At 37.9% G+C, this 239,180-nt stretch overlaps 24 protein-coding genes, 1 long non-coding RNA gene, 1 other non-coding gene and 2 pseudogenes across 49 annotated transcripts in view; 16 read left to right on the top strand and 12 right to left on the bottom strand.

Annotated features, from left to right (window-relative positions):
* The first annotated feature begins 3,290 nt into the window (after nt 1-3,290).
* LOC113714465 (photosystem II reaction center PSB28 protein, chloroplastic) lies at nt 3,291-4,998 on the top strand. Its single transcript, XM_027238314.2, has 2 exons — nt 3,291-3,608; nt 4,244-4,998. Exons 1-2 carry the CDS (start codon nt 3,545-3,547, stop codon nt 4,711-4,713), a joined length of 534 nt encoding a protein of 177 aa, XP_027094115.1. The 5' UTR covers nt 3,291-3,544; the 3' UTR covers nt 4,714-4,998.
* A 226-nt stretch (nt 4,999-5,224) lies between these two features.
* On the bottom strand, nt 5,225-9,578 carry LOC113714449 (subtilisin-like protease SBT1.2). 2 transcript variants are annotated; one of them, XM_027238281.2, is made up of 3 exons: nt 9,107-9,578; nt 8,874-8,957; nt 5,225-8,439 (listed from the first exon to the last, which is right to left on the bottom strand). In XM_027238281.2, exon 3 carries the CDS (start codon nt 7,733-7,735, stop codon nt 5,414-5,416), a length of 2,322 nt encoding a protein of 773 aa, XP_027094082.1. In that variant the 5' UTR covers nt 7,736-8,439; nt 8,874-8,957; nt 9,107-9,578; the 3' UTR covers nt 5,225-5,413. The 2 variants fall into 2 exon arrangements, with proteins under 2 accessions (XP_027094082.1, XP_027094091.1); XM_027238290.2 differs by having other exon boundaries at nt 8,900-8,957.
* A 133-nt stretch (nt 9,579-9,711) lies between these two features.
* On the bottom strand, nt 9,712-12,614 carry LOC113714460 (xyloglucan galactosyltransferase MUR3). The gene is made up of 2 exons (XM_027238301.2): nt 12,408-12,614; nt 9,712-12,201 (listed from the first exon to the last, which is right to left on the bottom strand). Exon 2 carries the CDS (start codon nt 11,855-11,857, stop codon nt 10,040-10,042), a length of 1,818 nt encoding a protein of 605 aa, XP_027094102.1. The 5' UTR covers nt 11,858-12,201; nt 12,408-12,614; the 3' UTR covers nt 9,712-10,039.
* A 3,686-nt stretch (nt 12,615-16,300) lies between these two features.
* On the bottom strand, nt 16,301-21,769 carry LOC113714440 (NADH dehydrogenase [ubiquinone] 1 alpha subcomplex subunit 9, mitochondrial). Its single transcript, XM_027238271.2, has 12 exons — nt 21,523-21,769; nt 21,282-21,378; nt 20,880-20,944; nt 20,642-20,727; nt 20,439-20,523; nt 20,286-20,356; nt 18,874-19,005; nt 17,889-18,004; nt 17,675-17,798; nt 17,489-17,557; nt 16,940-17,060; nt 16,301-16,827 (listed from the first exon to the last, which is right to left on the bottom strand). Exons 1-12 carry the CDS (start codon nt 21,623-21,625, stop codon nt 16,688-16,690), a joined length of 1,209 nt encoding a protein of 402 aa, XP_027094072.1. The 5' UTR covers nt 21,626-21,769; the 3' UTR covers nt 16,301-16,687.
* Nucleotides 21,770-23,855: 2,086 nt separating this feature from the next.
* LOC113714416 (ABC transporter C family member 5) lies at nt 23,856-33,972 on the bottom strand. 6 transcript variants are annotated; one of them, XM_072081855.1, is made up of 13 exons: nt 33,092-33,648; nt 32,633-32,809; nt 30,398-32,483; nt 29,961-30,281; nt 29,792-29,878; nt 28,354-29,049; nt 28,065-28,229; nt 26,787-27,081; nt 26,388-26,602; nt 25,555-25,860; nt 25,076-25,139; nt 24,740-24,979; nt 23,856-24,384 (listed from the first exon to the last, which is right to left on the bottom strand). In XM_072081855.1, exons 3-13 carry the CDS (start codon nt 31,541-31,543, stop codon nt 24,272-24,274), a joined length of 3,648 nt encoding a protein of 1,215 aa, XP_071937956.1. In that variant the 5' UTR covers nt 31,544-32,483; nt 32,633-32,809; nt 33,092-33,648; the 3' UTR covers nt 23,856-24,271. The 6 variants fall into 6 exon arrangements, with proteins under 6 accessions (XP_071937956.1, XP_027094046.2, XP_071937955.1 ...); XM_027238245.2 differs by having other exon boundaries at nt 30,398-32,514; nt 33,092-33,616; XM_072081854.1 differs by having other exon boundaries at nt 30,398-32,498; nt 33,092-33,363.
* Nucleotides 33,973-42,850: 8,878 nt separating this feature from the next.
* LOC140037520 (uncharacterized) lies at nt 42,851-44,267 on the top strand. The gene is made up of 2 exons (XR_011841448.1): nt 42,851-43,221; nt 43,307-44,267. It is a non-coding gene; the product is annotated as an uncharacterized lncRNA (long non-coding RNA).
* Nucleotides 44,044-52,052, bottom strand: LOC113714399 (phenylacetaldehyde synthase-like). 2 transcript variants are annotated; one of them, XM_072081834.1, is made up of 13 exons: nt 51,727-52,043; nt 51,515-51,635; nt 51,039-51,111; nt 50,375-50,605; nt 49,304-49,467; nt 48,881-49,021; nt 48,090-48,149; nt 47,399-47,563; nt 47,181-47,237; nt 46,846-46,910; nt 46,160-46,283; nt 44,602-44,739; nt 44,044-44,439 (listed from the first exon to the last, which is right to left on the bottom strand). In XM_072081834.1, coding segments are annotated over exons 1-13 (1,464 nt in total). In that variant the 5' UTR covers nt 51,729-52,043; the 3' UTR covers nt 44,044-44,316. The 2 variants fall into 2 exon arrangements, 1 of the variants encoding a protein (XP_071937935.1); XR_011841442.1 differs by lacking the exons at nt 44,044-44,439; nt 44,602-44,739 and having other exon boundaries at nt 46,199-46,283; nt 47,135-47,237; nt 51,727-52,052.
* A 1,672-nt stretch (nt 52,053-53,724) lies between these two features.
* Nucleotides 53,725-58,186, top strand: LOC113714390 (uncharacterized). Its single transcript, XM_027238203.2, has 9 exons — nt 53,725-54,410; nt 54,735-54,947; nt 55,057-55,257; nt 56,130-56,237; nt 56,395-56,532; nt 56,621-56,872; nt 57,216-57,536; nt 57,613-57,797; nt 57,894-58,186. The coding sequence occupies exons 1-8, from the start codon at nt 53,841-53,843 to the stop codon at nt 57,778-57,780; spliced, it is 1,971 nt and encodes a 656-aa protein (XP_027094004.2). The 5' UTR covers nt 53,725-53,840; the 3' UTR covers nt 57,781-57,797; nt 57,894-58,186.
* Nucleotides 58,187-58,429: 243 nt separating this feature from the next.
* Nucleotides 58,430-72,399, bottom strand: LOC113714382 (uncharacterized). 5 transcript variants are annotated; one of them, XM_027238194.2, is made up of 19 exons: nt 71,810-72,396; nt 70,799-71,583; nt 69,852-70,052; nt 69,110-69,193; nt 68,487-68,546; nt 68,278-68,322; nt 67,291-67,490; nt 66,690-67,184; nt 66,343-66,436; nt 66,047-66,241; nt 65,877-65,966; nt 64,717-64,779; nt 64,500-64,574; nt 63,815-63,865; nt 62,493-62,570; nt 61,713-61,847; nt 60,127-60,234; nt 59,973-60,038; nt 58,430-58,996 (listed from the first exon to the last, which is right to left on the bottom strand). In XM_027238194.2, the coding sequence occupies exons 2-19, from the start codon at nt 71,147-71,149 to the stop codon at nt 58,946-58,948; spliced, it is 2,442 nt and encodes an 813-aa protein (XP_027093995.2). In that variant the 5' UTR covers nt 71,150-71,583; nt 71,810-72,396; the 3' UTR covers nt 58,430-58,945. The 5 variants fall into 5 exon arrangements, with proteins under 5 accessions (XP_027093995.2, XP_071937923.1, XP_071937919.1 ...); XM_072081818.1 differs by lacking the exon at nt 58,430-58,996 and adding an exon at nt 59,012-59,856 and having other exon boundaries at nt 71,810-72,397; XM_072081822.1 differs by lacking the exons at nt 58,430-58,996; nt 63,815-63,865 and adding an exon at nt 59,010-59,856 and having other exon boundaries at nt 71,810-72,399.
* A 4,017-nt stretch (nt 72,400-76,416) lies between these two features.
* On the top strand, nt 76,417-81,007 carry LOC140037511 (uncharacterized). Its single transcript, XM_072081793.1, has 3 exons — nt 76,417-77,321; nt 79,157-79,243; nt 79,344-81,007. Exons 1-3 carry the CDS (start codon nt 76,968-76,970, stop codon nt 80,733-80,735), a joined length of 1,833 nt encoding a protein of 610 aa, XP_071937894.1. The 5' UTR covers nt 76,417-76,967; the 3' UTR covers nt 80,736-81,007.
* Nucleotides 81,008-81,399: 392 nt separating this feature from the next.
* Nucleotides 81,400-84,848, top strand: LOC140037515 (uncharacterized). Its single transcript, XM_072081812.1, has 8 exons — nt 81,400-81,682; nt 82,109-82,321; nt 82,435-82,626; nt 82,713-82,915; nt 83,036-83,114; nt 83,761-83,902; nt 84,048-84,137; nt 84,363-84,848. Exons 1-8 carry the CDS (start codon nt 81,578-81,580, stop codon nt 84,461-84,463), a joined length of 1,125 nt encoding a protein of 374 aa, XP_071937913.1. The 5' UTR covers nt 81,400-81,577; the 3' UTR covers nt 84,464-84,848.
* A 294-nt stretch (nt 84,849-85,142) lies between these two features.
* LOC140037512 (ammonium transporter 1 member 1-like) lies at nt 85,143-87,326 on the top strand. Its single transcript, XM_072081802.1, has one exon. It carries the CDS (start codon nt 85,523-85,525, stop codon nt 87,023-87,025), a length of 1,503 nt encoding a protein of 500 aa, XP_071937903.1. The 5' UTR covers nt 85,143-85,522; the 3' UTR covers nt 87,026-87,326.
* Nucleotides 87,327-87,441: 115 nt separating this feature from the next.
* On the bottom strand, nt 87,442-91,309 carry LOC140037514 (alcohol dehydrogenase class-3-like). Its single transcript, XM_072081809.1, has 9 exons — nt 91,107-91,309; nt 90,860-90,996; nt 90,583-90,629; nt 90,133-90,458; nt 89,561-89,643; nt 89,406-89,481; nt 88,514-88,671; nt 87,841-88,002; nt 87,442-87,753 (listed from the first exon to the last, which is right to left on the bottom strand). Exons 1-9 carry the CDS (start codon nt 91,138-91,140, stop codon nt 87,637-87,639), a joined length of 1,140 nt encoding a protein of 379 aa, XP_071937910.1. The 5' UTR covers nt 91,141-91,309; the 3' UTR covers nt 87,442-87,636.
* Nucleotides 91,310-94,147: 2,838 nt separating this feature from the next.
* LOC140037508 (uncharacterized) lies at nt 94,148-95,443 on the top strand. Its single transcript, XM_072081782.1, has 2 exons — nt 94,148-94,599; nt 94,778-95,443. The coding sequence occupies exons 1-2, from the start codon at nt 94,493-94,495 to the stop codon at nt 95,013-95,015; spliced, it is 345 nt and encodes a 114-aa protein (XP_071937883.1). The 5' UTR covers nt 94,148-94,492; the 3' UTR covers nt 95,016-95,443.
* Nucleotides 95,444-108,155: 12,712 nt separating this feature from the next.
* LOC113714363 (uncharacterized) lies at nt 108,156-113,055 on the bottom strand (annotated as a pseudogene).
* Nucleotides 113,056-113,882: 827 nt separating this feature from the next.
* Nucleotides 113,883-119,419, bottom strand: LOC140004223 (WD repeat-containing protein WDS homolog). Of its 3 annotated transcripts, none has more exons than XM_072081768.1 (5): nt 118,965-119,419; nt 118,053-118,808; nt 116,430-116,531; nt 114,341-114,976; nt 113,883-114,214 (listed from the first exon to the last, which is right to left on the bottom strand). In XM_072081768.1, exons 2-5 carry the CDS (start codon nt 118,689-118,691, stop codon nt 114,056-114,058), a joined length of 1,536 nt encoding a protein of 511 aa, XP_071937869.1. In that variant the 5' UTR covers nt 118,692-118,808; nt 118,965-119,419; the 3' UTR covers nt 113,883-114,055. The 3 variants fall into 3 exon arrangements, with proteins under 3 accessions (XP_071937869.1, XP_071937866.1, XP_071937870.1); XM_072081765.1 differs by having other exon boundaries at nt 118,053-118,705; nt 118,965-119,417; XM_072081769.1 differs by lacking the exon at nt 116,430-116,531 and having other exon boundaries at nt 118,053-118,705; nt 118,965-119,415.
* An 8,067-nt stretch (nt 119,420-127,486) lies between these two features.
* Nucleotides 127,487-133,971, top strand: LOC140037506 (receptor-like serine/threonine-protein kinase ALE2). The gene is made up of 9 exons (XM_072081746.1): nt 127,487-128,099; nt 129,254-129,337; nt 129,645-129,758; nt 129,834-129,938; nt 130,686-131,054; nt 131,138-131,404; nt 132,141-132,530; nt 132,698-132,938; nt 133,030-133,971. The coding sequence occupies exons 1-9, from the start codon at nt 128,036-128,038 to the stop codon at nt 133,751-133,753; spliced, it is 2,358 nt and encodes a 785-aa protein (XP_071937847.1). The 5' UTR covers nt 127,487-128,035; the 3' UTR covers nt 133,754-133,971.
* Nucleotides 133,972-134,317: 346 nt separating this feature from the next.
* On the top strand, nt 134,318-140,221 carry LOC113714321 (uncharacterized). 3 transcript variants are annotated; one of them, XM_027238123.2, is made up of 13 exons: nt 134,325-134,572; nt 134,683-134,764; nt 134,842-134,931; nt 135,167-135,244; nt 135,333-135,407; nt 136,462-136,514; nt 137,050-137,200; nt 137,380-137,490; nt 138,100-138,226; nt 138,380-138,477; nt 139,125-139,263; nt 139,736-139,788; nt 139,900-140,221. In XM_027238123.2, exons 1-13 carry the CDS (start codon nt 134,427-134,429, stop codon nt 140,008-140,010), a joined length of 1,314 nt encoding a protein of 437 aa, XP_027093924.2. In that variant the 5' UTR covers nt 134,325-134,426; the 3' UTR covers nt 140,011-140,221. The 3 variants fall into 3 exon arrangements, with proteins under 3 accessions (XP_071937860.1, XP_027093924.2, XP_027093932.2); XM_027238131.2 differs by having other exon boundaries at nt 134,327-134,572; nt 134,698-134,764; XM_072081759.1 differs by lacking the exons at nt 139,736-139,788; nt 139,900-140,221 and adding an exon at nt 139,538-139,729 and having other exon boundaries at nt 134,318-134,572.
* A 9,492-nt stretch (nt 140,222-149,713) lies between these two features.
* Nucleotides 149,714-155,592, top strand: LOC140037502 (uncharacterized). Of its 2 annotated transcripts, none has more exons than XM_072081732.1 (13): nt 149,714-149,974; nt 150,087-150,168; nt 150,249-150,338; nt 150,539-150,616; nt 150,705-150,779; nt 151,823-151,875; nt 152,411-152,561; nt 152,741-152,851; nt 153,461-153,587; nt 153,740-153,837; nt 154,492-154,630; nt 155,134-155,186; nt 155,301-155,592. In XM_072081732.1, exons 1-13 carry the CDS (start codon nt 149,832-149,834, stop codon nt 155,409-155,411), a joined length of 1,311 nt encoding a protein of 436 aa, XP_071937833.1. In that variant the 5' UTR covers nt 149,714-149,831; the 3' UTR covers nt 155,412-155,592. The 2 variants fall into 2 exon arrangements, with proteins under 2 accessions (XP_071937833.1, XP_071937841.1); XM_072081740.1 differs by having other exon boundaries at nt 149,724-149,974; nt 150,102-150,168.
* LOC140037500 (multiple C2 domain and transmembrane region protein 5-like) lies at nt 155,498-159,335 on the bottom strand (annotated as a pseudogene).
* Nucleotides 159,336-171,346: 12,011 nt separating this feature from the next.
* Nucleotides 171,347-189,976, top strand: LOC140004222 (myosin-6-like). Its single transcript, XM_072081718.1, has 39 exons — nt 171,347-171,864; nt 173,133-173,261; nt 173,457-173,600; nt 173,707-173,852; nt 173,932-174,088; nt 174,225-174,283; nt 174,382-174,541; nt 176,925-177,074; nt 177,158-177,294; nt 177,392-177,538; nt 178,186-178,287; nt 178,908-178,965; nt 179,051-179,152; nt 179,521-179,558; nt 179,715-179,841; nt 180,009-180,179; nt 180,259-180,390; nt 180,480-180,589; nt 180,668-180,728; nt 182,277-182,454; nt 182,543-182,748; nt 182,960-183,079; nt 183,757-183,855; nt 184,438-184,650; nt 184,735-184,874; nt 185,011-185,122; nt 185,206-185,250; nt 185,348-185,428; nt 185,523-185,693; nt 186,487-186,642; nt 186,768-186,956; nt 187,495-187,623; nt 187,700-187,770; nt 187,854-187,953; nt 188,099-188,155; nt 188,981-189,037; nt 189,190-189,270; nt 189,382-189,464; nt 189,825-189,976. Exons 1-39 carry the CDS (start codon nt 171,862-171,864, stop codon nt 189,937-189,939), a joined length of 4,536 nt encoding a protein of 1,511 aa, XP_071937819.1. The 5' UTR covers nt 171,347-171,861; the 3' UTR covers nt 189,940-189,976.
* A 16,199-nt stretch (nt 189,977-206,175) lies between these two features.
* LOC140037494 (probable indole-3-pyruvate monooxygenase YUCCA8) lies at nt 206,176-208,280 on the top strand. The gene is made up of 3 exons (XM_072081691.1): nt 206,176-207,120; nt 207,223-207,594; nt 207,725-208,280. Exons 1-3 carry the CDS (start codon nt 206,461-206,463, stop codon nt 207,947-207,949), a joined length of 1,257 nt encoding a protein of 418 aa, XP_071937792.1. The 5' UTR covers nt 206,176-206,460; the 3' UTR covers nt 207,950-208,280.
* Nucleotides 208,281-209,294: 1,014 nt separating this feature from the next.
* On the bottom strand, nt 209,295-209,368 carry TRNAV-AAC (transfer RNA valine (anticodon AAC)). The gene has a single exon. It is a non-coding gene; the product is annotated as a tRNA-Val (tRNA).
* A 3,712-nt stretch (nt 209,369-213,080) lies between these two features.
* On the top strand, nt 213,081-215,932 carry LOC113714278 (monothiol glutaredoxin-S10). The gene is made up of 5 exons (XM_027238067.2): nt 213,081-213,525; nt 213,634-213,707; nt 214,604-214,678; nt 215,069-215,095; nt 215,701-215,932. Exons 1-5 carry the CDS (start codon nt 213,224-213,226, stop codon nt 215,775-215,777), a joined length of 555 nt encoding a protein of 184 aa, XP_027093868.2. The 5' UTR covers nt 213,081-213,223; the 3' UTR covers nt 215,778-215,932.
* A 778-nt stretch (nt 215,933-216,710) lies between these two features.
* LOC140037495 (protein LOW PSII ACCUMULATION 1, chloroplastic-like) lies at nt 216,711-222,076 on the top strand. Of its 5 annotated transcripts, none has more exons than XM_072081704.1 (5): nt 216,711-217,209; nt 218,122-218,694; nt 218,867-218,917; nt 219,158-219,304; nt 219,445-221,367. In XM_072081704.1, exons 1-4 carry the CDS (start codon nt 216,995-216,997, stop codon nt 219,297-219,299), a joined length of 981 nt encoding a protein of 326 aa, XP_071937805.1. In that variant the 5' UTR covers nt 216,711-216,994; the 3' UTR covers nt 219,300-219,304; nt 219,445-221,367. The 5 variants fall into 5 exon arrangements, with proteins under 5 accessions (XP_071937805.1, XP_071937802.1, XP_071937800.1 ...); XM_072081699.1 differs by lacking the exon at nt 219,445-221,367 and adding an exon at nt 221,850-222,076 and having other exon boundaries at nt 216,726-217,209; nt 218,068-218,694; XM_072081695.1 differs by having other exon boundaries at nt 216,726-217,209; nt 218,068-218,694.
* On the bottom strand, nt 221,140-222,380 carry LOC113714268 (photosystem I reaction center subunit IV, chloroplastic). Its single transcript, XM_027238059.2, has 3 exons — nt 221,875-222,380; nt 221,474-221,539; nt 221,140-221,369 (listed from the first exon to the last, which is right to left on the bottom strand). The coding sequence occupies exons 1-3, from the start codon at nt 222,235-222,237 to the stop codon at nt 221,265-221,267; spliced, it is 534 nt and encodes a 177-aa protein (XP_027093860.1). The 5' UTR covers nt 222,238-222,380; the 3' UTR covers nt 221,140-221,264.
* Nucleotides 222,381-223,144: 764 nt separating this feature from the next.
* LOC113714238 (uncharacterized) lies at nt 223,145-226,982 on the top strand. 3 transcript variants are annotated; one of them, XM_072081682.1, is made up of 8 exons: nt 223,145-223,639; nt 223,773-223,832; nt 223,949-224,086; nt 224,252-224,404; nt 224,491-224,601; nt 225,167-225,269; nt 225,347-225,404; nt 225,482-226,982. In XM_072081682.1, exons 1-8 carry the CDS (start codon nt 223,519-223,521, stop codon nt 226,622-226,624), a joined length of 1,887 nt encoding a protein of 628 aa, XP_071937783.1. In that variant the 5' UTR covers nt 223,145-223,518; the 3' UTR covers nt 226,625-226,982. The 3 variants fall into 3 exon arrangements, with proteins under 3 accessions (XP_071937783.1, XP_071937781.1, XP_027093829.2); XM_072081680.1 differs by having other exon boundaries at nt 223,146-223,639; nt 223,767-223,832; nt 224,494-224,601; XM_027238028.2 differs by having other exon boundaries at nt 223,148-223,639; nt 223,767-223,832.
* A 6,480-nt stretch (nt 226,983-233,462) lies between these two features.
* The window catches only part of LOC113714230 (uncharacterized), a 5,990-nt gene continuing 272 nt past the window's right edge, over nt 233,463-239,180 (top strand). The window contains exons 1-6 of one of the 2 annotated variants that reach the window (XM_027238021.2): nt 233,463-233,965; nt 235,153-235,300; nt 235,806-235,882; nt 235,969-237,819; nt 238,241-238,394; nt 238,487-239,180. The exon at nt 238,487-239,180 is cut by the window's right edge and continues 272 nt beyond it. In XM_027238021.2, coding sequence (XP_027093822.2) covers nt 235,162-235,300; nt 235,806-235,882; nt 235,969-237,819; nt 238,241-238,394; nt 238,487-239,180 — 2,915 coding nt within the window. In that variant the 5' untranslated portion in view covers nt 233,463-233,965; nt 235,153-235,161. Of the gene's footprint in view, nt 233,966-234,686; nt 235,048-235,152; nt 235,301-235,805; nt 235,883-235,968; nt 237,820-238,240; nt 238,395-238,486 lie in introns of those variants that run through there. The other variant, XM_072081677.1, reaches the window with a different exon arrangement.

The following is a 239,180-nucleotide window of genomic DNA, read 5'->3' as shown; positions in this document are numbered from 1 at the left end:
AAAAATGAGAAGTAGAAACTCTTATCTATTGCAAGCACGGTACTCGTTACTGCATTCTGTCCTCGTACAAAAGAATGCTTAATAACTTGTTGGGGATTAAGACATTAAAACAAACATGAAGGCACCAAATGCTATGTTAAAAGGCAGTTTAGCAGCCCAAACCGGATTATTAACTACGTCTACATTGTCTGAGCAGTATCGAAATTGCTTGCTCACCTCTTTCTACTTGTGATAAAAGTAGGGATATCGTTCTACGGCGTTTCCGCTCATAGTCACAGAAAAAAGTCTTTACGAATTTGATTATTCACTAGAAAAAACCGCTTTCAGACACTGTGCATGCTTTAGCAAAGGAGGAATTTCTGGGCTGGGACTTGGGGATTCTTTGCTAAGAGAAATCTGTGCTTTTTTTATGAGCGTATGTTTTTCCTCTTGATGAAAATGGTCACGGGCAGCTTCCAAGATTGACAAACATTCACAATTGGAGTCAAGTCTACTCAATTTTCAATCGTTTTGGGTCCCACAAAATGGGCAACGAGATGAAGATTGGACCAGAAAAAAAAAATAAAAAGGGTTAAAGAAATAGCGGACGGCAAATGATATAATTATTATTGTCCGGTTGTCCGAGATAAAAGATGACAAACAGATTAGTGACAGACTACATGTTCACTCGAGTATTTTAATTAACTCCAAGTGTCAAACCATGTGAAGGCTTTGTTAAACCTGGACATCACTAATAATGCAAGAGATATAATAGTAGTTGATAATTGGAACAAAATGAATGAAGTTCCTTTGTTCTTTTCTCTTCAAAATGCCAAATGAGTAAAAGGAAACCAAGCTAAGTAGTCAGTGAAGAAGACTAACATTATAGGGGCTTTTACGTTTAAAAGAAGTAACATGAATTTGCCCAAGACGGTTGAATAATATTAATGTTTCCTTTTAAACCATTTTGCCAAATAACCTCATAAATACTTACTTTACTTGTGTGAATACGCACGGCGCTAACATTATTAAAAAAAAAATTAAAAGAGGCGGTAAATAAAAAAAAATTAATTAAAAAATCGTACCAACATAATTAAAATGTAAGATTTGTCTAGCAATAGTTTGAAATATAATAAAATGTGTATATCATTCGAAAATTGTTTACCTCCATTTTCTTGAGAATTAAGAGCATGCGAAATTCAAAATTAGTGTATTTTTTACGTAGTTTATAAATAATATTATAAAAAATAAATATGTATAAAAAATTTTACTTTTCTTTACAATTCTCTAAGATAAGAAACATCACAACGAAATACGAATTGTGCATGTCTATCTTGTAGATTAAGATGCAGATTGCCGCTGGAATCTCCGATTTGTATATTAACGTTGCACCTGTTTGAGAAGAAAAAGTGTTATACAGTACAAAAAAATACGTTGAAATTAAAGGGACATGAAATTAATTACCTAACAATAGTGCCGACCAAGTCATTACAATGCATACACACTATTTTTGCAAAATAACCTTCACATGGTTGTCCACAAATTTTTGCATAACTCATAGAATATGCTCTTTATGTCAATGCTCTGAATGTAAGCAAGTATTTGAAAATATTTAACCTAGTAAGAATGAAAGAAGATATATGTTATGATTATGAATGGAAGAATTTGTTCAGTAATTAATTAAAACGGAGTAATTTTACTATAGGCATGATTTTGAACTTAGGCGCCGTTGAAGTGTTTGTAGATGGGAATTGTGCATGGCGAGAGTATGATAAGCGTTTTTTTCTTACTGTATTTGGTTTGTGTGGATGACAAATGAGAATAAAATGAGATAGCGGTTTTCAATTTTTGTGAATAATTATGAAAGCATGATACGTCATATATGTAGAATTGTGGGAATTATGGAAATTGTAATTCAAATGGACTCCTTACTTCTTGATATGTGATTTTCATAGCGGTGAATTTGTTATCAGTTAGCGATTTGTAGGGACGGTTATTTTTCGTTGGTTAAGGATAAAGATTACTAAATTAAAAAAAATCTAAAATTATAGTAAAAATAAAGTTTGTTTGTGATTTATAAGCATGATACATAGGGGTAGTTATTATCCGTTAGTTAAGGGTTGAAAGACGGTAGTGTATGTGCTGTGAGTTGTCACTTGTGTATGGTATCGGTATCAGGTATGGGATCAAAATAAAAGCGGTTCGACAATAACTATAACAGCAAAAAATGTAATCCGGAACAGATCAGAGATCAGATGATGATTGGAGTGCTGGCAAGTTAGTGGCGTATGCATGGCGGGCCACCCCACACCTCTTCTCCATAAACTTTAGTAGTACTTATAAGATTAACGAAGAAGCATTAATTATTATTATCATTAGTTTAACAGAATAAACAGCCATATTTCACATGCAAACATGTGGATACGGGTAATAAACTGTTGATGGAAAGATTGGAAGAACCGATTAAAACCGTCGTATAGAGCAAGTGGACTGGAGGCCATGTGAAGCCGCAGCTTCCCTGATCAGCTCCTACCACGGAACTCCATCATCAATCATCCCAGCCATAATAAATATGGAGCAATTATATTATATAGTTTGCAAAGTAGAAATCAAACAATAGGCTCAGTGATAGCCAGGTTTGTGCCCCGCGTGAATGGTCCAGAGATAGCACCTCTCTTCCTGGTGACCACTTGGTCTCAAGATTGAGTCTCTGCTCTGCTGGATTCCTCCGCGCACTTATCGTGCTTGGGTCGGATTGGGGCGCCGACCCCGCGACGCCCCGAGCCACAGGGGATTAATCGGGTTCCGTAAGGATTGATCCGGACACCCTATGTTGACAAAAAAAAAAAAAAAGAAGAAGATAGCCAGGTCTGTACTGTAGAGATTGCACATGTGGCACATGATGTGTGAGTGAGTTGTGGGGCCACCGTCTTCTGTGACACATGGATGGATTGGCTGGCTGGTCTTCACAAATGGAATGGAATGGAGAGTGCTGGATATTTACGGATGATAGGCCTTTAGTGCAATCTGTTTCATGGATAGAACGGGCCGAGAAGGAAGACTGGTTGGGTTTCCACCGTTTTTGGGCCTCCAAGGTGTGACTCTGCAAAAGGAGATATAACAGCAGGCCATGTATTTGACTTTGAAGCCACACATATGCATAGCACCATATATATATTGGATTTGGAGCCCAACTTGTCGCTGCTGCAGCAGAAATATTCACTCTTTTGTTTTTTTTTTTTTTTACTTTCTAAGAAGAATCAAGAAAACCAGTCCGGCTATGAATTAGTAGTAGTAGAAGATGGGACGGGACGGGACGGGACGGGACAAGAAGAGTCAATCCTTTTGCAAGGTGAATGGCTGTCGTCATTACACATCCTGCTACCCACAATCCCGCAAAGAACACTTCCACCTCGAATCACTGAAACTTAAACTTTCCCCTGGCTGCAAATTCTGATACTTTCACTTCCACACGCCCCCCCTCTGTCTCTCTCCCTTACTATCTCTCACAGACACACACACACACACACACACAGAGAGGCTGCGTGAAGAAAGAACGGAAGAAATGGCAACGCTGCGGTCTGTTGCTTTCTGTACAGCAATTTCTCACCACCCTCGCTCTCTTGCAGGTACATCTACTGCTACTACTGCCACCCCTCATTGCTTCCTTCTTGACATGTTTCCCTGCTCTTCTAATCGTGGCTTCTTTGTCATTAAATTTCTACTACTACTACTTTAAGTTCACTCAAATTCTAATCTGTCCCAAGTGTTATGCACAATGGCTCTTGTGCTCAAGTCGAATAGGGTTGCTTTCAAATCAATATCCCAGTTGGGCTTGATCCTTACCACTATGAATTTTAGCTTTGCAAGCATAGCTAACTCAGAAACTGTTTTTGTCCTATTAATTGAATGTCTGTGCAAGTGCGCTGTTTCCTGCTCATAATTCGTATAGAGACAGTGCGATACCATGGCTTCTTAATCGTGCACCAAAATATGACCGCAAGAACTACCTTTTCAAAATTATGTACGTACCTTCGCATTTCTGTTACTCTTCTTACAGACTGGTGACCTTTCCACGAGCTGGGCTAAAATTTGCTTGGCAAAGGTGTTCGTTCCTCTTTCGTCCTAAACTATAGGTGGTAATAGACAACATTTACGGATGAATAATTAATTGAGAATCAGGATTGCAACAGGGAAGAAGATGCTCAATTTATATTCATTCTGCACTTACGACATGATCTTACTACTACTACTTGTCGTGCAGGCTTGCCTTCTGGAGCCATTCAGATTTTACGTTCCCCATTCAATGGTAAACCTTTGCGCATACCTCATTCACGTTTGGCCGCCCCAAGAAAACAGTATCAGTCATCTCGACTCACAATAATGATGATGGCAAAACCCACGATTCAGTTCATACAAGGAACTGATGAACAGACAATACCTGATGTGAAGCTAACGAAATCAAGGGATGGCACAAATGGTGTGGCCATATTCAGATTTGAGGAACCGTCAGTTTTTGACTCCTCTAGTGAGGTTGGTGATATAACCGGATTCTACATGATTGATGAAGAAGGGGTCCTTCAGTCAGTTGATGTTAATGCTAAATTTGTTAACGGGAAGCCTGCAGCTATTGAAGCTAAGTATATCATGCGGACACCAAGAGATTGGGACAGGTTCATGAGATTCATGGAGCGATACGCTAATGCTAACGGACTACAATTCATCAAAAAATGAAGCAATGGCACGCATTCTTTCCTCCTCTCTGTTTCTCTTCAAGTTTGTCTGGCACGTTGGTTTTCTGCACTTAGGTTGATTGAAATTGGAAAATTTGTGTTTTCCATAGTATTTCAAGCAAATGCCTCTCAAATGAGATTTGCATGCGAGTCGAGACAATAGTGCTTGTGTTTCACGTGCTTCTCTTGCCGTTATTTGTTTTATGTAAGAACTAAGAGAAAGTGAACAGGTGATGGATCAAAAAAAGAGAATGGAATCAAATATTGCGATCATTTTTGTCTTGTAGATTGGCAGGCATTCTATTATCCAATTCTGTTTTGCAATTAAATTAGATTATGTAAATTGGATTCTCTAATCTTGTGAGTTGGAGTGCCAGAATTTGCCCGTGGAGCCTAACCTTCAGATTTCTTGAAGGTGCTCCTCTGCTCTGTTTGTTGTGTATGCTTGAATCTGTTGAACGTGTTTGAAATCTAGAATCATTGTGTGTCCAGAGTAGACAGTCTTTAGATGTAAAGCATGCTCTAATTAGTGAAATGCTGAAATTTCCCTTTGTAAAAGATGCAAAGAAAAGAAATTTAAAATATAGAAAAGATTGACGGACGTGACTCCTCTTGTCATCGTCCCAGACGAAATTCCTAAGAAATGTGAAGGTGAAATACTACTGGCAGTAGTATTGCCGCTTAAACAAACTTGTTTTTCTTCACTTTGAAGCCCAAGTCACTGAAATGGGACTTCTAACCCTGTTGGATCTCTGTCTGCTGTTGAACCAAGTCAAACTCCCTTGAGCAAAATTCGTCCCCTCGCTTCCATTTCTCCTCCTCGACATAAGCCAAACTCTGTAACTCATCGTTTGATTTGTGTGTGTAAATGTCAGCTGTCGTGGCTTAACCCTCACCTTGACACCGTCCGGCGGCATCACATCAACTGAGAAAACCGTATTAGGATTACCAACATTTGTGAGTTTCCTCTTAATCATTTTACCAGTCATTCTTGGCCCGAACATGACAGATATAGTGGGGTAATTGAGGCTAAAACCCCTATTCTTCTGCACAATCTCATGGCAACTAACATTCCTGTGAGTAATGCTGAAAACTTCAGATCTTGTGTATCCAAGACTGCAGAGGTGAATTACGTACTCCATGGGCTGGATTTCATATACCAACCCTGGATTGATGGCTCTAATTGGATTTACATGTCCAGCTCCAGTCGCGAAAAGTCCTGCAGGATGGTCTCCATCCATTATCGGTTTCCCTAGATGGTCAGTTACATCAGCTGTTGTCATAAGCGCGGACTTGATTGCTGCTGGAGACCATTGTGGGTGAGCAGAATGGATGAGAGCAGTAATTCCACTGACGTGTGGACAAGACATGGAAGTGCCAGACATTAGTGTGAAGTTCACTCGTCTATTGTCTTCTGGAAGGCCGCTGGGGCCTAAATTCTGCGGCCAAGCAGCAATGATGTTAACCCCTGGAGCAATAACATCAGGTTTGAGAATTGAAGGATCACTAAAACTCGGTCCCCGGGATGAAAATTGTGCCACTGCAGGTGCTCTAGACTTCCCAATTACTGTTCCTCCGAATATAATTCGTGCCATCGGACTCCTTGTGGAGTTTATGTAGCTTTTCAGCAGAACTGATTCATCAAAACCAATTAATGTGGCTGGAAGGACATGGACATCAACAGAATCTTCCTCAAGATTTATTGCCGTATTTGTTAAGATCATTGCAGCCCCACCAGCCTTCTTCACAACCTGACCTTTCTCCGCCCTCCCATTGACACCTCGATCACAAACTACCATTTTGCCACGAACCTTTGCGGTAGGAAGAGAGCCTTCCAAACAGAATTCGCTTCCCTTCTGCCCTCCTGTTGTTATGTAGACTACCTCAAGTTTTCTCTCAGCGTTTGGAATTCCTTTTCCAGGGTATACGGATTCCCCATAGAGAAATTTCCCGTTACCTAGCTGAACTATAGCCGGAAATCTTCGATCAAGCGTACTAGCACCAATAGTTGCAATCCAAGGAGCTTCATTAGCAACCGAGCTTTGGATTGGACCGTTGTTTCCTGCAGCACATACAACTGATATCCCGCGCTCCATAGCCCGGAAGCTGCCAATGGCAATGGTATTCTCATAAAGCGGAACAGGGAAGCCACCAAGTGAAAGGGAGAGTATATCCACTCCATCTCTGATCGCTACGTCCATTGCTGCTAGGATGTCAGAGCTGTAACAGCCACTGAACCAGCAAACTTTATATACAGCAATGTGCGCCCCTGGAGCCATCCCTCGAGCCTCTCCTGCCCCGTTGCCCAGAACATTAGCCATTTGAACTGGGGTTCCAGCAGCAGTCGATGCTGTATGGGTGCCATGACCCTGGCCGTCCCTCGGTGACACATATTCAACGGCAACATCTGTTGACAAGGACTTGGAAGCCGCACGGTAACCTTTAGTGAAAAATCGGGCGCCAATAAGTTTGCGATTACAGCTCGAAGAATTAAAGTCTTCTCCTTGCTGGCAAATTCCTCTCCATTTTTTAGGCACAGGGGGCATGCCATCATCACTAAAACTCGGACTCTCGGGCCAAATTCCCGTGTCGAGCACTCCAATTATTGCTCCCCTGCCAAATCCAGACTTGAGAATAGCACCAATGGCATTCCCGTTCGCTGTCGGATTGAGTCCTAAGAACTTGTAAGAGTACGTGGTTTGGAGCTCAATTCTCCTCTCAGGTCTGACTGCTATTACTTCTGGGGACCGCTGCAGAGTCTGAAGCTCAAGCTTGGACAGCCGAGCTGCAAAGCCTTCCATGGCTGAGCGGTAAGAGTACAGGAGGCGAGAGGCGGAGTCTTCTTCAGATGAAATGGCTTTGTGAATGAAGGACAAGTGCCAATGAAACTTGGAGCTGAAGGAAGGTCTGGTAATTCCATTGGGATGGAGTTGAACAATGTAGGTTTCAAGATGATCAGCTTGTAGGAAACCGGAGTAAAAGGAGAAGATGCAGAGAAAGAAAAGCTGGAGTTGGGCGGCCATGGCAAATGAAGCAAATGCTTGATGATTCCGGGTTGCTTGATGTCGTGCATGGTTCTGGGGGGTATTTGAAGGTGGTGTGAAGAAAAGCCAAAACTGGGATTTGGAGGCATGTCTGAATGTCTGAAGCAGAAGGGAAAGAAGAAACTCGTGAAATTTAAGAGCTCTGAATCACGAGTATCCCTTGTTGAGAGAGAATCCTGGCTCCTGGCTCCTGCTTAATTCCCCTTTTACTTGGAGGAGCTGCTCAACTCGAGCGTGTTTCAATTTTCACGGGATGTTTCTGCCGGAGTATATATAATTTGACTGTAGCTCAATTCTCAACCAAAAAACCCAAAAAAAAAAAAAAAAAAAAAAAAACCTTTGTTTAAATACTAGCAGTACTAGATAGATAGCCGTTGGACATTAGAATTGAAATTGTTTATGAATCTTTGTCTTCTCAATTGGACCACAAAGCCTCGTCAGAATATTCTTCAATTCCATGACCAAAAAAAATATATAAAATAATAATAATAAAGGATTGCCGTTTGTTTCTTCACTCGTCGAGTAGCATTTATAATTGAGCAGTGCTATGCATGGCTCCCATTGCACGTGGCGCTTGCGCTCCCCCACCCAGCCCCACCGTGGACTGCTTCTAAGGTTGTCAAAGACTCGTTTCGCTAGGCCGCACTTCGTTGTGAACTGGGCCGGGTCAGTCCGAACCCAATCTATTTGGTGTGAATAAAAAATAATAAAAAAGAACTTGTCAAACTTTATATATAGTTGGATGGGACAGAGTTTGAATCTAAAAAATATTAAATTTGCATTCAATTAAATGTGAGCTGAGTTTGGATTTTGCCAAGCTCACGTTTGATTAAGGTATGGTTATTATATATGTGTGTGTGTATATATATATAATAATACATAATCATATTACAACATATAATATTAATTATTTATATATAATTTATAATAATTCATAAATATTAAACACGCATTATATGTCATATAATGATGCATTTTACTGTGAGTTTTGGTTGATTCTGATTTTAACTTGAATGAAACTCATATTATAAAAATGTTAATCGAATCTGACTCTTATTCTAATTTGGGTCCCAACTCAAAAGCTCTATTTATTTTTGTGAGTCGAGTTTGGACTTACCAAAGTCATCGAGAGTCTCGACTTACCAAAACCATGCTCGTAGAACCCTATCGACAGCCCTTGCTCCGTGAGGTTGCCGCCAACCTTCATTGGAGGCAGAATATATGGTATGAGAAACTAAATGGAATGTTTTAACTTTAGACGCTAATTATTCACATTTTCCCTTAGATACACTAGCGAAATTTTGTGCATATAATGCATATAAAATTGAAGGAAATGATGATGTCTCGTACATGTAGACCCGTCGACATGCGTAGCCTTTCCCTCTTTTGTCTTTCGTTGGAGGGTTCTGAATGTTGTTGTTAAACTTGGAAGGTCACAAACGGAATTGCAAGCGGCTAAGTAGACAAACCCAAGGCCCATCAAAGGAGCTGTGATGTGAAATGTCATATTCCATTTGAACGGAGTATCAATTTTCAGCCGCCCCAAACCAAAGTCACAAATGGGGGGTTAAACTGAACATCGCATAGAAAGACCAAGAGGTCACAAATGGAATTGTAAGGGGCTGGCGAATTAACACAAAAGTAATCATTTGCCAAGATGTTTCAGGGTCTTAATCATTTGCCAGGATTTCCGAGAAAGTAACCCAAAAGTAAAAGCTAGGATAAAAAAGCCAATTTAAATGCATCGGGATATGCACCATCCATATTAGAAGGAAAAGCAGAAGGAACTCTTTTTCCTCGAGTCAAGGATCAACAACACGCACAGTTAGATTAAACAATCAGCGAAACTGAAAAAACGATCCAAACAGACAATCTAACAATCTAAGGGAACCCCCAAAGCAACGGATTCAGCCCATTGGTAACTAAAGCAGAAGGAACTCAATTTGTCATTCTCATGCCATAATATCTCGTTGCCATTTTATTACTCTAGAAGGAAGATTAGAATAACATCATCCGTATCCATACTTCATAACAAAGAATGACAGGAAAACTGATAACTATCAAGGGCAAACTACAAAATACCTATTCACTGCAGAAGCAGAAATTTACCAGTGTCTCTATCCTTGTGAGCTTTTCCGTTTACAACCAGGATCCTGGAATGGGTTCCCAACAAAATTTTCATACCTTCCAACCGGACCTCCAATTAATCACGGCATCACTTCATCTGCAGCCAGTGTGTCCAGAGATTGCTGAAAATAAGCAAATTCTTCCTCCCCCTGATGATCACTGTTGCCTTTGCTCGATCTTCCATGAATTTTTAGCTGCCTCTGCTGATGATCCACTGGAATCTTCCTCACCCTTCTTTTGTTTCTCGAAGAATGGATCCCATTCATGAGGCCCCAAATCAACCGGCCCCTCATCTGACAAAGCATATTTCCAACTAAGTTCCTCAATGAAGTTATCATCTGTGCGGCCGTCAATTATGTCTCTCCTCAACTTGGTAACCCTACGAATAACTGCCTCCACAGCTACATCAAAAGCATCTTTGAGAGTTTCCAACTTAGACCGAGGATCAGCATATATTATCCTGGGTATAAGTTTAATAACCTCCTCCCTCATTGCCTTTGCTTGCTCCAAAGATATTTGACTAAGCCATTGCTCTATGTTGACAATATTCTTACGAACATCTTTCTCTGGAATTAGCACGGAATATGTTGAAATATTTTTTGGAAGGTGCCAGGTGTACTGAGTGTATGCAGAAGCAGGATGGAAAAAGACGGGTATGCAACCTGCCAAAATTGAGTCAAAGGCTGATCTTCTGGTATACGAGTCACCTTGAGGCTGTAGGCAGAAATGGGAATTCTGAAACATCTGCATTATACTGCTTGGCGAATGACACTTGCTCTCACCCAAATCACATTCCAGTAGCTTACACACCTTAGATTTCTTGCACTGATCAATGATCTGATCCCTAATTGATTTGGGATCCCCTGGACGGCGAGCCCCCGCAAAACAGAAAAGCCACTTCCGCTCCGACTTTCTCATACGATCTTGCCAAATGAACACGTCAGCATCCTTTGCTGGATGAAAGTAGGTCGGATACGGGATACCAAAATCATTTGCATTCCATGGGCTTGATTCCACCACAAGCATGGACATATTTTTGGCAGCTGGTAGGAAAAGAAGCTTGTTACCCCAATCTGAGTCTTGATCAGTTTGTCTCCTAAAATCCCAAGTTATCCTCCCTGCAACAAGGAAATGATCCTTTCCTCCCATGATACTCCACTCGGGCTTCTTGGTCAACCAATCAATCAGAGCAAGAGAAGCAGCATCCCTCATCGAAGTGTTGTAGCCCCATAGATACCGAGCTATATCAAACCCAGCATAGAAGGGTACAAAAATGGCTGCAGCAAGTGAAGAATCCTGAGTCAAGCACTCATACTGCTTCATCCTGTTATTGAAGATCACATCCACAGCAAATTGATTAGTTGCATACCACCCCGTATTCGAGAACACCCCTTCAGCGTTCTCAAGTGGGGGGCCAAGTCCAGCATTGCTAGTAAACTTGCACATGTTGGTCCATAGACTAAGAGTCTTACACTCCTTGAGCATATCCTCATTGAACCTCGGGGGAAGATCATGTATATAAATATATCTCCCACCACATGGATCACTCTTATTGTTGACAGTTCTTAAAGCCCTCATAAATGGGTAGTTCTCCACCTTCTGACCAGTAGAAACATCAGTCCTCCGCTGAGTAACGGATTGCGGAAGGGAGTTGCTTGAACTATTATTACCTAATGCAGGACGATGTTCTCGAGATTTTGGAGGACTAGTAGTGAGTGGAGGACTCTGAATTTGTTGGGGTAAGACAGTATTCTTATTGCTCGGTTGAGCGTTTAAAGAAGTAGGGTTCAGATCTTGGGTGGATTGATCAACAACACTACTGCCTCCAAGAACTACAAAGTGGAAATACAGTAATGCCAACCAGAAGAAGGCAGCTAATGAAGCTAGAAGACAGAGCCGGGACTGCTGACTCTTCCCTTGCCCCTTCTCCATAGGATCTTCCAAAGAAGGTGTCGCCGCCGGGCGGCGTCTCATCAGACTAAAATCAATCACAAATACATCAACAACGAAACCCCCCTATCTTCCACAACCCCCCCCCCCCCGGCGGGGCCCCGCACACAAACCTTCCCCTCCCTAAGCACCTGAGAAAAAAAAAAGTGCAGCCTTTGCCCAATTCACCAACTGACGAACATCAAATTCGTCAAATGACACAACAAAAGACCTAATATTTTATTGTCTCATATTTTGAATATCAACTTCACTTAAACCAAGAATTATTGCAGAAATAGCTCATGAACCCATGAATATGAGCAGGAGGAGGAGAAAGGGCAGAACTGAGGCAATTGGATGAGTGAGTTCTGCGAGTAGAACCCGTGTGTCTGTGGGAAAAAAGAAAAAAAATTGAGCGGGCACGGATTACTAGGAATCAAAACCGAATTAGCTGAGATCTTTCAGGAACCAACTACGAGCAGATTAAGCTCTAAAATAAGTAGTATATGGATAAACATGAATGACTAAATACGCAAGATTTAACATAAATTTGAGATCTTGGAAGCAGAAATGGAATGCTTAAATGTGAACTTACAGTTACAGGCACAGCACACAGTCGTAGCGAGAGAGAGAGAGAGAGAGCAAAAAGAAAGAACCCGAGCCAAGATTAGAATGAGAATTTTCCCATAATTGATTATCTTGAGCGCCTTTCCCTTTAGTAATTTTTTTTTTAAATGGAGACCAGGACCAGGAGCTGAGGAGGCGCACATGAGATATCGAGGATGGCGTAGGTTAGAACGGTGCGCCGGGGTTGATAAAATTCTTTCATTCGGGAGCTTGGTCTGTCGGTAGCCGTGCAAATGCGACACGTGGAGGCTACAGCAATTATGTCCAAAGTCGGGCATTTCATATAATAAAGTCATAAACTAGTACCATTATCGTTCAATCGAGGAAGGAGTGGGGGAGTCGTCGGTCGATCATTATTATATCGTCGATCAGAATTTGGGGCGGGCCGTCCCGCGTACTACTCAGTTGCTGCTGGAATTTTATTATTGTACTACACTATTTTTATTATTGTAGAAATGCCAGTAAGCAAACTACGACGCATTTTACGGTTTCCGATACCCAAGACGACTCGAGTTAATGCCTTCTCTATAGAGACACTTCCTTTTCTTTAAATATTGTTATAAATAGTAACCTAAACTTTAATTATTTACTTTCTCTATAGATGAAAAATGTGTTATTGGACTTCTAATGTACGTACACAGCTAGTTGCAAAAATATTTGTGTGGCTACAGTATGTACTCTCCGTGTTTTAAGTGGAGATGAGCAATAGTTTGAAGAACCTTTGAATGGTATATTTTCTGAGTGTGTGTATATACAATTTTTTACTGTAATTTAGTGTATAATTTAATAAAGAAAAAAATTGTATATTTGAGTGTTGGATTTTAGTTTTTCTTTTTTCCTCCTTTTCTTTGCTCTCTTCTTCTTTTTTTATGATACCGTTGATCCTCCTTCTTCACCATCGCTAGTGCTGAACGTAATCTCCACCGTTGCTGTCAGCTCACCCTTCCCTCTTTTTCTTTTTTCTCCTTTCTTTCTCTCTTTACATTCCTCTCCCCCTCGCTCATTCATGATTCTTCTTCTCCCTCCCTCGCTCTCTTCTTTCCCTTCACCCCGCCACCTCTTCTCTATCATCTCTCTGGCTCCGTCCCCTCCCTCTCGTCTATCCCTCTCCTAGAGGGGAAAAAGGGGTGCCAAGAGAGTGGGGGTAAATTAGAGTAGAAGAATGAGATAGAAAAGATGAAAAGAAAGGCAAGGAAGAGGTAGAGGTGAACTGAAATGGAATGGTAGTGATAAAAAATTGAAATAGATGCTTTTTTTTTTTTTCAGTGTTTTGAGGTATGTATTTTAAAATTTTTATGGTATTTTTAGAGGCTTGCATAGATAAATTTTAGCCCCAGCATATTTTTCCCCTAAAAAGTCGTGGAGGAAAATCGAAGGACCGGATGTTCCAGATCAGGCCATACCTTGCCTTGTTCTGGCCATCCAATCCAAAATGGAGATCCCGTCGTTTCAAGAAATTAGTTGTCGTCAGTAAAATGTAAATGGCGTGATTCGATCTAATGTCGTTCGTGTTAGTCTTTTCTTTCTTCCAAAAAAAATTAGTGAGTAGCATATAAATACTCCTACTTAATGTAATTAATTCACGGGACAAGGTCTCGTGGACTAAACAAATTGCAAGGTCAAGTGTCTGTCCATTCAAGAATCTTGTCATCCGGCCCGGAAGTTGGGATCTAAGTGTCATCGTCAATAAGCAACACGACACATGTTTCCTTGGCACGCCACATACAATACAATGACACAAAAAGGAGGCCGGACAGACAGCCGATCGCCATCTCGGCTGTGACCCTAACCTAAACAAGATCGAAGTTTATCAAAGAGCAAATTTTTACATTCTTCTTTTTTGGTGATCATGCATATCTTTTAAATTCATATGCATTAAATTGTTATCGTATATTTTTTTTACTAAAATTTGAAAAATAGCAATTCAAATGGAAAATTTTTTACCAAAATCCCGATTCATTCAACATAAAAAGAGTTAGAAATAGCACTCCTGTATGATGAGGATAACAAGAGTTTATCCTTAGATACCGCTTGCTAATGCTGTGGTGGTAGAGATCTGAGAGAAAGCAGGAAAGAGCGACAGCTAGGGCAGTTGATCTGTTCAATGATCAAACAACAGTTGGACCCCTACATACCCTTGTCAGCTGTCACAAACACACAGTTGAAGATGCGGACAAGGTTTCACGTAACTATTAGGATAAACACAGCTAATATTTAACATCACTTGCCACGTTCAGAATTTCCCATGGGAATTTTCACCAAGTTGGATGCAAACTGATTGGCAACCTGAAAACCGAAATCAGCCGGCCGGTGGTGGGGCAGGGGCAACTCATGCCTCTCTCTCTCTATCTCTCTCCTCTTATATGTGTGTACATGTGTATACATACATTATATGCATATAGTATATTGATGTGAAGGAAGGATTACCTGTACTGGAAATGGAAGATCAAGTTCCACTCTGCCAGCAAAGAACCCCAAAACATTAAAAAAAAAAAAAAAAAAAAAAAAAAGATTGAACATTGTCGTTGCATGTTACATGACTGAACAAAATAGAATGGCTGCAAGGAGTGCAACTAAAATGATCCAACCAAGCCCTTGAGCTAATTCACTCGTCTTCTTTTTGCTTGATTTCTGAAACCCTCTGTCCAATTTCAATCCCTTCAGGGATAAGCAAACACCAGCATTTCCTTGTTTCACCTCGCTACCCACCAGGATGGAGTTGTTGACTCCCTGTACGTTGTTGCTTATATAGATGTTTATGCTGCAACAATCTCCGCAGCATCCTTGGCGTGCGATCGTGGTTGCTCCGGCATTTCTTCCTTCCAGTTTGACGCCTTCGAAGCACCCGTCGGCGCCTTGTCGGAACATGAGATGACCGCCTAAATTCAGAAGACCGGCTTCTTCTTCTCGTTTGCGTTTGAAGAAAGTTGATGAAATTAGCTCTGCCACCTCTTCCGCCGGCTGACGAAGTTTTTCACGGCCACACTTTTCTGAAACTTGGGCAGTTTTTTACTTGTTTTAAAGAATCGGATGGCACATTCCATGCTGTAACCACAAGGAAACAAGATGCTCCCCGGGAATATCTTAGCTTACAATCAAAATGGCACTTTTCGAATCTCTCGCGCACTTTCAGTTCAGCATCGTACTGACGCTTTCTAGCGTACCTACACTCCAGTTTTTATTTTTAAATTTTTTTTCTAACAAGAATGCTCCAGTTTTTACACGGATCAAAGAAAGCAAGAAAAAAGAAATGTGCAAAGTTACGGATGGAGAGAGGATGCGGACCGAAGAACTGAGGAACGGACGAAGAGTCACAGTGAATGGGGGCAACGATAAAAACGGAGGAAGTATGCAGAGCTCGCACGGCACGACAGTGGGTGGGGACGGTTTTCGACTTTGTTTCTGTTTCTTTCAGCCGCGTGGAGGAAAGACAAAAAGAGGAAGAAGGGGAATTACGTGACCATTTTGCTTATGACAATTGTGTGTAATCCCCGACATTGCCACAACAAACAAAAATCTAGCTTATTCCCAAACTTGGAATTTAACGAGACATCCCCTAGCAAGTGCAATGCAGAATTATTTACCCAACACATGCAGCTGGCGCTTTCCATTCAAACTGTCAAAAATTTGTCAATTATAGAAGCTGCACTGCATTACACCAGTTGCATCCAAACTCCGGACGACACCAATTGGCAGTGTTAACTGGCAGCGGAATGAGAAGCACTCGTAATCTACCAACAAAAAGATCTATGTTTCGTTTTTCGTTTTTAAGGTCTTCATGTTAGCCTGGGGTTGAGAAATTCTTTTTATTCCAATACAAATGGCTAATTAGTGTCGGGTAAGCATAGCCAAAAAGCAACATTGACCAACACAAAAAACACAGTCCTTCCTTTTTACCAAACAATGTAGTACAACCAGGCACAGAAAAGCACCAGCCTCATTTTTAACAACTGAAAAAGTCGCACCATCTCTTTTGGAATCCGCTAATTCTACCGAATCTGTCTCAGCTTAAACTAATGTCTCTTGAAAACCTTCTGTCCAAAGCTAAATTGATCAGTTTCTGAACTGCTACATCAAATGGACCAGCAGAACAGTGTGTTATTAACCTGGTTATCAAAAACTGCAGAGAGTTTCTTCATCAAAAGTACTCATTCCTTCATCAGTTGCTCAAGGAATGAAGGCCAAATTTACCGATCCCACACCTTACAACAGGCTGGTATAAGATTAAACAATAAGATCCAACAATCCTTACGGCCAAGATTCAGGAGATACTTTTTCACTGACTGTCGAACCATATTTTGGACCGCCTTTTCGATATTGTATAAGAAACTCAACGGGATACCCCTTCAACTTATGTGGTGCAATCCCAAGATCATCAAAAGTTAAAGCTGCAAAACCACGAGGAACTCACAGTAGTGAATACATAGAATACACTTGAAAATGTGAACACTCCCGTCAAAAAAGTGAGAAACAAGAAAGATCAATGAATTCACAACATACCATCTTTTGACACTAAAGTATCAGTGGTAAGGGCTTCAATCGCGTCCAAATTAAATATGCTAGGAGTGGGCATTGGAAATGGAACTTTCTTCAGCAATACTTCTCGAGGCATTGCAATTGCCTAACATCATACAAGCCAGCCATATGGTTAGAAAATAGCTGATCAACTTAACCAGGTGAATAGCAATATGTCCACTTTATAGATAGTACAGCATAAACACAGCCAACCACTATCAAGTGCAAGATGCATGATTCCAAAGTCGAAGTATGGAAGCCCATAAAGCTTCGCTTAAAACCTTAAGCAATATTCCCTATTGCCTTCTAACCGTATTATATCCCTACTTCTGACAAAAGAATTGTGTTCAAGTGGAAATTGAAAAAGGCCAAACATCACCAATGGCCAGACTCAAAATGAAAAAGAAACAGAAAAAGAAAAGGCTATCTAGCAAAAAATTGGTTAATAAACTGAAACATTTCATGCATCATTTGAAATCCAAGAACTGAAAGCAGACAGCTATAGCAGCAAAAAGACAGTGGTATATAACTTGCCTTAGCAACAGGGAAAGGAATCTTCACATAGCGAGGCCATTCGCGAATCACGTCAAACATAAGCTCTGCCTGGAGACACATGAAAGTTCAGCAAAACTCCACTACCCGGAGACTGAATCTTTCAGAGAAAAAATACACAAGAAGACAATGGTCAATCAAACAAGGAGAGAGGGATTGGATGCCTACCAATTCATGGACAGTGAAAATCTCTGGTCCACCAAGTTCATAAACTTTTCCCATGCAGCTACCATCGTCTTTCAATGCCGCAACAATTGCAGAAGCCACATCAATAACATAAACAGGCTGAATCCTGTAAAGGACATTCTTGTTAGAATCGTGATTGACAAATTTCCAGTAGAGAACAAAAGATGCCAACAGGCTATATCATTGCGAGTCATACTTGGTAGTTCCCTCTCCAATTAGTGGGAGAAAGCCGTAATTTTTTACAAAATGTGCCCATGGATTTAAAACCCGATCTTCTGTACCAATCATTGCAGCAGGTCGCATAACTGTTGCCTGGAGATGTATCTGAATATTAGCAGTTGAAACAATGGGATTTCCTCGATCATCTGGTCGAGCTACCTCTCCCAAAATTAAACTATGAGGTAAGCATTCCAATAATATTCCTTCTATACAATTAATCAACAATAATGCACCCTAAGCAACAAATAAGCTTCATTTCAGCATAGATCAACATACAAAGTATAAATAATCAGAAAGAAGACCAAAATATCTGAACCTAATCATCAAACAACATTGTAAAAGGTAGACCTGGAACCCAAAGCAAATTGACGACTGACTGAAGAGATGGTGTAAAAGTACATGATGCTTTTTTAATCCCAAGGGGAAAAAACACACACAAAAGATCATATGACAGGACAGAAGTTAGAACAGAAGCAACTTAAAATAAGTAAAAGGTGAAATTTTTGCTGAAATCTAAGAATAGAAAACTCATATATCCTTTTCTCACCAAACAATTTCTTCTACGGATTCAGACTAAGAATTTGAAGAAACATATAATATCCCAATATATTTTACGTTAAAAAATGACACAGCTTTTCTTACATTACTTTTTCTCCAAGACATCTATCATCAATATGAAGGAATGTGCAGACGTACAAAGAACCACATTTTTACAAGCATTCCAAGTCAACAAATCAAAAATAATATTCAATAAGTAAACAGGACCCCAATCCTACAAGACATGTGACTCAACCATACACGTCATCTTTCTGGATCCATTCAACTGAAGGCCATCCATAAATCAAAAACAAAAAAATAAACCCATATAAAGCAACAAGAATGTGTCAATACACCCTATCATATGCAGGTTGCAGAAGGCCATCTCATTGACGCTAGTAATTATTGATAGAAAGATTATTTACCTCAGGGAATTCTTGTAAAAGAGCTTCCTCGCCAGCAGCTTTAGCTCTTAGCATTCTAGATGGAGATGATGGAGAAGCACCCAGGCAAGAAACTTGTATAAATCTCATGATGCCACCATGTTCTTTAGCAATCTGCACTTTTAAGATTCAAAATCACTAAAACATGAGACAAACAAAAGAAATAAAAGACAGAGGAAAGTGGGAAGCACAAGGATGATTAAAAATTATGGAGATAGCTATCTGGAAACTGCAGTCGTTGCATCCTATACTCACCGCAAAATCATCTACACTCCGATTCCAAGGATTTCAGCAAGAGGTTCAATAGGCAGCCAGCAGCCTGCATTTTTTAAGGCATGACCTTCCACCATTTTCTTAGCTTGCCTTTAATGTTTCAACCAAGCTAGAAGTATGCTTAATTTTATAGATTCTCTACAAGCATTCAGTGACAGTTTATAAGAGCTTGTGGATAACTTGTTCAGGCTCAAAAGTACTTTCTAATGAGGGTCAATTCAAAGCTTATTGTTCTGAACCACTCCACAAACTGTTTCCACACTTCCAAAAGCACTCTGAATATTATTTCTAACCATTAAAAATAGAGGACTCCCTTCCCATGTATATAAAAGCACAAAAATTTACGAAATATTACCAGCATGCCATGATTTAAGAGCTCAAGGTAACACAAAAAAAATTCTTCAAACACTTAAAAAGGAACCTGATTAACAGAACCTAAAAGCAAAACAAAGGCTTTACAACCAGTTCTGGCACCAGATGGGTCTTAGTGAAACTATCAAGTATCCACTACCAAGTTCAATTAGATCTTCAATTGATTCATGGACAAAAAATTGATCTTCATCCCACTCAATTCATGTTGTAAAGATCTGCCTAGTTGCCCTTGCATAATTACTCACAGGCAAAATAGTAAGATTAACTCTAATTCAATGTAGAGTAAAATAGTGCTGGCAGCCCCTGTAACTAGTCAGAATTACTTCATCAAACAGGATAGGAAATCCTACAATACTCTTCCTCTCTTCAACACAACAATTAACTACAGAGCAATGCAGAACATGAGCTTGGAGCCTTTCTTTCGGCTTAACCTGGAAAACTAAAAAAGCTTTACATTCTTGGTGATTAGGTTGCCAGGACACTTACCTTCACAAAATTTGTATCAATTACTCATACAGTTCAAACACCTAAAGTTTTCATGGAGAAAGGCTGAGTTACTCATACTTATGGTTGTAATGAATATTAGCACTGGAGGAATTCTCTTCCTCACAGGCGTAACTATTGCCCTCTGATCAACACAATTTATTCTTCAAACAAAACATGAATTTTGTCACCTGCTATATCTCCACAAAAGAGTCTCTCTAGATTATGCGGTTAAAGAAAGAAAGAAAAAGAACGTAGGAACCTACCATTGCAAGCTGTTCAGCCATGTGATGATTCACTTCTTCAAAGCTGTAATTTCTAGTCTCATACTCCCTCCCTGTTGATGAGCTATTTCATAAGTTAAGCAGTTGAAACTCCAACAAACATCAACAAAGTGCAGACAATTGCAGGACGCATACCAATAAGATTAATAACAACATTAGCCTTTGCCATTACAGCCTTGATTGAATTTTCATCTCTAGGGTTGTATTGCATTGGAACAATCTGCAAAAATATATGTTGCACATAGTAAATATCTGCTAGCAGAACAAACTTCGTGACATACAATTGAACGACCATAAACCTTGCATTAGTAGCACAAGAAAGCAGCATAACAACCTACCTGTCCCAAATCACCCATTAATTTGAGATGACGATGAGAATCCTCGGAGCCTCGGAAAGGAACCAAAACTTGAGAACCCATTTTAGCTGATGATGGAACCAAAACAAATAAATAAATTTATGCGGGAAAAATCTACAACAAATCCAAAAGCCACAAATTTCTTGTACACCAAGCAAGACACAAAATCAAATCCTTGTGCAATACACTGATTAGACAAAACAGCATGCAACCAACTCACCCAACTGTTGAACAAGATAACGCCCAAGAAACCCAGTAGCTCCAAATACCGTGGCAATAATCCCACTGCAAGACGCAAGTGACCAACTTAGACAACAATTTCAGCACAAAGGCTGATCCTGACCAAACTTAACTAGTAAATGTAAGCTTGGACTGTCATGGTACCGCAGACCCTGGATAGTGCTTCAATAAGTTTAAGTCATGTACACACAGTTCAAATAAGCTCAGGTCTAATTCACAACTGCCCCAGACCTTGTTGTGGAAGCTTAAAGTCTTGTTATACAATAAAGAAACATAAATGATGAATGTCATCGAACAATTACCATAAAAAATTGAGAGGGGAAAAACTCATTTTGCGGCAGCCAAACCAGATAATTAATGGATTGGGACATGGCAACATTACCTAACAGACGATCTTCCACCAGTTCCCTTACGAACTATGTGTCCCGTGCCTCTGGCGGTAAGGTTAGATGCGTACCTCGGATTATCAGCACCATTGTCTGAAATTCAGCAAAATCACAGATTACTGACAACTATTAACCCCGGCATTCGAAAATTTGAGGACAACTTAATCTGTGGATCAATAAGGATTTAACTGTATATATATAGCCCTAGAAATGTAGGGTAAAAGGTACACTGCGTACAATGGTGAAAGTAAGGATTAAAGGATGAATCAAAAGATGAAATCGCAGCTGTCGCTGAAGGCTTCAAAGAATGATGCCCTAATCGCCTCGCGATTGCCTGCATCTTTCCCTTTCGCAGCAGCTCTCAGAGTGATCAAGTGCGCGTGTGTATTTTTGGAGAAGAAAGGAGAAGAGGGACCTGAGACAGAGAGAGATTCTGGAGACTAATTGAATCGATTATTTCATCCTTGCCTTTCCATAAAGCGACTAATTAAACGACAACCTCAAAGAAAGAACTATACGACTACACGCTTATTTAGGAAAAATCGTTCAAAAAGTCCCTCATATCGTATAAAATAACTTTTTTCTTTCCTTATTTTTTAAAATATACTTTTACGTCTCTGACAAATTCATATTGATTAAATTTGGTCCCTATTTAGATTTCCGACTTATTTTTTGTCAGAATCCACCACGTCACGTGATCATTTTTTAAGGACAAAATTGTTAAATCAAAATTTACATAATTCAATCCATAGTCTCTCACATTTCACAAAATGAATTGTTTCGTCTCTTATATTTCATAAAATGAATTTTTTCATCCCTCATATTTTACAAAATAAATTTTTTCATTTCTCATTGTTCATGTGTATGAATAATTTTTTTTAAACTAATTTATATATCTATTTGATCTCACATGGACAATACAAATAACATGTAATATATCTCTATTTAATTTTCGTTTAAACATATTATTTATGTGAAATTAAAATAGATACATATATAGGGGTTCAAAAAAATTGTTAGTTTTTCACTCATGTTCATTCCTTTTACTCGAAAATTGGAAACAAAGAAGACATTTAATTCTAAACATTATGAAGTGTTTATATCGAATTAAATTTAGACAGAAAAATAAACAAAGGAAAAGTATCACAAAAGAAGTAAGTAATTGACAATTTCAAATTTTAAAATAATCATAAGGTAAGAAATTCAATTGTTGGTCTTAAAGGTAGCGAGTAAAAATTTCAGATTTAAATTGTATTTTGTTAGCATGACTATAGAATTCGAATTAACACCGATTAGTTAGATACTCTTATTAAACAACTCAATAAATGAATTATTACTAAAATAGAAAAGATTACAAATATTGAATAAATTCACATGGTGAAATTACATATATATATATATATATATAGGTTTAAAACAAAATTATTAGATCTAAACCGATGTATATATCGATCTGTTTAGGTGAAATCAAATAGAGATCTATTATATATTATTTGTACTGTTTAGATAAAATCAAATAGATATATTTATGAATTTAAAAAAATAAAAACTATTCGTACACGTGGTCAATGAGAGATAAAAAAAATTATTTTGAGAAATCTGAGGGATGAAAAAAATTATTTTGTGAAATGTAAGGGACAAAACGATTCATTTTGTGAAATCTAAGAGACTATAGATGGATTATGTAAATTTTGATTTGACAATTTTACCCCTAAAAATGATCACATGCAAGTCATGTGATGAATTCCGAGCAAAAACTAGTTGGAAACCTAGATAGAGACCAAATTTGACCAACGTGAATTTGTAAGGGACGTAAAAGTACACTTTTAAAAGTAAGGGATGAAAAAAATCATTTTATAAAATGTGAGGGATATTTTGAACGATTTTCCCTTTATTTTTCTACGCAACTTCAAGTCTTCAACTCAGCCTTAAGCGTAAATTTTGAAATACAAGTAAAAATTAATTAAGCAAAAAAAAAAAAAAAAAACACTGTTCGACTGCTTGACACTCAGAATAATTAATGTAACACTTTTCATAATATAATTAACGTTAATTATTTCTTTAAGTGCTCTCAAAGCTTGAAAGAAACACCCAATATTTGTAATACTTTTCATAACATGATTAACGTCAATTATTTTTGGATGCTTTCAAGGCTTGAAAGAAATACTCAATATTTATCAACAATATTCATTGACTAGTTGCATTTTGAAATGTAGGTTTCACATCAGTTATGCAAATTTGAATTTATTTTTTTTTTTGGCGAATTGGATTATTTTGAACCTCATAACTCCTTAAAAAAAAATATAAAAAAAAATAAAACCTCATTACCTTCACAAGCTCCCAAGCTTTATGTTGGAAGACGCCCTAAATTGCAACTATAAACATTCCATTGTGGAAAAGGAAAGATGATCTTCTGTTCAACACCCTAAATGATCGTTTATTAATAACTTTCTCATTCTCTTTTTAGCATGCGAATCTGTTAGTGAACCATTGCAGGAAATTCTACTTGCCCTATGTTTGGCCTTCATGCAACTAGGGAGTTGAGGAGATTCCACCCTACTCCAGAGCAATGGCAAGAAGAAACTTTAATATGAAGCTAAGGAGAAAACAAAATTCTAGCATCCATATTCACCGTCTACACTCTACATGATTCTTTAACATCTGTCAAAATTTTCTCCTCCGAAAAAACCTAATTTATTGCACATGACAAAGTTACATTTGCATTTCTTCCGTCTAATCATTCCTCCTTTTCTTGCCTTTTTGTCCTATGTTACAAAATGCAGTTGCATCATTCCTCATTATCATAAAGGGAAGAATGATCTGCAACTATTTTCCATATCCACAGTTCTGAGGCACTAGTTTCCATATCCAGAGTTCTGATGCAAAGACATGCCGATGACCTCTTCACTTCCCCCTAGGTTTCTGGATTTGCTCAAAGAAGCAGCGTGAGGAGAGCAGGACTCGCCACAGTTCAACCAAAATCCAGTCAAAATTCAGAAATTCCGCTGGACCTTGATGAATATTCTGACACCAACCTGAGGAACATGGATGACTTGTCCTCCAATAGTCGGGCCGGAGTGTCAAATTCTGCAACTTGACCTGCATAACATACCAGAAACAGTGTTCAAACTTCATTTGAGACATAAAACCACGTATGGAGACAAAGAACGTTAAACAGCAAATCATCTAGCAGTAGAATCCGGGTCTACTGCCCAGAGCAAACTTCTACAAACTCCACAGCCTACAGCCTACAAGGGATTGGGATCTCATATGCCAGCATGGTGCTTCAGCTACACTAGCCTTCCAAAGTAACCACATGTACCTTCTCTACTCGCCATCTTCTTGAATATCTTTTTTCTTTTTTCTTTTTTTCTGGGGAGACGGGTGGGGTTGGTTTGAGCGTTTAAGTCAAACAGTAAAATCACGAATCATATCAACTTGGTATAAAACTTACCATCACTGAGGACCAGAACAAAATCACTGTCGATAACAGTAGGGATACGATGAGCAATGGTGCAAACAGTGCAATTCTCAAACTCAGTCCTAATGATCTTCTGGATCAGATTATCTGTGGCTGAATCAACGGAAGCTGTTGCTTCATCAAGCACCAAAATCCTTGCCTGTTTAAGCAAAGCCCGTCCAAGAGACACCAGTTGCCGTTGGCCAACGCTCCAATTATCTCCATTTTCTAATACTGTTCACTCGCATAATGCAAGTATGCATCAGGTACACAATCTAAAGGCCTCTCTACAAACTATACATGGTCCCAATGAAAGAGTGTCATACATACCAGGTGTATCAAGCTTCTGCTCTTTCTGACGAACTACATCTCCAAGCTGAGCTTTATCAAGTGCCTGTGCAAATCAAAATGACGTGCATGAAAACATGACAAGTAGACATTAAGTAAGGTGCATATAGGGCTTCAAGAAATCAGTTAACTTCGCGATGGACATCGTGTTTACAAACAAGTGACTAGAGATACCCTTGATATTGCAAATTTCACCTTGCGTGAAAAGGCTAAAATTGACAGAAGGGAACAAGCAATTAAAGTTAGGAAAGAGAACAATCTCACATCATGCTAGATATATTATATTTGCTGGCACATTAAAGATGTCCAAGAAAGCTCATGAAACTTACCAGATACTTTATCTCATTACTCATTTTGTTTAACTGCCAGTTCGGCATAAAGAAAAGATACTATAAGGAGAAAATGTACTCCAATAATAAAACTTGACAACTATAAGGAGAAGAAGGAAACTTTAGTTTCACCTGCCAAATCTCTTGATCTGAATGCTCTTCAAGGGGATCAAGGTTGCCTCTAATAGTTCCTTCAAACAAGGTTGGATCTTGTGGTATGATACTCAGACGGCTACGAAGGTCATGAAGACCAATTGTTGATATATCGATGCCATCTATAAGGATTCTGCCACCTGCTGGTTCGATCAATCGAAAGAGGGCCTGGATCAAAGTAGATTTGCCACTCCCAGTACGCCCAACAATTCCAATTTTATTTCCACCAGGAAACGTGCAGGTCACACCATGAAGCACAATAGGAAGACTTTCCTTATAACGAACCTACAGGGAGTGAGAAAATATTCAGATTTTGATTTTACTGTATTACATTTTTCCCCTGAAAGTGGGGGAATAGGAGCTAGGAAGAAAGTGAATAGTCCAACTCCTGTTGTGCATAAGCTACAGCCTTGGAATACAAATAAGACTTGTAGTTATGCAGAAAATGGGAAAAGGATGCTTCTATGGAGGTTGTATCAGTCTAACCCTCATCATGTCCTTTTCCATCTTAACAAGTTTTCAATTTTCTTACATCCATTTTGTTTATTCCCACTATTTCTTTCTCCATTTGTCTTCTTAAAGATTCACTCAGTTTCTAAGCTCAAAGCATGAAGAACGGGGCAAACATTTCATGCTTTTAGAAAAATCAGCCATTTAAAAAGAAAAAAAATAGACACTGATGTAAAATCCACCGAAAAAACAAAAGCAGCAGCTCTCATCAGATAATGAATCTTAGAGAAGTCCATGCCAAAATACCTTGTTATCAAAGAAATGAACTTAATAAGAAATATTACAAACATTCAATGCCATACCTTTAGATTAATCAGCTCAATAGTTCCTCTTTCTGGCCAAGAGGATGGGGGACGAGAATCCTCAATAATTGGAGGAGCTTCACTTGGAATTTGGCAGTACTGATGAATTCTCTCGATAGAAATAATTTTGTTTTCAAGCTTACAAAAGCTTAGTATCCACCTTGATAGACGTGCATTCAAATTGAGGCCATAAGTAACAGCAAGGCCAGCCATAGCTGTGCACCAAAAGCTTAATATCAGCAATATGACAGTAGTAAAAGAAATCCAAATGTATGTCACTTACATAATTTACATGCACAGTATAGATGCTTTCATTAGTTTCTTCGCAAGGAAATAAATAAATAAAGCCAAATTTCCTTAGGTTTACTTGCATTTTAAGGAAAGGCACAACATACATACTTGGATCTATACTTCCATGGGGGAAGCTCACTAGTAAAACCATGCAGAAAGCAAACACAAATGTCGAGAGCAATTCCATTCGTAGACAGAGCCATTCGATAGCAGCAAGACTGCAGAAAAACGGACGAGTAAAAGAATCAAGAAGTTGAAGGTTCCTCTTTATGAATCTCTTTTCTTGTCCAAAACCTCTGATCGTGGCAGCCCCAGCAACAGACTCGGCGAAGAGGTGGATGACTGGAGACTTCTGGATACTAACAATGCGGACTAACTCCCTTGATGATGCCATATAGTATTTCTGCAAATCATGTGAGTGTCTTAAAATGGCTAACAGCACAAACCAATGCTTTTCAAATTAAGAATAAAAGCATATTTCCAAAATCTGTAAATACATAATTGTTATTCCAGTATCAGCCTTATAACTCAACCTTGCCATAGGATATAGATAATTTTACAAGGCTTAAAGCACTATGTTTGTTGGAACTCTGAGGATTATAAGTGCAATTGTTCACCAGTATAAGAGGACTCCAAAAAACAAGCCCCATGTCTCATTAGGAGGACTAAGTAAGTTGCTTATTGAAGAAAATTGCAATCATAATGAATGATGGTCTTCAATCACCATCTTCAATATATAATCCTGGCCCAGTTTCAAGGTGTGATGTTTTTGTCTCTATGGTAAAAGCAACCGACACAAACACCTTTTGAGAGAGTATGAGCCACACATTACATGTTGTGTAGGATGTAAAACTTTTTGTGCTGTAGAAAACAACAAAACAACATAGATAGTTAAAAAATGCAGGAACAACTACATTTTCAATGGTGTCTAGGTTTTAAAATTAGTACATGGTTGATCAATAAAGGGCAGTGTTGATGGTATGGACCAAAAAGGGAAAAAAAAAAAAGAGAGAGAGAGAAGTTGCATGTACAATTACATGGGTCCCACATGAAACTGACTGGTAAAGCACTACAAAACAATCCGATGCTTTATGGGGAAAAGGCGAATTTTCCATGTCAAATATGAAATCATTTCATTACTTAGACTCTAAGCAAGCTGTATTTACAGATCCTTTAGGTATCAAATCTCAATGTATGTAATACTCTTAAAATTATCCAAGAGGAGACTTTGCTAAGGCGCAACAAGTTTGTGTGGCTTTATGGAAAGAGCAAATAAGAGAGCTGTGTATAAACATAACTATCACAGTTCTATAAAACAAACACTTCTAAAAGGTGGCAGAACTGATCACTTGAGTAGTACACTTGAGTGTTAAATTCATTATTCACCTGCATCCACAAGCAAGAGATCGCCATTGGGACAATAAGGAGCAAAATTTGCCAGGTAACATCTGTCATTACAAGAATAATGCCAAGAAGCTGAATGGTTGTTGAAGCAAAGCTACCAAGTCTGAAGGGGATGTCAAGATCAACAACACTTTGATCAACTGAGACCTGGCAGCAACATAAAAACCACTATATATATCACTCCACAAAAGGGATCAAGAATGTAATGAATGGGGAGGATACCAAGATATCTGAAAAGGATATATTTGCAGAATGACAACTTATCACATACACGGTTCAGTATCCGCCCAGCAGGCGTTGAGTCAAAGAAAGACATTGGTGCTCGAAATACAGTTCTAAGCATCTTCAGAAACAATTTCTGTGCAGCTGTAAGACCAAACGTAGCAACTAGGACAGCCCTCATGAAGACAAACCATGAACTCCCAAAGGCAAGGGCCATATAGACAAGAATAAGCACAAGACTACTTGTTCTAGGCTGGTCTCCCACAGTCTGTGGATTTGCCCATGCCATCCACCAACTACTGGCTATTTGAAGCACCTGAAATAATGTTTGTGCAAGAACAATGAGTGGAATCAATAAACCCTTATAGGCAGCCGCCATATATGACAAATACACTTTCATGCTAACTCTTCCTCTCTCCCGCTCCTCTTCTTGAACAAGCTGCTTATTCTTAGAAGCTTTTGCTTTATTTTTCTCTTTTATTGGATTCTTTTTTGAAGCTGAAGCACTTTCCTGTACATCCTTTGCCATCATGTCCATACTACTACCCACTGACTCGCATCTTTTACTCATCAAGACAGATCCTTCGAGAGGTTGATGTTTATCTGATTCTTCAGATGATTGACTGGAAAATTCCATGGCTTCAATTGCTTCGTGATGAGCAGAAACCAAAGTTTCAAAATCCGTTCCAGCTCGCAAGAGTTCATCATATCTTCCAGCTTCAGTGATACGGCCTTCCTTAAGGACCTACAACCAATAAAGCTAACATTTGATTATACTGAGCAAAAATGTGAAAAAGCAAGAAACAATGCATTTTGTTAAAGGAATTTCTCTCATTTCCTTTCCGCTTTATCTCAAACCACTCAAGAGGCTTAAAGAGCATACACAACCGCCTCTCTGAAAAATATAATGACAATAAGTAAGCCAGCTGAAAGCGCCCTCTTCATGCTTGGACATCAATTTGGGACATTATTAAAGCCATAACATCTCGTCCATTTTTCATTAACATCGTTAGCATATGTTGGCTTGTTACCATTTTAAACTGCTGGGAAAAAAAATAGTATTTTTTCTTCCCAAGTTCAACCAGAACAAGGCATTAGTTTCGAGGCAACAACTTTAAAAAGAAAAAAAATAAAACTACTTTCCACCTATAAAATGGCATTCTGTCCTTGAAAGCAATAGATAGTCGATACTTTCTCATACATTTGCGCATGCCTTATGTTCATACCTAGTTATCCCATTCTTCTTTGACCATTATCTTAGCTGCAGTTCCAGAAAGAAGAGGCATATAGTGGGATACCACAGGTGACAGAGAAATTTCATATATAAAGTCAAACTAGTGCATATAAAGAAAAGCATAACTTTTCTAATCAATGAGATAAAAACATTATTTGAGACTACATGTTACGTAGAACTTGAGTCTCTAAGGGCATTGCCAACACCAGCTCGTGAATGCAGGATAACAAGTTGAGCAGCAAAAATCCCTTACCAGTATCAAGTCAGCTGCAGGTAAAAATTCAACTTGATGGGTAACATAAATGACCGTCTTGGAATGTAGTGCTGTCAGTATGTATTCCTGCAAAAACAGAATCACGTCTTATGTCAAATTTATTCAGATAGAAGCATACAATCTACATGATGCTGTAGATGGTTCTGACCTTAAATAATTCTGACCCTGTATGTGCATCGACAGCACTAAAAGGATCATCAAGCAAAAAAATATCTGCATCTTGATAGAGTGCCCTGGCAAGCTGCACGCGTTGCTTTTGACCCCCACTAAGATTTATGCCTCTATCACCAATTATGGTCTGATCTCCATGAGAAAATAGCTCCAAATCCTTTTTCAGCGAGCATGCATGGATCACCCTCTTGTACTTTGCTTTATCCTTTGGGCTACCAAAAAGAATGTTTTCCTCTATATTTCCTGATTGTATCCAAGCTGATTGAGGCACATAAGCAGAAGAACCACATATTCGAACCTAACAAGACATACAAAATCAAGGATTAGATACCCTAACCTAACTCCCACAATGAGGACATCAGAAATGAAAGAGCATAAAAAAGTCACAAAATATAATTCCACATTCTGACTTACTTCACCAAATATTTTCGGAATCTCACCAAGGATGCAAGAAAGGAAGCTGGATTTCCCAGAACCAACCATGCCACAGACTGCAACCCGCATACCTTTTTCTACCTTTAGTTGAATATTTGACAATGTTGGCCTTGGTGACGATGGATCCCAGCCAAACTCACCATCTTTAATTTCTATTGCAACGCTCGTCAGGCCTCGAGGTAAAACAATGGTTGCATCTTCTTTCAACTCTTGCCCCAGGAAGAATTCAGAAAGCCTGTCAAGAGAAACTTTTGTCTGAGCCATCATTGATACCAAGTCGGGGAAACTCCTAAGTGGTTCTTGCAGGATCCTGAAAGTTGCGAGAGCAGAAAGAACACTTCCTGCTGTAAGCTGTCCGCCCAACAATATGCAAGTGCCAAAAGTAATGGCTGAAACGAATATGGGGGAACTCCAGAAAACAAATGTGACAAAAGCCTGAGAGTAAAGCGCTTTTCGGAGATAATTGAATTCTACACTTCGCATTTCCTCCAATTTTAATCTGTATCTATCCTCCCAAGCCTGCAACTTAAGAACTCTCATGTTCCTGAGGCATTCAGAAGTTTTCCTCATTCTATCATCCTTGGCAGCCATTAATTTGTCTTGGTATCCTTCCTGAACCCTTGTCAGTGGAACGGTCACAACAATGGAAATAATGGTGGCAATCAATGTTGCAAGAGATGCAATTCCAACATTCTTATACAGAATAGCAAGGGCAAGAAGAATTTGAAAAGGTAGCATCCACATGTCGTGAATATACCAAGTAAAGTCGCCCACTCTCTGAACATCAACAGCCATGTAGTTGACAATCTCCCCACTAGTGTGAATATTCTTGGCTGAGCTCGAAAGCCTGAGTCCCTTGCGATACACCATTGCTGTTAGAGCTGATCTCACGTGCATACCCAAAATGTCAACCCCAAGGTACCAGTGCCGGCTTGTAAATGTCTCGATCAATTTTGCAATGAAGAATATACCAGTAAGAATGTATCCCTCATGTGGAAAAGCCTCTACCCCAGCCAGGTAATCCACAAAGTAGCTAATCAGGAACGGACCCACATACGAAACTAGAGTGTTCAACCCTGCAAAAATTGCATTCCAAGCAGCTTCCTTCCAAAAAGATTTCAACATGGCTTTGGCTAAAGAAGTCTTCTTTGAAGGATTTTCAGCTTTCAACCGCTCCCAGTTCGAGTTCAATATCTTATAATTGATCTTGGAACGGTCTTTTTGCCTGAGCTGCGGAATATCTCTCAGTTCAAGTGGTCTCTTTACACCAAGCGAAAGAAGAGGGTTCAACCAGGAAAGAGTGGCCAAACTAAAAAGACCAGCTTCACCAAAAGGGCTGACTTTATGATTGCCTGCCTCTTCTTCGAGCAACAATGGCTCTTGGAGATCAGAATTCCTAGAAACTTGTATACCAGTGATCCCCCTAATAGCCACAAATGAGAGGAACGCAAGAGCAGGTGTTGAAGCCAAGTTAGCCAAAACATGAGAGGTGAAGTGTCTAGAACCTTCTGTAACCAGGCCTCTCCCATCAACATACAAGGTACCCAAGCAAACGACAAAAGAAAGAAGCCACCATATCCTCAAGAGCAACGGAAATTTCTGATTGGCCTTATATTTACAGTAAAGGGCAGAAAAGCTGAGCACGAACCAGGCTAAGCCCTGAGCAGCAGGTTGGATGATGCGGGTCCAGTTTGAAGGACCTCCTCGAGTAGCCTCTCTGATGAGACTAACTCCATCAAAGCCCAAGACCACAACATTGAGAAGTAAGAGATAGAAGCTACAAAGGACAGTAGCCTTGAAGCCCCTACCAATGACAATGCTGTGAATTTCAGCATCAACAATTCTGTCGTCCCCAACTTGGACCGAGCTTGCATCAGAATTGTCTTGCTTGCCGACTCTAACTCGTCCCAAGCACAGACATATCTGCTTGGCAGATACAATGAAGAGAAACAGAAGAAAGAGAGTCAAGTTGATGCAAACCGACGATAGTTCCAATATGGGAAAGCCGTGAAGTTTGCCGAGAAAGCGAGGCCCCAGTGGCTGACCGGAGATTCTAGCAGCAGTGCTGAGGAAAAAAAGACTGATGATACCCATTACTATTATTGCAGCAGCAGCAGAAGCAGCAGCAGCACAAGATACCAATCAATCTCGGTGAGTGAAAATAAAAAGAAAAGAAGCAGCTGAAATTGAATGAGACCAAGAGTGCCCCCTCACCTCACTTTATATAACTGATGAACCACAACAATGAAGAGGTTTGGCAGAGATAAAGAACAAATCTCGCCGAGGGCATTTCACTACTTCTTTACAGGTGGCGAAGATTAAAATTGATGCTGTGTCTAAAATGCGTGAGGATGTTGGTGGTGACGAGTCACGCAGCTGAGAAAAGAAAATCTGTAGAACCACAATGCACATAAAACACAAACAGGATTTCATCATCAAAACCAACATCCATTACCATAAAGACAAAATTAAGGAGAGGAAAAAGCTAAAACAATCTCTCAAGTCTCAACAATACCACCTCCCACCAAAACCGAAAAACAAAAACACTCCCCTTCTTTCTTCTCTTTCCTATGTGATTTCCCCTCCCTACACATCGCCAAAAGAGGAGGCTCTTTCCGTGAGGAAATTGGGATCAAAAAACAAAATCCCTTGCAGAAAATCCAAAAATATGACCTGGGTCTTTGGTGCTTTCCTCGGATAATTGTTAAACGAGCCGTTTGAGATTGCCCTGAGGCAGGCAATCCTGCAAAGCCCACAGAAATAAGCAGTGTACGCAGAGTAGTGTGTGGGACTTTTTTCCTTTGAAAGAAAAGGAGAAAAAAAAAAAAAAGAGGAAAATCTTTTAGCAGCAGAAAGCTGCTTAACATAGCGCCCAGCGAGACAAAAATGACACCAGCCACCTAAACAAGGTGGCGAGGTGGTGACGACTGACGACACGGGGGTGAGAGAGAGATCTGCCAAACTCAACATCCCCGGTTTTTATACGCAGCCATAGGAAGCAAGAATAATAGTAATCAAATTCAGTGCCAATTAAAAAAAAAACACACACACATACATAAACTTGGAATTATTATAAAAACAATACGGTAATTGCCCATATGGTAATGTAATGTAATGTAATGTTTTCTTTACTGGGCTAGTAAATTTCTGATTTGGTAATGTTTTTCTTTAGTCATCTAGTTTAGCTTTTAGTAGTACCTTTGATATATTTTTTTTTAGTGTCTAAGTAGCAATGGCAATATACCATACCTTTGCCGTTCTTCTTTGTATTCTTGTTGTGTTGGCCACCTAACACTGCCGTGCTAGGGTGGGACTTTCGTATCATCAAAATTTCAAAAACAGAAACAGGGGATTCGGAAGAAAGTTGGAAAACGGAAGTTGCTCAAGTTGAAGACTGAAGACTGTAGAAGAGGTGGGTTTTGGTCGTACAGCAGGATCAAATCTAAATTGATGCCCAAGATTTTAGCTCATGAGATCACTTCCATGATTTTTCCAGTATAGATATATATATATACACACACACTCACAGAGGACATTGAGAATTATTAGAGCATGTTGATTCTTTAAGAGAAGGTTAATATATGCATGGAATATTTAAAGTCACAAAAAGAATATATTATCATCGTCATATTGTGCAAGGTGTAATTATTGCTACAACATATTAGCAACCCAAGATTTTTTTTTTTTTTCCCCAACGATATTGCAAAGAAAACTTATATAATGCATGACATTAATCTGTATTTAAATTTCAAATCATCTCCTTGCATATCTATATCTATACCTGTATGTATTAAAAGGCAAGTTTTTTATGAGGAGTTTGCATATCTATATCTATATCTGTATGTATTAAAAGGCAAGTTTTTTATGAGGAGTTTCCAAAAACGTCGGAAATTCAAATTCTTTTTTACTATAATTTTGATTTTTTTTAATTTAGTAATCTTTATCCCTTCTTAACTAACGGATAATAACCATTACCATAAATCACGTTTGTAAATCGCAAACCATGTCTGACACCTTATTTTTTTCTATAATTTTAGATTTTACTACATTGCAGAGAAAAATTAATTCATGACAATAATCTTTATTTTAATTTCACTTTATCTTTTCACATATTGCAATGTAAACATTGCAGATAAAAATTAATTCATGACAATAATTTTTATTTGAATTTCAAATTACCTTTTCGCATATTGCAATGTTATACATTGCAGACGTTGGCTGTGCAATTGGTAAAAACTCAGAAGAAGCTCAAAATGAAGACACTCTTCATATACTCCTGTTGGGGGTTTTTTCCTCCGATCGTCGGATTAGTCGTTCTTTACAAGGGCAAGACTCTGAAAAGTGACAACAGAAAAGGTCGGATATTTTATAGTTTATACTCTCAACTATTATAACGATGGTGTTGGAGTTATTTTTTTTCACGAAGAGTACTAGACTTTTTGCATATGTCACGGGTAGTAAATTAAAGAAGAAGGATGCTAAACTGGATATTTTTTTAAAAACAAAAACATTTTTTTTTTATCAATTATCAACTCTACTTCTATTCCTACTCTAATTAGAGGGAGACTCAACTGAGCCTACGGGAGACCGATGAGGACAGAAACCACCACTAGTTTACATTGCGACACTGTCATCAGTAGGGAGTAGCATTTTAGTGGGATCCTTGTCTCCTATCCCACCAATACCTTAAAGGGCTTGGTGGTGGCCACCAGCCCAAAAGCTGGTGGTTTAGAAAAAACTAAAAAGCATTACACTATGAGAAAGTGACGAGCAATTGAAGTCTGATAAAGAACCATTTTTACCATCGATTCTGCGTTGATCATTGACGTAATGTCACCGTTCTTTTCCATTTTGACCTTTGGTTACCGTCGTCGCAGTCGCGGTTGGTGGATTTTTGTTAAGTATACGGAAGTAGCTTTCTTAGCCTGGTGATGAGCTTTGCATGTTGTCATGTTTCATTTTATTGTTTGGTAAAGAACTTATCATTGATCTATATATTAAACTATTTAGGCTTGTTTGGATTGCCAATTTTGATATAAAAAAAAAATATGCTTTACATGAAAATATTTTTTAATCACTTTTTTACTTCATATATATCAAATTGCTATAAGTAAGTAGATGGATGAATTGGATGGTTCAAAAAAAAAAAAAAAAAGTAAGTGAGAGGTTTTAGATTCGAATCTTTCCAATAAAAAATATAAATTTTTTTTTTCTTACACAGTGTGTTGGGTTTTGGCTGGACGCATCACGCATGCATTAAAAATAGTGCGCCTATGACAATATTGGACCACTACTTTCTTTTTCTTTCATTTTCCTTTCCAATTCCGGGATCAGAGGGTGAAGCCAGTTTTTTTCTTGTTTTAAGCTGCCAGGCATTGCATTCGATACACCCAAACAACCAAATATCATGATGTACGGTACAATTGGTTAATTTTTTTTCTCACTTTAGATCATAGTTAGTGTCGAATCAGGGTTAGTTTGGGATTGCGATAACTTATTGAAAAGTATGTCATTAAATAAAGTTTTTAATAAACACACTTATTAAGAGTTCAAGTACTTTTAACTATATATTATTTGGATTCACGGTTCAATAAGTATTTATTATATTGGATCGTGAGCAATTTTAAATATATTTATCTCGTTACTTAGTTCATGAAATAGAATAAAATAATTAAATTTAATATTTTATTTTTAAAAAACACACAAGTTATTCTTTGAAAAAGTATCAAATTTTAACTTTTGCTAGAAGAAATTTTAACACTAAAAGCTCCGCCCTTGATTTGATTATTATATGGAACGGAGTTCACCAAACACTTCAAAAATAAATATTTTTAATACCTGAAAATGCGTTTTTATGAAAAAGCACCGTAGCTCCAAATGGAACACTACTACTAATATTTTACTTCGCCCGTTTTCTATAAGAGAAGAGAAGAAGAGGAAATGCTAAGTAAGGTAGCTTGCTGGCTAGCTGCTCAGGATCAGGAAACCCGACGCAGAGGTTTCTCAAAGCGCATTTATCAAGACTCGGTGATGCCATCATCATCATGGACTCATGATTGCATGCATTCATTTCGCACAGCGTTACTCAACTCAAATAATTTTCCACTTTTTTGGAAAGAATCTCAAATTTATTTAGCCGCATGAAGATTCTTCTGATTCTTACTACTTACTTGTATAAATAAAAGCCCGTACATGGGATGAATCCAAAACAAAACAAGCACATGCAAAACGTAAACGTACGAGTTTTTTTTTTTGCTTTTTTGAGGTAAGCACGGATGATTCATTAACGCAGTTAGTCAAGACCCCGATTTCTTGTAGCCATCCACGTATGATTCTCCTATGGTATTTATTTATTACTAACAACCATATCGATCGGCTGAATATTTATTATGGATTGCAAAAGCCTGAAAGGACACATGATAAATGAAGGATTTTTTTGTTTTTTTTTTTTTTGAGAATTGTCTCTATGTGGCAAGTATTGATTATCTTTAAGAGTTTCGTTTCGTTTCGTTCTTCTAAATTGTTTGGATTGCATTTTTTTGTAAAAAAAATTATTATAGCGAGTTGATGTATGTGACTAATAGAAAAATATAATCATGAAAAATGACGTAATTTTTTGACAGAAAAATGACTGTAAAGCCTAATTTCACTCTAAAAATGGTTACGGATTTCAAAAGTGGTGCGAATCGAAATAAGCAGAGCATTAGAAGAAAGTGTGCATTAATTTTGCGGACGGCAGATGCCAAAAAGAGAAGGCAATAAAATAAGTCTCTGTTTCTCGGTGCCACAGCAAAAGCAATTGCAATGATGATCATTCTGAAGATCGTATAATGATTTTGAGAGATTTTGACTAACACCTAGTGATTAGTAAGAGCATTTCATAATGACGATGTTGCTTCCATTTCTTTCTTCTTCTTCTTTTTTTTTTTGTTCCGGAAAATGGGTTCAAATGTGGTAGCTAGCTAGTGCGAATTGGTTCCATCAAAATTAAGACGTAAAGATAGTTATTTACCGCAGCAGTTAATTTTGCATGAGATTCGGTAGCATACTCAAACGGCGCTTGTTGATTATGATTAGAAAGCAGTGGTGTCACTAATCTTTAAAATCAAAATGCTTGCTTTGAGGAAAAGGTGGTTGAGTATTAAGATTAGGCTGTGTTGGGTGTTGATTAACACAGGGATTAATAAGTGCTTCCCAAATCCTAATGCCCATGTTGTCCGGTACAGCCGCTGCCAGGGACCGTAATTTTTAGTACTAGCGTTGACGTCAATAGTACTTCATCGTCAATAAATTAACGCCGCCCGGAGTTTGTTGGTCTCAAGTGTCATTTTCTTTGGTCTAATCTCCACGCTCTCGTGTCTTGTTGAAGTTTTAATTCGAGCCGCCTCACACTCCTGTGTCTTGTTGACGTTGTTTCGAGCCGCCTCACTGGTCACTTGCTTGGTCCTCAAACGCGATAATTACCTTGCATTCCTGCTGCGCGCTGTTCTTTATTCTTTGGCGCCCGCGACAACGACAAAGATTCGGTACAATTGTATTTTGGGCGATTCTGTTCGATCACTGTATACGTTTAGATTTTATGTGCATAAATACACCATTATATTATATTGAATATATATTAAATGTTTTAGTCATATACATCGCCTTTTTATCCCTAATTGGATGACAAATTATCCCAGATAATATTTTGTCTGCTTCGTAAACACATTTTTCAATTCACCTTTTCGTATTTTCAATCATCTTTTTATCTCTCACGTGCATCGCATCACAAAAAAAAAGAGTATATAATAATATTCCTTTTATCTAAACGTCTAATGGCATTAGTCTATTACTCTTCATTGGAGGAAGAAAGGTCAGTCCAACACATATATACATGATATACAGTGGTTCTTGCAGATTATCTATCAAACAAGAATGATAGTAGTGAGATTCGAACGCGCGATACGGTGACTTTGTTTTTATTAGAACGACGACAGATATATTATCATTACTAGAACGACAACAAGTGTGCTATCATTACTAGAACGACGAAAGCTTTGAAGGAAGACAGACCCACTACCGATTCTAAGACAAAGATACATCGATATCAGTTATGTATAAGACGGTTTATAAAGTGCGTTTTTTTACAGACTACTCGTCAAGAGTGACAGTGGGACTCAAACTCTTAACACTCTCGACACAACGACCAATTTTTTCTGGAATTTGTATAACTACAGGGAGCGTTAGTAATCAAGCTACGGATGAATAATGATCCACGATTCCAAATTCGTCATGGTAGTATTTAGTAGTAGTACAGTATGACCCTGCAGCCGCTGTACTTTTGCAGACATGGTGGGTTGATAGGATAGGTTTGCCGAAATTTCTGCTGACTAGCTGTCGTTGCGTCTCTCTCCCTCCGGCATCGTTGTTACCGACGCTCCGGAGGCAATCCCCAGACCAATACCGTAATTACCAGAAATTTCGGGTCAAATATTTGAAAAAGAAAAAAACAAAATGAGCGTCGTTATCATCAGCACTCGCACTAGTAGTACTGACATTTTGGATAAATATCTTGGAAAATGTGCCAGTACTTTCTAGATAGTGCCTCTCAAAATTATACTACTCCCTCCGTCCCACTTTGATAGTCTTGTTTTCCTTTTTTGTCTGTCCCAAATTATAATCCACTTTCTCATTAAGAAATATAGTAATCTTTCAAATTATTTAAAATACCCTTATTAAATATCTTGTTATTAATATATTGTTGTGAACTACTAACCCACTACATTAAATACATTGAGATTTTTCAATATTAACCCATTAATTGTAACTGATATTAATTGGCACTCTTCGTGATTAGCATAAGGGTATTTTAGGAAATTATTAATCTAAATTTATGTTTCCAACCAAATTAATTACACTTTCTTAATCTGTGTGAAAAAAAAAATCAAGACTAACAAAACGGGACAGAGGTAGTAATAGGTTTGTTTGGATATTTTTAATTTTTTTAAAATAATATTTTATTTATATTATAAATTTATTTTTTATTTATTTTTTTATTTTATATACATCACACGTTATAAAAAAATATTATAATAATTATTTTAAATAATACTACTCTGTTCAAACAAATATAAATGTTCTATTGTACTTCGCAGCTGTTTCAGCGGGCTGCTGCCAAGTGGGATCAAAATGTGAATATTTGGGAAAGATTTTAGTGTTTCACAGCACAAAACAAAGAAAAATAAAAAAGGATTCCCTATTGTTTGTCGCGGTGACTCACAGTAATTTATTCTTGGCATTCTCCGTCCGGTCAAAACGATGCAAAGTTTACACCCAGGTTATATTAACGCTAACGCTAAGATAGATGGAGGATGACGTTAATGGTATGAATATTATATGGAGAATGGCTAGAGATTGCCAAACACTTCCTTTACAAATTTTTTTTTTTCTCTAATAGGGAAGAGGTGAGATTTTAAGTAGAGGATAAGAAGATTTAGGGACGGTTTGATAAATTTAAAATTTGAATTCATTTAGTTATTGGATTGTTAAGTATTAAATCAAATATATTTAAGTATATATCGCAGTCTGTAATAAATGCATAGTGCATAACTTATTTTTAAGAACAAGTATTACCTAAAAAATTTCAATGACACTTAATTAATTCAATTGTCTAATTTTAGTTATCAAACGCACCTGTTGCATCTATTAAGTTTAAATACTGAATTGATTTATCAAACGATGGTTTATTAGACTTGGAATCTCTAAATCTTGAATCCCTACTCCTAGTTACTAAACCAAGACATTTTAGCAAAGAATTCTACTGACACTTGCTAATTACTATTGGGTATAATTTATGAATTAACTTTTCACGATGCACTGGCAATATATTAATTTTTTTTTACATTAATAGTTTAAAATGTATGTTATATGTGCATAATTTGAATTTTAAATTTAAATTAATATCATGTAGCATATGATTTAAATTTATTAATAACGCAAAAAAAAAAATTACACTGAGAGAGTGTAAGTGTGAGGGAGAAGTAATGGCTCCTCCTAGTCCCAGGCTCCTACTCCTATTACTAGGATGGAGTCGACGCTGTGGCACTAGAAAGTCAAAAGAGATTCCAGCTAGGGATGGCATCGGGGCGGGACCCTCTCCCATCCCCTGCCCCGTTGCCTATAAACTCCTATCGCTCCCGTCCCATCCCCCGTCCTCCGCTCCCCCACCCCGTCCTTGTCTCGCCTCGCTTCTTTTATGGATGTCCTCACGGAATTAATAAAAATTTGTTATATAATTTTATTATGATTAAATTTTAGTAAATAATCAAGTACTAAAATATCAACACATTATCAAATTATTATTTATTGTAATTTTACAATTGAAACTTATAAAAACAATCAAATAAAAATTATTTGAATACAATCCAACATGATGAAATAAATATAACTAAAACAGTCAAGTTTTCACTTTTGGCACAAATACAATCACTAATTCATTATTGTGCTTGTGCTTTTTTGAAGAAAAAAATGTTATTATATTAAGTGTAATTAGGGATTTAATATAATTGTATTAGTAAACTTAGTATAACCAATTAATAATTTGTATTAGTACACATATATAATTATTAGTATAATTAATAATATCAATTATATTATATATACTAATAGATATTATATAATATATATAACTAATAATATCATTATCATAAATTTGTAATTAATTAAATTATATATTATATATATAATTATATACATATATATTTTATATATTTATTTTTTTTAAAGCCCCGTTTTTAAGCTGAGGGAAAAAATTCCCCCGCCCCCGCCCCAACCCCCTCCCTATTAGTCACCCGCCCCATTGTCATCCCTAATTATGGCTCTTCCCCTTGTAAACAAAACTATCTTTATTAACCGGGAATTTTTCTAAAGCACAAAAATGTTAGTCCCAATTCCCAAACCAATCAGCCTGTGCCAAACAAAAACATCCCCATTAACTGGGAATCCCGAGGGCTTTTCTGGTACATACTCGAATGCCTGATATCCCAATGACGTTTATTTTATTCCCCCCAACACAGCGATCAAACCTCGGAATGTTCCTTTGACTGGACCCCGTCATAACTCATAACAAGACTATCAATCATGCTTAAAGAAGCTTTTGCTAATATCGCAATGATATTCGAATGGCATTCACTTAAAATTAAATGCAAATCAAGAGGCATTTCCTTGGCCCTGGACGGGATGTGTCTAGCCAAGATTAGAACATCAGGGCCAAACAAGATTTGGAATCATGACTCGTTAAGATATGAGTTCTTTTGGGGTTCATCTTCTCCGTGGGATTCCAGCCGAATTCCTGAACCAACACCTTTTTGGTGGAAAACCGTACACATCACGCCCATTAGCTGGGGTCGGCGGAGATTAAAAGTCCCCTGTGATTAAAGGCTTTGTAATTTGGAGTGGATTCCAACTAATGGCTTAGTTGTTGTTACTATAAAGCAGTAATAAAAGAAGGTCTGCAACTCAAGCGGCTACCAAATATTCCAATCGCTAAAATGTGCTAATTGCCAGATGCATTGCCTTTTGGCTTTTGGACCCCACCACCCCCCCCCTCCCCCGGCGGGAGAGACACTAAAGTTGCAGTTTTGTGGCACGCCATCACAAGGAAAAAGGCATAACAGCAGCAGCAGCACCACTACAGTACTATGACTGATTATTAGAAGCGACAACAACAAAGGACTGCCCGCGTTGGATTGTCTGCCGGTGGAAGTAGCCTTTTTAAATGAGTTTCATCTGGGTTCGATTTCGAGCAGCAATTCAATTGTTATTTTCTTTAACATCGGTCGGACGTGTTCTGTTGGAGCACTGTGGAATTAGTCAGGTGTAAACTCGAATATCTACCGTGATGAAAAAAAAAAAAGGACAACAACAAAGGACTATATCAAGGACTCCTCGTTCCTTCACCACAAATTCCATGTTGAAAGCACAACAAATTTTTTTTTTTTTAATATAAAAAAAACCCATGTGAAAAAAAAATTATTGCTCCACGTTTTAAATTCCTGACGGTAGTAAAAGATTTCCCATTTCTCTTCGCTGCTGATGCTAATTTGCCTGGTTCCTCCTGAGCGCGTGCAGAGGTGGTGGGGTTGGCCAGCTGGAATCTTCACGACCCATCATTGCCACCCAAAGGAGACAGATGAAAGTTCAAACCCAGAAAAGCCAAACCGAAAGCTACACTCGCTGTGGTAGGACAGCCAAACCAGCCGACGGTCTGACCAGACACTCGCAGGCTGTTTGGCCTGCAATTTTTAAAGAGTTTTTGCTATTTTTTTTTGTTTTGGGTCTAAAGGGTGTTGTTATATTTTTAAAAATATAATTTTAATTAAGAAATGTAAATAAACACAAAGAGTAAGTTCTGCAGATACTGCTACTAACTTCTCTGGAGTCTGTCTATTCTGGAAAGAGTGATCAAGCGCATTGACAATCACGAAACTCCCCATTTCGCAGAATTCAAATAAGTTGTGCATATTTCTTGAATCTTTTCTTTCTGCTATGGGCTGGATTGTACAAAAACGGTCATCTTATAAAACTTAGTAGCAAGCAACCCATAAAACATCACCGCAAGCTGGCTTTCTTGCTCCAATTCCGGTCCAGAAAAAGATTCTTTGCATGGACAGATCCTGCAACTCAGGATTGCTAGGAAAAAAGAAAATCATTAATCGGCTCGATTCCATTTTCCTCTCGGGTTGATGTCCCATTTAGGTTTAGGGTGACGTACGCCGACAGTGATTCAACAGGAGGTAGTTGGCTTGTCTGATCCCATCATGAAGGTCGTTTCTTGGATTATGGAATTTTTTTAGAACATCTCTTCTTAACTTATTCTGACGGGCTTTATTCTGCTTCTTTTTCATACAGGTTGGTTTTGTTACCACGGGATCAGCAGACAAGCTTTTTCGACACAGAGCAAAGGAGAACCATTGTGAAGACATGTACCATTCTCAGAATTCTAAGCACTATAGACTGAGATAGCATCTCCTTTGGTATATCCATCGAAAAGATTCATCCTCAGCTAAAGCTGAATGCCTTTTGGACAGGGAAGTCGAATCAATTCTCTTGTCGTCTCCAACCTTTAGGATTTGATTCCTTGAAGGCTGGGGGTGGGAAGCATCGGATACACTAGAGTGGCATAACCACTTGAGAGGAAGAACTTGTACTCTTTCAGCCGCTTACTCTGATGTAGCTGTCCTCTTCAACATGGACAGTAACTTCACTTTGTGCCTTTTAAGATTAGAAGTTCGAATGACCAAGAAGGGGAATAGAGGATGGAAGATCCAATTATCCCCTGAGCGTTCTATCTTGCAGGATTGAAGTTTATGCAACATGAGTCAAATAACCATGATTTAGTCGATAGAAAAAATCGGATGTTGATGTGACTAAAGCAAGATGCGGAGAGGATAACGTGGTGATATTGACACATTATTTGCTTGATGCTGAATTCCTTATCAGTCCCCTGGGCAGAAGACCAATAATGGAGAATATACTTAAATACAGGAACAGAACACAAGAAAATTCTCAAGACACATGTAATCAGTATACTACAAACAAGTACTCTGAAGACGACCAAAATATCGACGGATCCATCAAAAAGATAATGAAAAGGAAGGTTGGTAGCCCAAGTGGAGCAACCGGAGCAAAATCACTATGGAACAATGAAAAAGAAGGCTTGTAGCCAAAAATACACGAAACATCTTTCGCAGTGTACCCCTTTTTGACAAAGATTGCAGCGAAGAACGTCGCAGCAAAAGGTAAAAAGTAAAAACAGATTCTTTAAAAATAAAAATGATGTTTAAACAATGATGCTAGGCATCACATACACAAATTGAGCAAGAAATAACTATATGTGATGTGGAAAGAATTGCAATATTCTACAGGGTTCTTAGCAGATTAGAAGCTTCAACTTGCAGAACCTTCCAAGCATCAACTACATGTCTTTCTTCTGTCAGTGGAGCTCCAACTGCGAAGCGCAATGTGTATTTGTTTGACAAAACCTGCATTATTTTTTGAAATTACACTCCAATGAGACCTGAGAGGCACAAAATACAAATAGAAACTATAGTCTTCACTTCGCATACAGTAAGTGGTGAAGTGAAGATAGAACCATCACGCAAGGTCCTGATGCAAAAAAAGATGAAAAATGAAGTTGAGCATACTGTGTGAGAAATATAGATCTTTCCAGTCGAGTTTGCAGCATCCAATAGGTCACGGTTCAACTTGTTAGCACAATCTTCATCACTTTGAGGACTCAGAAGACGGAAGCAAACCAGAGAGAATTTCCTCGGGGCTACAATCTGCACAGAACCATTGATGTCTGATCAATACGTTCAATTGCAGTATATATATGTCATAACGTTCACCAAAAAAAAAAAAAGAATAATTTCTCTAACCACAAAGTCAACACTTTTTACAGAAGAAAGCATAAAACACTTAACAACTAATTTACAACAAAAAGAGTATATTGTAGGAATACTAAGGCAGGGGAAGTTTTCCAGGCTAAAGCTCACCCAAAATATGTCAATTAGAATTTGGTAGAGATCGAACTACATAATCTGCATTGATATTGTGGTTTTGCCAGCCAAAATCAGAGTTAGAGACTGAATATCACGGCCCAGATCAGTCATGATTAACTGCCTAGGAAGCATTTTGTGCGAGTAGATATCAGAAGCTAACAGAACATGAAAGACAAACAGCACATGGACAAATGTCTAGAAGAAGCAGGAATGTACCTCTGCCTTTTCTGAATACTTAAGTTGGAGGGACTATATGTCGTCACTTTTTGCACAACAGGAGTTACATTCCTCAAAATTTTGAAAACTGAATTAAAAATTGCCTCACCAGAAAAGATCCTGCAGACTCAAGCCTCCTCTTACAAACTATAACCCACAAGTATGTGAGTGGGAAACTATTCGCAGAAACAAGAATTTCTCAGGACTCATAGTTTCTAGGTGCTCTTTTACTTAATTCCTTGTCAAATTCAAGTTTCAATTGATTCCTGAACCCATCAACAGATAGCACCACAAAATATCACCCGAAATGGGTTAAAAAATTAGTTTAAACTTCAATTTCTCATGGTTATCCAATGTAATTGCAGCACTTGGAATCTGTTTTTCTACAAATATACTACAAAATCTGTTCTCATAAAACTTATTATTAAGATTCTATTTTCAATATTCCAGTTCATGCCAATCCATATATTCATTGAATGCCAAATCATGCAGGAAAAACAAACTTCAGCACCACATGGACGCTCTCATTGTCCAGGTAATGACTACTAGGAGCTTCTGATCAGGCATGTAGAAAAAGGATGCAGAGACATCTTCCAAACTCGTATCTCTGTTGACACCTCTCCGACAGATAATTAAATGTCAAGAACTTCTTGAAACCTTGCATTCAAATCATTTTAAGACTCTCAATATTCCTTTCTTCCTTAGAGAAGGGAGTTTGAAGGAATACAAACAGAAGCCTATCAGTAAAACCAAAATTAATGCCTAGATACATATTGAGATACTATAGGCAAATGATAACATGTAAGTTTGCTAATTAAGGAGGAATACCCATCTAGAGTAATATCTTCCCAAATGAAGAACTTTAGCTGTTCACAGCTACTTAATATGAGAGTCAAATACAACAGTAACAATTGAACAGACTAACAAAGTCTGTCTGGCTTGTCACATAGTCCATATCATTCAAGTAAAGGACATTAGTGTTCACCTCAAATCTCGAATCTTGAGCAACAAGTTCTTCAAAATCCCTAGCCAATTTGATGTGGTTTCTTATGTATGCTTGTAGATTCTCCAACCCATAGAGTCTTAATACCATCCATAACTTCAGTGACCTATCAAACGGGAAAAAGAGACATGCTAAAAGATGATAATCTGGCACCAAAATAGAACACCGTTATAGATTCACAGCCAAACGTCATCTTATAAATTCAAAAAATATGACCCAAGGTTGGTTTGTTACAACAAAAAGGCTCCTATCAACAACCAGGCATTCTGTATAGGAGATCTAAGTCCTCCTTGAATCTCATCAGTAAATTTAGGTCTACTTTGAACATCTCAACTTACAAGAAATTCTATCTACATCCACTGACTGCAAATCTGACAAGTATCAATTATATGGAGCAGTTATATTACCGACTATAGTATCTATAGTCTGTATGCCTGATAGACTCACACAAATTGTGCTAGCAATAATCCCAGTCAGAATTTGTCGACAAAGACCCCACCTCTAGAGGATCCCTTCAAAATTTCCAAACTAAAACTTGTATTTGATTTTTTGATTCTATTAGATGTTAAAGTCCATTTAAAGCCACCAAATACTAGGTTTTAATATTGGTCTAGAACACTTTGCTACTTCAAGGAATCATTTTGTCTTGGCAATGTCTGATGGCACACCTGAACCTGCGCCCAAGAGGAATTTGCCAATCTTTGTAGTCCACAACCACGTTCTTTTCAGAAGCCTGAAATGTCATTGGCATAAGCAAAGTTGTGTAAATCTTCCAACCGACATATCATCCTTCTCAACTAAACTATAGAAGGGTTAGATACACAACAAAAACGTTGATAAGACTGCACCAGCTTACTTGGTCTTTGAAAATATATGTATGCTATATTATTTGTATGTGTTTGTTTGTGTACAGAGGCTTAAATATTCAGACCCTCATCAATATAAAGGTCTTTTTACCGTTTCCTTTTAGAGATTCCCCTTAGTACAAAGTGCAGGTTCTCACATTATTTTTGAGAAACTCAGGGTTCGTTGAGAGTGATTGAATTAGAGCACTTCGGTCCTGTAAAAAGAAGAATGAGATAAGCCAGTGAAAAATTTTCCTTTTTGCAATAAGTTCTACAACATGAACCAAAATAGATACCCCAAGAAAATAAGATGGGACATTATTGTACTGCTAGGATAGAAATAACATAGCTTAGAGATGTTAACACAACAGCATACCTTAACCCAAAGTATTGAGCAATCAAAGTTAGTCAAGAACCACTTATGTGCATTCATATTGAATGAGTCAGCTTCCTCAACGCCATCAATGTAGTGGCGTAGTTCTGGACAAACACATGAGCTGCCAGCATAGGCAGCATCCACATGAAACCAAATTCCATTACTCTGTAAATACATCGTACATAAATCTCATTAATTTAATGAGATAGGTATTACATGCATATACTAAATTAGTAGGGTTTAATGAAGACCATTCAAATGTAGAGATTCTCATCCTGTTAGCTAGAGTTTCAAAAAGCATTTTGTGTTTAAATTGAAAGATGATCACCAGAAAGTGTTTGATTGTAGACACTTAAAAAAGCATTAACATTGATTCGGTACCTGATTCCAATTTCAAGAAAAAACTTTTCAAAGAATACATCAATCCATAAGCAATGGGCTCATCTACCTTTTACAAATAGATCACCTCCTTCAAAGGATTTGTTTGAGATAGAAATAATCAGTTAAAAAAAGCATGTAAGTAATAAGCTACACATAAATGCTGAAATATTGCCAAATGCATTATTTGAGAAAATAGGAAAGACAAAAGGAAAAGAAAGAAGCATATGATAACTTCACCAATCAGGAATATATTTGACATTCTCTCAGCACATATTGGAGTAGATACATCCCCTCAGTCTCAGTAGGTTACCTTTGTAATCTTCCCTAATGCCAGCAATGGATCTACAGCTGTTGATGATGTACTACCAACCTGCAGGCAACATGCAAGAGCTCCTTCAATTCACCAAGAACTTCAAAAGATAGAAACATACTCATTAAAATGAAATTATATGAGGAAATACAGGTCTTTTAGTCCAAATTTTCAGTTAAAGCTCAAAATATTACAAACTATCACAAATTTACAACACAAAATATCTGTTGTAGACAGCTTGATACATCCAGTTGAACAGATATATTAGCACGAAAGTCCAGCCCCAATTTCATTAAGCTGTTTTACTCTTCTTAATAACATTCTTTATTCTTAAATGGAACTTACACAAAATTTTGAACTTTACTGTTGACAAACAGAGGCTTATCCACAAAGGATGCAGCAAAGAAAGGGTTTCTGCTTGCCAAAATTACAAAAAGTGAATAAACTAATCGACTCCACACCTAACCAAAATATCTCAAATCTCCTTTTGAAATGAAGGAAAGACATAAAGATTCGATGTATGTAAATTAGAAGACAGACCTGTCGAAAATCTTGACAATATCCTAGCCAACAACAGTAGTTGAGTACACAAAAATAGCAGACACAAAATAAGCTATTCACAAAAATTAACATCAATTCACTAACACTTAACTGGAACAAACATGACAGAACTTAATAAATTTCAGTAATGTATTAGTATAAAACTCAAAAACCACAGGAAAGCAACAATGAGAATGCATCTATTTTACTGATCCTAATGTCTGCGAGCAAGGCCTTTTTTACTTCCTTACAGTGGCACACAAGAAGAAAGGGACTAAACCAATTGCCAGATCATGTGTGATCGCTTCGCTAAGTGACTCCGGAGAGAGAGCATAATCAGTTGAAGAGTCCGTTTTCAGCACTCTACAATTATCTGGATGAATTCCTGCTATCTGCCACAAAATGTAAACATAAAACGCACTCACAACCATCAATATCACACACGAAGGCCTCAAACACAACAAGCAGCCTAAAATGACATAAAAGAATGGCAAAACCATATCCCTGTCAGCAAAATTGGCACTGCTAACATCAGTGAATTACCACAAACCACAGATGTGTTAGCAGTCCCTCGATGACAATGATGATTAAAAAGAAGAAGAAAATTGTTTGTATGCCATGGGGAAAAGCCATTTGGGGAGATACATAATAACACATTATGCACATCTCCTCACCTGGCAAGCTTTTTGTAAAGCTGAATGAGTTTGATCAGAAGAATAAACTACAAGCTTTCCAATGGCATCTTTTCCAATCTTTCTAAGAACTTTATCACGAGCAGCTAAAAGGACAACTAGTACAGCTTCACTTGCTGTGCCTTGTATCACTCCACCACCTCGACCTGGGACCCAAGTCTCAATCAGGAAAAATTTGAGAAGGCCAAGAATTATGTAATTTACCTAGCTGAAACCTCAGTATGCAGTAAGAAAGTAATATGTGCAAGAGCAAATACCAGATGAACAGCCTTCACAGAATAAAAACAATTCACAATTGAATAAACGAAAATGCAAAGCTAGCAGTTTGGAATAATTTATCCCTACCTGAAGCCTGCAGAAAGAGGAGCTTGTGCACAAGCTCTTCTCTTTCAGATATTCAAGTTGTGCTCTTTCACACTTAAGTTAATTGCCCTGACACAGGAATTAACCCAATATTTTTGAAATTACATTTTTTTCTGATGTATATTCTGGTGAAGAAGAAGCCAATGTCAATTATTTTGTCGGCAAAGACTTGCCGGCTTTATAGCATCTACAACAATAATTTTGAAACTATAAAATCCTTTTGCTGAAATTAGCATCAGGAGAGGGCTAGGTCATGTTTATGAAACCTAAGCAAAGGTAACTTACCCTTTCAATAACCAACAAAAGGATTGAAGAGAATCCTTGCATGCTCAGTTTAGTTCTTAATTCTTATTTGCCAATAATGGGTTATTGGTTTGCGAAAATAACACCTTGTTGGAAAAATGACATTTTTTAAGTAAAAGCTTTTAGCCACTTTAGTATACCAAACACTTGGAAAATATCTTTTACAGATGATAGTATTCTCCAATTTGTAACTCCTTTATCTAGAAAAATAACTAAAATTTCAGGCTTCATGACATTAGGTGTTGAAAAGCTTGGATTCTAGCCCAAGAGAAGAAATAGGATGAAGAGGACTACTTCTTTCTCTAGACAGAGGCATGATTAGAAAAGACAATTGAGTGCAGCTGTAGAGTAAAAGAACCAACTCCAAGAAACTAATGAAATCCATACCCGTTGAGAGGAAATCATCAGGCAGATTTAGCGCTTTGGCAAGCCAGTCCAGAACTATCATCTCTAGTTCTGTCGCTGCAGGAGAGGTTATCCAACTAAAGCCTACCATATTGATCCCAGCACTGAGCATTTCTCCTAAAAATCCTGCAACACTGCTATTAGAGGGATAGTATGCGAAGAAATTTGGGCTTTGCCAATGGGTTACCCCTGGTAATATCTTCCGCTGCATATCTTCAAAAATAAAAATGGTAACGTACATTAGTCTCAAAGGAAGATTATGCAGACAGATCCATAAGTTTTCGCTGGTGCAGATAATTTGGAATGACCATGCAATTGATGAAATGTCAATTCTGCTCTATTTTTCCTTTATTCTCTAAGGTCGTGTTTGGTTACTTGAGAGAATTCCTAGTTGCAAATGGTAGGATGCAAATAAAAGTTTCTATCTGATCCAATTCCGATTCCCACTCCAGTCAGATATCTCTTAAGAATCATGCACAGTGTTAAGTTTCTTGTAATTCACTTTTATCTTCTTTACTTCAACAGCTTATGATCTGTTTTCCAGAACCATGATAAATCCCGCTACGATGGACCTGACCATGTTAAGAATCACATTAGGCACACTTCCACAAAAAAAAAGTTGTAAGAACAAAAGAAGAAACTTCACCATCGAGAACATCTTCCAGAGTATCAGGATGAACCGGCGCAGACCCTGGCAAAAGCTGACGCAGATATCCGGGCTGCATAGAGTCATACAGGAAGAATAGAGTAGACATCCTGTCAGCAATCATTCGCACAGAGTACAATATGCTCTTTGAACAATAAATCGCCAATTTTTGTTGTTCAATGAGAAGGAAAAATAATACAATAGTCAGTTATAGTCATAGACAATGTTTAAGCCCAGCATGCATTATGCATGTTACCGTCATGAAGTTTCGAAGTAGTTAGCCCCCATAGAAACAAACACATTATCTCGTGTACAGGCATAAACACACTTGACGGAAACGCATGCAGGATTCACAAATGAGTAGCCTTTTGGAAGAAGCCACTTTAGTCCCAGGGAGAAGACTACGTCAAATGTGTAAAATCCCACGGGTATGAGAAATGGGTTAAACAGAGGAAGGACGAGAGTATCGGTAAAACCTGGACTTGGCTGAGAACAGGGAAATTCTCAATGTCCTTGTAGTAATCAGCTATGAAATCAACCATCCGGTGACCGCATTCTCTCAATTGCTCCGCATTCATTGGCTTCAACTCCCCCTCCCTTCCAATTCAGAAGAGAGGAAATTAACATATATAAATCATTTTCAAGAAAGCCATCATAACCAGAGCAAGTAATAAAAGCGTCCACTCACATCTTTCTGGTGAAGCAAGGCTGAGAGAGAAAGATATGCAGAAAGTTTGAAGAACAGAGGAACTGAGGGTGAAAGTTTGAAGTGAAAGTCCGGATTTTTAAAATTTCAGCTGAAAGGAGAGGAAGCAGTTGTAGTAGTAGCAGCACTAGGCCTACAGCCGAGAGCAGAAATTCTGAGTGGTAAATGCGTGCGTTGCGTTGCGCTGATTCTGACGCCGATTTTGGAGCTCTTCGGGAGTTGGCAGGAGGAGAAACATTCCGCTTCTTTAATTTAATGTTGTGCAAAGATACTCTAAAATATCTGGGGGGATTCTGCACTAGCGGCTGTCCGATTCTTCCCTCTTATTTTATTTTATTTTATTTTTTATCGGACACGATAGATCTACATTTATTACATGAAAAAAAAAAAAAACTTGACGATATTCAAAAAAAAAATCGAAAGGGATTGAATCACCTACCCATCCAGTGTGCACCACGCACCACTCTAGAAGCCATTTAAAGTGACCTGCTACATTTAGTGACAAATGATGGGAGGTCAAGGGCACCTACAACTTATTCTATACTATGGGAAGAGGAGTTCTAAAAAGACCCAAGGACTACTGATGATCCAGACCAGTGCACCACGCACTTGTCTGGAAGACATTAAAAGATACTACGGTAAGAGGAGTTCTGAAGAAGTCCAAGGACTATCAACCCAGACCAGTGCACCACCCATCCGTCTAAAAGACATTAAAAGTGGCCTGCCACATCTAGTGACAAATGGTGGGAGGCGGGATTTCATTTAACTTTTGGCCTTTCATTTCAACAAATCTTAAAGGCTTCGGTGAGAGCCGCTGAGCTAAAGTTCAATGTCTCTCTTATTTTACTAAGATTTCCTTGGAATTATTAATAGAATTCATCCAAAAAAGAAAGAAAGAGATTAAAAATTTTTACATATCTAAATGGTACAAAAACAAATGCTATAAAATTCTTAAAATCAAAAAGTTTGTATGTTAGTATTTGGAACAAGATTTTCCTTATTATTATTAATAAAAACACCATTACGTGTTTCAGATGTCGTGATCAAAACTGCACCTTTGGCGGATAGCCACAATACATCCAACCCCTCACGGGTCACGGGGGTGATGACTGATGAGGATGTGGATGATTGCATTTTTGGTAAAATTGAAAATTTCCCAGCTGTGTTACCGACGATGATCCCCACTTTTGCAATCTGGAAAATCTCTCATGAACTACACGACTTTTAGTTAGTAGTTGTCGTCATGTTCTTCGTCTGCCTGCAGCGGCCGCGTCTATCATTCATTCGAGTCTTGCGGTTTGGGCTATTAAAGGTGGGCGTGGGCCTGGAGTCTATCACTCGAGTGTATGTGGATTGATAAGGCAGATCTCCTGGGCTTCTCCTGCTCAGCTTGCTATATATATCACAATTCTAAGTATGTATAATAATCACACTAAATTGTACAAATCACAACAGCACTAAGTCTTGAATCCCAAGATAGTTGATTTTAGGAATATTTTTGTACAAGAGAACAAATAATTTTAAAAAAAAAATGGAGGGCGGTTTGGGTTGAAATTCGAACCCCAATCTCTACGGGACTTGGCTGCGCCTTTGTCCAACTGCGAATTACAGATGGGCCCAAAATCAGAGACTTTTGGCCCAAAAGAGAAGCGGAGTAGAAGTCGCGCCGGCCCACGTGGGGCCGATTTCCGAGGTCCCTATTCCCTGTCATTCGTGGCACTTGAAATCTTCGGTGGCATGTTTTTTATGTCAATCCAATGCCATCAATAGTGTTGTGCCAAATATCTTGTTATTATTTATATTTTAATTTTTTAATAATTTAACTTGATTTGATTTAATACAAGTGTAAATAATAATATGACACTTGACGCAACACTATTGGTGGCATTGAATTGACGTAGAAAACATGTCACCGAGGATGCAAGTGCATTCGTGGCGGCAGTAAGAGCAATGAAGCCGTATAAATTTCCTCAAAATCAAAATCATAATAATAAAAAAGAGAACAAAAACCGCCATGAAGAGCTGTAGTAAGGGATTAGGAAGTAGTCTCCTGCGGTGGGTCGTTTGAATTAGGGTGAAGAAGAGTAAGCAAGCAAATGGAAGACGAATCGGAGATATACGATGGAATTAGAGCTCAATTTCCTCTAAAGTTTGGTAAACAAACCAAATCCCATACCCCTCTTGAGCAAATTCACAGCTCCACCCGCCGTACTTCCGCCACCGATGACAAGGTTTCATCATCATCGTCGTCGTCCTCAGCAGCAGGCACAAGCAAAAGCAGCAATGATAAGCCCTTCCCTTCGCTCTCTTCGTCCTCCAAGGCCTGGCTCCAATCCCTTAAAAACCCTAACCCTAACCCTAATCGGGATGGTACTCCCGAGGTAGACCCAATCAGGAGCAGCAGTCAGCAAGCTGATGTGGTAATTGGACCGCCACGCCCACCTCCCCACCAGGTGGATTCAGAGGATGTCATGATTGGGCCGCCACGCCCGCAGACAGCCAACGAAGAGGAGGACGACGACAACGACGACGATGATGGGCCGTTGATTGGCCCTCCCAGACCACCGCCTGGTTCAGTGGACTCGGACTCAGAGGATGACGAAGAGGGAGAGGATCAGTATCGGATACCTTTGAGTAATGAGATTGTCTTGAAGGGTCATACCAAGGTACTGTCTTGCGGATTTGTTCTTTTTTTTTTTTTTTAATGTTTCAAATGTGTATGATAGCAAAGCTACTTAGTTAAAACAATGCAAATTGAATATGTTTTCCAATTTCGGCATCTTGATGCTCAAATTGGTGATTGAGTTCCTCCTGTTCTTTTTGCGTACTGTCTTTATTGTTTCAAATATGCATGATACCGACCTACTAAGCTAAAACATGAATAGATTAATGCAAGTTGAATATGTTTTCTAATTTCGGCATTCTTGATTCTCAAATTGGTGATTGACTTCCTCCTTTTTTTTGTGTACTTTGGTTTTTCCCTGCTGCAGATTGCTGCTGCTGTTGCTGTGGACCATTCAGGGTCCCGAGTTCTGTCTGGTAGTTATGATTACACGGTTCGCATGTATGACTTCCAGGGAATGAATGCAAACTTGCAGTCTTTTAGACAGCTGGAACCATTTGAAGGTCATCAAGTTCGTAGTTTGAGTTGGAGTCCTACATCCGATCGGTTTCTTTGTGTGACCGGATCAGCTCAGGCTAAGGTATACGTTACTCACGATCCTCTTCTTCTTCGTATTCTGTCTCTCTCTCTCGGGTGGTAGAGACTCTAGAACTTTCTAGTTCAACTAATATTTCCTTCTTCTGCCTCAGATTTATGATCGTGATGGACTTACTCTGGGAGAGTTTGTGAAGGGGGACATGTATATACGTGATCTTAAAAATACTAAAGGTCACATATCTGGATTGACATGTGGGGAGTGGCACCCTAAAGCTAAGGAGACAATCTTAACGTCTTCTGAGGATGGCTCACTGAGGATATGGGATGTGAATGACTTTAAAAGCCAGAAACAGGTATGTTTCTAACATTCTCCTTGACTTGGGACTCAAAATATTTGTTTTGCTTCTTCACTGAGTGGTGATCATTTGACATTTTAATGTTTCACAGATTGCTTTTTTTTTCCCTCCTTTTGCGGGGGTGGGGTAGGGGGTGTTTGTGGGTTTCCAAATACTACCAATTTAATCATATAGACTTGTGCCAACTAAAGATCATCCATTCTAGATTAGTTACATCCAAAAGGAAGTTTACCAGAAAATTTTGGTGCCATATTAGCACAGTAGGATTGCCTGTTGCATCAAGCTAGTCAACTCATATTAGTTGTCACTTCAAGTGATATTCAGTCTGTTGGAAGTTACTAATTTTTGGTAAATGTTCTAGCATGGCAAGAATATGGCCTCCAAAACAGATCGTTTTCTGATTAGTCAAGTTATTGTGGTCAAGCATGGTTTACTTAGCCTCCTTGTTAACCTGATTAACTTCACAAGGATAAGGAATTAGGAAAAAAAAATTTCCCCATTACGTAGTTAAGGGTGAAGGCCGCTATACCTTGTCAGGGTGGAGCCCATGTTTTATTTACAGACAGCTGCATGCTTCATAGATAGTGCCTCGCTCGCTCATCTACTAACGAGTTTGTTAGACACTGTTGAAGTTGGGTCCGAGTCAAACAAGTTGTCAATCTTCTTCTTTTTCTTTTTAACATCTATTGTTGTTTTATTTATAGTGTGATCCTTCATTTGTTGTTATCCACTGTGGTGGTATCATGCATGCTACATATGCCTTATTGCTCATTTGTAAAACCAAAATTGCAGTTATGACGTTCCACTTGGAGTTAGTTTACTTTTGTGGAGTCACTGGATGCTGAGTAGCTTGATCTTTTCATCTGTAGGTTATTAAACCAAAACTTTCTAGGCCAGGACGAGTGCCTGTTACCACTTGTGCTTGGGATCGTGAAGGAAAATGCATTGCAGGTGGTATTGGAGATGGTTCTATACAGGTAAAATCGTTCTGTCTGTTTTTTTCTTTATTGTGTCAAACCAAGAATCTGACCTTTTATTTTATAGAATTTAGAATTGATTGTTAAGTCTAATCTAAATCCTTATCTTTTGCTTTCCTTCATTACTCTTTTCTTAAGCAAGTTTCTCCTCATTCAGATATGGAATATCAAGCCTGGATGGGGAAGCAGGCCTGACATACATGTTCCTCATGGTCATTCAGACGAGATCACTGGCATTAATTTTTCCAGTGATGGAAGAATATTGTTGTCAAGAAGCTTTGATGGATCACTGAAGGTATTAGTTTGTCTGTGGAAAATTTGCTGCCTGAGGTGGTTGTCCTTGTGCTTTGCATGTTCTTTACTTTTTTTCAAATTTGTGCCAGGTGTGGGATTTACGTCATGTGAAAGAACCTCTTCGAGTGTTTGATGATCTGCCAAACCATTATGCTCAGACAAATATTGCGTTTAGCCCTGATGAGCAGCTCTTCTTGACTGGAACATCAGTTGAAAGAGATAGCACAACTGGAGGCTTGCTATGCTTTTATGATCGAGTGAAACTAGAATTGGTGTCAAGAGTTGGAATATCTCCTACTTGTAGTGTTGTCCAATGTGCTTGGCACCCAAGGCTGAATCAGGTAAGATGAATCTATTTGTAATACGAAGATGGGATACTACTGCAAGGTCTATTAGCAGATAGATTTAAACACAGTGCAAGTTCTAAGTTGAGAGACTGTTTTGGTTTATTAGCATTCTGCTAAATGTACATCAGAAAAAAAAAGAAAAGATAATAGCACAAAGGTGCTCGTACATTTAAAGCCATACATACCTCCTCTTGTTTCTATTCCCATGTCGTTCTGCCAATGCAACAAAATTTAGAGCTTTGAGGACATGTTTATGAAGGTTTCTGAACTTTTGTTCTTTGCTATTAATTGCTTCATCTAAGCTAAACTTAATTTTTTTTCCTTTTTTCCTGCATAGGTTTTTGCCACAGCAGGTGATAAACACCAAGGTGGAACTCACATACTTTATGATCCAACTATTAGTCAAAGAGGAGCTCTTGTTTGTGTTGCACGTGCCCCGAGGAAAAAGTCTGTTGATGATTTTCAGATTGAACCTGTGATTCATAATCCTCATGCACTTCCCCTCTTTAGAGATCAGCCAAGCCGTAAGCGTCAGCGTGAGAAAATATTGAAGGACCCACTTAAGTCTCATAAGCCTGAACTTCCAATAACAGGGCCTGGTCATGGTGGAAGGGTTGGTTCAACCAAGGGAAGCCTGCTGACGCAATACCTTCTTAAGGTAGTAATTTCCTTTTCCCCTCTTGTACTAATGGTTATGCCTGTCTGAGAGAGACTTACATTGTGAACTGATGCAGCAAGGTGGCTTGATTAAGGAGACATGGATGGAGGAAGATCCAAGAGAAGCTATACTGAAGTATGCTGATGTTGCTGAGAAAGATCCGAAATTCATTGCTCCAGCATATGCACAAACACAGCCTGCACCAGTCTTCGCAAAATCTGACTCTGAGGAGGAAGACAAGTAATCTGAATGTGTCATGTGGTGAGATTGGAAGCATTATGGCATTCCTTGTGTTAAATTTCAGGTGTGGTATGTACAGAACTGATTTTTGCGTTGCACATATTCACCTCTGTACAGGAAAATCTGGGTCTCCATTCTCAGTTAAGCTAGATGGCGCGGCTTTGGGAGCATATGTCATCAAAATGATGAAACAAATGGCTTAATTGATGCTGGTAATGATGTGCCTCTCCTGGCTCAATATTTCTGGGATTCTGTTTTCCCCTCAAGAAATTCAGAGGTCATGTGATGCAGGATTTTGATTCTCTGCTTTGGGAGAGAGGGTAAATGTAAATTATATTGAATATTCCATGTTGTTTGAATGGTGTCTGAATGCATCAAATTTTCAAGAAGCCATTGAAGCTTAGTAGAAATCCGCGAGCTTCTCTCTTCCATCATGGCAACAAGAGAGGATGATTATTGGAATCAGATCTCCTCAAGCATCTATCGCCTATTAATCATCACAAGCTTAAGAAATGTCTGGATTTTCTCGGAATTCCCTATGCGCATTGCTGGGTGAGTCAGAGGCCACATATTATTTATTTATTAATTAGAACTTGTATTGTTGTAAGTAAAGCCAATCCATGTATGATTATCCCAAAAAGGAACAGCAAACGTTATTCTAACAAATTTTGACATTCCAATGAATTATAGCATGAGTATCATCCTACTAACACCTTCAGAGGTTGATCTCTAGAAGTACACGTCAATCAAGACACATAAATTGATGGTGTAGCTTGCCATCTGATGCCACTCCAAAGCTCCTGGGGAAAGTTCAGTTACCTCGCTGAAAATATAGTCTGCAGAAAATTTTCTTGACTGGGTGTTTTCCTTCTTTGAGCCTTTTATCCAGTTACTTTCTCCCACCGTTTCTCACTTACTCCCGCTTACGTCTCGTGCACTTTGAATTACTGACAATTATAGAACTACTTTCACCTACTGAATGGTGTATATTGAATGATGGTGCTGAACTCATCATATAACCGCCAAAAGCAATAATAGAAATAAGGATTTTCAAGTATGTCGAGGGCCATAATGATCCTTGAAGAGCTGTGACAACTCATCAGTATCCTTGCTTCTGAAACTATTGTGGAGTGCTGGTAACACACTTCATGGTGCTCATTCTCATAGCTTCACAAGCGGGAGTCCGACAAAACAGAGAACAGTTGTGTATCTACAAATTGCTGCACAAACCAGATACGGTGCTCGTTTTCAAAGATAATAACTCCAGATGTGGGCCAGCAACAAAACTATAAACAAGTTATTTTTGGTCATGCAACAAGAACGGTGCATGAAGGTGCATGCAACAAGAAAGTGCATATTTTGTCTCTTCAGAAGGTGAAGAATTAGATGCACCAGCATCGAAGATACAACTTTTCAGCTGACTTTAATTAATCCAACCAACTTTCACCAGGTTCCAAACATGTATAATGGAAAACCTAGAAGAAGATGTGTGTCTAATTCCTTCAATATTTAGAGGTGGAATATAATGTCAAGCCAAAGTCAAAAGCAAGTTGGGTAAATTGCTACAGGTTATGTACAACTTAACTAATCATGTAAAGCAACCCTACAAAAGCGAGGGAAGGTCTTAGGTCAAAGTGGTACTCCTGTCCCTTATAAGGTGCTCTTGTTGGCACTACTCCATGAATACAACCCCACATAAAGCAGTTCGCTAAAATGTTGAATTATTTAACAAAACTCTTCCCTGATAGCTGAAGCATAGAAACAAGATGGTAATTTAACATCATTTCATGCACAAACTGACTACCATTTCAACGACACTGCAATTCTCAAAAGTGAAAATCCATTCTCCAGTATTACCATTTCAACGTCCCCGCATTTCTGCTCTGCATTTGTTGAAAGTGAAAATCTTTTCTCCAATATTCACTGTTACTACTTCAAACTCCTTCCCCATATTATTATTCTTAGGTCATGTCAAACATCGAATACCCAATTTAAGCATGGCAAGAGTCCTAAAACTCTTCTATTCTACTACATGAACGTCACATTTCTTATTATACCAGACGCGCTTTCCATGCACTGCCTGACATGTTAGGATAAATCCCAAGGTTATAACTCTAAATAAGCCAACAATTTTTCAACCAAAACCTCCACCAGATACTAAAAAATTCAGAAAAGCTTTCGTTTCGTCAAAATTACCTTAATAAATGGTTGGTCTCTACTTTGAAAGGAATCAATAAAACTATCTTTCAGAAGAATTGAAACCTGCAAAAGTAAAGTTCTAGTTAGTTTCAATGTAGTCACGTTCTCCAGAAATCTTGTGGCAGAATGAATCACAAGTTTGTTGGCCAACCCTGTCATTGTTTGATTGTACATTAGTTATTGAATAGGACCTCAAATCTGAGCAGAGAGACTCTAAGTAGTGTCTCATGACTGCTAAAAACTGTGCTGCAACTTCAGCCTGCAAACAAATGACAATTTTATGCTCAAATATTAGGTATGACAAAAAACATAGCTCAGGTTATAGTTCAATTTAATCAGAAAAGGCACAGTGACACGAATAATTATGCAGGAAAAAAACAAGAAAGCACAATCATCATTCAGTCGGGAAGATATTTCTCATCCAGAGTGCACAAAATTGGTCCATAGTGGCAGAGGACAATGAAAAGGCTAAATTGATTAGGAAAGAAAGTTTTATTTCTCAATCTGAGTACAAGTACACAAAATTCCCACCCCTATATTCAGCTGTGAAGCATGTACCACGCATTTTGCCATCTGATAGCTCAAGCATTTAAAAATGTCTTTTATGCGAAGTTTATGTGCACTTAAAAATTGATGAATCAGCCTGTCTTGAAACAAGTTTATATGTACTTGAAATTCACAAATCAGCTAGTCTTAAGGGGGTTGGAAGGCATGGGGTGGCTTAAATTCGAGTCATGAACTTTAATTAGGTGGTAATTCAACATCAACAGCTCCATATCCATGCTACACAGTCATTCACTTCTCTAACACTACAGCATCAGATCCAAAGAGCAGTGAGAAAGTCAAATCAAGATTAACTTCGGACGTTCAAGCTCAACTTTGGGATTAAAGAAGCTGAGCCAAGCTTGAGCTAGAAGTAACTGAAGCTCCACCAATTAATTTCCCAAATGCTAAGCTCAAGCTTTCCCAATGCAACAAAAGATGCCATTTCTACTCTGGACTAGAAGTTATGACCTGATTACGTAATAACAAAATTTTTACATGCAAATATTGTGAAGGCAAAGAAGAATTCATTCTTTATACCATAGAAAAGACGTAGTAAATAAATCATGATTTAGTTAGATGCAAAATGCATTTTGTATGTGCATTCTTTTTTGTTGGAAGCTCAATCAAAGCGAGTAACAAATAAGGATTGACTGATTTAACTCTAATAATAATGTCAAACATGAAGAAGGAAAGCCTTTCTGGAAATATATGAATAACCAAGGAAAAAAGTGGGATAAGATAATTGGTTGCTATGGGGACTTCTCAGAAAACTTAAATTGGAAAATTCAAATGCTCCAGAAAGAAATAAACATACTGGCTGACTTCAACATGCTGACAAATAAGGCCTCGTTAGTTTGGGTTTAAATCTCACTTTCAAAAAAAACCTGGGAATCTGCATTCATCATGTCAGTTAGCAAGTGCATCCATAGTTTTTCCCTTGTCAAAGGTGACTTTTATTTCCATGAAAATTGTGGGATAGAAGGGACTTCCAAAATAAGTATGGTTGATGACTAACAGTTGCATGTTTAAATTTAGTCTTTAAAAGGAAAAGAAAAAAGAAATTAATTGGAATTTCTAACATAGCATTAAGCAAAACCATTCTGTCCTATTTCATGACAATTAATACTTGTTCGTATGCACATTCACTTGACACGTACTGGAAAGATGTCAGCTGTCAAGGAAATTAAGCACCTGCACTTCATTACACTTGTAAACTGGATGTCTTTGAGCTATAGAATCTTCACCAGACAATCTAGCATGAACTGGCTCAAGTTTAGAAATAAGCTCCTTATGTCGAGGAAGAACAGGCAAGTTACACATTTTAACCTGCACTAAAAAAAAAGAATGAAATGTTGAAAGACAACCTAGAAAAGTAAATCCAAGTTTAGTATTGCTTTGCGGGAAGACCCTTAAACTGTTTAACACATACCATGGTAATGAGAAAATAACAATGCACATAAAACTCAAACCATGAATGAGAAGTAGTGGCCATATGGACGTCCAAAACTTATATCAAGGCAGAAAAACTCAAAGGTCTCTGCTGTTTCTGGCATATGCCTGTGTAAATACTGCCTAGCAAATCTTAAAAACATAGAGCAATTGTTAATTACAATCAACTGTATCTCACTTCTTTCATTCACTGATTATGTTGACATGTACCACACTGATCATTTAAAATGCAAATGAAATATGATGTGAACCAATAATAAGAAGAGTGTCTTTTAAAATGGAAAAGGGAGATGTGTATAGATAGCAATCAATAAGAAGATATCAAAAGTTCCAGTCCTTTTTAGTCATTAAATACTCATGCGTAGGGTTCCAAATTGTAAAAAATGAAAACAAACATCAAGAGATGCAGAACAAAAGTTTTGAAGTTCACCAAAGACAAAGGAAACATCCATTTCACTGCATCAAAGAAATCAAATGCATCTGCAAATAAGCAAGTCTAAATTTTCATCCAAACTAACGAACCTGATCTTTAACCACATTAACATGCACAAGACTCGAAGTTCTTGTCTTCAAATTGACCGGTTTATGTTGGACACCAACCTGCATAATAATTGGCAAAAAGTGTTGCAACATCTTTTAAAGAATAGCACCAATAATATCAGAATAAACTTCAAATACAGCTATAAAAATTCAATACCCAGTCTCTTCAAAGTCATAGTATGATTAGTGTTAACAAAGCTTGATTACATTTGTCCAAACAAGAAACTTTTGATAGGCACTCATACTACCAAACACGCAGCATCATTAACTGTTTGAACTCAACTCATGAATAGCCAGTTAAACTCATCTGTGATCCTGGATGTACACTATCACAGAGAATTCTGTGCTCATCCTAATATTGACCACAATATGATGACGTACATGTAAGCAATAAAAGTCCCAAATTACAGAGAACCACAGCGAGAGAGCACACAGAGGGACAGAGAAGGGAGACAGAGATGCATTACTAGTGATATCCACAGTACTAGTTTGACTTCTTGAGCTTGTTGGGAAGCAAAAAACTCATACTCATGGACTAAATCACCTCAGTAAGTTAGGCTTGGTGACTTTGTTGACTAAATTATATCACTTTCCGTACTCTAAATATACTTGATCACCAGAATGCCTGCTTAATTTCTAAGTTATGTCGATCTACCACCTCAAATAATTAATTCTTCATTTTAAATTATACCCATTTTTCCAGCAAACTCCAATGCTCAATCAAATATTTAGAAAGCTGCCATCAAATTGAATATGTTGATAGCAAGTGTCAAAGCCTTCAAGTTAACTTCATCTCTCAAAGTACAACACCTTTACTTGTAAGATTCTAGAAACTAACTATTGTTGGAATCCATTTTCTTGAAATTCTGCATAGATCATTCAACAATGCCATTCACCCTGAAAATTTTCGTATGGACACAGGCTTAATAACCAGACATAAGAGTTGATTGATCTGTGGTTGAAGCAAGAATATACAACTGAACCTGCAGTAACAAGGGGGTCGTGAACTGAAAAGACAGAAAAATTGCCCCTTCAGTAGGTTAAATCTCAGGTATTTCAACTCAATTCACTTCCGATTCAACTGACATACTTTGGAGATATGTAAACAAAAAACAAAAGGCATATGCCAGACAGAAAGCAAACTAAGATTAGAAGGAAGAGGTAACCAGCACAAAAATAACACACAAGATGCCCAATAATAAGGAAGGTTTAATCACCTGATAAACTATAGATTCAATATCAAGGTTGTTTAAACAGAATGTTTCAATAATTTTACTAACTTTACATAATGAGCGGACACTCACAATGAAAGGAACAGGTGCATCCAGAAAGTCAAGCATCTTGTCTGGTAGGATCTGCAAAGAATCTATGAGGATGAAACGAATACAGGTGGTTGGTTTAAAGAATTGACTTCTCAGAAGCTGATGAAGGAAATTCTAAATAAAGTAGTGCAATAATTAATGAATGATTGACAACATTAATTGTGATTCCTGCCTAAGTTAATAGCCACAATCTTAGATGTAAGTTCATGGGCAAGGATAATTTAGAGTTAACAATCAGAATAATATAATCACATACAGCATGTTTGAGGTTTCAGAAAGTATTCTTCAAATTGCATGATACCAAACAACTAAAAGATATCTTACTGTTATACTGAATTTCTGAATGCATAAAAACAAAATACCACCCAAGATTTCCCTCACAATAATACAGTATTTACTTCCTCCCATCAATACTCTTGTACTACTAAAGTTGTCCTCTCTAAACCCACCAAGGAAATCCATGCCTTGACAAAAGAAAAATAGAACCACCAATAAGTCTCATGAAGGAAAATAAATTGAACATTGCCAGCATGAGGAATCAAAATGGATCAAGTATGCAGTTACATTTTCAAAACTACTTAACATGGACTATGGGAAACATGAACCATGAACTGGCCCTAAAATTTTCAAACTGAAAAAGCAACACAATCCATATTATACAACTTACTGGAAGGAATAAACTTTGCCATTGAAAAGGACGGATGATGGGAATGAGTGACAGCACTACAGCAGAAAGAATACCCTGTAATCATTGGAAATTAGTGAAAAGCAACAAAGTAAAGTGAAGAGCAAATCTCATTTTCAATATTCAAGAAAAAGGTAAATCAAGAAAAACATGTGTTAACTGCATGATAGGCAGACACAGTGTTCTACAAACAAATTACCAAATTGGGGCAGACCACCACAACTTGTTTCTCCAGTAGCACTGCAGTAATTAGAGCCAAAATCTGGAAGAAGATGCAATGTCATCCTCAATCACTGTTAAACTGACTAGTAAATGTTCAAGGCATATCCAAATAAGACTGTTTTAAAGTTCTATTTCACCACATAAACAAACTTGGATTTGGATAAAGTGGAAAAAGAATAACATATTTATATACACTATCAATCCAAGTGCAAGTTTATCTACATTCAATAGAGCTTATTGGGTAACCAAGTCATATTCAGGTTGAAATCCTTCCCACTTGACTTAGAACTATATTACATACTATCTTTTTTGCAAAGTTCAAGTTCCTTTGTGAAGAATGGGTTACATTACATGTTATGTAAAGAAAAACCAAAAATATGTAAAGATGAGCATAAAGAAGGCAAAAGAATGGGTAATTATGCAACTCTCATGTCATGATTGTGGGAGAAAAGGGAAAAGAATGGGGAAGAAAAATGAGTACTCTGAAAATGGAAACAAAATGCCGGACTGAATAATTTCTCAAATAGAGAATTCTTATCTTTCTTCTGAGAAAAACAGGACTCCATGACATTTCAATATGCCAGCTTCACATAAAACACAATGGACGAATGGAAAAAAAGGAGGTAACTTAACTGTCCGAGAGTGGCAACAAACTAATCTGCAAAAGTGTACATTTATAATGAAAGCTAAAACTCTCAAACAGGAGAGTAATCTTTGTATATTGACATACCAAATGTATTTAGAAACCATGCAGATTTACTCCAATGCAAAACTCATGCATAATAAACAGCAGACTCCCGTGCAAAACTATTTGCTGTCTGGCATAGGTAAGTCCTAAAACATGTATAACTACCCAGTAAACCAAATAAAATTCTTGCTCATCTGTTTGCTACAGAACCTTTGCCCCGAGTCAAAATGACTGATTATTTAAAAGAACAATGTATTGATGAAGTCAGAAAAACTTCACATACTCAAGGGAAAGAATAAAAGCAATATTTGGTAATATATGTCTTATAAAATATTTCCACTTCAAATACAGATTTCAAGCATTATAGAGAAGATTATGAGTCAAACTAACTTATCACAGCGAAAATAAGTCAAGGACAAATGACAATCCTGAAATCTGAGAAGTATTACATTTTCTAGGGAAAGAATTCGGCAAATAGTTGCAGTTGTCCATATTGATAAAGCACCAGCTTCCTCAGCAGCATCTAATTTTAAATTGACCTTTCAAAGATTGCAACATCAGAATCAAGAAGCACTTCTTTTCATGAAAATAAATAATACAAGTACATAATGAATCTTACATCAACACCTTCCTTTATATCATGCATTTGTAGATCCAAAAGCTCATCATTAATTCCAAGTGATGAAACAGGAGGTCTCCTATACTGAATCGCCTGTAGGTGCTCAAGTGGTTGAAAAACCATTTCACTTCCTCGGGGTGGAAGAGGCCTACAATGGTAATTACAGACTATCTGTAACAAATCATTCTTGTTTCCCTACAAGAGTGGGAGAACAGGGACAACAATGAAAAAACAATAGTGAAACGAGTCATGAACGTTATCTGAACTCACAGCAGCATAAACGTAAAGGGGCTAACCTTAGTCCATTCTGGTGTCATCTCCTCTCCAAGAGATGTGTCATTGCTAAAAAGAATGTCACTATCATCGTCTGATGCTATGCTTCTCCCTGAACTGCCAGATCAAAATGAACCTATTCATCAATACTTCTTCATGAGATTTTCTACACTCAAGACAGATATCATTATCAAATTAGAGCAAGCAATATATAAGAATAAAAAGTATTTCAAAACAAATAGATAATATAGACACTAAATTCTGATCAAATTCACCAGAAAAACTTTAAAATGTGACATAATAGCAAAGCAAAAATCCATCTTTAGCTCAATTCAAAAGAAGTAACAAGAAACTTAAACAATTCTTCCACCTGAATGAAGACTCAGGACTTTCTAGATGCTCCACATTTCGGTTCCTTGTTCCATTACAAGTCCCAACGTCTGAAGTTGGGCTATTTTCATAAACCATATGGGTCCTCTCCTCAAAATCAAGGTGGTTATCAGAGCCCTCAGAGCCATCAACATCAAAACGCTCCAAACTTTTTCCACCATCTTTGTCCAACTCCTTTGCTTGACTATGATCAGATGCATCACTAGCAGCAACACTTTCAATAGAAAAACTTTCCCACCTTGATGATGATGAAGGTATCTCATCATCTGATATAATCCCAGCTGCAGCAGCAGTGAGAGCAACTGCATGGTCAACGGGTATTGCAGTTGCTGTCCAATCTCCAGCAGTCACATAATGAGGAGACTCACTATTTTCACTCACATAAGGGGATTTTGATGCTGAAGGTGCATAATCAGCAAGAGATAATTCAGTAACAAAACGAGTTATTCGATTTAAACGCCCCTGTGCAATGACACTGCAGTGAAACAAACAATGGAGTAAACTTAGAAGTAGATGTCACAGTTTAGTCATTTGATTAACAATCAACCCATGATCAAAGATTGTGTAGAATTTCATGTAACCTGTTTAACATCTCATAATGTAGCTCAAAGAATGGAACTCGAGTTAGAAGACAATAACAGCGAGGTGCAGCAACCAAAAATCGACTACAACCTACAGATGATTGGGAAAGGGGCGATAGACCACCACATATAGCAGGTGCTCTTTGAACAACTTCTTGGACATGTAAGCAAACACCATAGAGTGTTGCATTGTCAGCCACCTATTGAAAAGAACATTATATGCAGAAACCATATCATCTCAAAGGAAGAAAGAGAATCACAATTATATTCAAATGGTGAAATTTGCATCTATATTGAGAAGTCATCATTCATTCCCTTTCCCACACTACCCAAAACAAGGCTATTATTAAACCAAGGGTTACAGAAGATTCAAGGAAGCACCTTAAAATTTTTAAGATAGAAGTCAATTTTGCAGAACTGAATAAATAACACTTTAACTAAGCAACATGCAGAAACTCCTTAGACCACAGTAAGCCTACAATTCCATCTCCAACTCTTCTAAAATCATAGTAAATCTGCACAGATTTTTGTGCTTGAATTCAATTAGTGCTGCTACAAAAAATTATATTGAACCAATGTAGTAGGAAAAAGAGCAATCAAGAAAATCATCAATAGTTCCCACATGACTTCATCAACTCTAGGTAGGTGACTAATCAAAGTGCTTGCTCATGTCTAAAGGGAAAAGAAAATGACAAAATAGTAAAGGCAACTTTCCATGCCAGTCCAAACTAACAACTGCAGTAATGTCAAATTATAATGTTACAGTCAGAGAGATCATCTTTATAGTTTCTCAAGCTAGTTGAACTACTGGACAGGACTTATAAGAGACAAGACAGGAAATACCCCAAAAAATAAATAAAACTAAACATCTTCAAAGAGTATTCTCAAACTATGGGTATGCCATTCTTGGAAAATCCCACAATTAATATCATAAAATGCATTGCAGGAAATGTTAAAACAGCTAAGTTGAATGCACACAAGACTTACTTTGAGCGAGAATATAAACGACAAGTCATCTCTGCTTAAGTGCTCCTGAGGATCAAATAGAACAGGCCATTATTTATTTTGAATTACCAACAAAGCAACTCTTTTTCCTCATCTAACGATTGTTCCATAAGCTAATAATAAAGTGAATTTTGTCGTGGCAGAAAAGTATAAATGGAAATGTGTCTAAAGTAGAAGAATAACAGCTGCACCTGTCCATAGACAAGTTTATTGAGATCAGTGAAAGATGGGGTTCTCTTGAGTAGATGTGCCTGAGTAAAAAGGGAAACGTTAAATAAGTCATTTCTTTCTTACATTAATTTCTAGAATAGTAGTAGAGATATGCATTAGGCATGCAAAAATGGTTTTTCAGATTCAAAAACCTCATGTTGTGACACGACCTAGAGGCATCTTCACAGAACAGCTAGGTTGAAAACAAACAAAATTAAAAGCCCAAAATAAAATTACAAGAATTAGCATTCTTACAAGTCCTATCTTAAAAATTATGCATCAGTATCCTGTAAAATTAACATGTGACTTGATCATGACCAAGAAGACAATCTATGCAGAATGAGAGTAAAAAGGCATTTGTATCCTCTTGTACATTGATGTTCGTGGCTGTCAACATTCAGCTAAAAGAAACAAGATTTTAAGCAAAGCCTCAAGCCAAAAATCACCTCCCAACCACTTGAGTACATTCAAAGTATAACAGGTGTTGGTTAAACATTTTATTGCAGTGTAGGAATCCCAATTCATGCTAGAAGGTAATTCCATCATCATCAGTCTAGCAAATCACTTAAACACATAAAAAATGGTGAATCAACAAATCCAACACCTTCACGCCACTTGGGAAGCAGAAAGCAGCCAATTCTTTAGAGCGCAAAGGTAATCTCTTTCCAGGAGGGTAAGCGTAAATTATCTGTAGAAAGAAAACAAAAGACAAAACAAAGGCAGTTTGTCCACACAAACATAAGAAAGGAATGAATAAAGGGAAAGAGAATTAAAAAAAAAAAAATTGGTATCTTCATGTAATATGAACACCAGAAATGAAAGTCTCGCACATATGTGCTCATAAGACATGGAAAGGTAAAGAGAAGCAACACCCAAAAAAAAAAAAAGAAAGAAAATGACAACAGCTTGAAAAGTCTCTTGGTCTGCAAAACAAGCACAAGGAGAATACTACCAAAAAAAAATGAAAAAGATAGACTAAATATGTCAAAATAGCAAATCACATATTGTCAAGGTTAAACAGAAGAAATTCATTAGTCATGTTGTCAGTTAAGATAATGCAATCTATTAAAGTTGAGGCCCCAGGAATTAGAAATCCTTGGTTCAAATCCCCATTTCCCCTCCCCGGCTTTAAAAAATATATATATAATAATGCACTCTATTCATTTAATAGTAAAGCAACGGAGTGAAATTTCTGCGAAAATTGTTAGTTTAGAAACTGTTCAAAACTTAAGATAAAGTAAACTGATTTAGGGGTTAAACAACCAATCCATATATAACTGAGAGGAGTAATAAAGAACCATAACTGGAAAGTACAACAGTGGCCAGTTACAGTTAAGCATCCAAACCTGAGGCTCCAACGTAGGAACTGGTGGTCCCCTGTTCTGCATCATTCTAAAATCAAGAATATCAGATTTTTCCATTTCTAACTCCCATTTCCTCCTTTTGGAAAATGCATCCTCAACAACTTCAAGATTAGTATCTGGATGAAGACCCGCAATAATAAAGTGTTCAAAAAGTGAAGTTGGCTCCTTATATCTCTTATAATCCTACATAAAATATTGTGTGTGGATAAATTATTTAAAAGCACCAGGAAAACATTCTTGTAAGCAAACTTACAACATGACAATAAAAATAAAATAAAGAATTACCCACATAATATGATAAGCAGATTTATCTAGAGAAGAACAAAAAAAAAAAAAAAAAAAAAAAAAAAAAAGAAGCTTACACAGACAATCCAGATTAGGTCGATGATGCAAAACAAAAGGGTATTGTCATAACCATCGCCAAAAGTGAAAGTACAAGTTAGTAGAAATTGAATCCTTTTCTTCTTTCTCTTCTTCTTCCTTTTTTTTTTTTTTGTGGTTTTCTTTATCAGTTACCTTGAAAGTATACTAGAAGCACATTGTGGCAAGGACAAGGCATGAATACCATCAAAAAATACAGATTTCAAAGATGGAAATTGCACAGCTACCAAAATCAAAAGTTAGAGGGAATAACATATTTAAAAAGTTAGCATAAGCTAGCCAAGGGGCCCTAGAAACTGAATTGGGTTTATGAAGAGAACTACGAAAAGGAATTCTTGATACCACAAGTATGCAAATGCACTATGCATCAAAGTGCCATGAATTCATTTCAAGATTCTAACATGCCAAGAGGGAAATTCAAAACAAAGAATGTCTGGAAACAGGTAAATCATACATCGCAAAGTTAACATGGAAAAGATCATGCAAGATAACTAATCTAAAATAAGTTTAAGAGATGGCATTTGTCCTACTGTTCTGCAGAAACTTACCAAGCTTTTCGATTTGACCTGACACCATTGTCGTTTCTGATTAGCCAAAATCTCAGGGTTGAACGGTGGAGAAAGGCTTTGCTCACCCGAATTGCTTCCCCATCGCAGAGCTCTTTGCATATGAGACTTCAACCTCTGGAAACTGTTGCTTCGCTTCTGAAATGAAGTTAATATTTCACTACGAGTGCGTCTATGCACCAGCCCTCCTGGACTCAGAGGTGGTAGACTTAATTTGCTAGAGTAAACACCCTGCAATGCCTCCCCTGCAACTCTCACTGCATCCTCCAATGCCTGCATTGGTGATGTTGGCCACTCCTCTTGACAACCACCATCTTCTTCTTTAGTCTCCATTTCAATCGTCTAAAACCAATAAATGTCCATTCCAAATTCCGCTACTTACACCATCTCCAGTTTAAATGTCATCCGCTCCATAACATAGGAAATATCGACTACATAAATATCCTGTTCAATTGGAGCTGGACTCAAGTTGTTCCTTGAACATATACCACGACAACGTGTATCCATCAATTTAGTTAAACTACATCATGATCCTGTGTGCTCCAACAGTTAAAAAAAAAAAAAAAAAAATCAAGAATCTGCTCCCAATGCTCAAATTAACAAGTATATACTCAAGAAACTCCGATTTTGGTTTCAACTCCCCTGTTACATTAAATCATCCAAGAAAACTCAACCTGTAAGGCAGGATTCCCAAGCAAATGAAGAAGAAACAAATAATCCACCTGTCAGGACATCAAGAATGATGCTTCCATTGATGCATGTATGCCCTAGAATTTGAGCATTTTTATTAAAATTAGAATGGAAAAAAATGGGCAAATATTCAGAAGAATGCGAACTGATGGACAATCCACGCAGCATTGCTACCCTCTCCAAGATCATAACTCAGAAACTTAATGCAATGCCTTTGTGCGTCAAAATGCACCTCGGCAGAAAATGATACATAGGCAAGACAAAACCCAAAAAAAAAAATTTTTTGAATGCAACAATTAGTACCTAAGGAACATGATCGTGGTCTGTCCCTTCCGAATTTTGCAAGGACGGTTAACCTTGCCGGTCTTTCAGCTCTTCGGCTGTAATTCAGGGCTCGTCGTTGCCGGTGATGGGAATGGATTTTGTGCGTGTTTGCAATGATGTATCTGCCCGACAAATAGCGAGGGAAGAGGGTAACAGGAGCATGCAAATGTTCCAAAGCCAAAGGTGGTCTCAGGTCTGCGTAATAATTACTACCAAGACAAGAAGCATTAGTAATGGTACGAAAAATCTGACTGCCGTGTCCGATGATTGGTCAATTAGGCATTTTCATAAGGTTTAGACCGCCCCAAAGTCGGTGCAACTGCCAGCGCTTTCTTGTAGCCATGTAGCGCTATCAACTGTGATGGATCATCATTAAATTCTCCTCATTCGCACGTTTAATCACTTCTTCTGGTTTTTGAAGCTAATCATTTATGCCCCTATTCCAACTTATTGGCTAGTTTTTCGTTGGTGACCAATTAAAGAGACCAATTGATTTGTAAGTTTTCCCGTTATTAATCCAGTAAAATAGCACGTTTGTTTTTTTTGTTGTTCAAAGAGAAATTACAAGCTTGAGGAGAAGGAAGGGGGAAAAATGGACATTAGTTTCTCTGTGCAATTTTTATCATTAAAGTTTTGACAAAAGTAAAAGTGGTTCTCAATGTTTAACTCATGTATAGTTTTAGCCCTAAAGTCATGGCAAGAGTAAATTTGGTCCCTAGCATATCTAATTTAAAACAAATTTAGGACATTTGAATAAATTTTTCAAATTACTAAAAGAATTTAGTTATGTCTAGTCATGTATCCATTAAACTAAATTTCAAAATAAACAAGCAAAATAGTAGCCAAGTTTAAACAATAAAATTAAGAGCAATAACTCACATGCTAACTAATTAACAAGTAAAAACTAATTTAAAAATAAACTAAAAAAAACTAAAATTAGTTTGAGCACCTAATTTATCGATCCATAACTCTTTCACTTTTTAGCCTCGCTATCCCCAACAAAACAAAAACTGTAATATTTAACTTTTTCATAAAGATTACCAAAATTTCTTTATTGTTTTTGTTTTTTTTTTCAATCAAATCAGTTGTTAATGTGTTATCACAGTAGTTACTCTTATTGTTCACAACTACTCATTATTAAGTTTAATTCAACAAATATACAATAGCACGTAACTAATTCCGTCAATTGTCATAAATTTGTTTCAAATCGGTGATATTATAAATCATATTTGTTTTTGCTGAAACTTTAAGGATTAAAATTGCACTAGGTACTAAATATTTAGGACCAGATTTGTTTGCTAAATCTTTAGGGATTAAATGATATAATTGGCAAATATTGAGGAGCAAAATTGTATTTTTCCCTTTATTTGTTTATCTTAGTAGATAATCCACTCTATGTTTCTAATCACCGTCAAAATCAATTTTCTTTGGCCGCTGTTAGACTTTTTCTATATTATTATATTTTTTGGCTCAAAAATTGTAACAGCCCATTGTACCTGTAGCATCCAACAAAAGTCATGAAATTTGACTATCCTTATTTTCTGGGCTTCTTCCTTTTTTTTGTTTGGGCTCGTTTGCTTTGGGAACGAGTCCAAAATTATCCTTATTTTCGAGACAAAAGCAGTAAATCCAACAACAACTTTTCAACTCAACGCTGCAAGGGTTTTAGAAACAATCCATAGGCTCGATTTTCCGTCTGCTCTTCTGAGTCGGGAATGTACGTCATCGCCACCTTTGCGGTGATTCCGGCCACTTGCTCCAAAATATGACTTTCGTCGCTCCGTCGGCTAGACATCATCAAATACTCCCTCCGTCCCATTTTGATAGTCTTGTTTTCCTTTTTCGTGTGTCCCAAATTGTAATCCACTTTCCCATTAAGAAATGTAGTAATCTTTCAAATTGTCTAAAATACTCTTATTAAATATCTTGTTATTAATACATTGTTATTAAATACTAACCCACTACATTGAATACATTGAGCTTTTCCAATACTAACCCATTAGTTGTAACTGATATTAATTGGCACTCTTCGTGATTAGCATAAGGGTATTTTAGGAAATTATTAATCTAAATTTATGTTTCCAACCAAATTAATTACACTTTCTTAATCTATGTAAAAAAAAAATCAAAACTAACAAAACGGGACGGAGGGAGTATGACTTTTGTCACGCGCACGAGCAGAAGTTCGAGTACGTAAGCCAAACGGGTTTGGCAAATGAATTTTTTTGACTGTTTATTTAAAATTTTATTGTAACTTATTTGTAGAAAAAATTTTTAAGATATATTAATTTTTTTTTAAGAAAAAACTTCTTTTTTCCCCCCTTTTCTTTCCTTTGATCTTTTTCTCTCCCATCCCACCGCTCTTCTTCTCTCGCCCTTCCTCCCCAGCCGTTGTTGCCGACACCTCCACCGACGACTGGCACATGGTAGTCCTTTTTTTTTTCTTTTCTTCTATCTCCTTCATCCCTTTCCTCCTTCTCCCTCTTTTCCTGGCCACCATGCCCTCCCCCTGCGCAACCAAAGGGGGTGATGTGAGGGAGAGAGAGGAGGAAGGAGGAGAAAGGGGAAGAGAGAGAGAAAAGGAAAGAAAAAAAGGAGTTGTCAACATTGGCTGACAATAGAAACGGTGGTGAGTTAAGGCGAGGGAGAAAAAAATGAAGGAAGGAAGGTAATTTTTTGGTGTTTTTTTTAATTTTGAAGTGTGTATTTTAAAACGCGTGGAAAGTTTTTTGACGTTATTGTAATTAAAGTCGTTGAAAAACTTGTAGGGAAACAAAACTTGACAATAAATTCCTTTACCAAACAATTCTATAGTTGAAAATTAAAAGTCTATAGGCCAATCATTTTATTGTTTTTGTGTTAACGCTTTTTTATTTAGTGAATACAAAATCCATGAAGCGTAATTAGCAGAATTAAAAGTGTAAGTAACATTCTTTATTCATTTTAAGGTTGACACAATGATGGATAAGATAAAACGAACACGTTCAATAATTAATCTAATTAGACAACAGATGGATTATCTTTTATGATTTGATAACATGTAATTCAATAGATTTTGGTAAGAAAAACCTAAAAATCCAATACCCTATATACATATATATAACCGAAAGTCTAAAAAATGTAAGAATATTGATTTAACCCTTCATAAAATGTTAGATTTTTCTCATTCTATGGCCTTCTGCCTCTTCTTAGCCTTCCCAACTTAAAGAATTTATGGAGCACCATGTATGTATTGATTTTAGTTTAATAATATTAATTCTATTTTTTAAATAAAATATTCATATTAGTGGACGGAGGATGTTCGATAGAAAATTAGAACCCGATTGAAGAGGGTTTAATAATAGGAAATAAAAGATTTAGATAAGTGGATTAGAGTTTTTTTTTCTTTTTTTATATACTCGCACATTTAGAATAACATATTCCTACTCCTACCTTAGAGGGATGGTTCAACTGAACCGAGAGAATTGACAGAAATTAAACTATCATTGCATCAAACAGGTGCACCACGTACTCGTATGGATTTAAAAGAAATCACATATATAGTGGTACATTGATGGGAAATAAAGTCCCCATTTGATAAGTGAGTTTTTTGGGTATTTGTCTAAAACTTTATCGTCACTTACTGTAGAAGTTTTTTTAAAAATTATTGAAGTGTGTTTTTTTTTTTGAATATTTTAATATATGTAGTTTAAAAACTTTAAATTTTTTTTGGAGATTATTGTAATTAAAAATTTTAAAAAATTTATATCAGACAAACTTGACAAAAAATTTATCTGCCAAACAAGGAGAAAGTTTGAATCATTGATCTTTCACCCCCATAATTTATGTGGTGGATAACTCCTCCGATGAATGTTGGTTGGATTAGAGTTTGGTTAGAAAAATTTTCAATGATACCTGACCCGTTGCTATCCATGACTCAAGGATATTTTAACGGAAACTCTGGAATGGAAAGAAGGAAACAAAAAGATTTATTATACATATTAAAAGCACTCACTCACTTGTTAATGGAATTTCTCTTGATTTTATTTTCAACTCACAAGTCACAATCACTTGCAAGGACAAGAATACCCTCATTCTTTATTTTAATTGCAACCTCATAAAAGGATGGTTGTAACCTCAACCTCAATGAAGGTTACCGGAACTTACTACTTTTGTCTTAACTGGCATGGTCAAAAAGGTCACAAGAGAGTGCCCACGGCACGGCACAGCACAAGACAAGACAGAAGGGAGCGCCGATTAAATTTACAAAAAACCACTTGGCAATGGTTAAGTGACCACCAGGAAGAGACTTAAGTCCCTTCTTGAGCTGCTGTTGGTGAGGGTTCACCAGCAGCGAAAAAAATATAAGGGTTGTGTCATAACACTTTTTTGATTTAGTTGGATCTGTATAACCACTAACCCCTACAACAGCCTCTTTAGGCTCCCCCTCCCCCTGAATTTGGATAGAGTAAGTTATACAAATGTATCGTTGCTGATAAAAGAAAAATTAAATAAAATTTACAAAAATAAAAGAATGGGGAAAAAAAGTTTAAATCACAATGGGTCCCATTATTGCTTGCTAAATTTGGTAAACGGAAACGGGGAAGTGGAAGTCCGAAACCCCAACCAGCGAACTGACAGCGTAATTCCCCACGCTTGCCTCGTAAGTCGTAACCTAAGCAGCAAGTCCTGATTCCTGAATTCGTCATCGTCAATCCTTCTTTCCTCCAGAGCGAGTGGCGGCAGCAAGACTCTCCCGAGTCACGACGCGACTCACGAGTCTGTGACTCATCCACCGATGACGCTACCAACAAAACCTAGTCTACCAAACCACCCCCCATCCATTCCCTAAGTTATTTTCAGCAATCTCGTTGGGTCTCTCAGAAAAACACTTTCCAATTTAATGCTCGCTCAAAGGGGAAAAAAAAACTGCCAACATTTGAATTTCACTGTCACAGGCTCACTCACGAACCCTAATTTTTTTCTCAGTATTCACAAATCAAAAACCCTTGTCAAATTTCGATCTCTGTTGCTCCTTGATCTCACAGATGTAGTAAAGTTTCTCTATTTTATTTCTTTCTACATTTATGTAATTTATCTGTGGGAATACAGAACAATAAATTGGGTGAAAGATTTCTGAGTTACTTCCAAGGTTGCAATGGCTGTGCAGGAGACGGTTGTACTGGATATAAGCTCCGATGAAGATGTTGGTTGGGGAGATAACATGTCCGCTGCCGGCGGCGGCGGGTGTCGCGATGACAGTGATTGGATATCAGAGCTATTGGATGAGGCAGATAAAAAAACGGATGATTCCGATGAGGTGGTGGTGGTGGGTGAGGTTATTGCCAAGCCCAAATTCAGGCCAAAGCCTTCAGTGAAATGTGTAGATAAAGTTGATGATGATGATGACTGTGTAGTCTTGGAAGCTGACCCGGATGCGCCGGTTGCTATTGAAAACGATAAAAGAGAGGATGATCCCGACGAATTGCTTGTTGTTAGCGAAAAGGGCCAGGTATTGCTGCTGTTCCTTCTATCACCATGGTTAAATTCTTTGATGTATTTCTACACTCTTGATATTTTTCATTTGAAAAAAAAATTGCCGCTTTAGAGCTGAGATAGTTGTACTTGTTCCTCATTGCCTAAGAAAAAGTGAACTGTTTTGACGAGTAAATTGGGGAAGCAGAAAGGAATATTATGTTTTTTCATTTAAGAGTGAGACTTTTTAATCCCAGTAGTTACGCATTTGTGTTACAAAAATTACTTAATAGGTTGAATGGAGTTGGAATTACTAGTGCACTTACGTCTGATTACTTGAAGATATGAAGATGCAAGAAGATATCATTAAGCTACTGAATATCTGTCTCCAGCATACGTCTTAGCTACCTATGGTCCTGACAGACAAACTTTTATTTGGGAGATAACAACCGGCATGGTCTTCTTTCAATCTTTATATTATGATTCTTTTTTTCGTTAAGAGTGAATTTACCTGTTCTGTGTGTTGGTTGTGTGTTTCTGGCTGATGAACTGTGAGCATTACAAACTCCTAAAAAAAAAATCTCCTGTCTTAATTTTCATTCAAGAAATATTGTCTCCTAGACAGACTCGCCTGCAGTTTATACTAGTTGAGAATATGAGGAAAAAGTAGTTAGTAATTTACGAATGAACAGTTTTGGGAATTATGAGAACAGAATTGTTTGATGTCGTACTTATTTGTGTGCTTTATTATGATGATGTTCTCAAGATGTGGTCAGGCACAGTTTCTTCAGAGTCATAAAGGAGGATGACTGAAGGATGAACTTGGCTTTGAATGTGAGCCATGAAAGGTCAACTGTTCTTTCTGCGCCGTATATAAACGAGGGGAAAAATGTCCTTGCTTGTTAATGAATACTTGTTGCATCTTTCATACTCATCTTTCTTGCCATTTTTTCACAATAAAATTGGATATGACATCTGGACTTGGTTATGATTGGGTTTTGTAATTAATGTAATGCTTCCCCATTGAAAATGGAATATCCTTGTTTTTCTCTCTCATGTCCACAATAACAACTATGAAATGATACGTCATGGGTCGGATGTAATTGGTTGTGAATATAAATTTCCTGAATTAAATTTACTAAAGTTGTTACTGCATTGTCTTGTACATTTGCTTTTTCGTGATTAACTTTTCTCTTTACGAATGCTGTTCTTATTTTACTTTGGCTTCAATATTATTGCTTGATGTATGCATGTTTATATAGCCTAAGTTGTGCGCCTTTGATTTTTTTGGGGGGGGGGGGGGGGGGGGGAGGGGAGAGGGGGCGGGTGGAAGGGGTTTCAAATTGTTATACCTTAGATGCTGAAATGGGGAATTTTTGCATTTGTAAGTTCTGATCTTGGAATGCGAGCTTGATTTCATTCTGCTGTGTCTTTTTTGTGGAAGCTGTATGTGATGCAATACCTGATATACGGCATCTATTTAGGACAAAGGATTCATTCTAACCTTGTAAATTTAAAGGCAGTCTGAACAGAGTTCTCAACAGCAGTCAACATTTAGTCATGTTGATCAGTGGAAACTTCATAGATTGTCTTATGAACCGTACATGAAAATCTTTGTTTCTTACGCTTAGTATTCTGATTTTTATATTCATGTCAGATCTACTTAACATGGTAGGCGAGGTTCTTAAGTTTTTCGGTAATATTTTGACTAATGTATGGTCAGCAGTATAATTTGTTCTACACAGTTTTTTGTATCTAGAAATCTGGATGTACATCTGGAAATTTGCTTCAGTTTTGTACTTTGTATACATGGATTTATGGGAACTTTTCCTGGTGCAGGTTTCTTCCGTTTGACTTTTGTTTTTTTTGCAGGTTGCATGTAGAGATTATCCTCATGCACGCCATCTTTGTGTCAAATTCCCCTTTAATTCTACTCCACATGATAGGCATTGTGAGCAGGTAATATTTCTTCTGTAGCCTTTTTCTTTTAGATTTGTCCGCTTACCTTCATTTTCAGGCACATGCTACTCTTTTGATTCATAGTTTCTTTTAACTTCAGTGCCATTGTTATGTTTGCGACTCACTTGCTCCATGTCTTCACTGGAGCACCGGCATCTCCAGTATTGACCATTGTCATGCTACTGACAAAGAGGAGTTCTGGAAATCCCAGAGGAAAAGTTCAAAGAAAAATGATGAAGCTCCACCCGTGGCTCCTGATACTTCTTTTTCCACAGGACTAGCTCCACCATTGCCCTCTGATCATTCATTACAGAATCAATTATTTACCCAAGCTGCGCATCAGCCTTCTTCTATGCCATCTATTAATGGCACACAAAATAACATAAATCATGGTAGAAGCCAACAGTCTGGAAATTATACGAGCGTCTCTCCACAGTTGCGGAGTACATATAGTCATCTTATCCCTGGTGACAGGAGACACAGTACTGGCAACACAGGCACTCGCTACATTTCTCATGTACCATTAAAAAGGACAAGAACATGTGGGGATGTATTACCAGCTAATAGGTACTGTAATAATTCATCCAGAGCCAGCCATGGATATCAGTCTACCAGAAGCCATCCTTCTACGACAAGGTGGCTAGACCCAGTGACTCCAGTGATTAGTACCTTTGAAGATTCCTCCAAGGCAATTGTTGGTGGTATGGCTACTAGAATGTCCAGCTTACCAGCTGTGATACACATGGCCAATGGAACTGCAAATCATCCACTGTCTCATCCTCAGATGTTACGTCAAACACATGGGAGCAGTATAAATACAAGTACAGTGGGTCCTCAGCGTCAATTGTCTTCTCAAATTTATGGCGACTTCAGCATCACTAATCCAATGCCTACACAACCCGGGGTTGCCGCGCAGCCAAATTGGGACTGTCCCTTCGATAATTCATTTCCTTTTCAACCCCTAACAACTACCAATCCTAATGATACAAGAATCTCTCAAGATCCTGTTCCTTCTGAATCCCTTGTAACCTCGTGGGCCAACATGAGCAACTGCTTTGAAGGTGCTTTTCCTACTCAGCCAAATGCTGATAGTGGGCATTTACCGCAAGAATGCGGTCAAGTCGCTTCTTTATCAAGTCATGGGGAAGATACATTTAAACAAGGTAATCAAACTCGAAGTACTTTGGATCCAAGTTGTGCTGAATTTGGCTATGGTTGGGACAGTACTCCTAGCCACGGCCAACAACCTCTTGCTGATGAGTACAACCGGCTAGAAAATGCAGTGCAGAGAGATGAGCCGGCAGTCAATGCTGATGTTGGTTCGCAATTATATGGGAGCGCCAATTCTGCACCATTGGATTTCCATTTGGACTCCTGGTTGTTTGAAAATCAGTCTGCTTTGGGTGCTTTGGAAGTTCCGGTGCCTCCCGAGCTTAATGTTTTCTCTCCTGAAGCTGCTACTATAGATGCTGGTCTTCTCTTCGACTTTTAGCTTTTGGTGAAGCTTCACCTACATTTGTTCTACAATCCCTGCTTTCGACCCCGCCCCGGGGGAAAAATTTTTTTTGGGGGGGTGGGTGGTGGTGGTGTTGGGGACGAGTTGCAGAGATTGCCCTTGCCGTCGAAGGTTTCTGTACAGAGGCTGGTAGCTTTTGTAAAGTTAGTTGTATATTAATTGAATTATTATAGACTTTGTCAGCCTATCCATTGAGCACTAACTTTTTTTGCTCTTCAGTCTTATTGAAGCTGTTCCGTTTGCTTTGACGCTGGGTAGGATTTCTGCGTGTTTTTTTATTAGGTAAATTACACAGGAACGGTGATAATCGGAGGATCTTTTGGTACGAGGGACAGCTTCTTGAAACACAGACGAGTAACCAACTGAACTCGGCTATGACCTTAGCTTAATAACATCAACTAATCGGGCACAGTTAGCATAATTAATTTACTGCAACGAATGGCAAATTAGCAATTAGTAGCAGAGAGAGAGAGAGAGAGAAGGCAATTTTGTAGTTGTTTTCTGGGTTAATCCCATCACATTGTCCAAATCGATTTGATTATGGGCCGTCAAAGGTGTCTAGAAAGATCGGCCCAATCCAAAAGTCACCCCCCATCTCAAGTTTGAAGGCTCTTTCTTGCTTCCGGGTTCTCTTGTCAAGTACCAGTACTATAATTCTTAAGGAGCGCTGCCTTCGATGGCTTTCGTCAAATGGTAATTCTGAGTGTGAGTGTGTGTGGGGGTTTGTATAGTGTATACTGAAGAAGGTTTGTTTTCGGGGAGCGAGCGACCTGCTGAGTGATCGGGTTTAGGTAGTAGAGTATTCAAATAAAGCCAAGATGGCGCTGTGGATGGAGGCGGGCTCTGAACCCAAAACAGAGAGCGAGGTTGTAGACCTTGAAGCCATCTCTGCCCTCAAACAATCTACTGCTATCGAACTCAAGGTTTCTCTTCCTCTTGCTTGCCTTATTTATTCGGAGCTTTTGTCTTTCTTTTGTTTTATTTGGTTTTTTCCTGGTTCATCTGTTCTTTCTTTCTCGCGCGGGGGAGGGGGGGGGGAAGGCCTCCAATTGGGTTTTGTTCTTGGTCCTTTTGGTCACTTGGACTATTACTTTGCTGTTGGAGATTCGATTTCAGATGTAAGTTCAGAAAAAAAGATTCAATATTTGAAGGAGATACTTAGAATTTGAATATTGTTTACTCACGCAAACTCCCCCTAGATAAGCCCCCGTCGCTTGCCGTTCAAGGGGTGGTTCAATATACAAAACCTAAAGTTGCGTATTCACTAATTTCTCCATCAATTTAGCAGAGTGCATACATAAGAGTACATGCATAAGAATAAATTTTTGATCTGGGTCAGTTGTCTGCAGGAAAATGGAAATGAATATGTGAAGAAGGGGAAGAAGCACTATTCAGATGCCATTGACTGTTACACCAGGGCTATTAGTCAGAAGGCTTTAAGTGATGCAGAGCAGTCAATCCTCTATTGCAATAGAGCCCATGTCAATTTGCTCTTGGGAAATTATAGACGTGCTCTCCAGGATGCTGAGGAAGCTATCAAACTTTCCCCAACAAATGTTAAGGTTGTTTATCTGTAAGTCCATTTTCTGGTTCAGGCTTATTGGCTCTGGCTTACGTTGGCTCGTGTATTTCTTTTTTAGATGTGATGAATGTTTATTATGTATTACTTCTTCAGGCATTTTACAGAGCAGTCAAAGCTTCGATGTCCTTGAGTCTGTTGGCTGAAGCAAAATCATATTGTGAAAAAGGGCTTGAGCTATCGCCAGAAAATGAAGAACTAAACAAGCTAGCTGGTCAAATTGATCTACTGAAGTCCGAGCAGGATCGCCGTAAGGCTGAAGTTTCCAAGTCTGTTACAGCTGTTAAGGTCTCAAATCTATGAGCCTTTTTTAGTTAAAGAAATCTTGTGTCAATCCTAAATAGTGTTTGAACCTTCTTGTGTAAAATATGTAGGATATGATCTCTGCCTTTGAAGAAAGAAAAATAAAAATTGGGAAGGCTTTGTATCAAGAACTCACTGGTGTGAAAAAGCCAACTTTGGACAAGAATAATATCCTGCATTGGCCTGTTCTTCTCCTGTATGCAGAGGTTATGTCCAGTGACTTTATTGAGGACTTTTGCGAGACTGACATGTTTTCAACTCACTTGGACGAAATATCCTTTTTACTTTGACATCGTTTTTTGTCAAGGTTATATGCTGCTCTCTTTGGACCGCCAATGTGAACTTTTTGTTATCGATTGATGAACTTCTTGGGTGATCCTTAGCTTCCCTACATGTTTTCAGAAAGTTCTCCTCCTTTGCCATGGGATAATGAGCATGCTTATACACGTGATGCTCTCGAGTTGTACTATGAGGTATGATATTTTCTGCCAGTCTTGATACATCTGTGTATGTTGCTAAAATAAGGCTTTTGATTTGACTCGTAAGATCTGCAACTCACTCGATGTAAGTGGACAATATTTCTGGAGGGCTTCTGCACATTGTTTAGTAGAAAATTTGTTCAATTTTTCTTTCCAATATCTGATCATATTAAAGTTTTTCAGTAGGTATATGTACCCTTGGACGAGTCCTTTGGCATTTGTGAGCTCATTGGCTTCCCGAGTGACTGAAAAGAAGTTGTGGTAGTTCAGGGTGCCTTGTAGTTACTTTCTGTTCTGTGCTGCCATTAAATCAATCTCTGAATTGTAATGACATTGGATGACTGATAATCTCCCTTTATAGTTATCTTCAAGACCTCGTCTCATGTTTGGAGAAATTCTCTTTTGCGGTCCCTGAAACTGCCTTATTGTCCTTCCAGTAAACTCTTGTTAAATTGTTGCTATGCGGCTTCTGAAAAAGGATATCTGAAAGAACTTAAAGAGGGTCTGATAGATATATTCTTCAAGGTTGTTCAGCTTATGAGCATGATTGTTACATGTTCCCTTTGGGTAATTTGTTAATATGTTGATGTGTATTATCTTGGTCTTTTCTTTTTTCTTAAGCTGAAAGTTGATTTAACAGGCTGACTCTGGAGTTCGTTTATCCAAGAGAGAAATCTTTCATTGCCTCGCAGATGGGACAGCTGCTGCTAATTTGGAAAAGTGTGATATCGAGGAAAATGATGCTGCTGAGGAATCAAGTAGTAGTACTACTGTTCTAGGAGGTATGTTGCTCTACCTGCCTGTTATAATTAATACAAGCTGAAAACGTGTTGCTATTATTCCTTGGCGAACTAAGTTGAATCCATACAAGTATTCGTTTCCAGTTAAAGCATTTCTCTTGGGTTTGACTTGTGAAATGATTTTTAGGTGGTGGTATGAGATGGATCAAGGTAAATGAAAGGAGGCCACTTTATGATGTCCTAAAAGAACCAAATCTTGTTGTCCCCGGCATACCTGGTATGATTTTTTTTTTTTTTCCTTTTTTTTTTTTTGACCTTGAAGACGATTCTGTGAAGAGGAGCACTCTATCTTGGAAAGATGAAAAAACGTAACGTCAATATTTTTCAACTTATATTAACAAGGGGAATGGTGTTAGAAGTCATTAAATGAGCGCTGCTGGCAACTTCAAGCTTTGCTCTTTTAAACGCATCTCTGATGTACAGTTTCTGTTGTTTTGCGCAGTATTCTACGTTGTTTCAAAGAAGTCCAGTTTCTATGAAGAGTTCAAATCTGGTAATTGGGCTCCTTTTGGTAAATACACTTCCAGTTCCAGCAGGGGTTGATGGGTCCTGGTGCACAACAAACAATTGGTCCCTGCATTTTGACCGACCCCTCAGGATTGGATAGAGCACGCATTTCATATATAAATATAATACTAGGAGAGTATTGAATCCGTAACATGGACACGGAGGGAGGAGTATCTGCTGCAATTTAGTGGATTTGTCAGAGAAGACGCGTCTAACTTGAAACGCTAATGTGAGCGGTTGTTGGGCTTTCGACTACCCAGAGGGCTTTCGTTATGGTTAAGGTTGTAAAAATAGCCTAGTTAGTAGGGATTTAAAGAATACTCATATTTTTGAATTAATTGTATAAAGGTGTAATAAACTTTTAACATATTGTACTTCATAGTTTATAATTTCCAAAAATTTAAAATTTTAGTAGGGATAATGACGGCATACTTTTGAGTTATATATACATATATATGAGATGAATATATCATAATAGATGTAGATTTATACTTATTTTTTAAGTAATAAGATGATAAAATTTTGATAAATTCAACGTTTCATACACAAAAATAAGTTTAAATTTGGCATAAACGTGGCAAAATCTTCGGAAACTATAGTAAATTTATCTGTAATTTTAATTTCAAATATATAACTTTCAAATATATCCACAAACTATTCACGTCCGAATATATATATATATATGTATATACTATCTCGTATTATACCCATGTTGTATCTTACTAACTATGGTAAATAGTAGTACTAAATTACCTTGTGCAAGACGTGGGATCCATCCCATAAGGTGGTCTTAGATTAGATTCTTTCCAATTAATTTCAGCTTCGCATGGCGTCTCCCAATCTTCCTAGACTCCTTCATTCACTCACCCTGAAGAATCTCCAAGAATATCGCATAGCAAATGGTATCCCAGCCTCGTTCAAATTCGACCTTGGAATCTCTCCTCAGATTCAAGCTGTTCCACTGCCTCCCTCTCAACTCTATAAAATTAAAGCCCATAAGCCCCTCCTGGGATTCAATAATCTTGTATCGCAATCACAGTCACAGTAGGCTGCTAATTACCAATACGGACAACACCAGAACAACAAACATTTGCCATGGCGTCAGCCGGCTGCTCGGCAGCCAACCTTAGCTCATTCCTTGGCGGGGGAGCCACAAACGCCACAGCCGCAGCCGAGTACATATGCAACAACTTCAACACTGTCCACGACAGGTTTACGGACACTGCATTTGCAGTGGACACCACGTACCTCCTCTTCTCCTCTTACCTGGTCTTCGCCATGCAACTGGGTTTCGCCATGCTTTGCGCGGGCTCAGTCCGGGCAAAGAACACCATGAACATCATGCTCACTAATGTCCTGGATGCCGCAGCCGGTGGACTCTTCTACTACCTCTTTGGCTTTGCCTTGGCCTTCGGTAGCCCATCAAACGGTTTCATCGGCCATCATCACTTCGGACTCGAGAACTTCCCTAACGACTCTTCTGACTACAGCTTCTTCCTTTACCAATGGTGTTTTGCCATAGCTGCCGCGGGGATCACGAGTGGATCAATAGCAGAAAGAACCCAATTCGTTTCGTATTTGATTTACTCTTCATTCTTGACCGGCCTCGTTTACCCAGTGGTGTCACACTGGTTCTGGTCTAGCGATGGCTGGGCGAGTGCCGCCAGGACCAACGGCCTCCTGTTCGGATCTGGGGTGATTGATTTTGCAGGGTCGGGGGTTGTTCATATGGTCGGGGGTATCGCAGGGTTGTGCGGTGCGCTCACTGAAGGTCCTCGCATTGGCCGTTTTGATCATTCCGGAAAGCCGGTAACCATGCGCGGGCACAGCGGGACGCTTGTGGTTTTGGGTACTCTGTTGCTATGGTTCGGGTGGTATGGTTTCAATGCAGGGTCTTTTATCAATATCCTGAAGGCTTACGGGAAAAGTGGAAGTTATTACGGACAATGGAGTGCTATTGGGAGGACCGCAGTCACCACCACACTAGCGGGATGCTCCGCTGCGTTGACGACTTTGTTTGGGAAAAGGTTACTCGTAGGCCACTGGAATCTCACGGATGTTTGCAATGGTTTGCTTGGTGGGTTTGCAGCCATCACCGGGGGTTGTTCGGTTGTTGATCCGTGGGCAGCAGTCCTTTGTGGGTTTGTTGCTGCTTGGGTGCTCATTGGGTTTAACAAATTAGCTGAGAGAGTAGGGTATGATGATCCCCTGGAGGCCGCGCAACTGCATGCTGGCTGTGGTGCGTGGGGCATTCTGTTCACGGCACTGTTTGCAAGGAAGGAGTATGTGAATGAGGTGTACCCGGGCCAACCAGGGACAGGGAGGCCATACGGACTGCTGATGGGCGGTGGTGGAAGGTTAATGGCAGCTCATCTTGTGCAGATTGCAGTGATCACTGTTTGGGTGGGTGTTACCATGGGAACGCTGTTCTGGATACTGGGCAAACTTGGACTTCTGAGGATATCTGCGGAGGACGAGATGGCAGGAATGGATCTTACCAGCCACGGTGGGTACGCTTATGAAGACGATGACTACAACACATCCCTCGAAATTGGAAGGAAGATGGAAAAGCCCGGTGGGAATCCAGTGCCTGTTTGAATTGTTTACCTCACCTCACCTCACCTCCTCCCAGAACGAAGCAACAGCTTCAGAGCTTTACGGTTTAAACTCCTCCCCCTATCCTCCTCAAATTTTTTTCCCTTTTTTTTTTTTGGTCGAAGTTGTTCCTCAAATGTTTGTTCCTCGACAGGCCCAAAAAAAAAAAAAAAAAAAAACAACTACTTATCGTGAATACAAGACCATTCCACTCTCTGGTTGTCTTGCGCTGGTGAATTTTTAATATGCTTAATGTTCATATACAAAAGTAGTGAGCGAGCGTCGTTCTTGTACGTATGGAGTTATAATCTGTGCATTGACAATAAGACTGACCGACAATTAACTTATGTCAACTATGAACTCACCCAACGTTGTTGTGGGTGGGTTCAACCAGATAATAACTCGCCTGATCATTAACATTCATCGCCAAAGCCAAAATGTCTTAACATTGACAAAAAGGGGCCTTTGGTAACAAAACGAATTTAGAGGATAAGATCATCAGAAGAGTTCCACCCCCTTCCCTTTTGGAACTTCGCAAAGAGAGTGGAGGTGACAAAGTTCAGAGCTTCAAATGTTATTAAAATGACAACCCAAAACAACCAAAGTTGTTTCATTCACTCGAACACACTAAGCACAACGCGCAAGCAACCACCGTCATGCATCAGATCAAAAGCTTTGTTTATCTCCTCAAGCGTCAAATTGTGGGTGATGTACTCGTCTACTTTGATTTCCTGCGACATGAAGAAACAAGTAAGCAGGACAAAAAAGGCACGATAAAATGCTCTGGCAACGTGCTATGCAGATTCTGGAGAGCCAACCTTCTTCATATACTTGTCTACAAGCCAAGGTACTTGGGAACGACTTTTGAACCCACCGAATGCTGTTCCCTTCCATACACGACCAGTCACAAGCTGAAACGGACGAGTGGATATCTCTTGACCAGATGCTGCAACTCCGACAATAATTGATGTACCCCAGCCCTGAAATTAGAGGCGTCCATCACAATCCGCCCATCAATATAACCTACCCAGACTCGCCCCTTAATTTTGAATGGATCTAAATGGGTGCCCATTTAATTGGTGAATAGTGGATTGAATTGACTCACCCATTTATATCAATTTAAAAATAATTATATATTTAAACTCAATTTTTAGTGAGAGTTAAGTAAATAAATTTAAATTTCTTACTGATCTAATAACAATAAAATACCGTTATTTCTTATCAAACAACATGTGAAAAAATTTTAAAAATAATAAGTAGAATTTTAAGGGACTCATAAATGGATAACTGGGTATAACCACACCCATTTATTAAATGGGTATAAATAGGTTGATCCAATTATACCCATTACCCAATTATGACCCGTCCAAATCTGTCCGAGTCATCCATTTTGACATCTCTACCTGAAATGTGTACAAAGAATGTAGGATGTCTTGTGCATGACCACAAGATTGTAATATAGATCAGCAAACCAAATCGACGACAATTTACCTTGTGACAGCATTCCAAGGCAGCTCTCATGACAGAAACATTTCCAATGCATTCAAAACTATAATCAACGCCCCCATCTGTAACATCCACAATGACCTGCTGTATGGGTTTCTCATGGTCTTTTGGATTAATAAATTCTGTCACTCCAAAGTTCTTCGCTGCATACATTTTTGCCAAAAAAAATGGATGAAAGCAACTCTTGGATACTTGTCCATCAAACAAAAACTGATTAAACTTTTCCAGAGTGCCAATGAAAAACCAATGCCAGCACTGCAATTGTTACAGGTTCAAGTGACAGTTGTTTATCACATAATGATTACCAATTAAAAGAAAATCTCTCCAACTTATGGTGATAAATATGATTAATTTTTGAGCTATTAAGCAGCAGGAATATTCAAGAATTTTACATTAAACAGTTCAAAAAGTCATCCGTACAGTGCCTTCTACTCTGATAATGAAAGCCCATTAAAAATAGAAAAAACTTTTAACTTATGATGACAAACATCACTACTTCTGGACTCGATCAATGAAAACAACATTCAAGAATTATAGTTTAGGCAGTTCAAAAAGGTAGATAATTTAAACCCTACATAACAACAATCCAAGAGTTGGTAATTTCAAGAAATAAATGCAGCAAGAGCTTTTTCTTTTCCCTTTCCCTTTCTCCTTGTAGAACATCAACCATTCAACCTCAAACCAGCACTGTAAAAAAGAACCCCAAAAGCCCGGGATTCTCATTGAATCCAACATGTATCAATCTCAAACATTCATAAGGGCAATATTATTCTTTAGCAATAGAAAGAAAAATGGAAACAAAACAAATTCTTAAATACTCAGCAGGGTGTTAGCCGCTATTAGAAATTCCAGAAACATGGGTAATATTGTACTGTACCTCTATCAAACTTTGTGCTATCTATATCCAAGCCAATGATTCGGGAAGCACCCGCTGCCTTTGCACCCTCTGCAACCTATAGATTAATACTTGAGTTATTCAAGGAAATCACACAAATTTCAGCATTATAAAGTTAGCACTTATCAGATACTTACAGCAAGCCCTACAGTGCCAAGGCCAAAAATGGCAACAGTGGAACCTGGTTCTACCTTTGCAGTGTTCCAAACAGCTCCAAGACCTAAACGTCATCATAGAATAACTAGGGGCACATCACATGAGAGGATACTAATGCTTCGTGTAGGCAAATAAAGACGTGTACAACAACAATTAACCAGTATGCTGCATTAATTCAGGCAGATCAAAATGCAAATCACTGAAACTTAATTCCAAAAGGTTGAAAACTCAAACTGTAATGAAAGAGAGAAAGAAGACAGCAGAATTGTATTGTGTAGCTACTGTGCTAATAAGAGAGCCAACTACCGTTTGTGCTAAAAAAAAAAAGGAGCAATTTAGACACATGAGATCCTCATTTTCCATGAGCAAAGGTGGTCTGAGAAGACACACCACAAATTTATATCAATAAAGGTATTCTCAAAAAATTCAAAGCTATCCAAATCATCTTAAGAAAATCGAAAATAGTATGTAAGAATTTTGTAGGCACTTCGCAATTACTTTCTCCATGTAGTCTGCATACAACCATAATTATAAGAAATAAACAAAGCTTTACCAGTTGGAACCCCACAACCGAGAAGACATACTTTCTCCAAAGGAGCATTTGGATCAATCTTTGCAACACTAACATCATGGACAACAGTGTACTGACTAAATGTTGAAGTTCCCATGAAATGATAGATGGGTTTCCCATTGATAGAAAAACGACTCTTGCGATCATTCATCATAACTCCAACTCCTGTGGCAGCCCTTACTTTGCCACAGAGGTTGGTCTTTCCCGACTTGCAGAACTTGCATTCCCTGCATTCTGCCTGGTAACAAGGTATTACATGGTCCCCGGGCTTGACTTCAGTCACACCTTCGCCAACACTTTCAACTATTCTGCAATTTCCATGGCAATAAAAAGGGGAAGCACTGTATTAACGTTTCCTCTTCGGCATTTCACATTTTCACCTAACCAAAAGCCCCCAAGTACATTGAAAAGTACAACAAAAGGGGAACATACCCTGCAGCCTCATGACCAAGAATACATGGGAAGAGACCCTCAGGATCCTTCAAACAAAATGACAGGTAGTCAGAAAAGTGAGCCAAGGGAACTCAATGTCAAAGCACAATACCAGAAACAGCAGCAGCACAGGTTATGATACTGTACACTGTAAGTTTACCGCAAGCATCCCAGATTGAAGATCAATCAGCATTAATTTTGGGATATCTTCCCTCAAGAACATCAGACCAGTAGCAGCAAACTACATCCCATTTCCTCGAATTTAATCCATACTCACCTTGCCACTCCAGGTATATGCATCTGTATGGCAGAGGGCAGTGTAGAGGATCTTGACTCGAACTTCGCCGGCTTGAGGCGGAGCCACCTGCACGTCCTCGATTACCAAAGGTTTATTGGGTTCCCAGGCCACCGCCGCTTTTCATTGCCAAATTTCCAGCCAGATCCCACATCAGTATCAGCCAAAAAAAAAAAAAAATCAAATGCAAAACAACATGGACGATCAAATGAAATCAAAGGAAGAGTACCTTTGCAAGTAATCACTTGACCTTGCGTAGCCATAATTACTTACTTATCTTTGAGATTTTTTTTGCAACCACAGATCGGCCGACGATAAACGAAAGGACACTTAACTGTAGAGTGACCACGACGATTGAGGAGTAGGCGAAATCATACTTGATCATTATCACCGGAAGTATTATAGCCACAAGGCTGACCCATGTTGACCCCCCCCCCCCCCCCCCCCCGCCTTCTCTGAAAAACACCGCAAAAAAAATAATTATTATAAATACAAAGGCTGATCCGGCCGTTTGTTTGATCCGGAACTATAAATCCGTCGCATTGAATTTGAATGCAACAAAAGGCCCAAGTTTGGTTTGGGTAAAATTCTTCACATGGATGAGCCCCGTGGAAATGGATGAAGTCATATACGCCAGTTTATCAGATTGAACAAAGCCCATTTAGTTCTTTCGGCCCAAAAATGCTGACCTTGTTGTTGAACAAAGGGGGAACATTTAATTGGTCCATGAAAAGTGCTAGTGTTGATTCTTTTTTTTTTTTTTTAAGTCAATCGATAACATCTATAATATCCTATTCTAAGAAGAGAGGAGGAATCCAACTGAATTGTACAAGGGGCTAGATGTTCCAACTGAGGCATGTCTATTGTTGGCTGAAAACTATATGCAAACCCCCCTCTTCTGCTTGAAGGGCTCACTTTGGTGTTGAGCCCTGAATAGGCCAATAATAATAATAACAATAATAATAATAATAGAGAAGTTAGCACGGAATGAATAGGGAAATTCTTGATTTTCCGTTGATACAATATATATATATATATATATATATTTGATTTTACAAAACAGGGATTGCAAGAAATAAAATGTTAAAAGTCGAAATTTGGCACGACAAAGGCTGTCCTTTTAATTTTTACCATCCGGACGGAACTATTAGGCACACTAGTAGGTTTGTTTGGATAAAGTATTATTTGAAATAATTACTGTAGTATTTTTTGTAATGTGATGCATGCGAAATAAAAATATAGGTTAAGAAATATATTTATGATGCAAGTGAAATATTATTTGAGATAATTTTACTATCCAAACAAATACACATGTGGTTCTGTTTGCTTTTTAGTTCATACTAGACCCATTTAGAACAGATTCTTTTTCCCCGTTTAATTATCTACCGCCTTGTTGGGCAACATGATCTAAGCGTAATGAACTCTACTTCCCAATTGCCATGTATTGGCACGTGCAATTATTTTCCCACCCCAGAAAAGAAAAAAAAAATTCCCAGATTCGTTGGTTGCTGCAGAGATGAATCCAATCTAAAGAAGAAAGAAAGAAAGAAAGAAGGAATGAAGAAAAAAACTGATTAAGTAAATCGTGAAATGTCAGCATCCTCCAGCCGGAAGATGGTGAATGGTGATACCTAGAAAAGAAGAAGAACTGAAGAAGAGAAGGGACAATGAATCTGGGTCAAATCGTCACACCTGTCATCCAGTAATCATTTACCACCAGTCCTTATCAACTGTCATAATTTGGTCAACCATTTTGACCAGTGGAATCCTATCCACCATCCAGTGCCAAGTTACTCCTATTAGCATCACATCCTAGTTACTCTGGGAAGAAATCTTGCCAGTGTCATTAACTACTACTGCAGTAACAAAATACCATGTTGGGGAGGTTAAATGTGGGGCCGGCCGGCTAATTAATTTGCCTAATGACCCACCCTATATTTAGATATTCATGAAGTTTTTTTTTTTTTTTTTTGACTAATGTGCAATGAAAGTGATAACCCTCTTTGTGTCCATTTAGCTTTGCATACAAGAAACGTGCTTTATATAATTTATATCAAGGAAGGAATGAGGCCATCGCACAAACATCGCTCCTAGGTTTATTGCCAAACCAATGTGATTTTCCCAAGTTAGTAGCTTTTGGGCGGTGGTGTGATTATATGTGCTCTTTGAACCGCCAGCTGGTGCATTATTATTTTTCTGGAGCAACAAAAGCAATTTGATTTGATAAACGAAGCTCAAATGATGCTAATAATAATAATATTGGGATTAATCTTGTATACACTGACAGTGTATATATTTTCATTATTGGATGTATGATATATAATTCAAATTTGAATTTGAAGTTCAAATTTTGCATACGTGTCGTGTCATATATCAAATCATGATAGTGTATACACTGTCGGTCGGTGTATATAAGATTTACTCGTAATATTGTGATACATTGCCATTATTTTCATTAAAACCCAAAATTAAAAGATAAATCTCGTAGTTATTCATTATTGTGTAGACTAATAGAGTAGTAATAATTAGAAATTAGACAACCGTTGACCCTTCTTTTTTTTTTCACCGATATAACTCTTTTTTCTTTTTTTATAAATGGGAGTTTTTGAATCCATGATTTTTTTTTATTTACAATTCCTCCCTCAAATATGACTAGTTTGTTGTCACGCTTTGTCAATTAGGCTACAAAAATGAATTTTTAAGTCTGGTATATTTATTATGCTGTGGTTGATTCTAATTGTTACCCTAAAACTAGGGTTTCTGGGGCTTCAAACTGTTGAATGCTTATTAATTAAATAATGCAAACAAAAACAATAAAGATGATTGAAGAGTGTGTTGGGATAGGTGATTATTTGGAATAATTTTTTTAAAAAAAATGTTATAATATTTTTTTAATATAATATATGTGAAATAAAAAGGTGATTGAAAAACGTGTTGATAATGCAAGTAAATTAATAAATAATATTTTTTAATATAATATATGTGAAATAAAAAAACGATTGAAAAGCGTGTTGATAATGCAAGCAAATTAATAAGGCCGCAAATAATACTACTGTCTAAAGCCGAACACGCTAAGATACGTCCAAATTGGTGATTGGTACAAGGTTTTGGTATTCAGAGTCCTTGGTGCTACCAAATTGGTCGAAGGCGTACCGAGGGGCTTAAAAAAAAAAGAAAGGATATGTAGAATAAAACTTTACGAAAATAAAGAAGCTTTCTTAAAGAAATCCCCGCTTGCTTATCACTACTATAAATATGTGCATTTGTGCGGTAACCATAATCCATACATACATACACACAGTGGCTTTTCCCATTCCTTGTGGAGTCTCTCATTTATAACTTATCAACACAAAAGCAGAACCCCTCCGGTCATTAAACTCTCTCTCTCTCTGACTCTCTCTCAAGTCTCAACCCGACGTGCTTCTTCCTTAAACCTAGAAATCTCTGCTTTGTGCCTCCATAATTTATTTTCATCAGTTCATGCTAGCATCAAAGAGGAGCAGGCAGGGACCGACAAAAGAGAAGATAACTCAGCACAAGTGGTAAAGTTGGCAGTATATTATTGTACCCTTGCCCTAAACTCCCCTCGCAAAACCCTGCTAATTGATTCCTTTCATGGCCGCTGAGTCTACCTCAGACTCTTCATCTAATTTAAGAATTATTGTCCAAAAGAACCCATCGGAGTCCCAACTCTCGGAGTTGGGCATCAAGTCCTGGCCAAAGTAAGTCTCTCTCTCTCTCTAATCTCTACCGCTCCCTCTTCTTCTTTTCTCTTTTTTTTTTTTTCTCTTTCCTTTTTGGCCTTTTTCTTTTATCCTTGTTTTCATCTCGTGTCATTATTCTTTTTCATTTTATGTGACTGATTTGGGATGAAACCCAAAAAATATATATAAAAAAAAGGTGGGGTTGCTCGCCAGGAAAGTACCAACTGAAGTTTGATGCACGACAGACTTGTTATCTGCTGAGAGGGAGAGTTAAAGTGTATCCCAAGAACTCATCGGAGGTGGTTGAGTTTGGAGCGGGTGATCTGGTGATAATTCCCAAAGGACTCAGTTGCACTTGGGATGTCTCGGTTGCTGTTGACAAACATTACAAGTTCGACTCTTCTTCTCCGTCGTCTTCATCATCAGGATCATGATTTTCGGGCATCTTCTTTTTAATTTTTCTTGTTTTTTTTAATCATTTTTCAAGGACTGTTATTCAGATTAATTACAACTATATATATATATATATATATATATATATATATTCATTGATTTTTTTTCTTTTGTTCTCTCTTCCACCGCACAGTTAATGGTTAACTGGACCGGTTGTATCAGATTTTTTTTTTCTTTCTTTTCGAGATTTCGTTTGGATGAGCTGTTTTTGGCGTTTTTGTCGTGTAGTTGTGAAGAAAGAAGGCACGATCTTTTTCAGCAGTCAAAGAAAGGGAAAACAATTAGTCAATGCAGTCCTATTCAAACTCAAAGTTCTTTGTCTACCAAAAAAAAAAAAAGAAGCTGTATATGTTCCTTTGACCGGTCAAAATTATGATATTTTATCGTGAAATTGCACGGCCTTTTGTAAGCAATGATTTAAGGCACCGTACACGGAGAACACCACCTCTGCCCCCGTAGTTCCCAACCCCATTTTGAAATACCAAAAAAAAAAAAAGGGGAAAAATTACAAAGAAACAAACCCATTAAACCAGCAAACGGCTAATTGCTTAGTTTATAGGTAAAAAAAAAAAAAAAAAAACATCCGTACCTCTGACACGGGTTTGTTCTTATTCTATATGTGTCGTGCTGAATCAGCAAGGCACCAAAATTAAATTTTTGCAGAAGTCAAAAAAAAGTCAGTGCGTTCTGCCTTTTATCAGTCCGGGCCGTGCACAGGCCGGATTTGTCACCGGACTGACAAAAGGCTGCCAACCACTGCTTTGCGTCGGTCTGGGCCGTGCACGTCTGAGCCGTGCTGACTGTGCACGGTCCGGACTGACTTGGCGTTCAGCCTTTTGTCAGTTCGGACCGTGCACAGTCAGCACGGCTCGGACTGACACAAGACTGACACGGGTGATACCAACAGCTAGTCCTTGATGTTAGCCCTCGGCTTTCACTTTAGTAGCAAATCCACTTTTCTGTAAAAAGTAATATTATCCACCAATCAACCTCAATTTTTTAAAATCAACTAATAAAATTTTATTTATATTCAGACAATTAATTTACACTATGCTGCATCATTTAACCTGATAATGAAGCTTCTGTTCACGCAATAATTCCTGCAAGCTCCAAAAAAATGGTCAAAAAACTTTCTACTACTACCAATCTGTCAACAAAAGTTTCGATCAATTTTCAAGCCGCCAGCAAATTTATCAAAATAAATCTGCCTAAACTGAGATTCTGCTTAAAATAGCAACTGCTAGAAGAAATTTTCAAACGCCAGCAAATCTGCCTAACCGAGGAACTGCTTGAGACAGCAACTGCTAGACAGCTTCCGATTGCAAGAAGAAAGAGCAACTGCTCTCTGAGAGCAAATTTGAGACTGAGAAATGAGAGTAAGGTTTGGAGTGAGCGGGAAATGAGAGTGAGCGGCGAAAACTCCGTGCCAAACCATTTTATATACAATTAAATCATGAACGGCAAGCATTTTTTTTTTTTGGAAAAATGTCACTGCGGCTGTGCTGATTGGACACGGCCGCGTGCTCATTTCACATGGCCTTGTCAAGCGCCTTTTTTACTGGTTGTCGACAGCTGTGCTGACTGGGCACGGCTGCCGACAGGTAATTCCAAAAAGTCACGCCAGTTTTGACTTAAAAAAAAAAAAGATTCTTCACCTGCGGCCGTGCTGACTCAGCACAGAGGATATAAAATTAGAAACACCCCTTATCAGATGTGCATTTGGCAGATTCTTTTTTTTTTAACCTATAATCTAAGAAATTAGCCCCAGCAAAGGGACCGACAGTGCTGTTAGATCCAGACCAGATCAAACGAAGACCAAATCAAACGGTTCGATCGTGAATCGATCTTTTTTTCGAGCTGATTTGTAGCACAAATTTGTTTTGATAAAAATTCAATCAAAATCATCGAAAATCTATTAAATTATTTATTTGATTTGACTGGTTTATTCGAATTTTTAACCTTTTTTCTCTTCTTTTCAAATATAATTTGAATTATTTAAATTGTAATGCTTTCATATATTAATAGAAATAAAAAAAATGCCGTTCACTTAATGTAAATATCAAAATCATTCGCTTTTGTGAATAATATCTAAATCAAGATGTTTTTATCTCTATGACATTATTAATTTAGTATCAATGATTCTAACTTATATTATTAATTTGTTTTAATTTAATTTTTAAGTAGTTTAGATAAGGGAAAATCGTCCAAAACGTCCCTCACATTTTGTAACATAACTTTTTTCGTCCCTCACTTTTAAAAGTGTAATTTTATGTCCCTTACATATTCATATCGGTCAAATTTAGTCCCTAACTAGGTTTCCGATCATTTTTTGGCCGGAATCCATCATGTGCAAGGCACGTGATCATTTTTTAAGGGTAAACTTGTCAAATTATATTTTACATAATCTGATCTATAGTCCTCCACATTTTATAAAATAAATTTTTTTGTCCCTCACATTTTATAAAATAATTTTTTTCATCCCTCACATTTCACAAAATGAATTTCTCCATCCCTCACATTTCAAAAAATGAATTTTTTATTTCTCACTAATTATGTGTGTGAATACATTTTTTTAAACACATGTATATGTCTATTTGATTTTGCTTAATAATAATAGCATAAGCACATGTATGTAATTGGGCCCAACTTGTGGGCTATTTTCTTTTTTTGTATGATTATGACTAGTATTTACCAATAGAACCTTAATTTGCATATTCTTATTGTATTTTGACCGAAAATAGCTTTTTTAGCCAACTTAACAATGAATGCAAGATTTTTTACTAGCTAATACCAGATGAAATCAAATGATCATGTATAATATATGGTATTCGTATTATTAAGTGAAATCAAATAGACACATACATATATTTATGCTATTCGTATTATTAAGCAAAATCAAATAGACATATACATGTGTTTAAACAAAATGTATTCACACACATATTTTTTTTTTGTTAGGGTTTCCCTCACACACATAATTAGTGAGGGATGGAAATATTCATTTTTTGAAATGTGAGGGATGGAGAAATTTATTTTGTGAAATGTGAGGGATGAAAAAATTATTTTATAAAATGTGAGGGACAAAAAAATTTGTTTTATAAAATGTGGAGAGCTATAGATTAGATTATGTAAAATATAATTTGACAAATTTACCCTTAAAAAATAATCACGTGCCTTGCACGTGATGGATTCCGACCAAAAAATGATCGGAAACCTAGTTAGGGACTAAATTTGACCGATGTGAATATGTAAGGGACATAAAATTACACTTTTAAAAGTGAGGGACGAAAAAAGTCACTTTACAAAATGTGATGGACGTTTTGGACGATTTTTCCTTTAGATAATGAACATATTTTAATCAAGAATTTATATTTTTTATATTATAATTAGGTGTATATTTGATTGTAAGTCTAATCTTTTTGGAACATTTTTTATGATTTAGTCGAATTTAATCAAGAATTTAATTTCAATATTTCTAAAACTTATAAAAATATAAAATAATTATAACATCGTACTGATGTCGGTGAGTTTTTTAGAATAGTCCGACCGATCCGACCAATTAACCCTGATCCAATGATTTAGCCGAGTCACTATCGGATACGAATTTAACAACATTAGGGATCACGAATGCACGAAAGATGGATAGATGGCTCCTAAATCTCCGGTACCCAAAATAGGGCAGTAAAATAATTAAATCCTTTGAGACCAGCATGGCCTTTGGTCAAAGGAACAGTTTCAGAAATCTTTCATTGGCCTCCTTCTAAATTTTAAAAATTTCATTAACTTCTATTGAAATTAACTATGTTGTAACATTTCAGCTGAACCAACAATAAAAAAAAAGTGATATCATAAAAGAGAAAGATAAATATTATTTTACCATTGCCCCTCTTTTATTGTATTAATTAGTTAATCTAATACAAAAAGTAATTACTATTTTCAAACTAAAATTGATCATATATAGCATAATAGATTACAAACAATGAACATTTTTTAAAGCCTATCAATTATCTACAACATAGACATCTTTTCTATATCTATATTCAGAAACATCTATGATGATGCAACTACTAACTAATAAATTAAAGAAAAATACTAGAATTTGTTTTATTGATTATCATGGATCATATCACATATAACATCAGAAAAAGGTATATTGTTTTATATTTTTCACTACTGTTAGGCCCATTGTTAAGATTCGAAAAAGGTCAATCACAAATAATTAAAAAAATTGCAAGCAAAACACTACAGAAACCAAACTATAACATCACAAAAATTTCAACAACTAATCTTAAAATGTTGACAAAAAAAACACGATTTTTTGAGGACCCCATGGTAGGAATTGTATTCTCCTCTTTAGCACCCTTTCTCTAGTTGTATATTTGTAATAATATGTTTCATAATTACTGTTAATTCAGTTTAATAATGGTTAACTATGATTTACCTAATTATGTTAGCATGATTGTGTAGTATCCAAAAGGTTGTGAGGCTTGCAAAGTCATTTTGTTGTTAATGACGTCAGCTTTGTCCCCCGAAATTCTAACAGGGAGATCAGTGTAATTTTTGAAACTTTAAATGAGGCTAGTGAGATAATTAGAAACCTCATAAGATATTTTTTAATTTTTCCCTTAGCCAAATGATAAGCACACCTAGGTGGAAAGGGATTGAAGGAATATGGAGTGTGTTTGGATAATGGTTTATTTGCAAAAAAAAAAAAAAAAATTGCATCATAAACATGTTTTTAATAATATTTTTATTTTTGCAATCATCCTTTTATTTTAAAATATAAAAGTGTTATAGTACGTTATTTAACTTTGAGGCTTAAGTTGTCACAGGCTATAAAAGAATAGTAGTATGATCCGCTCCTACGGTATTAATATTAACTAGTGCTTAAGGTGCACTCTAACATGTGTGCAATTAACAAAAAATATATTTATCACAATTATTTATTTAAAAAGCTTTTTTAATGAATTTTATGAGTCAAATTTCATTATAATGTAGATAATCATACGCAAAACGAATATTCTAGGAGTAGAGAAGATTCTTGAATTAGCATGAGAAAGTTGTAGTTAGATGATAATTAAATAGATAACTACATTTTGATTCAAATAATTATCTATAATTGAGATAAATTTGCCCTTATAATTAAGGATATATTAAAAATTTTAAAGAATAACACGGTGTGTTACACCATACAATAATGCAATGACGCTCTTCCTCTATATATTGTATAAACAAGAGTTATATTTAGGGGTGTGCAAAGTCGAAAAATTCCGATTTCGAGATCGAATTCGAATTAAATTCGGAAATTCGAAATCGGAATTTCGGTAATTCGGAATGGAATTCGGTAATTCCGATTTCGAATTAGTCGAAATCGGATCGAATTCGAAATTATAGTTTTTGAAATCGAAATTACCGATTTCGAAATCGAAACTTTTATTTCGAATTCGAATAATAATATTTATATATAATATAATAATATATATAATACATATTATATAACATAATAGGTTAAATAGTTAATAAATAATAAGTAATAACAATAATACTAACATAACATCTAACAATTGAAATTGCAAAAATCCTAATCTGTGTTCTGCCGCCTCTTCCTCGTCTCTCTCTCACCTTCCTTCCTCCCTCTCCACCGAACCCAATGATGGCAATCTTGAGCGCTGTGGACTGAGAGAAGCGGCGGGAGAGTCGGGTTTCGTAATCGTAAGGTTGAGCTGCGTCGAGGGCACAGATGAGAAGGGCCGAGGGGTGGCGGCGGCGGGAGAGCTGGAGTAAATGGAAACAAAATCTGCTGCGGCGGTGATGCAAATGGTGGGAACGGGAGAGGGGAAGCTGACGGAGGAGGGTGGAATGGGCTGTGGATTGAGAGGAGGTGGGCTGTATAGGGGAAATGGAGAGCATGGTGGCAGCGTGTGCAGAAATGGAGGCGGAAGGGGCAATGAGCTATTAACAAAATTAGGACATGGGTTCTCAGCTGTATGAAGTTGACGACCCTGAATGAATGGGAAGTTAAGGACACGTACGTATAATATGGTACTAGTAGATTTTAGTTTCTGCAGGCATCGTTTTTGTTTTGTTCTGCCTGAGAAGAAAAAGAAATATGCACAGGTTTGAATTTGGTGAATTCGGAAGCCACCGAATTCCGAATTCAATTCGGTGTGAATTCGAAATCGGAACTTGCCATTTCGAAATCGAATTCGGTCGGAAAAAATCAAACCAAAATTTCGAAAAATTCCGATTTCAAACTTCCGATTTACCGAATTCGATTTCGATGCACAGTCCTAGTTATATTGTATATATAAGAGTTAATGAAAAAAAGAGATAAAGATAAATTTAAAAATAATAAAATTAATATGAAATCAACTACTTGCACGGTCTTTATTATTGTATAGATATATATTAGTAAATACTACTGATCTCTGGCATTGAATGACGAGACTGGCCCAGCCCACTATTTATGACGGGAATTAATATCAGCCACCCAGGGGAATACAGAATACGGAATATACCCGTATGCCATGTACTTTGACTAAGCTCACAACTCATATTGGCTCCTTTCTCTTTTGGGTAAAGGTCCAATCCAACTGGAACTCGTTTCTTTGTCTGGATCACTTTCATCTCCGTCTCCGTCCTGGAACCGGGATCGCAATCCAAATCGCCTTTTGTCTGTCTGTCTGTCTGCTCAGCGGTCCGTGGACCATCCCCCTTTCCTGAATTTTTAACCAAAGGATAATTGCAGCACCCGGTTGAATTATAAGACGCCATTCCGATCCCCTAGTGTTATCATTTGACCAAAAGAAAAAGCAAAACCCAAAAAAAATCAGTTTACGTTGCTGCTGACGAACCAACTCTTTTTTCTTTTTTGACCAAAAGAGCAGACGAACCAACTCTTTTAGCAGATAACTACAGGGGGTCACCAGAACCAGAAGTAGGGTATTGAACAGGACTCAAACGGTGCCAACATCATTTCCCCCAAGGAGAAGCAGTAACAACGTAGACATACTACAGGAGGAGCAGCAGGTGGCCTCTCCCACCATCCCCTTCCACAAGACCCATCATCGTAATAGAATAGGATTTTTTTTTTCAAAAAAAAGGCAGATAATAATAATGATTTTTCACAAAAAAGTTAAATGACCACAAATTTAAATGTCAAACCCAAAATCCGGAATCTCTCCGCAGAGACATCCCCTAAGCTTCCTGTCATTCATAAATTTCACAATTCTTCTAAGACCTATATCCACATCATGGATTAACTGTCAGGAAGTTTGACGTTTGTTGCCAACTACAGAGAATTTCTTAGGCTGTACAGCATTCATTTGGCGGAAGAACGAGGCAAAGCAAATATACAGGCTTGCCTGGGATACTCTTCACGCCCGCCCAGATTTTACAAGTCAACGCATACAATACAAAACAAAAGAAACCAAAAGAAGTCACTGAATTTCCCGTTAGCTACTTGACTCCATTACAGCCAAACCAGGAGTTCCTGCAACATAATTCAGAAAATTTAACATGTACGGGACAAAAAAACTTTGGAAGGATAAAGCATGCTGGATGAAAAAAACTTGTCTGCATAAGAACTCATAGTCAAATGTCATAAATGTGGAGCAAATATGGGACAATACTATTGCCGGGTTACATGTATCAAAGCATGTATGAACCAAGTGAAAATTCCACCAGAAGATGCACAAAACACCACAAACAAATCATCTTTCTTTGCAGAAAGTAATGAAGTGGGAGTCAAATTTTCAATTCCATGCTTCCATTAGCAAAATCCATATTTGCCAAAGCAAAATAAGCATGACAAGGCAGTATTCCTAAACAAACAGTGAAAGGAAGCCTGACAGTAAGAGACAGAACCTGGAACCAAGCGAAAGAGTATTGCTTCCCATATCATATACTAATCCTCTATATGTAGCATATTATTCAAGAAAGCTGCCAAACCAGAAAATTGTTGCCTATATCATGCTTCATTTATTTAGGAAATGACGCAATCCACATCGCACCAAAGGTTTACTACTCCAGTTTCTACAACTTATGTACTGATAGCCTACTCCTATCTGATCACCTTTTGGTGACCACGGCCCTCAGAGGGAAGACCAACATGATTAGATGATAGTGTCTGTCTTATGAATCCATAAAATAAGATCACAAATTGATAATCAAAGCTGAAGCATAAAGAGAGAGAGAGAGAGAGAGAGAGAGAGAGAGATATATATATATATATATATATATATATATATATATATATATATATAGTATTAGGGTGAAAAAGCTGATTTGATAAATAAGCCATCATGGTCTGGCACAGGGGGTGCAAACGAGCCGAGCTTTGGCTAATCGAGCCGAGCTCGAGTTAATTTTGTGAAACTCGAACTCGACGAGCTCAAAATATCGAGCTCAAGCTTAAAAAATAAAAAAAAATAATTATTATTTTATTTTTAAAAAATAAAAAATAATTATTTATTTTTAAAAATAAATAAAATAATAATTTTTTTAATAAATAATAAAATATTAGGGATATATATGTAATTTTACTATTAAAATAAAAAATATATATATATATATAATTGAGCTCGCGACGAGCTTAATGTTTTTGAGCTCGAGCTCGAGATCGACTTAATTAGCTCGAACTCGATATTGACGAGTTCGAGTCGAGCTCCTATTCGAGCCGCTCGCGATCGGCTCGCGAGCGGCTCGATTCGCGAAACACCCCTAGTCTGGCACTCTCTGCCAAAAGTCTCAACCAGTAAAAATGAGAGAAACAGTTAAAAATGTGCCAAATTCTCAACAATTGCATAATTTAGAACCAAGGATACCTATTCCTCTTTTTCTATTTCATTTTCAAGTTAGTAGTCAAAATACAAAAAGGAAAGAGGAGACTGATTTGCACAAATCTGGTAAGTAAATGTACATACATTTGAGAGCAGCTCACTGGAAGCAATGACTATATTGCAGTGGACAGTTTTCCATATAATGGATGAGGGTGGACATTTTTAATACAGAAAATACAGGGTGAAGTACAACTTTTGGCCTCTATCCCACCCAATCCAATCCAACTTATGCTTGCAAGTATATAGTACCCATGGACTTGTATAAATATTAATATCAGATTAAGGGACATACCATAAGGTATTGCAACATCTAAAAAGCTAGTAGAACATAATTTTTAACAATGATTCTGTTAAGAAAATATAAGTATTCTTGTAGATAATAAATTAATAAGGATATTCTTGTAAATAATTTGTTAGATTTGTACTCCTATAAATACTAGTTGGTCACTCATAATACGGTGACTAGATGTTTTCCTCCCAAAATACCTGTTAACATGGTATCAGAGCAAAAGTCCTAGGGTTAGGGTTAAATATCTAGTCAAAAGTACCGTTCAGCCGCACTGTTCATCGCGACACTGTTCACGGCGCAGCACTGTTCACGGCGTATTGTTCACACGTCACTGTCATCTCGAGTTTTGACCCTGTCCTTGGTTTGATGTGCTATTCGTCATGATTGAAAGGTTTGTTAATGCGGTTACCATTGACCAAATTAAATCGAGTTTTTCAGCACATAGGTCCCAGAAGACTGTTACTATATCTGAGAAAGATTATGTTAAATTTCTACAGTACCAAGCTACAAATTACGCATCTCTTCCCTCTGTTTCTTTTGCACAAAAAGGTAATGACTCATGGATTATTGATTCTGGGACTACTGATCATATGTCAGGTATCTCTAAAATTTTTTCTAATTTTCAAGAGTCTACTTCCTTTTCTCATGTTACTTTAGTTGATGGATCTACCACTAAAGTTAAAGGACTAGGCACTGTAAAACATCACTTCCGCTGTCTTCTGTTCTTTATGTACCTAATTTGCCCTTTAATCTAATGTCTGTTAGTAATCTCACTAAATTTCTACAGTGTACAGTTACTTTTTCTCCTGATTCTGTTGTCATTCAGGATTTGAAAACAAAGAGGACAATTAGTGGAGGGCATGAGCATAATGGTCTTTACTTTCTCAACTTCAATGGTCCGATAATATGTTCTGCTACTGTTTCTCCTATTGAAATTCACTATCATTTAAGTCATCCGTCTTTACAAAATTTGAAAAAATTGGTTCCTATTTTGAGTCAATTATTTTTGTTAGAATGTGAGTCTTGTCAGTTAGGAAAGCATCATCGTGTTTCTTTTGCTCCTAGAGTCAATAAACGGGTTTCTGAACCCTTTTTGTTAGTTTATTCTGATGTTTAGGGTTCTAGTCGAGTCACTTCAAAGTTAGGTTTTAAATATTTTATAATCTTTGTTGATGATTTTTTCAGAGTTATATGGCTTTATTTAATAAAAAATCGTTCAGAATTATATTCCATTTTTTGTGCATTTGTTACAGAAATAAAGAATCAATTTGATGTGCCTATACGTATACTTCGCAGTGAAATGGGAAAGAATATTTTTTCACTCATTTTAATACTTTTATGACTAAGTCTGGTATTATTCATCAGTTCTCTTGTCCTCACACTTCACAACAGAATGAAGCTGCTGAAAGAAAAATTTGACATTTAATCGAAATTGCTCAAACACTGTTGTTGCACATGAATGTGCCCAAACAATTTTGGAGTGATGCAGTTCTAACTGCATGTTATTTAATTAATCGCATGCCATCTAATATTCTTGGAGGTCAATTATCTCACTCCATTCTTTTTTCTCATGAACCTGTATTTAAATTGCCTCATCGCATTTTTGGATGTGTGTGCTTTGTTCATCAGCTTGCTTCCGGGGTGGATAAATTAGATTTTCGTGCTATTAAATGTATTTTCTTAGGATACGCACGAGCGCAAAAAGGGTATAGATGTTACAGTCCAATTTTAAATCGATTTTTTACTTGTGCTGATGTTACTTTCTTTGAATCTACTCCATATTTTATCAAACAAAGTATATCTTGTGAGTTAGACCAGTGTCCCTCTTTTTCCTATCCTGTTTTACCAGTTCCTTTCCCTATATTATCTGAGTTATCTAGTCCACCAGATTCCATAACTCGATTATCTCGTCCTTATTTTCAAGTTTACTCTCGTCGTTCCATGGTTGAGAAAGTTCCTGATATGCCACGCACTTCACCAATTAACTCTCAATCTTCAAATCCAGGTATGACGTCCTCCTCTGAGTTAGATCTTCCTATTGCTTTACGCAAAGGTAAGAGACATTGTACTTCCCATTCTATTTCTAATTTTGTTTCTTATTCTCGTCTCTCTATGTCATATTCTTCTTTTGTTGCTTCCCTTGATTTTATCTCCATTTCTAAGTCTATTACCTATACTCTTAATCATTCTGGTCAGAGATTAGCTTTGCAAGAAGAGATGTCTGCTTTGGAACAAAATGATACTTGGGATCTTATCCCTCGTCCTTCAAGTAAGCCTGTTGTTGGTTGTAAATGGGTGTACACTATAAAAGTGCAGTCTAATGGTTCTATTGATAGATTGAAGATTCGTCTGGTAGCTAGAGAATTTACTCAAGTGTATGGAGTAGACTACTTAGAAACATTTTCTCCTGTTGCAAAGATTACCGTTGTTCGTCTTCTTATCTCTTTGACAGCAATTTATAATTGGCCATTGCATCAATTGGATATGAAAAATGCATTTCTGCATGGAGATTTGGAAGAAGAGGTTTATATGGAACAACCTCCTGGATTTGTTGTTCAGGGGGAAAATCCGCGGTTGGTTTGTCGTTTGAAAAAATCCTTATATGGATTGAAATAGTCTCCGAGGGATTGGTTTGGCCGGTTTAGTAGTGTTGTCATGGAGTTCGATCTGATAAAATGTGGAGTAGATCACTCTGTATTTTATCGGCATTCTAATGCTGGTAAAATTTTATTAGTTGTTTATGTGGATGACATTGTGATTACAAGTGATGATGTCGTGGGGATCCAGAAACTTAAATCCAATCTGCAGGCAAACTTTCAGACAAAGGATTTAGGTCATCTACAGTATTTTTTGGGTATTGAGGTAGTTCGGTTTAAATATGAGATTTATTTATGTCAAAGAAAATATGTACTCGATATGTTGAGTGAAGTTGGGATGTTAAGTTACCGACCTGTGGATACTCCTATGGATCCCAATGTGAAATTAGCAGGAGATCAAGGTGCATTACTTGATGATCCTAAACAATATTGAAAACTTGTGGGTAAATTAAATTATCTCACTGTAACGAGACCTGACATTTCATTTGCAGTGAGTGTTGTGAGTCAATTTCTTGATACCCCTCATACTAGTCATTGGGATGCTATTATATGGATTCTCAGGTATCTTAAGAGTGCTCCTGGAAAAGGGTTGCTGTATCAAAATCATGGACACACTGATATTGAAGGATATAGTGATGCAGATTGGGCTGGTTCTGCCTCAGATCGAAGATCGACTACAGGATATTGTGTGTTTGTTGGTAGTAATTTAGTGTCGTGGAAGAGTAAGAAGCAAACAGTTGTATCCAAATCAAGTGCAGAATCTGAATATCGCGTTATGGCTCACACTGTGTGTGAGTTAGTTTGGTTGAAGAGCATGTTACTGGAACTTGGGTTTGAGCATAAACAACCTATGAATTTAGTGTGTGATAATCAGGCGGCTGTTCATATTGCGTCTAATCCAATGTTTCATGAAAGGACAAAACATATTGAAGTTGATTGTCATTTCATTCGAGAGAAATTGCTTGACGGGGTCATCAAGACATCTCATGTACCGTCTGTAGATCAATTGGATGATGTGTTTACCAAGAGTTTAGGGGGTTCTAAGGTGAAATACATTTGTAACAAGTTGGGTGCTTATGATATATATGCTCCAACTTGAGGGAGCGTGTTAAGAGAATATAAGTATTCTTGTAGATAATAAATTAGTAAGGGTATTCTTGTAAATAGTTTATTAGGTTTGTACTCCTATAAATACTAGTTGGTCACTCATAATACGGTGACTAGATGTTTTCCTCCCAAGATACCTGTTAACAGATTTTAGATATCAGATTAAGTTCAAGACATTTATACATAGAACCTGGTGCAGTAGAAATAGAGGGGAAGGGATAAGAATTGAGTGAAGAAGAGAAACACATTGAGGTCAGGAGGTTGGGGATTGGGGATTACCATCTCTAGTCAGTACGAAGAAGGATTTTATTACTCGCTAGTTATGAACGTACATTCACATTCACAACAAGTAGATGAATCAATGGTAGTACTGGTCACACCTTCATAAAAAACTAAAAATATACAAGTCCTCCACAATCTGGAACACTATTCTACCTCAGGTATGTTGTGCTGTTGGAAAGATGTTTGATGTGCTACTATTCAATCTGTAAGCTCCATCATACTGCAGGATCCTCAGTTTTCCTTCCTGAATTCACAAGGCAGTTAAACCTTGCAAGTTCAAAACCAAACCACCCAAAGAAAGGAAATTCTTGGTGTTCCAAATGACACACCTTGGTTCCATAAACAAGACCTCCTCCCACAGAAGGATGAAAACAAGCTACATTGACCTCATCTTGAGCACTAGGAAGCACGCTAACAAGTTCCAGATCTGAGACCCTGTAGACCTGATCCCAAAGTGCCAAAGATAAACTTTTAAGAAAAACCACCTGTAAATAACCAACTTCAATTCACAAAAGAGTCAGAGATATCAATAGCGCTGTACTGATACATGTAACATGTTTCTCAGCTATACAACCAAGAAATGACTTTTTAAGGCCAAACAATAATCAACTGTACCTCTAAAACTGTATAAACTGGCAGTGAGACTTCTCCATTCATCACAATGCTTTTCAGAAGAGAACTATGACGGCGACCATACGCGAGCAATATGTGTTCCGACATGGGTGAGAACTGCAAAGTAAACAATAAGAAGGCTCAATTTACAAGTATATTTTGCCATTGCCAACCCCACCCTTTACTGGAATCAAAGTATAGTATGCTAAACATTAGGAATCTTATGATAACGATACAATTTTAAAAGCCTGCAATTAAAATGATGAAGTGAATCAGGAGTACAAATACTTGATGTGTTTTAACATGAAATACATGCTATTAAGTACACCTGAATGATAAAAGAAGATCAATTTGCTTCTTTAATTCAACTGTAAAAAGCTTACCTGGATGGAAGTCAAACAATGAGCAGCCCTAACCACCCTACATACTAGCACTGAACCAAAACTACAGCATGTAAAAGTAACAAATACAATAAGTGAACAAAAATTGATACACGTCAAGAAGTTAAAGAAAATAAAGGGTAGAAGCTTTACATTGACTCCTCGAGGGAGTAAATACGAAGCTCATACAAAACTTGGTGTGCTAAGGATGAGTGTCTAGTTGGAGATAATCCATCCGCTCCAATGTCTTGGTTAAGTTGTGATACAGAACTAGATTCAGCGTCTACCTTAGGAAGTACACATGCAACACATGCAGCAAGATACCTCCCACAAGGTGAAAAATGGGCTCCCATCTCACTGAAATCACAATTTGTAACTCTATGAACCATGTGATCACTGACACAAAATGGAGGGAAAAAAAACTAATCAAGACATCAAAAGAAAAAAGGCACCCTTTTACTGACCCTCTTAAGTTTTCATTTTGGTCTTCTTCCAAATAAATGATCTCATAACTGCTAACTTTCCCTTAAAATTACAGATGCACACAAGAAATGGATCATATGGTGAAGCAATGTTAAATCCTGCCAACCCCACCCCAAAAGAAATTGTGTTGAATAGAATTATGGTCACCCAAATATGATAAATGAACAAGTCAGCGAGTCACAGTGAGTAAAATAAGAGAGCAAAGACGGTCCAAGTTTGGCAAGTTCATGCACCTGCAAAGAACTGCAAGCGGTATGGTTAAGCTGCACTTGTCAGTATCTAGAGGGGCACATGGGTTTTTTATATCATGCAACCATAATCTCAGCTTAACTGTACATGGCAACTCAGCACCAACTGTGGTGGAAAATGAGGCAGAAAGTTCAGACGGTATTACACCCAAAATAGGAATGGAATCAACTCTCCGAAGCGAATTCAGAATCCTATTCTCAGTAAGCTGCGGCTGTTGCTGTAAACCAGAACTTTCTGCTTCCACAGATCTGCTCATAATAGATGGCAAAACTCTGTTACATATAAAAGAGTTGGACGTCAATGAGACTTCATGTATTCCAGGATAGCCCACTGGATACATATGACTGCTCACAGGAAGTCTAGGATGTATCCCAGCTTGACTTTGACCTATCAACCATCCTTGAAGAAAAGGTAAATCCCAAGGTGATGATTGTCTTGAAGGTAAAGAACCATTTTGACCAAATCTCGATGACTCCACCTGTCTAGGTATTGGAATGGGAAGCTCAAGAGTATGAGAAATTGATGGCAAGGGCCTAACTCCAGGACCAGGTGTCTCCTGGTCAGATGGGCCCCTGGGGTGGTACCCCTCTATGTGCTGCATTTCAGCTGTGTCCATAGCATCTACAGCAGTCCCAGAGATAGAATTTTGCTCCCTGTAAGCAAAAGAACTAATCAATCTATCTTGCAATCCAGTATGTGTAGTGGAAGTGGTTGCATACATATCCACTGCGAAAGCTCTCTGATCATTTTGCTCCACTAATCTTGCATTTATCTCAATCTGCATTAAAGCAGATGATTCAGCTTGATTGTGATTTAAAGAACTTGAGCCATTATAGGAATGAAAACATGTCCTTACATCATCAATTGCAGATGAAGATGGATATGGGTTAAAAGAAGGTACAAGAGACAGTTCAGCAGCCACATTAAGAAGATTCCGTGAATTGATGTTTGCCATATGTAGAGAAGGGGGAGGGTACTACAAACAGCTCAGAGATGTTGCCCTCGACATTGAGGAATTTGAAGAATCTAGATCATTGACCTGCATATTCGTCCAACAGAGCAATTGACAAGACAGAAGAGGTACACAACCCAATAAACTCAATCAAGCATCAAACCTCAGCGGTCAAAAGCAATGGGGCAGCATGAGGATGAAAATGCACAGCACGAAGTGACCGTCTTGTCTTCAATAAAATTGTTGGTGATGAGTTCTCTCCACTTCCGTTGTAGCTCCATAGATACAGCTGATTTAAAGATTGAATGTCAACTAGAAAACAACTAAAAACTACGAGATACATAAAATTTATGAGGGCAAATAAACTACAAAGTGTCAATCAACACCTTGTGACCTGATGCCACAGCAAGGAGTTCCCCTTCAGCATGGAAAGCAAGAGAAGCAATAGGACGGCCTGGAAAAGGGTAAAAACCGCAATGAGGGAAAAAGAAAGTTTTAAGAGAGATTTCTGAGTCTACATGTAGGAAATAGATACAACGACAATTCAAGCAGTTGTTAGGTATTCTTGTTTTTTCTATTTCATGAGGACAAGGTTGGGATCAGATGGAAGAATTTAGAGAAGAATTACAAAAATCACGATATCCTATGCATTCTGATGTGTTTGCATTCCATACATGCACTTCATGATCTAAGCTTCCACTTGCAAGTATTTCACGATCCTTCGGATGAAATCTAACCTGCAAAGGCTCCATTAGCACAAAATGAAAAGGACAAAAGGACAATTTGTTGATCTGCAGATGATCACTCAGCACAGTAAGAAAATCATGCATAAAAGTTCTTTTTGACTAAAAGTAAGATAGTAGTAGACATACAAATTGCAGTGTAATCTAAGGAAACATTAAGATGAGGCACTTGCAAGTCCCTTACAAGCCCTTTTAACATAACTAAACCCAAATAATGAATATCACTAGCATTACCGCATCATCATAACTAGAAGAAGAGGACAACACAGCGTATCATACCACCCAAGGTGTTCGTCGATGACCCCTCAGCACCTTCAGACATTGTCCACTTTCAGAGTCAATTATCTTTACCGTGTGATCCCCACTGCATGACCAAATCCAGACGAAATGATTACAATGCCAAGCAGGTGATAATCAAAGAAAGCAACAAGAAATAATAGCATACTGTGTAGAAGCAAGACTTTTCCCATCTGGACTAAATGCAGCAGCAATAGTAGACCTAGGAGGAGGCACCAGCGAACAATATTTGGCCGATAAATGCTCCAAAGACTCCGCCTCCATCCTGAAACAATAGATTACATCGTAGCCTCAGAAGATAGTTACAATTCTACTGCAATATGTATAGAATTTTCGAGCTATACGAATCCAAAATACATAATAGACGAAACTAGTATTAAGAGCAGAAGCAATGTCAATACCAAGAGGAAAGGCCACGTCTAGCATCTCTCTTGGCTTCACTCCGGATCCCAAACGGAGAATAGCAATTTTGCTTAGTAGCCTCTCCCCAGTGCTTCTTCGGCAAGCATTTTGTCCGTGGACATATTTCTCTTCTTGCTAACAAACGAAATACATTTCCAGCACTAGAAAAAACAAAATTAAAATTTTAAAGAGAGAGAGAGGGAGAGAGAGACTTTTAAAAAATTCAGCAACCATTCATAAACAACACCATTTCTTTCCAGAGGACTCAAAATCCATTCCATCTCAATGTCCTTTGTTTTCTGAACAGCTGCCTAACGAATATTAACTAATTCACAAAATAAATGGGCCCTGTTGCTGATAAATAATCCGAATTATACCTAAAAGCATAGTATAGAAGGAAATCAGAAATTAATAAATGCGTAAAACAAATCAGAACCTGTGAGGAGTTTGGGATTGAGTATGGGAGAGCGAGCCGCGATCATCGAGCCATGACTGCGCTGTCATTTCGTTCATCACCTCGTTGTCCTGTAATCACCCTCCTCCCCCATCATGTACGCAAATGCCCCGCGCGTAATAGACGTACCTTTATTTATATATTTATGCCTGGGCATATATACTGGATGGCTTTTTCTTTTTTCTTTTTTTTTTGTTGACTGTAGAAGACAATAATGGAGTTTCAGAGGCAAGAGACCCGGAGACGAACTACAGCAAGAGTTTTAGAGAGCAGGAAGCTTTCCAAGTTTCCATAATCCTAGCAAGTAAAATTCTTTGGTCGGAGTCGGATGGGACAAAACCCCATATATATATATATATATATATATATATTTAAGTGGGAGTACTTGTTTGGTTGTCTGAAATGGTTAAAAAATGGAAAGTGCGGGTCCCTCTCTGATTTCCATTTAGGATTTCTAAAACCAGATTTAGCAATTTAAAGACTCTCAAGTCTAATCGCATAAAAACACACCTATTTTGGGAATTGGAGTCAAAACCCCCCCGACAGCATTTCCAAATTTACCAGATGTGCTAGTAGTATGTTTAAGCAAATTTTAATGTTCCTCAGGTTGTCTTGTCGGGGAACAAATTTGTGTGATTTGACGAATTACAGGAAAGAATTGATAGTTTTGCTTTTTATGAGATACAATAAGTGAGTTTGTTTGGATAAGAGTTTATTTGGATGATTTATTTGAGATATTTACTGTAACACTTTTTGTGATGTGATGTATATGAGATAAAAAGGTGATTGAGATTTGTGAGAATAAATTTTGCAAACCAAATTATCTTTGTCCAAACAAACTCAGTGTCTTTGAAAAAGAGAGAGAGAGAGAAGAAAGAACAACAAAAAAAAAAAAAAAAAAAGAGGTGATCCAGGCAGGCTAAAGTCCCAGATTACAATTTGGTTGATATCAACCAACCATGGGCGCAAAAATCAACCATTGTCAATATATGGGATTGCTCTTACAGTTTGAATAATGGAATGGAGTACTAAAGAGCAATAATTTAAACCTGGAAAATGAAAAAAAATTTTGTTTTTTTTTTTTTTTTGTTCCCAGTCGATCTTTAGTTCTGTAGAAAGAATGAAGGATAAAATACAGGAAATCGAGGAATAAATGGCGACTTACAAAAAGAGAAACTGATGGATATGTTTTGGTGGACAGAATCATGGAAGCCACATATCTACACCGCCACTATGGCTAATCCGGCAGAGCAAAACTGAAGCTAATGTATAGTTGTATACACAGCGAATATTGATCCTGTACAAATCGTACTTGTTTCTTGTATCGTATCAACTTAAAAACAGTTTGGACCCCATATTCGGATTGTCTGATCATCACTTGCTGAAGCCAACATCTGAGGCCTCCTAGGATTCCAGCTCACACAGTTCACGGTCATGAGATGACCAGATAGGATCTCAATCGGATAAGAACTCAGTTGATTCCACACGTAGACCTGCTAAAAGAAGTAAATATGTTATAAACCTCAAGAAGTTTCACACATACGGACCAACAGCAAAACCCCCATTTTGGTGTTCTCCAAGACTACTTAGGCCACTGAACATTTTAGGTCAAATCATACCTGTGAATCTTCACTGCCACTTGCGATAAATCTACTGTTCAACCCACCAAAGCAAGAACGTATCACATACTTCTGCTGCATGTGGCCCTCGTACTTCCATGGTTTTACCCACTTCCCTGCAACATCCCACATATGAATCTCTTGGCTGTTGAGGTTTACAATAAAGAACTTATTATCTCCAGATACAGAAAGTGATGTGATTGAATGCTGCTCTGAAATGACACGTTCAGCATTAGTCTGCAAATTTAATATGTGGATTTCCTTGTCCGAAAATATGCTGATAAGATGTTGTCCATCAGGTGTGACAGCAATGTCCGAAACTTTGGGCATCCGTACTCCTTTCCATGCTTTAATATCGTTGCCTTCAGAGTCCCACATGTAGATACCCTTCTCAGGATCAGAGCTGCCACAGACGAGCCGCTTAGAATCAGGAAACCAAGCACATGAGGTGACAATGAAACCATCATTGCCATATGTGTGCTTGCATATACCTGTCTCCACATCCCAGAGTTTGAGCACCTCCATGTTTCCACAGGTTAGCAACATGGTATCATCAGGACTCCATGCTACGAATGAGACAGGGTTTTGGTGGCTTTTTAGCGTGTGCTTTTGTGTTACTTTGCCAGTTTCCAGCACCTGAAACAATTGGTGTTAACCAAAATAAGAACACGCAAATAAATCTGGTTACTTCCCCACCACAAAAAAAAAAAAAAAAAAAAAGAGTACAGAATTTAAAGTTCTTGAATCCATATAAAATATGCAGGAAAAATACTGAAAAACATAACAACCAAAATTAGGAAGTTAACTCCAGTTACACAAGATAGTCAACTTCCAAAAATTTTAGAAGCAGAACAGAACAAACAACCATTCAAGGGAAAAAGAGCCTAGATCAGTCAAAGCAAGATTTAGAAGTTTACCATGCAATGGACACTATTTAAGTTCCACATCCTTTGAATAAATTTCATAGGTCATAAAATTTAAGTCCACATCATTTGACCACATCAAGCTACTAGTTTCCTCAGAATGTAGCCAAGAGAACGAAGATACAAAGACATGTACACTAACATCATTCTGTGAAAGTCATAGTTTATGAATGAAACACGAAGTGTCAGTTGGAGTCATTCTAAAAAATTGGTTTGTCCAACGTTCAGAAGGAAGCAAGCTTAACAAGGTTATAACTTCCTGAAGAAGGAAAAATAAGAGTGAACATGTGGACTAACAGACAGTTCCTTGAACCCTGGCATATAACAGGATATGACACGAAGCAAGATCCTGATAATTTGAAGCAGGCTGCATCCTTTTTCCAATTGATCATTTGCATTCAATATTTAGGGAAAGGAAATAGGTAACAGTCATACTTGTAACTCAGAATACATAGGTTTTGTACGTATCCCCTCCAAGCCTTCACGTATACAAAGGACCTACATCTATTTCATATAGATTGTTCTTTGGGCCCAAATGAAATTCAAAGTTTTTAGATGCAAGTGGACTATGTATATTCATCGAAGTTACTTTATGGGAAAATAGACCGAAATACCAATTAGAATTCCATGCACCATTTTCTATCAAACCTTCCACTTAGATTATGTTTACACACACCCATCAGCCATGTGATTCTTTACCAATGGCAGTGCAACAAAAATACATTGAGAAGTTTGCAAAACCTTACAGTGAAACATCTCAGCTTAGGATTTCCCTCCTTTATTTATTTTCTTTTTTTTTTTGGCTCATAAGTGAGTATACTGAAGTTCAGGAGTTGGTATTCCCACTTTTTTTTAAAAACAAATTACCAATTGAAAGTTTTGGAGGTAGAGGATACAAGGGTACACCAGCTCTTAGGTGTTAACTACTACTTAAGATGTCGAACCTAGCTTCAAAATTGCATTTTCCCTCGTGACAAAGAAATCTTGCAGAAAACAAAAGCTTGAAATCTTTCAAAAGTCAGCAGAAAACAAACTTCGAAGAATAAACTATAGCTGCATTGAGAACATATGAGTGATCAAACATGAGATGCTTCCTCACAAGTGACATCCAGGAACTTGCTGAGAGATTTCAAGGACAGATGTTCGCGAGATACAACACAGTTTACCTTCCATATAATGGCTGTACAATCACATGATGATGAGGCTAGGTACTTCCCATTGTTAGAAAACTGAACGAACCAAACTTCATTCTTATGATTGGTCAAAATCTGCAACAATGTATCACGAGTAACACACACACTTAAGCAAATTGGAAGCATCTAATAGCCAGCATAAACCAGTCTAAAAAAGCAACAAAAGGTATTGCACATAGTTTTTGGCATTTGAGTTATTTTACATTGCCGGGATATTAAACCTGTATCTCTCCAAAATAAAATTCCAAAGTCCTACACAAACAAAGCTAAGATCACAAAAGATGATGCCTCACCAACCAAAAATCAGACATTTTTACTCATGCCAAAAATTTTATCATCCTAGTTTGGTCTTTAATTCAAATAAGAGCCAAGTTACTTGAGTTAGTTAAGCAATTTAGCAATAGAGGTGCAAAGCAGAAGCATATGAGCTAATGAAACGGAAAAACTTTACCTAACCTCTATGTAAAAACTACTCAAGCTATAGCAAAGAAGTGCTCCAGTAATTGTATCCTTAATGGAAATTCAACAGCTCACCAGTGCTGGAGACATATGACAGAAGGCATACTAATGGTCTACCATACCCACTTATTAATAAAAATAAAAATAAAAAGGTTACCTCAGGTTACATGATCCTAATGATATGTATTGCCAGAGGTGGAGGAACAGCAGGGTAGGGGGTCACTGCCCAACTACATTAGGGAAAAAGTTTGTGTATAGATGCTAGGATATGCATAAATTTCCCCCTCAAGGTTTGCTAAGTTATCGAAAATGCCCCTTCCTCCCAAAATTTTAATGCAATTGCCCTCCCGACAAGTAATTCTAGACTCGCCCCACAAATCAAAATTGTGGCTCTGGCACTCTGTCACACTCTCCTCCTTCCTTTTTCTTCAACTTTTTTTTTTTTTTTTGGGTGTGAATCTGAAGTGTTTAGATTTTTCATGACTTATCTATACCATGGAATGCCAAAAGTGTTGTAAAGGCAAAATTTTCTGTGAGCCTTTTTATTCTAGAGCCTTGACATTCAAGGAACAAATATCAAGGAGAAAGAAGAATTAAAAAGGATTACCAGATTAATTAGAATAAATAAATTAACTCAAACCTTAATTATAACAAAAATGGGACTTCACAGAAGTTCCGATCTTCTATGGATTCATTCTCAGATTGTAACATACTTGGCAATGCTAAATGTATGTAAAATGAAAACAAATATAAGAGTCAGCGAAATGCTATATTTCACAGTTTGCCAGATGAAAGTTAATTTGTGCAACAATTGACTGCCAGTTCAACCAAGAAATAAAGATCTCCCAGAACTAATAATCCCAGCCCCAATTCCCAACCCAACTCTTTGTCAATCAATCCCTATCCCATGAGAATAACTAAATCAAGCAAGAAATCCCTTCTCAATACCAAAAATTCCATTTCATGCAGTAAGTTGCTTATACGTAGGTCTTTGTGGGAATCAAGACAAAAAGGCATTGTACTTTTATTATATGATATTAATGGTAATATATCAAACTGCAGATCTAAATACCTTAGAAACAAAAGAATTTAAAGTTGAAAGTCCAAAAAATGCTTATCATACAGCAACTAGTCCACCTGAACAGTCTCCCTGGGAAAATGGTCCCGGCCACAGTGGTGGTCTTCATAGAGTGTGATTGCATCAGAAGTGTGATACGTACAATTATCTACCTGGGCACTTACAGCCATTTCAACCAAATGCTCTAACCTTCTCTCTGGAAGTGTTATGGGAGGTGGAAGCACGTTTTCCAAGTCAATGATCATTCTTTTTCTAAATTCCTGAATAATACCATTATCGATCTTATTCGACCCCAGCTCCTTCAGGAAAAGCAATCCAACAGCCAAATTATGCACCTTCTCTTTTCCCATCCGCAATCCAGCAACCTGCTTCCTTAGAACTTCCAAGGCTAATGCATCCTCGCCGCGACTCAAACACTCCAACAGAAATTGCTTCAACACAACAAACAACGCGGAAGCTCTTGTTTCATCACTCAAACCTTTAAGTTTGTTAAGAGCGCCAATACAATCATCCCAATTTGCGTTAAGAATGTGAGACTCTAGGGACTCGAAGTCCACGGATTTGCATGAAATCCCAGATTCAGCTTCCAGACAGACAGCAGATTTTCTGTATCCAAGAGCATGCATAGACTGAATAATAATCCTTACAAACTCCTGCTTCTTAATGAGGCCTTTGGGCCCAATCATTAAATTCTCCATTAACCGAATAACACCTGGCAATTACGCAAGAACGGACAAAATTATCAAATCCCCATCTTTCCGATTTGTCATAGTTTCCAGAGTAGAATTTTGTAATTGACCAAAAGACAAATAATTCTGCACAAAGTTTCATACAAGAGAAAGCTATAATCAACAACCTTCAGTTTGATTTTCAAATATTCATAACCAGAATGAAAGCTGAGCTCTGTAAAGATTACCAAGAAAATTAACGGGTCAAAATCAATCAGAAAAATGAAAGATAAGTAAAATTACCTCAAATGTTAATTCAATCGTTCATCATGCTATCGCTTGTATTCCTGACAGACAGACATATATAGTGGCCAAATCGTACCGAGACGATTTAGGAGAAAAACCTAGAAAAAACTGTGGGCTGTTGACTGGGGAGAATCGGAGGAGGACCGGACAGGACAAAAAGTCAGTGAAGTCACGAAGCAAAGAAAAGATGCATCCTGAGACCACCTGGATAAAGTCATAAAACAAGTACCAGATGTGCAAGAGAAGAACGACATCGCACGAGTCACCCGGTCGAACATAACGATGTCGTTTGAGCCTGCCATAGAGTCTTTTTTTTTTTTTTTTTTCCGAAGAAAGCCTGCCATGGACTCTAAGGGCACGTTTGGGAGTGGAGGATTTGAACAGAAAAGAAAGGGAAGAAGAGACAGTTAAGTTTCCTTCATTTGTTTGTTTTTAGTAGGAAATAAAAAGATGAATGGTAGTCAAAATTTTTCCTTCCAAATTGGAAATAAATGGAAAGAAAGTTTGAGGAAGCTTGTCAATTTTTTTAAAATACCTATTTTGTCTTTAAAAAGGTCTTGAACAAATATTGAATGACTTTCATATTCAAAATCATTCCACTAATTTCCAAAACTTCCAAATACAATCTCTCTCTTCTTTTCTCTTCGCTCATAACTTAAGTTTTCCTTCTTTTCTTTTCTATCCTAAACTCCCAAAAAAAGCCTAAAGGCGTTTTTCGTTCGAGCATTGGATTTGGGGTGACAAATTATTGCTAGGTCCTATGATTCCTTATCTTGTCAAACTAGTTATCCTATGGCGTATAATTTGCACTGAAGTGCTGGTTCCATTCCCCATGATGCATGATCTATATCTATATGTATTTGCAGAGGGGGTTTTTAACAAAAACTCTCTTAATGGCTTCCAAATTTCTCATTTTTTTTCTAGATTTTTGTATTTATTTTAATATATAAAAAGTAGTGGATTATAACCAATCCTATCACCAATCAAATTTAAAATTTAAAACATTCCCACTATCTACTTCATAAACCGTTTATAGTTTGTTATTTGTACTTTAAATCATTTTTACTCCTTAATTAAAGACAAATGCTTATTCGCATGCTATTTTAATATAATGTTACATTTTTATAATTAAGAAATATTTGTCACCACATTAATCCTATAAACCACCCCTGCAAATGAGTTTTGCAAATTACAATTACGTTTCAAAAAAATCACATATATACAACTAAATACAAAGTTGATGGGGTAAAATGCAGCTAAATGTAAAGTTAAGGGGTTTACTATATTTAAGTCTAAAAAAAAATCCCAAGAACGAAACAAGTAGTGAGTTATAGATTTTTGTCTAGATTTTTGTATTTATTTTAATACATAAAAAATAGTGTATGGTTTGTTATTTATACTTTAAATATTTTTTACTCTTTAATTAAAAATAAATGCTCATTCACATGCTATTTTAATACAATTTTAATTCGAAAACATACAACATGATCAATAAACAGCAGAACCAATTAAGACTAGATTTTGACTCAAAAAAAAATTAGGCCTAGATGCCACTAGCACGTTGCGGTAACTTGCGATGCCAATTAGGACTATTTAGCATTTTTTTTTTTAAGGAGTTAAGACACTGTAAAGCTTATTTAGGCAAATTTTGCCTCATCGGTGATTTGAGTATCAAGTTATTGAATATACTACAAATCCTATAATATCAATCTGCTACACAAAATAATATTTTACTAGCATGTGGTATTTGCGTACGAAATTTCAGAGGTAAATCAAATGCTTTTACTTGTACTCTTTATAATTTGAATAGTTTTTTAGCGAATATAAATTAGCAAATTGTATATCAATCACAATTTAGATTTTGCTCGATACCTGCGCAGTTGGTGAGTTCTATCAGTAACACTATATCAAACTTTTAATGTTGTTTCATACTCTTATCAACAAGTATTTCAAAAAACTGTAGGTTTGAAAATGATACATGTGCTAGAAAGTTAGTTATGTGGTTGAGGTCAAACAATTTAATAACATCACAAGCATTGTTGATAGCAAATTCAAAGAGAGTATGAATATCCAAATATACAATCATGCATACGGTAAACTTACTCTATTTAATTTAATTACTGCACAAAATTTTTAAATTTATAATCATAACCTATACCTTTTTTCATTCTTGCTAGGTTAAATATTTTCGAATACTTACTTGCATTCAAAGCATTAACATAAAAAATATGTTCTATGAATTATGCAAAAATTATAGACAACTACGTGAATGTCATTTTTCAAAAACAGTGTGTATGCATTGTAATAACGTGGTAGACACTGTTGTTAGATAATTAATTTCATGTACCTTTAATTTCAACAAATTTTTCTGTATAGTATATAATATTTTATTTATAAAAAAGGGACAATGTTAACATACAAATCAAAGATTTCAGTAGTAACATGCATCTTAATCTATAGGACAGATATGCACGATTCGTATTTTGTTGTGATGCTTCTTATCTCGGAGAATTACAAAATAAGATAAAATTTCTTGATATATGTTTATTTTTTATAACGCTATTTATAAACTATGGAAAAAAATACACTAATTTTAAATTTCGCACGTACTTAATTCTCAGGACAATGGTGATAGGTTGTTCAACCAACGAATCAATTCATGCAAAGATCGTACATTTTCATTTGTAGTACGCATTCCATAAAATTCAACAAAATTAATTAAATCACCAATTTTCGCTTTCGTACTAAAAATTGATTAGTGTGAAGAGTGTTCGCACCTTCATGCAAGATTATCAAATCGAATGCATAATATTTGTAAGTATTTTATTTTAACAACATTTAATTACATGCATTTTTATTCATATATCATTCATTTTCTAATATAAATTTCTATTATTTTTTCAAGATCTATCTTCCGAAAAAAAATAATTTTTGAATAATATACACATTCTATCATATTTCAAACTATTATTAGACAGATGTTATATTTTAATTGTGTTGGTACAATTTTTTAACCTTTTTTAATTCACCCTTTTATTTTCATTTTTTCAATAATGTCAGCACCGTATATAGCACGGGTATTCACACTAGTTAGTTTTGTATTCATATTATACAACCTGTTTGAACGGTGTATTTTCTGAATATTTGTCTAAAATTATATTATAATTTATAATTTACTGTAATAATTTTTTAAATATTAATGTTTGTTCAAAACATCCAAAAATTCCATTTGGGTAGCTATTTTTAGAAATTTTTGTAGACAAATCACCTGTAATATGTGAAATAAAAAAATTGATTGATAAATGTGTTCATAGAAAATATAAAATTTTTTATGAAAAATTACAATCCAACAAGGTATTTCTCAGAAAGAAAAAAAAGCTCCCCCTCCCCCATCACCTCCCAATCCATTGACGAGAACCACTTTTGCCAATAATATCCTACATATATATATATAATTTTTTTTTTTGGTATGGTATTTTAGACAAATTTTGTATTTTTTGAACGAGCAAAAAATTGGTGTCTTTAACAGATTCTAAAACTAACCAAAATCAGACCTACCAAACCAATTCATATTTTGATTGGCATTTAGGAGATGTAATATTAGAAAGTATTTTATAAAACATATGCCATTCAAACTTATCAAGATATGGAAGTTTTGGAAAATTATGCCTTGTTTTAAGAAGTTTTTTTTTAACATAATTGAATGTTCCAACAGTCATCCGTCATAGTTTATCATCCCACAGCAACAAGTATCCAGATCAATTTTCACAAGCTTTGACTGATTATGGGTAAAAAGCCACATGAACCTGCTGTTATTATTCGTAGTGTTTTTAACCGCGACAGTTGACTAGAGACGTTCTAATAAACTTGGGGCCTGTTTGGAACTTGAGTTTTTTGGAAGTTTGTCTAAAACTTTACTGTAGTGCACTGTAGAAGTTTTTAAAAAAATTTTGTAGAAATTTTGTAAGGTGAAAAATTTTGTAGAAGTTTTTGTGAGGTGAAAAACTTTTTTTTTCTTTTTTTTCTCTTTCCCTTTCCCTTTCTTTTTCTTTTTCTTTCTTTCATTTTTTCTTTTCTTTCCTCTATTTTTTTTCTTCTTCTTCTTCCCTGTTACCTCCGCTACCCCCAGCTGCAACTCCACCTCCCGCCGCCCCCCTCTGCCCCGCCTTCCCCCTCCCCCTGCCACCCCCTCTGCCCCGCATTCCCTCTCTCTCTCGCTGCCCCTCTCTGCGCCACCCCCCTCTGTCCCTTCCCCCTCTCCCCGCCGCCTCTCTCTCCCCCGCCTTCCCCCTCCCCCCGCAGCCCCCTCTACCCCTTCCCCCTTCCCCTGCCTTCCCTCTCTCCCCCGCCGTCCCCCTCCCTGCCGCCTTTCCCCCTCCGCAGCCCCCCTCTGCCCCTCTCTGCGCCACCCCCTCTGCGCCGGACGTAGAGAGAAAAAAAAAAGACAATAGAGGATAATGGCAGGGGAGGAAGATGAGGAAAGGGAAAAAAAGGGGGAAAAAAAAGACCGGCACCGGCACCGGAAATTGGTGATGGAGCCGGCAATGGAGGTGGTGGTGGGGGAGGAAGAAGAAGAAAAGGGGAAGGGAATTTTTTTTTTTTTTTTGTGTTTTGGATATTTTAAGTGTGTAAGTTAAAAAATTTGATAAGTTTTTTGAGATTCCTGTAGCAAAAGTTGTTAAAAAACTAATTTTATACAAACTTGGTAAAAAACCAAGCTTCCAAACAGGGCCTTGATTGTCAAGCAGCATGGCAAGAGAGATAGTGGGTTCCAATAATAATTCGCCATAACTTTTTAACGTCAAACGCATCAAGAGAATATGTGTTTGGATGTAGTAGTATTATTTGAAATAATTACTGTGATATTTTTTATAACGTGATATTTTTATGGCGTGATATATTAAGATGAAATGATAGTTAAAAACATAAAAATTCTTTGCTTTGGCAACAAAATAGTTAAGCCAGATGTTAATGTAGACCTATACTGTTCAAAATGGCTTAATAAGTCTACTTGGGTATTTTACACTTTTACCTTAAAAGGGAGAAAAGAATGCAAATAAACTGCTTTGAGATGGAGTGCTAATTTCATCAACCAGAGTCTAATTTTTGGATATTTGCAGCTGGGTAGACGGGCCCCCGATGGGGGTACTGCAGGAGCCCGCAATTTTGGATATTTGCACCAGCTATACGAATGTGAACGTCATCCAAAATTGTAATGCGACCAAGGTCAAATTCTATTACACTGTATACCAGTGGGAGGCTACGTCTTCAGTTTTTGTCCGCTTTCTATGTATCATATACGTATATATTAAAAAGAGTTATTATATAATCCACCTGAGTTTTTCTGTCCATACACACAAAAAAATATATTTTAAAGAAAGCGCGTCTCATTTTATCGTTTTTCGTGTAGATATATACGAGGACAGAACGAAGACGACGAATCAAAGGTAACGCCCATAATCTGCAAATTAAGAAATCGAGTGACTTCCATGTTTGGCTAGAATGATAGTACTCCTTTAACCATATTCGGATTCTGTTACAAGATTGTAGAATTTGAACTGGTATGATACGATACCTTGGGATATAATACGTGCTGAAAGCTGATGCAGTAGTTTAAACAATTGTCTAAAAAATCATATATCTGGAGACTGGATTAATAGCAGTGGAACACATACGGCGCTTCTTTGTGTTTGTGCAGAGTCCCTTGGTATCTTCTTTTGAGAGAGCTTGCGGCAAATTCATCACGATATTGCGTCAATTCTTATAGTGTCAATTTACCTCATTCAATTTGTGTTAGGTTAGTTGGCCATTAGGTAAAATATAAAGGGCAAGCATTAAGAGTTTAAATCTTTGCACATACAATAAAATTTCAAGGGGGTGCATTAGGGCCAAACGCAACTTTGCTTGTCCTAGCTTGATGAATCACTTATCCCAAAACCAATATATATATATATATATATATATATATATATATATATATATATATATATATATATATATTCTTACTTTCAAATGGTAGGTAGTAGTGTATTCCTTTGATTTATAAGTGGTAATCACTCGTTTCTCTAATCTTTCTTGGTGCAACCGAATCCTCTCTTAAACAAGTTCAATAGTGTTGAGTTGTACACTTTTTTACTTTAGAGATTTATATCATTCTCATTATCTAACACTCCTTGATCCAGTTGAATCTTCCCCTAAATAAATTCAAACAAACGTACGATGGTGCATTTTTTTTTTTTGGTTTAAAGGTGGGAATCATTCTCTCATTTAATCAGTTAGGTCATCCCTTAGACAAATTAAAATAAGAATAAGAGTTGACAATTGACAAAAAAAAAAAAAAACTTGCCTTTTATGTATTTTGTATTCTAGGTTGAATATGTCATGACAAAATCAAGTTATAGATAGCAATTTTTTTTATCATCCAAAAAATGTCACGAGTCTTTAGATAGTTAAAGGTAAATTAGTAGCTAATTTGTTTTCGAGATTGATGTGAGTTAACTAACTCTTCTTAAGCAGGTTGGTCACTCAGCGAAGTATAAATTGCAGGTTTGAGGTTCAAAATTCCTATATTTTTCACTAAATGAATTAAGTCGATAAAAGTTGAAAATTAAGTTGGTAAAATTTGGTCACAACTAATGTTTTTGACCCATTTTTACTCTCAAATACATCACATAACCTGCACATGGTAATTTTTTGGGGACAAAAAGGTTAGATCTAATTTGTAATTTATTAAATAACTCAATCCGTATTCAAATTTTTCAAAAAAAAAAAAAAGGTGGGATTTGATCGAATCGACATTCATTTTTACCAGTAAAAAAGTGGAATCTAACTTTTTTGTACATAAAAATAACTACATATCAACCATGTGGTGATTTCCATGTAAAAAAAATGATAAAAAACTTAGATTGAAATCAAATTTTACTAACTTAAATTTACAAAAAAATATAAAGCTTACATTTTAAAAGTAAAAGACGAAAATTCATTTGACAAAATGTGAAAGATGTTTTGAATGATTGTGTGAACTACAAATATCTTAAAATTTGTATAAAAATATATAAAGCTTACATTTTAAAAGTAAAAGACGAAAATTCATTTGACAAAATGTGAAAGATGTTTTGAATGATTGTGTGAACTACAAACATCTTAAAATTTGTAATTCCAAATTAACAAAAAGAGTGAGTGTTGCTAAATGTTTGATGTCCATGCATTCAGAAGCATCACGCAATCTCTATCATAGGACAAGATGAAGCGCATGTTGTGCTTATCACACGTTGGCGTGTCTTTTGCCAAAGAAGCAATTATAATATTAATTAAAAAATCATCAGTATATTACATTCAACTTGATCTACGCTTGCATACAAAAACGTATACGTCATCTATGTATACTTTATATGCACTAAGTGAGGTGCTATATTGGATGGCTTATACGCGCAATCTATTATTATTCAGTGATAAGTGGATGAACTAAATCGTGTTGTCATGCCATATATATGTATAATTTGTGCACCGGTGAATGTTATTGAATATAAATTAGACTACAAATATTGAATAGATTTTGTATACATTGATAATGTATATATTATTATAATTAGATGGATGTTACGTAAATAAAATTTAGTTTTGAAATTCAAATTCATCATGCATGACATTCATTCAAATATATCAGTGTATACAATTTTTTTTTTTCAAAGTATACATTGTTAGCATATAAAAAATTATTTCATAAAAATTACAATTCAACACAATATCCAAACATGATTTAACAAAAATAAGTGCACAATAAACAACTAAGTAAGCATTAAACATCAATGTCAAGATCTTTATCCATACCGCAATCTCATATTTAATACCAACCTATAGTGACACCTTTGAGAACAAGGAGCAGTAGAAAATCTCAACTCAATGTGTTTGGATTGCAATTATTTATTTATATCACAAATATATATTTTTACACACTTTTTTTTTATTTTTTAATTAACTCTTTATTTCACACATTACAACGTAAAAAATATTAAAATACTATTACAAATAATTTCGGATCCAAACACAATTATCTCTTCCATTTTTTTAAGCCCTATATCGTTCCAAATTTCAAATAGATTGATTATTATTATTATTTTTTAAATCGAAAACGATAAATCTAATTTATTCTACGCTAAAAGAAAGGGAGTGGGTCTGAGAAATAGATTGATTACCCGCTGATTACCCATTTCTCATTCCCCCCACGAGGAAAGTGGTAGCTTGTCTCTGTGCTTACTAGTAGTACATTTCCCTCTTTTGCACAAAATTTCCCTTTGCCACCAAATTTATTTCCTTTTTTACTTTGGTACAGCAGTATTCACAAAGGATTTGGTAAGGAAAAATGATAAAACTTCAATGCCGCTTACATCATTGGGCCGTGGCAGCCACGCGCAATGGTGGACCGTAATCAAAAGGATACCGGTGGCTAGACCGGCATTAAAGCGACCCTTCCCCCACTTTTTCTCTCCTGTCAATCACTCTCTCTCTCGCCTTGTCTCTCTCTCTCACACACACACTCACTCACTCATACAGTCATACTTACCGCTAAATCTTTTGTTTGTTAAACTCTCACTTCGCTCCACTTAAAAAAGGAAAAGAAGCCGCATTAAACTCTCTGCTCGACGGTCTTTACTTTCCTCGTTACCCCCAATCAAACAATCTCCATCCTCTCAATTCATCTCAAGATCTGCATTCTCTAATCTATAAAGAAAGAAAGCCGCATTATCTGTTTTTTGTTCCAGTTAATTTTTTTCAGATCTCTGCTCTACTCTTTGGATCTATAAACAAGAAAAGGAATTGTTTGCTCCAAGCACCTGCATTGTCGGTTAATGCGAGCTAGGGTGTGAGCTTGTCGTGACTTCAGGGGATTTTTGGGCGTGTATAAGGACATGCAATCGATTAAAGGAGTTAATGGAGGATATTGTCGTTGGCGGAGTAAAAAAATTTTTCCCCGGAACCCTAGAGAGCTCGGGGAAGTGGGGTTCGAGTGCTGAAGTGTTTGATTCTGACGATGCTGTGCTTGAATTGTGTGCTGCTGGAGAGTCAAGATGTTCCGTTCTTTAATGCTTCACTTTTTCCTTCCTTTGCTCGCTTTGCTACCTACTAACCACGGTAACTATGCTATATGCTCCTAATGCACGTGCATTATGCTTGTTTATACTTCTTTATCTTGTTTATTTAATGGTCTACCTTTGTGTGGGTGCCGGACCCGGGAAGTACTGTATTTGATAGCCGGTAATAGCTGAAACCTTTGGCAGAGCAAATAATGGGATGTTAATTGCTTTGTTTCCTTAAACGCAAAATTCAGAGTTGAATTCTGTTTGACTGTATTGCTGCTCGTCATGCTTCAAGGACCAAACAAAGATGGCATAAAATTGTGACTTATTTGTTGAGTTATTTGAGTTAGTTTAGTCTAGTTGCCCACGCTTTACTCTCTTCTGATAGTTGATCAATTTATGGGGCGACTGTGATGATAGTCGATTAATTTCCTGCCGCCCAGGCGGAAGTTATTCCGCATGTAGGTTTGCCTTCAGCATATAATAGCTGTTGTTGTTTATCCGGATATATATCTTGCAGTGTGTGGACCGGTGTGAAAGCTGTAGCTGGCTCCATAGAATTAGTAAAACAGACTTGGGTACTTCATCATTGTAGGATTTACACTGGATTCATTCCTTATGACCCACGCAGCTGGTGTAGACCAATCTAACTCACCTCTAGTCATAACCAGTTAAAGCTGCCTTGTCGAAAGGTCACCACAAGCTTAAGTTCTGTATTCCCTTCTAGACTAACTTCTGGTTTTAATGGACTTGTCCTTTATTAATATATCTGCCTTTCAAAGAGCACGCAGGTAGTTACATTCCGTTTACCCTTACAAATAAAATGACATTGATCATTGTAGGCAATGTTGATCATTCTGTTGTTAAGTCATTGTAGAGAATGTAGCTTTTGTGCATGCGATTACATGGCCCTTATGTGGAATAGGACCATAATCATCTGAGGGCTCTTATTGATGCGTGGATTTATATCAGCTGTTTTCTAGAATGTTAAATGATTTCACACTGCTTACGCATTTTATATAACTAAAGCAATTGTATGGAAAATATTTAAGACCTTAAGGTACATTGCTTTCAATACCCATTACTATAATCTGTCCTAAGCGAAGGATCTTGAAAATGCACACCAGGGCTATACATATTTATACAACACAGCATTTGTTGATATCAATATGGTTGAGCTATTATGATTGTTAATTTTCTTTCTTCCAGGGATTCCATTGCCACAAATCTCGTTGTCTCCATCTTTACTTCCAAGCAAGTCATCCTTCTCAAGGAAAATCTCCCTGGAACATGGTAAACCACATCCTGTAACTCTATCTTCCTTTGCATTGTAAGATTGAGCATTTCTTGGTACTTGCTTGATGTAGAATTCACGGTACATGCCGGATGTCTTCCTCAGTAAAGGCAAACAGTGATTGGGAAATAAAAGAAAAAGCATAGATTGGACATTTTAGCTTTTACTCTCTACTTATTAAATTTGGCTGTGATACTTGGGTGGTAATCGTCCATTAACTATTCTATGTGGCTTTTATTTTGGACAATGGTTATTCCTGTTTATATGTTGGACAATAACATAGAGGTTCATTTTTGTATGTCTCAGTCAGGTTGTTGTCTTCGGGTGCTTCAATGGTTCCTTTTGTAGTGCCTACTCGAAGGCAGTATAAGCCTCCTTTGCATCAATCAGTTTCACCAGCTCCTGCACCAGCACCTAAAGGTACCGTGTTTGCTCATCTGATGCTGCATTCAGAAAATATTCCCTCTCTTACTGAAATAGAAATCATTGTTTAAGGTCCTGTTACTGATCCAAATGTTAGTCCATTGCCAAGACATCATCATCATTCCCCTCGCCCTGGGGGGAGTCATGCAATTTCGCCATCTCCGTCCAGGACACCAGGTAATATTTGACTCATTTCTGGACTATTTGAGCTAATTATCTATGATTTCTTCGTCTATGGGTCCTTGTACAGATTTACCATCAAGCTATGCTAAAATATTTCCCATTCGAAAGAAAAGATGACTTGTCATTTCTGGACTCCACGGTGACCTGATCTGAATGATACAAATTCTGTGATTTTTAATTTTATCTTATGGAGGCTGCTTGAAATACTTAGCAATTAGCTTAAAGTTAATGTATGTATTAATGTTGATTAAATAAGCATCAAACTGCTTTCTATTATAGATTCCATTTCTGACTGCGTGTGGTGATACATGCTGGAGCAAGTTAAAAGGTAAAATAAAATGTAGGCTGGAGCAACAATGCACAGTGTATCCGTCGTCATGCGGACTCTATTTATGGTATTCTATACTGGGTACTTTCCTTAAGTTAGATGGTAATCTCTGTTGGATCATGGTGGGATAACATTTCTGTTATCTATACTGCAAACTTTGTACACCTCATCTGATGTTTTCCTGTCTAAGACTCTCAGCCTTGCGTATAATTTGTCCTGTCCTGTTCGTCAAATCATTTCAGTTCCCTTACTGGAAGTGAATTTATTGCATGCCATTGCCTATCAACATAGCAAATAAATTGATTTAATTAATCTGCAGTAGCTCGTTGCGCTTAGTGTTGTTCTCTTGATTAACTTATTCTTTAGTTCTCTTATTTAATTACAAAAGCAAAGGGTGTTTTATGCATTGGCAGGTTGTGGTCAAATCTGTGCAGAGCCATTTACGTCAACTCCATTTGGTTCGACATGTGGTTGTGTGTTGCCAATGAAAATCAAACTTCTTCTTGATGTCTCGCTTTATGCTGTTTTTCCTCTGGTCACTCAGCTTGAGATTGAGATTGCAGAAGGAGTTTATCTAGAACAAAGTCAAGTAGTCATAGTTGGTGCTAGTGCTGATAGTCAAAATCAGGGAAGAACAGTAGTTGACGTTAATTTGGTTCCACTTGAGGATAGGTTTGATAATACAACTGCTCTACTGATTTATGAAAGATTTTGGCAAAAGAAAGTGCTTCTTAATAGGACACTTTTTGGTGCTTATGAAGTAATCTACATTTCCTATCCAGGTAACCTGGTATCTTTTGGTTTTTTCCATTGTTGATCCATTAAATAATCCCATGGAATCTTAGTCTGAACAAGTTGTTATTAGGTATTCCGTCTTCACCACCATCTGGTGACTCCTCTGGCAGTGGCCCCAGTGGAAGTGTTGGAAACCAGCAATTCCCTATTACTGCATATATGGATGATAAAAATCAGAAAATGAGTCCACGAATTATTTTTGTCATTGCCTTGTCTGCACTAGTACTGTTGGTGGTTTGTTGTGGAGCTGCTGCTGTCCTCTTGAAATGCAGGAAGGCTGGTAGACCATCCAATGCTGTTGGTCCTGTGATAACACCGTCATTAAATAAGAAAAGTGGTATCTATTTGAGCTTTATCTTTCTGTATCTTTGTAGTTATCAATTTTTTGAGAGCGGTATGTCCCATCCTGTAGCAGTTGGTGGAATACCAAGGCCTCCCACTATACAAGCATATTTGCAGTTACAGAGTTTTTGGGTCTTTTAAGAGATACAGACATTTCTGTTAAAAGAGAAGCTAGTAGTACCCTTGATTGCTTGATCTCATGTTTATAGGACACATAAATGAAAGAGACATGCTAAATATACCTGAAAAGATGAAGTATACAGGGTCTCTTCATCTTTTTTTTTTTGGTGTGCAGCAGCAGTTTGATGAGCCCAATAGGGTTTTGAGTATTAAAAAAACTCTGCTTGTCTTTTAGATGACCGGAGCATTCATCTTGAAGAGACAAAATTTACATCTGCTTTCTTACCCTTGACATGCCTAATGCTTGTTCCTGCTCGTGTATATGAACGACAAAACCTATAGTTGTCTTGGAGTTGATTAATTGCAGTTATTATGTTAAAAATCACTAAATGGTCTTTGAGATTGATTCCTGAGCCTTTGTATGGTAATTTATGCATGCGTTTGAAATTCTTCTTTAGGATTTGGTTGGACAGATTAGGTAACCATGCGTTTGACCTGTTTTAGTCATGGTAGCTGGTAAATTGAATATGAACTCGCATTAGCTTCAGCCAATTTAGTTCTCCAAGTGGTAGAGATTTTCTTATGCATTTGAATATTTGTTTCTGTCTCAGGAATGGGATCAATGCTATCAAGTAGCCCAGCAAGCTCCACATCAACATCCATCCTATCTGCCATGCCAGCTTCTATTCTTTCTGTTAAAACATTTTCGCTTGTTGAGCTTGAGAGGGCTACAGAGAAGTTCAGTCCCAAGAGGATTTTAGGTGAAGGTGGGTTTGGACGTGTCTACCATGGGCTCTTGGAAGATGGAACTGATGTAGCGGTGAAATTGCTTACAAGAGATATTCAGAATGGAGACCGTGAATTTATATCTGAAGTTGAGATGCTCAGCCGATTGCATCATCGTAACCTTGTGAAGTTGATTGGTATATGCATTGAAGAACGGGTACGATGCTTGGTTTATGAGCTTGTACCAAATGGCAGTGTTGAGTCCCACTTACATGGTACATAATTCTTCCTTTCAATTTCTATTACTTTAAAAAAAATTTCTCATGCTTATATCAAGACGTATATTGCTACAAAACGCTCCACTTTATTATTTTCGAACTCATACAAATGATTGTCAGTAATACGATCCATCTAATTTGTGAATATCCATGCAACATTTCAGGTGTGGACAAGCAAAAAGGGCCTCTAGATTGGGATGCGAGGCTGAAGATTGCTCTGGGTGCTGCTAGGGGATTAGCTTATCTTCATGAGGACTCTAATCCTCGAGTAATTCATCGAGATTTTAAAGCAAGTAATGTTTTATTAGAAGATGACTTTACCCCCAAAGTTTCAGATTTTGGGTTGGCCAGAGAAGCAACAGAAGGAAGCCATCACATTTCTACTCGAGTCATGGGAACTTTTGGGTATGTACTGCATCTTGTACTGCCCCTGTGGAGTTGCAGCTGTCTTATCTTTCCTTGCTTAGTGGTTAACTGTCTATAATTTGAATTCCAGGTATGTAGCCCCTGAATATGCAATGACAGGGCATCTGCTTGTGAAAAGTGATGTTTATAGTTATGGGGTTGTGCTACTAGAGCTTCTCTCGGGAAGAAAACCTGTGGACATGTCTCAACCTCCGGGACAAGAAAATCTTGTGACTTGGGCGAGGCCTCTACTTACCAGCAGAGAAGGTTTAGAGCAGCTGGTGGATCCTTCCTTGGCTGGAAGCTACAACTTTGATGACATGGCTAAGGTGGCTGCCATTGCCTCCATGTGCGTTCACCCAGAGGTAACTCACAGACCATTTATGGGAGAAGTAGTGCAGGCACTGAAGCTCATATACAATGATGATACAGACGGGACGTGCGGGGATGGTTGTAGTCAGAGAGACTCTTCTGTGCCAGACTCTGATTTCAAAGGTGACCTTGTCCCTTCCGAAAGTAGTTGGTGGAATGCTGTGGGAGTTACTCCGAGGCTGACTTACGGACAGGCATCCTCTTTCATAACGATGGATTACAGTTCAGGTCCACTTGAAGAGATGGAAAACAGGCCGTTTTCAGCTTCAAGTCTGGCTGGAGGGGTAGCATTGCCCATCAAGCATGGGAACAGGTCAGGTCCATTGAGGACTGTCCGCAGTAAAAAAGCGTTTTATAGATTAAAGGGGAGTATGAGCGAGCATGGACTGCTTTCGAGGCGTACTTGGAATGATGGTCCTAGCGGTTATGAAGCTTCATTTTAGGCCATTTTTTCTTTTCTTTTCTTTTTTCTTTTTCAAGTGTACAGTAATGAAGGGCCATTTGTATTGAGAAAATAGGTTTCTTCGGTGGTGTAGGATGTGGTAGTTGTGAGCTCTTTTATTTGCGTAGAGAAAATGAGAGAATATTCTGACCTCTAATTTTGATAATCTTAAAATATTCACAATACAATGGAGATGCAGGTCGGGGACGTCATCTTGTATATTGATCAATCAATTTTACCCACCTACGGTTCGATTACGGGATTGAACAGATAGTAGTACTAGTTTTTTTCATCTCAATGAATGAATGTGGGGATGGCGCGGTGCTCGGTGGGTAAAAAGTCAAACCACCGCCGGAACCGGAAAGCTTTGGAGCATTTTTTGCGTCATAGTATTCCTCAAAATATTCTTCTTGATTTTGTGTTGTGCACCATGCACCAAACAGAAAAATGATTTACTAATTCTTTTTTCTTTTTTTTTTTCCCTCCGAAACGATAGGAAATGATTTGCTAACAATTGTCGCGGTCCTTCTTCTACTCGTACAATATGACATGATAAATTAGCAGTATTATACCAGTCGTTGTAAGTGGATGGAGCGCAGCGGACAAAGAGATAAACTAATCTCATCCTGGTTGCGGGATACATATCTGCCCAAGTGGCCATAGAAAAAGTAGCAATGGCGTCACCATCATTGCACTCGCTTCCTGGTGGATTGACGGATGCAACTAAGTCATTATTGTATTCCTGCTCCAATCTCCTACCAACTCCTCCTCATTCGTCTCCACCGCGCTCCAATTCTTCTCACATCACTCGCTCTCCCAGGTACCTTGCTCTTTCTTATACTACTTCACAAAATTTTTTTTTTCGCTTCTTCGAATTGTTACGCGTCGTCGTCTGCGGCATTGCTATCGGCTTGTGTTTGTTTACAGCAGAAATTTGTGTGACAGGAAGACGATGTCAACTTCAGCTCAAGCTTCCTCATCGCTTCCACCTCTCCCCGAAGATCGCATCGTTGTTGGTCTTTTTCCTTTATCTACTTGCATTATTTTTTTTCCATTTACAATTACACTGATAACAGCGTACTTATGCAGCTAGGTTGCGGATTAGTGTCGGCGGATTTCTTGGCTACAGTGGCCTTTTACCCCAATCCGGACGACAAGACTCGTAGCACCAGCGCTAAGGTTTCTCTTCCTATTCGTATACTAATCGTCTATTTATTCTGCTACACTATGCCAATCGTCTATTTATTATTTTCTTTTTCTTTTCTTTTAAAGAAGAAGAAGAAGAAGAAGAAAAATCTTTTACATATGAAATTACTCGTGCAAAATTATTTTGTATACACTTTCAAAATATTAAGCATATTGGTTGGTTGATGCTTGCTCCCAAAATGACTGCGTCGGGGCCTTTTCTGATTAGTTGCAAGGAGGGGGAAATGCAGGGAATTCTTTGACTTGTGCCGCTCGATTGGGACTGAAGCCGCGGCTGATATCCAAGGTCTACTTTCAACCTTGTAATTTTTTAACTGAACATTCTCGAGTAATATATAGTAGGGGATGTTTATCGCTAGAAATTTCTTGAGTAGGTTGCTGATGACCCCCAAGGAAAAGGGCTAATAGAGGAACTAGAAGCTGATGGCGTTGACACGTCCTTTCTTGTGGTGGGCTTCTTCGGATCTCTGTTAATTCGTGCAAAACTTCCATTTCTTTTACTCGCTTGAGCTTTTCTTTGGCATTTTAATGGTGGACTTCTTTGTTTCTGTTACTCATGTGAACCTCTCTTTGGTGTGTGATTTTGATATCAGTTTCTCCCATCACAATGCTTCAACCTTTACTTGCTAGAATTCCGAGGGAAAATATGATTTACATACATACGCAATCACCTTGACCTGCAATCTCTTCAAATGTGATGAACTCCAAAATGAAGCTACAGAGCATTGAGAAATTAGGAATTTCTGTTTGATGTTTGGACATCAAATGTGCAAGGTTAATTCCTTGTTGATTTAGAATGATGAGCGCCAATGCTTGCAGTCATATGTACAGTTTAACTATATTCTTTGTTTGACCTGATAAACTTACCTTATTGAAAATTGATATATTGTGGCCTGTCGTTGCTAGGAGCAGTCAATCCTCTGTGATAGCACAACCTTCAACTCATCTCAAAGTTGATATAAAGTATTGCAAAGTTTGGCTCTGTGAGCTAAATTTTGGTAAAGTGAAGGACAACTTTGACCTGCTTTTGGCTTTTGATGCTATTTCAATTTTGTGGTTTCTATATTTTTGTAACTAAAAATATTAGGGGAAGGGTAGTTACCCAACGCAAAGGCCAGGCTGGCCACAAATCCAATTCGTGCTTAAATGTTATTTACAGGTCGCCCACCAACAAAAGACTGCTCCCATGGATATTTGGACCTAACAAACCTTGCTTGCTGAATATGAATTCACCATATTATTCTGATAGATTACTCATTAGCCAAAGTGCAGCTAGTCCCAGATTTTCTTTTACATGGGTTAAAGTCATCAACTGGTTTCCTGTATTTTTGCTTTCCACGAGGTCATGGTGGGTCGTTGATAGCACTACCATCAACTTTTTCTTTGATGTATGAAATGTACTGTATGGGAGGTGGTTCCCCTTATCTTTTTCAAGTTACTCTTCTTTTAATCTGTAATGTTTCACAATGCTCACTTAATTTTCTATTGGTATATTTTTTTCAGGTATCAGAAGGAGGCAATTCTCCATTCACTTATGTCATTGTCGACAACCAAACGTGAGTATTCTGCAATAGATTAATGATTTTGTTGCACAAATAGGAGTAATTTAGTTAGGATGGTTCTGTTTATCTGCTTCTTCACTGGATGTCAATGGTTTGCTCATTTGTTGTGAATGATCTTTCATTATGTATATCTCTCTAAAGGCTGGATATTACTTTTGTTTAGCAACACTGTGTACTTTTACTTGCCTTTAGTTGTTAACCGAAGCTAGCAAAATTTTGATTACCCCTTGTTTAACATTTCCTTGGTTAAGTGCTAGACTTTAATTTGGTGAAGTATATGATTTTTGTTTTCTCCTTTTCTCATTTCTGTTGTTTTTAGACTATTGATTACTATGAACGAATTCAAGAAGAATGGCGGCAGGGTTTCAGAAAACAAAAGAAAGGCAGTTTAAAGATGCAAACTTTTTTGGCTTCCATCTTTCATTTAAGATTTTCATGTGAAGTACTTGAAATCTAGAGTTTTCTTAGCTGAGTTAAATAGATTGCTTCATTTTATTAACTTGGAGTTTTGTTTCTTGAAATATTTCAGGAAAACTCGCACTTGCATTCATACTCCAGGATGCCCGCCCATGATACCTGATGATCTTTCAACTTCTAACTTGTTAGCTGCTATTAGTGGAGCAAGGCTTGTATATTTTGATGGAAGATTACACGAAACTGCTTTGCTTGTTGCACAGGAGGTAATCTTCAAGTGTTTGCGTTACTTTCGTCTAAGGCTAATTTTCTGCTCTATACAATTTTAGGAACTCATCGTTAATGCACTATTGTATACGAGCATTGATACTTTCAGAGGTAGCTGGTATTGTTGAAACTTTTGCAAAGTGAAAATGACAGAATGCTTTCTGATTTTCCAGTACAGGCAAATCGCAGGGCAATTCCTATCTTAACTGATGCAGAAAGCAAGAGCGAGGGATTAGATGATCTCTTAAGTTTGTCTAGTTACGTTGTATGCTCAGCAAAATTTCCACAGGCAAGTTTAGGCTTCATAAAAGCTGCTTAAATAGTAATCCTTTTGAACTGCTGTATGTCTTTCTATTTATAACTCTAGCATTGCTACCCTAGTTTTTCTAGGTTGTTAATTAGAGGAGTTATGGTTTTTTCATAAATTGGACTTTTTGGGATCATAGCAAAAGTTTATTTATACTTGGTTGGTAGCTGGTAGACCATTGCAGCAGATGTGAATTATTGACAAAATAAGTTGTACTCTTTTCATTGGATTAAAACAAGGAGACTGCAAAGGGTGGTAATAATGTCTGCTTTGTTTCTGGATTTTTGAAGTATGCCATGTGAAATACTGAATTAACTTGATGTTCATTAATCAGGCTTGATTTTAAACAATTTGTATCTGTGAATTAGATTCCAGTCCATCAATTCTTTTATATTGTGCAAGCTTTCTGATTACAATCTGTAGGATCATCATTCTTCGATTCTAATCTTGCTGGAACTGCTTTGGAAAAGATTCACCTTCGATTGCATTGGATCATCAGTTTCATATTTTGTCTTTTTTTTCTCTGTCGTTGCCTTTTTCCTTTCCCCGTTTGAGGAGTTATTTGCAAATATCTTACATCTTTCCTTGCAGGAGTGGACTGAGGCGCCATCTATCCCAAGTGCCCTTGTTTCTTTTCTTTTGATGTTGACTAATGTCAAATTTGTCATTGTGACATTAGGCAAAGAGGGATGTATAATGCTGGAGAGGGGCATGACTGGTATGCACATGCAACCTTTTTTCCCCCACTCTTGAATGAACTACTATATGTGTATAGACATCTTCAAGATCATGATTGGATATGTGGATCAGATCTCTTTCAATTTGCTTCAATTTACCTCACTTTCTGTTTGTCAAAAAAATGTTTCTGCAGAAAATGCCCAGTCTGAAGAAACAGATATAGATGGTTTATGCGATATACTGAAGAAGAAAAAAGATAGTAATAGAAACTCGCCAACATGTATATCCTCGGTAATTTCTTTTCATCCTTGAAGGTTTCGGCAGTAGTGTAGCTGAAATATATGAATTTCATTTATTCTGCATTGAGTTTCACATGGCAATCATTTTAAAACTATTTGATCTGGATCTAATTAAGCACAAACTATATTTTATGACACTTAAATCCGGGCGTTGATGATCATAATTCATTAACAATGCTGAATTTTGAGTTGGATGCTGTGTGTGTTCATTTTCTTGTTTGGACAGTCTTTTGGAAGTAGCATGCTCACTTCTGTGTAAATTTTATGAGGAACTTACTGCTGAGAAGTTCTTTAGACACATGCATATACGATAGTGGTGTGTTGTATAAATGAAAGATCTGGCCGAAGTATGGAACATGCAGAAATTAATATCTTCGTAAGAGGAAAATACAATATTTATCTGGCATGTGGCCTTTTGTCTTGGAAGATGAAATCTCATGACGTCAAGTTAACCTGTTATTTTTGGAAAGAGCTTTCTTCTTTACCTTGCTGCAGAAAGAAAAGAAAATACAATTTTAATCTGCAGGCCTTGTTGGAAGTATTTGAAAGGAGTCTGAGTTGTAATAGTTCCTAGTAACTTCACTAGTACTCTGTGACATTAGACTTTATGCTGTTTTTTCTGCATTTTTCTCCCAACAGGGTGTGAAGAAGTTATGTGCGAAGGGGATTGGGACTGTGACTGGAACACTATTTGTTGGAACAGCTGAGAATATACCTCCTGGAGAACTTGTTGATACAACTGGTGCTGGAGATTCATTTATCGGAGCTACACTTTATGGTAAGGAAAGAACAGTTTTTGTCCTTGTTCCCGCTCTCTCTCTCTCTGTCTCTCTCTCCCTTGGTTGAAAAGGCTTATTGCCCCTTAATATACTTTAAATTCTGCTGCTGCTGCTGCATCTTTCCCACGAACTAAAACACTCTGCAAACACACACACACACACACCACATAGACGTTGTGTATGTGAGTGTTTTTGAGAGTGGCAGATTTGTGTATTGTATCATTGTAGTATGTGGTCTTTGAAAACGCAAAATTGATTCTGTTATTTTATCAGGACCTCTCTCTTCAGGTTTGAGGAGGATTTAGGGTTTTCAATCTGTCAGCCATCTAGAAATCTATTACGCTTTCCCTTACAATCTCTGCAAATGCGGAGTGTCCATACTGTTTTATGACACTTCTTATAAGTTGTACTTCGGTGGCTGGGCATTGATGATATCCGTATCCAACCCTTTATCTCTACGTTGTTTTGTAGCCATTTGTGCCAACATGCCGCCAGAAATAATGTTACCCTTTGCAGCTCAAGTGGTAAGTAAACTTTCCTCCTGCAAGTAAAAATGTACTAAAAGCTGGGGTCCGAGCAATTGATTGACTGGAGATAGCTTACCAGTGACATCCACTGTGTGTCTTTAATTGCAGGCAGCTATTAAGTGTAGAGCATTGGGCGCTAGGACTGGAATTCCTTATCGTACAGATCCTCGTTTGGCGTCTTTTTTAGTTGCTGGATCCCAAGAGGTGGCCGCAGTATAGGAGTATTGGTTAACAGAAGCATATCATCGGGCCGTCGTCTTGGGTTTTTCATTCTCGTGTTTTTTGCAGTGTTTTGGTGGACAGATCTCGTCCTTTTGATGTTAGAATACTTGCAATGATATGGCCTCCATTGGAAGGATGGGCATAATATATTGAGAATTACGTGGATTTTTTTTAAAAACTATTACAGATCTGGTGCTTGTTTATTGCAGTTCCCAGGTGTTGACATTTACTAATTCAACAGGTAAGATGCAATATATATATATATATATATATTAGGGGAAGAGAAATCGCAAACTTGTGCATGCCTCTTGGTTCAGCTGAATTCTCAACTAGCATTAAAGCATAGTGTCCTGGATAAATTACAGTACAAGAGCTAATCACTGAACGAAACGATGCATTAAAACATCTGGAAGCGCATTTTTCTCCCAAAAGACAAAACACCTTCTACCGTTCGATTTCGATTCCTACTTCTAACTCCCCCAAAAAAAAAAAAATGTCTTAACACACACACACAGCAGTACGACTGTGAACACAGAATTCAGACTGCCTATAAGAGCCTCGACCCACTTAAATGGCACCAGATAGAATCCACAAGTTGCAATGAAACAAATCATGACAAACAAGAATGTGGCTCTCGGATCGCGCCAACTTAGCAGTGCTTGAAAACGCTCGCCTTGAGTAGCCATATCCCCGACAACAGACTGAATCCTTCCGGCAACACTCCTGAGTCTATTGTACCTAATCCTAACAATCTCCGCACTTCGACTTGAGGGGAAAGAATCAAATTCCTCATCCAATTCATCTGGGTGCACAGCATCAGCATAGGACAGTCGAGTGTCCATATGAGGCGGGTGGCGTGGCCTGGACCTATATCGCCACAGTCCGACGGAAGCCATGGCCAGCAATACACAAGGCATTATGAGCTCAGGCACCAAGACGAATATCACGAAGACAATCATGAACAACGCCGAGTATACGGGCTTGTGCCAATTGCGCGGAGACTCCAAGAACCTGCTCATGGCAACGAACCAAGCTAAGATATTTGTGAGCCTAAAGAAATTGGCTTTGCTCTTTCTCATGCTCCACATATGCGAGTCGTGATCAAGCATGTACTCAACCACATCTCTTCCCAAAGGTGGCTCAGCTCGACCTAGCCTTGACGCCACCACATTCATAGCCTGGCATCTCAAACCATCCAATTGATTTACGGACAATGGCAGCACGTAATGCATCTTCGGAAGCAAAGGCATTGAATACATGTGTAGCACATTGACCATAGTAGCACAAGAAAACCGAACAGCCAAATGAAGCTCTCCTGTCTTCTTTCTCCGGAGGGATGCAACATGAGGAGCGGATAAGCATGAGTATAAACTCTATCAGATTCGAGAGTGGACAACCTAATTCTTGTTAGAAATATTATCGTTGTTAATTAATTATATTTATTTATGGAGTTAGTGGAATTAGTGGAGTTAGTGGAATTAGTGGGGTAACTAGTGGAGTCATTGAGATAGTTAGTGGAGTTAGTGGGATAGTTAGTAGAGTTGGTTTAAATTCTTTAAATAGAGTAATTTCATGTTATGAGAAATATCAGTTTTACAAAGAAATAAACACTTGTACTTTGCTTCTGGTATTATTTGTCTCAATACTTGTAACAGCGGCATCAGAGCTAGGCTTGTGAGTGAAAATAAAAGTGAGTTCTGAGAATTGTGTTGGTAAATTACGATGGCCACCGATAATTTTGTGCAACCAGCAATTCCTCGTTTTGATGGTTACTATGATCATTGGAGTATACTAATGGAGAACTTCTTGAAATCTAAGGAGTATTGACAGGTTGTCGAATCTGGAGTAACAGAGCCAACGGCAGGAGTAACATTGTCAGAGGTGCAAAAAATGGAGTTGGAAGCATTGAAGCTGAAAGATCTTAAAGCCAAGAATTATCTGTTTCAAGCTATTGATCGAGCCATTTTAGAGACAATTCTTAGTAAAGATACCTCCAAACAAATTTGGGACTCCATAAAGAAAAAGTATCAATGAAATACAAAGGCGAAACGAGTGCAGCTTCAAACTCTTCGGACCGAATTTGAGACTTTATGCATGAAATCAAGCGAATCGATCACTGATTATTTCGCAAGAACGATGGCAATCAATAACAAGATGAGAATCTATGGAGAAAATTTGGAGGACATCACCATTGTCATGAAGATTCTTCGATCGATGACAACAAAATTTAATTTTGTTGTATGCTGTATAGAAGAATCGAAAAATATTGATGCAATTTCAATTGATGAGTTGTAGAGTTCTTTGTTGGTTTATGAGCAAAAAATTAACTAGCAAGAGAAAAAGGAGCAAGCACTGAAGGTTTCAGCAGAAAGTCACTCAACGTGAAGAGGAGGCAGGGGCAGAGGCAGAGGTAAAGGAAATAATGATCGTGGCAACCAACAACAACAATACCAGCACCAAGAAAATCAATTTCAAGGAAGAAGAAGAGGACGATGAGACTATGCATCAACAACTCAAAGGCCAGAGTCAACAGACAAGTCTAATATTGATGCTACAAATGTCATAGTATGGCCATTATCAGTCCGAATGTCGATCTTATTTGAATAGATAAAATGGAGAAAGGGCTAATTTTGTAAAAAAAAAAAAAGAAGAAGAAGAAGTGTCTCTTTTGATGATGTGTCACATGAGTGAAGAAACTCAACAAAACATGTGGTATCTAGACACCGATTGCAGCAATCACATGTGTGGAGATAAGAAGACATTCTCTGAGTTGGACAAGCCATTCCGTAGTACTGTCAAGTTTGGTGATAGCTCTACAAATTCTGTTATGGGAAAAGGAATGGTAATTATCCAAATTAAAGGAAATTCTTCTACCCACACTATTACTGATATTCTTTTTGTTCCAGACTTCAAGATAAATTTGCTTAGCGTGGGTCAGTCGCTCGAAAAAGGGTACAAGATTTCTATCAAAGATGGTATATATCAGATTCGAGATGCAAAGTTGGACTTAATTGCTCAAGTTAAAATAACGGCAAACCATATGTTCCCACTCTATTTGCAGAACTTGACTCATTCATGTCTTTCGGCAAAATCGAAAGATGTGGCATGGTTATGGTATTTTTGTTATGGCCATTTGAATTTTGGTGGATTGAAAACCTTGTAACAGAAAAATATGGTAGCTGGTTTATCTCAAATCACAACTCCTTCAGAAGTTTGTGAAGAGTGTGTTGTTGGCAAACAACATCGGGATAGCTTCCCAAAAGGATAATCGTGGAGAGCAAAAAAGCTTTTGGAGCTGGTTCACTCTGATTTATGCGGACCTATAAATCCGTCATCTCATGGTGAAAAACGTTATTTTATGACGTTTACTGATGATTATAGTCGGAAAACTTGGGTCTATTTTTTCCAAGAAAAATCTGTAATATTTTCAACGTTAAAAAATTTCATGACTCTTGTTGAAAAGGAAGCAAGCAAATCCATAAAATTTTTTCGCAGTAATCGTGGTATAGAGTATAATTCACAAGAATTTATAAATTTTTGTGAGGAGCATGGAATTCAAAAGCAACTTACAGCAGCTTATACGTCACAACAGAATGGTGTTTCATAGAGGAAGAATCGTATAATATTGAACATGGTGAGGAGCATTTTGACAAAAAGTGGTGTTTCAAAAAATTTTTGCCCTGAAACTGTCAACTAAAGCATTCATATATTGAACAGAAGTCCCACGCTTGCTGTTAAAAATATGACGCCTGAGGAAGCATGGAGGGGACGAAAACCAACAGTAGATCACTTCAAAATTTTTGGATGTATTGTCTATGTTCATGTTCCAAAGCAAAAGAGGACAAAGTTAGATAATAAGGGGGAGAAATATATTTTTCTTAGTATTAGTGATCAGTCAAAAGCCTATAAACTTTATAATCCTATCACCAAGAAAATTGCCATCAGTCAGGATGTAATTTTTTATAAGGAAAATTTTTTGCCATGGAGCAGCAATATTATTAAATAACAAATACTCGCTGATTTTGATGAAGTTGATGAAGAAAACATGTAGCAGTTGACGGAACAAATTCCACCAAATGGTCCAGATGATATATTAAATTTCCAAACAGTAGCAGAAGATGAAAGACAGCCTCAACATATTAGAAAAAGACCTGCATGGATGATTAATTTTGAGGTAACTGGAATTGACTAATCTGAAGACCCACTTACATATTTTGCACTATTTTTCGATTGTGATCCTATAGGTTTTGAATAGGCTATCAAAAATTTGAAGTGGCAGAAAGCAATGGATGAAAAAATTACAACTATTGAACGAAATAATACATTGGAGTTAACCAATCTTCTTGAAAGACAACAATCTATATGTGTCAAATAGGTGTACAAGACAAAATTAAAGGAGAATGGAGAAATTGACGAGTACAAGGCACGTCTGGTAGCTAAAGGTTATAAGCAAGAGTTTGGAGTGGATTCTAGAGAAATTTTTGCTCCAGTTGCAAGGCATGACATGATTAGGATGGTGATTGCATTTGCAGCACAAAATTCATGGCCTATCTTCCAGTTAGATGTGAAATCAGCATTTTTACATGGTGATTTACAGGAACAAGTATTTGTTGATCAATCTCCTAGTTATGTGAATGTTGGAAGTGAACATAAGGTATGCAAACTCAAGAAAGTATTATACGGGTTAAAACAAACTCCACGTGCTTGATATAGTCGTATAGATGCTTATTTTTCTAATGAGGGATTTAACAAATGTCCATATAACCATATACTTTTCATAAAGATTGGAGATGAAGATAAATTGCTGATTGTTTGCTTATATGTTATGATCTTATTTTTACTGGAAACGATAGTGCCACGTTTGAGAAATTCAAGAAATCTATTATGGTCGAATTTGATATATCTGATTTTGGAAAGATGCATTATTTTTTGGGCATTGAAGTGGTGCAATCTACTGATGGAATTTTTGTCTCTCAAAGAAAATATGTACAAAAAATTCTGAACAGGTTTCAAACGATGAATTGTAATTCTGTTAGTATGCCAGTTGAAGTGGGTTTAAAACTCATCAGAGAACCAGGAGGAAAGAGGGTTGATAACACCCTTTACAAACAGATTGTGGGAAATTTAAAGTGTTTGACAGAAACTAGGCCTGATATTATGCATGCTGTAAGTTTTATTAGTAGATACATGAAAAATCCAATAGAGACAGATCTTCTAGCTACCAAGAGGATTCCTCGATACTTGTGGGGAACCATTGAGTATGGATTATTTTACAAGAATGGAGAAAAATCTGATTTGTTTGATTTTACTGACAGTGACTATGCAGGCGATTCTGATGATAGAAAGAGTACGTCTGAGTATGTATTCATGATGGGTTCAGTAGCTATTTCATGGTATTCAAAAAAATAACCAATTGTTACATTATCAACAATTAAAGCAAGTACGTAGCTGCAACTGCTTGTGCCTGTCAAGCAATTTGGCTAAAGAATATTCCTGAAGAGTTGTATTTTCAATAAGAAGGAGCTACTACAATTTATTGTGACAATAGTTCTGTCATCAAACTCTCTAAAAATCTTGTTTTACATGAAAGAACCAAGCACATAGACGTGAGGTTTCACTTTCTAAGGGAGCTCACAAGGGATGCAATAATTGATTTTCTCTACTACAAAAGTGAAGATCAGATTGCTGACATAATGACCAAACCATTGAAGTTATCCATGTTTCAGAAATTAAGGAAGCTACTTGGAGTCTGCGCAACTGATAAGTCCTATTAAACTGAATGTTTAAGAAACTTTCAATTTAAGGGAGGGATTGTTAGAAATATTTACCATTGTTAATTAATCATATTTATTTATGGTGTTAGCGGAATTAGTGGAATAACTAGTGAAATTAATGGAGTTAGTGGAGTTATTAGTGGAGTTAGTGGGATAGTTAGTGGAGTTTATTTAAACTCTATAAATAGAGTAATTTCATGTTATGAGAAATATCAATTTTACAAAGAAATAAACACTTGTCCTTTGCTTCTTTTATTATTTGTCTCAATAATTGTAACAATTCTGACCTTCCCAATGCGGGGATCTCGAGTTGCGGCTGCGACGGCTGCGTTTTTGTCAACGCGAACATTATCAAACACCCCATTGGGGACAAGGGCGTGCAATCATTCCTGACAGTTTTGGTCATTTTCAACAGCACGTAACTTTAGTTGTACACGGCTTAATTTTGTTAGCACAACGTGTAACTTTAGTACAAAATTTTGCGGGCTCCACACACGTTATGAAAATCGATGTACAACAAGTGATCTGAATCGTACATTTTTTTAGCCAAAATCTGACCATGAACAGTTCAGAATGGTGATGACCGCTCCTGCCACTCATCTCTCCAATGGTGATGACGGTGCAAGGGTCAAAGACTTCCCAAGTGTACTGCTCATTCCATTTGGGAGACAAGCTGTCCACTACGGTCCTAGTTCGGACCCATTTTTTACCATACTTTGCCACACAATAGGCGTCAGTGGAGCCTCCCTTGCCTTCCTTAATCTTAACGGGGATGAGATTTGTAGCACCTAAGACTCCAACCTCGAGGACACCAATGTGGGGCTTCCAGAGCTGGTTTGCGGTTGACCTATTCTCAACCATGGGAACAGGTCAGGTCCATTGAGGACTGTCTGCAGTAAAAAAGCGTTTTATAGATTAAAGGGGAGTATGAGCGAGCATGGACTGCTTTCGAGGCGTACTTGGAATGATGGTCCTAGCGGTTATGAAGCTTCATTTTAGGCCATTTTTTCTTTTCTTTTCTTTTTTCTTTTTCAAGTGTACAGTAATGAAGGGCCATTTGTATTGAGAAAATAGGTTTCTTCGGTGGTGTAGGATGTGGTAGTTGTGAGCTCTTTTATTTGCGTAGAGAAAATGAGAGAATATTCTGACCTCTAATTTTGATAATCTTAAAATATTCACAATACAATGGAGATGCAGGTCGGGGACGTCATCTTGTATATTGATCAATCAATTTTACCCACCTACGGTTCGATTACGGGATTGAACAGATAGTAGTACTAGTTTTTTTCATCTCAATGAATGAATGTGGGGATGGCGCGGTGCTCGGTGGGTAAAAAGTCAAACCACCGCCGGAACCGGAAAGCTTTGGAGCATTTTTTGCGTCATAGTAGTATTCCTCAAAATATTCTTCTTGATTTTGTGTTGTGCACCAAACAGAAAAATGATTTACTAATTTTTTTTTTCTCGAAACGATAAGGGCGAATTTCTACGAATATTGTTAAAATAAAAAAAAGTTGACAAAAGTGGTGTAAATTGAAAGTTGGTTCTAAATTAAGGGTCGCCGCAAACGGCAATAGAGGCTTCTCTAAAAAAATTGTTTTCATTTTTCAATTTTTTCCTCTACAAAGCTAAGAAGCGATTTTTTTTTTAAAGCCTTCACCGCTCGTGAAATAAGCGGCGAAGGCCAAATTATTATTTAATCAAAATACAATTAAGAATCGCCACATAGTTGATATGCGGCGATTCGTTTAAATTTTTTTTCTAAAACCTAATTGTAATCCTAATCATAAATTTAATTCTAAACTCGAAATCACTACATCCTAACACGTAATATAAATCCTAGCCACGAAATCTTAAATTTAATTTACCTATAAGAATTGTGCTAATCATGCATGCTGTTAAATGAAAATAAAATATGCCCAAGTCATCCCTTTTTTAATATTTTAGTTTTAATGTTAATATAATTAATGATAAATAATATAGCATTTAATCATTTCAACGATAAATGAGTGCAATAATTAACACATGAACTTGAATGATAATAATGGGAGATTTGACAAGAAAAATTCATAAAATTTAAATATCACCCACCAACACGCCTCTTGCTCTTATCGCGCGGAGTGGTAAAGTAGCCATATTTCCAATGCATCTTTTCATGTGGTGGATCTCATCTCAATTGTAGTCATTCGAACCTTCGAGGTGGTGCTTGCACTTGCTCAAGCGTTAGGTCCTCGTCATCAGCAATGGAGGGATCCAATACAGAAGTTTTTTATTCTTTTTTTTTCAATAGGAAGTAGGACTTAAGAAACAAAAAGGGTGCAAAGAAATTTGTATTCAAAACTCTAATTTCTAGAGCCTAAAAAAAGTCCATGTATCAATTATATTTTTATTATTTTTAAAATGTTTTTATTTTGCTTGGTTTTGCATGTGTTCTATTACAAATTTATCCATTTAATATGTCCGATAAAAGTCAGATGCATGAATTGAATTAACATTCATATTCAATGACGCTATCTTCATAAAGCATAATTGGTTTCTTCTTTTCTCATGAAAAAAAAGGACCTTTGCAGCAAATTGGGGGCTTGTTTGGAACCCCAAGTTTTTAGAAAGTTTATATAATATTAATTTTTTAACAATTTTTGCTACAGAAATTTCAAAAAACTTATCAAAATTTTTAACCTACACACCTTAAAAATCTAATACCTAAGAAATTTTTTGAACAAAAAATCTAATACACAAAAAAATTTTAACCAACCCACCACTCCAACCACCACCTCTACCACCTCTCCTAGCCCCGATCACTTAAAAAAAAAATTTTTCTGACCTCCTCCCTCACCCCCTCTCCTCCCCTCCCCTCTTCTCCTCTCCCTCCCCCGCTACCCTCCCCCTCCCCCTTTGCGGTCTGGTAGCAGATCGCAGCTAAGGAAGGAGGAGGGTGGCGAGAGAAGGAGAGGGGAGGGGAGGAGAGATGGTGAGGGAGAGGGTCAGAAAAAAAATAAAAATCCATTGCGATCATCTTCCTCTGGCGTCGGAGTGCGAGGGGGAGGGGAGAGGAGAGGGGGAGAGGGAGAGGGAGAGGGAGAGAGAGGAGGGGAAGAGAAAGGGCTAGAAAATTTTCCCATGGCATGAGTCGGATGACCAGATCTGGGTAGGGTGGCGGGAAAAGGGGGGAGAGTAGAGAGAGAAAAGGCAAAAGAAAAATCCATGGCTGCAAGTTCTCATGGCTGCTGACGGCGACGGGGATGGGGGAGGAGAGGGAGAGAGGGAGAGGGAGAAGAGGGGGAGAGAAAAAGAGGAAAAAAATTTTTTCCATGGCTACTGGTTTTTGCTGGTCAGAGGCAGAGGTGCCGGGGGAGGGGAAAGGGAGAGGAAAAAAAAGAAGAAAGAAAGAAAGAAAAAAGAAGAAAGTTTTTCATCCTAAAAATTTTCCTTACAACTTTTACAATAATCTTCAATAAAATTTTAGACAAACACCTAAAAAACTCACCTTACAAACAAGCCTTGGATTTGCGGCAAATGATCACCTTCGCCGCAAAGGTCATTTGCGGTTTCAAGAATTCCAAAAATGGCAATTGTTCACTGACCGTTGATCAACTTTGGTCCACAAATTTAGTCCTAAGTGACATTAAAAAATTAAAATTTTTAATTAAAAAAATAAAAATTTCTTCGCCGCAAATTTTGTCTGCGGCAATAGGATTGAGAAATTTTTCCCTCCAAATCACGACTGTTGAAATATGTTAATCACAGTTGAAACATAAAATTGTATCGATTCTTAAGAACATGAATAAAAAAGGAAAAATGGGTTGGATTTTTTGTTGCTCCCATATTCCCACCTGCGCGGCTCTTATATCATCCACACTTCCACTACAACACCACTTTTATGATAATTTTTTATTTTAACAATATTCCGCGAAATTTACCGATAAATTAGCAGTATTATACCACTAGTTGTAAGTGGATGGAGCGCAGCGGGCAAAGAGATAAACTAATCTCATCCAGGTTGCGGGATACATATCTGCGCAAGTGGCCTTAGAAAAAGTAGCAATGGCGTCACCATCATTGCACTCGCTTCCTGGTGGATTGGCGGTTGCAACTAATTCATTGTATTCCTGCTCCAATTTCCTACCGACTCCTCCTCATTCGTCTCCACCGCGCTCCAATTCTTCTCTCATCACTCGCTCTCCCAGGTACCTTGCTCTTTTTTATACTACGTCGCAAAATTTTTTTTTTTTCGCTTCTTCGAATTGTTACGCGTCGTCGTCTGCGGCATTGCTATCGGCTTGTGTTTGTTTACAGCAGAAATTTGTGTGACAGGAAGACGATGTCAACTTCAGCTCAAGCTTCCTCATCGCTTCCACCTCTCCCCGAAGATCGCATCGTTGTTGGTCTTTTTCCTTTATCTACTTGCATTATTTTTTTTTTTCCATTTACAATTACACTGATAACAGCGTACTTATGCAGCTAGGTTGCGGAGCAGTGTCGGTGGATTTCTTGGCTGCTGTGGCCTCTTACCCCAATCCGGACGACAAGACTCGTAGCACCAGCGCTAAGGTTTCTCTTCCTATTATATACTAATCGTCTATTTATTATTTTCTTTTCTTTTTTTTTTTTAAAGAAGAAGAAGAAGAAGAAAAATCTTTTACATATGAAATTACTCGTGCCAAAATTATTTTGTATACGCTTTCAAAATGTTAAGCATATTGGTTGATGCTTGCTCCCAAAATGACTGCGTCGGGGCCTTTTCTGATTAGCTGCAAGGAGGGGGAAATGCAGGGAATGCTTTGACTTGTGCTGCTCGATTGGGACTGAAGCCGCGGCTGATATCCAAGGTCTACTTTCAACCGTGTAATTTTTTAACTGAACATTCTCGAGTAATATATATTAGGGGATGTTTATCGCTAGAAATTTCTTGAGTAGGTTGCTGATGACCCCCAAGGAAAAGGGCTAATAGAGGAACTAGAAGCTGATGGCGTTGACACGTCCTTTCTTGTGGTGGGCTTCTTCGGATCTCTGTTAATTCGTGCAAAACTTCCATTTCTTTTACTCGCTCGAGCTTTTCTTTGGCATTTTAATGGTGGACTTCTTTGTTTCTGTTACTCATGTGAACCTCTATTTGGTGTGTGATTTTGATACCAGTTTCTCCCATCACAATGCTTCAACCTTTACTTGCTAGAGTTCCAAGGGAAAATATGATTTACATACATACGCAACCACCTTGACCTGCAATCTCTTCAAATGTGATGAACTCCAAGATGAAGCTACAGAGCATTTAGGAATTAGGAATTTCTGTTTGATGTTTTGGACATCAAATGTGCAAGGTTAATACCTTGTTGATTTAGAATGATGAGCGCCAATGCTTGCAGTCATATGTACACTTTAACTATATTCTTTGTTTGACCTGATAAACTTACCTTATTGAAACTTGATATATTGTGGCCTCTCGTTGCTAGGAGCAGTCAATCCTCTGTGATAGCACAACCTTCAACTCATCTCAAAGTTGATATAAAGTATTGCAAAGTTTGGCTTTGTGAGCTAAATTTTGGTAAAGTGAAGGACAACTTTGACCTGCTTTTGGCTTTTGATGCTATTTCAATTTTGTGGTTTCTATATTTTTGTAACTAAAAATATTAGGGGAAAGGTAGTTACCCAACTCAAAGGCCAGGCTGGCCACAAGCCCTATTCGTGCTTTAATGGTTTTTACAGGTCGCCTACCAACAAAAGACTGCTCCCGTGGATATTTGGACCTAACAAACCTTGCTTGCTGAATATGACTTTCTGATAGATTACTCATTAGCCAAAGTGCAGCTAGTCCCAGATTTTCTTTTACGTGGGTTAAAGTCAACAGCTAGTTTCCTGTGTTTTGCTTTCCACAAGGTCATGGTGGGTGTTTGGTAGCACTACCATCAACTTTTTCTTTGATGTATAAAATGTACTGTATAGGAGGTGGTTCCCCTTATCTTTTTCAAGTTACTCTTCTTTTAATCTGTAACGTTTCACAATGTTCACTTAATTTTGTATTGGTATATTTTTTTCAGGTATCAGAAGGAGGCAATTCTCCATTCACTTATATCATTGTCGACAACCAAACGTGAGTATTCTGCAATATATTAATGATTTTGTTGCACAAATAGGAGTAATTTACTTAGGATGGTTCTGTTTATCTGCTTCTTCACTGGATGTCAATGGTTTGCTCATTTGTTGTGAATGATCTTTCATTATGTATATCTCTCTAAAGCCCGGATATTACTTATGTTTGGCAACACTGTGTACTTTTACCTGCCTTTAGTTGTTAACTGAAGCTAGCAAAATTTTGATTACTCCTTGTTTAACATTTCCTGGGCTAAGTGCTAGACTTTAATTTGGTAAAGTATATGGTTTTTGTTTTCTCTTTTTCTCATCTCTGTTATTTTTAGACTATTGATTACTATGAATGAATGCAAGAAGAATGGCGGCAGGGTTTCAGAAAACAAAAGAAAGGCAGTTTAAAGATGCAAGCTTTTTTCGCTTCCATCTTTCGTTTAAGATTTTCATGTGAAGTACTTGAAATCTAGAGTTTTCTTGGCTGTGTTAAATAGATTGCTTCGTTTTATTAACTTGGAGTTTTATTTCTTGAAATATTTCAGGAAAACTCGCACTTGCATTCATACTCCAGGGTTCCCGCCCATGATACCTGATGATCTTTCAACTTCTAACTTGTTAGCTGCTATTAGTAGAGCAAGGCTTGTATATTTTGATGGAAGATTACACGAAACTGCTTTGCTTGTTGCACGGGAGGTAATCTTCAAGTGTTTGCATTACTTTCGTCTAAGGCTAATTTTCTGCTCTATACAATTTTAGGAACTCATACTTACTGCACTATTGTATGTGAGCGTTGATACTTTCAGAGGTAGCTGGTATTGTTGAAACTTTTGCAAAGTGAAAATGACAGAATGCTTTCTGATTTTCCAGTACAGGCAAATCGCAGGGCAATTCCTATCTTAATTGATGCAGAAAGGAAGAGGGAGGGATTAGATGATCTCTTAAGTTTGTCTAGTTACGTTGTATGCTCAGCAAAATTTCCACAGGCAAGTTTAGGCTTCATAAAAGCTGCTTAAATAGTAATCCTTTTGAACTGCTGCATGTCTTTCTATTTATAACTCTAGCATTGCTACCCTAGTTTTTCTAGGTTGTTAATTAGAGGAGTTATGGTTTTTTCATAAATTGGACTTTTTGGGATCATAGCAAAAGTTTGTTTATACTTGGTTGGTAGCTGGTAGACCATTGCAGCAGATGTGAATTATTGACAAAAGAAGTTGTACTCTTTTCATTGGATTAAAACAAGGAGACTGCAAAGGGTGGCAATAATGTCTGCTTTGTTTCTGGATTTTTGAAGTATGCCATGTGAAATACTGAATTAACTTGATGTTCATTAATCAGGCTTGATTTTAAACAATTTGTATCTGTGAATTAGATTCCAGTCCATCAATTCTTTTATATTGTGCAAGCTTTCTGATTACAATCTGTAGGATCATCATTCTTCGATTATAATCCTTGCTGGAACTGCTTTGGAAAAGATTCACCTTCGATTGCATTGGATCATCAGTTTCATATTTTGTCTTTTTTTCTCTGTCGTTGCCTTTTTCCTTTCCCTGTTTGAGGAGTTATTTGCAAATATCTTACATCTTTCCTTGCAGGAGTGGACTGAGGCGCCATCTATCCCAAGTGCCCTTGTTTCTTTTCTTTTGAGGTTGACTAATGTCAAATTTGTCATTGTGACATTAGGCAAAGAGGGATGTATAATGCTGGAGAGGGGCATGACTGGTATGCACATGCAACCTCTTTTCCCCCACTCTTGAATGAACTACTATGTGTGTATAGACATCTTCAAGATCATGATTGGATATGTGGATCAGATCTCTTTCAATTTGCTTCAATTTACCTCACTTTCTGTTTGTCAAAAAATGTTTCTGCAGAAAATGCCCAGTCTGAAGAAACAGATATAGATGATTTATGTGATATACTGAAGAAGAAAAAAGATAGTAATAGCAACTCGCCAACATGTATATCCTCGGTAATTTCTTTTCATCCTTGAAGGTTTCGGCAGTAGTGTAGCTGAAATATATGAATTTCATTTATTCTGCATTGAGTTTCACATGGCAATCATTTTAAAACTATTTGAACTGGATCGAATTAAGCACAAACTATATTTTATGACACTTAAATCCGGGTGTTGATGATCATAATTCATTAACAATGCTGAATTTTGAGTTGGATGCTGTGTGTGTTCATTTTCTTGTCTGGGCAGTCTTTTGGAAGTAGCAGCATGCTCACTTCTGTGTAAATTTTATGAGGAACTTACTGCTGAGAAGTTCTTTAGACACATGCATATACGATAGTGGTGTGTTGTATAAATGAAAGATCTGGCCGAAGTATGGAACATGCAGAAATTAATACCTTTGTAAGAGGAAAATACAATATTTAGGTGGCATGTGGCCTTTTTTCTTGGAAGATGAAATCTCATGACTTCAAGTTAACCTGTTATTTTTGGAAAGAGCTTTCTTCTTTACCTTGCTGCAGAAAGAAAAAACAATACAAATTTGATCTGCAGGTCTTGTTGGAAGCATTTGAAAGTAGTCTGTCTGAGTTGTAATAGTTCCTAGTAATTTCACTACTACTCTGTGACATTAGACTTTATGCTGCTTTTTCCGCATTTTTCACCCAACAGGGTGTGAAGAAGTTATGTGCGAAGGGGATTGGGACGGTGACTGGAACACTATATGTTGGAACAGCCGAGAATATACCTCCTGGAGAACTTGTTGATACAACTGGTGCTGGAGATTCATTTATCGGAGCTACACTTTATGGTAAGGAAAGACAGTTTTTGTTCTTGTTCCTGTTCTATCTCTCTCTCTCTTCCTTTTTTTTTCACTTCCTTAGTTGAAAAGGCTTTTTGCCCCTTAATATACTTTAAATTCTGCTGCTGCTGCTGCATCTTCCCCATGAACTAAAACACTCGGCAAACACACACACACACACCCCACATAGACATTGTGTATGTGAGTGTTTTTGAGAGTGGCAGAGTTGTGTATTGTATCATTGTAGTATGTGGTCTTTGAAAACGCAAAATTGATTCTGTTATTTTATCAGGACCTCTCTCTCTCTCTCTCTCTCTCTCTCTCTTAAGGCTTGAGGAGGATCTAGGGTTTCCAATCTGTCAGCCATCTAGAAATCTATTACGCTTTCCCTTGCAATCTCTGCAAATACGGAGTGTCCATACTGTTTTATGACACTTCTTATAAGTTGTACTTCGGTGGCTGGGCATTGATGATATCCACATCTAACCCTTCATCTCTACGTTGTTTTGTAGCCATTTGTGCCAGCATGCCACCAGAAATAATGTTACCCTTTGCAGCTCAAGTGGTAAGTAAACTTTCCTCCTGCAAGTAAAAATGCACTAAAAGCTGCTGGGGTCCGAGCAATTGATTGACTGGAGATAGCTCACCAGTGACATCCACTGTGTGTCGTTAATTGCAGGCAGCTATTAAGTGTAGAGCATTGGGCGCTAGGACTGGAATTCCGTATCGTACAGATCCTCGTTTGGCGTCTTTTTTAGTTGCTGGATCCCAAGAGGTGGCCGCGGTATAGGAGTGTTGTTTAACAGAAGCATATCATCGGGCCGTCGTCTTGGGTTTTTCATTCTCGTGTTTTTTGCAGTGTTTTGGTGGACAGATCTCGTCCTTTTGATGTTAGAATACTTGCAATGATATGGCATCCATTGGAAGGATGGGCATAATATATTGAGAATTACGTGGATTTTTTTTTTAAACTATTACAGATCTGGTACTTGTTTATTGCAGTTCCCAGGTGTTAACATTTACTAATTCAACAGGTAAGATGCAATAATAATACAAAAATATATATATATGGCGAGGAAGAATTGCAAGCTTGTGCATGCCTCGGTTCAGCTGAATTCTCAACTAGCATTAAAGCATAGTATCCTACATAAATTACAGTACAAAAGCTAATCACTAAACTAAACCAAACGATGGGTGACAGACGCACGCATTAAAACATCTCTGAAGCGCATTTTTCTCCCAAAAGACAATACACCTTCTACCGTTCGATATCGATTTCACAAAAAAAACACACACACACACACACACAGAGCAGTACGACTGTGAACACAGAATTCAGACTGCCTATAACATACCATCAGCATTTGTTGGCAACCTCTTGAAGAAGCTGACGGCTCTTGAAGGTAACCGATTCCTAAACTTGGGTGGCCTCAGAAGGTAGAGCCCCCAAAGAGCCACGACCCACTTAAATGGCACCAGATAGAATCCACAAGCAGCAATGAAACAAATTATGACAAACAAGAATGTCGCTCTCGGATCGCGCCAACTTAGCAGTGCTTGAAAACGCTCGCCTTGAGTAGCCATATCCCCGACAACAGACTGAATCCTTCCGGCAACACTCCTTAGTCTATCATACCTAATCCTAACAATCTCCGCACTCCGACTCGAGGGGAAAGAATCAAACTCCTCATCCAACTCATCTGGGTGCACAGCATCAGCATAGGACAGTCGAGTGTCCATATGAGGCGGGTGGCGTGGCCTGGACCTATATCGCCAGAGTCCGACGGAAGCCATGATCAGCAATACACAAGGCATTATGAGCTCAGGCACCAAGACGAATACCATGAAGACAATCATGAACAATGCCGAGTACACGGGCTTGTGCCAATTGCGCAGAGACTCCAAGAACCTGCTCGCGGCAACGAACCAGGCTAAGATATTTGTGAGCCTAAAGAAGTTGGCTTTGCTCTTTCTCATGCTCCACATATGAGAGTCATGATCAAGCATGTACTCAACCACATCTCTTCCCAAAGGTGGCTCAGCTCGACCTAGCCTTGACGCCACCACATTCATAGCCTGGTATCTCAAACCATCCAATTGATTTACGGACAATGGCAGCACGTAATGCATCTTCGGAAGCAGAGGCATTGAATACATGTGTAGCACATTGACCATATTAGCACAAGAAAACCGAACAGCCAAATGAAGCTCTCCCGTCTTCTTTACTCCGGAGGGATGCAACATGAGGAGCGGATAAGCATGAGTATAAACTCTATATCAGATTCGAGAGTGGACAACCTAATTCTGACCTTCCCAATGCGGGAATCTCGAGTTGCGGCTCCGATTGCTGTGTTTTTGTCAACGCGAGCATTATCAAACACCCCAATGGTGATGACGGTGCAAGGGTCAAAGACTTCCCAAGTGTACTGCTCATTCCATTTGGGAGACAAGCTGTCCACTACGGTCCTAGTTCGGACCCATTTTTGACCATACTTTGCCACACAATAGGCGTCAGTGGAGCCTCCCTTGCCTTCCTTAATCTTAACGGGGATGAGATTTGTAGCACCCAAGACTCCAACCTCGAGTACACCAATGTGGGGCTTCCAGAGCTGCTTTGCGGTTGGCCTAACATCACTGCTGTACATGGTGGCTTCATCGAGTACATGGTAACCTCCATCAAGAGAGGCTCGGAGGTGTATTCTGGAGGCAAATCTCATCATAGCCTTAGACTCGTTCTGGTTGTTGAAGTGAATATCAAGATTGAACCACCTTGAAGTCGCTGGCTTTTCATCTAACCTCCGCTCAATACCTGTGACTGGCAGCACCACCCTCCCAACAACCTCATCCCTGTTGGGAGCTATATGATCTTCAACTGAAACCAAAACATAGTCCTCAAACGGTTCCGCAACCACAAAAAGCAAGTCTTCATTCCAAACAGGGTTGGAAAGGCTCTTATTAGCCAGAGGTGAAGCAATTCTGGTCCTCAAAACTTGATTCCCAACTTGAACTTTCGCAAAAAGCTCAGGATACCTCATCATTGATGACCCTTTTTCGCCCATGACAACATCCTGCCCTTCAATAACATGGACCCTGAGGTACCAAAGCTTTGGCGAAAGATAAACCTTCGACTTTATCGAGCACAAACCCTCAGTATGCACATTTGCCGCCTTGGAATGCCAAGCCTCCCCGAACGCTTCGTCGGCTTGAGTCCCAAACCAAATGGCTACCATCACTTCACCACCTTTGGCCTTCTCCCCTTTCTTGTCCTCCATTCTATACCATTGAGGCGCCAGCTGACTATCTGGGGGAACCCTCTTGGGAACCTCGTTAAGGTCGAACCAAACACGACCCAAGAAGTCATCTTTGTTGCCCTCCTTCACAAAAATCTCCACCACTGAAGATTGTATGCAATCTTTAGAGAAGGCGAAAACTTGGTCCCACTCGGCATTATTAGTCAAGGACACCCGCTTAGTAATTCCTCTGTAATTCCCAAGCTTCACCTCTGCTACCAGCTCCCCACCACCACCAAAGACAGAAGAGATATCACGGGCCTTGACAACTCTAACGTACAAGTACTGCATTTGCTCTACCAGGTCGTAAGTCGAGCTTGTCTTGTCCTTGTTTAGTGGGCCCCCACCTAGGTGAGGACTTGTCTCTTTCAGAGAATACTCACCCGCTGGCCCTGGGGCGCCTGTGGAAGAGTACACAGCAACTCCTCCGTTACCAACACCACCCCTTCCAACCCCCAGGCCTGCCGGGTTGACGACAGGCGGGATGGTAGGATTTGGTCCGGTGGTGATAACAACAGGTTTCATCATGTCACCCGGGCCGCCGGGCTCTACTGGCTTTGGGTGGTTATGAATTTGGAAATTCAGTTTGTTCTCTTGAGTCAGCTGCTGTTGCACCGCCAGGTTGGTTCCTTGCTGCTGCTGCAACCTTTTATTCTTCTTGGAGACCATGACGCCAGCGCCATTATTGCCATTGATAACCTGCTTGACTTCTTCTCGAGACGACAAGTAAAGCTTCAAGGTGATTTCTCCACGGACATGAGAAAACAAGCTCCTCTTATCGAGGGTATAAAGCTGAGCAATTTCTTCACCTTCTCGCGCTATACTCGACCCCGAAACACGAACCTTTCCCAGAAAATTCCTACTGTTGTTGGATCTTTTCTCGTTGAAGACGTTCACTTCGATCGTTCTGTAAGGGAGGTCAGCGACGTCGTTTACGGGAAAGACGAGCTTTTCATTCCAAACGGGATTGAGGTCCCTGTACTTGACAGTGCTTCTTTCCCTGTGATTTTCGAACTCAACCTCGACGAAAGGTGATGAGGAGCCTTCCCCATCTTTTGGCATCAAGTTATGGGCTCCCACCACTTCTACCACCAGCTTTTCCTTGGCATTGTTCATTGTTGGTTGCTGAGAAAGAAGGATGGAAAGAAAACGTTCGGAGCAAGAGGGATGTTATGTTATCAGGGGAAGACAGATAAGAATGACTGAACCGGAGAAGGGAGGGGGATAAAGATTTTGGGGACGCAAAGAATTTTAGAGTGCAAGTTTAGAGTAGTTTTCGTAATCTAGCGTTGAAATGCAGACTGAAGAGAGAGGGTTGGTTGGTTGCAGAGCTGAGTGCAGGAGAACGCAGAGTCGAGCGGAGAGGGGAAGAGACAAGAAAGAAATAGAGTAGAAAGGCATGGATGGAGACGGAGATGGAGATAGATACAACAGTTTTTAGTGTACCAGTTCACAATCCTACTCACTTACCTTATACTCATATCATGGGCGCGTCATTTTCACCCTGCTCCATTAAGGAAAGTAAATTAAATATTCATGTCGGAATATCAATACATACGGTTTATTATTTATGAATCTGATTCACTTGGCTTCTTTAACAAATGCCACACGTCAACGGATTTTCTTTTTCACACCTAATGTCATTCTCTATCCCATTTTTTTATTATATTGCTATTTTTTCTACACTATATTTTAACTCGTGCTATACACGGGATTATATTTCAAATCAAAAAATATTGTATATATTTATATATTGTGGTACAGAATAATATATATATAGACTAAAAATTTTAAAGAAGTATATGCTTAACATGTTGAAAATTTTTTAATTTATAATGATTTACATAATAGAGAAATTGTTAACACATTTAAGGAGAGGGTTAGGTTGGGTGATAAGATGAGAAAAGTTTTCTAAAATAAAAAAATCAATTTATCTGTATCCGACAAAATATATTATGTTATACCCATACATCAAAACTTATAATATAAAAAACAAATTATAACCAATTTATTTTCTTCCATTTTTAGAAAAAAAAATCTTTCTCTTGTCGTGTACCGCTAAAATTGTTGGCTGCATTTTGATTAGCATTTTTCATAAACTTTAACGTAAATTGAAAAAAAAAATCTCTATAATATATGTTTTTAGAGTTCTCAAAATTATTAAAAATCATCATCATTTCCTTCTTTTATTATCCGCTAGCTAGTCATGAGATGCCTTCTATGACTTTCGTATTTTCTATCATGATACCACTCTCTCTATTATTATTTTTTTGTTATACGTGTCATATCTCTGCAATCCCCTTTCTTTTTCTCTCCCTTCTCTATCCATTCTTGTAATCCATAATTCTTCTTCAACCTTTCTCGCCACTTTTCAACTCTTTACCATTTTCTTCTCTCCTTCCTCCCTCCTATACCCAACCTCTAAATTCATATCTCTGCAACGTAATATATTTAATTTTACCTACCATAATGAAAATATAAAATTGAAAATTGATTGCAATTGTTGCAATTATTAGTATCTAAAAATGGAAATGAAAAACTGATAATATCTATAATATTCTCAAGTACTACAATCAATATATATATATATATATATATATATATATATAACATAGCAAATACATATTTACATATGAAGACAGCAATAAGAATACATAAAATAATTAATGATACCAAAAGTTATTCTTAGTGTTTGGGTTTTGCACTATTACTCAAATCTAATCAGGTTCAAATTTGGACCAGATACATACAAATTAAGTATCATTTTAGGGTTGAATGTTCTATTTTTTTCTCTTAAACTATAATGTTACTTTTTAAAAAAATTTTGGTAGAATTGGTGTTGTTATTATCAAAAAAATTTCCACGTTAAAAGGCTAATAGTACTTTGTTTTTTATTTAGTGATTTCATAATTTAGATTTCATGAATAATACCATTCTTGATTTTTTAAATCCACGACATTATTTCCTTTTTATTTTCTATTTAATTTTGCTCTTTTACTTAGGATTACTAAGTTAAAAGATAAAATATCATCATTTACTTTTTTGCTTTTACTAAGTTTGGCAATATTTTCTATTTATTTACCCTCCCACTAATAAATTTCAAACCAAATTCTTATATAAGTGGAGCCACTTCTTATTTATTTAAATTCGAATGGCATGGAAGCCACTTCTTACTTAGGAAACTGTTATTTGCACTCCATTTTTTATTATTTACAATTTCACCATTTGTTTTATCATATCATATAATTAATGAAAACTATATGATCAAAATGATTATTAAAGTGTGAATAGCAAAAAATGGAATGTAAATAATCTTACTTATTTAAATTAATAAGAAAGTATGAAAGGATGTTATATCTTGTTATGGTCTTATAGAAGTTTTAATTGGAGTAGAATCATAAATAACGCAAGGCAATCGAAAACGTGATAGGTTGAAGGTCAAATAGGATAACATGCACATTAACCAACAATTTGAAATGAAATGATTTTAAAAAGTAACCAACAATTTCAAATGTGAAAAGAATATGTGGAAGTTAAGAGAAATATATTTTATAAATTAAATTAAATGTGAAATGCTAGAAAAATATAATTGGTAGTGGGAAGATATGTGGAAGTTTGTTGCTAAAAATCCCTTCCCAAATTTATATAGATATAGATAAATATCATGTTTTAATTCTTTTTTATTTCTTTAAAATTCAATAATTATTTACTGAGTAATATAAAAAAATTAACAAACTCAAAAAATCAAAGATTTTTTTATGAAATTTCTGCTGTATTTTTTAATTTTAGGCTGTATATATTATTTTTTTGAAACTGTTGTATTTATTTTTATTCAATTAATAGTTATCGGATCTTAAGAAAATAAAAAAAAACTAAAACATGATGTTTATATAGAAGAAATAATAATAGTAAAAAGTGGGATAGAAAATGATATAAAGTGTGAAACAAAATATCCTTTGCGTGTCTTATGCTACTGCTGTAGAAAAATATGCATTGTTTAATTTCTTATTAACGGATTCCATCCAACGGTTGTGCTTATTTCGAATTTCTATAATATTTACATTAATTGTTTAACGAAAACAAATATACATTCAAAACTATTTTAACCCAAAAGTTCAAAATTTTTAACAACAGTTGCACACTCCGTTCGCTACTGTTCGATTACAGCCTTAGGCAAAAACTAGTAGTATATAATTTGATTAAAAATTATAATTATGATATAAGTAAAATAATATTTTAAAAAATGGCTATACAAAGGAAAGTGAAATTGTTATAGTACTACGAAAAGGAAGGAAAATTTATGCATAAAAACATTTAGGGATAATTTCAACAATCTTTCTTGAGATTTCTAACAATTTCACTTAACTCCCCTTTAGTTTAAAAAATTACAGATACCTTATCTGGCATAGTAAAATACCTATAATGCCATCCACTTGATAGACAATTTTAAATTCAAGACAATACATTTATAAAATCTAAAAAATATATGTATTCTCTTGTCTCTTATCTATTTCTTGTTCATCTATTTTCTAGTTAATATAATACCTTTTTATTATCTTTGATTTTGCGGACATTAGCAAATTGAATTACAAAATCAACAAAAAAGCAAATTATGTGTCAAATTAGAAAGAAATGTAGAGACTCGCAGTGATAGAAAAATAAATAATGAAATTGATCATTGAAACAGGAAGAAAAACTAAAGATGTAGAATTTCTCATATTTTGTTGATTGTCAAGAAAAACTTTCAAAAAATGTCAATAATTACCTAAGAATTTCTTTCATTAGATTAGAAAATTTTTATTGTAATTTTATTGTAGAGGTAAAATTTATTCTCTACTTTTAAGATATTAATATTGTTAAAGCCATTGGAGGATTGTAATGGCGGTTGTAAGTCAAATTAGCTTATATTAAAATGGTATTTAAACATTGATATTTAATTTTGGAATATGAAATTGGTTGTCAATGGGATTTTTGTGTGCGTGCATGCGTGTGTGTGTTTTTTTTTTTTGCATGACAAGTATTGATATTGTATATACAATTTAGGATCTTTAAGACATTTATTTGGTTTTAGAACTTATATTTAGATGATTGTTAGAGATTAGATTTGTTGATTTGTGCAAAGTGTAGAAGAAAAATAATTGAGTGTACTATAGTTTTATTTCTTATTTTTGTGCAAAAGAGTTGATTTGTTGATTTGTTGAGAAAATCTATCTTGTTGAATTTACATTGTTACTAAACAATAAAAGTATAGGAGGTATATGTAATATGTAAAACCTAAGGCCCTGTTTAGATTGTCATTTTCTACCAAAAAATTACGTCATTTTCCGTGATCACATTTCTCTATTACATTTTTTTCCGCACATACATCAAATCGTTACAGTAATTTTTTCATGAAAAATGCACTCCAAACGGGGCCTAAGCTTTCGAAAGCTCTCTCTAATTGTAAAAAACCTCAGGAGAGGTTTGCGAAAATTATCCCATACATTTACTACCCCCCTTGCTCTGTTCTCGAGCCTAGCCACAGTAACGTGAGCACTTGATTAGTTTTCAAAAGCTTGCGTCATACTTGTTACGTGGCACGCATATCCTTCTTTCAGTAGCTAATAAGTAGTAGCGCAGCATATTGAAAGTTACCAGCGCCATAATTAGGAATTTAGACGTCAAAAAACTGCAATGAAGGTGCAATTTAAGAAAATGTTCAGCGTAGATCCATCTATTAAACAGATTTACATGGTGCGTTATTTCTGAAAAAATTGTTCGTTTTATAGTCCAATTTGAAGGGTTCAAAAAATTTTTTTTGTCGTGTGATCTCTATTTCGTCCCGTCTTCAAGATGAAAGTTTTGTAAATTGTACAGCGCAAAAAACTACGTACACTAAAAGATAGCTGGCTGTTATTGGTGAACGAGATTTCCAAAGCCTTTGACCGCCAAAGTGGCAAAACAACCTTTGGGTTTGTCGCATTCCATTTCCAGCCCCAGCTTTGAATTGCCAGGCTACAAAATGCTGCACAAAATTAAGAAACACACACAGATTGTTTGGACCGCAAATTTTATTTGATGGACGTATTTTTTAATTATTTTTTTATCTCTTATATATTAAATTATTACAATAATTTTTTTTATAAAAAAAATCTAAAAAAATTAATTTGCTTCCTATTCTTGAAAAGAGCAAGAAAAGAAAAGAAGTCTTACCGACGAAGAATCCGAATCGGGGCAGTTTGATTGTATACTATGCGGACAGAGAAAGAGAGTAGTGGCTGACGTTTGTAAGTTGAAGATGCTTGCGCAGAGGCGCGTGACGGAATCTGCAGAGAATCTGGTCAATTTTTGGTTCATTGACATGGAGAACACGAAGTCTCGTGGTCCGAGGTTTTAGGGCAGTCGGGAGGGAAACCTGCTGCAATTCTTTCCCTTTTTTACTGCTTAATCCCTTCCAGACTATTGGTGTGACGTTTTGAGACTTTAAAATTTTTAAAAAATAGTGAAGTAATGGTTATAATAGTGAATTTATTTTTAAAATTATTCTTTGTTTTTGAAAATAGCATTGAAAGAAAATAAAAAATAAATTTGACTTTCATAAAATAAAAAATATTTTGACACGTCCTAAAATAGAAAATATCACACTTGTAATGGGATTGAGATACTGCGTAGTACTTCTATTATTGTTTCCTTTCTTTGTCACGAATTTTATCCGTTTTGAAGAACGAGAGAGAGTATACTGGTTTCTTTTCACTGGAATGTTGGACCATTGCACTTTCAGAGTTGACAGTGGCGCGTGAATTACGGTGCTTCTAATTTTAATTTTGGGATAATTTGCAGAAACCTCCCTGAGGTTTGTGACAATTTCACTAAACTTTTATAAGATTTAAAAAATTACATTTATCTCCCTTAACTTGATAGTTTTAATAACAAAATCTTAAAATAATATATTAATTTGATCGATTTTTTAAATGAATACTCAAAAATGTCATTGTGTCATGAGTTTTAATTTATTTTTCATACAATTATAATATTATTTAATATAATTATAAGAAAAATGTGCCATATTTTTCATGTCCATATCTACTATTTGATAAACAACTATAACAATAATAATTTTATTACTATGATATGATACTTTTGATGGTATCTTGTTATGGATTTAGATTTATAAGATAGAAAAGAAAATGTTGAAATAATTCATTTAGAATTTATGAATTTTTATAATTGTGAGATTATCATAATTTAATAATGCTTTTGGGCCATTTTTTGATTTATTGTTAGTTTTAATACCAAAAATAGAAAACAAAGATCAACGAAAATATTGGATTACTTAAAAAATTAATTCGTCAAAAAAAATCACTAGTTGGATATTTTGTTATAATAAAAACTAGACCTAATAGTAGTAGTTCTGTAGTTTTACTGTAAAAAAATTAAAAAAGGAATAAGAAGAAAAAATAATGAAAAAATAATTTTAAAACATATTCTAAGTATAAGCATATCAAATAACAGAATTTCATTAAAATATTTAAGAGTAAACTTGTCATTTCAAATGAAAAGGAAGGTAGGTATATTTTTTAAATTTTATGGGAGCTCAGTGAAATTATCAAAAATATCAGGGAGTTTTCTGAAATTATCCCTTTAATTTTCCTGTATGGATTATAGCTGTCTGGCGGGGCCCACCCTCACTCTTTCAGCTGCGCTCGGAACCTGGGACAAGACGCACACACAACACTTTGTCACTCGTCCTGGGAAGCTGTTCTGAACGTTATTACGCTCAGCCTTTTTAGGCGCGTGATTTTGGAATTTGGGGCATCTGCAACCTCTGGCCTCCGTCTCGTCTCCTCCTCGTGTAATGTGGAGGGAAAATACACAGTTGCTGCGGCTGTACATATCTAAATTATCTTTAATTCTGGCCAGCCCAGCCCACGGGTCCGGTTCGGGCCGTTTTTTTAAGCCATTCCAGCCGTGAACCGCTAGCATCAATTCCAATAACTGCTCAGCCGCCGCTGCTGTAAAGGTACATTGCCAAAACAAATATACTACTACTACGTTCTAGTATAACGCACACACGAAGGATTAGTTGGGTAATGACTCTTATCCAATACTAGACAATGCATTATCTGAATCGTCCCTTTGAAATTGCCTTGTTCTTTTTTTTTTTTTTTTTCTTTATCTACTGGTTTAAGTTTTCCTATAGCTGCTACTCGGAAAGCGTTTAGGCTGCTTCTTCACACGATCGACTGGAAATGCAAAAAAGTTATCGACGGAGAAAAAGACAAGTCCCAGGGTAAGAGAGGGTGAGGTGCAGGCAATATATTATAGGCTATCCATTTTAGCGAGGGGACGTCTCGAAAGGATAGAAGATGTCTTCTCTTCTCTTCTGATGCACTAAAAAAGTTCTATTGTCTCTCCTCTCAGTTCTCAATTCTCAAGCCATTCTCCTACTCTTGTGTTGGGCCTCCTATCACAAACACTACTGGTGCTAGCTCTAGCTGCTGCTGCTTTCCCTATAATGGAGTAATCGCTCGGCTTATCTACAAGTTGCTACTATAATGGGGTAAATGCCATCGGGGTTAGCTGAGTTGGTGCTGGAGTTGCCTAGTTAGGTCCTGATATTATATGGTCAGGTTCGACTTCTTCTATCATTTTGTGTATTTTTTGAGGGTGAGGTGCACAGGCGCAAGGCTCGACTACTTCTATCGTCTTGTGTATTATTTTTGGAGGTGAGGTGCACAGGCGCAGCTAATTAGTCTGGTCGAAGGTTTGGGAGGCTCCTATGTAGAAAAAAAAAAGTAAAGCAATTAAACGTTCTCAAAGGCAACCTCCAATTTATACCTTTTTTTTCCTGAGCAGCTCCAAATTGAAATTACTACTAGTAATTAATCTAACAGTAAACTAGTTATCCCTAGTCCAGCTGCTCTTCCTTCACTTGGTTGTCGTGTTACTTTTACATTTGTTATCTTCTTTGGGCAACTACCAAGACAGCTTTATAGGAGCATTTTAAGACAGTCACAACGGAAAACAAACTAGTGGAAATAACTCGTAATCTTAAGCTGCTAAAAGGCAGGAAGTTTTGAATGGGCAATCGGCACGGAGCAGATGTATTGTACAGGTTTGTTTGGATTGGCCTTTTATTTCCCCAAATATATTTGCTTATGTTATTATTACAATTTTCAATACACCTTTTTACCTTTTTATCTCACATACATCACATCATAAAAAGTGATACAGTAAAAATATCTCCAATAACTTACAATCCAAACAAACCCGTATACGTAGATTCATGCAAGTCAGGAAGAAATGTTGTCAATGGTCTACATGCATTTATAAAACAATAAAGAAATTTTAGGTGGTTTCTCCGCCAAAGGCCACAGCAGGATCCGTTTGACAAATGAGTTTTTTAAGTGCTTGTTTATAATTTTATTGTAATTTATTTATAATTTTATTGTAATTTATTGTAAAAATTTTATGAATATTTTAAAATGTATAATTTAAAAAATTTGAGAAATTTTTTGAGATTACTATAACAAATGTGCGTTGATATACTAGCATATGATACGGTGGTATGGTCTGATGACATACTACTCGGAAGTTGGGACTTGGGGGGTCGGGGAGCCTTTGAATTTTGATCAGACAAAGGCTGGAGTTGGGCTGAGCTATAGGGGTTCAAAAACTTGGAGCTGTGCGACACAAAAGAGAAAAGCTAAAAAGGACAAAAAGGTTAAAAGCAAGTCGGGAAACAGAACAGACCAGCTTGGAGTTTTCTTTTTATGTCTTTGCTGATCTCCATTTGCATGTCAATATCTGGTTCTGCGCCTGAAACTTACGAGTTAGTTACCTTGGTAAGCTTTTGGACCATGGGACAGACACCGCCTTTGTTTAACGTGGTCCAAATGTTTTATGGCACGCCATTTCAACAATCATGTAAACTCGGGTGTGTTGTCGGAAAAGAATGGGTTCATACAAATTGTCAATCCAAATTTAAGGCCAAAAAAAGAAGTGAGGCTCAGGAATTCCCCCCCCCCCCGGCGGGCCTGAAAAAAAAAATCCCACCTACCTTTATTTTTTCTGTTTCGGGCATTGTAAAGTTCTTCTAAAATTCTTGACAACAGTCTGTGGAGAAACACATTGGTGCAAACACGTTTTAGAATAGATCCCCATTTCCGAAAATAGATTCTTCTATGCAGTGTCTCATTAACTAAATTCGTACCATGCGGGAATCTGGGCCTCGATGACGGGCAGTCCGCTGCCATGTCCTTGTACAAATTAAGCCCAAGCAGTGCAAATCTGACCTGTTTTCTGCAATGACCAACTTTAAGAGACAAGAAAAGGCCCATTTCGTTCAGTCCAATGTCACCGGTGTGCCGTCTAAGAATCCTTTTTTGTTTACAAGGACTTTTTTGCAGCTGAAATATTCACGGAATGGAAGAAGTTGGAAGCCGCAAGTAAACAAAACTGACCCCCACCCCATCTTCCCCCCCCCCCCCCCCCCCCCCCCAAAAAAAAAAAGTGGTGTCGAAAATGGAGGACCTAAGTTTTACCCCACCTTCTGTTTTACAAGCGGGCATAGTCCTGGTTGAAATGACCGACTGCAAAAGTGATTTACCGGAACTCTTTTTGGTCCACACGTCAACTGATTTATTAGCAACTTTTAAAAAAAAAACTTTTTCACCCATTCTACTTCTAAGACAACAGTGGATCCCCGCCTGTCATGGCGGTGACGTAGAAACAGCCATCTTTGAAGATGAGCGGCCGCAATTGGACCGAAAAGATGGCTTGCGATCTACATCGTTGATTAGATTCTGCATTAACCTATTATTACAATATAAAATAATTATTCCTCATCCACGCGCACGTGAACGCGTCGGGTCGGGTAGGAGATTGTTTAGAATTTTATTCGAAATAAATAATTACTACAACATTTATTTTAGAAGATATAAATTATAGTGTTAAAATATGTACTGTATTTGCTATGCGACACACGGCACGTTTATCGATATCATCTCCGGGCACGGTAAAATTTTTCGCGTGTTATCATTGGTGTCGTCTCCAAGTAAAGTTTTACCGTATGTTTGACGATCGCTGACAGGGATTAATTTTGTGGATTTATCTGCCCTAAATATTCTGCGCTGTTTATGTTGCTTTCATGTTCAACTGTGATGTGTCTTGGATAATTACAGCGGATATTCATAAATCTTGATTAAGTTTCTGTCCATTAATGATTTTCCATGGATGCCCTTCAGTGGCAACAAATCAACAGAACTACCACCGCGCCTCTCACCTTTCGCTTTCAGTGGTCAATTTTGTCACCTGGAATATGCCATCTTCGAAATCCACCAAACAGATAGAACTCGGGATGGGGAATGACCACAAGTCAATTTTGATGCAGTTTATTGCTTGGAAAAGGCATCAAAAGATAATCTAAATTAGATCAAATCATTCAATTATCATCCAGGTATTCTCTGCTGTGTTATAACCTCGTTTCGTTTCTTTTTACAACCAGGTGAACGTGGTTAAAAAAGAGGACATGGTTTGAGAAGTATTAAAGGAAATAATAATATAGATATTTGGATTAAAAAGTTACATTTTAATATAGATATATTAATAAGGAGTATTATCACGTACATGTCTGATTTTCACCTTTGCATACAATTGGCCACAAGGATTTACTACATTCGTCCACCCCTTCTTTTTTTTTTTCCTATCAATATATAAGTTATTAACTACTGTGAATTCTTGCATTCGAGTACAATGTCACCAAGTTCATGCTTTTATTTAAAGTATTGGATTGTCAAAGTAAAACCATGATTACCCAGTATATAGTTGGCCATTCTTTACGTAGAATTATGAGATATAACTACGTAGAAAGCAGTGCCCGGAAAAGATTGGATAGATGGCAAATATATTTGATACTTTATCCGTTTCATATATTTAGTTACGTTTGAGGATATGTATTTTTTATGCATAATATACTCCATAAAAAAAAACTTCTTTATTATACCTTTGCTCTTAATCATGTGTTGGTCAAAGTTAACAACAAAAAACAATCCCATCATATTTGTCTTGATGTATCATTAATGAAGGGTATAAGAAAAATTTCAAAATATTTTGGGATAGTTAAAAAAGAGAAAAGTATAACATTTCTAATAGGACAAAGAAAATACATTGAAATGCACCAAACTGAAAATTGAACAATTTAATAATGAGTGTGTTTGGACAGCCAATTATTTGGCCAAATATATTTGCTGACATCACCATTACAATTTCCAATACACCTTTTTATCTTTCCAATTACTTTTTTATCTCACATACATCACATCACAAAAAGTGCTACAGTAAAAATATTTCAAATAACTTACAATCCAAACACACTCAATCTTTCCTTCAAAAACTTGGGGGGGGGGGGGGGGGAACTTTTTTATCCGCAACTTTTACTCAAATTGGGACGTCTACTGTTGGCCATCATCATTCGCTTCACAAGTGGAGCAAATGTACAGGTAAGTAAGGACGTGGTAACTAATAAATTTTTTTTTATTTGAGAGAGAAAGTTGATAATGGTAACAACCTTTGCTTAGTTTGGAAGTTTACAAGAGATAACTTATATAACTCCGTATGGAATTGAAGACGACAAAATTTTGATTTTTTTTTTCCTTTTTGGGATCAAAAAAGAAAAGAAAGGATAACTGATATGTAAGTTTTACGAGTTAAATCACATAACTTGAGTACTTAACAACTAAAAACGACATTAAAAAATTCTTTTACTTGATAGACCTTTTTTTTGGGACTTTTTTCTCCTTCTATTTTTGTATAAATCTCTTATTTTCTTCTCACTTAAAAATTCCCACATGTTGTGTGATTGTAAAGGGAAAGAAAATTTATATGGCAAACGAGAGATCAAAAAATTGAATTTTCTCTGTTGAATTCCTGAGACAATAAAAAAGACAAAATAAAAACGAGTGCTTAACTACTAAAGCGATATTAAAGAATTCTTTTGCTTTAACTACTAGAAATTGAGTTTTTTTGCATTCAAAGTAAAGTTCAATTCTATTTATTTATTCTTTTGGAGCTTTTTATCCTTCCATTTCTCCCAAAAATTATATTGTGAATGACCGTGAAATGCAAAGAATAAAAGATACTTGAAAAGTATTACTACTACGTAATGACGTTTCCGCTCTGACAATTCAAATGGTGGGGACAGCCTAAGCCGACAACGTTGTCCGCGTAATTGAGCTGTCTGAAGGGTTGCCCCTCTGCGTAATAACGGGTATATAGCAGGGGCAATGTGGGGATTTAAAATCCACACAAGTACGCGCTTTATTAATTGTTTATAATTTCCCATATTCTAAACTTAGCAATTAATTACGAGTAGCTAGATACACTTAAAGGGGGGTTGGGGGTGGGGGCCAAAAAAAAAAAAAGAGCTAGATTTTCGTCATATGAAAACTCGGACCAAATCCCAAACAACGTGGACAAGACCATCTATTAGACCAAAGAAAAGAAAAGAAAAGAAAAGAAAAAAGAAAACCAAAAATCAAAGGTTTGCCTGCTCTCTCTTCTGCGCGCTGGACAAGGAAAAGACTCATCAAAGATTCAAGGGGGGTTTTAACTTTTAATCTCTCTCTCTCTCTCTCATTCCCATGTTAAATTAGAGGAAACCACTTCGATTTTCCTACCTTTTGAAGCAGAACCGTACTTGTTCTTGGTTGGAATCAAGAAAAACATTAGAATAGCGAAGCTCATTTTTGCTTCCAGATCTAATATTGCAGCACACACGCACACGCATATGTACATGTATGCTTTTTTTTTTTTTTGCATTTGTCCATTGTCGTTGGAAGAGTGGTAGATAGTAGTGTGTGAGAATCAGTAGGTAGTAGGACTATCGAGATTAGTATGCTTGGTGGAGGTCTCAAGAGTTGATCGCGGCGTTACTGAAGTTTCTGATCTCTCTCTGATTGAAGCTGTTCAGAAATGGTAGTGGTTCCTACTCCTTGTTGTGATTTTTTGTATTAATTCAAGCGTGGCTTTCTGATCTTAATCCCTGAGTAGTTTGTTGTTCAGTTGTTTATCTAACTTTGCGTTTATTGGATCCCCGTTTACTTCCTCTCAAGAAACTTTCCTTCAATTTTAATTTCCTATTCATTTTGTTGTGGTTTTGCACGGCTGCACCTTAATTCGAGTTCATGTGCTCTTAGTCCGTTTTTTTTTTTATATTCTGATTTGAACATCCTGTTTGCTGGATTTGATTGAACAATCAATTCAGATCTTTGGGATTTTGTAATTCAGGCCAATTGGTTCGGGCCTAATTGCAAATTGTCGATTTAGACTATTCTTTTGTCATCCTGGTTTACTTCATAAAATGCTTGCTTTACAAGTTGAGGTAGAGGTTTAATCACAAAAGAGATGCCAAACAGCCTGCATTGTAAGATTGACATGCCAAAATAAATTTGCGTTTTTTAGTTATTAATCTAATTTTCTTTTTATATGCTTTCTTAAATAGTTTGATTGTGCTAATGCATTATAGTTTTCTTTTGTTCCTTTCTTATCCTTCGACTGCGGATATATTATATGACTAAAGTTTTAGTTATGGAACCTAAGAGATGGCTAATTCTTACCAGAAATATGTCTTGGGTTTTTTTTCCAAAGTAGTGAGTTAGGCAAAGGAAAACAATGTAACTAAGATGTTTATTCATAAATGTTCCACATGTTTCTTAGTTCTTCCTGTTCATCCTTTTCCTGATTCTCCAAAATGAACCTTGTATTGAACTGCTGAAGTGACTGATTTCACATAAACATCTCAATGATATATGTTGTTGTTTTTCCATTCAACATATGCAAAAGATTTCTGTTTTCCTCATCATATAGATGCTTATTTGCCATAGTCTGATCATCCCAAATCTTGTGTGTGTGCATTTGGTTGTTGATTTTATCAAATGGCCTGTTAAGGTGGATTCAGTAAATTGGTTACTTGGAAGAAACTGTTTACTGCTGTAAGTATGGATATATTTTCAATCATTGGTTAACAATGATCTGTAACATTATGTTAGCAGATTGCTGCAGTTCTGATGCCCGGAGTTGATACATAGTGCTTTTGTTATATGGATAGTCAGAACTAAGTTACTAGTTTGTACTCTTCCCTCATTCCTGTTGATGGATCTCTGGGCACAGCATCTTCTTATTAGTAAAAATTCATTGTTCATTATTCTTGATGATTACTACCTAAAAAAATGTTGGCTTTGCAGGCTGCTTTAATCAGCTTAGGGATAGGTTCTCTTGTTTGGGTAGAAGATCCTGATGTAGCCTGGATAGATGGGGAAGTTGTGGAGGTCAATGGTCAAGAAGTTAAAGTTCTTACTACGTCAGGGAAGACGGTGAGTCTTTTCTCATGATTCTTCTCATTGCATAGTTTTGATCACCTGACAAGGTACATAATGGCTATATGTCAAGTGATGGTCGCCAGAATTTTGTGGAGGATCATTAGTCATCTTAATCATAGACCTCTATTAAATGTTTGCTTGGTTATAAGGAAACTACTCGGACTAAGGTTGCACTGTATTTCATCCCAGGTTGTTGTCAAGTCTACCAATGTTTACCCTAAAGATGCGGAGGCCCCGCCATGTGGAGTGGATGATATGACAAGATTGGCTTATTTACACGAACCAGGAGTTCTATACAATCTAAGGAGTAGATATGATATCAATGAAATATATGTAAGCAGTGCATTGTTCTTTCGTCGCTCAGAAAATCTAGTACTTTTCTTTTTCTTGTTTTCCTAGAAATTTTAAATTGTGGAAGCTGATCTGCTGAATTCTTCAGACTTACACAGGAAATATATTAATAGCCGTGAACCCTTTTACAAGGTTACCTCATCTGTATGATAACCATATGATGCAACAGTATAAAGGTGCTGCATTTGGGGAGCTCAGCCCTCACCCTTTTGCTGTTGCAGATGCTGCATACAGGTTGGACTTGGTTAAATTGAACACTTCATGTCCCTCTTTCTTTTGTCATGCATATGAACATCCTTGTTGGTGGCTGCAGACTAATGATGAATGATGGAATAAATCAGTCAATTTTAGTTAGTGGTGAGAGTGGGGCAGGTAAAACAGAAAGTACTAAGCAGCTGATGAGGTATCTTGCATACATGGGAGGTCGAGCGGCAGCTGAGGGCAGGACGGTTGAGCAGCAAGTTCTGGAGGTACAAATTGAAAACCATTAAATTTGATATTCTGAAAATTAGCATCTGAGTTTTCAATGTTCACTAAAACAGTGGATAGTCTAACAAAAGAATTTATGCTTATGCTGTTTTTGCTCTTATTGTCTTTTTTCCCCAGTCTAATCCTGTTCTGGAAGCATTTGGTAATGCAAAGACTGTGAGAAACAATAATTCGAGGTTGGAGGTTTATATGATCATAAACTGGATAAAGTTAGGACACTTATCACTTCTATTCTGACAATCTCAACATTCTTAATATGTGCTACGAGTTGCAGTCGTTTTGGTAAGTTTGTGGAGATTCAGTTTGATGACAAGGGAAGGATCTCAGGAGCTGCTGTTAGAACTTATTTGCTGGAAAGATCCCGTGTTTGTCAAGTGTCTGATCCTGAGCGAAATTACCATTGTTTCTACATGCTCTGTGCTGCACCACAAGAGGTACTCGTTATTCACCACTTTCACCTAGGTTTGCTTCTTAAGATGAATGTGAATTAAGCATTTGGAGCATTTTCCTTTCTACTTGTCCTTTTACTCTCTGGCATTTAACTGTAGGTGTGATTATATAATTTGGAAACATTATCAACTTATTACGGGTGAGGATTAAATAGTAATCTTTCCATGGATTTAGTTTTAACCCCTGAAGAAGACCTTTGAATTTTAAGCTTATCTTTTGATAGTATCTTATGGCTATTGCTGGATGCTGCTCTGGAGCTTCTTGTTTTATATTTCTGTGGGAGTTTAATAATTCATTGGTTATTTTACTATTTGCAAACTAAATCTGGCTGGTTGGCAGTATGGTACTTTATAGATCTCAGCATAGAGTTACTTTTATTGAAAAAGTTAAATGATGGATATGGAATCGCAAGATACTTTTATCAGGAACTGAATTTTTAGCATCTGAATATGCAATCAGCAAACTCCAATTTGTGGAAAATGGTTCCTTTTTTAATCGTATAGATTTATGAGAGAAATTGGTGACTTCAGCAAACTCTTTAATTTCTAGCTTGTTGCATAGGGTAAGCACTTATCCTGTAAACAGTAACATGGCAAAAGTATTTACAACAATCCAAATGTTGGCATTTAAATTAAACTTGTTTTTGGATAGAGACTAGAAAAATACTATTATTGTAAAAATCTTGTAAAGGGCATTGCAAATTTGGGGATTTGTGTTTGGGAGAAGGTCATAGGCTCAGTAAGCAGTTGAAATTATAACTTAATTCAAGAGACAATAAGATGCGGTTGAGAGGATTGGCTTATGGCTTTTGGAGTGCTAGAGTCTTTGGAGTAGCTTCTAGAGTGTCTTTGCATGTCTTTTCTAACTGTAGAGCTGTAAAGGAAAACAGCGATTGTGAATGAAGAAAAAGCATGGATATGAATCACCAGGAAGCTAGGTCTGAGGGTTATTTTTGTCTCTGTTGTGAATTTAGGATTGCGTTTGCATTAGAAGTTAGAAGTGGTGAAGATTGAATTTTGAGCTTGAATTTGTCAATCACTCTCGAAAGAATGATAGGCCTATCAAGTTTGAAATTTGAGGTTCTGTATATATACACCCTTTCAAACTATTAGAATCTTATTGCTGGCTGACAGAGTGGGAATGTCACTGTAAAGTTACAATTTGGTTGTTAGGAGTTACTCCTGTTACTGGATACAACAGGCAGGGTAGAGAACTTGGATAACATTTTCATGAGATTAACTAAAATTTTATTTGCCTGTCAGGATTCAATCAGTGATTAGGGTATTTTTGTGATTTTAATGAACTCTGGCCATTTTGGCCTTCTTATCTTTTTTCATGAACTCCGATTCTACTTTTATGCTCACGGAGTGCATTATTTGACTTAGTAAATTGATATTTTGTGGTCATTTGTAGAAGCTTATAGCTGCAATGACTGAAAAAACACGAAGGTATAGGGTAAACTCTCATCATCAGGAAATTCCAGCATTTTATTTCAGTTAACAAATCTTGGTGATGGGGGCCCTTCATCATCCTCATTGTAGGCTTACTTAAAACGAGTTGTCTTATATTCTGGACAATGCTTATATAAATGAAACATCCTGTAAGTCATTGGAATTCATTAGTTTGTGGTAGATTTATGAAGGTGTTAGGCTATTTCTTTCATTTCGTCCTAAAAACTTAGCTTAAAGCCTAAGTTCCAAAGCAAGATATATTAAGTAAGGCATTTTGGTGTGAGGAACTGAGAAATAAAATCTTCCTGATTCTCACACGCACTTGATATCTTCTATCAACCAGAATTTTCACTTCAAAAATCTTGAACCAAGGGGTTGAGTCGTGAAAAATTTCTCAGTACACAAGCATAAATAATATGCATGCTCTCGTTTAGAATGACTTTGAGGGGTCATAGTAGGACTGCCCTTGAGTAGCAAATTTTGATAGCATAAATGCAAAAAAATGTTTTCTTTTTTAATGAATTGTAATTCAAATAACTGAACTGGGGTTTCATGGGTTTGACTGGCAAACAAAATGAAATCTCAGAAGGTCAACCAGTCTCTCCATCATCCTTTCGGGGGTACTATTTCTCTGTTTTGACTTCTGTTGCTTTGGAGTTCAGGCAGTGCCTGTCATCCTTTATGGCCATGTTGTTGTTCTTGGGCACTGGGAAGATGTTCAGGCACTTAAATATAAAAGGTCCATGTTCCAAAATATTAGTCTTTTAGTCATTCATCAACCTATCCCATCATTATGATGACTGCTAGTATTTCTACTGCCAGATATGTAGAAGCTTTATTTTATTTTCACTCAATATTGCATAACATAACATTCTTGCTTCATGATTGACCTTTCTTGTTTCTTATTGGGCCTCAGGATCTTCAAAGGTACAAGTTGGGAGATCCCAGATCATTCCACTACCTGAATCAGACAAATTGCTACATGTTAGATGGAGTTGACGATTCCAAAGAATACTTGGCAACAAGGAAGGCAATGGACATTGTTGGAATAAATGCTGATGAGCAGGTATTGTCAAGAGGAGTCGTTTGATTTGCTCAAGGAGTCAAACCTCTCAATTCGTTGTGTCTGATATTTGGTGTCTTCCACAGGATGGCATATTTCGAGTTGTGGCTTCAATCCTCCATCTTGGTAACATTGAATTTGCCAAAGGAAAAGAAATAGACTCGTCTGTGCCCAAAGATGAGAAGTCATGGTTCCATTTGAGAACTGCTGCAGAGCTGTTGATGTAAGTGGTTGGTTTTGTCAGCGCATGCCCATAGCCATTTGATTTAACAGTTGCAAGAGTTGAGTTTTAATTTTTCTGCACTGGACTTTTTCTGAAGGTGTGATGCAAAGGCTTTGGAGGATTCTCTATGTAAACGAGTTATTGTAACTCGTGATGAAACCATCACCAAATGGCTTGATCCTGAAGCTGCAGTTGTCAGTAGAGATGCTTTGGCAAAAGTTGTATACTCAAGATTGTTTGACTGGTATGAATAGATTTGATGCCTTTAAAAGGATCTAATTCACTTTGGGAGGGTCATTCGAATGGAAGAAAAGAAATGATCCTGCACATTGATAAGCAAAAGGACTACTATTGCAATTGACACCTTTTATCTCTATAATTTATGAAAGGGGAGGAAAGATCACTCTTTCAATTCCAGTGTAGTTGAAGACTTTGGTAGATCTAGACTTCAAATTGCTGTGCTGAGACAATTATGATCCCTTGCCCATTTTCTCTCTTTCTTGAATGCGTGTCTGTTGTAATTGTTTCTTTCTTTTCTAACTTCTTATCTCCACTTAGTTTGAGCAGTGTATATTACGCTAAAGTATCTTATGCTCTACAAAAACACCAAGAGACCTATTCAGATGGATATTTTGTAGCCAAGTAGTGAATGAAAAGCTGCTCATTGGAACTTCTGGAATTGGCTAGAGTTCCCTTTACCTTTCTCTTCCCACGTCCTCTTTGTTTGGGGTGGAGATGATGTAGATTGAATGCTAAAAATTTTTGAGTGACGATAACGCATGACTGTCCTGGTTGTGCTACTGATGCAGACCTTGCAGTTCATTTGTTTCAAAGTTTCATGGTATAGAAGTCATGAGTTACCTAAGCTGGCTCTGCTACTTCTTTTTGCAGGCTTGTGGATAAGATTAACAGTTCAATTGGTCAAGATCCCAACTCGAAACTTTTAATCGGAGTGCTGGATATTTATGGGTTTGAGAGTTTCAAGACTAACAGGTGCTTCACTGGTATGCCTTTTGTTTTGTAATTGATGAGCTGGCCTCTTTTCATGTAGTATGCGCAAAAAGCATTCAACTTTTGCTCCAATTCCCATTATTCCAGTTCATAGTTTTCTTAATCTTGCCATAATCCTCATCTCCATAGACTCAGGACTAACAGCAGTGTAAATGGATGAGGTTTGTTTGTTTTCAGATGCTGCATCACCTATGAATATGTGGGTTTGATCCCCATTTGTATGATACAGGTTACCTTTGTTCATTTTACTTGCTTTTCTTGACAACTTTGTTTTATGTCTCCCACATATCTGTTCAAGCTTATATGCTTTGCATGTGCTTCTGTCCATTAATTCATAGGATAAGGTTTTTTTTCATGATCTTGCTGTTAATGATGGATATTAACAAGATTATTTTGGGATATTTATCAAGTTGGAAAAGGCAAATGAATGTAAGATCTTGTCTTGGAGAGATTCTAATTTTGTGCACTTAGTGGCATTGAGTTTCTAATCTTGTAAAAGCCTTGTCTGACTTCATTTTGCAAGATTCTCTGCTGCAGAAAGACTTTTGAAAATATCTGTGGTGCATGTAGTCTTGTGTTAACAAATTGTTGCCTTTATGCAGCTTTGAACAATTTTGCATTAATTTGACTAATGAGAAGCTTCAACAGCATTTCAATCAGGTTTTGAATGGGCTTCCTCTTCTTTGTGGAGATTTTGTTGATCTCTAAGTGATGCAGCTTGTTGAGACCTTTGTCTTGTGTGCAGCATGTGTTTAAAATGGAGCAAGAAGAGTACACAAAAGAAGAGATTAACTGGAGTTATATTGAATTCATTGACAATCAGGATGTTCTTGATCTCATTGAAAAGGTATGAGCTGTCAATTTGCTTCTAAAGATATTAGAAGTCAACCACATTGTGCTATCCTTTACTTGTTACGGTCTTTTGCATATTAGATTTCTTACTGTCTCTATCATAAACCTGCAGAGGTTTCACATGACAGTTATGGGGGTGTTTGGTGGAACTTACGGACTTGCTTTGATTTGATTTATTATGATAAACTCTTATTATTACCCTAAGAGAAATCTTTGGGACTTACCTTGCCATGCTTTTCTTGTGGTCCATTTTAATTTTTCGCTATCTTCTCTTCTCCTAAGTGAAATTAATGAGTCCTATGCTACTGTATTCCTGTCTCTACCTTATCCTGTCCTTTTAACCTGTTGTTTTTCATTGATCAGAAACCTGGAGGTATTATTGCTCTTCTTGATGAAGCTTGGTAAGTGCAGAAATGAAAGTCTTTGCTATTGCGAGCTTAATCTTTCTGCTAAATGGATCATCTTCCATTTGCACTAAATAGGATTTTCTACCATAAGACTCTTCTGATGTTTATGGCGAGTTATTTTGGCACTGAATCTAGCATAATTCTGTTCAGCATGTTTCCGAGATCAACTCATGAAACTTTTGCCCAAAAGCTCTACCAGACTTTCAAAAATAATAAGCGCTTCAGCAAGCCAAAACTGTCGCGTTCTGACTTCACTGTTTGTCACTATGCTGGAGATGTAAGTACTGTCTGGTTTTCTTTCATCCAACATAATTTCCACTCTGGCATCTAGATTTATGCCTAAGCTGTCTATGCTCATGAAAATGGGAAATGTCATAAGCTTTGCATTGATGGGAAATATTATGTTTCCTGCATTGAAAAGGGTCTATTTTGTATGCATCTCAGGTCACTTACCAAACTGAATTGTTTCTGGACAAAAACAAAGACTATGTAATTGCTGAACATCAAGATCTTCTAAATGCCTCAACGTGTTCTTTTGTTGCGGGTTTGTTTCCACCTACTGGTGAGGAGTCCTCGAAACAGTCCAAGTTTTCTTCTATTGGCTCAAGGTTCAAGGTATTACACTATTTGCTCTCTGTGAGCTCATGTTTTCTGACTATCATCTTTGTGAAGTTTACTTGGATACCTTTTGCAGCAACAATTGCAATCTTTGCTTGAAACTCTGAATGGCACTGAGCCACATTATATACGATGTGTAAAACCTAATAATCTGCTGAAGCCAGCTATCTTTGAGAATCAGAATGTTCTGCAACAATTGCGCTGTGGGGTAAGTAATTGTAGTCCACTTGTTTATTTGTCATACAGGCAGAATCTACTTACATCTGTTTATTTGTTCTAATCTGAGAATACGTCCAGGGAGTGATGGAGGCAATCAGGATAAGTTGTGCCGGATATCCTACAAGAAAACCTTTTTATGAATTTCTTGATCGTTTTGGGATTCTTGCACCTGATGTTTTGGACGGAAGGTATATCAATTTTTATCTCGTATTTTTTCTGTCAAGCCAATGAAGATGCTGATGTCCTGGTAATCAAATTCATGATAGTAATGATGAGGTTGCGGCATGCAAGAGGCTTTTGGAGAAAGTTGGTCTTGAAGGTTATCAGGTAGAGAATTTCTCTCTGTTTGTGTATTTTGTTGGACTATTGTTTAAACTTGAAGCATCACTGTTTATCATTCTATATTAGGATGCTTCTTTAGATCAGTGTATGCTTTTAGCTTGATAACTGGTGTTTCTAGTTGGGTATGAGCGTGTTATACCACAGTGCTTTTCTGATACTTACAGAAGAAAAAGGAAGTGTCTTGTGGATTGATATGCAGCAGAATGAATAAAACCCATCTGCTTAACGAGATTTAATGTTTTATAGCTTCAGTCCTGTGGTAGATGCAGAATTTGCTTTGGTTGTATTGTCGTTGTATCATAGTTTGAAAATGAGAAGGCTATGACATTGCTTTTAAGGGGCCAAAGGATTTGCCCAAGTCCCATTATGGGTCCCTTGGGAATGTCCATGATTTAGTCAATTAATTCTGTTTCATGTTTGGCTAATAATGTTGGATTATGTTGCAACAACGTACGTCCACCTTTTCCCAGTTTGTCTGAGACTTTGGGCAGGATTGCATTTGTGTTAGACAAGATTGAGTGGCACTTCTCTTCTCTAAGATGTGGGACATGTGTCCAACGCTCCTTTTACTTTGACCGTGCTTGCCAAAATCAGATTTGGAATGCATCTGAGATACAGATAAAAAAATGTTACTACATGTGTTCCTTTTGTTTGTATGAATGAATGAAGCTTATGTTACAGGTTGGACATGGACTTTGTTTCTAACTGCATTTGAGTGTTTGACGAAGAAGCAGCCATTGAGTTGCACATTGGTCTTTGTGAACTTTCTACTACTTGAATGACTTGATTTCTCTTGTATCATTTTATCTCTTCACTTCTTGATACTGGGACAGTGGCATCCTTTTGGCCACTGTCTTGCAGTTCTTTCATGATGCACTGAGCCTTCATCTGTCTGCTGCTACATCAAGACATTGATTAGTTCAAACCTGGGATCACAGTGCCATGTTTGCTCACGCCCTTAGAAATTATATTCACTGTATTAGCGACATGGGACTCTCTATCTTGTTCGTCCTTGCTGATGCTTTTCCTTGGGGGTCTGCTGGGAATTTCCACTATGAGTCGGTGACAGTAGATTTGGTTAGAAGATAGTAGGACGTTAATTTATTTCTACTGGCCTAGACTTCACTATGGCCTGTTTGTCAGAATATCTCTTGTTATGCAATCTTTCCTGTAACATATTGGTTCTCATCTTAAAAAGACTATGCTAACTTCTTTGTGGTCTTTTTGGTACACCTTTTATTCTATGTGGCACAGAAGTTCTTGTGGACACTAGATTGTATTTTCTTGAGGTTCTAATCTGCCTTTCATTTGGTGGGGTGAGTCAGGTGTAATGGTCAGTTACTTGTTTGAAGTCAAGTTGAGCTCTGTTATCTTTTGGTTGGATAGCTTCTGATTGACCTGGAATGTTACTGCAAAAATGTGCATTTAAAATGTGGTTGTTGATATTAACCTCTTGCTTGCATAAGATTTGTCTGTCCCTTGAGATGGGTGGGTTATATGATGCTCTCATGGTAATTCATTTCACTTTTCCAGATTGGTAAGACAAAGGTGTTTCTACGGGCTGGTCAGATGGCTGAGCTGGATGCCAGGAGGACTGAGGTCCTAGGGAGATCAGCCAACATTATTCAGAGGAAAGTTCGGTCCTACATGGCACGGAAATGTTTTACATTGTTGCGTCAGTCAGCAATGTATATGCAATCTGTCTGCAGAGGTGATGACCTCTAGGTTTTTTTTTCTGTATCAGCTTAAATGTTGTAAACCAATTATTCTGTAGTGGTAATTCTTTCTTCTGACTGCAGGAGAACTTGCTCGGCGAGTATATGGAAGCATGCGAAGGCAGGCTGCTTGTCTAAGAATCCAGAGGGATCTGCGCATGCATTTGGCTAGGAAAGCCTACAAAGAACTGTGCTCCTCTGCTATCTCAATTCAGACAGGAATGCGGGGAATGGCTGCACGGAATGAGCTTCGATTCCGAAGGCAGACAAGAGCGGCAATCATCATTCAGGTAAATGCTGTCCTTGAAAACTACTAAGTGACTCTAGCGAACCATTTACGGTCTAATTGTCAAATAGAGCATGTTTATGATGTTAAATCATTATATTTTGAAGCTACTGCTACATTTAATAACCAATTGAAAAAAAAAAAAACCAAGTGTATATATATCAAGATACCTGCTGTAGTACTGGAATTTTACCACTATGACTCTACATTTGCAGAGCCATTGTCGCAAATTCTTGGCCCATTCAGACTATATGAAGGTGAAAAAGGCTGCAATTAGCACACAATGTGCTTGGAGAGCTAGAGTTGCTCGCAAAGAACTGCGGAAGCTTAAGATGGTGACTTTTCATTCTTTGTCTCTCTGTTACTTTTCTATTTTACATCTCTGATTCATCCTCCCAAGTGCCATTGACCTGGATGTTGCACATAGTCAGCATTTTGGTTCTATTTGCTTAAAACTAAACATGCATAGTTGTCCACTTTGAACTTATAAGTCCCTTGTGTTGGATTCTGGCACTTGATGTACTTTTATTGTCACATTTACGAGGTTAGGGAATAGTCTTTTGAAAGTAAAGCTCATGAATTCTTTTTACCAGTTGACTTTCTTGTTATTGAAGAGTGGGAGATGTGCTCAGGAATATGCAAACTTGAAATAACAAGTGAAGTAGTAAATATGTTAGGGGAGACTCAGCCTTCAAATTAGCCTGTCTTTTTGAGTATATGGCAATTATAAAAACATGCATCCCTTTTGCAGGTTAAATGTTTCGCATGTTTCCATCGCGTACGGTGATAATATTTTTGCAGCTTTAAATAGAGCTTTAATATGAGAAAAAGTCTGCAAAGGCGAAGCAAAATTGCATTACAAGCTCACTTTTTTATTCTTTATCCCGTTTTCTTCCATTATTATTAAGTTTTACTTTCTCTCTGACATATTGAAATACTTTGGTTTCTTTCTCAATTTGGAATTCTCCCTCTTCCTCACTCATGCACTCACAAGGACCTTGTCTATCAACAGGCTGCCAGGGAAACTGGTGCCCTCCAAGCTGCTAAGAATAAATTAGAGAAGCAAGTTGAAGAATTGACTTGGAGATTACAACTGGAGAAACGCATGAGGGTAAGTGAATTTGGTGAAGGAGAATTTTTGACCTTTTGAATTTAAGAAACTGTTCCACGGAAAACAGAATAAAACTATTAAAAGATGTTTATGAAATAAAGCTCATGCATGCATAGGTACTATCTGTTTATAATCCTTGGTAGATAAACATGTTGCAGGCATCTTAGGTATTCAATTATTGCTCTGTCAACATTATAATCTAAGTGCTAAGTTGAATAGGGAGTCAATTGGCAATATGTGGTTAATCTGTCAAACACTTCCACTATTCATTCTTCAATTTTTGCGTACCGTAGATTAATACCCTTTTTACTGGCCTCAAGGACTTGGCACATCTGGAAATTGGCCGAGCAATTTGGTTATGGTTAATTATCTCATGATATGTCACTTAGCACAAGACAGGCAAAAATGAACTGGCATTGAATCACTAACCATCTATTGGGCCAAGATGATGTATGGTGTGATTTAAATGAAGCTGGAGTAGCTTCATTATCCTGTTATTATTTGTTCATCTTTGGCTAATTTTCCTATGCTTCAGTTGTTTTTCATTTTTCTTTCCCCACTTCACCAAATTCTGCTTTACAGGTTGACATGGAAGAAGCAAAGTCACAAGAGAATGCGAAGCTACAAGCTGCTTTGCAAGATATGCAACATAAGTTTAATGAAACTAAAGAAATGCTAAAGAAGGAACGTGAAACTGCCAAAAAGGCAGCTGAGCAGGTCCCGGTTATACAGGAAGTCCCTGTTATTGATCATGAATTGATGAATAAAATCACAGCTGAAAATGAGAAACTCAAGGTATGGGGTCCCAAATTCTATGATTTACTTTTCTATACGTTCTATAGCATGTATATCGTTCACGTATTTTCTTTTAAATCACAGGCCTTAGTCAGCTCTCTGGAAAAGAAAATTGATGATACAGAGAAAAAATATGAAGAGACTAACAAACTCAGTGAGGAGAGGCTGAAACAGACCATGGATGCTGAGTCCAAGATTGTTCATTTAAAGACTGCTATGCAAAGGTATAGTGACATATTGAACTATCTCTAGCTTATAAGACAATAATGACGTTGAAATTGGGTTTTATTGCATCCTTTCTAAGGTTGTCCTATTTATTCTTGTTGGCCTTAAGCTGTCATTTTATTTCGGCTTTTGTAGACTTGAAGAGAAAATCTTTGATATGGAATCTGAAAACCAAGTTCTTCGGCAGCAATCCTTAGTAACACCTGTAAAAAGGGCATCAGAACATTTGCCACCTTTAGCATCCAAGGTGCATGTCTCCTACAACAGTTGGAATCTTTTTCTAGGCCCTTTCAATCACCTAAATTTAAATCACACTTAACTTCTATGCAGGTATTGGAAAATGGCCACTATTTGAACGAGGAAAACAGGACAAATGTAATTCTTCCTTTCCAAATACTATAGTCAGTGTAATTTTTGCAGGGATCAGACTCTTTATTCGGCTCCAAGTTAATTGATATATGTAATTTTGCAGGACCATTTAAGCCTTTCACCCACCAAAAATTATGATACTCCTGATAGCAAGCCAAGGAAGCCCCCATTTGATCGCCAACATGTATGTGCTGGGAATAATGAGATCTGCATCCATCTTCCATTAGTTTGAAGTAATTCCCTTGTTGACTGGTTATACTATTGGACCTTTTCTGCAGGAGGATGTTGATGCACTTATTGACTGTGCCATGAAAGATGTTGGCTTTAGTCAAGGCAAGCCTGTTGCCGCTTTTACCATTTACAAATGTCTTCTCCACTGGAAGTCTTTTGAAGCTGAAAGGACCAGTGTCTTTGATCGTCTCATTCAGATGTTTGGTTCAGCCATTGAGGTATCTCATAGAAATTATTTTGTTTGGTACACTTTTGATGGTTGATTGATATTCCATGTTGCATGCAATTGTTCTGTTACAAAAATAGTAAAGTCAAGATGAATCATCGTCAAACATATGAAAGTACATGGAGGGGGAAAAGAACCCTGCTAAGCAATATTTTGATGTTGCAGAGGTGAATATTAAGTTAGTCGTCTGGCATTTTCTGCCATGGCGATTGTGATGAATTGCATTGTTACTCTATTAATAAGCTATGTGTGCTGATTACCAATATATGAACAAATCTTTTACGAGTTTTCTCTGAGTGACTGAACATTCTTACTCATGACACATCAATGTACATGATAAATAAAAGAAGCAGAGATTCTTAAGAATAGTTTGATTATACTTGTCGTCATAAACATTACTTGCTTTCTTATATGGTCATCTCATCGGCAAGTTTGTCTTATGATTTTTCAGAAGTTCTATTATAATCTAGGGATCTTTCACTTGTTTTTGAGGTGTAGAGTAACGTTTCTTCTACAATAGTTATTTCGTTTTGTCCTCTCTCTCTTAGGCTTGAAGGATAATCTACTATTGGGAATCCAATAGGATGTCTTAAATTCACAAAGCAGTGTGACATTTTCGTGTGCCATATGCATAGTTTGTTCATTTCTGCAAGAAGCACAGAATTGCTTTACGTTCTTAGGTGCAACATATTTCTGTTTAATAACTACTATAGCCCAAAAGATAGTTTTTGTGTCTGCCATTTGGGGAGAAAAAGAGATCAAAAATATTATTTGATGCATTGCAGAGTGAAGACAGCAATGATCGTATGGCATATTGGCTGTCAAATACCTCGACCTTGTTGTTCCTACTCCAAAGAAGCTTAAAAGCTGCCGGTGCTGGTGGGGCAACTCCAATCCGTAAACAGCAAACTCCAACATCTCTGTTTGGGAGAATGGCAATGGTATGAAATATTATTATAACTATTATGTTTTCTGATGCACTTGGTTTGGCTGAGAAATTTGTAATTTGCCTAGCAGTTGAATATCCTTGCTATCTGATTGCTGATACTGACCACAATTTGTTTAGGGATTCCGCTCGTCTTCAGTCAACCCTGCTGCAGCTTCAGCTGCACTTGATGTAGTGCGCCAAGTTGAGGCAAAGTATCCAGCTCTACTTTTCAAGCAGCAGCTTACAGCATATGTTGAAAAAATCTATGGGATTATTCGAGACAATTTGAAGAGGGAGATTAATTCACTCCTTTCGTTGTGTATCCAGGTGCCTCTAGATGCTTTTGAATTATTGCAAATCTGTTATTCTTGCATTCCAGACTGTTTCCTGAAGTGTTGAACCTTTTTATAATCTACAAGCTGCTAGGTTATTTTGGTACCTTCTGGGCTGTCTAAAATATTTCTGGAAAATTAGAAATGTGATGTTAAAACCTATTAGAAAAACATGTATTATAAATTTGTCTATGCTGTTCAGTTGTTGTGTGATGATCTTCCTGTTTCTATCATGTCAGATAGACCTTCCCAGATGGGACCAAAGGAAAAATCTGATTGACCCTTTTTCCTTCTGTCTTATGCTGAAAAAGTTTAGTAGTTATTTCCCTTTCTTTAGTTGGAACTATTTCTTCTGCTGCTTTATGAGGAATAGGTTATCTGTTATAGAAGGTTGAAGGACTGCTCAGGTTTTGTAACCTTTTGCTGAGCTTTGAAAGGAAATCATTTCTTCAACTTCTGTGGAGCTTAATTTACTGATTTAAAGAAAGCTTTTACTCTCTTAGAGATAATTAATATAATATGATGATCTGCAGGCACCAAGGGCCTCCAAGGGAAGCGTGCTAAGATCAGGAAGGTCCTTTGGTAAAGATTCTCAAACAAGTCACTGGCAGGGAATAATTGAGTGCCTCAACTCTCTTCTTTGTACATTAAAAGAAAACTTTGTAAGGGTTCATTCATGTTATTCATGCTTTAATTTTCCAAATTTGAGGAAAGGGCTTATGATGGTTGGAATTTCAGGTGCCTCCAATTCTTGTTCAGAAAATATTTACTCAAACATTCTCATACATCAATGTCCAACTCTTTAACAGGTGACTAGGATTTTATCTTCAGTTTTTCCCTTGGTTTTAATTGTTTATCAAAACTTTTGGGCTAATTCTTGGAAATTTTGCAGTCTTCTTCTGCGGCGTGAGTGTTGTACATTTAGCAATGGGGAATACGTAAAAGCAGGCTTAGCAGAATTAGAGCTATGGTGCTGCCAGGCAAAAGAGGAGGTAATGTTTAACATATGCCCAAATTTCAGCTTCATACATTTTAAGAAAAAAAATCAATGGCTGCATTCAGGTTTTTTGTGGATAAGCTCCAACTTTTCTTCTTGCATGAGGAACTTTTTCAACTTAGAATTATCTTTGATTGCAGTATGCAGGCTCAGCTTGGGATGAACTCAAACATATAAGACAAGCTGTTGGTTTCCTGGTTGGTTCATCTCTTTGATCTTATTCTTTTATTACAGTGTATTAGTTACAGCAAGAAAAATTTCAGCCTGATTTTTTTAGTTTTAAAAAATTTGGAAGAACGTAAGTAAATCCTTATGTTGTTGTAGTACCATGTGCTTCTAAGTGATGGTACTTCTACATTCAAGGTTTGGCGCATGTTTGGTTCTTCCATGCCTGATGCTACTTTTTTATACTATATGAATTCCATAACAAACAATGAGATGTAAACTTAACTGTTCTAAACTATTTGCATTTGTTTTTCTCTTCTGTCTAAAACTTTCTAGTAATTGGAGAATTTTTAGGTATCATTCTTGGCTTTGTTACACGCTTGCGAGTAAGCGTGGGAAAAAACTATAACAAAAACTGGTCTCCCAATATTGGAAGGTTGGTAAATTGTGAAATGGACCTATTTCAAACAGCTAAGGGTAATCTCCCAGATGATTTTTTCACTGAAAGACATTGTTATGTTCTTTTCATGTATGCCATTCTCTCATGCAATTTTGGAGACTAGGCTGCCAAAGGCCCTCTCTTGACATCAATAATTTAGTGCATCGATCTTCCTGAGCTCAAATTTGGTATAGGCCTAAAATTGGGAAAGCACTTGGTCATTCAAAATCAAGGAGATTTTTCTTTCAGAGACGATTTGCATAATTCGGCAATCCTTTTGTCCAAATTGAAACCACTTTTTCCCCAAACTGTATTAAGATGTCTCTGAATTTAGACTAGAACCATATGATCTAAGGCTTTAGACTCACATGCAATCATCAACTATTCCTTTTTTATATGAACTTTTTCTTTTGCACAGGTTATACATCAGAAGTACAGAATATCTTATGATGAGATTACCAATGATTTGTGTCCTGTAAGTCCAGCTTGCTCTCTCTCTCTCTGTGAACTTGTTTACTAGGTGTTTGCTTTTTTTTGGGGGGGGGGGGGGGGGTGGAAGTAACCTAATTTCCCTTGCGCTGAGAAGTTTGTTATCCAATCTTACTTGTAAAATGCTCGACTTTTCAGATTCTCAGTGTTCAACAGCTGTACAGAATTTGTACTTTATACTGGGATGACAACTATAATACTCGAAGTGTATCCCCTGATGTAAGTTTTTTGTGTCCAATTGACCATTGAATATAGTGGTAGTTATTTCATAGTTCATATTTGTTCCTAGTAAAGGTGAAGATTGGAAATTCAGCTTCCATTTTTATGCAGGTCATAGCCAGCATGAGGGTTTTAATGACTGAAGATTCTAATAGTGCCGTTAGTAGCTCCTTTTTATTGGATGACAATTCCAGGTGGGAAGTTTTCCATGGTTCAGTTAATGTTTACTTTGGTTAAATGATAACATAGTATTAATAAGCTCAGCTCGTCTCTAATGTTAATGGGAATTGCAAAAAGGCTTTCTGTAGCCAATCTTTAACTAAGAAATTAGGATGGATATTGGAATAAAGCATTAAGAATCAAGCTTTATTGTCTAATTTAAACGGTGATTACTCTTGAGATTTAGAGGTAATGCCTGCGGCTGTACATTTTGCTGTTAGTTGACTGAGTGCTATATTGGTTGCCCATCACTGTTATCAACTTGTTAGCGCAATCTGGGAATGCTACTGGGTAAAAGATAAGTTCTAATGATATGAACCACATTTTGGATGCAGCATTCCGTTCTCAGTCGATGAGCTTTCAAATGCACTCCAACTCAGGGACTTTTTAGATGTCAAACCAGCAGATGAGCTTCTCGAGAATCCAGCCTTCCAATTTTTACACGAGTGAGGCCAAGGAACCTTGAGCATGCTTTACTAGCAGTTGTATCCTCAAACTGCTCTTTATCTGATCTTAAAAAATGCTCTTACCATTAAAAAAACTGTCCTTCGCCCCACCCTAGTCTCCCACCGCCACACCCCCGGCCCCCAAAAAAATAAAAAAGAAAGAAAGGATTCCCCTCAAAAGCTCGTATTGGAAGAAGTGTAATCAATGAGAGTTGTTGAAACTAAACTAACATATTGGAAGATCAATCGGCCAAAATAACCATGAGTAGTTACGATATTATAAGTTTCTTCCTCTTGACGAAATTTATGACCTACATTAACATATTCATTTTCTAGGATTTCCCTAATCAAACTAGAAGTTACCAAGGAATCATGCATAGCATTGAATAGGGAGTTGTCGAATGCACCAGCTATGCCCAATGTTGTTAAATTGGTGACTTGGCTAAACTATTGGATCAAGGGTTAATTGATTGAATTAATTGAATCGTTCTAAAAAATTCATTGATATCAGCATGATGTCATAATATTTTATATTTTTATATAAATTTTAGAAATATTGAAATTAAGTTCTTGGTTATATTTACCAATCGTATAAAATGACAAAATGTTAAAAAAAATATTCGATTTACAATCAAATATACGCCTGAAAATTATATATAAAAATGTGAATTTATATCTAAAATATGTCCATTCTTCAAAATTATTCGAAAAACTAAATTAAAACAAATGATACACAATTCGAGATCTTTTTGTTGGGATTGTGATTTTATAATACAAGTTGGAATCAGTTAGGATAAATTGATAAGATGATAAGGATGAAAATTTCTTGATTTAGAGTTCATTTAAGAAAGCGAGTGATCTTAATATTTATATTAAGTGGATGACGTTTTCTTATTTTCATTAACGAATGAAAACTTTACGATTTAGATAACTCAAAACCATGTTTCGAGAAAACAAGAAAGAAAGGTTTAAAAATCGGGTCAAGCTGTTGGTCGGGTCACTAATTTGACCGATTTTGACAGTTTTAACTGATTTTTTTAATCAAAACATTTTTATGATACTAACCAACTCGAAAAAAAAAAAAAAAAAGTGAGCTCGATCTGGTTCGAGTCTAACAACACTGGTTACGCCTAACATGTGAAATAGATGCATAAGGACGTTGTGCTCAATTTGGAATACAGTTACGAAGTTGGAAGTTTCGGAGATTCTTAGAAACTGACATACCATCAGATTCGTATAAGAGGGTAATATTATTTTTTTAAAAAGATGTTTCCTTTTCCTGTCAACTTGTTATATTCAAAAGATAACGCTGGCAACAGTGTTGAAAAGCAAATAAAAGATCGATGGGGGTGTGGGATCGTGTTTAATGGCCTTGGCAAACAATTTTGGACCAATGACAAGAATGGAAAAGCAGACAAGACTTCGTAGGATTTAAGATTTTTTAACACGGTACCCTTTGCTAGTGGCAAGTAACGACTTTGGCAAACAGTTTTGGACCAATGACAAGAACGGGAAATCAGACAAGACTTCGTAGGATTTAAGATTTTCCAACACGGTATCCTTTCGTAGTGGGACTTGATTGAAATGCAGATACGGAATCTTTTCTTCAGATAGGAAAAACTGTCATCCTGTGATTGGACTACGTAGCGTAACAAATTGATCAAGTTGCGTTCGTTGTAGCTATTGGGTTTTGATACGCTAATCCTATTGACGACCCCAAGCCGACAGTGGAGAAGAGGAAGACGAAGGATGATTTTGGGCTAGCCCATGAGAACTTCACATGATCCCCCCTCCGACGCAGTGACCCTTCGAAAAAGCCTTTGCCACTAGGATTTGGGACCATGAAGGAGTGCCTAAGCCTAACCCCCCCCTGTATTTTGGACCCCTACAGGACCACCCGGCATTAGTCAATGAGGTCTATCCAGGAGAAACGTTGGAGTAGCTTCTAATGGATTCGGCTCTATCCTGAATCCTGATCCAGCGGATGGTGAAAAAAAAAATTATAAAATTTTATATTTTTTCCCTCGAGATTCAGCTTTGTAACAACACGAAATTATAAAATAAATCACAAGAATATTAGAAGGTTTGGCAAATGAGTTTTTTTTTTTGATGTTTGTCTAAAATTTGTCAAACATACCCGTAGTTGCCTTATAGGACCTCTGTTTTTTATTTTTTATTTTTTTCAACGGATTACAAAAACAAAAAAAAAATGCAGGCGTATCTTGCCGCCCTCGAACTGTACTCGGACGAGACAATTTTGAACGTAGATTGAATGGCGTATTCTTTTCTGACTCGGGCAACCAAGAAATTTAGTAGTAAAATTCATGGAAATGCTAGCTAGGAAGTTCATGGCCAACCAGTTGTCAAGAACCACGGCATTGCAATCGAATGAAGAACCAACACACCCACGAACCCCCACCCGCCGCCAACAAAAAAAAAAAAGGGGGGGAATAATGGAATAGGTAGCGGGACGGCAATGAATCAGTGTCGCATCATTGTAAGTGTTTGTATTTTGTATCAGGACCAAATTTGTGTGGACGCTGGGGATGGGGGGTGAAGAACGAAGATGTGACCTGGTGCCCTACTACATTTACAATCACAATCAGAGAGAAGAAATTTGCAGTCGATATCAAAAATCAAAATCCCTTGCGGTGACGGCACAGGAACGACTTAGAATCACACTCGTGTGGTCTTATTATTATTATTATTATGTGACCATCTATGACTTGACTTTCTGCCTCCCAGTCGCAGGCGGCAGTATAGTTATCAATTACCAAATTAATTGGTTGAGCATTTAAAATTGTTATCATAATTTAATCAGCATGCATCTATTATTTTGGCTATTATTTCGGAATGAATTGGGTCTTATTATATATATAAAAAAAAATAAAAAAAAAACTTGTGTGGTGTGTGGTGAAGAAGAAATGGGACTCGGGGCACGGACGGTTGCACGTGCAACCGTCCTAGGCGGTTTTGGTCATTATCAACTACGCATAACTTTCTTTGCATATCGTGTAACTTTTTTTGCACATCGCGTAACTTTAGAACAAATTTTTGTGGGACCTACACATGACGTGAAAATCGAGTTACAACTTGTAATTTCAGCCGCACAAATTTTTGAGATCAAATCAGGACCATTAACCGTTCAGGGATGGTTGCACCGTCCCTGCCCCATTTCCAGAAGAAATGATTTAGTTTAGCTGTACTCTGGCCCAGCTAGGTCTTCAGGTTTAGACGAAGCCCATCATGGTAGTTCGAAATGGACTGGTTTTAAGTAATGCTCTCCATGTCCAAAATTTCATGTTTTGTTTTTTTTTTAACGTTAGATGACATGTATGTCGGCTAAGTCTAGAATGGTCTCCTTGCAGATGCGCACATTGAATCCTACTACAATTGGTTTTGTGTACCGCATTCATTTGCATGCATGCACGTTGCAATCATTGAATGGAACCTATGCATAACAGTTTAGACCAGTCGTCAAAAGAATGATATTCTTGTGAATTTGTCATGCCTAGCGGCTAGAAATGAAGCCCAGAAGAAGACACGACGAGAAATTCCTCGTTTTCAAAGGATAATAAACAGCTAAGATTAGTAGTGATTTAGCGCAAGGGTCCAAAAAACAAACTCCCATCTTTCGGTCAAAAACTAATTAGCTAGCTGCAAGGTGATTAATCAAATCAGTTTGATACCACAAAAGAGGAGAATCAATGCGGCCTGAAGAAGTGTTGAGCTTCCCCGGACCGAGCTGAATTGAGGAGCTCGGTGTGCTGACGGAAGAACTGGTTCCAAACCTGCAAAACAAACAAGAATGAGCCAGTAAGGGGGGCTCGAGGATTGTCCCCGAGGGCACTCCGACGGTCAAGTTAGCTTTCCGGTGAATAGGGTTCACGGGAAGTAGAGACAACCGGGAGTAATTTTCCAATAGTGAGCGTACCTTGTACAGTTGATATGTGCTATCATTTATACCTGTGAGGAAATTCGACTTCCGTACGTTTCGGGACCTGCCCGAAATAGTCCACATCCCGCACCCAGGGGGATTCCCCCCGACCTCTGCGGGATGGCCCCCCAAGTCCTACTGGAGCCCTAGCATCAGCGCGGCCCAGAGCGGCTGCCAGGGGCCTGGGGCCGAGGCCCGGCTCGGCCACCCCGAGCTGCCACGTGTCTAGGCCCAGGATGGGGCCTCTGCACGGCCGTTATGTCATATGCATCTTGACAGAGTAGTATTTCAAGAAGAGTGCTGCAGCTGGTGATCGAAGAGCATAATAATAATAATAATGTTGATCAAAGCATATATATATATGGACTCATAATTAAGTATTACGACCATTTCCATGTGGTCTCATGTGTTTCCACATCGCTGAAAATCAATGGTCAAACTCATTCATTGTTTCACGTACGAGATCTCTAACTAAAACCATCTCATCAGCCATCTCTAACTGTGCAATATGCATTGTTAATTGTTGTCATCTGCACTTAATCAATCATGCTCGCTCAGGTTCCCATTCCCCCCCGCGGTTGAGGCCAAATATGTTCGTATAGGATAGCCGATCCAGTCAGTCGCTGAATGAAAATGATATACTCTACGTACTGCTGAGTATTGGTGATTAACGAACTTAACTAAGGATGTTTGACTTGATTTTTTTACTTGAATCTTGTCCGAAGAGCATCAAGCATGACTGCATTAAATGCCATCTAATCCATATACGTACTATATACATACACTGCTGCTACATATATATATATATATATATATATATATATCGTCCACTGTTGCTGACGTCATCACGTGTTCTGTACAGGTATATGCATGAAGTCCTGGCAAATGTATCGAGTACTATATATCTCAGTTTTGTTGGGATCGTGGTATCGCGATCTTGGTGGTCGGTTGTATATTGATTGTTATTTTCTGAAGCAATTCGATGATCCTAGTATTAAATGAGCAAAGCATACAACTCTGAAACAACACAAGTCGCGAAGATGGGAAAATTTTCATTTCAAGATAAGATTTCCTTTACTTTGTACCGCTGAAAATCTTCATATGTACGTTTAAGCATTACAACGATCGATTACCGTTGCATACTCGACCGGGGGACCCTGCCTTGCAGATTCAGCGCCCCGTCGCCCTCCACCCAAAAAAAGAAAAAAAAAAAAAAAAGGAGAAGAAGGGGGATCGTTGACATTTTATTCCCGGGAGGCATACATAATACATAGAACTGGTAGTAGAAGATACTACTATATAAAAATAGGGTAAGAACTAAGAACAACATTAATGATTAACGAAGCAGAACTCTGTAGAAGGGATAAGAATTAAGGTCAATTCTACGCGCATCTATCACATGGAGTTGCAAGTAACTGAGTCACCATCATCAAATACACATCCACACCCCACTGAAAATTAAATTTTTGGTGCCTTTTTTTTGGGGTGGTGTTGTGGGGGGGTTATACTTTAACTCCTAAGTTCTGAAGTCGTTTTTAAGCAACACAGATTAAGAGAAGATGGTCCATGCATCAGACCTGTAATCCATTCGGAGACCAGTAGCTGGAGAGCCCATTGCGTCGTGCCATGTGCGCGCCCATCCTTCCCAAAATTAAACCCCCTTAATTTTCTTGACTGTTAACCCCCCCACTGACTACTAACTAAATGCACTGCCGATTGATTTCCTTGGAATTCCTTTTCTTTGAGATTTTCTTACTCATGTTATATATGACGCGACGGAAACATTTGATTTAGTTGGGGTAGTTTTTTCTTCCTTATATATATATATATATATATATATATATTTTGGCAGCAGTTGTTATTATAATTTATACTAGGTACGTAGTCTTCATGATATAATTCTCTTTGCTTTCTCGATGGATGAGCAGTTTTGCTGAAACAGCTTAATTACCTGAATACAAAGGTGGTTTTATTTTATTTTTATACTACTGCTACCAACGTCTTGAAAAGTTAACAGAGCCACATGCTGTCCAACTCCATCCTTGAAGCGTGGTACTGATCAGATCCATCGGTCTCTCCGAGCTAATCTGCACCCATAAACATACATTCTTGGAGGACTTAAATTAATGTCGGGGTTTAAGTTCTGGTGGAAGGGGCGGTACCTAGGTTAATGCGATATTATATATATATATTAATTAGGACGTACGATATTTTGAAATTTGATTCACCTAATAAACTTGCTGGCTATTTAGGGGAAGGAAGTGCCACATGCAAGGGCAAGGCTTTTAGTTGCGCCAGGTACAATGCTTCTAAACATGGCATCTGGATGAGGATGGATGACTTAACCGAATAATGACTTGAGTAATAATAATTCATTAGTACATGCAGTACTTAATTAGTTCAAATGACCGAATACTGTCGTTGGGAAATGTTGTAATTAATGAAGGAATACAATAGAGGGAGATCGATCGAGTTGGATTGAATGACAACCGCGATGAAAGTGATTGTAAGTAGGATTGGAGGTTTTGTTTCAAAACCTCCCACTTTCCGAAATAATAATAATAATAATGAAGGAATGAAGGAATGAAATCAAAGCAAATTGCTAATGAGGTCATGCATCATCCACGTTCCCCAATCCAATTCTGAAAGGCTACTGCTCCCTCCGTCCCACTTTGATAATCCTGTATTCCTTTTTCATCTGTTCCAAATTGTAGTCCACTTTCCAGAAATAACAAAATTAGCTCAGAAACAACAACCGTGCCCATGTTCTCTTCCATGTGATGTGATCACCCCCAAAAACGGAATTCTTAACTACAAAATATCGCTAAAAAATTTTGAAGTGAACTCGTCTTTTTTCCTCTTAATTATTTGATCTGCATATTCAACTGAATGTGCAGCAATATTGTGAGAATGAATATCTAAGTTCTGGTTAAATTTTTGGGGTTTCGTTCACGATGCTCACCTCTCATTGAACTAATTGGGGGTCAAAGTACGTATGGTCCATGATGACTCGTTAGGTACATCAATGAATTTTCTACGTACAATGTTTTCAAGTTCACATTTCCGAATTCCTGTTTCTTTCAAAATGCCACCAGCGAGTCGGGCACTTAAAAACTGAAATCAATTAATGGGGGTCCATGTTGGCTATAGAAACCTAAAACTGTTTCCAAGGACTTGGAATACGTACGTACAATCAAGCAAATAATTGATATTTCTTGCACAATATGTTAACTCAAGATATCGCATGTCCCACTAGAATAGATAGAGATAGCAATATAGGAATTAGAATCTTTTTGTTACATCTTTCGCAGATGTACTTTTATGTATGTAGGTTTGCTGGGATTTCATTTTCTGATATTATACAAATTCCATAATCCACCAACGTTCTCATGCCACCATGTGACTCGTTATTTAGGCTTCTTCTTTCAAATCGGCAGTCGAATTATGATTTCTTGGCTAACATGGGGGGCGACCAACAATCTTTTTTCCTTGGGCTAAAGTAGAAGCCATAGTATTCTATTCTATTCGTGCTAAAACATAAAAACACATGCTCATGCTCATGCTCATCTATATAAACATGATTCTTTTTCCCAAACTCTCCTATATATTGGAGGATTATGGGAAAACAAATCCTGCCTCAAATCAAACCCATCATTTACAATCAGAAATAGCAACACTGATCACATGCTTGCTGCTTGATCACTGCTTTGGACTGCATGGTTTTTCATAGGATCCGCGGCTTATATATATTAAGGGGAGGGAGAGATCATGAGGTTTATTTTGTTATATTTGAGAGACTGACTGACTGACTGTTGTTTCAATAATGATCCGCGGCTTATGGCAAAGGGTATCATGAGATTAATTGCTCCACGGCATTACTTGTGATATTTGAAAGAGTAGTGTTGTTGTTTCAATAATGATTCCGATCGAATTGAATAATTTGGACAATAATAAAAGTTTTCTTGTTAGGTCCGGTGAGCAAGAAATATATTAATGCAAGAGATCAGGAAAGAAAGGGAGAAAGAAGACCGAAAAGTATATATCCCTGCCCTACATTTTTTTTTAAAAAAAAGAAATCATATTCATATATACATAATATTGTAGTGATGTACTCTAAAAGAGAGGGAGATTTAAAATCCAAAATCCAAAAATTTTTGCTATAGGAAATAAATATTACAACATCTTGCAAATCTTCAGGGCCCTTTTGAAATCATGGAGTTACCGTAACTCAATTCATTTCCTCCTCCTCCTTCTTCTTTTTTTTTTTTTTTTTTCTTTTCCACGGCTAAACCCTAACTTCGTTGATGACTGAATTTTTCAAGGCAACCACATTTTATACTCATATCATAATATCTACAAAAAATATTGTGGTTTGACCAAGGAGGAATATGTGGGACCATCAAGAAGAATACGACGGTCGTAGGGCATATCTGATCAGAAGGGGCAGAGGAGTATTGAGATTAGTTTAATCTATTAGATTATTCTTTAACTTCCATGGAGCTTCGAGAATCTTGGAGGTGGAGAATTGTCATTGGAAGTTAACAATAATATGATGATTTCCATTTTGAACTTGATATGTTGCCAGTATGCGGTCCATCATTCCGATCATAATACTGTTTTTACGGCATAATTGTATTCAACTTCTCAATTTCAAGAAACCTTTAACAAGCATAGCATTTCTTTTTCACCGATCAACTTCAGTTGATTTCCCAGCAATTCTTTTAGGGCGCAGTACAAATTCGAGATGAATGGTTACATCCTTAACCATTTAACATTGTCGATTTTTTTTTTTTTCCGTTCGAAGATTTCCCGCACTAATGAAAGTTATAGTCTTCTTCTAGTTCTTGCTAATCTTACCCCGTGTATACTTGAGACACTAGTTTCCTGCTGCGAATAGGAAAAGAAATGCTATTTCTTCTGGATTGATTGATCAGCAGAATGAAAAAAAATCAGTTTGACATCGTTAGCCAGCTTGGGATTGCTCCTCCTTATCCAATTACGAATCAATATTGAAGAAGCACGGAACTTCCCCGGGGAGAGCTGACCTGATCAGCTCGGCGTGCTGATGGAAGAGCTGATCCTAAGCCTGCAAAATAGAAAGGGTGAGCTGACAGAGGGGGTCCGAGGGTTGTCCCCGAGAGCGCTCCGACGGCCAAGTTAGTTTTCCGGTGAGTAAGGTTCACGGGAAGTAGTGATAGCTTCGGGTAAATTGTCAATAGTGAGCGTACCTTGGGCAATGGGTGTGTAGCACTATTTATACCTGGGCCAGAGTCCGACCTCCGTATGTTCCGGGACCTTCCTGATGTAATCTCAATCCCGCGCCGAGCGGGATCTCCTCCGACCTCTGCGGGACGGTCTCCTGATCCCCCTGGAGCCCTAGCGGGGGTGCAGCCCAGGGCGGTCGCCAGGAGCCTGGGGCCGGAGCCCAGCTCGGCTATACCTGGGCTGCCACGTGTCTAGGTCCAGTACGGAGCCTCTGCACTAACCCCTTAGATTAGGTAAGGCTTCCAGGCAGACCTAATCTATACTCTGCCACGTAGGAGACCAGCGTCGCGCACTGCTCTGTCCCGGTCACCTCTGGTACAGTGCTGTCACTGAGAAAACCGCGCTGATCTCCTGGGTCGAGCGTCAAACTCCCAAGTTTCGACAAACTTGATCAATGCGTGCCGACCTCATGGGACCGAGCATCAAATTGCCACTGACATGGCTTAAGCCCCCGACTTTTAAAGATTTGAGCCTTGCCGATCTCCTGGGTCAAACAAACTCATTCAAGTTAAGGCACAACGTGCCGACCTTTTGGGGCCGAACATCGCACTTTCCGACTTCAAAATTTCAAGCTGTGCCGACCTCTCGTGGCCGAGCATCATACTTTGAAGGCAGTCACGCCGACCTCCCGGGTCGAGCGTCGAACTCTGATTTTAGCGGATATGCCAACCTCTTGGGGTCGAGCATCACATTTCCAAGGCAGTTATGCCGACCTCCTGGGTCGAGCGTTGAACTCCCTGATTTTAGCAGACGTGCCGACCTCTTGGGGTCGAGAATCACATTTTTCAGGCAGTCATGCCGACCTCCTGGGTCGAACATTACATTCTCAGGGCAATCGTGCCGACCTCCTGGGCCGAGCCAGCGTGCTCCCTGGTTTTGACAAGCTGCCTCAAAGTAAGTCACGGCGTGCCGACCTCTTGGGGTCGAGCATCACACCTTCAAGACGGTCATGCCGATCTCTTGGGTTGAGCGTCAAGCCCCCCGTCTTTAACAGGCGTGCCGACCTCTTGGGGTCGAGCATCGCACTCTCAAATTTCGCAATTTCAAGCCGTTTGCGGACCTCATAGGGGGTTTTTTCGTCCTCTCCACTCTCCGAGACCCCGATTTGACTCTTTTTCCAGGCGGGCTACCTCCTCTACGTTGACAGCCGCGTGCGCCCTTGTCAGGAGCTGCTCCAAATTTTTGGGAGGCTGCTCGGCCAAATCATAGAAGAGCTCCTCTACCCTGAGCCCGTTCGTGAAGGCGGCCATTACCACTTTTTCGTCTTTGTCCCTGACCTGCAAGCTCTCCGCGTTGAAACCGGTCATGAAATTGCTCAGCGACTTGTCGGGCCTTTGCCTGATGGACATCAGGTGGGTCGCGTTCTTCGCGTAGGTTTTCGAGGAGACGAATTGGGCTGCGAACTGCCGAGCCAGCTCGGGAAAATTTCGTATAGACCCCGGCGCCAATCCTTGGAACCAGAGCCGTGCTTTCCCCTCCAGGAACATAGGGAAAGTTTTGCAGCGAACTTCGTCCGCGGCGGTTTGCAGACGCATGTGCGTCAGGAAGACCGAGAGGTGGTCTTCCGGGTCTGTAGAGGCATCGTACATCTCGATGCTCGGAATCTTGAATTTCCAGAGTAGTGGGTAGTCCTCTATCTCTCGGGAAAAGGGCGAAGTAGCGTAGTCGTCCTCGTACAAACGCGGCCGCAGGATCTGTTCGAGATCGTCTTGAACGGGTTTCCGCTGAGGGGGGTCCCGTGGTCGACTCTTGACAGACCGGGAGGAAGAGCGGTCAAGCCCATTCCGCACAGGCTTTCTCGGGGAGGGGTCCCTCAACCGGCTCCCCGCAGACCTATCACGGGAGTACCTTTCACTGTCCCCGACCACCGAGGATCGCGGACGAGGTGGAGTCCGCGGCCGTTTCCTCCTGAGGGGCTGATCTCGTGACTCATCCTCCGAAGGGTCAGGGGGCAACTCCTTCTCTTTCCCCTTAGCCTTGGAAGTTTGCGCGCTTTCAGCCCCCTCTTTCTCCTTCGCTTGCCGGATTAGGTCCTCTAGCATCGGGAGGTTCTCCGTCACGAACTGGAGGATCTGCTGTCTTCGCTCCCCTGAGAGGGCCGAGCCCCCCGCGCCCCTGGCCGCCTCGGTCTCCGCTCGCCGAGATCCCTCGCTGGCTCTCGGGCCGGTGCTCTCAACGGTTCGCTTCGATCGTGTTCTTGCCATCAACACAACAATAATTACCTTGCGGTTCCCACAGACGGCGCCAACTGAAGAAGCGCGGAACTTCCCCGGGGAGAGCTGACCTGATCAGCTCGGCGTGCTGATGGAAGAGCTGATCCTAAGCCTGCAAAACAGAAAGGGTGAGCTGACAGAGGGGGCCCGAGGGTTGTCCCCGAGGGCGCTCAGACGGCCAAGTTAGTTTTCCGGTGAGTAAGGTTCACGAGAAGTAGTGATAGCCTCGGGTAAATTGCCAATAGTGAGCGTACCTTGGGCAATGGGTGTGTAGCACTATTTATACCTGGGCCAGAGTCCGACCTCCGTACGTTCCGGGACCTTCCTGATATAATCTCAATCCCGCGCCGAGCGGGATCTCCTCCGACCTCTGCGGGACGGTTTCCTGATCCCCCTGGAGCCCTAGCGGGGGTGCAGCCCAGGGCGGTCGCCAGGAGCCTGGGGCCGGAGCCCAACTCGGCTATACCTGGGCTGCCACGTGTCTAGGTCCAGTACGGGGCCTCTACAAATATCATCCTCTTCCCTGTACCGCATCAGTACGCAGGAGCTGGCAGGGGTGAGTAGGGTCGAACTGCATATATACTTACGTTGCTGGAACCTGAATTTTACCAATGTCCGCATCAGTAAAATCCATTCTATCACCACCCAACTGACCCAAGTCCCCAGTTGCAGCCACTAATTAAGAAAAGCTACTAACATAACAGCAGTCGCCAGAAGATCAAGAAGAAGAATACCCCGCAAAGATTACAAGGAAAAGCAGCTAGCCCCCCCCCCCCCCCCCCCCAAAAAACACAAAACACAAAAACAATAACAGGGTGCCCCTACGGCCCGGTGTTGCTACTCGGGAACTTCTAGCCAAAGCTGCAGCTCGAAAGTTGTGTATTTAAACCGTAGTGTGGTATGGAGCATGGACTGATACGGCAGCCAGGTGGAAAAATTGAATATGCATGTTGTGCTACATTCCAAATTAAAATCCATAAATTATTTAAGTGCATGGTTATTTATATACATATATTGGGACCCCTAGGCCCTAGCTCTCTTGTTCTCAATATTCTCAAAAAAGGGTTGCCATTTCCTATTTCCAAAATGCAAAATGAGTCTAAATACACTCAACAACCCCATCGATCATCAACATCATGATCATGGTATACTTAACTTTCTGCTGGCGAGTAAGCTTCCACGAAGTATGTGCTAATTACAAAGCGAAGCAAGTTATATTGGAGTAATCATTTTCTCGAACTTTTCTTCCGCGTGACCAAACTCATCATAGATTTCAGAAAACTTTTTGCATAATTTAGGCACCAAATAAATAGCCCATTAAAGCAGCTAGCCATTCTTCCTAAACGCGCTTGCTTCATGTCTACTTAGCTACTAGTTAAACAAACACACTGCACTATCGCGGTACAGCCGACCACGGATAGTCATGTTATGGGCGTAACCAAAAAAGGCATTTAGGTTTTCTCACTTGTGATCACTTCCTCGCTATCTACAAAAAAAAAAAGAATCAAAAATTGCAAACGGGAATATTACATGCATTGGGAGAAATTAAAATAATCCCATATGATCCCCAAAAGTAGTAAGCCTCCAGAACATCTTCCAAGCTGGCAGTGAAGCATAGCAAGGCTGGTGCAAACACAAAAAGAAAAAAAGAACTAGGGTTTAAGAATTACACACATCCCTATCAACTCGTGCATGGAGTATGAGTCTATGAACCGGCAGCGATCTCCAACTTTCTAAAAAGTTTTTCTTGATAATAGTAGTATATTTCTTTTCCTTTCTTTTTTTTTTTTTTTCTCTTTTGTGATGAAGTGCTTTTTTCTTTTTCTCTGGGGCATAAATTTAATTTTTATACTTGTGATAAGTGTATACCTCCTACATTAACGGAAGCACACATTCTTTGGTTGATATTTCATCCGTCCCATAAAGTTAATCTCATTTTCCTTTTGTATATATCTATACCAAATTATACACCTATTTTCTTGTTAAGAGGGTAGTTCATTTACTAGTTTACTATTGTAGCGATATTTAATGTGCATTCATATCAATAAATATGCCATTCCATTAATCAAATTATTCTAGTAGAAGTTATAAATACAACACGTACTAAAACTAGTGTTATTAGTGGGATATATGAAGAAAGTGCGCGCTAAACAAAAATAATAGCATTAATTTTTTAGCAGGGGGTGGGGTAAGGGAATTAAAATCTAAAATCTTTAAAATTTTTAGAGTTTCAACCTTAACCATTGGATCAAAACCTTCTTGATGCGTTAGCTTATCCTTCATAATTTGTGTGATAATAGAAATATGTCTATGTTTATGAGATAGACAAGGAATTGAATATATATAGTCTAAGTATTAGTCTGAAAATCTTTTAATTCATACGCACACGTATGTATGTTTTGTTGATTATCTCTGAGTAATATATTGAATTTCTTCCGTTTGTACACTATTTGGTGTCTTCCATTTGGAGGGATCATATTGGATTGAGGTGGCCACAGCAAAGTGGGAAATGATGAAAATACTCATTCCAAAGCTATTATAAATGAGGAAAAGGCTGAACTTAGAAAATCCAAACTCATACCTTACAAGCTTTTCATGAAAAGGAGAGACTTCCATTATCCCCATAGATATAACCAAGTTTGATGCACATGCTCCCCTCCACTTCCCTCTTCGTCTTCTTCCTATGAATCCACACCGAGAATACCAAGTGGGGGGAGTGGGGGTGAGGCACGCCATGGATTTTTTTCCAACTGATCAGTGCAAGGACCTTTTGTGCATGCAATCACGGAAATTAATAAAACTACTAACCTATGCCATACAAGTAAGAGCCTAAACCTGAAAGGCGGTGGTTCTGGTTGATACTCACCGCCCTTAACAAATAAACTATTGGCTCCAAAATCACTTTTAGCTACTCATCATTAGGGTACGTACGAACGAATTTGGGCCATACACGTACAAACTGCAAGCAAAATTACCAGGGTTTGGTCTGTAAAACGAGTGCTTTAAGATTTGTTAAGATTAGTGCTTTAAAATTAGTGGTTCGATCAACTAACTGCACCAGTCCATAAGATTTAGTGCTTTAAGCTGGATTCTTGAAGGATTCTTTTGGAGTACTCAACTGGTCAAGACAACCGGCTATGGAGTTTCTTTTTACCAATTAAGATATTGGTGAAATGAATTTGCCTCATTGGCACCGCTAGTTCAGTAGGGCGTGAGTGTGGCCGTGGCCGTGGCCGTGCTTTTTTATAACAGCTTTTCTTTTAGGTGATTGTCTGGAAGTTTGCCGTAAATGAAGAGTTTTTTAATTACCGTGGAGAAGCAAAAGTGCGAAGTAGCAATGAAACTATTAAAAGTATTAGTGATTCCCAAAATTGAGCAAAGAAGACAGGGGCAAGCAACGAGGAGGATCAGAAATTAAATGCTAGTTACAATATTATTATTTCTACGAGACAATGGAGGAATCAAAGGCCGATGTGCATAATGCATGATAATTTCGGGTTCAAATCTAGTTGTAATTAAGGTCCTTATTTCTGGCTCGACTCCTGACTCTCAAGCTTCCATAAGGTTTAATCGGAGCCTCCATTTGAAGAACCCCCAAAATAACCAAAAAAATAATAATAATAGAGAACAGAACTCTGAACGTGAAAATGCTAAGGTCATTTGGTGCAAGGTATAGTGCAAATTAATACTGAGAAGAGTCGTAAATTGTCAAAAGGAATAGTATTAGGTTGAAGAAACGCAAAAGTCGTATAGGATGATGATTTGGCATCCAATCGCAATAAAGAAAAAAACGTGGGGGGCAGCAAATAGGATGGTGAACCACGGGGGTGGCAGGAGGAATGGGCGGATGGTGGGGGCGAAACAGCCATTGGGCACAGCGGTTGGAGGCTTGTGAAGTCAGAAGAAGTGGAGGAGTAAGTCCCAATGGGGAGTGGGTATCGTTGGTCCAGCCGCGCATCCCTCCACGTGAGCGCATAGTCATTGCCCAAGTCAGCATTTCTCTTCTGCCAACTAAGCTCAAAATATTTGTACAGATTTTTCGTCCGATGGATTTTCAATGGCCCCATCAAATCCTATGAAGATGATGCATCACTTTCACCTCTCCCAGATCAAACATCCCAGAATTCTTTACCTTGCTTCCCTGTTTGCCCATGTCTAGTAACTTTCCTCACCTCAAGCTGTGCCTTATTTCAGTTTTGAACTAGCTAGTCATTCTCGTGTCAGATCTGTTGTACTCTGTATCCTTCAGTCTCATTGCCGGAACCAAAAACATACTATTACTGTGTACTACGCGCATTTGCCTTTTTTTTTTTTTTTTTGATTAATCTTTCCTACACTGACAGACAGTATATACATCGTTAATATTGGATGAATGATAACTATGCGAAATTTGAATTTAAAATTTAAATTTTACACACGTGTTATGAATGTAACAGTGATGGTGTATGTAAGATACGTGCAATTTTTTGGATCATTTATCCTCAACTATATGGCCGAAGAAAGCGAATATCTAAATAAATTCCTATTCCGATTTGAGCTTTCATCCAAATTCTTTAATGTCAAATGGCGAGCACAAAACAGAAGATGAAGATCAGCGTGAAACCACTGTTTGGATGGTCTCTTTCTAGTTCTCACTTCAATTTATACGGTGCAACAGAATAGAATCACTTGTGCTCCTACTAATTCTCAAACGCCATTTTAAAATGCATGAAGAACCAGCCCCTCATCATTTTTAATGATCAATGCAGTATAATTTAAATGAGGTGTTATTGTATAATGATTAAGTATCGACTAAAATAATACTTTGCGGACTCTGGCTTATGATTTGAGAATGGCCCGTCGAAAAGCATTAACTTCACACCTCCAGTCACATGCACCTTTCTCAAAATTCCGAGGCAAAACCATCTATTTAAGGCCCCTTCAGCCGCCCCTCCACTTCCTCTCCATTCAAACAAATTCAACCATCTTCTCAATTTTACTCTAGCGAAAACCAAAACTTCTCTTATCCAAGAAACCCATATTCTACACTTTCTGTATCAACTTCTGCTTCTAGACGCTACACAAGTGCCTCCTCCGCATTACATTTTACACCGAATTTGCCGTAAACAAAATGTTTAACTTCATGGACCCTGATTTCCTTGCTCGTAGATGTGTTTGGGTAAATGGTCCTGTGATAGTTGGAGCAGGGCCATCTGGGCTGGCAGTTGGAGCTTGCCTGAAGGAACAAGGAATTCCCTTTGTCATCCTGGAAAAAACTGATTGCATTGCATCTTTGTGGCAGAAACGCACTTATGATCGCCTAAAGCTTCATCTTCCTAAGCAATTCTGCCAACTTCCTAAGTTCCCCTTCCCTGATCATTACCCTGAGTACCCCAACAAGAAACAGTTCATTGACTACCTAGAATCATATGCCACCCACTTTGATATCAACCCTCAATTCAATGAGTGTGTGCAATCAGCTAAGTACGATGAGGCCTGCCGTTTGTGGAGAGTCAAGACAGTTTCTACCAATGGTTCCACCCGCTCTGACGTCGAGTACTTCTGCCAGTGGCTTGTGGTAGCAACCGGGGAAAACGCAGAGCGCATGGTGCCTGACATTGATGGTCTGAAAGAATTTGGAGGCGAGGTCTTGCATGCCTGTGATTACAAGTCTGGCGAAAAATTCCGTGGCAAGAAAGTTCTTGTTGTTGGATGTGGCAATTCGGGAATGGAAGTTTCTCTCGATCTTTGCAACCATGAAGCTCAACCTTCAATGGTTGTTCGCAGCTCGGTGAGTTTTCTGGTTCAAAATTTTTATTTTACTTTGTCATTGATCAATATATTCCAAAATGTTGTGTGTCTGACGAGCTTTGCTCTGCTTCTGTATCTTCAGGTTCATGTCTTGCCTAGAGAAATATGCGGCAGACCAACATTTGAACTAGCCATGTTTATGCTGAAATGGCTACCACTTTGGCTGGTTGATAAACTCCTGCTGGTTCTGGCATGGTTCATTCTCGGAAACATAGAGAAATACGGGCTAAAACGACCATCACTTGGTCCCCTGCAGCTCAAAAACACTAAAGGAAAAACACCTGTCCTGGACATTGGTGCATTGGAAAAGATTAGATCAGGGGAAATCAACGTAGTCCCTGGAATCAGGAGGTTCGCATGCGGCATGGTTGAACTTGTTGATGGTGAAATGCTGAATATTGATGCTGTTGTTTTGGCTACAGGATACAGCAGCAATGTCCCCTACTGGCTACAGGTGAGAGATACATCTTACTTCGTCGTCATTACAAGAATTTTTTATAAATAAAAAAAAAAAGTATAATACAGATTCAGAAGCTTCTTTTTAAACAAAGTGCTGACTTAGTTTGATAAATTTTGATGTGCAGGAGGCTGAATTCTTCTCTAGGGATGGATTTCCAAAATCACCATTCCCAAATGGCTGGAAAGGGAAGGATGGGTTATATGCAGTTGGGTTCACAAGGAGAGGGCTTTCTGGAGCATCTGCGGATGCTACGAAAATAGCACAAGATATTGGCAAAGTCTGGAAAGAGGACTTGAAGCAGAAAAAGCAAAAAGTTCCTACTCACAGACGTTGCATTTCACAGTTTTGATCACTGGAGCTTAGGAATTCCCTGACCTTGATAATTCTCTGACTCCTTCGCCATTTCCAAATAAGGCAAAGAGACTTTGACTCTGTGTATGATATAACTGTGTATGTAGAAGATACATAAACAATGCAGATAGCACATAGAGACTAGCCAGCCCTCTCCTGATAGCCCATATGTTTTAGTATGTCGGGCATTTTGTATACTGAGGATGATGAGGCTTCTCATTTTCTTTTTCTTTTTTTTTTCCACCAATTTCACAACTTTCCTCCAAGAGCTTCATGAAGTATGTAAAATCATTCAATGACAAGTTACAATGGAAAATCATCTTCGACTATTCAATTTGTCCATTTTGAACTTCCTTTCTTTCTGCGTTCTTCTTTATCATTATTATTATTATTTAAGATACAATCATTCGCGCATCAATTTATGGTACACAAATTTGGAGGAAGAAAAGAGAAGCATGAAGACCAAGTCCTTTTTCAGCGTATTGATTTCTAAATGATCAGTCAGCAAAAACATAGGAAGTGAAGTGGGGAACTGTTTACAGCAATCTGAGTTGGAGATTTAGACTGAAGCTAATCGACAGTAGGAACGTCCTCTTCGAATCAATCAATCAATCAATTGCTTTCAGGTGCTACATCAAAGCCCTTGTCAAAATTTGATGCCTTGATAGCAATAACCTACAACCAAAGCCAAACTCGGCCTTGGCCATTATTATCTCAATCCCCATGGTCACATCCCCAAACTTTTCATCAGCAACTTGCTGTTGAACGTCACGCGAGTAGGGATGAATACGCTAAATTTAAGAAGGTCTGCCCACTTAATCTTCAGTGGCTAAAACTCTTTTGAGTTTGACTCTGCATGAATGAAGCAGCAAAATTTCTGTTGGGGTTGCACACGGAAGGACTCGAGCAGCCGTGTGTTGGTGTAAAAATCTTATCTGTAAAGCGCAATCAACATTCATTAGTTCAAAACACCTAAGATCGAAGAGAATAAAAATACTCAACCTCCTCATTGTGGGTTTCAATCAAAGACCCTGGTGATCTAATTTGCCTCAAAGGGATCAGAATGGGGAGGCTGGATTCAATGACAAAAATGGTTACACCCTTTTATCAGAAAGGTGATCAAGAGCTGGTTTGGGCCAAATTGAATCACAATTCACACGGCACAATGGTGGATTTTCAAAGATTTCAAACGATCAATTTTACTATTTGCCACAAAGGGAATAAAAAGGTTTAGGTGTAATGCTTATGAGCTGGATTACTGGGCAAGGTCACAAATAGTTAGTCCTGCGCTGTCATGAAGGGATCCAAAACAAAAGTAGTTCGGAAATAATTGTTGCCACACATGGCGTCGCCCGGACTCGAACCGGAGACCTTCAGTGTGTTAGACTGACGTGATAACCAACTACACCACGACACCAGATGTTTTAACGGCTGTCTTATCCTCCTAAGGAATTTTAACTGAGATGATAAAGCGTGTTTTTTGGAAAAGCAAAAATTTATTATATATTAGTCTTGTGTAATATGATGCGTTGACTTTGTGAGTTTGATTTCCAGGTAGGGAGAAGCAAACCTGCATATTATTTAACAACCGCCCCCCACATTATTGGAACTTCCAGCTGCAAATTGCCCTTTCTGGTGTATCAAGATTACCAAATTCTTTCTATAAGTTACTGAAAGAAGTCAGACTCGCCAAACTGTTGTTTTCCTCTATAAAAAAGCTTTGCTGAAGCAGCCATAAACATTGGCATTTTTTTTTTTAACATTGGCATATGCTGTTGTCACAAAGATGGAAAAAGCCATCTGAGTGGTCCATTGAGAGTTTTTGCTTTGTAATCTAACATGACTTCTAACTGCTTTCACTTATAATAATATGATCTATGAGTCCTTGTTTACATGACGGGGGTTTTCAAAGTTCTATATAACAAACGCTATCTAGAAACTTAACACGTTAGAGAAGAAGTCGGAGAAAAGAAAATTTATCCCTCGCGGCTCATGCTAAAAGAGTTAGGGACAAAAATGAATTCAATTCCAATGTGTTTATTTACGAGTGCTATTTATTCTTCATTTTTCTCACAGTTAAGTGAAACATACCACGTGGTTCTCCATGCCATGGGATCAAAATGCTACTCTGTATTCGCTAAGGCGGTCCCATTTCAGAGTTCAAACTCTTCGCTGTAATCATGGTTCAAAGTCATGGTCGCGGTCGTGCCCGAACTGTTCCACTTTGACTTTGATATATCGGCCGTGGTTTCGATGAGATGCAAATTTTAAAATATTTAATATTTTTAAAATTATGACTAATATTAAAAAAATATGATAAATTATAAAAAAAATATCAAAAACAATAAAAAAAATTTGAGTTGACTCGAGATAACTCGGAATGATTCGATCGTTTTTATCTATCTCGAAGACGTCTCGGCTGAGCTCTCGACGATTCATTATTTTGAAATCATCTCATCTCAGTTGTGTCGTATCGAAAAGTTCCGTTCCAGTGACCACTCAGGCTGAGTCTTTGAACCATGATTGCAATGAGGCATCGTCAGATCAATCCCTCTCTGTCTTTCGAACCTCAAAATTGCAGCTTCAACGTCTGACCTCGTTTTCATGTCTTCATCTACTTTGGCATTATTCTCACCACTGCTTTGGCCGCTTCTTGTTCTCGACATCCCTACTAAGGTGAGCTGAAATCACTAAGTTCACCACATGGGTTGCACTTACCCCTTTCTTTCTGGCAGTGGAGGCTGTCTCCTGATTTTGGTTTTTCTGAATCCCAAACAGTGGCTTTTGTTTTAGTCCGCGGCTGTAATCCTCTCTCTCTTTTTTTGCCCCTTTCTGATTGTTCAATGGACAACATTTACATTACTCCTACTCGAAGGAGCCAACTGGCCCAAGGGAGGATTACAGCAGGTAACCCATGACCGGACTTTCATCTTATCTTTAAGCTGGTGACATTTGTTTGACTCGAGGGTCCTTTGTCGGGCCTAATGTTCCAATTTATGGGACGAGAGATCTAAATAATATGGGACAAGTAGGCCAGGGAAGCCTGAAGGGTTTTGGACTGCATATATTTTAAGCCGTCTTACATTTACATCAACCAGCCCAACCCAGAGATGGATCGACTTGTTTTTTATCTCTTTCGGTTGCAAACGTACACACTAATCTTCCCTACTGGTTGAAACCCCATGTGTTTCGTCTAGAATCCATAGAAGTACAGAGGGATCCAATATACCCCTATGCTTTCGTCTCACTATTGCCCTCGTATTTAATGACCCTAGTTACACCTCGTCATAATGATGGTTTCATTCAAACCATCCCAACTCCCTTTGGAAGTGGTTCACTTTTCTAGTAAAGTGGCACGCTTTTAATAATGAAGCGTCCGTAGGCGTAGATAAATTTCTTGATTCCTAACAATGTGTAACTATTTATTCTTTATTTAACACAATGCTAATGTTCCATAGTCAAAAGGCTAATACTTTCATGTATGAAAAGTGGTACATTAAACTAATAGCCTTTTTTCTTAAGTGTATCAATTTGAGAATAATTTGTTTTTGAGGTTAATCACAATAAAATGGTAGGTTTTGCACATTTTTTCTTAGATGAAGTGATTTTTTTTTGGGGCTATACATTTGATATTACTATTTATAAGGTTTCAAATCTTTATTGAACTGAAGATAAAGGGTGGAAGGTAGATTATTTAGAATATTGTTTGAAATAATTACTTTAATATTTTTTGTGTTGTAATATATCAGGGGTGGAGTCAGAAAAAAATCTTAGTGGGGGCAAAAATAACACTAATATTTTTTATCTACTCTTTTTCTAATTTTTTTAAGCAAAAAAAAAAGTCTCATGCATAAAATCACCATTTCACAAGTTAAAATATTTATCAAATAACCCATTTATTAGTTATTATATTAACTAATCAATTTTCAAATTTCTTTAAAACAGTAATAGTCACATGCTCTAGAAATATATTTGCAAACAAATTTAAAATAATAATAATAAGAAGTAATTGTTTAGAACCTAATTTTGATGGTGTCCTAAAGTTGGTGAAAAGAGCCTCAAAATGTGACGAACCCAAGTCCTAGAAGATCAATTGATTCTGGTGCAATCTCTAAATAGGATGAAGTGATCAAAAGAAAGAGTAACAAGCGTTGGTTGTGGAAAAAAATGACTCTCCTATGTATGTTGGGGAGTAGGGACAATCGAGAGGCAGATAAGGAAAGGGAAATTGGGGAGTGGGGACAAAGGAAGTAAATGATAATTGGATGAAGTGATAAAAAGAAAAAGTAGTTGACTTGGGTGTGGAAGAAGAGGAGCCGATGGTGAAGGGAAATGAGGGATCACAGGAGTAAAAGGAACTTGGAGAGTGGGGACCAAAAGGAATGACTGATATAATTGGTACTTGGCCCTGTTGGTGGGAAAATGGGAACTAGAGGAGGAAAGTGAATGATATAAATTTTGTGACATATTCTTTCACATTTTTTCTAAAAAAAATTATGGGGGCACCTTTAAAATTATGTCAAAATTGTAGATGTATTATAGGAATTTAAAGGGGATAGTGGGGGTCCGTGCCCCCACTTAAAATCCTCCCTTGTAATATATGTGAGATAAAAAAAAAAATATGTTCAAAGATATATATAATTATGATACAAACAAATAAGTTTTGAACTAATAGTCGCTCTCTCTTGCTTTGGGAGAATGCAAAGTGATAGTTTAGTAGAAGCCTCCACATCAGTCATTGAAGGGCTACACTCGGCCCATTCCAAGACTGGGATTCAGTGTGGCAGGTGCTGACCCAGTTCAAATAAGTTTTGAACTAATAGTTGCTCTCTCTTTAGTGCTTTGGGAGAATGCAAAGTGATAGTTTAGTAGAAGCCTCCACATCAGTCATTGAAGGGCTACACTCGGCCCATTCCAAGACTGGGATTCAGTGTCGCAGGTGCTGACCCAGTTCATGGTAAGCTGGGGGTTTGGGAGGGGGGATTAACGGGCTAAAGGGCCCAAGTGCCCCTAGAGCCCTCGCATCCTCTATTCAGTCACTTCAATGCCCCGTTTGGTTACAAGCCCACGCTCCTGACCTTGGCGATTGGACGTGACTTCAGTAATTAATTAATAAATCTAGTCCTTCTTAGAGGAAGACGATGTGGGATATGGCCTGGAAACTAAAACTAAAAGTGAACCTGACCGTGAAACTGGCGATATAATTACGAGCAGAAAAGTGCATCAAGAACGAGGAGAAGAAGAACACCAGCAGAGGGCTTCAGTCGCTTCAATGGCTGGCGCGTCTCATCTGATTACTACTCCTCCTCGAGGAGGCTTCAGCTTTCTCACTTTTTCTTCTCAACCTCACAATCTCCCGCATTTTCACATCCCCAATTCTTGCGCTTTCTTCAACACCAGCTCTGTGACGCCGCTCAGCAGCAAATCAAGAATCGACTTTTATGGCCCCAGAAAAGTTGGGAAGACCACTAAGGTTCGAGCCATGGCGGCTTCTTTCGGGTCCCGATTAGAGGAGACTGTGAAAACGACTATCACCGAAAACCCAGTTGTGGTTTACTCCAAAACCTGGTGCTCGTGAGTGTATCTCAGCTGTAACTCTTGTTGATATCATTTGAAGGTTAAATTTTGTTACTAGTTTTTATGGAATTTTGAAATGGCGTAGTGGTGGATCTTGTCATGAAGGTATTCTTCTGAGGTGAAGACTTTGTTGAAGAAGCTTGGTTGCGAACCACTTGTTATTGAACTGGACCAATTGGGTAGGTTTCTCGGGCCTTCTTTCACTTATATCTGCAAATTTAAAGATGATAGTTTCCTTTGCTTCTGTCCTGTATATGCTTTGAAGAATTCTTCTGGATACCATCCTATTTTAGTAAACCCGGTTTAGCATTTCCCCCCCCCCCCCAAATTTTTGAATTTTTGCTCCGCCTTCCTTCATTATACGGAATAAGAAGCAAAAGTTGAAACCTTTTACTACCTCAACAGTTAGAAAGTCGATACCTGAATCATACAAGCTTGAGCTTTTTGACAACAGAGAATGAAAATGGACTTTTAGGGCTGTCTGGTTATATCGGTGGCTCACATTGCGCATTATAATCGTTTTCAACATGTGGATTTGTGGCTGAATTGTGTGTATGGCAGTTATATTAGGAGCGGAAGACAATCCTGCTGTAATTTCTTCTATCATCAAGGCTGTAGTTTTGGCAGTTTCGCTCCTTAGAAAGATTGATTTTTGTTCTAGCTGGTACTTTTAGGTCTGCAGTAATTACTAAAAATATTATTGTTTCTCAATAAAATTCTCATATTACTTTGATCTCAGTACATTGTACTTCTTGGGGGGTTTTGGTGAAGTTCTTTAGACTACTTGTATATGGTTGCCGTTGTTTATGGATTCATCTGGTAATATCTTGTCCATGATGTCATTCAGGGAAAAGATTCTAGAAGATATTGAGTTCCTCTTCGTGTAGAAATAAGGACAAAGAAGAAATAAAATATCAAACTTGAAGCAGAATTTTAGCATGTTAAATCTTTGTTTTTCTTTTATTCCATGATGCAGATGAGTTCTGCTATGGTGAAGGTTGTATACTTTTTTGTTAAAAAGAAAAAGGAACCTTGATCTTTTAAGTTCAGATTCATGTAGTGTTCTTGCTTCCAGGACCTCAAGGACCACAACTGCAGAAGGTGCTAGAAAGGCTTACTGGACAACATACTGTTCCTAATTTATTCATTGGTAAGCTTTGCAAGTGCTGCTGTCTTGCAACATCCTAGCACATGGATATATTTTTACAGTCAAATTTTGCGATGTTTTGCTCTGTCGAGTGACCTAACCGTTGTGCATACAAATAACATAAGCATGTTATAGCTGTTTTCTGAGGAAAAAGTTACTGTGCCATGTTACGCCTAAGAGATAAGAATGGTATAAGCGAATGCATTTTCCAGGACTATGATGATAATGTATTTAAAATTTTTTTATGAAAGATTGGGGAGTAAATACCAGTCAACAAGAAAAGACAAATTTAACCATATAAATGAGATTCATTTCTTTCTCCTAATTTTAGTCTTTCTTCACATATTTTTAGCTAGCAATTCAATCAAATGAGTGCTTTTCTCTTTTTTTCAGGCGGCAAACATATTGGTGGTTGCACAGGTATGGCATTTGAAAATTCTCCCTTCAGTAATGAATATGTTGCACTTACAATGGAAAAAGTGAAATTCATGTAGTCTGGTGTTCATTTCTGCATGTTTTGACAGGGTTATTCGTGTGCTGACTTCTGCGTGCTTTTACCATATCATTGTCCTGATGTAGATTCTCTGTACTAAGGACCACTACTCTTCAGCAATTTTGGAACACTTGAACCTATTAATTTGAGATTTGCATTCTAGGGTGGATTTTCCCGCAATCAATTTTATGCTTATGCGTTTGTTTCCTAATATCAACTCTTAAGCGAGAGTAATTTGAATCTTTGAATTGAAACCAATGGATGAGAAGAAGGTTCAAAGGCTAAAACATAGGGGTATTTGATGTTCTAATGAATCATTAGATGAGTGGTAGAGTTTCTTAGAGTGCATAATGTTCAAGTTAGGAAGAAGATCACTTGCTGCATTTTGTTAAGTGAAATAAACTTGGATTGATACGTGATTAATTTTGTAACTAGTTTGGAGGTTTATGCCTGACGGAAGTTTTTAATTCCTGAAGTGAAATAGGAGCAGAAAAGGCTTGATTTGGTTTTCTCTTGTTGTCTCATGGTGCAGATACTGTTAAGCTACACCGGAGAGGAGAACTTGAATCCTTGTTATCAGAAGCTAGCGCCAAGAAGACAGAAATCTAGTTTCTATAATCACCTTCCTGACTCCCTCTAACTTGACGAGAAAACATGCCATGTATCTTCTTGAATTTCATAGTTCTGAGTGTAAAACATATTCTTGTCTCTGTCGACAGAAACAGAAGTTCAGTTTGAATAAAAAAGATCAGTTATTGGGTAAACAGAGTTGATCAAGTCCAAAATAATTATCGTTTGGCTATAATTCTACCCACGCCATGGTACTTCCATCATGTCTCATATTGCTCATGCAGTTTCATCCCATGGCCACTAAAACCGCTTGTGTGTTGTAATGAAAACACAAAGAAGGATAGTCTTATGGTGCCAGAGATGTGGGGTTTGATCAAAATCGCAACTTTGCAGGTGGAGAATTGAACAGTGCTCTCTTTTGAGTTTCATTGCGTCACCTTTTGCTGATATCGACATTTAAGAACTCTCTCCACATGTAGTAAGCTTTGGTTCCAAGGGTTACTAGGGATTTCATTAATTGTTTCCCTGATCTAAGCTTGCGTGATGATTTCTTGGTAGCGCTTGTGCTAAGAGAAATTGAAGCCCCTTTCTTGCTGTGGCGCCTAAATTGTACTATTTAATCATGCCTTCGGATAACTTTGCTAATTGTCGCATAAATTTTCAATTTGAGGGACAATTAATTTTCTTTCCAAAAATAGCGGCTCGTTTGGATTAGCTGTTTTTAAAAAAACAAGTCTTTCAAATACAATGTTACAGTAATACACAATAACTCAAAAAATATCTTATCCAAAACAGTTAATCCCAACGGATTGCAAAATTGTTCATTCACGTTATATCATTCTAGCATGGAGTTATCAATATCACGACGAAGATTTTTCTTTGGTTCATTTTATTTTATTTTTTAATTTCTCCCATGCATAGTTTTGGTGATAAAATAAAACCTTAAAAGAAGGGACTTGGTGAGGACTTGATGGTCGTTACAAAGCAAAACAAATTTCCGGCGAAAGGAAAAAAGCGAAAAACAACGCAAAATCCGCGCGAAGTAAAATAAGAGTCGTGGCTGAATGATGGTCACGCAAGCAACCCGAACCGAAATGAGAATGAAAACGTGCTGCTACTTGCTACTGCTATCTGGGTGGGGGCGGCCGTCGTCCAAGGCTGCCTCCGTTTAAGCCAGGAGTCTCATCTTTCTGATGCTAGCTGGTAGCTATAGCAGAAAATAACATCTACATCTCCTGCTGCCGCTCCATTCTGCCATGGCCGCAGCGGCGCAACCGTCCTACTCTTTGATTGGGTGTCCCAGTCTCAATCTCGATAAAAAATGCCTCGGATTTTCCCGCCATCTCAACAACTGTCGCAAGTTCGCCTTCTTCTTCAGTAATGTAGACCAAAGATTACTTTGTAAAGTTCAACCCCGGCGTCTTGGACCTTCGCTAATCACTTGCTTTGCCTCCAATAAGCCAGAGATCAGGTCCCTTTTGCCTACTCTCTTCTTTTCTTCATTTTCCTCTTTTTCAGTTCATAAATGCATAGTGATTTTTTGGTTCGTTTTATAATTATTGCGTGTCAAGTTCTTCTTAAATTGCTTTTACATGTAATATGATGTTTGAAAGGCTACTTACATCCATTGGATTCTTTTCTACATCTCTGTCCCTGAATGGAAACATAATTTTCTTGGAAAGAAATGGGGATGTAGAAGCCATTTAACGTTTGTTAATCTCAAAAGGGAGGTAGAATGTTGGAGTATGGTGTCTAATAATTTGATGGGTTTAGATGCACATACTGCTTCTTCTCTGGAGACGTCACTTCTTCTCCTCCGGGAAACCATTTGTGACCTATGGGCCTTACTAGTTGCTCTGAAACAATTTGGACCTTCTTGTTATAATCTGAATGGAGTTCTATCAAAAATCTCTGAGGAATTCTGGAATTTTTAATGTAATGTACATGCTGCCTACGACAAACTCAAGCACAAAAATGTTTGAGGATGTCATTCCCCTACTCAGAACATGGAATGCATTATGAGTCCCACATGCGACCTTTCAGAATTTCTTTGTCAATGTTCATAGGTACACACGGATTGTTTAGAAAAACTAAGGGTCAAGGTACAATATGAATGTCATTTATCATATAGTATAAGACAGTTGGAACTGGCGTATAAGCTTATCTGGATTTGATTGTGCATATATTTCTTTCCTTTTTTTTTTTTTAGTTTCTTTGATAATGAGTGAAAAAGGACATTTCTACTGGATGTGTTTTATGAATATTGTTATCCACGGTTTCAGTTTTACACCTAGCCTTTTCTGTTATATTCAAATGCTTTTGCATTCAGGTTCTCGTTTACATGTGAAGCCTCCTTGCAATCATCATTTTGTTTGTTATTCAGTTCTACAGCCAAAATACGAAGTGAAGTCCTCTCTCCATTTCGGTCTGTTCGGATGTTCTTTTATCTTGCCTTTGTTGCAAGTGGTGCTCTTGGAGGACTGATAGCCACCACTCAATTAATAGCTGCTCTTTCTAATCCATCAAGAGCAACTGAAGTCCCTGATATTCTTAAAGGTCTTGGCATTGACATTGGAGCTGTATCCGTTTTTGCATTACTTTATTACAGGGAGAACACCGCTAAAAATGCTCAGTTGGCCAAACTCTCAAGAGAGGAAAGCCTCTCAAATCTCAGAATTCGTGTGGATGAGAAGAGAATTCTTCCTGTGAGTGCTTTTAGAGGGATTGCACGTCTTGTAATCCTTGCTGGTCCTGCATCTTTTATTGCAGACTCTTTCAAAAGTAGTGAACCTTTTACTGATCGACTCGTGGAAAGGGGTGTGCTTGTAGTGCCCTTTGCTACAGATGGGAATTCACCGAGTTTTGAATTTGAAGATAGTGAGGAGCTGAAGGAGATTATTGCCAAAAGGAAAAGGCTCTGGCAACTGGCTCCTGTTTATGCCACTGAATGGTCTGAGTAAGTGACCATTTGGTGGCAAATTAATTTGAATACAAGCCACTCTCTCTCTCTCTCTCTCTCTCTCTCTCTCTCTTAGTGGTGACACATGATGAACCTCATATGTCATGGGGATTTTTTAGATATAATAAATTAATGAAGCTACTCTCATTTTGATGTTTATTTGCACTAGGTGGCTGGCTGAACAAAAGAAATTAGCGGGTGTTTCCCCTGAATCTCCTGTGTAAGTCTTCAGTAACTTATCACTTTTTTTGACCTGGTGATTACTCAAACACTAGTTTCACCTTTCTGCTCATCTCAGTTATGCGTGTTATTCTAGTTAAACCAGTTTCTTCATGTGTCTTTTTTGATAGACATTAATTGTTACCAATGCATGAGATGGATCATATATTGGTATACTCTTTTCTCACAATTTAAAGAACATCTATTGGAAAGATAAGATGCTTTGACCATTGGTTTAAAGGTATCTATCTCTCCGGATGGATGGCCGGGTCAGGGGAAGTGGAGTTGGTTACCCTCCCTGGAATGCATTTGTTGCACAACTGCCTCCAGTAAAGGGAATGTGGTCAGGCCTTCTTGATGGCATGGATGGAAGAGTACTTTGAGATAGGTGATTTTTACCTGATGTTTTAATTTCTTGGTACAATACCTCCTATTTACTTGCTTGAGAGCTTAATTTTTTGTTTTTGAAATGTTATTTTATTCACTTTCATCCCCCCCCCCCCCCTCCCCGGTTTTCCTCTTTGATAGGATGGCAAGATGTATTATTGGACAAAGACAAGAATTCCATTTGTTATTTAAATAAAAGATAAGCCATAGCACTTTCAATAATGGATTAGCTGCCTTATTAGTTTCCTTCATGAAATTACTCCGCTTTTTCCATTACGGATTGAGGAGCAAGGGAGTCAATGAGTGGATGTTCTCACCATTAAGCAGTGAACTTCCTGTACGGCTTAGAGGTCATGTTACTTTTTTGGTAGGTTCACTCTTCTGTGCTGTCTAAGGGATGTCTTCTGAAGGGAACAAAGAGTCCAGTGGCAGCTTCTTGTCATGGATAACTAAATAACCCAGTGGGGTTTCATCCAAGAGTAGGATTTTAATTAGCGCTGTCACTCCTTTCTTTTTTGTCTGGTTGGAGAAGCGGAGCTTTTGTGGTAAACAAAAGTCGAAGCCAGAATTCCGGTAAATATAACAGGCTTATGAAGGAAACTCTTGCTATCATCCGTCCTTTGAATTTTCTTAGCAAGCCCAAACTGTAAGTAATAGTATCAAGAAATAATACACCTGTTATTGAAGTCGAAGCAGTTGGAATGCAATTATATTAGCCAAAAGACAGATAACAATGCAATTTTGGATTTGATGTCATTTCAATCCATCCTGCTTGTAGGTTGCGGTTATCTTAGCTCAGATGAAAACTCTGGCAGTAAAATACTACCATTAAAAATAGGGTTAATCATATTTTATTCCCTTAAAGGATACCTCATTTTTCAGTTTACCCCCTAACCTTTAATTTTGCTCACTCAACCCCCTTTAAGACAAAATTGCCCTTGCATTATTTTGATTTTTCATTTATCTTATTTTCCTTCCTTTTATTTCTTTTTCTCTTTCTTCTTTATTTAATTCTTCCTCTTTCCCACAAAAATCTTCACCTTAATGATTGAAATTAAAAAAGAGGAATTATAGAGATCTATCTTCTGCTTAAATGATAAAAAAAAATTCAAATCATTTTCCTAAAATACAATTTTTTTAGCCTTTCAATTCTTTTAATTTTGGATTTTCCTCTTTCCTTTCTAGTTTTTCATTTTATTCTCAAGAAAATATCATAAATATATGGGTTAAGGAGGTCTTGGCACTGACAAAACTCCAGAGAGAGCCAAATTTATTTTCAAACATCGGGTGGTTGAATAAGCCCTCAAGGCTCAATTTTGTTTGAAGAACATGCAAACCAAGAACGTACTTAGGCCGTTTGGTCTGCTAATTTAAGAGAGTTTTTAGCTGCTTGTAATTGTGAATAACACGTCTGCCTTCTGTTCTCGCCGTAAAGGATCAAAAATGTTGAAGGGCATAGCAAGTAGGATGATATAAACCATTTCCTTTTTAAGCTTCAGAGAAAGAAAACAACTCTTCTTAGTAAGAATAAGACAGAGGAGGGGAGAATATTCGCCACTTTGCTCCGTTTCTTATTGATTGCCGCGCCCCCACCCCTCCCTCTGTCTCTCTCTCTCGATGAATATTTGGTAGCTTTTCACCTTAGCAGTCAAGGTTCTCCCTGTAACTATGTCTATATGCTTGAATATGAGTCGTTTTGAGACGGAACAGAGCCAGGAATCTGTTTTGCAAATGCTTGCATTTGAGTCCAAGATCAGTGATTAAAAAATGCTCACTTCAAAAGGAAAAGAGAAAAATAAGAAAAAGAACAAGAAGTTGAATGTACACAGACGGGACTTGGAAAATCAAGAACTAACTGCGAAAGAGTGTCATTCACTGTTTAACACATTCACAAACACACAGCTATATAAGAGGCCGAACAAATACAGGGGGGGGGGGTATAACATTCAAGGCATAGGGCATTATGCAATTTCTTGGATTTCATCCAATGCATAGTTGTTGGTAGATACATTAGCATAATTCACTTTGTTAAACCTCACAACAACTGGATAGCGAGTCTTGGGGTCCTGTCACATTTCAAGTAAAACGTGTTAATTAATTACTTGTGATTATGAAAGAGTAGACTCAAACTCCATAAAAATCAACACTAGTAGCTCTCACGACACCTTACCTGATCAACAGCTACAACCGATCCCACGCCCTTGTACCAGTATGACTCCTTCCTTAGGATTCTTACCTGTTGAGACAGTTTATAAGCAAATCAGGTCCATGATTTTGAATTCTTTCTCGGATTTGGCTGAGAGTTATTATGATGGATATAGAGATGGAAACATAATTATTATTATTTGAGGACTGCAAGGAGTATCAGTTGCCTGGAAGATTCATTGAAGAACATATCCAAACCAAAATGATCTTGTGTCTGTGCTTGACTCTCAAAAGCTTTTTCAAGTAATTTGCCTTGGAAAAAATATGATGATCACCTCACGTTCAAGTGTTCAACTCTTTCTTACTCATCAACACATGTTCATAAGCTGATAAATGTGCAGATATAGTAGTAGCTCTGGAACTGACCTTAGTTCCTCTTTTGGGTCCGATTGGAGGTGGCTTGGGAGCCTGAGGTGGGGGAGCTGCAGGTTCAGCCGGTGCAGTAGCAGCTGCGGCTGGTGCTGTCTCTTCGGAGGCGCGTACAACAAGCCTTGTACAGCTGGTGGCGTTGTTCTTGGAAGGAAGCAAGAAGAGAAAAGTGCTCTTGTGGGCTGTGCTCGTGTTGGAGCTGACTGCATTTGGCGTTAAACCAAAAGCTGATGCAGCAGATGCCATGCTGCAGCTCGCCATCCCTGTAGACCTCTCTCGACCACCAAAGATACCAAATTCTTTTAGCTCTAGACTGTAGTAGCAATGGTTGCTCTGACAATGGGTGGAGCAAAAGATCATGGAATTATTAGCGATAAGAGTGAGAACTGAGAGGCTTTGAGTTAATCGGATATCTTTTTCCTGGACGATGATCAATCAAGAAAAGCCCTGTCATTCTTCCACCCACTCATGCATCGCCACCTGTTTACCATATCCCCTTGTTTTGGATAATGCTGCCCTGCCCTTTTTCAATATATATATATATGTATTGCATGGAATAGCCTCCCAAGTAAAAAAAAAAAACAAAAATAATTTGTAGCGTATTGCTTGCATTGAGTTGCCCGAGGAGGGAAATGCAAAAATTTATACTATTGAGTTGATTCAACCAAAAATGATTCAATTCCATTTTATCAAAGCTAGGAAGCCTTGCCCTCGTGACTTAAGAGCTTGCTTTTTTCTCTTAATTAATATTATTTTTTTCTTGAAAATATGATACTACTATTTTCAGTACTATTCTTAGTATTCTAGTATTTCTGTTTCTTAAATAACTATTTGTCCTCCAACCAAAAAAAAAAATAGTCCATCTATAAAAAAAAGTGATTAAAAATCACGACATTTTTAAATCGATAAACACGAATATGAAGTCTTTAAAATTAAAAGGGTGAATCATTTTTTAATTTATTTCTGTCGCTAAATTGTATTGCCATTTAGTATAAAGTTTTTTCCAAAAAAAAAAAAGAATAATTGGGAAGAAGCAAGTGACCTCGTATTGCCTGCTTCATACCATGGTTCGAAGTCTCGGCCGAGACCGGGACGACTCGGCCGAGTCATCACCGTCTCGGCCCCTACCGATACGATACCATGACGAAACGATACCGAAATACTTGACTCGCCGAGAAATCGGTTGAGTCGCCACCGCGACGAAGTGACTCGGCCGAGTCACACCGAGTCACTCCGAATTATCCCGAGTCAAGACGAAAAATCAGCCGAATCACACCGCGACGGATTGACTTGGCCGTTTCTTTTGCTATTTTTTAATTATTTTTATTTAGCATACTTTTTTATATCATTAACAATTTTTAGAATATTAAATACTTTAAAATTTGCGTCTCACCGAGACCGCGACCGATATGCCGAGACCGATGTGGAACGTTCCGGGCCGCGACCACGACCGCGACCGTGACTTTGAACCATGCTTCATACATCAGAAATTTAAGATAAGATGCACCTCCCATTCACGTGACTATTTGGCGCCTAATTTCATTTTAATCGTTTCTGAAACCAAACGGAACCGGGAAGTCCGGACTCCGGAGTGATGGTCATGGAATTAGGGTTTGTTACAAGTCCGACGAGCAAGCAATCATGAGAAGACAGTCAACTGCTCGAACATTCAAAACCAATCCTAAAAACCGAGCGACGATCCCGAAACCTCCATTAAACGTAGCCGCCATTTCTGAAAATCGCGGATCCATCGACCAAAATGGTACTACTATGATTGATTAAATTTTTATCCAAATTCATTTGTCATTTGGATACTTTCCTTTTGTTTTTTTTAAGGTTCTCTATCTGTCTTTGATTCTGGATATCGTTTGTGATGCTGGTGTTTTCAGTCTCAGATATGAACAAGGCGAAGAGAGTGAAATTCACGCTTCCTGAACAGACCCAGCCGCCGAGAAGTAACGATTCCTTTTTTTTTTTTTTTTTGGAAAAAAAGAAGTTACTATAACCGGTCTGTTTTCCTTTTGTCTTTTTACTATTTAAGAGATATGTTATAATCAATTGAACTATGCAGCTGATGCTCCAAAGACCTCAGAATTTGCATTTTTTAAGAAATTGAAGGAGGACATTGGCGGTTATTATTCTCGCCCGCTGCATAAAGATGGTACTTATCAACCGAAGGCTTCAACACCGAATGATCGAAACAGCACAGGTCTCTCCTCCATTTTTTTTTTTTTTTGCTTTGAATCTGGATGCACTATTGATCTGTTTTGATTTCCTCAGAAAACTGGCAACAGCTTTTGATTTTGGCTAGCATCTTTGCTTAATCTTCAGCAGTTAATTAATTGCTTGTATTTTTTTCTTTTAAATTTCCCAGATACTTCCACCCCTCCGAACATGCTCAAATATGCTGATAGAAACCTGAGATCTTCGCTTCGATCAGAAAGTGAAAGACCAATTGGCCAATTCTCATTCCTCTCACCACCAATGCATGCTGAACCTAATGATGTCTATGGACTAAATAGTAGAGGTGTGTCATAAATAGTCTTGAATTTTCATTCTTTCTCCAATCTTGCTAGTATTATTCCTTCTTTGTTAAATTTTGGTTTGACACAGAAGATGAATTCAAAGGGATCAAACAGAGGTCCTCCTTTGCTTGCACTAATGTTACACCTGACGGTAAAAATTTGGTGCTCTCTCCCTTTGCCAGGGCATCAAATCACTCAGGTGCGCACTAAGCTCAAACAGTAGGGAACATTTTATGCTTGCTGCAGTCTTAATTTGATAGACCTACAAATTCTTAATCATATAGCAAATCGAAAATGCAAAAGACACGAGGTTTTCCACTTTTTCCCTCGTGGATTCTACTGCACCGTTTCTGTCCACACTTATTACTGTAGAAACACATGAATGTGTGATGCCACTCATGAAGTAACTTGTTAACATTGGAGTAGAAAAGGCACAATATAATTGCATGACAACAATATATTCGAGTTTTGGCTGTTGATTCCTTATAGTTAAAACGTCAGACTTTGTTGCCCCCTCCTTTTCTCTCTAATATTGAGAGTATAGCAAGTTTGCCTTGTCAGACACCTCCTGTACTCTGTACATTACGGTTTGCTAACTTGCTAGTTTGAATTTCCGCATCTCTTTTTGCCGGATCCAGTGATCTATTGTATGGATATTTTGAGCCTTAAGAGTTATATGCCAATGGCTGCAACACGTAAATTTGGCACCACATCTTACTAAAAACATCGTCATTTTTAGAAACAAATTGTGCACCTATTTTCAGGGAATCAGAATGCTGGCACTGGAATTTTTTCAATCAAGAGACAGAAATTACGTCAATTGGTTGCAGATACATTTCCCGTAGTTGGACAATGCAGTTCTAACTGGTCAGACGTTTTACTGTCTATGTGTTCTTGCACATTATGAAAAATGCTTCATGGGATTCATCTGAGAAAATGTTCAGGTTTGACTTGGCTTCTGTACTGCTCAATCGCCTCCTTCCTAATGGCAACAAGAAAGCGGTATGATTGGTTGTCCTCTTTGTACAGATGAAAATCCTAAATTGCCATTCATTACTTCCCAATTTCTTGTTTGGCAGCGCTGCCAAGAAGGGGTGCTTGACACCAATTATAGGTTAGCTGCTGTCCCTGGATTAGATGCTGAAGAGGAAATTCAGACAAGAAATACAACTGAATTTGAATATACATCACGTTGGACTGATTATTTTCCCGAATATTGGTCTGGCCATCCACCAGACAGTGTTCTCTCTAAGTGGGATGTCAGCACTTCCAACATTCCTTTAATAGGATGCAATGCAGAAACTTATTTCCTGGATGAAAAGCTGAATTTGAATCGTTGTTTCGATGATAAAGCTATGAAAAGTTTGTTCAGAGCTAGAGATCCATCTTATTGCCTGTCTTCTCATAATTATGAATCTGTTAGTTCTGATCATTTGCAAGAATTGGACGGAGTCCATAATTCTAATGAGCCTCGGAGAAGAGAACCACGAAGTCTTTTGCTTCGCTGGGATGTAGACGAGGAGAAAGAGCCGACCTTTTGTTCGGCAGTGGCAACATCGTCAGGTGTTGCTTACCAGCAGACATTTGATGATAGCCTTGATGCAACTAATATTGAAAATACATCTATTTTGTGTTCAGATTATACTCTGGCGTCCAATTTGTTGTCATGTACTCATTCAACCGGTGCTCACTGGCATGAAAATCAAAGGGATCGTCAAGAAAATTATGCAGTTGTAGCAGCCAACCAGTTCCGTTCATTTAACCAGCAGTATTTTATTATGGCACAACATCGGGATACTCGTGACCTTCTCGAGGAGCAAATTATTGGCCTCGATTGCCAAGAGGAATCCGGCAGGAAGGATCATTCTGAAGCACTCCTATTTTCTGGAGGACGAAACTATGATTTAGGATGGGAACGCTCATCATTGAGCGAGTTCTATGGCAAAGACCGTTCATCTCACAGTCGCATTTTTCACTTTCCTTTCGAAAAAGGTATAAATTCATTTGACATTGAGGAGGGCCGTTTATACAGCCCAAAACAAAGAAAAGCCATTGCTACTTTTTCGGAGGGTGCGTTTGATACTCCGAATTGGTTCTCTGCTAATTTACACGCGCCTCTTGGCAAACTGCTGGGCCACTCACTGCTGCTGGATAATTCAGGCGGAGTTAGATCAGAAGAGGAGATTAATTTTGATGATGATAACCAATGGAAATCTTCCTGAAAGATCTCCGCTCAGCTCAGTGGGCCCTCGTGTTTTTAGTAAGATCATTTCAATAAGAGAATTTTGTGGATTGCTAGCTAATGAAGGTAGGTAATTCTTGATTGATAGTTGCATTGTTCATTGACGGTCATAATGTTGTGGACCAAGGATCATAAAGCTACCATCAAAACTGACGTAATGCCATGCTTAGGTCTCTCAACGTCTTTTTTTTTTTTTTTTTTTTTTAAAAAAAGGGAAGAAGAAAAAGTCTTATTTGCTTCTTGATGTTCTTGTATTCTTTTTGTTTTTTAGGGCAACATTTTTTGCTATTTATAATAGTGATATGTGTCCAGTTAACACGAGGAAGATGCATTATTAACTGATCGTATTCGTCTGCAACAGACATGGGCCTTCTGAGCGATTCTCCGGGTTGGCAGCGTTCCATTTTGGGGAAACTTTGTCAGACGCTGGTTAACAACCGACGGTCCAGTTAGGGACTTAAATTTTAACCATTTTAAAGGGAATTTACATATAATGACGCTGGGGCACTGAACTAAAGTAAAATGTCCCATCTGGACCCATGAACGCCTTCGCGCAGTTGTCAAGGTCCTTAAGTTCCATCATGCTGTTAAGGCTTAAGCCCCAGATGTGCCACCAAAGTAATTTTGATGTAGTGGTCTCACCTTGATATTTACATTCTATTACCAAGTTTTACAAGGTAAGACGTTTGTGAGGACTGATGAGTTTCAATCTGTTCACACACTTATTATAGGAACATTCGAACGGACAATTGCTCCGGGGAGGGAGTGCAAATTCTTGAATCATTTTTTGGGGTAAGTGCAGATATATATATATATATATATATATATATATATATATATATATATATATATATATATATATAAGTAAACTTGTACTAGTACGTATCAGACAACTTGCATTGCATATTTTATACCATGAGCATTAGCTTCATCTAGGTAATTTCAACGCTCTCTTAGGCATCGACTGACTATAAAGTATAAACCACTTCTCTGAGAGCAGTAGAGTATGTACACCGAATCAGAGAGGAGATATGGTATAGTAAGGTGTTACGACGGAGAAATAGAAACAGAATATACAAGTTTATTGCCATTTATTTACTTTTTCTAAGGAATTGACGAATAGTAAATCAACTCTGTTTAAATGAATTGGCCACTAGATAAAATATAAAGTACAAGTTTAACTGGATGCTGCGAGTTCAAAAGCAGTGCACTGTCTTTTGGTCTTAAGATAAGATCCTCTCTTTCCAACTTTCTTAATCCAGTTGAGCTATTGTCTTTTGGTCTTAAGGTAGGATCCTCTCTTTCTAATTTTTTTAACCCAGTTGGGCTATCCTCTAGTACAGGTTAGAGTAAGATATAATAATTGACAAAAAAAAAAAATTTGCCTCAACAACAAATGTTTTTGTCTCTTGATTATGGATTCTTCTTTCACGGATTCTTCTGTAAACCCAGGAGGCGCGGGCAAGCTATAGAAAGAATACCGAAGCTGGGCACTTGGCAGTCTAAAGCTAATTGAAACATCTTAAAAGCATTTTATATTCAAAACCGGCTGTGTAGCTTTTTCCTGCAGCTCCTTTTATTGCGAAGGGAGAAAGTAAAGTTCCCACCGCGCAAACAGCAGAAGCCAGAGAAGCTGCAAAGGAATATTTTTACTACTAAGGAGTATAAAATAAAAGGCAAACAGTAACAACGTGAGGCATTGTGGGGAAGGGCCTGGCGCTGGGGTGCGGGTGGTGGCGGACAGAAGAAGACGAAACAAAATCCTGGCAAAAGCCCCCCACTCGTGAGGGAAATGGCCTCTCACCCTCTCTCTCTCTGGTACCAATCGGTCAACCCCAAGCAGCTGCGTGTCGACGTCATTTGTCTGTACCAAAACCTCCATCCATTTGTTCCTACTTTAGTACAACGAATCTTTTTCTATTATTACTACTGTCTCTTTTTCTTATAATTTCACCCCCGGCTTATCCATTACTCTTTTTTTTTTTTTTTTTTTATCGACACAGGAGTGTCCAGATCAATCTTTACAGGGCCCGACTAATCTCCTACGATTCGAGCCCGGCACCCCAATCCGACCAAGGCACGATAAGTGCACAGACATCCCCATAACACAATTTCGAACCCGGGACCTGAATGTCCCAAGAGAATGCTGCTATCACGTGGCTGAATCCGTGAGGGCGCGGCCTATCCATTACTTGATTCCCTTCCCATCGGTGATTTTTTGTCTACATAATATTAAGGCGGTCGTCAAGTTAAATGATCCACTGTCCTTGCAGAATTACCTCGACAAAAAGGGTTTATACCAATTCGCTCTGCTGAACGAACTTACTGCACAGATTCTTTTCCGTAGAAAATCGTAGCAATAGCAAGAGCAGATTGAACTTATGATAAAAACAAATTGGACAGTTACATTCAACTATTTGAAAACCTTGCCCACTCATTCATCCTTGTCCTTGTCCTGCAACTTCAACTTCGTGTTGGCAAAAATTCAAATTCGAAGTCAGCAAAAAGAAAAAAAAAAAAGTGTGTTACCAATCATTAGCTGTTGATTTTTTCACAAAGGTAATTTACACTTTTACTAATTTTCTTTCCCCTGCTTTTACCAACCGTCAGCCAAGAGCACTACTGACCTTTACATTTTATTACAAGCAGCATATCAGTTTGGAGGATGATGCTGGGCAAAGCGCTCCATTTTACATTCTTCATTTTTTATTTTTTGGAAATTTCTTTCAGTTTTCGTTTTACAATTATTTTCTTTTGTTTCGAATGCTGGGGAAATGAGAAATGAAAAGCCAATTATGATCGCCCTCGCCCTCCCAGGGAGCTACCTAAAGTACTCGTAAGGCCCAGAACGCTCGCATTGCTTTTTACCTTTTTTTGGCCATGTCTTGCGGTTCCACCGAATAATCATTTTTCTGTCGGTTTCCCCCTGCCTAATTTGTCTTTAGATTCGATAAAGGGCTTTTCGATTATACCCTTTATGCAAATTCTAACAAAAAAAATTATTTTAATCATGTTTTCCCAATAAATAGAGTTGCAATTCATCTTTGTACCTTGATGGTAGCTAGCCCCTTTTTAAAATTTCAAACTCAACTAATAAAATGCTGGATGTTAATTGAGAGGTGGTAATGGATGGATTAAGTTGGCTTGACAGACGTAGTGGGTATGTCACGCGAGTGTAGATTCTAAGTAGTGTGTGTAATTTGTTAGTCGACGCACAGTTGATTGCGTGCATGCCATTGCTTGGGTGGTGGTGGTGGTATGATCTGAAAGGCACCGCAGAACCGTGGGAAAACGACACCTTCGACGTACTAGATTACATGTTTTTTGTGGTGTTGGGGTCTCCCTCGTTCTTCTTCAACCTTCGTCTCGAGTACTAGATGTCGACTGCTTAAAATATGTAACTACTTAAAATATTCTTGTAATATATAATCCTGCTACTGGTAGAGAGAGATATGTAGGTAAAGGGTCATTTTCACTTGCAACTGCTTAATTTAGTTTGCGTTTGGTTTTCCGATACATGGTGGATTTTTCTTGGCTAAGCTAGAATCGTGCCATGCAAATTAAATGAGGATTTATTTTCTTCTTCATGAGAAAAGGAATTCGAGCAAAGCTGTGTGGTACTACTGTTTACACTGAACTCATATTTTATGACATCCGCACAAGCACATAAGCTATTTTCGTGAACAGTAGTTGTCAAATTGGAAGCAAGTTGGGGAGGGACAAGCCACTCAAGAATAACGAGGGCAGGGTGGCCGGGGGGGGGGGGGGGGGGAGGGAGGAGCGCCTGGACCTCCGATTGAAACAGATTTCAGAGACTTCCTAATCACTATCTATACCTAACCATGAAACGTGCATGGGAGTGGGCGGTTCCATCTCCAAACCAACCACACTCTTTTCCTTCTTTTCTTGGGGCCTTTTCATTTAAAGAAAAGGAAAAACCTTACAATACAACGATGGGAAGATGAAGCAACTGCGGGTTTACTGTCACTTGATTGTACCTTCACGTTTAGTTTAGTACTGAGTAGTGTTGAGGAGTGGTAGATCAAACGTGCAGTCCAAATTGATGGATCAAATCAAAAAGGAAATAAGGAATGGGGGAGGAATATGAAGATGTCGTCTCGGTAATTAACATCCGAAATTGCAATTAAGGACACGGTGGTTGGTGGTTTGCTGTAGGGCCACGTTATTTGCTAGATCTTCCATAATTGCCTGTTACGTCGCCTGCGTCACGATTTGACGGTGGCGATTGAATTTTTTAACAACGTCAACGTTACGGATTCTTCAAACCTTCACAAAGAACACGACAAAAAAAAAAAACAAATTTTTTTTCTTTTAAAATAAAGTAGTGTCATTATCATAATTAAGCTCGGGAAGACTGATAAAGGCTAAAACTTTCAACCGCTGATGCCGCTCTGTCGAGTGTCTGCAGACAAGGACGAAACTTCAAGTAAAGTAAGTGAACTTTTCCTTCAAAAAAAAAAAACTTGCTAATCATAGGAAAACAACTTCCATACTTGAAATTATTAAAATAAAGGTCCTCGGTCATTAAGTATTCGTGCGTCATAAACTCCAATACTTTATTTTGTTGTTGAATTCTTTATTTGAGTTTGTCGCTGATCTAGTTTCTATAATTTAATCATGCTAAAGCCGATAATCATATACCATTATTAATTCTTTCCATGTCAATTATACCAAGTACGATTTCTAATTTTGATGAGGAATTTTGGTTTTTCCAATCCCGAGCCCGCAAGTTATCAAGGTGAGATGTGGGAACCCCTCTCCCATGCCCGTGTTTATATTTATGCAGTCAGTAAGAACGAAATGTCTAGCTTCTTTTGTTTTTTAATATTTTTCCTAGCTAGAAAGAAATATATAGCTTCACAACAAAATAATTTTGTCATATTCTTTCATCAACTCAAAGCTCAAATGGTTGCCAGAGTCCTGAATGATTAAAAGTCTATTTATTCAACACGATATAAATATCAAACAGAATTTTGTAGGTCTTACATATAGTGTTAAAAATGCTGCACACCATGTAATTTAGGTGCTATAATTTTTTTCGATCAATCTTAACTGTTCACCTTCGAAACGGTTGTCACGATTGATACCTACAACCATTATTGCCCCTTGAATGATTGTGCTCAATTCAGCATGAGCGTAATGTAAATGTCTATTTATTCAACACGATGTAAATATATAACAGAATTTTGTAGGTCTTACGTATAGTGTTAAAAATGCTGCACACCATGTAATGTAAGTGCTATAATTTTTTTCGATCAATCTTAACTGTTCACCTTCGAGACGGTTGTCACGATTGATACCTACAACCATTCTTGCCCCTTGAATGATTGTGCTCAATTCAGCATGAGCGCAATGTAAATGTCTATTTATTCAACACGATGTAAATATATAACAGAATTTTGTAGGTCTTACGTATAGTGTTAAAAATGCTGCACACCATGTAATGTAAGTGCTATAATTTTTTTCGATCAATCTTAACTGTTCACCTTCGAGACGGTTGTCACGATTGATACCTACAACCATTCTTGCCCCTTGAATGATTGTGCTCAATTCAGCATGAGCGCAATGTAAATGTCTATTTATTCAACACGATGTAAATATATAACAGAATTTTGTAGGTCTTACGTATAGTGTTAAAAATGCTGCACACCATGTAATGTAAGTGCTATAATTTTTTTCGATCAATCTTAACTGTTCACCTTCGAGACGGTTGTCACGATTGATACCTACAACCATTCTTGCCCCTAATTCATAAATTTTATGAGCACCTATTTACAAAATCATAAATTTTGATAGCACGTTGAGTCGTCAGAGAATACTTATATGTTCTTCAAGAGGAAAAATACATACACTTCTAAGGAAAAAGTAAATTTTGCCTCCATTTACAGGATTTTTTAACAAAACCTTCTTGATTGAGAATAATGCATGACAAGGCAACAGCAGTGCATCGAAGATGTAGCATGGTTTGTGCGAAAACCACAGGAAGAATTTTACATTGGTGTCGACAATGGTTTAGCATTTCACTTTGTCGTACGGTGGGAAGCAATTTCCAAGGTGGACAAGAGTACTTTGGGAAATTAATTGAGTACATAAAATATGTGCCTGTAATCAAAGCCATATATACGAGCACGTATGGGACAAATTAAACACTCATTAAATGCTATGAAATCAAGGACACGAATCTAGATTGGGGGCTGCACCATGATAGCAATAACTCAAAATATCTTCTTGTAAACAAACCCCATAATTAAATCAACCAACAATTCAGATTTCTTCCACCTACGATAATAGTAACATAAACATAAATCCCTTAAGATAGGAAGTTATATAAATTTAAAATATATTCAACACGCTAATGTAAACTTGGTCCAACTTTCACTGGAATCAGATTTGGGGACAGAAGCGATTGTCAAGTTAATCATTTTTTTTTGTTTTATTCAGTTTCATAAGATGTATATTCATTTTTTTTCAGAGAGAAACTTACTTTAAATAAAAAATAAATATAAAATAAATTTTGTGAATTCTACATATAATATTAAAAAATAATATGCATGTAGTAATTTAAAAATTAAAATTTTTTTAAACTAATCATGACCACGAACCTTTCGGGACGGTCATTCCTTACCCCATGGCCATTGGAATCGAGGGGCAATAAGAACGAGAAATGACTGAAATCAACGTTGGAGGGCCCAAACAGAAACGTCTGAGAGCAAAAGGGCCTCATTCAGCAAAATAGAGAGTTCCAGCCATTATCTGAGTTTAATTATATTATTATAACTTCCCCCTCGTATATTAGTATCCGAGTATTATTTAATTCATCTTCCACTTCACTGGGCCTCTCACTCTCTCTCTCTCTACGTAATCAAAACTCATAAATGAATCAGAATAAACAAAAGCAATTCAAGTCCGACACAGAGTCGGTGCAGCAGCAAATGCGATGAACAAGGGAGAATAATACAACTGCACTCCTCCTTTCTTCACTGCAGCCAGCGACAGCTACTTCCAACAGCTGCTTATATTTATTTCCCCGGCCAATGCCATTCTCCGGCGGCTTCTCTCGACCTCTACCACCAGAAGAATTATAGTAATTCCTTTGCTAAGAAGAGTGTGCGGCGCGTGTGACGAAGCTGAAACCGGAAAATCTTAGTCCGTCGGCGGTGGCGGCGGACTCAGAAGCGCTTGGCATTTGCTTTGGTTTTAACTTACTTGAAACTTTTTCTACTAGGAATAGTGAATGGAGTAGCTTCTTTTATTGGTTTTACCTTTTCGCCACCTATTCCGATCTCGCTTTTTTCAGAAGGTAATATATGAATCGAATCTGATTCTCCTTTTTCGTTCTTTTCATGAAAACTTTCTCACTTTCGATCTGCTCTTTTCGTTTCTACAGTCATTGCAGCTTTTGCAAGTAGATTTTTTTTCTTTTTGGTTCTCTCTTTCTCCTTTTTATTGTATTGTACATTATCTACAGTCTGTCATCTTTCCATCGATTTGTATGTTTTGTTCTCTACTTTTGAGCATTATTAGTGAAATTATGGTTTTTTTTTAGGGAAATACAAATTATGTGGCTTTCGTTCTTTATTGGGCTATAATAGATCAAATCTGGTCATTTTTTGAGGGAATTGGTTGACTAATCAGAAGGTCTCTCGGTACTTAGCATTGATATTCAGGAAATGTGGCTCAATAGGCTTTTGCTAATTATTTTGATTAATTTTCTAGGATGATTTTTTGGGGAGAAGAAATTAGAGTTTGTTCAGAGCACATGTTTTGATTAGGTGTGACTAGCTGATGTGAAGTTTCATTCGAATATGCTGCAAAATTTCTGACAGTGTTATTCTCTGGCTTATTTTCACGCAAATCTAGATTTTCTTTCCCTTCTTTGACGTAGTTTTAGTATTGATTGATTCCTCTAACAAACCGTCCTTTTCCTCTTCTCCCTCCCCTCTCTCTCTGTTTGAAATGCTCACACTTTATCTGAATTTTGGGTTTGATTTTTTTTTTTTTGGGTCTATCTATCTATAAGATCTACATTTGTAGAATACTAGAGAATAAAAATTTACTTTTTTGCTTTAATCTTTTTCCCATTTTCTCGGGAGATACTTCAAGAGTTAGTGCTTTGACTTTTCTTCTGATCTTGTTGTGTAACATGTGGCTGCAAGCTTTCTTCTTTATGTGGGATTTACTACTATCATACTAGCTCGGGTCTTGATTGTAACAATCCCACTTCTCTTTGCCCAGTATTCAAACTTTTGCTTTCTTCTGCGTGTTTGCAAATTAGATTTTACCTCTTTTGTGCTTTTAGTCCCCCACAAAAAAAAAAAAAAAAAAAAATCTCCCATGTGATGCACAATGCGTCAAAGCATCTTTAAGATCAAGCTGATGAGGGTGTCGTGGATAATGATATTTGACTGATTTTGTTGTTTTATTTTCTTTCTGTGCGAGATGATTGTTATGCTTATTAAGGTTGATGGGTGAATTTTGCTGTCTCAGGGGCTTAAGATGAATGGGTTTCACAAGGGAAAAAATCACAACGTTGAGGGTCCTTTTCCAGGATGCTTGGGAAAAATGGTGAACTTGTTTGATATGAGTGGTGGAATGGCAGGAAACAGGCTGCTCACAGATAAACCACATCGTGATGGTGAATGCTTTTTTATTCAACTCATGTATAACTATTTCACAATTCAACTTTTGGTTCTTTGCATAAAGCTCTGTATCGAGTGATTTGGTGGAGAACATCAACCTTGTTTTTGATTAAAGTGTATACTGGCATTTCTGTCTGTTTTTTCTCCTTGGAGTTGGTCCTGTGGAAGGATGGCTTTGAGGGGTAACCTCAAGTTGCTTGTTGGGTTTGAGAATTTCGTCCTGATGGATACCTTCTTCTTAACATAGTATCCTGGTTTTCCTAGTGGTTTTTTCCCCCTAATGATGCCACATGATTTTCACAATGGAAAATTTGGAGACAGAAATATTATACATGATTTGCTTAAAATTGACCTTTTATCCATTCTGGATTATATATGACCCTTTTTGCTAGTGGTTTTTCAACTTACATTTTGGAGAGAGGATGGCATTAGTGCAGCTGTTAGTTTTGTATTTTTGGTCAATAATGTGAATGTGCTCACGTGCCTGAGTATGATTTGTAGGTTCTCCACTTTCGAGGAGGAGCCAATCAGATGTTTCTAGGATGGGTCAATTTGAAGATCGAATAGAGGAGAAAGTGGTATGTCTTTCTTTCAAGATGATATTTCTTCTTGAATCATTGCCAGATTGATGACACTTATGATCCTGCTGGTGTGGAGCATGCAGATGTCGGAGTTCAGTAGAACTTGTCCAAACAGGAAATCCAGTGGCACGCCCATGAAGATGCTCATTGCTCAGGAAATGTCTAAAGAAGTAGACTCTAAGCATAACCATCCTAGTGTAGTTGCCAAGTTAATGGGGCTTGATGCCCTTCCCCAGCAGCAGCCTGATCAAGCAACAGAAAGAAGTCATTCAAGAGGTTATTCACGGAGTCAATCAGATGCACAGTTGAGCTATTGGCAGCATGACAAAGGATTCTGGGATTTACCAATGCAAGATGAAACTCGTGATCCGCAGCATAATGAATACAAAGATGTCTATGAGATAATGCGACAGTCACCAAAACCAAATTGCACGAGGGATAAATCACCTCATAAGGGAAGATGTGATGAAACTCCAAATGACAAAAAAATGGCTCTTGTTCGCCAGAAGTTTATTGAAGCAAAGCGCCTGTCTACAGATGAAAAACTCCGTCAGACTCAGCAATTTCAAGATGCCTTGGAAGTCTTAAATTCTAACAAGGATTTGTTCCTTAAGTTCCTGCAAGAACCAAATTCGATGTTCTCACAGCATTTAATTAATTTGCAGTCTATTTCTCATCCTCCTGAGACAAAACGAATAACTGTTCTTCGACCTTGTAAAATGGTTGATGGTGAAATGTTTGTTAACTCAGCAAAGAAGAATGAGAAGCAGATAAAGAAATCTGCCCAGATTAGTCAGGTGATTGGGTCGGACAAAAGCCATCCAGGACTTTCCACTACTGGAGTAAGTTGGAAATTTGACGAAAATCCTACTCAACCAACACGAATAGTGGTTCTAAAACCTAGCCCTATGAAGCCCCAGGATATGAAGGCTGTGGCGTCCCCTCCTGCTTTGTCACCAGAGTTGCACTGTGATGAAGAATTCATTGAGGAAGCAGAAGATGATGAGGCTCGAAAATCAAGAGAAGCAGCAAAAGAGATCACTAGACAGATGCGTCAGAACTTGAGTGGACACCGAAGGGACGAGACCTTACTTTCATCTGTGTTTTCAAATGGCTATATTGGTGATGAGAGTTCATTTCATAAATCAGAAACTGAGTATGCAGCTGGAAATCTCAGTGATTCAGAAGTCATGTCACCAACTTCTAGGCATTCTTGGGATTATGTCAATAGGTTTGGTAGTCCTTACTCTTCGTCCTCCTTTAGCCGTGCATCTTATTCTCCAGAATCCTTGGTTTGCCGAGAAGCAAAGAAGCGACTCTCGGAGAGATGGGCCATGATGGCCTCTAATGGGAATTACCAAGAACAGAGACATGTGCGGAGAAGCTCTAGTACTTTAGGCGAAATGCTTGCTCTCTCTGACACAAAGAACACAAAAAGAAATGTGGTAGAGGGTGCTAAAGAAGATTCTAGGGGTTCGACTTCGAAGTTGGTTGGTGATCTCAACAAGAAGGATGAAGACATGAATAATTCACCAAGGAACCTCGTGAGGTCGAAATCTGTTCCTGTATCATCTATGGTCTTTGGCATGGAGCTCAATGTGGATGGAGCAGATCAAGCTCACAAGGAGACAGATGTTTCAAATGATGCAGCTAAGGCTAGAAGTGGGAAATTGTCTTTGAAAGGGAAAGTTTCAAGTTTATTTTTTTCTAGGAGTAAAAGATCAAATAAACAGAAATCTGTTGTATGTCAGTCCAGAGAGGAATCCCTACCTGCTGGAACACCTTCAGATTCTCCTGGAAGAAGCGATAATGATGGAAGCAATTGTCTTAATGACACGGGCTTAGAAGAATGTTCATCACCTAGTCTGCATCGATTATCTAGCCAGGCATCTTCTGCTGATCAGCCTGGCAATCCAAGCATAATTTCTTCTGAGGTGATTCAATGCATCAACTTCCTGTATGAATTCTCCTTCAACGGTTGCAAGTGTCAACATTGTTCTTTTGTGCTTTTTCCTTTATCAGATTTATTGAGCTTAAATTTAGTTTTGTTCTATTTACATATGCCCTTTCCATCAATGTCAACTTCTTTCATTAGTTGAATGACACTTATAACACAATATGTAACACTTATGGAGCACAGTGATTGTTTGTAGTGACCTCGTGTTTGCATGTTGAGATGAGGAGATTGTCTTAAAAATGGATTTTGTCTATTGATCCCATAAATGCTTTACATTGTGCTGGACATATGATGGTGAATCCGGTTTCTTCTGGCCTACAATTTTGAATTCATAATCAACTCTAGAGAAGCTTTGTCCTTGGAAAGACCGTGAATCTTCATTGATTCTATGTGTGCAGGTTGGTTTTGCTGTGGTGAAGCATCTGGTGGCTGGGAACCCAAGCGAGAATCAGGATCAGCCAAGTCCAATATCAGTCCTAGAAACGCCATTTGAAGAGGAGGAAGAACAGACGGCAACTGAGTCCTCTGGCAATAACAAGCCAGAAGAACATGGTACGTTCTGACAGCAAAGCATAGTCCTCACCATTCCTCTGTTTCTTTTAATCGTGAGTTGTAAATTTTTATTTATTTTTTGAATTAAACAGGGGAGTTGCCTGTACAGTGTAAGCCAAACCTCATAGATAAGTCGCCACCAATAGGATCAATTGCGCGCACTCTGTCATGGGGCGAATCTTGTGTGGACACAGCCACTTCATATCCATTAAAACCATCCTCCTCCCCTCAAGGAGCAGAGGAAGGGGAAGGAGAATGGTTCTTCTTTGTTCAAGCATTATTATCTGTGGCAGGTCTAGATGGCGAGGTGCGATCTGACGCTTTATTAGCTAGATGGCACTCATCTGAAAGCCCATTAGATCCGTCACTGCGGGACAAGTACATCAATTTGAATGACAAGGACACGCTACGTGAAGCGAGGAGAAGGCAATGGTGGTCAACAAGAAAGCTTGTGTTTGACTGTGTCAATGCAGCTTTGGTGGAGATAGCAGGGTATGGGTCAGGCACATGCCAGAGAGCAATACCCTGTACTGTGTCCCATAAAACCCAACGACTAGAGGGTGTGGCGACGTTCATGATGGTTGATCGAGTTTGGGCCCGGATGAAGGAATGGTTTTCTGGGGAGGAGAGGTGTGTCACCGGTGATTGTGTGGTGGACAATAACAGCGTGGTGGTGGAGAGGGTGGTGAGAAAGGAGGTGGTGGGCAAGGGGTGGCTGGATCACTTGAGGTTAGAAATGGACAATCTAGGTAAGGAAATTGAACACAAGTTACTGGACGAGATAGT

This window comes from Coffea arabica, chromosome 1c, assembly GCF_036785885.1.
Source record: "Coffea arabica cultivar ET-39 chromosome 1c, Coffea Arabica ET-39 HiFi, whole genome shotgun sequence".
Classification (NCBI taxonomy): Eukaryota; Viridiplantae; Streptophyta; class Magnoliopsida; order Gentianales; family Rubiaceae; genus Coffea; species Coffea arabica.
The sequence above is the reverse complement of the archived record's forward strand: the minus strand, read 5'-3'. Positions and strand labels throughout refer to the sequence as shown.

What these genes read in the sequence shown, in the direction of transcription:
- LOC113714465 (XM_027238314.2), top strand. Translation starts at nt 3,545, where the DNA reads ATGGCAACGCTGCGGTCTGTTGCTTTCTGTACAGCAATTTCTCACCAC. An exon ending in CCACCCTCGCTCTCTTGCAG is followed by an intron (nt 3,609 to 4,243) that starts GTACATCTACTG and finishes CTTGTCGTGCAG; the next exon opens with GCTTGCCTTCTGGAGCCATT.
- LOC113714449 (XM_027238281.2), bottom strand. Translation starts at nt 7,735, where the DNA reads ATGGCCGCCCAACTCCAGCTTTTCTTTCTCTGCATCTTCTCCTTTTAC.
- LOC113714460 (XM_027238301.2), bottom strand. Translation starts at nt 11,857, where the DNA reads ATGAGACGCCGCCCGGCGGCGACACCTTCTTTGGAAGATCCTATGGAG.
- LOC113714440 (XM_027238271.2), bottom strand. Translation starts at nt 21,625, where the DNA reads ATGCAGGCAATCGCGAGGCGATTAGGGCATCATTCTTTGAAGCCTTCA. An exon ending in TTATCTTGTTCAACAGTTGG is followed by an intron (nt 20,728 to 20,879) that starts GTGAGTTGGTTG and finishes TTCCATCATCAG; the next exon opens with CTAAAATGGGTTCTCAAGTT. An exon ending in TAATGGGTGATTTGGGACAG is followed by an intron (nt 20,524 to 20,641) that starts GTAGGTTGTTAT and finishes ATATTTTTGCAG; the next exon opens with ATTGTTCCAATGCAATACAA.
- LOC113714416 (XM_027238253.2), bottom strand. Translation starts at nt 32,512, where the DNA reads ATGGGTATCATCAGTCTTTTTTTCCTCAGCACTGCTGCTAGAATCTCC. An exon ending in CAGGGTCAGAATTATTTAAG is followed by an intron (nt 29,879 to 29,960) that starts GTCAGAACCATC and finishes CTGTTTTTGCAG; the next exon opens with GAATACATACTGACAGCACT. An exon ending in TGTTCTGGTCCTCAGTGATG is followed by an intron (nt 24,385 to 24,739) that starts GTAAGTTTTATA and finishes TATGTTATGCAG; the next exon opens with GTCAAGTTGCAGAATTTGAC.
- LOC113714399 (XM_072081834.1), bottom strand. An exon ending in TCTGGAAGATGTTCTCGATG is followed by an intron (nt 50,606 to 51,038) that starts GTGAAGTTTCTT and finishes TTATTTTTGAAG; the next exon opens with ATATGCAGCGGAAGATATTA. An exon ending in AGATCTATATTTCTCACACA is followed by an intron (nt 44,440 to 44,601) that starts GTATGCTCAACT and finishes AAAATAATGCAG; the next exon opens with GTTTTGTCAAACAAATACAC.
- LOC113714390 (XM_027238203.2), top strand. Translation starts at nt 53,841, where the DNA reads ATGGAAGACGAATCGGAGATATACGATGGAATTAGAGCTCAATTTCCT. An exon ending in TCTTGAAGGGTCATACCAAG is followed by an intron (nt 54,411 to 54,734) that starts GTACTGTCTTGC and finishes TCCCTGCTGCAG; the next exon opens with ATTGCTGCTGCTGTTGCTGT. An exon ending in GCTTTGATGGATCACTGAAG is followed by an intron (nt 56,533 to 56,620) that starts GTATTAGTTTGT and finishes AATTTGTGCCAG; the next exon opens with GTGTGGGATTTACGTCATGT.
- LOC113714382 (XM_072081818.1), bottom strand. Translation starts at nt 71,149, where the DNA reads ATGGAGACTAAAGAAGAAGATGGTGGTTGTCAAGAGGAGTGGCCAACA. An exon ending in TTCCTACGTTGGAGCCTCAG is followed by an intron (nt 69,194 to 69,851) that starts GTTTGGATGCTT and finishes TTCTTTCTACAG; the next exon opens with ATAATTTACGCTTACCCTCC. An exon ending in CATTATGAGATGTTAAACAG is followed by an intron (nt 67,185 to 67,290) that starts GTTACATGAAAT and finishes GTTTCACTGCAG; the next exon opens with TGTCATTGCACAGGGGCGTT.
- LOC140037511 (XM_072081793.1), top strand. Translation starts at nt 76,968, where the DNA reads ATGGCTGTGCAGGAGACGGTTGTACTGGATATAAGCTCCGATGAAGAT. An exon ending in TTGTTAGCGAAAAGGGCCAG is followed by an intron (nt 77,322 to 79,156) that starts GTATTGCTGCTG and finishes TTTTTTTTGCAG; the next exon opens with GTTGCATGTAGAGATTATCC. An exon ending in ATGATAGGCATTGTGAGCAG is followed by an intron (nt 79,244 to 79,343) that starts GTAATATTTCTT and finishes TTTTAACTTCAG; the next exon opens with TGCCATTGTTATGTTTGCGA.
- LOC140037515 (XM_072081812.1), top strand. Translation starts at nt 81,578, where the DNA reads ATGGCGCTGTGGATGGAGGCGGGCTCTGAACCCAAAACAGAGAGCGAG. An exon ending in TTTCCCCAACAAATGTTAAG is followed by an intron (nt 82,322 to 82,434) that starts GTTGTTTATCTG and finishes TTACTTCTTCAG; the next exon opens with GCATTTTACAGAGCAGTCAA. An exon ending in TGTTGTCCCCGGCATACCTG is followed by an intron (nt 84,138 to 84,362) that starts GTATGATTTTTT and finishes TGTTTTGCGCAG; the next exon opens with TATTCTACGTTGTTTCAAAG.
- LOC140037512 (XM_072081802.1), top strand. Translation starts at nt 85,523, where the DNA reads ATGGCGTCAGCCGGCTGCTCGGCAGCCAACCTTAGCTCATTCCTTGGC.
- LOC140037514 (XM_072081809.1), bottom strand. Translation starts at nt 91,140, where the DNA reads ATGGCTACGCAAGGTCAAGTGATTACTTGCAAAG. An exon ending in CATATACCTGGAGTGGCAAG is followed by an intron (nt 90,630 to 90,859) that starts GTGAGTATGGAT and finishes TTTTGTTTGAAG; the next exon opens with GATCCTGAGGGTCTCTTCCC. An exon ending in TAGACAAGTATATGAAGAAG is followed by an intron (nt 87,754 to 87,840) that starts GTTGGCTCTCCA and finishes TTCATGTCGCAG; the next exon opens with GAAATCAAAGTAGACGAGTA.
- LOC140037508 (XM_072081782.1), top strand. Translation starts at nt 94,493, where the DNA reads ATGGCCGCTGAGTCTACCTCAGACTCTTCATCTAATTTAAGAATTATT. An exon ending in GGCATCAAGTCCTGGCCAAA is followed by an intron (nt 94,600 to 94,777) that starts GTAAGTCTCTCT and finishes TATAAAAAAAAG; the next exon opens with GTGGGGTTGCTCGCCAGGAA.
- LOC140004223 (XM_072081768.1), bottom strand. Translation starts at nt 118,691, where the DNA reads ATGGAGAATTTAATGATTGGGCCCAAAGGCCTCATTAAGAAGCAGGAG. An exon ending in GTACAGCCATTATATGGAAG is followed by an intron (nt 114,977 to 116,429) that starts GTAAACTGTGTT and finishes CAATTGTTTCAG; the next exon opens with GTGCTGGAAACTGGCAAAGT. An exon ending in GTGGCAGTGAAGATTCACAG is followed by an intron (nt 114,215 to 114,340) that starts GTATGATTTGAC and finishes TTCTTTTAGCAG; the next exon opens with GTCTACGTGTGGAATCAACT.
- LOC140037506 (XM_072081746.1), top strand. Translation starts at nt 128,036, where the DNA reads ATGTTCCGTTCTTTAATGCTTCACTTTTTCCTTCCTTTGCTCGCTTTG. An exon ending in TTTGCTACCTACTAACCACG is followed by an intron (nt 128,100 to 129,253) that starts GTAACTATGCTA and finishes TCTTTCTTCCAG; the next exon opens with GGATTCCATTGCCACAAATC. An exon ending in GTCATTAAATAAGAAAAGTG is followed by an intron (nt 131,405 to 132,140) that starts GTATCTATTTGA and finishes TTTCTGTCTCAG; the next exon opens with GAATGGGATCAATGCTATCA.
- LOC113714321 (XM_027238123.2), top strand. Translation starts at nt 134,427, where the DNA reads ATGGCGTCACCATCATTGCACTCGCTTCCTGGTGGATTGACGGATGCA. An exon ending in CTTTGCTTGTTGCACAGGAG is followed by an intron (nt 137,201 to 137,379) that starts GTAATCTTCAAG and finishes TTTCCAGTACAG; the next exon opens with GCAAATCGCAGGGCAATTCC. An exon ending in CGCCAACATGTATATCCTCG is followed by an intron (nt 138,478 to 139,124) that starts GTAATTTCTTTT and finishes TTCTCCCAACAG; the next exon opens with GGTGTGAAGAAGTTATGTGC.
- LOC140037502 (XM_072081732.1), top strand. Translation starts at nt 149,832, where the DNA reads ATGGCGTCACCATCATTGCACTCGCTTCCTGGTGGATTGGCGGTTGCA. An exon ending in CTCATCACTCGCTCTCCCAG is followed by an intron (nt 149,975 to 150,086) that starts GTACCTTGCTCT and finishes TGTTTACAGCAG; the next exon opens with AAATTTGTGTGACAGGAAGA. An exon ending in TATCGGAGCTACACTTTATG is followed by an intron (nt 154,631 to 155,133) that starts GTAAGGAAAGAC and finishes GTTGTTTTGTAG; the next exon opens with CCATTTGTGCCAGCATGCCA.
- LOC140004222 (XM_072081718.1), top strand. An exon ending in TGCAACAATTGCGCTGTGGG is followed by an intron (nt 180,391 to 180,479) that starts GTAAGTAATTGT and finishes GAATACGTCCAG; the next exon opens with GGAGTGATGGAGGCAATCAG. An exon ending in CTGAAAATGAGAAACTCAAG is followed by an intron (nt 184,651 to 184,734) that starts GTATGGGGTCCC and finishes TTTAAATCACAG; the next exon opens with GCCTTAGTCAGCTCTCTGGA.
- LOC140037494 (XM_072081691.1), top strand. Translation starts at nt 206,461, where the DNA reads ATGTTTAACTTCATGGACCCTGATTTCCTTGCTCGTAGATGTGTTTGG. An exon ending in CAATGGTTGTTCGCAGCTCG is followed by an intron (nt 207,121 to 207,222) that starts GTGAGTTTTCTG and finishes CTGTATCTTCAG; the next exon opens with GTTCATGTCTTGCCTAGAGA. An exon ending in ATGTCCCCTACTGGCTACAG is followed by an intron (nt 207,595 to 207,724) that starts GTGAGAGATACA and finishes TTTGATGTGCAG; the next exon opens with GAGGCTGAATTCTTCTCTAG.
- LOC113714278 (XM_027238067.2), top strand. Translation starts at nt 213,224, where the DNA reads ATGGCTGGCGCGTCTCATCTGATTACTACTCCTCCTCGAGGAGGCTTC. An exon ending in TATTGAACTGGACCAATTGG is followed by an intron (nt 213,708 to 214,603) that starts GTAGGTTTCTCG and finishes TCTTGCTTCCAG; the next exon opens with GACCTCAAGGACCACAACTG. An exon ending in ACATATTGGTGGTTGCACAG is followed by an intron (nt 215,096 to 215,700) that starts GTATGGCATTTG and finishes CTCATGGTGCAG; the next exon opens with ATACTGTTAAGCTACACCGG.
- LOC140037495 (XM_072081699.1), top strand. Translation starts at nt 216,995, where the DNA reads ATGGCCGCAGCGGCGCAACCGTCCTACTCTTTGATTGGGTGTCCCAGT. An exon ending in TCCAATAAGCCAGAGATCAG is followed by an intron (nt 217,210 to 218,067) that starts GTCCCTTTTGCC and finishes TTTTGCATTCAG; the next exon opens with GTTCTCGTTTACATGTGAAG. An exon ending in GTTTCCCCTGAATCTCCTGT is followed by an intron (nt 218,918 to 219,157) that starts GTAAGTCTTCAG and finishes ATTGGTTTAAAG; the next exon opens with GTATCTATCTCTCCGGATGG.
- LOC113714268 (XM_027238059.2), bottom strand. Translation starts at nt 222,237, where the DNA reads ATGATCTTTTGCTCCACCCATTGTCAGAGCAACCATTGCTACTACAGT. An exon ending in GACCCAAAAGAGGAACTAAG is followed by an intron (nt 221,540 to 221,874) that starts GTCAGTTCCAGA and finishes CTGTCTCAACAG; the next exon opens with GTAAGAATCCTAAGGAAGGA. An exon ending in CGGTTGTAGCTGTTGATCAG is followed by an intron (nt 221,370 to 221,473) that starts GTAAGGTGTCGT and finishes GAAATGTGACAG; the next exon opens with GACCCCAAGACTCGCTATCC.
- LOC113714238 (XM_027238028.2), top strand. Translation starts at nt 223,519, where the DNA reads ATGAGAAGACAGTCAACTGCTCGAACATTCAAAACCAATCCTAAAAAC. An exon ending in CAGGGCATCAAATCACTCAG is followed by an intron (nt 224,602 to 225,166) that starts GTGCGCACTAAG and finishes ACCTATTTTCAG; the next exon opens with GGAATCAGAATGCTGGCACT. An exon ending in GGACAATGCAGTTCTAACTG is followed by an intron (nt 225,270 to 225,346) that starts GTCAGACGTTTT and finishes GAAAATGTTCAG; the next exon opens with GTTTGACTTGGCTTCTGTAC.